This window comes from Periplaneta americana, chromosome 13 (assembly GCF_040183065.1).
Source record: "Periplaneta americana isolate PAMFEO1 chromosome 13, P.americana_PAMFEO1_priV1, whole genome shotgun sequence".
Lineage (NCBI taxonomy): Eukaryota > Metazoa > Arthropoda > Insecta > Blattodea > Blattidae > Periplaneta > Periplaneta americana.
In genome coordinates this window covers 90038448-90326805 of record NC_091129.1, presented here as the reverse complement: position 1 = coordinate 90326805, position 288358 = coordinate 90038448, and the positions used below count along the sequence as shown (strand labels likewise).

At 35.1% G+C, this 288358-nt stretch overlaps 5 protein-coding genes and 1 long non-coding RNA gene across 18 annotated transcripts in view; 3 read left to right on the top strand and 3 right to left on the bottom strand.

The window, feature by feature from the left end:
- The window catches only part of LOC138712107 (filaggrin), an 858710-nt gene extending 751068 nt beyond the window's left edge, over window positions 1–107642 (top strand). For 4 of the 9 annotated variants that reach the window (XM_069843515.1, XM_069843516.1, XM_069843514.1 and 1 more), the window contains 20 exons: window positions 1764–1943; window positions 9040–9237; window positions 12187–12347; window positions 21059–21231; window positions 25454–25731; window positions 31552–31763; window positions 32759–33141; window positions 36755–36999; window positions 40936–41309; window positions 42651–42915; window positions 50904–51092; window positions 62610–62869; window positions 63041–63273; window positions 64888–65064; window positions 82498–82704; window positions 84576–84775; window positions 88409–88597; window positions 95320–95506; window positions 100685–100820; window positions 101916–107642. In XM_069843515.1, the coding sequence (XP_069699616.1) occupies window positions 1764–1943; window positions 9040–9237; window positions 12187–12347; window positions 21059–21231; window positions 25454–25731; window positions 31552–31763; window positions 32759–33141; window positions 36755–36999; window positions 40936–41309; window positions 42651–42915; window positions 50904–51092; window positions 62610–62869; window positions 63041–63273; window positions 64888–65064; window positions 82498–82704; window positions 84576–84775; window positions 88409–88597; window positions 95320–95506; window positions 100685–100820; window positions 101916–101967 (4299 nt within the window). In that variant the 3' untranslated portion in view covers window positions 101968–107642. The remainder of the gene's footprint in view (window positions 1–1763; window positions 1944–9039; window positions 9238–12186; window positions 12348–21058; window positions 21232–25453; window positions 25732–31551; window positions 31764–32758; window positions 33142–36754; window positions 37000–40935; window positions 41310–42650; window positions 42916–50903; window positions 51093–62609; window positions 62870–63040; window positions 63274–64887; window positions 65065–82497; window positions 82705–84575; window positions 84776–88408; window positions 88598–95319; window positions 95507–100684; window positions 100821–101915) is intronic. The other 5 variants (XM_069843518.1, XM_069843512.1, XM_069843513.1 and 2 more) reach the window with 5 other exon arrangements.
- On the bottom strand, window positions 25738–130360 carry LOC138712112 (uncharacterized). Its single transcript, XR_011335633.1, has 4 exons — window positions 129827–130360; window positions 42731–42904; window positions 40906–41293; window positions 25738–26625 (listed from the first exon to the last, which is right to left on the bottom strand). It is a non-coding gene; the product is annotated as an uncharacterized lncRNA (long non-coding RNA).
- LOC138712111 (glyoxylate reductase/hydroxypyruvate reductase) lies at window positions 122953–143617 on the top strand. 4 transcript variants are annotated; one of them, XM_069843527.1, is made up of 7 exons: window positions 122953–123053; window positions 131499–131602; window positions 135224–135354; window positions 137902–138091; window positions 139318–139649; window positions 141237–141362; window positions 143418–143617. In XM_069843527.1, the coding sequence occupies exons 1-7, from the start codon at window positions 122976–122978 to the stop codon at window positions 143534–143536; spliced, it is 1080 nt and encodes a 359-aa protein (XP_069699628.1). In that variant the 5' UTR covers window positions 122953–122975; the 3' UTR covers window positions 143537–143617. The 4 variants fall into 4 exon arrangements, with proteins under 4 accessions (XP_069699628.1, XP_069699629.1, XP_069699630.1 ...); XM_069843528.1 differs by lacking the exon at window positions 122953–123053 and adding an exon at window positions 130491–130544; XM_069843529.1 differs by lacking the exon at window positions 122953–123053 and adding an exon at window positions 131214–131308.
- Window positions 143618–150495: 6878 nt separating this feature from the next.
- LOC138712108 (centrosomal protein of 162 kDa) lies at window positions 150496–281432 on the bottom strand. Its single transcript, XM_069843521.1, has 14 exons — window positions 281196–281432; window positions 277949–278263; window positions 273033–273159; window positions 270548–271816; window positions 269752–269864; window positions 267615–267803; window positions 191660–191812; window positions 189439–189831; window positions 186668–186889; window positions 185575–185986; window positions 179193–179383; window positions 173399–173550; window positions 170044–170158; window positions 150496–162669 (listed from the first exon to the last, which is right to left on the bottom strand). Exons 1-14 carry the CDS (start codon window positions 281235–281237, stop codon window positions 162379–162381), a joined length of 3984 nt encoding a protein of 1327 aa, XP_069699622.1. The 5' UTR covers window positions 281238–281432; the 3' UTR covers window positions 150496–162378.
- Window positions 195751–213804, bottom strand: LOC138712110 (carboxypeptidase B-like). Of its 2 annotated transcripts, XM_069843524.1 has the most exons (6): window positions 213465–213804; window positions 204681–204884; window positions 201507–201695; window positions 200080–200438; window positions 197571–197754; window positions 195751–196042 (listed from the first exon to the last, which is right to left on the bottom strand). In XM_069843524.1, the coding sequence occupies exons 1-6, from the start codon at window positions 213670–213672 to the stop codon at window positions 195864–195866; spliced, it is 1323 nt and encodes a 440-aa protein (XP_069699625.1). In that variant the 5' UTR covers window positions 213673–213804; the 3' UTR covers window positions 195751–195863. The 2 variants fall into 2 exon arrangements, with proteins under 2 accessions (XP_069699625.1, XP_069699626.1); XM_069843525.1 differs by lacking the exons at window positions 204681–204884; window positions 213465–213804 and adding an exon at window positions 202312–202486.
- Window positions 252602–269308, top strand: LOC138712109 (carboxypeptidase B-like). The gene is made up of 5 exons (XM_069843523.1): window positions 252602–253059; window positions 256122–256224; window positions 258990–259142; window positions 265065–265634; window positions 267381–269308. The coding sequence occupies exons 1-5, from the start codon at window positions 252613–252615 to the stop codon at window positions 267560–267562; spliced, it is 1455 nt and encodes a 484-aa protein (XP_069699624.1). The 5' UTR covers window positions 252602–252612; the 3' UTR covers window positions 267563–269308.
- Window positions 281433–288358: the final 6926 nt, after the last annotated feature.

The window sequence follows — 288358 nt, the reverse complement described above, 5'->3', positions numbered from 1 at the left end:
AATTTTGGCCATAAATCCTCATTATTAACGTAAAATAATGTTTATTTCCTTTGATATTTTCTCTACATATTTTGTCCAGTAATACCCATTATTTTGTATAATATTTTAATCGTTTTTCTACACAAATATTGCCATTCTAACGTAGTACACCCCATGTAATGGATCAGTCCAACCACACCTTCGATATAGACTCTTTTATACCTGCTAGTTCCGGATAAGAGTGGTCTTGTGGTGGACTACATGGAAACTACATCAGGTAAAATAATTAATTAAAGTGTACTACTTAGAAAAAATTGTGTAAAATTAAATAAACTTAAATGTTAGTACTAGAATTTAATTTAATTACTAGTCTAAATATTAAGTAGTACAAAACCTCTTCTCCTACTAAGCCAATTATGTAAGATCAATTTTTAGGGCACTTTAAGGGTATTTTTTAAAGATGTTTAGGTCATAAATGCATTGTTTTTAGGACATTTTTTCATGATTTATAGGTCACTAAAATCCTAACGCTAGTTATCAAGAACAACCAGGTTAATTTCAAAGAGTGCGTGATTCCTTACGTCAAAGAGCAGAGGAATACATTGCCATGAATGGACGTCACATTGAGCACCTCCTATGAACAAGTGTACAGATCTCAGAAAGTATGTGTTGTAGGACCCATGTTTATTAGACATTATTTTCTTGTTTTGATGCATATTAGCACCTCCTAAAAATACTGGATACCAGTACTTTTTTTTTAACGCTCTGTATATTCATAGATATTATAATTAATAAATACAGTATTTTGCATATGTTATAAAAAGTAACATGATGTTAGTGGAAAAAAATGATAAATTATTATAATATCATAGATTAATAATGTAGAAGTTGGTTTTAGAGTTACTTCTTTTTAACACTGTCATATGTCACTATTATGACGGGATTTATTTGCGACCAAACTTCCTGAGCGGCCTCGAAGTTCACTCAGCCTCCTATGAAATTGAGTACCTGGTCTTTCTCCGAGTTAAAAAAGCGGTGGGAGCATGGTACCAAAGTCTAGTATATACAGTCAAGAAGCTTGAGTTGTGAGGGTGCTAGGAACAATAGACTGTGCTGGTACTATTTCGCATTGTCTGTAATGAGGCTATACCAGCGAGCCTAGTGGTTAGCAACTATCTATGGATGCATATTTACTACGTATTGAGCTACGTGACTATATATACTAGACTGTGGTGGTACCAAACACACCATCTCATTCTAGTGCCAAGGTCAAAGAATGCATGGAGATCTACCTCCATGTCCTTATCTCCCTCCTGGCTTGTATGGGAGTACTTTTCATAATAGGAATTTCATTCACCTCAGTTGTCACTTCCATGTTGTGTTATATCAGATATACGAACCTAATCTAATTTAATATAACATTTATTTATGATATTTCTTTGTCCAGTTGTTTAGCATAATAGACAATGCAACCCTTGCAGGACTTGAGTGATACTACACCATGACAGAACCTGTAATTAGTACCAAAACGTCGGACAAATTATAATTTATATCTCAACGCATGATTACAAAATCTAAAATCTCCTTAATAACATGGGTTCTCAAGATCTATTACGAAACTTAACTGTAAGCTTCACATCTCACTTTCAAGAAGTACAAATAGATGTGACATATAAGAATTAAATAATTTCAAAGAAGAATAAAAATAAAGAATGAGGATGATTAAAGAGTTTTTCCTGAAGCCACATTTTTCAGTCAAGCTGAACGTTCTGTAATGTTTGCAGAAGAAGAGTGGGGACGAAGTGAGTCCTAGTGTGGCATTGGAGAAAACTGATAAGGATGGAGAGCTGCTGCCACCTACAAGACCGTTGACGCAGCCATCCTCTCTATTTGCCTCAAGCGATTCTCTAGCAAATGACATGCGTGACCATAGTGACGGAATCTGGAATGAGTCACAGGCAACGGTGAGCTGACAGATTCATTGAAGAAAATGTTACACACACACATAATTACCACAAAAATAAATGTCTGGATAATGCTTCTAAAAGCAGTCATATTAATTAAATTAAAGAAAAACCATATTAATTTGGTTCAAAATTTATATTAAGTTGTTGTTTTTAGTCCAATGCCTAGGCACTTGACAATGAAGTCATTCGCCATCTTACACTCCAGTATTTTTGTATGATGTCATCTTCTCGTAGAAATCTGTGCATCTTTTTATGCGTTCCATGTTCATCTCTTTATTACATCACACAGTACACAGGCAGATGTATGGGAAATTCATATTCTCTGCAAGTAGCTTGACAAACAATCTTGACCTGTTATCAATCTTAATATCGCAATAGACAGTTACGTGGCCTTGGGGGATTATTTCGGGGTTAGTCAATAAAATTTCTCACTTTTATCTTTTACTCCATCCGAATTTTTTTATTTTTGGTGAATCTAAATTTCCTTTTGATTACGGTAGTTCTTTTATAGATCAAAATTATTAAATATTTGTAAAATTTCAGTGCTCTTTTTACCCAAAAAATCTGTTGTTTCATTCTTTTTATATCACAATGTGAAGGAATTCACTGCAAAATAATAATTTTTTTCTGTAGTTTAGCTAAGTAATAGATCATTTTCTTACAATTCTGAATTTTAGCCCCTTTTGTAGACTGTTGCGAAATTATAGCATCTATGGCTGTCCTCGAATCTGATATGACAGCATTTTGGAATTTATTTTATCTGTATAAGATATTTTCCAAAGAGACATAAATAGCAATAATAACTTTTTCTTCAAAATTTGTTGTATACTGGTATTCTCGTACAGAATAGTAAAATAAAAAGAGAGGACGTGTTCCTCCAGCTCCTGCTCCTTTTGAATGTGGTAAAAGGGATCATCCATCTATATAAATACCTAACCACTCCTTATGTGCGTATCTTGTTTCAATTATTTCTACAGCCAGAATCTTCAAAATTAATTGATCGGTTTCAGATTTTTTAACATCGTCCTAGAGGACCAAACTGTGTTCTGTATTAATGGATTGTCGTACATTAATACATTTCTTTCATTTGAGGAATACTGAAGTCTTTTTCAATTTCCTGTACTAACTTTATAAAATGTTCTGTGTTTTTAATCTGGCCACAGATTGAATATTATATCAACTATTTCCTATACATTACAATCTAATTGACCAAACGAGTTGGCTCATGCATTCCGCATGGGACTCGCATTCGGGAGGTCCGTGGTTCAATTCCCGGACCGACCAACCAGACTGTGGTTTTTCCGTGGTTTCAGTTACTTAGGCAAATGCCGGGTTGGAATTTTCATTGCCACAGTCCATTTCCCTTCCCCTCCCGTGTAGAAAAAGAATTTAGATTTCATATATCATTCATCTTCTTCACCTCATTCAATAGACATATTCAGGTCAAGATGCAGGTCTTCATCCACTTACGGGAGGGGGCGTCCTCTCCGCAAATGTTCCTGGGTTTCCAGCCTTCCGCAATATATCTGCCAGGATTCATTCTTTAAGAGCACTTCCAAGGGCACACCGACATCTTTGCACGGAATCATTATTATATGTTTGTAACAAATTTATATTTGTTCTTTCAATTTCTCAATAAAATTATTATTACGAGCATTCGTAAGAATCTGAATAGCAACAAAGCAACGATTGGAGTTGTTTTTACTGCTCCTGTAATTAATGGTAAAATAAATAAATTATAAATAAATTGAGTTTATCGAGATAATTTTTGGGTGATGTTATCAATACTTCTCCACAATATTGGATAATTGATTTGACATATATTTTATATGTTGTATTGAGAGTTTCTCTTGTCCATCCTCACTTTTTTCCTGCCAATCTTTTTAACAATTCAAAGTCTTCTTGTTCCTTTCTTTATAATACTATGTGTGTGGTTCTTCCATGATACTTTATCATCAAAATAACTCCAAGATATTTTGTTGCGTTAGTCCTAGACAGACTTTTTATTACCATATTGTAAAGCTGTGTTTATCTCTTTTTTGTCAAATGAGAAAATTTCATATGTCGTTTTATCAGTGTTTATGTTAATTAAATTTTCTACACACAAAATTTTTGGTTATGTTAGTGAATTATGGGCAGTAATTTGTAACTGGGAGCAGTAAAATACAAGTATAACGAAACGCTAGGGACTTCTGAAATTATTTCGTCACAATGAAATTTCATTATATCGAAATTACGTTTTCTAAAGGGAAAAGCATGCTTGTTCATTTATCTCTGCTTATTCGTAAATTCCGCTTATTTTGCATGTAGGTCTGGAAAATATCCTTAAATAAAATAAAAAGCTGAAACTTGCATTCCATTTGAAAAGAAAAGGTTTAAAGAAAGGCATAGAAAAAACACAAAATTGAAGTTTTATGAAGCAATTTGCAGGACAAAACGTGTCATGTTGTTTGCGAAGTCATGTTGCGAAATTAGTGAGCTGTGATTGGTAGAAGGAAACTATATGGGGAAAACAAGGGAACAACTGCATGAAGAAAGTAACACAAAATTCAGAGACATCTGCATCATAGTACACATACTACATCAACTAGACATTTAATGACCACGTGGCAACTATACAACTGCAATATTATTATAATACCGGTATAAAATATGTCCCTACTTGCTAACGAATTGTATCTATATTTCAAATATTTTTCGTTAAAAAAGTTTATTTTTTTCGGCAAGGGAGAAAACTTTTAATTCGTTAAACCTTACTGATTTTTTTTAGTAAAAACGAAATTCTTATATTTAACATTAGATTATATACGAAAGGCAGGGGACAGAAAATAATTTCATACCTAATACTGAATATTTCGTCATAACGACGTTTTACTGTATTAAGTTTTCTTCATTTAGAGGTTAATAACACCAAAATAATTGCAGGCTGTGACATCTTTAATAAGTGTCGTAACATTTGGCCCATTAAACTGAATACCGGTACATATTCTTAAGTATGTAGACGTGCTTATGTAGGTAACTCAAGAGTGATGGTAATGGTATTTCCAGATATTGTGGATATTTTCATGCCTGCCTGGAATTTAAGAAGTTTTTACACAATTCTTAATATATAATGATAATACAAAACAATACAGTACGTAATAAAATTGTAAAAATGAATAATATTATCTTTAACAATATTGAATATGAAAATGACAGCAACAACAGTAATAATAAACATGATGATAAAGGTATAGATGAGGAGACGAGACCTGACATGTGAGCTTTGCGATAGGGGAAAAAATGAGCTGTCAGAAAGAGAGTTTGTTTCAGGATGGTTAATATTATACGAATCTACCGACATGGAAGTTCAACTCAAAACCTATCTTTCCCCTTCATACCTATTTGTGTTATAGCCACGATATGTGACACAATCATAGGACAGGTCTTGCCTCCTCTACTGTATCAGCCATATAAATAATTTCAATAAATGGAAAGATACATTGAACATAGAAATACTTCTGTATGACATACAATTCTGAAATTAATGCGAGTAAATGGAAAGAAATGTTAATAACAGGAGTAATTATAAAATTATTGAAATCAAGTTAATCAGTTTTGACTCTATGGGTTGATGTCTACATAATTTTATTATTTGATAAAAAAAAAAGTGGATGCTAAGATGTTTGTTATTTTTTAAATGAAATATTTTATTTTCTTAGAGGACTAATTCCTGTATTGATTACTTTGAAATTGCTTTCATTTTTGGCATTTACAGTATTTTTTTAATAATTATAATGTAATTATTAGTGGTATTGGTTGGTAGTGCTAACAAAGGTGGAGTAAAGAAAGACATTCAAACATACTAATAGTAATTAAGATTATCACTGTGGTAAGTTTAATTTTGTGTAGATTAATGAACAAGATTAAAATTCTGTAAACAATAATTCTCCTCATTTCATCCAAAAACTGCTTGATAAATTCTTCACCTATAATTTGATAGCAGTTGCTTATCACACGTTAGAAATAGGCCTAATATTTTATAGGTATTAAAAATTGGTGCACCCAGCACGTTACTCTCAGATCTGTGAACTACTAAGTAAAATGTTTATTATAACCTTGCATTTTTTTGGGTTGGGGGAGAGGTGAAGGGAACTTCGGTAAAACTTTTCATTTTATTTCATGTAGTCACCTGTTTTCGACATTAAGGGCCGTATTCATAGACATTCTTAGCGCGGGCTTCCAGTGGATGATCAGGGAACTAACGTTTTTCGTATTCATAAACCAATGTTATCAATAAGATATGATATGAATCCTGTACAAGTAACCAGTCGATAGTTGGGGCTAATTTAGCACGCTCGTAATGCGGGCTAGCGAAATGTCTATGAATAGCACCCTAAGTAATTTTGGTGTGAAAGTATAATCAGTGATCAGCCAATTTAGACCTAATGAGCATGAAAAATAAATACCTATACACATTCCAGATGTTGTCTCTTTAGGAAGAGAAAGATAAAAAGATGCTTCTTTCTCCATTTGGTGATGTTCATATCCAAGAGACTTGTGGCACATTTAACATGAAAGTGGGGTATAAATGCCAATATTTTTAAAGTAAATAAATATAAAATACATTCATTCATAGATATTTTTCAGTATCAAAATTAATTAATATATTTTTGGTTCAGAGTTAGGCCTAAATGTTTGAATATAAATTGAGTAGTATTAACACGAATTGAATATGTTGTCATAGATCTATCTATCAGTAGTTTTGCGTTATAATTTCCGAAATCCAGAATGTTGTCTAGTGCCTTATCCCAACTAGAACATTATTTTGTTTTCTACTCATAATATAGCAATGTACCGAAGTACATATGATATTTCCACGCAGGAATTCTGCGTTATCATATGCACTTTTCTCCACTCCACTGATTCCGGCCACTTAGTCACTCATAATGAGTGCACCTCTGCACATTAGTGCGTTGGACATTGTACCACTGTCACACATCTGTGACACAGTGCATGAGGGTTGGCCACTAAAGGAAAACTAAAGAGATGGAGCTTAAACTGAGAGGATTCAATTCGGCATCAGAACTGGAATCCGATTTGGCTTAGTGGATAGAGCATCAGCATGTAGAGCTGAAAACCCAACTCGGGTTCGAATTCCGGTGTCAGAGAAAATTTTTCTCCGCTCCACCCATTTTTCATTCTACTCATAAGTTCAGACTTTACATTTTGTAATGTTACTTTTTTTCTCACCTTTGCTAGTTAGGAATGTCAACTTTCTGTTTCTGTTAGAAAATTTTTCTCCGCTCCACCGATCCTTCATTCTACTCAGACTTTACATTTTGTAATGTTACTTTTTTCTCACCTTTGCTAGTTAGGATTGTCAACTTTCTGATTCCTGGACATACTTTAAATTTTACATTTGGGCCTAAATGGAAATATTAACATGAAATAACTATAGAAGTGTATATACTGACCATCATTTATAATATTTAATAGTCCCCACAACCACAACACAGCACAATGGTCAGTATATACATTTCTGTGGTTATTTCATGTTAGTATTTCCATTTAGGCTCAAATGTAAAATTTTAAGTATGTCCAGGAATCAACTAACAGAAAGTTGGCATCCCTAACTAGTTCGGGTAGCATATTTTTTACTAAATATATAGTTGAAAGCACAGAAAGGGTTATATTAAGTTGCTCGTAAATAAATTACTTTTAAAATAAAAATAAATTCAATATATACTTATTAAAATTATATTTTTTCAACATATTCTTTTTAATATTTACAATTCAATGCCAAGAAATTAAATTTAAACTTTTAAAGTATAGTCCATTATACAGGGACATCATTTTATTTTTACTAACATTTTTAATATTAACCTGTCTATACCTTTAGAGAACCGGAAACACAGTTTGCTATCCCCTTCCACGACTGTAGTTCGATGATACTGGCGTAAAACACAAACAAATCACTCTACTAGGTATAGGATGGAAGAAAAGTAGTTCATCCATTTACGTAAAGTAGGAAATATCGCAATTTTGAGTTTCATAATTTTCATTAGGTTTTTGTTTAATCAAAGTACAGTTGTGTATTAAGAATAAGTGTTTTTACTCACGAACTGAGTTATCCATGCGAACGTACTCATTATACAGTGTATATTATACTGTCTACAGCACATTAGCGTACAATATAGAGAAAGAAGTTAAATTGAAAAATAATCATAATATGAATATTTAAACACAAGTTTGAAAATGGTGGCCGTTCATTTCGATACAGGCTTCAGTTCTTTTGTGCATATTATCGCACTATAGACTACTGCATCTAATTCCAATTGCCAGTTTCGTCCTTCGTACTAGTAACTCATGTTGAAATAATTCTGTACCTACTCTACGTACTGTAAATTCAATCTTCACTTCTGCCGGACCCGAAAATATAAAATTACTCAGACATGCTATCTACTGTCCGTCCAAATGGTTATGCCGCAGGATTGTAGAAAGGGGGGAAATCACTCGACAGTTAATTACTTAACGAGGCCCTTTTATTTAAGTTAAATTAAACAGCTGTATAATATTACGTAAACGTCCAATTCCTAAGAGAAATTAATGTTTTCAGAAAAGAGCTAAGACAGCCCAGCTATTACAGAGGGGCGAGCAGAAGCAGGTGGGAGAAATCGGGATGCGACGTAGGCAAATGGGCAGTACCTGTGCGAAAATATGATTCAATATTGAAAGCTCTTTTGTCACTGGAAAACGCGAACATATTTCTGGAACATACTATACTCATTCAGTACTGCTTACTATCTGCGGTCTTGGTTCTGTGTGGAGTTGGAACTTCATTAGTAGAAGGGGTGGGAGTGAAGTACATTCAAAAACTCAGGTACAATAAAAATTGAAGTAAAAATAAAATGATGTCCCTGTATATAACAAGTTTCAACACATACTGGTAACAAGAAATACAGTAATGTTATTAATATTATGGCAAAACAAAACAATCAGATAGTCTGCATTCAGTTCTTATTCTATATTAAACAGACTGATGAGTAAAACGAAAAAGTCCTGCAATTTGTTAAGGATATCATAATAAATTGATTCTGTGCTGTAAATTTAGGTACTTCAGGTGGCTGACACAGACATCACTGCTTTGAGTGCCTCAGAGCTGAGCTCCTTATCGGCCGCAGGAGCTGGCAACCTACTGGCACTCACACCATCATCCAGACGAAAACAGCTTCTCCTCCTTCAACATCAGCAGCGCAGTTCAATGGACACAGAGGCACTGGATGAAGAAATGGAAGAGTTTGATGCTCAGGTACAGTACATACAATTTGTTGCTGACAAAAATTGCCTGATATCATTGCACCTTACTCGATGACGAAGACATTAGAGTCAACTCTAGTTTTTTGTATGGTTACTTACTCCATAGAAAGTATCTCGGGAATCTTGGGAAAGATGTACGATGCAGTAATTTCCTGTATTGGAGAGCAGGATGAGTTGATTTTCTGTTTAAATGATAAAGTGTAGTACAGAGCCTTCAAACAGACATTCATCCATGCATGTGCTGCAGTGCTTGGCGGCTGGAAGCACATTCTTTGCAGGCAGAGTCGATATTTATAGCCACTTAATTCAAGTGTATAGATTGCTCATGCAAATTACAATAACTACCTACTTTTGTCGTAGAAGATGTTGGAAACGATGTCTTTGTGCTGCCACACATCTTTCACACCTTTTAAGAAAATCTGCATTAACATACATTAGTTCTTAAGAATTTCCCTTCTTATATTGTCTTTCAGTTCTTGCAAAGTATGGGGGAGTTATTCCGATACACTTTGTTTTATTCAGGTATTTTTAAGTTCCCCGTAAATAGAAATCACATATGGGATTACAAGAATATCCACTGCAAAATCTCGAAATCAATGTGTCTAATGAAAAACAGCCATGTACCACTTTACTGTTCAGCCACGTGGTAATGTGAGTGAAATAAATTTCTGCAATTGAATGTTGGATAATGTTAATAATGGCTCTATTGATCTGCACTCAGTTTTTTTCACGGATGAAGCACGGTTTTATTTAACTTCAAAACGAAGCAATTCATATGCACGTTAAGATGATAAAATACTGATTAAAAATTATATTTGGGGATCAGTCACTTTTACGGTCAATTTGCTACAAAGTTCAACAAAAAGAGGGGTGGGAAAAAAGGTGGGTTTATAAACTGCAAAGAGGGCTGCATCGTATAGGAATGGGATGGGTGTGGGAAAAAGGAGAGAATAACAGAAGAAATATATGGTGTAATGTTAAGATGCGTTCAATTAATATCGAGAGGCAAGAGATTGAGCTCCAATGTTTGGAAAAGTCCTCACTATATTTACAATCAGATCTCATGCTTAATTGGGGGAGGTGTAATGATATAAATTCTTGTAACAAAGACAGCAGAGCAGGTTTAGCATGGCTAGATTGGGGGCATGGAAGGGTAATAAATTGTCAACAAAGGAGAGCGCCTTTGTGCATTGTGCGGAGAAAAAGATTCCTGGACACATATTTTATTACAGTGTGTCGAATTGGGACATTTCCGGAAAAAACATCTACCACCCTCGATGCTAAGTCAGAATAGGAGTTCGCTTGCATGTCTTGACCTCATGGGGAATAGAGAATGGGAACAAAAGACTGGATTGTTCCTCTTGAAGGCGAGATAGATTAGAACTTCAGCTGTTGAAGTTTGTGATGCGAACTGACGAAGGTATACTCAATTATACACTTTTATATCTGTTTAGGTTAGGATATATTATGTGTTTTTTTTTTTGTCATTTTTATTTTAATCTGTGTGTTCTTTTGGAGAGAGGTTGGATCTAACTATAGGTGAGGGGGGGGTGAAACCTACAAAGTAGGATTTGTTTTAGGTACAAAGCACGTATGGTCAGAAGACCCGTGCATTGGATTTAAGATAAAATTATGATAATATAACATTTGTATGTATAATATTACTCAATAATCCATCTATCTATCTACATGGTCATGTAGCAACATAGAACAACAGATAGCCTACTGAAGTGCGAAAAACCCGATCTTGTACACGAAATACCACTGCATTACCAAACAATTGGTGTATGACGAGCAGTGAATGTTTACAGAATTATAAGGCTTATTATTTTTTTTTATGTCGTGAATGTGCAGAGGTACAGGATAACATAATCACACCATTGTTAGAACATAGGATCCCGAGCATTGTTACCCTTTCAAAGAAAATCTTGCTAAGGAATTTTATCGTCTTTAAAAATGTGTTATCCTAATAAAGATTTGAATTAAATCTCAAATCTCGGATTTAATGACAACAGCTCGACTATTGAGCACGATACAAATTTTAAATATGAAACTGAAAATGCTCATAACATTAACATTTTATGCTCGCATTGTACCTTTGTTTACTGTAAGTACACAGGCAGATCAGTAAGAAAGTTACAAATTCAAGTAGCAAGTTAGGTACATTTTTTTAATGAGGCACCTGAAGTTATTGCCACTAGATGACAGTATTATCCAAGTGTCAAGCGAAACAAAGAAACAGCAGTTGCAAGATGGTGCCACCTTTGCAGGTGTGTACCATTGCCAAGCAGCACCCCGTTGTGTGATTTTTCTGGGAAAAAGGTCTGGCAGCAAAGAATAATCATAAAGAAATACTGCCCGTGTATGGTGAGCATTGCCTGTCACGTCATGATGTCTACAGTTTGTTGCAGAAGTTCTCTGAAGGGTGGACAAATGAAGGGTTCAGAACCGTAGTGGGCCAAGCACCATTTACTGAAGACGTAGAAAACAAGGGTTAAAATTAAGTTATTACCATAATTCAATGGAAACATAAAAAAGTAAAATAAAGTCTACACATTAAAACTAAATGATTTGTCAATCTTCATTAAACTATGTTATTCACTTAACTTTAACCCTTGCTTTCTCCATTTTTAATAAATGGCGCTTGACCCACTATGGCTCTGAACTCTTCAAATATCGAACACTGAATAGGTTGGCCAGTGGAAATTGTCATGGAGGTAAATGTGTAACAAGTTATCTCCTGGCCTAGTTACCTCATGAGTGATGCCTTGATGGTGTCACTTGTGGAGTCCAGACCTGTCTTCGGACAGTTGACTAAACAACAACTACTGCAAAATTCAAAATCTTCTCGACACAGTCACAGTGAAAGTCTGAAATTCTATACGAATCATTATGTAGTGTTACGAAGATGTGTGTTTTGATATTATACATGTTTTTTCAGGTCCCCCAGGCTCCTCCTTCTCCTAGGATACGCATCGAAGGTGTCAGAGCTTCTTTGAAGCCTAGCCCCTCATCAACAGTACCCACTCCTAATCAGGAAGTGCCACAGTTAAAGGAAGATATTATAGGCATAAGGAGAAGACTTTCCTCCTCACCTGATAGGTAATACACTTTCTCAGTGAGTGATATCACAGTATAGGTATTCATACAGTAATTGGGCTATGACAACATGTTAGCAGAACATCACTAGCGTGACTAATGGTGAAAAACTATAACTACATCCACACCATATGTATTAACTTGGAAAAATAAACACATCACAAAATATGTAATATTAAATAAAAAGATGCATATTATTACATGTCTGACATTTCAAATTTAAATAAATTTAAACGAAGGAACAATATGGGATGCACAGAATTTTACCTGAGAACTGGTACTAATTTCAAATGCCACTTAATCTGTAATGAAATGTACTGCAGGCCCTAATATTACAAATTTAATGACTCCAAAATGATTCAGTGGAAGGTTAATATCACTGATTTTATTAAAAATAAAATATGATACATCAATAGACTAGAAATAACATTACTAATACAACAAATTTAATTAAACAATCGTTAACAAAAATAAGTAAATATCATTGAATAATCAAGACTATAAAAAAGTATGGTTTATTTAACGACGCTTGCAACTGCAGAGGCTATATCAGCATTGCTGGTGTGCCAGAATTTTGTCCAGCAGGAGTTCTTTTAAAATTAAAAAAAAAAAATTAAATTTAGCCTACTAGATCCCGTGAGGGCAAGGGCCTCCTGTGACAGGGCTTGGCTCAGTAGACTTCACTCGTTAGGTGAGCCGATCCTAAGGAGTGTTCTATGTACACAAACACTTGCACTTGTAAGATTCGCACCACACTATACACTGAGGACGGTGGCTTCTAGATTTCTCCATAGCTGTCTGTCTCTTGTACTGCTCGTCCAATGTGGTTCTGCCTTCTTCTTGAAGAAATCTGCCCATCTAGTTGTCTGGCGTCCCACTCTTCTTCTGCCGATCCTGGGATCCCACAATGTCAGTCTGTGTGTCCATTGTCTATAGTCCATCCTTACTACGTGCCCTCCCCATTTCCACTTCAGGCTTTCTGCAGTGTTTAGGACGTCTTTCATGCCGGTACGGTTGCATAGCTCCTCGTTCCTTTGTTCCTCAGAGAAAGTTGCAGGATTTTTCTTTCCATACTGCGTTGGCAGGTTTGAAGCATACGCCTCTGTTTTGATGTTAGGGACCAGGTTTGGCATCCATACAGTAGGACAGGTAATACACATTTTTCCAGGGTCTCAACCTTTAAGCTTAGCTTCTGGAATTTGTCTGTAAGTATGAACTTTAGAGACCAGAACTTCTTCCATGCCATGCTGATTCGTCTCTCTATTTCTTTCTCTGAATTGCTGGAGAAGGACAGGTTCTGGCCCAGGTAGGTATAATCTTCCTCATATTCTAGTGGCTGGCCATTTAAGTGGATCTGGTCTTCAGACGTGTTGGTCATTAGTTTCGTCTTTTCTGGGTTCATGGATAAGCCTGTCTCTTTGCTGATCCTGTCCAATTCTTCAAGCATCTGTTTTAGATCTGCTGCTGATTTCGCTACCAATATTATATCGTCTGCGAACCGGAGGTGGGTCATTCTCAGTCCATCTATGGTGATCCCGTATTTACTTTCCCAATTCAGTTTCCTGAATTGGTTTTCAAGCAAGCATGTGAAGAGCTTCGGAGAGAGCGGGTCTCCCTGTTTCACTCCTCTGTCTAGTTCAAAGTTTTCGCCCTCTCTCTCCGTCATTATTCTTGCTTTCACCCCTCGTACAGCTTTGCTAGGAGCCTGATGTATATGCTTGGAATCCCCTGGTTTGCGAGAGCTTGCCAGATATATTTGTGTTCTACAGAATCGAAAGCCTTGCTGTAGTCTACAAACGCTATGAATACTTTAAGATTAAATTCCTGTACTTTTTCAAAGAGTTGGTTAGTTGTTTGGAGGTGGTCAATAGTACTGAATCCCGATCTAAAACCTGCTTGTTCCATTGGCTGATTCTCATCCAAGATCTTTGTCATTCTTTTAGTTATGATCTTCGTGAACCGTTTGTACAGGTTTAGCAATAAGCTGATCAGCCTGTAGTTGTTGATATCATCTTTTCCTCCTTTCTTGTGAAGTAGGATTATCGTGCTCTGTTTCCACTCATTGGGTATTTCTACTGATTTTAGGATCTCATGAAACAGGTTTGTAATGATTGGTACTAGGTCTTGGCCTCCCAGTTTGAGGTATTCGTTGAAGATGCCATCATCGCCTGCGCATTTCCCTGACTTTGTCTCCCTTATTGCTGCTTCCACCTCGGCAGGGATGATGGACATGGTGCTAGAAAACTCCTCATGGTTGCTCTGTGGAATCTTATATTCTTGAATGGGATCATCTTGTTCCAATCTGCTTGTGTAGACTTGTTTATAAAATTCCGTGGCGTGGCGCACAATTTCTTCTCTTGAAGCCAGTCTTCTTCCTCTTTCGCCCTTGACTCCTAGAATCCAATTTCTCCCTGTTGACATCTCCTTTCTTATTTTCTTCACCGACTTCGAACTCTTCATCACTCTCCTGACCATGTTCGTGTTATGTTCCCTCAAGTCTTTCCTGATCCCTCTTTTGACCTTCTTGTCTAGTTCTGCATATTCTACTTTCTTCTGTTGGTTGGTGTTTGCTTCCAGTTTCACTCTTTCTCTCTCTTCTATCAATTTTCTGGTGCTTTCTTTCAACTTGCTCTTCTTGTTTGTATCGTTGTTCGGTTTATGGGAACTCTTGGCGGCATTTGTTATGCTCGTTTCTAGTTGATTATAGAATGATTGTACTTTGGACTCAGGTTTAAGTAATAGGTCTTGTAGGCTCTTCTTCAGCGTCTCTTGGAATATCTCTTGGTTGATCGTGTCCGGGCTGTTCCTCTTGTTTTTGACGAATGGGCGTCTTTTCTTCTTCATACATACTTTCAAGCGCACCATTCTGTGGTCTGTGTTGAATTTGAGGCATTTATCACTTGGATATCTCTTATGTCCCTCAGATTGTCGGCCAATATGAAATCAATTTCGTTCTTTGTTTTTCCATCTGGGAGATCCAGGTCCATCTGCTGTCCTTGTTTTTCTTGAAGAAGGTGTTAACAATTTTTAGCCTATGGCTCTACGCGAAGTGTATAAGCTTGTCAGCTCTGTCATTTCTTATTCCGTAGCTGTAAGGCCCCATTGGCTCCTCGTCCTCAAATTCCTTGCTTCCTACTTTGCTATTGAAATCTCCAATTATGAAGATCCTGTTCTCTTGGTTGTTACTAATTGTGTCGTCCAGGAGATCGTAGAAATTATTTATCTCTTCTTCCGTGCTCGATTCGGTGGGGGCATATACTTGTATTATTGCAACTGAGTTCTCGCCCACCTTCAGTGACAAGACTGTGATTCTCTCAGATATTCCTCTTATCTCTTTTATACAGCTCTTGAGGTGTTTCTTTACTATAAATCCTACGCCTCTTTGTCCTCATTTTACATGCCAGTAAATCTACTGACATGAGTCTGTCGCATTTAAACACACTTAAATGCCATCCACCTGGGCCGGGATCGAACCTGCAACCTCGAGCATAGAAGGCCAGCGCTATACTGACTACGCTACCAAGACCGATTCAAGGCTATATGTAGACAGCATGTAGATACCTATTATTGGAGAAAAATTCGTTCCGGCACCGGGTGTCGAACCCAGGACCTTTCAGCTTTGCGCGCTGAGCACCCTTTCCATCTGAGCTATGCCGGGACCCTGATGTTTAAAATGCAGATAGTAGGCCATTGTTGATCCAAAGGAGGAGAGTTTGGCTGGCACCGTGAATCAGATCCCAGCATAGCTCAGATGGAAAGAGCACTCAGCGCGCAATGCAGAGAGGTTCTGGGTTCGATTCGATGCCGGAACGAATTTTTCTCCAATAACAGGTAAGCATCCGAGAGCTTTGGAACTTTAGACAAATAAAAGTTCCTTTGTAAATATGGTACAGAGAGCAGTGATAGGAAAGAACTTGTTTCCGATGTTAAGCAGAAGACATTAGAATGTACAGATGTCGAAGAATACCGTTGGTACAGCAGTTTAGTTATTTTTATAAGAATTGATTTATACAAGTATTAACATCAATGTCATATCGCGTATGTAGGATCTTTGGACATACCAGTAGCCTGTTGAGTATTGTTGAGATTCTGTTTCTATTGTTGTGCATTATAGATCGCTTGTGTTCATGTACTTAACTGATTTGGATTTTCTTTTAATATGTATGATATTGGCGATTCTTTCATAATGTTTTGCCCATGGACAGGTCTTTCACTGCAAACCCAATCGTTCCTATTTTCTGCCTTCCTCTTCGTTTCCTCATATGACCCATATATCTTAATGTCATCTATCATCTGATATCTTCTTCTAACCCGGACTCTTCTCCTGTTCACCATTCCTTCAATGCATCCTTCAGTAGGCAGTTTCTTCTCAGCCAGTAACCCAACCAATTCCTTTTCCTCTTTTTTATCAGTTTTAGCATCATTATTTCTTCACCCATTCTTTCCAACACAGCTTCTTTTATTATTCTGTCTCAATGTTACACGTTCCATTCTTCTCCATATCCACATTTCAAATGCTTCTATTCGCTTATCTTCACTTCGTTGTAATGTCAATGTTTCTGCCCAATACAATACACACTCCATACAAAGCACTTCACTAGAGACTTGTTATGTGACGTCAAAGTAGTCCCCGCCCGGAGATCCGAATGGGGACTTTGTTGTTTTGTCTATGTTCATTGAACATAGTTCAGGGGGCACCACGAGAAGGCGACCATCATCACCCCCCCCCCCCCCATGTTTAACATTAGAAACAATTAATAGCAAATATCCTTGTGAAAACTGACTACACATTTTGATGAATCTTTACAAAACGATTTTGATGGTGCAGAAGCTGGAGGAACTTGTGAATTTTTCTCGTTCTATAAAGCAGTTGGGAAGAGTTCCACAAACTTTGATGGAGAAGTTGAAGCTAATCAATCTACTTCAAATAATAAATAAATTTTCCAAAGCTGTAATCCTCATTAACTCAAAAACAGCTATACAAGCTATCGCTAACATTAGTTCACAGAAAACTGACACAACTTCTCAGTGCTGTACCCTGGTCAAGCAGCTCCAAAAACCAGGCAAGGAAATAGTTCTGCAATGGGTTCCAGCCTGCGGCATTACAAGTAATGAATTGGCGGATCAACTGGCTAAGAAAGGCTGCACCTAATACAAAAACATATTACTCAAAAATTATTTATTTCTGTTAAATTCAATAAAATATTCCAATACAAACAAATATTTTTGAACAGAATAAAGCAATTAGCTAAGATAAATCATGGGAACCTCTCCTCCAAAATTTAAACATCATCTCTGAAGAACCAAGAAATTCAGCAGTAGCAGCCTTCTGCCTTCTGACTGGGCATGATTTTTTGGCAGCTCATTTATATAGAATCGGCATCTCCCTCTCACCCAATTGTGTGTTATGTGGAAAGGACATAATCATGGCTTACCACCTGGAAAATTGCGAAGCTTTGCCTGTTCATCTCAACATAACAGAAAAATACTGGACAGCTAGACGGCTTCATTACCATAATACCAGAGCATTGGCAACCAACCAACCAACTAGTCTCTTCCTTAGTTCTTTTTCCAGAGGTCCGCAGAAGATGCTCCTTTTTTCTATTAAAAGCTTCTTTGGCCATTGCTATCCTCCTTTTTACTTCCTGGCAGCAGCTCATGTTACTGCTTATAGTACACCCCAAGTATTTGAAGCTGGTATGTAAATTTCCAATTCGATATTTGATCAGTGACAGGGGAAACCAGGAAAAGAAACCTCGTCAGATTGCAGATTGGTCGGCTATAGAGTTGGAACCCAATACCTCCCGAATGCAAGTCTCAAATGTACTGTTCCGTGCATAGACGGCAATTTTTTGCACTAAAATATTTTGTATTTTATTTTATAAAGTTCTCTCGCTAAATATTTATAACCCATTTTCTACACATCTGAAATCATTACAGCAGAATTTAACTTAACAATTAAACGAAATAAAATTATAAAAAAACCGAAACTTAACCATATTAAGAACACATGCCAAGCGTAAGTCAGTAGGCCTACATTCAAATAAAATAGAGATTTATTTTTTTCTGAGAAAGCGAAAAAATGCAATTCTGTGGTTTGGTATTTTGTTGTTACTGTAATTTAAAGCCCCAACAATACGGTTCATTCAGAACCCTCATTTTTCTAATAAATCTTTATTATTATTTATTTATTTATTTATTTAAATTTATTTATTATCAAAATGGGTTACCAAGCATTCCGTGCATTACATGAAGTGTGCATGTGCGTAACTTCCCTGCAAAAGAGCAATTCGACGTTTGATCGAAAAATTTGAAATACTGGTTCTGTCACAAATCAAACAACGCCTGTACGTGAACGACACAAACGCTCCAATGAAAACATAGTCGCCATTCGTGAAAGTGTATGCGAGGATCCACGGAAATAAATTTTTCAGCGAGCACAAGAAGGGTCTTTCATCAACCATAATTTAGCGAATTTTGAATCTGGACTTGAAGTTACACCCTTACAAAATTGTTTTAACTCAAAAACTGAAGCCAAATGACCATAGATTGCGCTATCTATTCTCTGGGGGCTGTGGAGCAATTGGAAGTTGACCCTGCTTCTAGCCGAAAAATCGTCTTTAGCAACGAGGTTCGTTTTTGAATGAATGGTTTCGTTAACAAGCAAAAGTGCTGCTTTTGGAGTAATGAGAATCTATTGGAGATTCAAGAAAGACTACTTCATCCCCAAAAGTTTCCCATCTGGTGTGGAATTTGGTATGGTGGAATCATTGGTCCATATTTTTTTTCTAAGATGAACGAGACTGTCAATGGAGAAAGATACCGGACTATGATAAGGGATTATTTTTTACCTCAATTGGAAGGTATGGACATCAGAAACGTCTGGTTTCAGCAAGATGGTACCACAGGTCATACTGCTCACGAAACAGACGACCTTTCGATGGAGAAGTTCAGAGGCTTCATCATTTCACGTGGTGGTGATGTTAGCTGGCCTCCATGATCATATGATTTAACGCTGCTGAATTGCTTCTTATGGGGTTATGTTAAATCACGGGTTTATGCCAACAAGCCAGAAACAGTTAATGACCTAAGGAACAATATCATGCGCGTTATTCAGGAAATTGAGCCTGGTTTATGTTTGTCTGTCATTGAAAATTGGAAAACCCATATACATACAACCCAACGAAGCCGCGGCGGCCATTTAACTGATATTCTCTTCATAAGTAATGACATTTAGTATGCTTCAAAATAATACTAATTAAATAAATAAACCTCTTTTGTTTATACAATTTGTTTCATTTTAAAATTGTGAAACTCTTATTGGAAGACTCTTTATAATATAACATAATATACAATGTATGTATGTATGTATGTATGTATGTATGTATGTATGTATGTATGTATGTATGTAAACAATGGACAGAACGTTTGGGATAGATAGAAAGTAAATTCCAATCTGACATTCGCCTTTGCGACTGGGGAAAACCCTGATAAAACACACACTCAGATTATCCGGTCTCAGGATTTGAACTCAGGTCTCTCGAATGCGAGCCAGAGACGATACTGCCTCAACTACCCCACTCGGTTAATTCAATTTATAACATTAGAAATTTAAAAGCTTTTATTATATGTTATAATAGTATTGTTCTCTGCGCTTTTTGAGTCAGCGTCAGTGAGTTTTTTTTTCCCCCCTGTGGGCTTGTAGTTCTGAAGCATTTTTGGAATATTCATCCCTTTTTTCTACATAATTTAGCTACTTCTTTGTAGTATTTTTTTTATTCCTGTGTTTTCAGAAGGCGAAAGGGGGCCATCCAAGAGTCTGTGCAATAGAGACTACTATGTTATTTTCAGTTCATTTATAATGTATTTCATGATTACATTTATGGTATATTTCTCTGTAGCCTGCAACAGTTCTCAAGAAGTACATTTCTGTTGATAACGTTATAAGAGTAACTACCGGTACCTACTTCATAAGAAAGTGATTTGTATGGGATTGAGGGGGGGGGAGAAACATCCTTTTTTCTGCTCATATATTTTATCCCGTCTTCCATGCTTAGAATTCAACTTAATATCATTAACCTTCTTGCTTTCAGACATTTATATTATAATATTTTTAAATATTAAAAGCATTTTCTTCTTCTTTCTTCATTGTCACAATTCAGACCATTTGAAGGGTATACGGGAAAAACGATCAAGGTCCATCAAAAATCGAAATTGAGTTAATAATGCCATCTTATAGTGGAAAGGAAGTACTATCATGTGGTCTAGCTAGTAATAAGAAATAATCGTTCTTAACATTCCACTACGTCAATTTCTATTAAATACACACATAACAAAGTATTAAGTGCTTAAACTTTAAAATTTGTTTTTCTCAAAACTTTCTAAAATGGACCTTGATCGTTATTCCCGTGTACCCTTCATTTGGTCTGTTCAGTGCTGGATAGAGAGAGAGAGAGAGAGAGCCCTCCCCTATGGGAAAATAACAATCATACTCTTTGCTTTATGTAATTTTCATAAAGTGCATGAATATTTTTGCATATTTTCTTCCAAAGAACACTTTCCAAGCTTCTGTACGGAGTCCACTGGAACAGTTTTTGTGCAGAGCAGCATGGCGGGTTGTAAAGGATGGTAGTAACAATATTCCCATCGACACAGCCATATTAATTGTGTCCTCATATCATAAATAGCATGTTTTCTTCTTATATTTATTCCAGATTAGAACAAGTGGGCCCAGCACCATGTCCACGAGAGAGAGTACTTTCACCTAGTCCCAGGCGAGAGTTCAAGAGGAAAAAGAGTCCTGTACCTTCACTCCGCACCCCAGAATCAAGCCATGACTCCACCCAACAGCATTCATCGCTGGAGTCAACAGAAAGCACGACTCGTGGTAAGGATGAACACCTCGAGACCAGGCCACGCCAAATTAGTGTTTAATTGTACAACAGGAGTTCAAGGAGTAAGGTACAATGTTCATGAAATACTTCAGGTTGAGTCTTCCGTGTACAAATTAAATGGAGAATGTCCGATGTGTATTTCATAATGTACTTCTGCAATTTCTCCACTATGTTGAAGCATTGGCTGGAAGGCAGGGTTTTTTCCAAGGTACAACATCTTCCCCTCTTACATGCTCTTCTCACTACCAACTTGCAGGGCAGACACTGAAGAAATGTGCCTTTCTTGTATGTGTTCACATGCACCAATGACTCTATCAGTCAGGTTGAGTGAGGAGTGCAGACTCTGTCAGATTTAACGAGAAGTCCAGAATAATTATTATTTCGATAGTTTTTACATTGTAATAGAAGTGAGTACAAAAGTTTTTTTTTCTGTTTATCATGCGAAATATCCTAATAGGCCATGTATTTTTTTTAATATAATTATTTATTTATTTATTTATTTATTTATTTATTTATTTATTTATTTATTTATTTATTTATTTATTTATATTTATTTGAAATATGTATTAATTATTTATGCTGAATAATATAGTAACTCTTGTATTTTTACTTTATGGTAGGTCAAATAAACATCAGAGATGGATATTGAATAAACTGTTTTAAGCAGTAACTATAAGCTTCACATTTTACAGTAGCCACGCTAAACACCATCAACAGGATCTTACCTACAGACCAAAAGAAAAAGGAAAATTTCTTTCAGCAGAAGATTTGATAAATGTCCCATCTGAATAAGAATAATTTTGGAAATATATTCATGTACACTTTGGTCTGCAGAAATAATGTTTCATATTCTGTAAACGTCTCTAGCACTGCACCCACTTCTGTCCCATGATGCTCGTCCAAGTCATAATATGTGCTGAAATTCAACACATCAGCAGTCTGCTACGTCCTGATTCTCTGGTACTTTCTTCAGAATTTTTATGTACCACCCCTATACCAGAAAGAAGTTGCATGTATACCATACAGAAGAAAAAAATAAAATAAAACTGATGACAGAGATGAAGACGATAGTAATCCAGATGAAACTTTTATCTTACTGTAGAGGAAAAAATTATGCTCCATTCTGAATTACAGCTAAATTTTGAGTCTTTGTGTGTTAAGTTATTTTCATTTAACAAAACTTTCTTTCCTCGATGAATGTGATATCTTTTACAGTAAGACCTGGGTTGTACATAACTGCAGGGGAATGATTTAAATGACTGGTATGCACAACTCAAAGCTACAATTAAAATCTGAATATAAAATAATCAGTTTAACAGAATGTAGAGAGCTGGGAGCACTTATGGATTTCTTTAACTTGTCCAAATGTGTTTTTAATCAGTAGATAGTAACTGAAATTTAATGTTTAATATATATATATATATATATATATATATATATATATTTCCTTCAATCATGAACTCACTCAAATTTTAACATATCTTAATTATTAATTTTTTATATTTTTGTTGGTCAACTGTCCGAAAACAGGTTTGAACCTCAGAAGTTACACCAATAAGGCAACTAAGCCAGGAAATAATGAGGGAGGATACATGTTTATTACAAACCTCTTGTAATTTCAGTTTTTGTTTTGTTGGAATTTGCCTCAGCTCTTTTTATAAACCTTTCTCTTCTACCGAATAGCTTCTTCTTTTATTGTCTGTAACACATCACATGATGACTAGGCAGATACTGAGTGACTTGCAACTGTTTTAAATGTTCGGAACATGTTTCGTGTGAAAGAAGATAAGCTACCGGTATCATGTAAAGATGGAGCATGCTGGTTCTGTATTCGCCTGGGCTGTGTGAGTTTGCTGTCTTATCAGTACGAATTCCGTAACCTTGAGATCACCGATGTAAAGAGGCAGCAGTTTTCAGTGTCATGTGGCTCATATAATATGTTTCCCATAAACCGCAGTTGATATTAAAGATTGTGAGAAGTGAGTAAAATGTATTCGAGGTCATAAGACAAACCATTATGAAGTTAAAACATATCAAAGCAAACAAAAACAGGCACAATTCAGCTCGATTTATAAAAAATATTACTTACAATTGCGTATAAACCAGTTTAATACAATTTAGAATGGTAAATTATAATTAAGGGGACAATTGACACCAATAAGGCATTATTCATGACGCAACTGAGCCAGGATATAATGGAGTACATGTTTATTACATGCCTCTCGCAATTTCAGTTTTTGTTTTGTTGGAATTTGTCTCATCTTCATTTATAAAACTTTGGTGAAATAATAATGAAAAATTAAGAAAATCCACTTAAAAATTTATTGTGACTCTCTATTTGGACTGAACTCATAATCCTTATTAATTTATATTCCCATGATAATTTTAAGCTTTTGAACTAATATGAACTAAAAATTTTGAAAACTTTGTCGCAAAGAGCCATTTTAGTGACATCAATATAAAATGTATTTAAAAAATATAATTTCAAAACTATCAGCCCTAATGGCACAAAATTTTGTACAGATAAGTATTGTAGGCATGTTTATGTAGTTTAAAATTAATCAATTTTGAGTGAAAATTGTAGAAGTTTTAAAACTCATATAAGTGTACATACCCTTAAATGTAATTTTGTCGGAACCTGTGCAAAGTTACATACAAACCAGAACTACATATAACTCAGTTAGATATAACCCAGGTTCTACTGTATTTCTTTTCACTGTTTTGTAGAGTTTATCAATTAAAAAGTTCGTAAGTATGCCAAACAGGAATAAAAGAAAAGAACATAGTAATTGTAACAAAATTAATTTCGAATTTAATTTTCATACTTTTATAATATCTATACTTAATATTTAATGAAGAATTCGGCTTACAATTGCCTTGCAATAACTTATTTTCTATAAAAACAATGTAATATAATGTGACTTCAATTTTGGCTTGGTAAGAGCAATTGCTATTAAAAATCTAATAGATTGTAGGTACCAATATTAAATGGTTTAATGTAAACCAATAAAATTTCATCATCTCTGTCCATGTTCAAATTGTCGTTTATATCCCACTATATTTTACCGCAGAGAGTTCTGTGTTTTCTTATACATACTTCATTTGTAAGCTCAGAACCAAAGTCTACCAAATTGTTTTATCTGCCTGCATGAAACAACAAAGCCGCTGTTAACAAATATTTGTGAAGTTTCAAAATATGCCCTTTTCTTCTACACTATTAACATTACCTGACCTTGCCTGTGGGTGTTACATAGAGTACCTACTTATATTTAAAAATTATAAACACCGTATTTATGGTACTTGATAAATTTATTCATGAGCTATAAATGTAATCACTTCCAAAAATCAAATACCGGTAAAGCTTACTGAAATATATGCTTCACTTCACATACAAGAGTGAAGCATTGAATATAGTAGTGACAAAGTCAAAAATAAAAATTTAACTCACGTAAGAACAAGAAATACAATTAGGATCTTTAAGTGATAACATTATTTTGAAATACAGTAAAGTACTAAATTATATTTAATTGATAGCTTTACAACAGAATATTTTCTTCGAAATACAAATTTGCAACGCACACTGTACTAGAAAGTAGTTTTTGTCTAATGTCTAATGAATACTGTACTATCGTCTCAGGAACAGGAAATAATAAAGTTTTGAAAGATTTATAATTTGTGTTCGTGAAAGTTACAGTAGCTTTTGCAAAATCTGACAGTTATGAACGTAGGTACAACATGAAATAAAAATATTCAGTAGATTTTCATGAACTAATAATTTTAAAAATTGTAATCTTTAGTTATACTAAGCTATTCCATTTCTTCCTGCTTGGATGTGTAACCTACCCACTTAAACCATAAGTTTTAATAGAGTTATTAAAGTAGTTGTAAAATTTAATTTTAATTGCTTAAAAAAAGTATAATATAATATATAAAACTAAATACGTGATATATAAATACCACTGAGATTTGGCATCTAATACTTTAATTAAGCAATTTATTTTCCATTTTTCATATTTTATAAAAACAATTTTAATTATTATTTTTCTTCCTTTCATTGTATTTTAACTCCTGTTTCATAAACTTGTATTATCACTATTTCTGTTGATGTTTAGTGACTGCATGAATAATATGGAATCATATCCAGAGACATGTCCTCCAGATAGCAATGTAACATTATTTCATTGTAAGACCAGTGACATGATATATATTGTACAGGTCCAGGGCCAACAGTACCTGATCTCCTGATGCTAGCTCGAACGGACTCAGGTGGTAAGACTGGAACTGACCTTTCAGAAACATCTACCTGTACCACTGAGGATTATGCCACTGCCAATGATTATAATTCGGGGACAGACACCAGCTCCAGGCGCAGTCTCATCCATGCTGTTGGTGGCCTAGCAGCTCAAGGTAGCGGTAGCACAGGAGGAAGTTTTGGAGCCGGAGAAGGTAGTTCCTTCGAGAGTGCGTCTTCCCACTACAGTCTCGCAAGAGAGGTAAGCACAGATGACCTCATGCAAGTTAGAATATAATAGTACGCATAACTTATAAGTATTCCTATGCCAACCTCATGGTTTAAAACATCAAGCCTTAGACTAGCAATACAAAATGAGAGAAAAAAATTTTCTCTGTGATGAATTTGAATGTTTATTGTTATCAAAACATATACACTTTATATATCATCCGTTACTGGCAGTACACTCTGTTTTCCAGGTATTCACCTTAAAAAATTTGCTTTATAACATAGTCTATATCGAGAGGTTAGAGTCAGAAAACATTAAGTTCAAAAACGCAACTTAACAGGAGAAAGAAAAAAAAGTTAATGCAGTTGTTTATTTTAAGACTACTCATTTGTTTTTAATGATACATGTTTAATATTTTCAGCATATATAGAAAGTTTACTTTTACCGGTACAGATATTTCAGTGTGACTCATAACAACAGCACTGATTTTGTTAGCAAAATTTGTTCTTTTCGGGGATAATGTTCTCTGAGTAATTGAAATCGACAGTGATCGGAGTTATTGTTTCACCAGAAACTATATGTACTGATGGTAATTACTATTTTAATTTTATTATAAGAACTGAATTATGAAGTATTAAAATTTCCTCGAGTAAAAAAGTTAAATAATGAACAATGTATATTCAGTATTATATAAAAGATAGCAACATGGTTACAAAACTGTATGTTAAATGAAACATAGTCAATCAATTCTGATTTTTTTAATACACTTCCTTTTCTTCATTCTGTGCCTCTTCTCTTTTTTTTTTTCTCTTCAGCTGCATATGTTCAATTTGAAAACTTTCGAGATGACCTTCTTTATATTGGAAACTTCAGGAATTCTTCTTCAGAGGATCATATTTAAAGTGAATATGTTCTTCTTCTTCTTACCTGTGTTGGAACCAGACAACGTTTAATCATCTAACATTTCCATTAGACTCAATTTCCTTCGGAATATGTATGATACGGTAAGAACTTTCTTGTGTTAACAAGGTACGTTAAAATTTAACACAAGAAAGTTCTTATCATACACATTCCGAAGTGATACAGTGTTAAAAGTTGTGTAATCAAGATGTATAATCAAGACAATACAAGTCAATTTTCTTGTTTTTTTAATCACTTATTTCTGGAAATCATTTAATTATGTATTTTTCTTCCACTTCAGTAATATGGTATTTTCCTCATTTTGATGCCATTCTGACCAAGGCACATGAGCCTGAAGGATCGAAGACATCTATCAGCTTGCTAGTACTTTCTATATGGATATGAACAATGTCACATTCCATTTAGGAATGTCGTGGCTCAAAAAATGTATATGATCTATTTGTAGAATGTCCAGCACATAAAAACATACTTGAAATTATGGCATTCATATTTTGTCCGCCAATGTATCAGATATAAAGCAAATATTCTTACCATCTTCATATGAATAAACAAACATGATGCCACCTCTGCTACTCCACAGCCAGCCATCCCCTCGTGCCACATGAAATTCTCAGCAGTTCCATTAGAAACATCGTATACAGTCGAATCACAAAGAGCTAGTCTACGTCTATAAAAAATTATTGCCTTCGCCTTGATCTGCAGACAATATTAGACATTACAAAATCAAATTGAAGAAAGTTGATATTTCCTTCTTTAACTGTAATTTGAAATCGTTTTTCATTTAACATGCCCTCTCCTTTCTCAGAATGTGGGAATCGTACATTTTTTAAAATTCAGTTCTCTTTATATCAGTCAAATGTTGGTACCGGTACTTAAAGTGTCACACTAGTCCTTCCTTGGTCAATAGAAAGCAATATTGAAATTGCCATTGAAAATCTGGTAATAGTACGACTTTTTTTTTTTTTTTTCGGGTTTTACACTTTCATATTTGCACCATTATACATACATATCTTACATTTTTGCAACATTCAAGTCACAGAGAAATATTCTCTAGGTGTTTTTTTTCTTGGTGTGATGGGATTCCACTCGTGGAAATGATTTACGGTAATATGGCTTAGGTGTATAGTGAATTTCCTGCTATTTTGTATTTTGAATTTTCTTTATGGCTGGTTCATTCTTCTCTGATCCTTACCTATAATATTATATTCATCGCTATTTTTGAAATGAAGTCAATCTCTGTATTCGAAACGATGAAAGTGGCTAAATAGAAACTGTGGCACACCTGCTTCCTCTATTTACTCATAACCAAGAAGTAACTTCTAGAATATTTTTATGGACTCATTTCTTTTATACAGGCTTTTTCTTTTAAATTTATTAACTTCGAAAATATTGCCTTTTATTGTCAATTATCTTAATATTTCAGTATTGGTAATTCTTACGAATTTGAAGTCTGTCGTCTTCAGTAAAGTCCACACCTGTGGAGTAACGGTTAGCGCGTCTAGCCGCGAAACCAGGTGGCCCGGGTTCGAATCCCAGTCGGGGCAAGTTACCTGGTTGAGGGTTTTTCCGGGGTTTTCCCTCAACCCAATATGAGCAAATGCTGGGTAACTTTGGGTGTTGGACCCCAGACTCATTTCACCGGCATTATCACCTTCATCTCATTCAGACACTAAATAACCTAAGATGTTGATAAAGCGTCGTAAAATAACCTACTAAAAAAAAATATAAAAAAAATTTTAAAAGTCTTCAGTAAAGGATAGAACATTTTGAACAGTCTTTTTCAATTACATTTTTAGCTGCTATTTCCTTATTACGATTTGTTTTTGATCTGTGAACCAATCCTGCAGAAATATTTTTCCTGCGTTTATCCTTTCTCCAGCTATCGGGATTGACAATTTCCCCACTCAGTGTTTGTAAATGACCTATAAGTTGAAATGTGCCATGACATGTCCAATCTTCGAAAATGCTGGAAAGTCCTGTAGGACATGGACTATTTCGACCACTAGTATTCTCAGTATACTGTACTGTGCTTCATATAATTGCCTTCTTGAGCTAAGTGTATGTACTAACAATCAGCCCTGACTAAAAAACGTACTAACCTATCTTCATAAAAATTTACATTTTCTTGAACATTACACTTTATTCTGCTTATAAGCTCTCACTGAATTACAGTAAACTTTTCTACTGAACTTTACACAAAGCAGTGTAAAAGGAAATAAAAAATTGACTATGAGCTGGAGTAAATGTTGCAGACAAATAATCAATTTCCTAATAATTGACTCTGACAGAAAATCAAGACATTGCCGTCATTTAAATGAATAATATGCATAATATGTATGTTTCAACTTAGCATTATTAACAAAAATCTCAACTCTAACTCCGCCATATTAACAGAAACATTAGAGACAAACAACTCTATCTCCAGTTGTAGCTTTCTACACCACCAATACGTTGGAGACTACTTAATGCTGTTTGACTAACCTCTAGATTCCTAATCTCCACCATGCTAGATCGATCTGGTCTTCCTTAGTGTTAGTTATTATGTATTCTTCCTGTACCCATACGATTTTCATTCCTCTATAATGACTTAATGACCATAATCTATTTAAATTACTTAACATTTCTTGCTTTGCATTCTCATTTATAATTTTACCTATTAAATTTATATTCACTGAATGTATTTCCTGCAATACCTGATTTAGTTCTAATCTGCTCACATTATATTCTTATTTTTATAGCCAATTATACTTTGTTTTCGTCGCATGCAGAAATTGTATAGGTCTACCATACATTTTCGTAGAAGCTAGAAAATCAAAATGTCATAACATCATTTTCTGCAATTTTTCAGGAGCAAGCATTTAAAGTTTGAACAATCATATAAAAGCATAGAAATCATGTTTCATAACAACGGATTAGAGAGAAAAATAATGCAGATATCCATGCCATATTATGTTGCCACATTAAAGGTACCATCAGGATGCACAACATATCGCAAAATCTCAGTTTCGTCAAAAATTGACATATCATCTTTTGTCTTGGAACCACAGAATTTAGGAACCTGCAATGAGTAACGAAATCCGGTTTCAAAAACCAGCTATAACGACAAAGGATATCACATTACCTCCGTATTGGTTGGATGATCGTTGACCACTGCTGAGACATGCGGACATAACCCCAGCAGTAGGTGGGATTATTTTGTCCTCTATGATCTTTCTCGCCAGGATTCATTCATTCATTCATTCATGCATTCATTCATTTTAACTTACAAGTTGCTATCTTCTGAAAATTACAATTATTGTAGTTTCATTATCTACATAAAAGAAAGAATTTACTATGCTCAAAATAGAAAAGAAGAAGAAGAAGAAGAAGAAGAAGGCCCCTAATGGTCTGTTCCAGTTTCACATAAATCAAATTACTCGAATTGGTCCCTCCAGCACTTCCTTGCTCTACAAGTGCTCATCTAGCCAGTATTTCACTGGCACGGCTGGAAATTTTGGTATATCTCAGCATAAGACCAGTGATCGATAACAACCCCTTACCAGCCCTACTTGTGCTCGGTAATTTTATTAATGAGTTTGAGAACTTGTGATAACAGCTTTTATCATATACCGTATGCACATTTTAACCTTTAATTGAGAGCAGTTAAAGATAATATGGGAATTTTCAAGTATTCTTCAGCCTAAATACTTTATGGTTGTACACCAAAAGTGGAAGAAATTTTAAGTATTAGACAAAAACTAAGACTGCAACTAGATGCAGATATACTTTATGATGAACTGTGCTTGTTAAATGTCGTGGATTCTTCCTTTGTTATAAATGCACATTTCACAAGTTTTATAAAATAGTGTAAATATTTTCAGGATTGGGATGTCTCAGAGAAATCTCTACAAATAAGAAGGTAGTTCAACACGTGTTTGCTATTCCTGCAAGCAATTCTTTTGTGGAGAGTGTATTCAGTACCATGAATAGATCTATCTTATGGAATAATGGAGGAATTATTTAAGTGTGGAAATAGTAAAAGCTGAACTTTGTACCGGGGAAAATCTTAAATTTTGCTGTGTATAATTTTATCACTTTATAGCAGAATAAAAATAAGTTTTTAAGGCTGTGATATCAAGCTCCAAACACAAAATAAAAAAGTGCATTTTGGAACACTAAAACAAGATTGTTTCTCAATTTTTTTCTCTCATATCATATACCAGATTCTGTATTTAGTACCTGTATATTATACATTCATCCAAACTTGCGTTTAAAATGGCCGATAATTTTATTTACCAGAGTTGGCAACCCTACCCACATTGCGTCTTCCTGTTGATCTATTACTACAGAGTGGAAGTTAAATCCAATGTGTCTCCATTCTTAATAATTGTTCATACCAATTGAATCTCTTTTTTTTTTTTGTGTTATTAGGTGCCCTAATTTTTTTCATGTACTGTAACTATTATTCTTTTTAATTCATAGTAACCTTTCACTAGGCAGCTATTTATCACTGCCATCAAGAGCCACCAGCGTAGCTCAGTCAGTTAAGACGCTTGCCTGCCGTTCCAGAGTTGTGCTCAGGCGTGGGTTCAATACCCACTTGGGCTGATTACCTGGTTGGATTTTTTTCGAGGTTTTCCCCAACCGTAAGGCAAATGTCAGGTAATCTATGGCAAATCCTCGGCCTCATCTCGCCAAATATCATATCGCTATCATCAATTCCATCGACGCTAAATAACCTCGTAGTTGATACAGCATCGTTAAATAACCAAGAAAAAAAATCACTGCAATCAATATCATAATTAGGATTGTTCTTACTGATTCTGTTATTATTCGTACTAATTCAACAAATTTCTACTGTTTCATAAGTGTAACATTGAAATCCAGATAACTAACGTTTTTCAGTTGCTCATCCAGCTGCAAAATTATAACACAGAGAACTTAATGATGCAGGTTTCCTGTTCACCACCGCCCATTCCAGAAGAAAGTGACCTACCCACAACTCCACAATTAGAGAGTGAGGACAACCAAACTAGTACCACGCCACGTGTGAGTGTCGATATGACAGCAACAGAATCACAACCACAACAGCAGCTCAGAGTGACCCCAGAACACAAGGAGGGAATCACTTCACCCAGTGGAGAGAGCAGTAGCAGTTCTGGCAGGTGGGTACTTAAATGCTTTCATTACACAGTACCAATAGTTTCCTTTCCATTTCTTCTGTGCAATTTACCTATTTGAATGTATTGATAGGTGTTTCGTTTCATTTCATTTATTGTATTCCATAGATCTTACATTAGCAATGAAGCTTTAAGATGTGGAACAAGTCAAGAGTTACACAATTTTTTTTGCCAAGATGAGACCTATTAATAAACAGGCTTTCCTTTCTTGTTTGTTATTTTATTATTATTATGACTTTTTTTGTGCCAAAATGTACTTTTTTTTTTTAATTTCCTGAGTTTTTACAACTGTTAATCATTATATATTATTATTATTATTATTATTATTATTATTATTATTATTATTATTATTATTAAATTGCACAAAAATTAATAATACATATAACTATTAATACATACCAGTACTTAAATAGATTAATTTAATTTGTAAATATAAACTGTTAGTCAGATGAGTAGAATGTATAAATATGGAGAAATTTATTCTGTTCTGATTTTTTCTCTTGGCCTCATATTGCCAAACACTATCTCACTATCACCAATTTGATCAATGCTAAATAACTGAGTAGTTGATGCAGTGTTATTAAATAACCAAGTAAAAAGAAAAACAAACCAAAAATCTGTGCGCTTTCTACTGGGAAGCAAGAAACAAAATAGGTTAAATGAACCCAAATGTGGCCATTGGAAACAAAGCAAAAATAAAATTAAGTTTCCATATACAAAAGTGTGATCAGATTTAAAAAATGGGAAAATAAATATAGACCCCCATTTAAGTAAAATGTGATTTTTGTCACATTTTGTGTAGTACCTGACGAAATAAATTTCTAAATTACATGCATAGTGTTAAGTGATATATGCCCAATAACTTTTTTTATTTAACATTTTTAATAAAAATTTTTAATTAAGAAGTTACCAGCAATGTTTCATACTTTGCTCATTCTGTATAATACTTAATACTTAGCCTATTTTGTTTACAACCACAGCTATAGCGTAGATGGAAGCGGTGATGAAGCAGAAACGAAAGAGCCGACATCTCCGCCACATTCTTCAGTACAGAAACCCTCAAAAGCCACTACACCAACAACAGCACAAGTGTCGACACCGACACCAACGCCAACACCAGCAGTAGCAGCACCTGCAGAATCTGGATCTGAAGACGAGGAACGAAGTGCACATTACTCCAGTTCAGGTTACTACGAGTCCCCGCCTGATGAAGAAGAGGGCTATGTTTCTGCTGGTAGCAGAGTAGGACCTGGGGAGAGGAGGGAATGGACAGAAGAAGAGAAGCGGCGTCGCAAGAAAGGCTTTAAACTTGATTTCTCGCCCATGATGGAAAGAGAAGGGGCGGAATCTCCTTCTCCTGCAGGTTGGTTACCTTTCTCTTCACACTAATTGTCAATAATTCGATATTTTCTTACAGTTATTTCTCAAAATGTGTACTGGATATCAGTTCACAATAAGGAAAGCCAGGCAACATGTGTATTTTCGGAAAGCAAGTTACTTATTGCATGAATGGTGCTTAATGAGATATTGCTATAACCAGAGAAGTGCATAAATAAGTTTGTAATGTGGTGGTAACCTGTAACATACACACATATTTATTTATTTATTTGTTTGTTCTTTTTTCGTTTATTTATATATTTTATTTATTTATTTATTTATTTATTTATTTATTTATTTATTTATTTATTTATTTATTTATTTATTTATTTATTTATTTATTTATTTATTTATTTATTTATTTATTTATTTATTTATTTATTTATTTATTTATTTGTTTGTTTGTTTATTTATTTATTTACTGTTTATTTATTCTTTTATTTATTTGTTTGTTTGTTTGTTTGCTTCTTTGCCTGTCTCTGTCTTTCTTTCTCTCTTTGTTTTGTTTGTTTGTACTTTTACACATAAATGTGGACTGAAAACTGTCTAACTTCGTTCTTGACTTTATACAATTTTGGAATAGTTTTTATTTGTATTACAAAGTACTAGTTATAATATTTAGAGTTTATGTAATGAGAGTATAAGGACACAATACGTCAGTTATTCATAGATTTTAAAAAGGCATATGAAACGGTTAAGAGAGAAGTTTTATATTAAATTTTTATTGAATTTTGTATTCCCAAGAAACTAGTTTGACTATACTGTAACTAAAATGTGTCTCAGTGAAATATACAGCAGAGTCCGTATAGAGCAGTTTCTGTCTGATGCTTTTGCAATTCACTGCAGACTAAAGCAAGGAGATGCACTGTAACCTTTACTTTTTAACTTTGCTCTAGAATATGTCATTACGAAAGTCCAGAAAAACAGAGAGGGTTTGGAATTGAACGGGTTACATTAGTTACTTGTTTATGCAGACGACTGGAATATGTTAGGAGAAAATCCACAAACTATTAGGGAAAAAGTAAGGAGATAGGTTTGGAAGTAAATCCTGAAAAAACAAAGTATATGATTATGTCTCGTGACCAGAATATAGTACAAAATGGACATATAAAAATTTGAAATTTATCCTTTAAAAAGGTGGAAAAATTCAAATACCTTGGAGCAACAGTAACAAATATAAATGACACTCGATAGGAAATTAAACGCAGAATAAGTATGGAAAATGCCTGTTATTATTCGGTTGAGAAACTTCTGTCATCCATTCTGGTCTCAGAAAAGATGAAAGTTCGAATTCATAAAGCAGTTTTATTACCAGTTTTTCTGTATAGTTGTGAAACTTGGATAAGAAGCTTAGGAAAATATTTGGGGCTAAAAGGAATGAAGTTGCAGTAGAATGGAGAAAGTTACACAAAGCAGAATTGCACATATTGTATTCTTCACTTAACATAATTAGGAACATTAAATCCAGACGTTTGAGATGGGCAGGACATGTAGCACATATGGATGAATCCAGAAATGCATATAGAGTCTTAATTGAAAGACCCGAGGGAAAAAGGCCTTTGGGGAGCCCGAGACATAGAAATGTTAAATATTATGTTTTATTTAACAACGTTCGCAACTGCAGAGGTTATATCAGTATCGCCAGATTGAGAGCATTGAGAGCAGGTACAAACCTGTGCCATCAGTTATGTGGTTTTTAATTGCGAATTCTGAAATATTAAAATGATAATAGAAGCGTACAATATTCTTTGAGTGAACTACAGTGAAAAATCTGTTGTGGGCTGAGATTAATTTTGAAATATCGTTTCATATGAAAAGAAAATTGCATGTTCTTCTCTTATCATATAACCATACTCTCCATTTGCAAAAAAAAAAAAAGAAAAAAAAAAAAAGAAACAGCGTATTCAAATCAACATATCTGTAATTTCATTCCCAAAACTGGGTGACGTATTCTAAGTGGTCTTGATACAGCTCAGAATTTTTTGTCTAGTAAAATAATAATTATGAGTTTTGATGTTAAGTTAGAATTTGAGACTTAAGTGAGTGAGTTTATTGACAATTTTATATAACATACCAGTATAAAAACTGTTAAGGAGAGAGGATGGTATTTTTTTGGTGAAAAATGAGTAAATTTTCAAAAAAAAAAATTCTTTAAAATGCTCTGTGATATGTGTGGAATGCATAGCATAATATTTTGTGGGTATTTGTGCCCTTATCAGATGTTGAGACGCCATTTTTTAACTTCCTGCGTTATGGATTTTTAAATCACTCGACCCCTTTTATTGTTGTTTCCAGTAAATTGAATTTTCAAATTTTTTTTTTTTTTAAATACTCTTTGATATGTGTGGAATGCATTGCATAACATTTCGTGGGTATTTGTGCCCTTATCGGATGTTGAGACGCCATTTTTAAACTTCCTGCACTATGGATTTTTAAATCACTCGCCCACTTTTATCGGTTTACAGTAACTTCATTTTTTTGCTACATTGCCAGACAAAAATGGATATAATTCCTGAAATATTAAAGATGCATGAATGAAATTTAGAACACACATTCTTTAGACTATTAGGAAACTTTTCTCTGTAACAGAATGTTGTTAATTGATTTCATTTTAAAACTACGTCCGTTTGTTTGCAAGAAAGGAATTCAGAAAAGTGTTATTACATTTTAATTGTTTATTTTACAAACGTAGAGACTAATATCAAAATTCTGTTACAGACAGTTTGTAGAGCATGCTTTTGCAAGTACATTGCAAAAAACGGGATGAATCTATCTTTAAAAATGGTTTAGATATATCGATTTTAGGAAAATCCTGCATTGGGTATATTTTTTTTTTAAATCTGGGCCCCAAAATAATTTTTTTTTTTCAAAATATTGATTTTTGGTTGAGTTTCCACAGGCATGAGCTCTCTACATACAAAAAATTAATATTTTACACCAAACAGGAAAAAAGTTTCAAAAAATACCGTGTTTACTCATATTTTACACATGGAATTTTATTACCGGTATTAGAATATAATTATTGTTTTAGATTCTGATTGTCCTCTTTTGTAATATTTCCAATTCTCAATTAACTTTTCATCAATTGTCTCTCAAATCAGTATCAAATAACTAAAATAGGAATTGACTAAATAATATATTCTTAGTTGTTTTTTCTTAATACCCCTAGCCTAAGCATAATATCTATAACTGAGATGAGTTCTTCTTGATATGGTTTACATGATCCCGCCAGGTAAGACTACTATCCATTATTAACTCTAAGTAGGCCTATTTAAATTTTCTGACTATTTCTAAGATTTCCTCTCCTACTTTAATTACATAGTTTTGTTGCACTGCTCTGTGCTTACAAGAAAATATTTGTATATACAAAAAATCACTTGTATCAATCCTCAACTCGTCATTGTACTTAAATTCTTTCTGAGATCCTTGTCATTATCAAGATCAAGACATACTTACTTAATGATTCCCTTTATTATGCCTAAGAAAAAGCAAGACGTTCGAAATAAATTAAATACAGTTTTTTTTGCATCTGGGATAATAACCATGTGCGGTATTAAATTTTTGTCCAAAGATAATTTATAATGACGTTCTCTGCTTAGGAGGCACACCACACCAAAAGGAGACTGAGAGTTGGAGTAGAAGATCTTCTGGGAAAAGTGACCGTTCGAGCAAGGAAGATCTGAAAAGACGAAGTGAAAAGAAAACTACACCACCAGGAACTGAAAGCAAAGATAAAGAGCGAACCACCACTGGTAGAAGAGGCAAATCCAGAAGCCGAAGTCCAGTACAACACCACAGACGAACGCCATCATCTGCTGTTGCAGCTCTACCAGGAGCTGTTCAGGTTGATCAGCATATTTCAGTACATTATTGCTCTGGTTATTTATAAATTTTAATGTGAATCCTACTCCTGCTTACACTTATATTCCCTCTCCTGCTCATCATCATCATCATCATCATCATCATCATCACCATCATCATCATCATTATCATTATCATCATTATCATTATCATCGTCGTCGTCATCATCATCTCCATCTAATTGAAAATGAGGGGCTGTGCCTTGAAATACTGGACGCCTGGTAATCCTATCCCCATCATTATCACTACTACCACTAAAGTAAAGGCAAGAGAAATAGGCGGGTTTTTGGTCTTGTGCAGAAACGACTCACTCCACACTTTCTCTAGCAGTTTATGACCTGAACAAAGAGACCTTCCTGTCGCTGCATTCGAATGCTAGTTGTTGACATGTGTTCGTCTGTGATACTACTGTGTTATAGCTTGTTCGCAAATATGTATATATAATAAACAGTATTTTTAAATATTAATCACTAGGGGGCGGATTTTGATGAAAAGTCGTCTTCTTATTTTTCACATTAGAATGATGCCTATTAATATAGAAATTCTTTCTGTGTTAATATCAACATAAAAAATAATTTCTTATATTGCATTTTTTTGCGTTTTTGAACTAATAGGTAATTTTTATTTTTTTTTTCGGCATTTTTTGGTCATTTTTAATACTTTGAAGAACTTTTAGATCATTTGGAACACATTTTACTTTCTTATTTACCGATAGGTCTGTTAAATCTTTTTCTAAGCAAATAGGTTAGCAGTAATTATTACCGACTGAATAAGTAAATAACGGTAAAGTTTGAGTTTTATAGTTTGGAATAGACTCTAAAGTCCATCCTTCATTTCACTAAAGGCTTCACTTCACACAACGGAAGTAATATAAAATGCTTGACAACAGTTTAGTTTAAGTGAAGGCTTTGACCACTACTGTTCTTTTGTCGGTATGAGGATGTCTTTAGAATTTATGTTTGGAAGGAAGAAAACGTTCAGGACGTTGTGTCCCCAACATGGTTCGGAAGGGATGTTTACTGTAACAGTAGCCAGTATTTTTAACACAAAGATTGCAAGAATGCACCACAATTTGTTTTGTCTTTCACACTCCCTCATCTGGAAGACTTGGAAACAAAAGTGAAGTGCAGAAGGAGGAGGAGACGGAGAATGAAGGTCTCTTTTCCTTTATCGTAGCCAAATTCCAGGAAGTTGCCTCTTCTCTCAGAGATCTATAGGGCAGTCATTGAAACAAGGTGACTAATTTTTAAGAAGTTGTGGTGCGAGTATGGTGAATAATATTTAAATGTCATTTTCTTTTAATTTTATGTCATTTGTCCATTAGTTTAAGGGCATTTTAATGATCATTATAAGTAGATTTTTAGGTCACCAACATCCGCCCCCTATTATTAACTCATAATAAACAGTATTTTTAAATATTAATCATCCAAGTAACTGCTATCACGTCTCAGTCGAGCCCTGATATCAAAAGTCATACAAAAGGCGTTATTTATCTAGTTTATTATTTCTTGAAATAACTTAAAGATTGTGAGGACATTAAAGTGTCCTGTCATCAACGCAGACAGCCACTGCCAAAGCGCGTGGTGTTTCTCTATGATCGGTTCACAGAATTTGTGCAGAAGGGAGAAGAACAGCAGAAAACAATGCTGAGGAACCATCTTTATCATCTCTGAAAAAAACTGTAGAACATTAGAAGCCTCTTACTTATATAGACGAATTTCAGAAGGATCTCATTAGGCGTAAAATTCAAGAATTTTATGACCAAGGTATGTGTATGTACCCCACGCGGGAAAAAGTGATGGAAGCTGTCAATTTCGAAGGCTCTAAGAGTTCGATGAGGAAAATTCTGAGTCATACTTATTGTGTTATTTGTTTTGTTAAGCTAAGCCATTCGTAAGTGTGCTTTTAAACATAAAGAAATACTTAGTATGAAACTCGTTCATGTTATAGTAACGTGTACATTTTCTACACACAGTAAAATTATACTTATTTTTTGCACTTCAATTTTTAATTTTCTCATGATTCACAAGGTTCAAAGGTTTATAACTGTATAAACATTATTTAGTATTTACTATTTCAATACAATATTCTGAAAACACATAAAAACAAAATACTTGTGTGTAATATTAAATATTTGTTTTTTCGTATTAGGTTTATATCACAATATAATAATTATTACATTTGTGAAATAACTAACTTGCGAAATATTATAAATTATAATATCATCTAAAGTCTGCTTAGCGTAATATGTTACTATTCAGCGATGTATACAATGGAGGGGGAAAGAGAACTGACCTCGGTAACCATTATCTCCTGTCTCAGTTACCTTATGAGTGATGCCTTATTGTTGTCACTAATGAGTTTCAGACCTGTGTTCGGATAGTTGACAATAATATTCAGTAAATCAGGCATTTGTAATTACTAGAAATCACGTTATTATTTTATTTGTTCTTTTAAGTTTTCCTATACCGGTAGTGTAAAACATGTGAATGAAGGCGTAAGTTTTCTGGGACAGGACCATATACCAAGCAAGTTCTGAGGGTATAGGAGTCGGGGTAGTGAATGAGAGGTTCGCCATACCCGCCTATTTCTTCTTCCCCTAGTATAGTAGCAGCAAAAGGGGCAAGGAGACTCCTCTTACACGAAACGCTATCATTGTCACATATATATCTTCAAACTTTTTTTATCATTAATATAATATGTACCAGTATAGTGCCTTAGGTTAAGTTACAGCAGATGAAACAAAGATCTGGTTCAGTGGTTTAACAGAAAATTCAGGCCTACCCTTTAACAATCACATTTTGGAGTCTTTTGACTCGTAACTAGTAGATTTGACCAAGATGTCTCCTTTTACATTGGTCATACTATCAGTTAGCTTTACCATCTACTTATTCTTTGAACAATGTTTTTTTTTTAGTTAGTTATTTAATGACGCTGTATCAACTACTAGGTCATTTAGCGTTGATGGGATTGGTGATAGCGAGATGATATTTGGCGAGCTGAGGCCGAGGATTCGCCATAGCTTACCTGACATTTGCCTTACTGTTGGGGAAAACCTCGGAAAGAACCCAACCAGGTAATCAGCTCAAGCGGGAATCGAACCCACGCCCTACCGCAACTCTAGATCAGCAGCGCCTCAGCCAACTGAGCTACAGATGGCTTCGAACGATGTGAAGAAGTAATTACCAGACACTTATTTACCATATATATTTTTGTGCTTTATATAATTTATAATTGTAACGAGCATGATATAACAGTTTAAGAGGAGAAAAGAATTTTTGATAAATTAATATATGAGAATGATAAGTACTGATTAGAAAATTAAATATAGGCCTACTGTATTATGTTAAAAAAATAAAGCTTTTACAAACATTGCTAGGCCAGTTCTCTGTTATGAATGTAAAGCTTGGACAATATTAGGGAAAAGGATAAAACACGCCTAACAACAGTGTAAATTAGATTTAATGAGGCCTACTGTAGGATATGCCAAATGAAACTACGAAAGAAATTATGCAATTAAAAAAACTAAACGTGATACATATGTCACACTACAAATAAACACAAAGAAATAATTTGATAAACAGTGTTAACAAAATGGACCGTGAGAGACTATCAAAATTTATGCTTACATCTGAGAAACAGATGATCAGTTAGTTGATCAGAAAAGAGATGGATCAAAACAGTAACAAGCCACATAGTTTAACAATTGTCTGGAAGAAGAAGAAGAAGAAGAAGAAGAACAAGAAGAAGAACAAGAACAAGAACAAAAAGAAGAAGAAGAAGAAGAAGAAGATGATGATGATGATGATGATGATGATGATGATGATGATGATGATGATGATGATGATGATGATCACATTCCGACTTCTACAGTACTATTAAAACTTACTATTTATTGTTTGAATTTTCTTGTTAACAGCCAAGTGCCAAAAAGGGACACAAAGCAGACAAAGAGGTGATTACGCCAGGGATGGTAAGGAGTCCTGCTATGCACGAGGGATTTAGAGCCGAAGACTGGGGTACACTGCAGCGGACCACCACCCCAGCACACACGCCAGAAGATGGCACCCTGCTGGGCAACGGGACTACAACAGCTGCAGGAGCTGGGAGTGGAGGAGGTGGCACATCCGATGATTCCAGCTGCGGTGGTGGTGGCAGACGTGCATCAGAGGCTGGCAGCATCACCCCTACGCAGCAGCAGCAGTCACCTCGACGACACAGGCGTGTCAGGGAGTCCCCTCGCAGGAAAGGTGCCCCTGGAGGCGGTCGCAGTCCCACTGCAACGCAGCAAAGGTCTGTAGACTGTCTGAAGAGATGATACAGCATCACCATCAAAATCATTATTGTACACAGGTTTTTCCAAAGGACTAATCTTTCATATTCTGCATGCCAAAGGGCTGTCAAAAATTACAGTTAGCCTAAATTATAAAATTAATTTTAGGTAGGCCTACTGTATTGAAAACAGAGAGCACATTACATATATTTATACCGATATATACAGGATGTAAACAATATAAACTGCCAAAAGAATTCTGGTGGTAGAGCATTAAATGAAGAAGAAAGTAAAATAATACTTTTGTGTAACTGTCAAGGTATTCCTAGGAAAAAATATGTTTTGTGAGTGTAACTTATTTGAAAATGAGAATAGGCAGCCATTATTTAATTTTCCCGATATGTATGCTGAAGCAGTCATTTGTTACTCTTGTATATTGGTATGTGTTAGGCGCAAGATCATTGGCAATGGCATTCATCACGTTCATTCGAAATGTAAACAAATACTAGACTATTCATCATCATCATCATCATCATCATCATCAGTAGATGTTTCTACTCAGTTGTGGATCGTCTGAGAACATATCCTCCTCCATAATATCCTGTCTTGCCACAATTCCTCCTCTTGAATTATGGCCTCTCTCTTATTTAAATCTATGTGTACTTAAATAATTTCGAGGGAAAAATTGTTCCGGAACAATTTTTCCCTCGAAATTATTCAAATCAACTTTACAGGGAGTGATACCTGAAATCTTGATTTGTATGTGTACTTGATCTAACCATCTCGTTCGGAGTCTTCCTAATGTTCTTACATCTTTGACTTTCATTTCCAATGCCCTTCTTGGTATTAGACTAATATCAATCTTAAAAACATGGTATTTTACAAATTAAAAATAAAATTATAAGAAATACTTAAATTTCACTACACATTTTCTTGAGTAGATGATATGTAGGCCTACCGTCTAGATAATTTTGGCAGTTTATATCGTTTACATTCTGTATAAGCTTACATATAATAGTCCGCAGTTTATTAAATTATGTTGACAGAATTCAATACACATGACACTTAAGGAATGCTTAGACTTAGGCTACATAAAAAATGCACTTATTTTAGAAATTTAAATAAATTATTAAATGTTCGAAGATAGTCTGTTTGAAGCTATTCCTACATAAACTCTTATTAGATAGCATAAAGAAAAGATCATCCTTGTGTCTTATATTATCTGAATAGATGTCTGAATATGTTATAAACTTGATCAAATTTGTTTTCACAAGGACTGAAGATTCATATTTCATTTATTCACGACTCATATATCAGAGCCTGTATGTTGAAACCTCTCATCTTTGTCTCCATATACACAGACTGCGGCGTCGAAGTGGGAGTGGGGAAGAGAAAGGTCTCAGTCCAGCTGTCACTTTGGCAAGACGGCGCTCATCCATACCAGCTAAGTCCCCACTAACACAGCAAGCGCCAACAAGTGGGCTGGATTGTGAAGATGCGTCACGGAGCAGCCGCCTCAGTCCACACCGCTATTCCAGGAGTCCAGGTGGCTCTCCCAGTCGCAGCAAGCACCGGTCGAGGGGATCACCCAAGTTGCTAGCTTCCAGTGACACTCCTACAAGCAAGGTGAGACGTCACAGGAGTTGAGATAAGTAATACTTTGAAATAACGAAGTAATATATCTACTGTCTCTTATCTTGTATTATATTTTACACTTCTCAGCACGAAATAGTTGATTTTAGTAGAGTACTTTCTACTCGCAAGATCCAGGTTCATCCTTAAAGACAATACATCCACATTTATTTAGCCTTTTCAAAATACTACCTGAGTAGCATTGTACTTATCTTCCTCACATGCTCCTTCCTATTCATAAATAACCTATTAAGTAACACCGAATCGCACAAATCAAGAAACAGCTTTTATGTTAAGGATGTCATCATCCGCAGTGATCTATTGCTTGGTGACCAGATTTTGTGGGGAAAAGAGGACACGTTGTGTATTATAGTTACCATTTTTGTAAACTATATAATAAATTTGGAATAAGGAATAGCATATTACCGAATAAATACTCTTCATTTATAATTACGTCTGTAACAAACATTTTTTTCTGCCACTGATGGACTCTTTAGTAGGCAATAATGCATCACTCGAGGACAGAAGTTAGAATGAATTAGTTGATCCTTGAGTACGATTTCAAATTCTCTAAGGCTAATTTTCAATACAAACTTCATACTCGACGTAAAGAGAAACATAATAAAGAAAATTCATGCATTCAGAATAAGAAAAGTCTGCACCATCTTGTGATGACTAAATTCTACCATCTAGTGCAATGATATCAGGGTACCTTGTGTCGGTATCCTTAAGTGTACATTCAAAGTCTCTGAAGGACAATAATGAAGGGTTTACTTCCAGCCTGAAGATCTACACTGCTAGAGATACGCTAAACTCCTTATTAAGGAAACAAGAATTAAATTAACAAAAAAATTCCTAGCTCTAGAAAGGAGAAGTTTAAGATGGGCAACAGGACTTCTGATCAGACACTACAATCTAAATAAATATGTATACATAGGCCCAGGGTGCGAATTAAGATTTCTAATGAGTGGAGGGGATAGAATCCTAGATATAGAATACTATTTGGTCGCACTGAGTTGTTTGTCTTGCATCTTGATCATAATAATAATTATATCCATGAGCAGGCTTAAGATAAGATTTGTAATTCCTAAGTTATTGATTGTTGTCAGCTTGCCAGTGATGATAAACATCAATATTATTTTCTCTGCTTACTTTATACGGTACTTTATAAAGTATACTCGTATTAAAACAATTATTTTTGTAAGGGGAATAGAAGTTATCCCTGGCAGGGATGTTAATATGAATTTATGAGAGGGGGATAACTTTCCAACAGGGGGGAAATCCCCCCATCCCCGCCGTTAATTCGCACCCTGCATAGGCCTACATATTGAACCTCACAGAGAACCTACTGACTTGTAGGAAATGTGGGGCGAATACTGAGTCATTACCAGGTACCTCACATTCTGCTGGATTGTCCAGATTCAAGCCAATAAGGTGGCATCAATAGCTCGGGAAACACGTGTTGTTTTGAGAAAATTCAGGAAATCAAACCCAGCAGCACCATAAAGCTGGTCACCCACTACGGTCTCTTGGGTTGATTTCTAGTATATATTAGGTCTTTCGTGCTTAAGTGCTCCAGTAGTTGTTTACGCCCTTTGTTAGAAACAAGAGAAAGACGATTGAATTATTCGCCCAAAAGCTTCGAGTTATAAAGTTTACAATTTTACATCGTTACAATTAAGTTTACGTAACTGTATTGTGAATGATATCATTTAATGTTAGGGGTCATAGTTTTCATTTAACTTACATTTACGTTTAAATTTGCATTGTAAATGCTGCCATACAGTCACAGAATTTGAACTCGTACTCAACTGAATGTACTCTGAATGTACAACTAAATCCACTCTTAAAAAAAGAGTTAATTTCTAGGGAAAAATTACTTCTAATCACCCTACCAAGTGATTATTATATCTGCTGTTTAATTTGAAGTCCATCCAATCTTCTACTCAGTAGTAATGCATAATTTCCCGCCAGGAGGAGCCTAAAAGCGGTGGAATGCTGTATAAGAACATTTTTTTATATGTAAAATTGACACAATCACCAATAACTGCTACCTACTAGTGTGCTAAGAAACTATAAAACACACTAATTTTATTAATAAACTAAGCTTAGGGTCTATAAATCACACTGAAATATTTAATTCTCAAGACACGTTATATAAGTTAAATACAGGCTAAGAAATGTAAGGTCAAACTGCGTGATAACTATGTATTGTTACAAAATGCCACCAAGTAACTTTTAATGTGGAAACATATTTGTGAGAATAACGTGGCATTCTTCATTCTTGCATTGTTACAGTTGCAAGTACACACCTGCATGACTATGTTTTAAAACATCTCACTTGCAAATATTACAATTCCAAAACAAATCGCCAGTTTCATTGTTAGATATCTCTTAGAACGTTGAAAAGCAACCTAAGCTAAAAAACGAATATTTTTGCCATAATTTTAGATACTTAGTACGTTCAGAAATCCCAATTAAATAATTTTAAATCACTCTGACATATCAAGGAGTGTAAAAAATTTGTTTAAAATACAAAGTACCGGTACGGAGACAATAAAAAAACGTTTGAATTTAGAAGCAAATATCTTTATGAAATATGACTAATATGAGACAGGGTATTTACTTACTCCTTCATTATAACTCTGATTGCAATAATGCAGTAAGTACTTAGCTTAATAAAATGACTGCTTAACATCTATGCCATCTCACACATTTAATAACCTTGCATAAATTGAAAGTGGTTGAAGTCAAGAAATGATTTATAGGTAGCTTACCAATAATGAAAATGTTATAATTTGCTGGAAGGTTGAGGATTAGAATATCTTAATTCATATTCGAGTGCAGATAAATGTTGAAAATTCATGCAAGTCCATATTATAAATTCATTAAAAATTCTTTATTAGATCATAATTTGACTTCTTATCTCTATTAGTACCGGTACTTTGGAAGATAAAATGTATTTCCTGTAAACATATACACCATATTTTATACTATTCTTCTCAATATTATTTCTTGTTTAGATGTAATTAATAAGAAATCATATTGTTTCTACAGAGTATATCTCCTGTGTTATTGCTCTGGGAATTTAAAAAACCGTAGTTGTACACATATGTATATTTAACAATTAGAATATATGCTTACCTAAATCAACTTATTTTACAACTCGTAACTTAGGATCTATGTGTCTATTCTGAAAATTCTCAGTCGTATCTCCTAACATGTAGGTAGGTACATAATACAATAAGAAATTAAAAAAAAAATGGTGCTTTGCTTATAAGTGCCAATTGTTGTTTAGTCAACTGTCTGAAGACAGATCTGAACCCCACAAGTGACACCAACATGGCACCACTTATGAGGCAACTAGGTCTGGGTTAGGGTGCCAGATCCTTTCCCTCTCCATTACATACATCGCCGATTCGCTACATATTCCACTAATCAGATTTCAGATGTATACAAACAATGTTTTCCCTCTGATTATATCAAGTGATTTGTACTGCCTGATAATAGACAGAATCCCACTCAGAGGTAAATTGCCAATTATGACTTGTAAATAAGCTTACTATATGGTGCTATTAAATGGCATTTTTTTTCTGTACATAAAATGCAACAGGTAAAATAACTACTTCCTGTCTTAAGTAAAGGTTTGTGAAGTTTGTGAAGTAAAGGTTTGTGAATACTTCTTTTTGCCAAATCATAACATTCTCATGGCAGAATTGTCTAGGTAGGCCTACTATACCTGTTGTGACCACTATCATAGGGATCTAAAAACATAACAAAACAGGAGTGTCAAATTTGCACTTCCTTCCCTGCCACATTCCTCTTACAAATAAGCTTGCTGATTTGAATATCTATAGAGATATCTTGGTGTTGCAAGTATATGAAACTAGGATACTTATACAATTTCTTATTCTATATTATGAAAGGATAATTTTAGGTTCATTTTGAGAAAAATCATGTAGATATTTTAAGTCCTATTTTTTTTTTCTGGTATACTTTTTTTAGATTCAAACCTTTCCTATGTACTAAACTCTTTATGGGACAGGCTATATTATATTCTGTGTTTCGTTTGGTACTATTTATTACATAATTAAAATTAAGAGGAAAATCGTTACGAGTTATTTTTGAGCAAAATGTCGTTTTGAGCAATTTTCACAAACAAATTTCAGATAATATTTTTTGGAGTAAATTATTATATTTCATGCATATATTTATGAAATTATTCTTACTTATTACTTAAAACTTCTGTTGAATAATACAAAAGGAAAGACTGCCTACACAAGAACATAGTAGATGGCATATTGGAAGCCATTTTGTCTTTATAAAAATGCTATAAACGAGTACCGGTACTTCTGTAATAATCTCGAAATTGTCTTTTTGCAGCATCATAATATTTTTTATATATATTTTATAATGAAAAAGTAAAATAAAAGTAGAATAAATTGGCGTCCAATTGGTAGGTAATTTTATAGCAGTACAAATAGATTTCTCATCTGCCTCCATATCAAAAGTACCATACCTACCTTTTTTTTTTTTTTTTCACTTATCATTTATAAACAAGAAGTTTCATACATACATTAATGATAATATATAGGATTCTGTTCATAGTCTTTACAACACACATAAATAAACTGCACTATTTACATTTACGAACTTGATGGATCTCAAAAACTTTTGATTTCATTTGTGTTGTTTTTACAAGTGTATGATGTATTGTACTATACTGTAATCATATATAATACGGAGTACATATAACACACACATACGCACACACGCACGCACGCACACACACACATATATACATATGCAGAGCAGTCTACAGCATTGTGTGGGGGCTCAGGTGGCTAGCAACTTGGCCAAACAGTCGCCATCACGCAGCTAGCAGCAGACAGCAGACCCCGATCTATTTAGGAGCTGAAATCGTTTAAGTTAATCAGTTCCGGAAAATAGCAATAGTAACTACTAAATTGTGCCACTGATTAAATTTCCAACGAAATTTAATCTGTGATATATAAGTGTTAAAAGTGTATATAGAAAAAAGAATATTAAATTGTTCTATCAATGAACTTACCTTGATTATTGTAAGTTCTATAGTTCTAGATTATAAGATCTAGAGTTCTGTAGATGACTAACAGTGAAGTTGAAACTAGTCAACTAAGATAATTTACCACTTAACTTCCACATTAACACTAGAAAGTTGTCCTTATAATCAAATTCTGAAGTCATAAAAGTGATAATGAAGCACAAAACTTGGAAACTAGTCAAGCAAGATAAATCCTAAAGATTAACGCAATAAAGAAGTTAGAAATTTAATCAGTGATACAAGTGTGAAAAGTGTATAATAAAGATATATAAAAGGTGTTGAAAATATTATGTCCTTCTGCTGTCACACATTTTGACATCTCTTAAGAGTATTTCTGTCTTGTATTTATGCGCATTGATTGTATCATCAAAAAATATAGGCCCTATGATTCGTATCACACATCAACTTTCTCATTATGTATCGGTAGAGGATTTTCACGCACGATATGTGGATTTTTTGTGTTCCAGTAGGCCTATATTTTGTTTTGAGTTATAACATGGTCATCTAAATGGAACCATGCTTCGTCAGTGAAAAATATTAACTTGTAAACTTACAGCTTGATTACACACTTTTTACACTTTTATCACTAAAGATTTGGTAAATTTGTTATATAAATAACTTCCCTGTGTTAATTGAAACTATGATGATAATTTACCTTGCCATCTTTAGAAGACTATAAATCTGAAGAAGGCCGAAATCAAGCTGAAATTAAAAAAAAAAATAGAAATATGAAGAGGGCCGAAATCAAGCCGAAACTAGTTATTAACTAATAGTTTCAGTTAACACAGGAAAGTTGTTTAAATAGAAAATTTTCCTAATCTTCAGAAATATTAATTCTGGATCCACCAAACCATCGGCAAAACCCAATTATAAATATTTACTCAACTCTCATTATTTCTTTCATTATCTCTTAGCAATTCATGCATTATTGTCCCCAGTGGTTTAATTGGGCCGGAATGCCGTTCTGGAAAATAAATGAAGTGTCAGCTGGAACAATGTTGTAAGCTACAAAATCTTCATTCGGCGTGTTTCTGTGTGTATCTCATGTTACCTTGCTATACTCCTTGACTTGCAACTGTCCATCAATGCAATACGTCAAATTTGTCCACTCAAAGGTTTGCTACCCTGGAACAACATTGTACGTGTACACATTTTTTCAACTCCTGTAAATTTTATCAAATGTAACTTATAATGCTGTTCCAACCGATGCTTCAAATATCAATGCATATCAGAAACATGAAGATGCAAAACTTGACACCCAGTATGAGTCCATTCGGAAATTGGTATATTGATAAGATGAGTTTCTGTACCGGTAAATGTTTTTTTTTTCCAACTAAATCATTAATAATTATCTCTTACACTAAATTAACACAACAGTACAAATGTGAACTTAAAACGCTACTGCTGCTTCGATCTCACAGACAACTGATATACTGCAGTGAAGTCAGCTGTAAGGTTAATGTCTTTCACCTCGTAACCTAGGCGCTAAATTATCAACTAGTGAGCTTATTGCAACATATCAACCAGCTATTGTGGGTGCTGTTGCAGTATCGGTTGCCGCTGGGCACCTGTACATAATGTGAGGGAATGCTCTGTACATATCTTAAGATATGACATATATTGTAAATGGATTTATATAGCTCACAATTCACATGAAACATATACACAATTACATTTGGAAGATATTGAATTTATTACCACATGTACAGTAACAACATATGTGAAATATTAAATAAGTCATTTACATGCAGTTGTAAAATACCATTCTTGCTGTATATTGATTTAAAACACTTTCATGAGAAGTGGGATCTCCCTTGTAAATATGTTATTAATCACAGTTTATTTCCATACTTATAAAAGTAATCCAAAAAGAAACACATTACTATTTTACAATTATTCATGAATATAAATTTATAATAAAAAGCCAAAAATGTGTAGTATTAGGTTTCACAAATATTCAGAAGATATGAAAGTGATAATTTTATGTTTTTTAACTTGATACTGTGGAGCTAGATAAATGAGAAAGAAATTTAAAATGATTCACATTCATAACTTACAGTAAACACTGCTTTAGATTAAAATTTTCTGTTGTTCTGGGTGATTACGTCTGAAATTCGCAGGTTAAAATCAACTTTCTTTGATAACTATGGATTCCTTCTTATACAACCCTAATTCCGAATTCTAGGACTTCAGGCAAAATTTACCGGCTGTTTCTCATCGATGTTGAAAACCAACTCTGATAGTGACTTTCCTCACCTATTATCCTATCACTAGGATTAATAGATTCCTCCTTACCAAACACTCCACCTCAGAAATTGACTAACAGAATTCCAGAACATTTTTAATTAACCATTCTATAGACAGTATGATTTTTTTCATCACTATTATCATCAACCTTCAAGGATTGTGAGTCCTTTTGTCCATTCCATTCTTTCTCTTGCGAGAATTTTGAGCCAATATGCATTCCTCTGTGGTCACATAATTCATATGGCGCAAGGCCATTGTTTCAGACAACTTAGAATAAACACTAGAAGAGGGACACACCCAGTTCCTAGAAAAGGGAGACATCTTCTCATCCCTTCTGGGAGTCGAATCCAGGACCGCTTTATCTGTAGCCAGAATCACAACCACTTGAGATACTGCGGGTATCAATTATTAATATTCTCTCAATAATTTAATTTACAAGAATACTGGTTTACAGTTCATTTAATTGTAATTTTAAGTGTAAAGTTATCAAAATTAAAAACTTCAGCCACATATTTAAGCTTCTTTTAATTTCTTCTGGCTCCATTGGGTAATAAACAGAAATGATAATATAAGCATAAGCTTAGCTCTTAAGTGTGAATTCTGGGATTGACATGGGTCAGATGCCGCAGCAGCAGAACTGTATGTGTCACAGGCTCAGGGAGCGATGAGTCCCGAGTCGAGTCGCCTCAAGGCACTGAGTGCCGAGTCCCTGCGCTCTGTTAGTCCAGGGAGCGACAGCGTGTTCTACAGCGAGGGCGCGGACCACAGCAGCAACACTACGACACTCTGCCACCACTGCGGACGCGAAGTGGACAAGAGCGCCACCCTGTCAGGCCTCGAGGTGTGTGATTCAAGGCTGCACCGGCCCGTGCGATGTTTTGTGTTTCGTGTTCCAGTGCCGGATTTATATAGAGGCATCTGTTCAGGATAACAAATTTTGGACATTCGAATTTGTCATAATTTAAAATAAGTCACCTTTAGTTCAAATAATTATGACTTAGTGTTTATAAAAAATATAATCACATTCATTTATTCTAGTCTGTGTCCTTTAAATTCTTTACGAAAATGAGATAATTATTTTCAATATATCACTACAGACGCATATTTTTATTAACTATGAAAAAATAGATCTGGGAAACAATGTTGCATTACCATCATACTAGGATACTCATACCGTATAGGAAATTAAAAGAAAATATAATAGCAATTTTCATTTCACCATATCAAATTGAACTAATGAACTCAATCTCTTGTTCGGGAAAGGAAAAAAAAAATTAAATAGTACCAACCTAGTCTTGTCATAAATACTGTTACAAACACTAAGGATACACTTAGGTGAAATTTCAATTTTCTTAACCTTTTGAGCTAGATCTTTGAAAATGTTTATACACATCGTATAATTAGCCACAGTACAAAATTTCATCTTATTTGATCCAAAATTATACATATTATTAAAATTTGTTGCAAATTTATATTGTATTTTGAAAAATTACTATTCCTCTTACAAATTTCAAAATTATTGCCTGAAATTTGCTCCACATATCTTTCATATTCCCGGGAACATAACTTGCTATTTACCTTTTTCAGATTATTCTTCAAGAGCTAAGAAAAATTATTTTATATAGTCAAATATAAAAAAGATAAAAATTGTAATACCTAGCAGAAAAAAAAAATCTCCCAATAATCTTGAGGTTTAAGAAAAGTCTTAATAGCAAGTTTTATTAAATACACCTTCAAGAAGACCTATAAAAAATCATAGATATGATATAAAAATTTAGAGAAGTATCATTTTTAATAAAACAATATGTAAGAGAAATGCAAATAGAGAAAATGGAGTTTAAAAGTTTAAAGAGCTATTCAAAGTGTGCAACCTTTTAATTAAATATCGGCTGAAACAGCTGATTGAAGGGGCTATCTGTATGAAAATTTGTGGAGAGTTTCTCTGAACCATATAGAATTTTTTTTGTATTGAAAACGAAAAATCTAACTTTTTAAACAGAATTTTACTTCAATCTATCCTTAATACAGACTCTAATACGGCTTTCTGCAGACTATTTTACAATACCGAAAAATCATCATGTGAAGATGATCTAATTACATATAATATTTACACAGTTTGAAACAAGGGATCAAACCAAATCAGGAAAACATATCAGAAAATATAGTGGAAAAATATACCGAGCATTTGGGAACAGCATTCAGATATACCGAGAATGGAAGCAATAGCCATAACATTAATTTAAGAAATACATCCCCTCAAGAATAGGCTGACCATACGTCCCCGATTTCTAGGGACAGTCCCCAGTTTTGAATTGCTGTCCCCGGGGAGCAAATGTTCCCCTTTTGTTCCCGGAAATAATTTTGTCCCCAGAAATTTTGATTTTGTTTCAATGACATTTTACACATGAATATTTAAGTAGCGTGATGAAACTGCTGTGATTCATGCACATTTCTGAACTGTTCTCAGTATGAGACAGAAGAACCAGCAAGCACAGTATGAGATATTCTGCACTCTTTGAGAAGAACATACGATATACTATCTTTGTCTTCATTCGCATTGCGTGGAAGCGTTAGAACTGTCACAGCATCCATTTTTAAGTAGTTCAAAAATGAAAAGTTTTGTGACAAACCAACAGGTGAAAATTGGTGTGATGTTTTTCGACATTTCAAAAAAAAAATTCTATTCCATTTGAAAATATTTTCAAAATGGTGTCATTAGTCATGTGTCTTTCAGTCAGTAATTCGTCAGTTGAAAGACTTTTCTCCATAATGAACTCAATCTGGACTGATGAAAAGTCAAGAATAAAAATTGAAACAGCTTTGTTACAAGTGAAAACAAACTTTCATTTCTCATGTGAAGAACTTAGTGTGAAGCTGTATGAGAATGAACAGATCCCTAAAAAGATACATTCTTCAGACAAGTACTTGTAAAATGTGTGTTAGAATTCAGGGTGTACAACATCATGTGAAAGACTTCGATACATGCGTCAGTACTGAAATTGAATTCTTAGTGGCCATAATTATGTATAGAAGTTGTGTGTGTTTATTCATTTAATTCATAAAGTTAAGGTACTCTACAAATTTAGTGTGCAAAGTTCTATAATTGTATCTACTATTACATGTAATTTTTGCAACATTTTAATGGATAGTGCCTAGATAAATGTTTGTGGATTTTCTTGAAATTGCTGATGTCCCCTGTTGGACCCTAAAAAATCTGATCAGCCTACTCAAGATCGATCTCGTAGATTAACCACATTACACCTGACACTAGAATGACAAATTATCACTTTCTTCATTTTTCAGCCAACACAACGGAACAAAAACAGAGATCAAACTTGTAAAACTCTACTGCGATGTAAGCAAATAGAAAAATGTTGTTGGATAGGCCTACATTAGAATTAAAAAATTGTTGGTATGCCCACAACTTATTTCTATCGTCATGGACCAATAAATCAGCCAGATTACAGTTACGTTATTGCAATTTTATTTGTATAAGAGAAAGCACATTATCTTATCAAGTGAGCAGTTACATGTAAATACCAAAATATGAAAACCACATAGCTTTATTTAACATAGAGAAAAATGTTTTGAAATTTTCCAGACCTTTAGGTCAGAGGATTATTTGTTTACTTACAATCTAATGATTCATTGAACCTAGAGGTAACATGTCCGCCCCTGGTCAGAACTTTATGGTAGTGTAAGGGTAAGTTTGGTTGTTAAGGCGTTAAAACACTCAATTAAATTGAATATATTTAAAAGATAAATATTCAGAGCACTCAGACAATATCTTGAACTGGAGCACAAGTTACAGATCTAGCCTTACACCAAAACTAAACAACAGAAGCAGATCAATTACAGACACTTTCTAGAACAGTTTACAGAAAATGAACACAGTCATTCTCTACATTGTTGAGAATATTTTACGATTGAAGAGAATCTAATGTCAAAATGATAAATTACTACTACAAATGCACGAACAACATGCTAGACAGTTCCGAAGGTCCAGAAAAGTCATAATTTCACCTTAGTCATGATTTTGTTGTGATTGTACCAGTGGGCACCATTTCTATGACAAAGGAGATGAAAACATTGGCAGTGAATGCCAGGATGTATTTCTGGAGTCAAGTGTTCAATCACTTGAGCACACTTTGTTCGAAAACGATAGCTAAAGCTTTTAACAAGCTTAACACCAATCAGTAAAGCGAAGTCCACACGAAAGCAGCTTGCGATAAATGTGCCAACCTTCATTTTTCCAAATGATTGTCCATCTAGCAACATAGACGACAACTTTCTAACTTTAGACTGTACTTCAAAATATAGAATGCAAAATAAATCTTATAATGTTGACATATAAAGTGATCCTTGTAGGCAGCAGCGGATTTTCTTGTGAGCTATTTATGCTGCAGTAAATGAATGTTCAGACTCCAAAATTATGTGAAAGGTGGAGGCATATAAGACATAATTGAAACATTTGTAATTACCATGTATTTTATTAATATTTTTAAATGTTGAAAAGCAATTTGATTTTTATTATAAACTCTGTAACAGTACTTATGACAAGGTAGATCATTTTAATTACAGTATATTCTCGAAAAGCAGCATAATATAATAATGGTAATAATAATATCAGCAGCTAGAGATACAGTATAATAAGCTTTATTTTTCATAATGAGAAATAATAATAATAATAATAATAATAATAATAATAATAATAATAATAATAATAATAATAATAATAATAATAATATTAATAATAATATATTATAATAATTATATTATTATTATTATTATTACTATTATTATTATTATTATTATTATTATTATTATTATTATTATTATTATTTCCTGGGATTCTTGGAACCCTTGATGAATTAGAGAGTTGAGTTCTTTAGTGCAAAACTTGTCATTGCAATAGGTTATTAATTTATCTTAATAACGTACGGTAGTTCATATCACCTTTCTTCATTTTTGCAGGGAATAATAAGGGTCGCTCTCTATTCCATACTCTACATACACAAACCTCACAATGTTCATGAACATATCACTGGTTTCATTACTAATCTTACATTCTTTTAAAGTATAACTTCACTACCATGCACAAATAGTAATCAACACAGAGTTAAAAAAAAAAAGTACTTGTGTTGAAAATGGTAGTTTTTATGGCAATCATGATATAACCTGAATTGACTGTTAGCTACCGATTAGAAGTTTGTAATAAATAGAAGCATATTTTTAGAAGGTAGTCTATATGTATTTTAAAATGTATCTTAGTTGAGTGTGGTTAAATTTTTTTTGGGGGGGGGGGGGGGAGGGGGGGGGAATCTAGTAAAGAAAATCTTTAATCAGTGTACACAATCATTTGCAACTATCCTTTCATTTTTAAAATTATGTGATTATACATGACATGAATTCCTGATCATTATCAACAGTCACTACCGGTACTGATCAAAGCAATGGTTTTGCAACTGTTTTATGACATCATTATGTAAAATGTATTTCGTTACTGACTTCATAACGCAACTTTTGAAAATGTTAACATTTTCAATTATTCTGTTTCGAACTACATTTCATTAATATACGTAGGCCCTACCGTACATTAAAAGTAAATAAGATATAAGATACCAGTAATGTCTTATTAGTAAAGAAATGAACGTGCACATTTATTCCAAATGTATTCTACAGCTAATATTTTATTTTTCTAAGAAAACATACATACTTTATACAAAATGTTACATGCTGTTTAGTGCACTTATACTTTTTTAATAAAAATTAAGTACAGTCAATAAAATTGGAACTAGTTTATTAATGCTTGTTTTTCCGTCTCAGTGATAATGGTTCTCCATTATTTGTAATTTCTTTCTTAGTCAATTTTGTATAAAAATTTTTAAATTAAATATGTACCGGTAATTTAACTCTCTTAATCACTTTTATTTTTCCATTGTCTGTCAATTATGTTTCCTGAGAACATTTAATCTTAACATTGGACAACTATATTGGCTATAGGCAGAAAAATACCTAAATTCGGCACTGCATCCAACCATGATTCCAGAGGCCACACATCCTGCTCAAGTGTTCAGTTGTATTACATGAATATTTAGGTTAAATTGTACAATATGTACATATAATACAATTCCATTGTACACTTAAAACATACTGAAAACATGAAATTTATCTTACAGTACACTGGACACAGGGTCTGGGGCCTGGAAGAACAATTTGTCTTAAAATGGCATGTGTTTGATGTCACTTATCAACATGAAAGTGAGAGAAAGAATGTTGCTTTAGCATGAAGAATATGATAACACTTACATGCAAATATTAATATCTCATCAGAAATAAGGAGGAATATAGTCTTAGTAAATGTATTTCATGGACTTCCCAACACTTCCAGTCATATTGTGTTTATAATGTGTTTACACAAACAGCTTTTACTGTGTTTTATAGCACTTCACTCTCTTTACTTATGCACAACAGCACATGTGAAAAAACAACACCTGTGATTGTATATTAATGCAAATATATTGTCATTCCTAAATACGTTACACTGTTACATTTTCTGTGACTAAATGCATGTTTTTACCTGTCTAATAACGTTAATTATTATTTTATTATCAATTTGTCATTTCAAAGGCGTTTACAATCTGACATCTGTACATTCGAAAAACAAACTGAACTATAAAATGGATATAACAGAAATGATACGCTGTAGTTAGTGCTGTAAATATAGAGTGATTTGATTGCAAAATAATGAATTGAGTTGATAAAATCTGGACAGTTCTCCACTACTGATACCTGTAATAAAATTAGGGAGCATATGCAAATACAAAAATGGAAAGTTCAATACGAGTAAAGATATTCAAAAATATTTGTTCAACTATACAGTGAGTCTTTAAGGTCACGCAGTGACCAAAGAATGCCTGTTGCCTCGGTCGAAATGCACATTCTCCCCAATTAAATTTATTCCGCAACCACGGCAAGAAAAATACAGACGTATTTGAATAGTTTTCATTCATAAGATGCTGGAAATGTCCACCATCATGTGCAATGCACAATTGCTATCGCTGTAACCAAATTCCAGTCACATGTTGAAAAAGATCAGAAGTAATATTTATACAATAAAATTTCATTTATACGTTTTTATGGGGGTCAGAAAAAATGTATAATGAGAAAAGCATATAACTGAAATGACATTTAATGGCATCTGAAAAAGCATTTGAAGGCTAAATGGGAATAGCACGAAAGCTAAGTCAATTTAGTAAAATTTTCACAGAAGAAATTTAGAACTTCACAATTAAGCCATCTTTCTTTGAGTCTATAATACAGTACTGGTAGTCGAATTTATAACACATATTCTTCAATGTAAGATTATTTGGGGGAAATTTTAGCTGCTTAGAGCCAAAACTGGCTGATATATTACATTTAAAACTCCTATCCAGAAAATTTTAGACATTGACTTACTTTGTTCTTCCTGTATAATTTTCATTTAATAACACGTGATTATTTCACAAAAAGTCAGTTATTTTGGACTGCTTGGTCCCAATGAATAAACCATGGCTTCAAATTGTGATAATTGTTCCATAATTTGTTCAGTTACATTATGGTGTGTTGCAAAATGTTTCACTGTTTCTAAAGCAGTAACAGCATCGTTAAAGGACACAAAATTGTGGAAACGTACTCTATTTTCGAGTTCTTATATTTTCACAGCACACCTGATTTCGAGCAAAATTGATTTAGAATGTATAAATGATTTTTCGAATTTCCTGGGCTTTAAAATACGATTGTATAAGTGCAAAAACCTATAACCGAAATAAATTAACATAGAAGGTGTAGGAATTTTGCTGGAACTTCAGAAAGATAACATGTATTTATTTTTATTTTATTGGGTTATTTTACGACGTTGTATCAACATCTAGGTTATTTAACATCTGAATGATATGAAGGTAATAATGCCAGTGAAATGAGTCCGAGGTTCAGCACCGAAAGTTACCCAGCATTTGCTCGATTGGGTTGAGGAAAACCCCGGAAAAAACCTCAACCAGGTAACTTGCCCCGACTGGGATTCGAACCCGGGCCACCTGGTTTCGCAGCAAGACGTGCTGACCGTTATTCCACAGGTGTGGACAGATAACATGTAAATGTGAAACGTATAAAAGAAGTTTTACTGTAATTTCTATTCTAATGGTTTTCTCGCAGATCAAGTAATGTTTGTAGTTTATTTGTACTACATTTTAGATATATCGTATCCCCATCCATCAAAAAAAAATCCCAGGAGATAAGATCAGATCGGGTAACCTGACTGGCCAGACATTGTTACTGATAATTCTCTACCCAAAGAAAATTTCAAATTCTTGTGAGCACCTATATGTGAGGTGTTGCATCCTACTCAAATCAGGCAGACTGTTTTTCTTCCTCTGTCAATTTCAGAATAAATCCAGATAATAAAATTTGATTTATGTATAAATCACTAGGAATAGCCCAGCATCTTATAAGTATTTTTTTGTCATGATTACGGGACCAATCTCTGAAGAAAGTGCTTGCTTCAGCCAAGACAGCACATACTCCTTAGTCGCTATCCAACTTGAGAGACTCACAGCATATGGTAATCTTTTAATTCAATTTTGTTTCTATAATTATTGGACAACTTTTAATCGAACTTTCCATAAAATCTGAACTCTTCCACAAATAGCAGTATTACTTGTGGGACCTAGTGAAGATAAAGAACACCTAATATTGACGCAATGTTTAAGGATAACCCTTCAAAATGCACAGTACTATTTAAATAATAAGCTTACCTTCTGTATTGGCCAATAAAAATGATGTTTTGATACAGTTTAAACTACTTTAAAGAAATGGCACTACCTTATATTACCCACTCGTCACCAAAATACTACATTAATAAATTTGGTAATTACTCTGAAGTCATTAAAGATGCGTTTTCAAATGGTTAAAAGAATCGAATTTGTTTCAACGATTCAACTGAATTAAAATTCATGTACCTTAAATATCATAACACATGATATCATTCTACAATTATATTGTTGTTTTTTTTTTTCGACGAGACTCTTAGTTGAAAGACATAATTTGTTCTCCACACTGTGGATTGTTATAACTTTTTTTTTCTATTTCTGTACATGTTATTTCGTATAAAAATATATCATTAATAGGATGTATAGGCCTATCGTTAAAAAATATTCTTCTGGATAGGTGACATAATTATTTTCTACAATAACGAACGATATAAAATAAAAAACTTATGCTTATGAACTATGTAATAAAATCCACTCAACTCAACGATCCCTGCCATATATGCACGGACTTCATAGAAGAATTGATGAACTTCCAATTCACGATTACTCAGTTGAGGAACACTGTCTTAGAGAACTGACACTTTATTGTTATATATTTTAGATCAATGTGATGTTTTACTATAAAATGTTAGAATTCGTTATTTAAAAAAACTGAATTAATTTTACCTTATCATTTGCATTCCTTTCTACATTATTTCCTGTATTTCATTTAATGTGTGCTCATCTGTAAAGAATGCTTTCTGTAGGTACTTAACTATTAAGTCTTCAAGGACAGACCAACTATAAAATAACTTATATTTTATTAATAAAACAATTAAAGATCAAAATAGGTTCATTGTGTGTGAAACTAAGATTCTTGATTCTTTAAATTTGTATAGTGAGTAAATATAGTTGAGCTGTCTTTGAAGTAGTTTACTACTTCTAGATCTGTCTTCTTTCAAATTGACAAGCATGGCTGAAAGAATGTGGCTTATAAGGAAAGACTGTTCACATAGAAACCAACAATTTCCTGAACTTAAATTCTATACAGGCAACTGATAGTAGAGAATGTCTTACTTGAAATCATTGGAATTACTACTTTCCTTTTGATTACAGTTACATGGGCTCAATTTCGGAAGAGCTGATGTGTTTTTAGGAAGAAAAAAGCCAAGTACGACTTCCATCAGATGAGGAAGCAAAGTTGTTAGAGTCGATGCCAATTCGGAAGGTGGTAGTCTGCTAGCATTTGCGTCGAGAGAGACAGATAGAGAGAGCAAGGCAGCGTACAACATTGCCACATCGTACTTCATGCACACGTGCAATACAAATAGTGCAGGAGAGAATTTAAATTATCGAAAGACAATAATGACCTTAGCCATTGATTACTCTAAGCATGATATCAAACAAACCCTCTTTCCTTCGTTAACAATATTCTTTGCACGGTTCTCAATCCCACACCATATGCTTCTACAGCTGTTTCTTGCACGTTGGCAACAGTGCAGCCAGCATCAAGATGGCCGGCAGCATTCTGCTCGTCAACATTTTTAAAATAATAATACACCTTAAACACTATTTTCCGCGCCTACCTGTGCAATACTTGTCTTTTCATAGTCTCTTCTTCCATTTATTTATCTTAAACACACACAGTAAATGTTAGTTTTACTTATTCAATGTATTGAAACACTCACACGTGAACAAACGAACTCGGGAAGTACTTGTTACAGACTGATTCCGATTGGTTTTGCTGTACAAGCTTGTGACGTCACATACCAGAAATGCTTCGGCGCATATAGCAGCTGACTGTCTTCCGAACTGCCGTCTAATCTAGCTTTATTTAATAACGCATGATTACATATCCAAACCTGCCATTGCTTCATTTTCAACTCTTGGTAACAGATGTTACCACAACAACGATTTGGAGGCTTCTAGTAGAAAAGAGCAGAAATGTGTCGATTTAAAATATCATAGTATGAGGTACATATCAATTGAAAATGGAAGTCAAATAAGACAAGATCATTAAAAAAGAGGCCAATTACTTGGCTATCAAACACAACATTGGACCAGCCACAAACCCCCCCTAAATAAAAATATTCATAGCTTGTAATAAAAATAAGTGTATTAAATTAAAGTCATGTTGTTGAATTGTTATTGTTTAGTCTATGTTGTTGAATTATTGAATATAAAAGAGATGCTGAGAATACAGTTAAAGAAATTCAGCAACATTTCTTCCAGAGTAACGGTGTAGCAGCATGTCGAACTTTATAAGCCTCATAGCCAATTGGCATTAATTTTCATCCAGTGATTGCATGGCTTCTGTGTGTAGTCTTTAGTCATCTAGTTTTATATATGGTACATAAGCTATGTTACATAAACATGTCTTACAGTCTTGAACTAATACGAAGTACGTGTTTTTATTTGTTTGGATTAGTATCAATTTCAGTATTTTTGCCAGCAAGGTCATTCCTTGAGCCTTCAAGGAATGAAAACAATCGATTAAGTTGCATGTAATTGATATGAGTAAGCTTGTAAAAGTGACGAGGATGTCTGTACTAGGTTACCTAACTTTATTTTTAAACTCTTTCTTTGGTATGTTAATTTTACATATATTATTTCCAGATCAATTTCTCTTAACCCCATTCTCTTGTGTATGATTCCCATGTTTTACAGAGCATTACTAAGCAAAACCATATTATGTGCAATATTTGATAAACATTTCTTAATATCAGATTTGTCATATTTTATATTTTGTTAGATATTCTTTAAGAATGGAGTCAACTTCTCTTGATTTGTAATTAAATTTCAAAATAATCGTCGTAAACGTATAAAGTTATTTTCATTATCCAGAGATCTAGTTTTGCTATATTCAAAAACTTAATCTTCCATGTCATAATTTCTTAATCTTAAGATCCAGTGAAAGGAGTTAAATGAAATTTTAGTGACTTTTCCTTAATGTGAATTTATGGAACTTTACTTAATATGAAGACTTTAAGACTAATTTAGATGACTGAACACTCAGATAATCAAATGTAGACATAAATTAAAGTTGTTTATAATGTTACAGAAATATTTTCAGTTAAGACATTATTGATTTATTTTTGCAAAAACTTTATATAAATTACAGAGATGGTAAAATGGAGGTAAACAACTCTTAAGTTTCTTGAATATGTTTAATTTTTATTACCATAAAGAATAGACTTGAATATTATATCTTAAAATTTTGAAAGTTAGTTTTTTTTTATTAATTATTGTTTTAAATGTTATATATAATGGTAAGAAAAAACTAGATATAAAAATGTAATAGAATTTTATACAACTTATTGGTATAGTTTATAAATTTTTCACGAATATTTTAACCTGAAGACTGAAAAAAATATTATTACTACAAAATCAAAACTAGTAGTAAATATATTTTGAGCTTTTTTTTAAAACTATTCATTTACAGAATTAAAATTATGTACCCTAAGTATATAATAAACATATCAAGAATATTAAGTAATTCCAATTCTTAGAGTTCCTTATGGTGCAATTTCAATATGCATTATATGAATTAACACGACACTGTTATGACATAGGATGGTGAAGCTGGACCCGGAGAAACAATCGAGCCTGAACCCCCTGACATAGTGCAACCCCCTGCGGGGTTTGCAGACTCCCCTGAGGGCCCTCGCAACAAGCCCGCCTCCAGTGGGAGACTTTATAAGAAGCTCGAGAAACGGTTCCGGTCAGAAGAGAGAGGAGGACATGGAGAAAGACGACACCACAGCCGCTATCGTTGTGATGGAGCACGTGCCAAGTCAGAGGAACGAGGCCGCGAAGACCGAGTAAAGCTCAGGTATCTACTTCGATACTGATTCGCCTGTGTATGAGGTTGTCATCCATCCCCGGCAATTTTGTTATTAACTCATTATGTATGTTGAACAAAAGTGATGTTAAATTGTATTCTTTTTTTATTCCTTAACCTGTGGTTGTCGAAGCCTGTTCGATGACTCAATTTTATTATAAGCAGGCCTCTTGCGCGGTCGACGGATGCAAGCATGGAAATGCTGCGGGCTGCAGATTCAAGTCCAAACGTGATGGTCCACGACACCAGCATGCCTGACCTGGCCACGAGTGAAGGTGAGGAAGAGGACACCGGTGTATATGCTGAGTCCTACAGGAATGCCACCTGGATCTACATTGGCGACTCTGAAGAAATGCATGTCTGGCTGAAACCAGAGACCAGAGGAGAAGACAAAGGTAATATCAAATCCATACAGCAAATACGTCACTTGAGTCCTTACATTTCATTCTAACTTCTAATAATGCAGATATACTCTGTAAATGAAATGTTTCACTGCTCATTTTATCAGAAACGTCATTGTAGGAATAGCTAATCAACAAAATGTATCACCATCTTAAGAAATTAATTTAATTTAATTATTGCATAATGAAACATTAAGATTTGATACTATCGGCTTTCAAGATATTCTAGATATTTTGTCTAATTTTTTAAAATATAAAAGGTAAAAATGTCTCTGTATACACCATGTGGCATGGAGTTAGAGCTTTCATGCCCTCTAGACCTCGGCATTAGACAGAAGTATGTGGTCAGCATTTCACTTTCTCTGTCTTTTAACTTCGGAAAAAATGTAATATTTAGTCAATTTTATAAGAATCTGAGAAGACCTCAGAGTCATTTTGGAAGTTCTGGAGAGTTTGTGCTATGAAAATATTATGTTTCTAGATGTTTGTAAGTTTTCATTATAATAAGATTACCAGATTTTTTTCACAATTTCCGAGGACAGATATTGACATATTATGAAAAACTATTTGTAACATTTGTTAGTTTGCCGTTCACTTGTATTGTTTTTACGCACTTTAAAGAATTAAAATACGCATTTTATTTAAATGCTAAAATATTCATTCTACTTAACTACTACTTGAACTAGTGGTATTTTCAGGCAAGTGAATTTTTTGAGCAGGTCTTCTCCGGATCCGCAATTTTGCAGTAAAGTTCTGACAGGTCATGTTGAAATTGGCTAAGACAGCTTGAACAGTTTCTAAACTCATTCTGGATTTTTTAGATGTCCACATCATGCTCATTGAAGAGAAAACTCTCTCCAAGGAAGCATTACTTCCAGGACGATACAGTTCATCATCATCATCATCATCATCATCATCATCATCATCATCATCATCATATTCCAAACACAAATTTAGACCATTGTTGACCCATTTTGGTTCCAGCTAGACAGGATCCTGAAGACGTTTTAGTGGGCATCCAGGTTGTCATCGTCCTCGAGGGTAATATCGAAGCATTGCCTGAGGTATCCTATTCGCTGATATTCTAGATACATGTTGCAGCCAGTTTTCTCTGTATGTAGACATTTTCTCATCCAGTGGTTGTATATTAAGTTTCTGTAATATTTCTTCATTTTTTTTTTTTCTTTGACCAAACAATGTATAATCGGCAGTTCGCCTTAGATATTCATTCAGTCAGCATTTTTCCAATATTTTTTGACATTCCAGGACAAATATAACTCAATCCAGTACACAGGACACACCATTAAAATCCAGAACAATCCTGGGATATCCAGCACGTCTGGCAACCCTGCCTGTTAAACAACTTGCTTGTGCAGTGCAAGGCCTCGTAATCTTTATGAAAACAGCAGGGAACTATTAGCAGGCACTAATACACAATAATGAGAATGGTTATCGCTTGTGGAAGGTGCTTACTGCTATGGATATATTAGCAATTACTCGCAATTTTGCCTCATTTGATATTGAATAGACAGATTTTCGTTTGGATGTCTGTTGTGCAACCAGATGAGTCTATATTAAGATTTGTGTCTTAATTCTTGTTTTGAACAGAGGAAAAAAGTGGTGAGGGAGAGGAAGAAACTCCTCCAGGAAGCGCAAGGAGGGACTCTGCAGAATCAACAGGATCGGAGAAGGACTTCCGGCGGAAGTACCAGGCCATCACTCACCGCATGGTACATCGGAAATCTAGTGTGGAAATGTACAAGCGCCTCGCATCGAAGTCGTTTGGTGAGTTTTAACAAAAACAACGCATGCACGAGCTTCCTCTGGCATGGGTATGTGCAATAGTGCTTGTAAATGCAGCTCCTTTTTCTGTAACTTTTACTGTAGAAAATACATAGTGCCCAAATGATGTACATGCACTCATGTCTCAGAATACTTTATAAATCCAGTTCATACAATAACAAAGTTAAACTAACACTTATTTCTCTGAACATAAATATTGTAAATGGATTTTAATATAGGCTCGCCTGTGTGCATGACAGACATCCAAACGAAAATCCATCTCAGTCCATATGTTTTCAAGCATGTTGTCAGTTACCACAGAAACACAGGCGGGCCAGTTCATCGGTCTTATAGGTCACCAGACTTAACCCCATTGTATTTCTATATAAATCAAGATCATCAACCTTGTATGACTACGGTGACCCACAACATGCTTGAAGATAGTGAAATGACATAGATTTTCATCTTACATGTGCTGAGCTATCAGATCAGCCCATATTGAAGTCAATTCAAGTTATTTATGTTTAGAAAAAATCTTTAAATATTTTGCTTTGTAATAATGTAAATCGAATTTACTCGTATGTCCTTATAACAACAAGCTAATTGTGTCTTATTAATTTTTCTTTTAGGATACCTGTCACTCTAACAATAAAGTTTGACTGTAAAGAAAATATTTATTTTTTGATTTAGGCCTACTCTATCCTGGCAGTTAAGAATTTAGCTACTATTCCAAACAAGAATACAGCCTCTTCTCTTACAATGTGCGCCTGTATTGCGATTTTTTCTAAAAATGAGAATAAAATCACAAAAATACGAAAATAGATCGGTTTTATCAGATATTCTAGAGGTGATTATGCTTGCATTATAACTCAGAACTCGTCACATATTCATTTCCGTGAAGCAAAATGGCTTTTGTTGAGGTAAAGTGCCGAATATGAGATGTCATGAAAAGAAAATCTGGGTTGATCTCAATAGTTTCTGCTGAATTATTTTGTGTTTACATGAAGGTTATAACATGAGATATTGTCGAGTTTTATTTGTAAGCTAAAGTATATGTTATGCTTTCTGCGATTCATGAGTATAAACAGAATGGAAGATTTGAAAGAAATGCTGAGTGTATATCATTTTATACTTTAAACTTAGGAAAAACTGCTAAGGAAACTTATCAGTTGTTACAAGAAGCATTTGATGAAAAGAACACAAAGCTTTGGAATAGATTTTCGACATTAAATTCTGGAGTCACTTCCTTTGAAAATTCTGAGCATGCTCTACTTTCTTCGTTGAGAAAAACCGACCAAAATCTGATTCGTGTTAAAGATAATCTGTGAGTCAGGAAGATTAATTTCTATGGTATCTCTGAGAAATATATAACGAAAACGCGTGAATAAGTTATACTATTGAGATTTTTTTTTAAATAACAACAGTGCTCCTGCTGCTTATTGTGGTAAAAAAAATACCTTTAGTCTCGCGCTCTCATTATTCATCGTACAGTAAAACTTCTTTTATACATTTTTCATACATACATTTTTGTTCTTTCTAAAGTCCCAGCAAAATTCCTATACAGTATTTTTACATGTTAAATTTTTCGTTTATATGTGTTTTACGCATATACGATCGTATTTTATACCCCAGGAGATACGAAACGTCATTTATACGTTCTAACTCAATTTTGCTCGAAATTATTGCCGTGAAAATACAATAATGCGAAAATACAGCACGTGTTCATTATTAAGATACAGCCCACTTTGGAACTTCGAAGCTGCCTATGCTTGCCTCCAACAATCTTGTGTCCTTTAATAACGCTGTTACTGCTTCAAAGCAGTGAAACATTTCGTAACATATCATGATGTAACTGAACAAATTTTGGAAGAGTTATCACAATTTGAGAGCATGATTTACACTGTTCCTTAGGAGCAAGCAGTTCAAAATAATTGACTTATTTCTTTTCGTGAGATAATCATGTGTTATTAAATGAAAATAACACGGGAAGAACAAAGTGAGTCATTGTTGTAACATTTTCTGGATTGGCGTTTGAAACGTAATATATCAGCCAGATTTGGCTCTAAGCAGCTAAGGCTTTTTTCTACTAATAATCTTACATTCTTTAAGAATATAATGTTATATATATTTGAGTACTGGTACTGTATTATGGAGTCAAAGATGGCTTAATTCAGTTGTGAAGTCCAGCATTTCTCTTTTTAAAATTTTACTGAACTGACTTAACTCGTTCTTCCAATATAGTCTTGAAATGCTATTTTAAATGTTATTGAATGTAATTTCAGTTAGGGGCCTATACGTTTTTCTCACATGCGCTTTTTTCTTCAGACTCCCACAAAAATGTATGAATGAAGTTTTATTGTTATTTAGCGGCTTTGACTTTACCCTCTTTCCATAACTTATAATAGCATTGAAGAGAAAAAGATTGGATTATATTCCTTCTGTTACAGAAACATAAACTTACTTGTTGGGCTTTGACAGGTAGATTTCTGATACCTGTTTCTGACGATTGGTTTAATCGCTGGACACAATTCATAGCCTTCCAAGATACACTTTTAAGTCCGAAAATATTTATCAATCCTAATATATCGGTATTGTAATATTTAATTATTGATTAGGAATTTTAAGGCGTTTGAAAAATGTAACACCGGTTATTTAGTTTGTTTTTTTTTATTTCGTAACACTTAAGAGACTCCACAAGTTCCTTTCTTACTTGAATCTCGTTTTTGTACACAATGACGTATATGTAAGACTCATACAACTGAATAGACTTGTTTTCAGAACTGAAGTTTAAAGCGTGGGCGTGATTGTTTTTGTGTGGTGAGAGATTCTTGGCATAGCGGTAATATTGCGTCAAGAGAAAACGCACGTAAAAATAGCTACCCAGAAATATCGTGCAAGGCCATCCGTCCAGCATAGAACTTTCTGTTCCTACTGCAGCAGCAGTCATATGTCGAACCTCGGACTGTGAGCTAGGGAACTGGCTGTGTACGTTGTAGGTTTTTCCCTACTCTGTCACAAGCCTCCAATATGGTTTGTGGTATGTATAACATTTCTTTCACTAACACTTAAAGTATTAAATACTAACACGTAGTGACAGTGACATTTATTTCGTAAGTTGGGTGCAGTCAAGTGAAAACTCAGTGATGATACAGAATCAAATTTGCATACTGTATGCCAGACAAGTGATAACGTGTCTTGCTACAAATTCAGGGGACAAGGGTTTAATTCCAGGTATAAAAGTGGATATTTCTTACCTTTCCGGAGGAACTGTACGTGTTCAAATTAATACTTCTGTGTACCATGGTAACACATGACCAGACATTTCTGCTGCTTTTAGTATTGGATAATTCTCATATGTTTATCAGAAAAATATCTCAATGATTGGAAAATAAAAAAATTGTTATTTACTATAAAAATGAAATTTTATTTATTAGTACATCGTGTTGTATTATTTTCTTAGATACCAGTACTAGTGATCTTAATTCTTTGATTTTTTAGCTTTCTTTTATTTTTTATTTAATTGAATTTATAGAATTATTTTATTAGTATTGTTGTGAGAATGATAATAATTAATTGTAGATAATAATATGAGTGTAATAATAAAGCAGCTTGTTGATATAATTATTTATCTTAAAAGTATATTTTATCCACGAGTTGGAGTGTTTAGCACACGAAGTGTATGCCGAATTAGCAGACAAGTGATAACATGAATTAAGTCCATTCACGCACGACTGTAATACAAAATTTTATTCAATTCAATTTTATTCAATTAAATATTTCGTGTGTGTGTGCCTATATATATATATACATATATATAGGATAAAGTTAACCTTTATATTCTTGAGTGAATATTGTTCCTAGCAACAGTAACATGCATATAAATGAGAATTTTATATACCAAATATCAACATAAAGTATACTCTCGATTATCCTGGCTAATGACTGAGAAGAGGTACCCAGATAATGCGAAAAAACGGATAATACGGAAGTTTATTATTTTACGTGTACCATATAGTATAGGTGAACAGATACTTTTAACACAATATTTTTAACGGACGACTACAGTGAGAACAATATGAGATAGCAAATGCACATAAAAACAGACTGACAATCTGTATAATGGTAGCAGGTAGCTGTGGCTCATATTTCGTTATATTGTTATATTCTTTCACAAAGGGAAATTTCTTTTCCAACCCCCTCAGCAGGGAAGTAGCAAAGCTTAGTTCACAACCTACCATTTTAATTTGAAGTCCAGTATAATATTTTCATGATTTCTTGTCACTTTATATTCATTCATTCATTCATTCATTTAGTGTTCTGCCCAAGGGCAGGTCTTTCACTGCAAATCCAGCTTTCTCCAATCTTTCCTATTTTCTGCCTTCCTCTTTGTATCCTCATATGATCCATATATCTTAATGTCGTCTATCATCTGATATCTTCTTCTGCCCGCACTCTTCTCCCGTTCACCATTCCTTCCAGTGCATCCTTCTGTAGGCAGTTTCTTCCCAGCCAGTGACTCAACCAATTCCTTTTCTTCTTCCTGATCAGTTTCAGCTTCATTCTTTCTTCACCCACTCTTTCCAACACAACTTCATTTCTTCACTTTATATTAATAAGTAATATATTATTTTCGAGTGTAAGCCATGCAAAGGTAATCTGCAAGCCGAAAAAATCGTGCACGGATAATCGAGAATATATTTTAGTTATGGGCTGTTTTATTACTGAGTGGGTAAACTTTTTTATCATTACCATGTCTGGAAACGTCTGTAAAGAGTTGTTCTTCTGTGTTCATAATTTATTTCGGAAAGCATAGTCAAGTAAAATCGTAAAATTATAAACATTCAGCATAATTTTATGAAGTTTGGATTAAGACATACATACATACATACATACATACATACATACAATCGGCCTGGTTGGCTCAGTTGGTATAGCGCTGGCCTTCTATGCCCGAAGTTGCGGGTTCGATCCCAGACCAGGTCGATGGCATTTAAGTGTGCTTAAATGCGACAGGCTCGTGTCTGTAGATTTATTAGCATGTAAAACAACTCCTGCGGGACAAAATTCTGGCACACTGGCGACGCTGATATAACCTCGGCAGTTGCGAGCGTCGTTAAATAAAATAGCCTATAACATTTAACATTTACATACATACATACATACATACATACATACACGTACGTACGTACATACATACATACATACATACATAGGTCTACATACATACATACATACATACATACATACATACATACATAGGTCTACATACATACATACAGTCGCCCTCGGTAGCGCAGTTGGTATAGTCTGGCCTTCGAAGCTCGAGATTGGGGTTCGATCCTGGCCGAGATCGATGGCATTTAAGTGTGTTTAAATGAGACAGACTCATGTCAGTAGATTTATTGGCATGTAAAAGAACTCCTGCGGGACAAAATTCCGGCACACCGGCGACGCTGATATAACCTCTGCAGTTGCGAGCGTCGTTAAATAAACAATATATTTACATACATAGATACGGCCTGGGTAGTGTAGCCGGTATAGCGCTGGCTTTCTATGCTTGAGGTTGCGGGTTCGATTCCGACCCAGGTCAATGGCATTTAAGTGTGTTTAAATGCAACAGGCTCATGTCAGTAGATTTACTGGCATGTAAAAGAACTCCTGCAGGACAAAATTCCAGCACACCGGCGATGCTGATATAACCTCTGCAGTTGCGAGCGTCTTTAAATAAACTATATTTTTTTACATACGTACATACATACATAAATAAATACAAACAAACAAACACACACACACACACACACAAAGAAGAAACCATTGAAAATTTCATTACAGTTGGATGATAAAACATTGAATAAAACATATGAGACCATTTTTTTGGATGGTTTTGACATAATATTATCATAGGAAAGACATCTCGAGTATATTTTCGTAAAAAAGCAGAAAAATCTTTCACTCTTAAAACGACTGGCATTAAAATAGTGGGGATGTTCTACACACATCTTAAACTTTACAAAATGTATGTAAAGACAATTTTAAATATTGTGAAGAAACACTAATAACCACATATGTGAAAAAACGTAATAAATTACAAAACCAGATACTCGGATTAATTAGCCTACAGGAGCTGTTAGAACAACACCAATAACTAATATATAAATTTTAACAAATAATCCAAATAAACATTTTGAAATTCAAGAGGCAGCTTTTACACAGTGTGAGAAAATAATAAAAGTATATTATAGCAACTGGGACAAAGGAAAATCAGAGTGTGCTTCGGAACTCAACAGAGCTTTCTAACTCTGGTTCGAGACTTCAAACGGAAATTACAGTTCATCAATTAAAGGAAACTTTACTAATACCATAAAACACAATCACTTGAGAAATATTTGATACTGAATATTATCCAACTTTATTTACTTTCTTACCAACAACACATCCATAGCTCCTATAGAAAGTCCACCGGAAGTAAAGAACTTCATGTAATTATAAAAAAAAATCCATTTTTTCTACGTAGGTCCTCTATTTATTTTATAATAATATGGCTAGTATTACGAAAATTATATAAGACGTAGTTATGTTATATAACAAGCCTAAACCCAACTTCTGTAGTCACGTATGATAAAATACGCAATGGTTTCTTTATTGCCAGAAAATACGAGTAATAGGACAGGACTTGGCACAAGAAGTATGCAAATTTGCCAACTGCATCAACGTGTTTTCACTTTCGCCTGCCCTACAATTAAAAGTGTGGATCGTAGTAATTGATGGCCATAAGTACTGTAGACGGCAAAGTGTTGTATTCTGCCAGCAGATACAGACGTCCGCGGGTCCCTGCAGCAGTCTCTCGAGGACATACTCAAACTGATGCTGAACGTGTGGTGTAAAGAGACGCTGGCTGTTAAGGTAGTCTCTGCCAGATCTAATGGTAAGCCTATGAATCACAATGCCAAGACTATGCCATTCAGTTGGCAGGCTTCATTCAAGCTAATTGACATCGGAGCACGATGACCTACGAGACCACGTGTCTAATTTAACTACATCATAAGTTTCTAAGTGGTCCTGAATGAATAAGAAAATAATTTTCTTTAAATTAATCTCTCATTTCCTCATTTAAAGAAATGTTATATTTATACGTAGTGTTCTGTTTTTTTTTTTTCCAGTTGCATATCTCGAAAAACAACACGTTTGCGAAAAGACAGTTTTGAATAAACGTTTCTTCGTTTGAAAGGGTAAAGTAATGACAATAATTATTTTTTATTTAGTGGAGGTTTTCTAGAGCATTTTAAGGTCAACTTGGTTTTTTAAAAGGGAATCCAAACTTTTTCATCAAAACTTATTTTTATAAACTATTTAATAAAATTAAAAATATTAGTACACGGTAATACTTTTAAAGATTGTAACTTAGATTTCTTTTCCTTATCTTAGTTGTCTTTATGTTCTGCGTTACGTTTAAAGTGCATTGCACCCATTTTTATGTTAAAGGTAAACAAAAGACAATCTGACCTGAGTTTATAGTATGTTTATGTTTATATTAAAGGTGAACAAAATAAGTCTGTATTATTACGATGTACCGAAGTACATGATATTTCCATGCAGAAATTCTGCGTCATCTTTTGATGAAGGATGGATGGAGTGGAGAAAAATTCTCTCCGGCACCGGGATTTGAACCTGGGTCTTCAAACTGAGAGGATTCAATCCGGCATCGAAATGGGAATCCGGTGTGGCTCAGTGGATAGAGCGTCAGCACGTAGAGCTGAAGACCCGGGTTCAAATCCCGGTGCCGCAGAGAATTTTTCTCCGCTTCACCCATCCTTCATCAAAAGAAGTCTAAGATACAATTTTTCAAAGTGTTACCGTGTAATAATGTTTCCAATATTGTTAAATATTTTATAAAATAAGGGTTTGACAACAAAATGTTTCAGAGAAAAGTTATTTAATTTTATACGTAATATCAGAATCCAATGCAAGAAGTCTGGGTTCCCATCTAAAAAAAAATAAAGTTGACCTTAATATGACATTGATAACCTCCGTTAAATCAAAAATAGTTAATGCCATTGTTTCTGTCCTTCAAATGAAGAAACGTTTATTCAACATTATATTTTCGCAAATGACTTGTTTTCGAAATAAGCACCTATACAGTTAAAAAAACACATTGTGCATTACTTTTACATAGTTTATTTTATTTTATGTGGGTTTTGTGTTTTTGTTCATATTTAGTAGGCATATCTATTAATCCATTGTTAGCTCGCCGCACTGGTTTTCTAGCCAGGTAGCCCAGTTTCGATCCCCAGCCTGATCGCGATTGAATTTGTGGTAGGCAAAGATGTTGCAGAGGGTACTCCCATTTCCGTCTTCATTCCACCAACACTCTCAGCTACCTCATTTCATACAATCATCTGTAATAGTTAGAAGTAAGCTGAGTTGAAAGCTTGGAGATAGTGCAAGTCTTTGATGCTGATAAAGAGTTTATTGTCTTGAAACTCCCGGATCTGGTGTTGGAAGATCTCGTCTGGGAATAGGTACTGGCCCTGTCAGGACTGAGGCAAGATGGCCCGCCTGTCAGATTCGAATTCACAAATGTCACCCAGGCCACCTACATTTGTTTGCAATTTTTCTTCACTTTCCGAATATACGTGTATACAAACTGAAAAAAAATGTAGGCCTACATTTCTTCTCAGACATGATTCCTAAAAGTATGACGAACAAAAAAGTATAACAACATTTTGTTCCCTTATGAACGATTTTAGAAAAATCATCGCATATATAGGGCGTACAATAGACCAGTGAGTGCTTAGATTCATGGAGCCATTCCTAGTCCAATCCTCGAAAAAGCCTCGAAAGACCTAGCTTAGCAGCTGGCCTTATACAAGGTGTTAAAAAAAGAAGGGTATAATATTTTGAGTGGAGGTAGTATTCATAAAAACAAGAGTAAAAAGTCTAATAAACACGAATTATAAATTGATATATTTAAAGAGACAAGGACTGTGAAATTGGTATTGGTATTCTCTAATAGGCTATGAGTTAAGGAAAAGAGTTCTCATATTTTGGGAGGAGGTAGCCCTAATATTCATAAAAACAAGTGTAAAAAATCTAACAAATTTGGGTCCTAAAATTAATATCTTTGAAGAAACAAGGACTGTGAAATTGATATTGTAACAACAGCATATCTTCTAATGTGAGCTCTTTACTCGTTTCTCGTTGCAATGCAGTAAACAAAAGAGTAAAAAGGCAGATATGACATACCCGAAAAGAAATTAGCCAAGAGCTTGCATTTGAAAGATATGCTGTTGTTAAAATATCAATTTGACAGTTCTTGTTTCTTCAAATATATTAATTTTTGGGCCTGTGTCAATTAGGCTTTTTTTTTTCTTTTTTTATGACTACTACTTCCTCGCAAAATATTATACCCATTTTTCTTAACACTCTATATAATGCCTCTACTGTGTGCCAGTGGAATAATAATAATAATAATAATAATAATAATAATAATAATAATAATAATAATAATATTTATTTATTCTGGCGAAGTTAAGGCCATTAGGCCTTCTTTTCCACTTAGCCAGAAAAAAAAGAAGCTGACACAGTTTGCAGTAATACAAGTTACTGATTACAAATTAATATTTGAAGAACACTAAAAAATTGATATAAGTTCCTGAGGGAGCCGGGTAGGGAGTTCCAGAAACAAATTGCTGATGCTGTGAAAGAGGAAGAATAGTGAACTGTTTTATGGCAAGGCATGGGTAATAAAGGGTCATTTTTTGAACGAGTACCCAGGCTGTGATATGAGGACAAGAAATTAAAAAGCACTGAGAGATAGTTAGGCGAAGAAATATTGATGATGCAATATAGGAAAATTAGTGAATATATATATCTTCGGTGTTGTAATCTTGTATCTATGCATATATTGCATATATGCCCCATTGGTGGAAGAATGAGAGCTGTAAATGGGACTATTCTAGAAAACCTGCACAAAGACTTGTATAGTGCAACCAAAAAGTAATACGTTATTGGAAGAAAATAAAATATAGTCCAGAGAATGAATATAAACTGAAGACATTCCCCTTCGCGCAACCCACATTATACCTTCGTTATCCTCTAAAGTACCTTCGAAGATTGCATCAGAAAGAAATTTCTTCCCCTCACAAGTTTGAATATGTACAACGCAGTGCACTAAAAATAACCAGCAGTACCAATTTGACTGAAAGGAACATGTGCAAACAACAGACATTTGGACGCAGCTTGAACTGACTTGTCATTTATAACAATTTCATGGCAATAGTAAGTGGAAGAGAGTGCTATGTATGACCTGTCTGGACTAAAATTTTGTGATGCACATTTAAGATTCAAGCAGTCGTAAATATATAGTTAAGAGTAGGACTAACCAGAATGTACTCTGAAACAGAAGTAAATTATGTCCAAAATCGCAAATAAACTACGTGGAGATGAAACTGCCTTCTTCAACACCAGTCTGGTTGCAACTCTGAACAGCTTTGTGTGAGTAGAAAATATGTGCCGAATATATACCTACCCCCCCTCTCTCTCTCTCTCTCTCTCTCTCTCTGAGGGCGGGAGGGAAACATCCCAAGCTCCGTGATCTGAGGTCTACTGTACGCCCCTGGGATGAGTTGCATGCTTACTGATCCCACCTATGCCGAACCGACCTAACTGCTAACACCCTGACGACCAGTCCCGCCATCCTTCCAAACCTGTGTACCATTCTACGTCAACAGCTTCCCCCTCAAACGGTCTGAGTTGTAAGCCCCCTCCCCCGTCTCAACGGTATGAGGTGTAAGCTCCTCTCCCGTCGAGAGGGGAGTGGGTTCCGCTGCTGCCACCAACTTCCACAACTTGACATATCTACAGAGGCCAGTCGAGAGAGTCAGCAGCTTCGGAGGGCTGCTGCAGGCACAATGTGAAAACCAGTAAGACAACCAGAAATTAAGAGGAAAGTATAATAAGGGAGGAAAGGAAGTGAAGAGAATGAATGGGGTTCCATATGCCTGATATAGTTACCTGATATTCATCCATAGGAGTGAGGGAAAAACCCCGAAAAAACCTCACTCATACACACTTTAGTACGTACATTTTAGTATTTCTGCAAATGACGATTGACTGCAATATTTTGCCTATGAAGATTAGTCTCGTGAAATGAGCGCGTTCGCGTTCAGTAATTGGTTAACAAATCTCAAGGCAAGCTCAGTTGCAATAAATTATACCACTTTTGTCATAAAAATCATTATATTTTCGTTATTCTTAATATGTACTTCTTAGTAAACGGTTATCCCCCCACACCAAGTTTCATGTCACTGAACCACATGCTTCAAAAGTTATTTAGTATTAGTATTAGTATTTATTTATTTAACCTGGTATAGATAAGGCCGTCAGGCCTTCTCTGCCCCTCTACCAGGGGATTACAACTATAATATGAACAATAGTTGATGCAGGACTTTTTACTAACCTGTATATTAAATTATTGTTCTTAAGCAATATTTCTTCGTAACTCCATTGCCTTTGGCTTGGATATCGAGATTTTAATATTGCAACCATTCGTTACTTGGCAGATTTCGTGAACAAGATTGGACATTGGGTAGGCCCTGGTAGGCTGTGATTAGATAGTCACCAAATAAAAATTCCAAATTCTCATAATGTCGTTTCTTTTACTAACCGAATAATAATTCATATCAAAAGAATCAGCAAATTTGATAAGAGTACGTTTAACCAACTTTTGAGGATGCAGCTGAAACCTTGATATTGGAAAAATGCCCTGATTGGCTGCAGTCTGAGAAGTGTGACCCACAAGAAGCGGTGCCAGCTGGCAAGCTCTCCTGCCTAGTGACTCACACATCTTCAAACCCCTCACAACATAAAACATGGAATTCCAGAGCTGTGTTATAAAGTCTAACTTTATAAGCCTATTTCCGGTTTTATTTGACAACTGGCAACGTTGCATTCCTAACACATGAGCTAATAGATTTTACAGGTGAAATTAGCTAACAGATCGAGCCAAAATTATTCAAATATTCTTAGGTATCATCGAGACGTGACACGATTCAACCTTGGCCACGTGGCACAGAGTTTGACTCATTCGTGTATCGGTATTTTCTTTTCTCTTCTTCAGCGTTTTCCCCTTATTTCTCTATTTTCATTTCCCAGTTACGTCTCATCTTTTCTCACTGTTCCCTTTTTCGTCATAAATAGACAGCGGAAAAAGTCAAATAAAAGTCGTGTTTACGGTTTACAAGTAATGTACGCATAGACTAAGGCATGAATTGTGCACGTAACCCAAGTAGGTTTTTTTTTAGTAGGTTATTTTACGACGCTTTATCAACAGCTTAGGTTATTTAGCGTCTGAATGAGATGAAGGTGATAATGCCGGTGAAATGAGTCCGGGGTCCAGCACCGAAAGTTACCCAGCATTTTCTCATATTGGGTTGAGGGAAAACCCCGGAAAAAACCTCAGCCAGGTAACTTGCCCCGACCGGGAATCGAACCCGGGCCACCTGGTTTCGCGGCCAGACGCGCTGACCGTTACTCCACAGGTGTGGACCCCAAGTAGGTACAACACGGTACCGTCCGCAGAGAGCACCATGCGAACATCGAAAACAACTCCACTCTGCGTTCTCAGTCAGTCCTCGTCCGTACGTAAACATATTCATTTGTGTTCAGTTTAATAGTGTTCTTCAAAAAATGTTGGTTACTTTGCAGTGTGTTCCATCAGACGTGCTTTGGTTGTTAATAAACAATTATAACAGCTAAGTGAACTAGAAATCAACGCTACTGACGTGTCATACTTTAAATATGTCCCAATCACATCATGTGACGTCGAAAGGAGTTTTTTACAATACAAACATTGTCTAGGAACTCGGAAAGACTTCACATTCAACAACTTTCGGAAATATGTTGTTGTGCATTGCAATGTGTATTTGCTTTGTATGTAGCCTATAAATTAACGTAAAAATATACTGCAATTTTATCATCAGAATTGTTCATTTGTTTCACATAAGTAGCTATGACAATATGCCATTACAATAGTTATATCAACGAGGAACCAATATTCAGTGATTATTCCGTGTGTCAATTTACATTTACCCCGGCCTGTAGGACTACCTGCACGCGCCTCTAGTGTACCTAGCTACCTACTGTGCTTACGTAAACAACAACCCTCTGACGAGACAAACTATAAATATCAATATTATTTTCATTCTTCTGTTCTTTTCTTCTCATAAACAATTTTCTTTTATTCTATCTACCATACTTCCTATCTTCGTCTTCCTCTCTTGTTCCTATTCTTATTTCAGTTTCTCCTCCCGTTTAGTCCTCTTCTTCCTTTTTTTTCCTTGTATTCTTCTCATTTTCTCCTATTCTTCATCCTCTTCTCTCCTCGTTTCTCATGTTCTTCTCTTCATTTTCTCCTCCTCTTCCTTTGTACAGAGTGTCTGAGTCAAGCCGTTCATAAATTGTTTTAGGCATCGCGAACAACACGATTAGAGTTGGACACACAATACTTTTTCGTCGTTGAAATTCTCTAATTCGCAGCGCTTGTATCTTAGTTTAAGTAACGATTGAGAACAACAAAAATAATAAACAGACATAGGTTCGGTGGACTAGTTGATACATTAATTCATACGATGCGTCTGAGTAAAGAAACAAATATTTATAATACGCGGATCTCTCGAGGATAGTTCATGGCTCATAGTGTGATGTGTTCGTATGAAAGTTTAGACTGCCTGAGAGAGTTCGATATTCGGTCCGTCCTTTCGTACTTTTTAATTTCGAACTTAGATTCCAGATGATTCTAGAATATTCTAATTAATACTACTTCAAAATGGAAATATGCAATTCACCGCAACATTATGCGAACCAGAATATTCCACAGCATTAGCTATAAAATTTCGAATTTTACAGTCGATAACACTTGCGGTTTGAATATCTGAAGCTCGTAACAGCAAAAGTGAAAGATAGCAAGAGAAGAATTAAGTTTATGATTTCCAGCAAGAAAATTACGTCGACATCGTTCAACTAAATGCGTGTTGTTAACGATCTCGTATGTCTTAGACCATATGATCTGTCATAGTCCGAATCCAACCTTTTTCTTGGTCTACCAAGGTTATGACGCTGTTTTTCTTTAAAGGTATGTTGCTTATTACTAATGAAACAAAACAAATAATTTAATTTGAAGGATTGTATATAACTTACATATTAAGAAAACGATGTTATATGAACTATAAGAAGAGTAAATGACTCGATAAAACATTTTTCAAGACAAGAATAAATGTTGGAAAGGAGAAAGAAAATAAACAATTAACAGATTGGCAGCAAGTGTTTAATCGCCACAATATAACTTCCCATCACTGATAGAGTATTCGAACTCGGGTCTCGATCCCCGCAAGCCAGCGCCTTGTAACTGAGCTATTAACTGGAGGTCATCTCTTTACCTAGTTTTGGATTGCCAGCGCTTCTCTGTCTCTTTGATTTAGTAATTTAATATTTGATTCGCCATTATTTCAAGAATATTATTACAATCATAATCATTACCATTATCATCGTAGTCATCACCATCAAAGAAAATCTTAGGATTCATAGGCCCTCTTTACCTTCGATTTATAGTCCGTATTTGTTTTTGTATTGTTTAAATTTTTATGCCGCTTGTCCTTGTTTTCTTCTTTTTTTTTTTCTTCATCATAATATCAATATAATATTTACCCCACTGGAGAATATTAATACTGTAATATAATTATTCTCCTGTTCGCGTTAGAGTGCTGAGATAGGATAACAAGGCTGTTACTATTTGGTAAGATATTGTTTTTAAAGCTATGATGCTTTTCATCATTTTACTGTTTTGTAATGGAGGTGACATAGTGGATATATTATATATTAATATATATCTAATGCTGGAATATTTTTAATGTTGAAATTAATATTATCACTTAAACACAAAACATTAAGATTTATCAACAATTTCAAACCCTGCTTGCACCTAATTCTGCAATTGCACTGTATATTTTCAGTTTCCTTAGTGTACTTTGCTTCGCAGTGTTTTTTTTTTTTTTTCTTAAGTTCATACTTATTTTGTAGTTGCCAACTTATGTTGGTGTTAGTGTATCATAAGTGTAAGATCTGTTTTTTAAACAACGAAGAAAAATAACTTTATGAAGAAGTATTTACAGTTCTGTAATATGACATTGCAGAGCCATTGCAAAGAATTACTTACAGTTCTCTTTTAATTTGTGCCCGAAAAATAACATACACGTGAGTGTATACACAGTGCGGTAATTGGAAAATGAAACTGATAGGTTATTATGAAGCATGAACTGGTAGTCATCTACCAGAAGTGAATATCAGTTCAAAGAGCAATTATTATTGTTCCTACTCTGCTACACTAAATGTCATTATATATTGTATTGCCGCCATTTGAAAACATAATGTGAGCCGAACTACAGCCTGTCTGTGTTTACACTTGTGCATATGCCTGTGTGTGTGCTTGCCGTGTGTGTTTTTTTAAGCAAGAATGAATCAAAGATCGAATATCAAACTTTATGCTCTGCTAGTCAGGAGTACCGTATCACGGAAACGTTTCCAATGATGCAGCAAGTGTACGAATTTAAGTCTCGTAGAACACTTATTTTTAGTGGTATAACACTTTCCGCCATGGAAGAGAATTAATGGAATGTAATGAACTTCCTGGTCCAATAATAACGATCTGAAAACCAGAGTTGATTGAGGATTGAGAAGAAACTGAAATAATCACCTATAACAGCGCTGGGCATGAGAGCGGCTCCGTTTAGTCGGTCAGAGCTGTTCTCGCTCCGCAAAGCACTTCAATTCCAAGTCGAGAACACTCACGCAGTGGCGGACTCACATTACAGCCACAGTCTAGTATATATAGTCACGAAGCTTGAGTTGTGAGGGTGCTAGGAACAATAGACTGTGCCGGTACTATTTCGCATTGTCTTTAATGAGGCGATATTAGCGATCCTAGTGGTTAGCAACTATTTATGGATGCATATTTACTACGTATTGAGCTTCGTGACTGTATATACTAAACTGTGTTACAACTACCTTCCCTTCATTAATATAACAAGAGCCACGGTAGTTCTATTCATTCAGTCTGCCAGTACATAACAATTTATAAGGATATTACGGCAATCCATTGTACAGTACAGACTTTATAACATTCTTATTAATTTAATAAAATAAACTTCGCTCTATGCACACATACAAATCATTAGAATTATTTACACAATCTATATGCCGCATAATGGTAGTAATAATATAAACATATGCAATAAAAAATTACAATCAGAAACACAAGAAGGAAATTAATAATAAACACACTCTTACACTTTTCTTTTGCATGAATAAACTATTGTAACAAAATCGTACTTCTGTCGTTCTGAAATAAAATATTTTCTATTGAAACAGAACTGTTTGAAATCAATAACCAAAGTAACTATGTGATCGTTTTCCGAGACTTATGAGGTCATTTCATTTGCAGAAGTCGTTCAATGTTTGGAACAAATTAATTAGCCATGTTCAATATCAAAATATGGTTTAGGTTTTCGTCTGACATACGGCTTCTCAGGCCGGTGCATCTTCAAAGTTCGTCATCCTACTGCACTGACATTGAGTGACGTACAGTATTCATGAGTCACAGCGCTCGGGAGAATTACTCTTTAAAATAAACAGCGCTCATTTCTCAGAATGACGTAACGTGCCCAGCCCTGACCTACAACTAATGCGCAAGCAACACTTCGAATGATTTCAGAATATATGTGCGCTAATAAGGAAATCATTCAACAAGTAATACATTCTGAATTCACTAAAGACTATCGACAACAGATCCGAAATCAGTGGTCGACAAAGATTACGTCACATGAAATACAGCCCGCAATACACAGCAAAGGAGAAAGCAGGAGGGGGAGAATGCCCAAACTGCTTAACTTGGAACGAACAAGTGATGGCTGAGGGGAGGGAGATCATGCCTTCCCTGTTGTATATTAAGGGGTTGACTCGCGAGTCAATAAATGCCAACCACTGTGCTAGGTAATTACTGCTGTTTACTAACTGGACACGTTGAAGTATTTGCTTTAAAGAGTTAGTCGCATATAACCTCAGTATCGAGAAGAGAGCAGTTAGTTCCTGTCGCATAACGACGCATCACATCATTGACCTCACATCATTAGAGAATTTTTGATTAGCAAAATGTCTGTGTGCCATCACATCCATCGTATTTACCGGACTCAGTACCATATAACTTATTTTTGTTCTCAAAAATACTGCTATTTTTATGGCGTAAACATAATTCAAAAGGCACTGAGAGCACTGAACAGAATTTCAGACACGTCTCCTCCATTCCTTCCAGTTGTTTTACATATTTTTAGAGTTGACAGTGGAGATCTGTTTTCCGCTGTAGACATGGCAGTTGTGGTGTTTCAGAGTGTGACAAGACAGTAGTTGTGCGCCGGGAATCGGGGGAGTTTGGGTTCCGGATACATGGCTCACGCCCAGTTGTTGTGTCCGCCATCGAACCTGACACACCAGCCGAGACATCGGGGCTCGAAGTCGGTGACATCATCATCAGCATCAACAATGTGAACGTCCTAGACGCATCCCACTCCGAGGTAGTCAAGATCGCACATGCAGGTACGTTACATATATTGAAAATAAGTCTCTTTCAGCTGAAATTGTTCCATATCATACTACGCAAGTTAAGGTATATTAACTGATTCATGAGCAAGCATCGGTTTACATTATAATGAGCCTTATTTCTTTGTTACACATTGCTACGCGTATGTATCAGGTTATTCAGTTACCATTCAGTGTCTCATTGTTAACTACACCATATTTCTTGATCTTAATACTTCATCTCTTTATTATACTTGGGAGATACTTCACGAAGCAGCTAGACGTAAAGGTAATAGTAACAGCGACTGACATTGAACGTTCCGACAGAAAGTAACAATCATGTTTACTTCCTGTTGTTATTATTATTATTATTATTATTATTATTATTATTATAAGATTGTAATTCTTTAATTCAAAATGAGCGAAGACTCATGTACCTGCTGTAGGTTTATTCATAGAATAAATTCAATGTAATGACATTGGATATGTAAAAACCGGTACAGCAAAGACTGGAAAAATGTTACAATTAATTTACTTAAACAACTTATTGAATTATGGAAGAATTATCGAAAACATACAGTATTCGTCTGATGTAGCTGCTAAAGCAAAAGAGGTTTGGATTATTTTGGTCAGAATATTGTACGAAATGGAAATATAAAAATTGGAAATTTAGTCTATCCTTTGAAGAGGTGGAAAAATTCAAATATCTTGGGACAACAGTAACAAATATAAATGACATTCGGGAAGAAATTAAACGCAGAATAAATATGGGAATTCATCTGACATAATAAATTATGAACATTAAATCCAGACGTCTGAGATGGTAGGGCATGTAGCACGTATGGCCCAATCCAGAAATGCATAGGCCTATAGAGTGTTAGTTGTGAGGCAGAAGGGAAAAATACCTTTGGGGAGGCCGAGACGTAGATGGGAGGACAATATCAAAATGGATTTGAGGGAGGTGAGATATGATTGTAGAGACTAGATTAATCTTACATAGGATAGAGACCGATGGTGGGCTTATGTGAGGGCGGCAATGAACCTCCGGGTTTCTTAAAAACCACAAGTAATAGTTATGCAACCCATAAGCCATCGCCGTCAGGTGGATGGACGAATTACGCCTAATAAATTTCCTGTGCGCTATAGCCCTCCATTGTCCATGGTTCGCATCATAATAGGGTAGTTTGTGTTGTGTTCGTCAGGTAATGTAGCTGCAACATAGAGTTTGAGCTCACTTTGATGTAAATGTGCGACACTACCTGGACACCATATATCCAAATCGATGGATTGGTAGACAGGGGATCTGTCCCGTGGCCACCACAGTCACCAGATCTTACAGCTCTTGACTATTTTCTGTACCGTTCTATGAAGAATGTGATGCATTCTACTGCTATAACATCAGAGGAGGACCTTATCACACGAATTCACGCAGCGACTGAAATACTGAGCACACAACCACACTTATTTGACCATGTGCGTGAATCTCTGCAACGCTGATGTATGCTCTGTAATTATGCAGAAGGTGAAAAGTTTGAACCTCTTTTGTAATTTACTACACGATGTGATACTCTTGTTGGATTTCTTAACGAAATTTGGAACACACACCCATCACCATATCCGAGTCATTCCTAAACTTCGGCGTTCCACAGCGCCCACACTATGCATTTCCGAAGAAGGGTTCTCGCTTGAAAAGAGATCAGTTTGCGGTGTCGGTGTTGTTTTATATCACCCTGTGAATGAATGGGCTTTCTTAACTTACTGAGCTTCTTGTACACTAAGCTACATATTTCCAATTAGTATGAGTAATATTGTGACATAGGCTATATTGTAGAAATCATCATCAAAGTTATTGCTTCAGATATTTCTGTAAAACCTTGTGCACGTGCCAGCAGGGTCAGACACTCTGGAGCTGGAGGTTGCTCGGACTTGTAACGTGTTGACACCGGTGGTGAGGGAACCAGGCGCGGGCAGTCCTTTGTACTCAGGGTACCTGTGGAAACTTGGTGGGATGAGCAACGGCGCAAAATGGGTGCAACGCTGGTTCTGCCTCAAGAGAGACAACTGCCTCTATTATTACAAGAATGATACGGTAAGCAGTTCTCAGTTTTATTAACATTATCATCTCTGTACGGCTATATAAATATTATAACCTACATAAATATTATCACGGATTGCAATACCAAACTTTAAACACCATCTGCAGAAAAACAACAGAATTGCTGCGGAAGTGAAGCATCCTGTTTTTTACTTTCTCAGTACTGTACGAGTTTTTCAGTTCATTGATGTCTTACACGTTCCTCTATCATAGTTACTTTAAACTAAATAAGTTAAATTTTGTATTCTTTTTGACTTACAATGTACAGTTGTCAAAAGAAAAAGTGGCCGCTCTCCAGAAGCAAAGTTCCCTTCGGGTATCTTCGCTACAGTTCGGACCCAGGCGATGTTACATGTTGTTATATCACGTTGCCTGATATCTACAGTTATAATAATTAAAGTATTATTTGTGTTATTTGATAGCGTAATGGTAGCGTTCTGTACTCTTATTCGTGAGGTCCTGCGTCCGAATACAACCTCGTGCTCTTTATGTTATTTTCTTCTTTTGTTTTAAGAGAGAGATATAAAATATACATAATTGCTCCTTTCCCTTTTATAATTATTTCAGTAATTAACATCAGGTTCATAAATGTATTATGCCTTGCCTTTATCATTACTTATTATGACATTATGGCTGCAAATGAAAAGAAAAAAAATATTTTATTCTCAACAAAAATATCTTTCGTGGCATAAATAAAAGAAACTTACTGGCGTTGCCTTAGAACATTCAAACAATTAATCGTTCAAAAAACAAAACAAAAAGCTACGATTCAATATATTTAATCTATCTTTACCACATCTCAATCACATCTTGCATTCGATTATTTTTACAACGCTTTATCAACATCTTGGTTGTTTAGCGTCTGAATGAGATGACGGTAATAATGCCGGTGAAATGAGTCCGGGGTCCAGCACCGAAAGTTACCCAGCATTCTTGCAGTCGAGTGGGCATGGAATCGACTAGAGTCTTTTCAAATAACTACTATACTCAGCCACGACAATCCAAGCATCCTGGACATACACAAGCGATCTGTCCATGGGCAGGTCTTTCACTGCAAACCCAGCATTTTCCTATCTTTCCTATTTTCTGCATTCCTCTTAGTCTCCGCACATGATCCACATATGTCGTCTATTATTTGATATCTTCTTCTGCCTCGAACTCTTCTCCCGTTCACCATTCCTTCCAGTGCAACTCTCAGTAGGCAGTTTCTTCACAACCAGTGACCCAACCAATTCCTTTTTCTCTTTCTAATCAGTTTCACCATCATACTTTCTTCATCCACTTTTTCCAACACAACTTCATTTCTTACTGTCTGTTCACTTCACACGTTCCATTTTTCTCCACATCCACATTTCAAATGCTTCTATATGTTTCTCTTCATTTCATCGTAATGTCCATGTTTTTTCCCCATACAGCGCCACACAAAACACTTCACTAGTCTGTTCCTTAGTTCTTTTTCCAGAGGTCGCAGAAGATGCTTCTTTTTCTGTTAAAAGCTTCCTTTGCTAATGTTTGCAGTTCTTCTTGGGAAAGATAAATGCGTTAACTTCCCGTTGCTTTCTGCACACCACTGTCCCTTTCGAATCTTAATAGATTCTAGGGGGCCCAAGAGTGGCGGTGAAGAGAGTGGATTTTACTAATTGGGCCCTCCGGACTTCAACGAAATTCACCGCAAGGGTTAAATATTAGTTCTATCAGGATTTTTGACCAGATTAGATACCGGGAAATCCCAATTAGCCTTTGTCCCCCGCATCCTGGACGAACTTCTACAAATCATCAGAAAATCTTGGAGGGGAATTGGGCCAATTTTTCCGCAAATGTTTCTTTATTTGTGCCCTCGTAGTTCAGTCGGAAGAACGTCAGAATTTTGATGTAAACGTCTGAGGTTCAATTCCTCGTCACTCCTTTTCATTTCATCGTGTTTGAAGATAATATAATGTAATAATGTAAAAAGAGAAAACTAACACCAGTATTATGCAACTGTATTGTTCCAAACGTAATATTAAATTTATGTTATTTATGTCGCTAAAGAACGATAACAGAATATAAATGATAAATTGAATATTATTTATATCGCTAACAACGATAACAGAATATAAATAACTTCAGTATTATTTATACAGGATCACTAAAGAACGATAACATAATATAAATGATAAATATCGGTTTGTTTAATTAATATAAGATACATATAATTAATTATTTAAATAAAATTACCTATTTTACAAAGAAAAATGGTTATTTATATTACAATAATTTCTTATATAAATTCAGAGTATTTATATCGCGAAAGAACGATTAAAAAATAAATTGAAAACTTGAACAAGGCCCGAACTCCCAACCTTTCAATCATTAAGCGAGCACTCTACCGCTGGTCTACGAGACGCAGATATGAAATAATTCCATAGTTCCGGAACTGCTTCTACAAGGACATGCATCGTGTAACATCGCCGTGACCCGAAGTGGACTTAGAAAATTTTCGCTGTTCACGAGTGCGGCCACTTTTTTTTTTTTTTTTTTTTTTTGACAACTGTACATATAATCTCACTATGTACTGTTAATTCCCATAAATATTTGCATCACTTTAAATTCTGAGTGTCCTAAAAAAGCATTATAATTATTATTACAAAAACAAATGGTTATGTGATCCTAGGCAAATAACCATTATGAAGAACCGAATAACAATCAACAATACTTGCCCTTTCACATTAAACTGTTTTCGTCACTTGCAAAAATTTCAATTTACGAGTAACCGATCAAAAAAGATTCATACAAACAGTCGACCTGGTTGGCGAGTTGGTATAGCGCTGGTTTTCTACGCCCAAGGTTCCGGGTTCGATTCCGGGCCAGGTCGATGGCATTTAAGTGTGCTTAAATGCGACAGGCTCATGTCAGTAGATTTACTGGCATGTAAAAGAATTCCTGCGAGACAAAATTCCGGCACATCCGGCGACGCTGATATAACCTCTGCAGTTGCTAGCGTCGTTAAATAAAACATAACATTTTTTAACATTTTTCATACAAACTGACCAATGAACAAGCTAAATGAGAGATACCGGTAGATACTTCAGCTGACTAATTTTGGAAGAGGATCATGATATACGACAAAAAATAATGAATCCAAACAAAACAGTAGTTGTTAACCAGTTTGGGCAGGAAATTACGGTGTGTGTATAATAAAATTTTGAAAATGTAGTTAATTTCGAACTTACTCTGGATGGTCGAACCGTCGATAACAAGCAGATCGTGTACGTAATCATTATCCGTTTTTATACAACCGAAAGCTATTTTTTTACTACCATGACAACATTCCAGTCCATCGATCATGTTTGCTACAAGCCGAGATTCAAGAACTAGAAGGCATTGAGATTTGACTGCATCCAGCTTATAAACCCAACTTTATCATTTTATCCTTTCCGAAAGGAACTATCCTAAGGATCTGTATCATCCTTGAAACTTCATCACTTTAGCCCGGGTTTGAACTCGCGAATCTTGGATGCAATGCACATATAATAAGTAAGTCTCCGAGAACGATAACTTGTTCAACTGCCTTATTACTAAAAATAATTTATCTGAATGCCATTTATGTCTTTTTCATGACTACAATGTTACTACTTGTTTATGCAGGAAAGCCAGCCACTTGGAGCACTGATGCTAGTGAACTACAATGTTTCTCGAACGCCTGATAGCGGGCGCCTATACAGCTTCCTGCTAGATAAGACAGGTGCTGCAGGACTCCATTTGGCAGCCGATGATGAGGAGTCAGCAATGCGGTGGCTTGCAGTTATCAGTCATTCCATAGAGAGAAATGCTCAGGTCAGAGGACAAAATTGTTACCATCTGCTATTACTTTTATCTACATAATTACTCAAACTAAACAAGCTTTTTTATCAACATAATTAATGAATTTTTACAAACTACTACATTCCTTCACTATTTCCTAATAGTAAACTTTGTAAAATTGCAGGAGATATCTTTAAATGTGTTTTAAATGCTGACGAGGCTTAACCGGATAGTGGGAATTCATACATTTTGTAGTTGTTTTTGTCAATTAATGCTATCAATAAAAACTATTCTCCCCAGTAGACACAATTCTAGCGAAACTGGGTTTGTTACACATCAGTAGAGGTCTCATTTTTTGGTGAAATAAAACTCCTAATTTCGACGCTATATATGCATCTATTTCAGTGGGTATTTCGCGAAATAAATAGCCATGTTACTGCATATTTCGCATTATCAAATTGTATTTATGATAACTGTTTGCTTAAAATTTTACATACCTGTACACAATAAACACAATACCGGTACAACATTCTCAGCATTCAAATATATCGCCAAAAAGCACACACTTAGCATAGTTTCAACATTATCTGCATGAAGGGTTGTGCGGCAGTCGATAAGTATTATGATGTGTTCAGGTTATAAAATCAGAATGTCAAACACAAAGAAAGCCAACAGATATGAATGCTACCAAACAACAGAAAAATTAATTAAATCATAGCAGTTTGCGACATACAAGCATTTATGAATGAACATTTCGATATCACTCTCCTTTCTCATCTTACTCTTATCTTTTTTTCAGATCATTTCATGCTGTAAAAAAATATGGTTTCAGGGTAAGGTGTACGAGCTGTGGTGATGCAGGGTGGAGATGACCTGCCAAACTACCTCTTCTCTATAACACATTCACGACTGTGCACCGATGCCAGACGGAGACGCTCACTGGGCGATACCCGCTGGCATCAGGGTGTTCATGGTACTAGACGAAGGACGCTTTGCGGCGAGACTTGTTAGAATCCGAGGGATGTTGTGGTGCCAGTCGGAGGCTGTCGAAGTGGCATTCCACTGACATTTGGGGATGGTCTTTGGTATCTGGTGATAGTTGTAGACCTGCCTGAGTTATCTCGGGCAGTGTCTCTGACGCTGAAAAGTCACCCTTTCATGTATGGTTTCCCCATTCATGTCGCCCTTACCTTCAGGGTGTTGTATGCATGAAGGATCTACCTAAATGGCCTACATGCAGAAGGACTGTCGTCTGTTCCCTCAGTACACAAACACGCATTATTTTTTCATTGTACGAAGTATAAAGAAAATAGTGATTCCGAAAAATATTTACAGTGAATTCCAGTGAACTTTCCCGGTGTCCTTGCTGCTTGCATCTGTGAACTCATGGCGCTTCGGCAGATTAAAACTTGCATACTATGTAGGTCTCGCAAGCAGGGAGTACCGACAGAAGGAATGCGAATGAAACAATGCGATAAGGAATAGCGGGCGACATAAAAGGTCACGAGATTGCTTGAATGATATTCAAGAGTACAGTCGGAAGAGAAATGACATCGATAGAATCAGTCTTGCGTTGTGATAGTTACATTACGACTTTAGTTTGTTCCATTGCATGTGAATACGTGTCTTGTATCGCACGGTATTATTTAATTCATAAACATATGTTGCATGCTTAATTAGCTTCGAATTTTTCTCTTGCTACGTTCTTTATTTTCAGCGATGTCCTCATTTTTTTATCTTCTTGGAAGAGACAGTACTTCCTTCGACCCGCACTTCTCGCTCGCTCTGCGTGTCTGCATACACACATCAAAACAGACAGCAACGCCACCATTGCTTTTCGGTAATCGTTCCTTGCGCGAGCTATATACGGTACTGTATTAATAACATTCGGTACTCACCCTTCTAACAGGTGATGGAAGTGTTGCCCATCTTGTGTGATAAGTTACTGATTGATATTTATTTCCAACAGCTTACTTCGGTCGTGATGGCCCTTCACATTACCGTACTTTATTCGGTGCCACCACTCCCCCCTGTGTGATATATATAATTCACATCTAACAGAACCTGTTTCATTAAGCTTATTCACCAAATTTAGTATTGTATTGGGTGTTCGGGGAATTCACGTCTAAAGATTTCCCTTGTTCTGCCTCACTATTTCGTTTTCAGTATGTATGTTTTTAAAATGTGTACATGTTCACGCACTGAATCTGTAACCATTGCAAAATACAACACAACGTAAAAAACTGTACTTATTCTTAGCTGAGTCACTGCATGCCTCCTTTACTGTCGGCTGTCAAGGACAGACTACAGACAGACACAGCTAATTTCGGAAGATGAGAATTTACCAAACATACAGCCTTTACATTGCGATCTCTTTCTCTTTTCATTCTCTCTCTCTTGGCACGTATACAGAAAGAGCCAATGCCTGAAAGATAACATAAAACACCAGTGAGGAGTGATGAAATTAGCTAAGCATTAGGGGGATTCACCAGCCATGCAGATAAGAGGGGACGAACTCGTGAGAATAGTCGAATCGGCATATTTAGTGGTTAGACAGAAAACAGCTATGTCCAATTTTGAAAACCTACATATGGAAAAAGAAATCTTGTGACTGAACAAGGGAATTTTAAACATAAATTCTCTGGCCGTATATTTCCGTGTAAAAAAAAGTACAAAATTTAGTGAATAGATCACATATTCATTTTGAATGAGGTCTCGCCCACCTCATTGAATACTACACGGCTATTATGAAATAGCCAATATGTATTATTACTATTTAATACGAGAAAAAATCGTACCGGCACCGAGAATCGAACCCAGTTAGCAGTTGTCACGAACTGATGTTGAATATGGCCACAAAGTCATTTAAATATGCGCTCTTGCACATATGACTTGTATCGTCTCAAAATGCAGGTAGTAAGGCCGTAAAAGCATTACGAGAGGGGTTCGGCCGGCGCCGTGGATCGTGTCCTGGCATAGCTCAGTTGGAAAGAGCACTCAGCGCGCAGAGCTGAGAGGACCTGGGTTCGATTCCCGGTGCCGGTACGAATTTTTCTCGTATTATTTAGTGAATAGGTTTAATGAATTCTCTGAAGAATAATGTGATGTGAATTATAGATCACACAAGATGAATAATAATTCAAGCAGCTACTATGAGGAGGGTGAGTAGGCCTACTGAATGTTATTAATATAACATTAGTACGTTTTAATCCAATGAAGCGCCGTGAGTTTATGGCTGCGAGGAGTGGCAGTATTGAGAGGGACCTGTTACTGGTCGGCCAACGTAAACACTGGGAACTTTCGCTGGGACTCACTGTATATCGATATTAAACAAAAAAAAAGTACGTTTTTAACATCTCTGATACAGAAGATGTGGTTTTTAGCATTACCGGTATTTGTTTTTTGTCCGTCTGTGTTAGTTTGTTACCAGATTGTAGGCTACTTTTTTTTGGTATCTCTACGTTTTTTCTGCCGCATAATAAACTGTTATTTTATACAGCAGTGTCAACAGGGAATCTTTGGTGGGCTACTACCTAAACAGCGTTAACTGTGTCCGCTCTTCCATCTCCCTCTCACCCCAATCCACAGAAAAAGTTAAATGTGAAACAATCATTGTAAACCCAGTTTATTTATTGTTATATTTAGCTGTAAACTATTTCTTAGAAATTATTTCACAGCTTCTCTTATCAATGTGCACGAAACAACAATGTTTATGTTATAATTTGTTAAATATTCTTTAAATTTTACCTATAACTAGTTTATTTACCTTTCGCGCTAAGATGGCATGGAAGTGGAAAACGAATCGTATGCCAATACATTAGAAATACTGTATGTGACTTGACCAGTATTAATCCATTCCCATAACAATTCAACAGTGTGGGACACAAGGAAGGAGGGTTTGTTCATCTTGTATAAATTCTGCCCACTTGAATGCTCCTCACAATACAAGTGTTATTTCCTTATTGGCTTTAGGTCATTTAAAATTCAACTTTGTTAGCAAAGAAGGAACTGCTATGTCAGAATTTGAAGTTTCGTATCTGCGAAAAAAAGTAGGGCCTACCTTACCTAACTTATCAATGTTTTGTTTCAGTATAGTACTATTTTCTACTGCAAGAATATGAGCAATTTTTGTGTTTCAAGTAATTTAATCTATAATATCATATTGGTTTTCAAATAATATCGCTGCTACTTAAGTCATACATTGGTAAAATGTATAGGCCTATACATTTCTAAATTGCTTCATATATCTTATGAAAATGATTTATACTGTATTTGGTTTCGTAGTGCATTCTTATGTCGGAATTCTTGATTGTAATAACAGTTTACTATACTAACAGATCAAGCATACTGGTTTGGCTCCAGAACCTAGAGTAGGTAAAGTAAACAAATTCAGTCCAATTTGTTTTCTCAGTCAATCTTTCTCCTTTTACCGTCCACTGTGCACAACATCAAAGGACATTGAGTACAAAAATATCATATCTGTTCGCTAAAAACACTATAAGTAGGGACAACCGATTTTCGCGAATGATTTTTGTCACGAATTTCTGCTAATTGAGTTAGAGTTAAAATTCTCATAGATATGAACGAGACTCGTTCTGTAGTCACGGTTTACAATCGAAATTTGTCGCGAATTTTGCTCTTTTTTTTTTCTTCTTCAGATTTTTTGCGAATTCGGCAATTTTTTGCGTTAAGTGCAATTTCTTTTACAAATATTACTTATGAGTACAGTCATTAGTCACGAAATTCCATTATTTTATTTTCGACAGTGAAAACATTAAAAATAAATACAATGGGTTTGTCTCATGTTTTATCATGTGCAAAGCATGGTTGCTCAGTTGTGAAAAATGAAAATCTGTGTGTTGCTCATGCACTATGTTTAGGTTCGTTACACACTAATACAATAAGAAAAAATATGTAAAAAATATATTTTATCACATTTCCAGCAAGAGTACTCAACAAAGATTAAGGAATAATGTATTTTGATAATTTGGCAGACAAGAGGCCTGTCGTGGTGTGCAAATGAACATAGGTCTAATGTTTTTGATATTCATGTGACATTTTTCTCCATTTTAGTGTGTAACCAGCCTGAATAATACCAGGGAAGGTTGTGAGGGAACGATTGTTTTATTGCCGATTTTTAGAGTGATTTTCATGTTTAAATTCGAACTTTTTCTTCACTATTTACATGTCTAATATCGATACCATATTTTTCATTATTTACATATTTAAATAACGATTTTTTTTCACGACTTACATATTTTAAATAACCACGTTTATCATAAATTACAGTAGCTTTATTTACCGACTTTGATGTATTTTATCCACGATAATTTTATCTTTGTCTGCTAAAACATGAAAGTGAACCCAAATTTTCTTTTTTACTCATGGGCTGGATTTGGGTATGCCAAATAATTCTCCAGTTTTAAACCTTTCATGAAGTATATAATATACTGGTACTATTGGTTTATAACAGACTATGCTGCCTTCCGATTCCCAATCTCCATAGGTCTTCCTCGATTTCTCTTGTACAGGTATGCATTTTGTTCTCTCTGCAACTCATTCTTGGTCTCCCTCGGTTTCTTAATCCTGGTCGTATCAAGTTACATACCAGTACTTGCTTTGGTAACCTTTCGTTCCCCATTCTTTGGACATGACCATACCAGATATATTTTTTTATTCTTATATTATCTGTTAGTGTGTGTGTATTACGCCTATTATTTCCCTAATTCGTTCATTTGTAATTTCATTGTTTCTCTTCTGGATTTTCCTGCAACTCGTTTCCAGAATTCCATTCCTGTGACAAGCAATGCTTTTTCAGAGGCCAAACTTCAGATCTTATGTTATTTTAGCTCATGTATTATATATATATATATATATATATATATGAGCAGATTAATATTAATAATAAATAAGCAAAACATTATTATTATTATTATTATTATTATTATTATTATTATTATTATTATTATTATTTCAAGTACAGGCATATTTTTCTTAAATCATAAACCATAATGCTTTCCCCCTACTTAATGTCCGCACAATCTATTCAGAAACTACAAGGATAGGTATACAGGATAAACTGTAAGTAATGTCATTAATTTTAGTGGGTTATTCTTTGAAATATTTCAAACAAAAAAGTTTAATACAATTTTGCTCTTTTTTTTTTCCTAGATAAAAATTGTTTTATATGAAACATTTCATAGTGTATTTTGGGAAAGCCATTGATTGAATTTCCAATATGCTCAGTCAATTTATGAGAGCAGTGAATTATGACAATAAATGATTGAAAGAATTTTAGTTTTGTCCTTTAAATATACAGAAATTTGATCCAAACAAATGTAACACTTTAAAATTCCTTTTCAGAACTATAAGTTACCGTACCTTTGTTCGGACCAAATTTCTGCGTATTTGAAGAACAAAACTAAAATTCTTTCAATAATTTATTATCATAATACACTGATCTCTTAAACTGACAGCATTTTGCGAATTCAATCAATAGCTTTACCAAAACACGCTATGAAATGTTTAATATAAAACTATTTTTATCTCGAAAAGAAAGCAAAAACGAGCAAAATAGTATTAAGTTTTTTTTGGTTTGAAATATCTCAAAGAACGACCCCTTGAAATTAATGGCATTGCATACAGTTCACCCTGTGTAGTGTATGTTCCCAATTCGAGACTCCTGTACTGTTGTCTTATAGGGCAATCTATTCTGTTTTTCTGTGTTCTGATTTGTAATCTTGGCATATTTTCAGGTGGATCAGTGGCTTGATATCAGCAACAGAAACTTGAAGCTGGCTGCAAGTGCCGTTCAGCAGCCAGACTGTTTTGGCTACCTCATGAAACTCGGTCACAAGTGGAAGGCATGGAAACGGCGGTACTGTGTGCTCAAAGATGCGTGTCTCTACTTCTATCAGGACGGCAACTCGGATGGAGCGCTCGGTCAGTAATACATTATTATTTCCCATTCATAAATATTTATTGTAGGCATTCTTCATATTGATAGTATAACAAAATAAATTACATGTTACCATAACTACTGTATTCTTCAGTAGCTATTAATATCTGTAACATGATTTATATAGAGTTGTCTATTTATTATTATTATTAATATTATTATTATTATTATTATTATTAATTATTATTATTAATTACTATTATTATTATCATTATCATCATCATGTCCTTCACATGTTAGACCCTAGTGGATCCGTTACAGTCTTATGCAACGAGTTAGATACTATAGAGAGGACAAAGACCTCAGAAAGTTGAAGACAATTGAACATTGGTCCGCCATGTTTCGGTTAGTCAGAACAAAGGGGCGTGGCTCGGATGTTGTAGGAAATGACTGATGAAGTTAGTATTATTGTGAATTGAGTTACATATTAAGACTATGTTAATAAGTAAAAAGTAAAATACACACAAAACTTTACGTTTTATAACAGCTGTAGGCCTATGTTTTATTAGTTTCACTAAATATAGCCCAGATATTAAATGACAAGCTATACTCGATGCAACCAAAGCAAAGCACCTAAAGACGATGAATTTAATCGGCAGAAGAAAAATAAATAATTTCTTGACTTCGTCACAAATTTAATTACCTTACAGCCAATCTAACCTAATATGAAATTATGTAATTCAGTGCTCACCAGGTGATATCAAGAGAGACGACGTATGTAACTAATAGGAGTAAAATATAGGAAAGGTAGTGGCGAAAATTAAAAAAAAAATATCCAGTAATTAAGTTATTGAGAAAAATTCATTTCAAATTGGAATTAACACAGAGAACTTTTGAAAACTGAAATTATTAAAACTACAAATAATCTCTTGGCATGCAACATAATAATTAAAGAATGGCACTAATAGAAAGTTACTCATGATCATAACTCACCACATTTATTGAAACGATAAGATACTTCCGATTAACATTGTTATCAGAAACAACAGGAGCCACAGCTAGGTACACTTCTTTTCGCGTGATGGAGACATCATGTAGTCTAATATAGTTTGAAACAAATATTGTCGCGTGATGGAGACATCGTGTAGTCTAATATAATTTGAAACAAGCATTGATCTCAAACGTGTCTCGCAACTAAGCAGAGGCTTTTGCAGAATAAAACTGTTCTTACATTTCGAATAATTATGACAAATTGTGTGTGATGCAAGTGCTAACTTTCCTCTTTGGTAACAAAAAGAGTCCTACGCATTAATAAAAAGAAAATTGGAGTAGGCCCTATAAACACAATAAATACCGTACTAAACTCTTGATGGTACAAACTTATTAATACAGATACTTCGCTTATGCTCAGTCCGTCTTATCTTATAATTCTCTGCGGCAATGGTACCTCTATTGAGAGGGTTTAATTATCCAGCAACGAATATTATGATTTACGGTACATTTCATTTAAATCCGAGGGAATGAGACATTTTTGGGGATTTTAATGTCTAAATTATTACTTTTTCATTTATGAATCAGCTTTTTACAAAACCTATAGCGAAATGTTTAAATTAGATATCGATGTATCTGAAAAATATAATACATGTACCAACTCGTTACCTTTGATAAGCACTCCTTGCGGAGGCTGGCGGTACTATAGACCGCCATGTTTTTTAGGGAACGATCCATAGTACTGTTGGCCTCCGCAGGGAGCGCTTATCAGAGGTCTTTAGCCTCTCTATAGTATCTAACTCGTTGGTCTTATGCCAGCATTTTCGTGGTCTTCTCAAATTTCTACTTCCTCTTGGTACATAGGAAAAATTTGTTTTGGTCATCTAGTGCGAACCATCCTTTCGAAATGTTTCTTCCACTGAAGTCTATATTATTAGACAAAATGAACTATAAGATCTATATTTAGTTATTTCTGTATGTCTTCATTTTTATGATGCTCGAGCAATAAGCATCCCGCTATCCGTCTCATTATTATTATTATTATTATTATTATTATTATTATTATTATTATTAAATACCTTTCCTAAAAAGGGATAGCTTAGAAGACAAGGTATACTATTTACAAAAGAAATTTTGGATAGTTCATATCACAGTCTAATAGATACAGTCACGCAACTCATACGTAGAAAATATGCCAACATTTGACAGCTGGCGCGACAGTAGCCCTCTAGCGGCAGGCAAGTTAAAAGTGTGCACACTACATAATGATAACACATCAGAAAACGGGTTTTGCGTAATTTATTTTATATTTTTATGCTATACAATAAGTGTACATGGTTCTTACTAATTCTACTTTAGAATTTCACACGCAGTTAATCTACAAGTTTCAGAAGCTGGGAATAAACGTAATTCTTTCTGCTCCTTACAACTGAATCATGGCCCTGATAACGTATCATGGTTTGAAATAATATAATTGTTTGTACGTGGACGGTTAATTCAGTTCATTCCTAAATATATTTATAAACCATTGGAACTCTATATTTCCTGTGAGAAGAGTCAAAATTGTAGGGATATCTCGTAGGGTACATCGCGTGGTGAACTCCTCTCCCTATTTCCTGAGAAATTAACTATTTTCCATAACGCAAATTGGGGTAAACTCGGCCGCTGAGGTAAACTTAAAAATAAACACGGGGAAATTTTAAACCTTAATTTGACAGACATTGATTCATAAAGTTCATTATTTTTCAATTTTTTTAAATTATTATTTTGAGTCGCTAATAGTGCTGATATTATGGTTTAAATTTTTATGGAACGTTTACCGCATTTTACATTACATTTCTAGTTTTCACACATAAGCTTAATTTTAACTTACCCTACCTATATAATACGTAATTTACATGCACTTACTGTTATTATGACGTAGGTGAGAACAAATGAATACACAACTTTGTTGAAAAACTTGTAACTTCAATTAACTCAGAAAATGTAGGTCTAATTTTATTTTCAGAGCAGAAGTGGTGTAAGGCAAAAATGGGTAATGAGGGTTAAAGTAAATATTCTGTAAAATACAGCGCAAAGCAGCAGTTAATATTGAATTTATTTAAACTATTAGTAGTCAGTGAATAGCACGAAGGATATATTAATTGCTACTTTGCGCTGTATTTTACATAATTTTTACTTTAAACCTCATTACCTAATTTTGACTTATACCACTTCTGCTCTGAACGGCTTAATCACTGGTAATGTAAAATCAACACCAATAACAGTAATGCAAATTATTACAGAAAAGATTGCTTTTTATATTAAATTAAAAAAGGCTCTTTTATTTCTTGAGAACTGAATACGTCTGCCACATGAATCTACACCAACACATCAGAAATTTATCGACACAGTCTGGATTTATTCAAGAAGTGAATATTTTGCAAAAGAATTATAATACGCCATGAATTCTTGAAAAAATTAACACCATAATCCCTACTTGAATGCAATATAACATTCAACTTTTGAAAAATATAAAGAAAAAAACACGAATACAAAAATTATGGAATTACTTGCATTAAAAACTGTAGATACATTATCCAAAATCGGAATGGTTACACATTTACACATGATCTCTGCAAAACAATAATATACTGTAACAGGTATTTACTTTGTTTTTATTTAAAGTCTCCTTCCTGACATACAAATAGGTAACTGATAACTAATAAATGTTTTATAGAACATAATATGTAGGCTACTTACAGCGTGGATTATAGGTTATGACTGAGTTATGATTTTCTCTTGGTCTTAGGGAATCTGAAGAACGACAAATTCGGAGATTTAAACTTGTTGTTACTGCAATTTTCGTCATTGCACACATTGCCTTTATTCCGACGCATGATTAAAACGTTCATCTCGCATACCTTCAAAGCACGTGCTGGCTGTATCAACCCTATGACCAATGCCTTGCCTGCCGCTTGAGCGCTAGTGTCGTGAATGTTGGCAAAAAAAGTGTTGAAGTTGCGCGACTGTATATATTAGACTGTGGTTCATATTATATAAGCTTCAGGGGAGCAGCGTAACCCGGAGTGAGACTAGTGGCCAACAGGCTTGGAGCTCACATATTTAGTTATATACAGCCCCCTTTTAAAATAGCCTGCCTAAGGTTTTCCGTGGTTTTCCTAAGGCGCTAAGATAAATGTCGGGATGAGCCCTAAAAGAAATGGGCCACGGACCTGCACTCATATCCCCATTAATCTCCCTAATTACTTAAATTAATATTATATAAGTAGTTCTGTCAGTGATGCCAACCTGTCAGCTAGGTACTGAATATCATACCAACTCTTCTAAATTATGGTATTTTATGGTATCATACGACAAAAATAAAATTAAACCTAAATAAAAACAGACATTTACTATATGTGACAATTTGTGTCCCTTATATTTATGAGAATAACCATTTTATGATGCTTTTAATGTACGAGTAATTATGAATGACAGATATGAGAGTAGCTATTATTTTACCGTAACATATTTTCTTAATTAAATCAAATTATATTATTCAATGTAGGCCTATTCCTGTGTATGAAAAAACTAAACTTCTGACGTGTAATATGATGCACGACTTCAGCTTTTCAAATGAGAAATTTGTTAATAATGTTGAAGTAGGAATAGAATTTTTCACTGTGGCTGCGTGTATATTTGATTTCTTGTGGTTGCGTGTAACAGAAATATCTGTTCTCATCGAATCATTACACACTTTACAATGGGCCTTGAATATAACCTGCTTGTCAAGGTCCAACCAGGGCTCACTTTTTAAAGTACGTTTAGGCAAAGTAAAAATAAATTACGTACCGGGAGAGTAAAAAGTATGGAGCACTAAAAGCTTCAGAGGGTGAAAGAAGAAATATTTTGAACACGTTTTCAAAAAACCATTTTCCAACTAGTACCACAGAATCCACTATGACCCTCAAATTATAGGACCACGGACAAAAAAAAAGTGATATGATGGAAGACATAAAATAAAATCCAAAAAAATGACGCATTGCTTATATCGAATTCAGAGTAATGGAGTCTCAAAAACAAACAACACCTAGAATATTGGTGGTAGATGACTTAAGAATAATCTTAGTTTAGTTTGTTAATTGTCGTGGTGATGATGATGATGATGATGATGAGATGATGAGTTCTCTCTCTCTCTCTCTCTCATGATTTTTGTTATTTCTAATCCTAATTTTGTTTCATAACTTTAGGTATGACGTGTCTGCATGGGTATCGTGTTCAGAATTCAACTGCAGGTGGGAAGCGGTTTGCGTTCGAGATCCTGCCTCCAGAGCCTCGCCAGAGACATTATTACTTCCATACCGACACAGAGATGGACAAAAAGAGGTAATATCACCATCAGCCTGCTCATTCTTTAAAGGCAATCCATATATAATAACAGTTTCACAACAAGAACATGAGTGTTTGGTAGGGCATCTCTTCAAAATTGGAATTTATATATCGACAAAATGTATATTCTGCAGAGAAGATTCAAGTATGAACTTGCAGCACATAGGCTACTAAACTGAAAAGCCATCAACATTTCAAATAAAAGTGTTATAGCATCACAGACGTTTGCTGGCATATTAGAAAACAAAATATGAAGAAAATCCAATATTCTAAGCATTTGATTAATTAATTATACACACACACACACACACACACACACATATATATATATATATATATATATATATATATATAACAGTTCACAATCGAATTCTTTAACAACTGCATTATATTTTAACGATTTGTAAATAAGTTTAACGCCTTGGTCCCCTTAACGAGTTGTAAGTCAAGAGTCACATATTCTTTTTATGTGCTGCTAATCAGTTGTACTTCTCAGGATCAGATCGTCACTCTTCACAAATTATTATTATTATTATTATTATTATTATTATTATTATTATCAGTTTAAATGGAGCCTTCCCATTTGCCACAGTAGCTAAATGAGGCCTGGCCGTTAATATCTCAATTGAGGTACTACAGACTACTCCTTAACTCCCCACTTCACATTCCCCAGCAGAGACAGTTATGTATCAGACAGATACGAGTAGACCTGAAGGCAAGCAATGCTGAGTGACGGATTATATAAGGCATGCATCATAGATTTCGGTTCTCGCTAGTCTCCTAAAATCCACCATTGATGCATAGTGTTTTACTGTGTGTTCGTTTCTAAAGCACTTAAGCAGAAAGGATATGGACGGGGGTTATCTCCTTTCCTTTTCCCTTCTCCTTTATGCCCAGGGCTGAGCTAGATTGTCTTGTCATACGAAAGCCTTCATTTGAACCAATGCTGCGCAATACGAGAAACATCACTGACTGAGTGACGATGTGTTAAACAGAGCTTAATGTAGTCATCTTTAGCAGTCCCTGTACTTCTGACTTGTGTCGTAGTCAATTCATGTATGAACATGTCTTAATATACAATTTGTTTCGCAGGTGGTTGGCAGCGTTGGAGTATTCCATTGACCGCTGGATTAAAGTAGGCTGACGCAAGTGCCTCGGATATTGGACGCAACAAACTAACAAGGAAAGCAGCTGTTGCCACTCAACCGTTTTGGGCTATGCCTTAGTTTCCACACTTTCGTAGACACGAACAAGCCCGACGGCAAACAATGTCAAACTGCCTCGTAACCACGGAGCCCTAGCCGGGCAAATGGTTCACTGAAACACATTTACCTAGCTCACAACAACTACACGAACATACGAAATCGAAAACGACAGTTGAAGGCAAGCTAATGGCCAGGTAACTTAAGATAACAGATATCATTATACATGTAGTCTAGCTGGAGTGTCGAAAGTAGACGTGAATTCAACGTGGGAGCATTTAGGTTAATGTTCAAGACAGCCATTTTGTTTGAATTTTCCAAAACGGAAAGACAGAATCGTTACTGGTAACTACAGACGCACAAAATAACATGACGGTAGGTCGGGATATCTCATCAGAGAAGAATTCTGAAGGTAACCGATCGCTGTCCATGTTAGATGTTTTAGTCAAGAGGATTTCTTTTCGAACAAATAGGGAAAATTAAGCACCAGTTATAGAGAAAATAAAGGTAACTATTATGTGTATTAACATTACTCCAGCATGCTGATGTCAGCAGGAGGGAGTAGTTTTCTTGGAGAATTTGTATTTGTTAAAGGATATGTTTCACATTTTTTAGCATTAATATGTGAAAGAATTTAAATGAAAGTATATATAATTGTTATTACTGTTAAAAAAGAGGAAAATATTAAATTAATACAGATGCTGTATAGATTTTAAACAAAGATTTTAAAAACATACCAAAGAGCTTCCTTCAGATGAAAGAAGTGAATTAAACTAGAATACCATAATTTATGCAGTTAGTGTGTAAATCTTTTGTTGCGTGGCCTGAGGTACGCCAGGCAGACCTCCGTATAATTACCCTCTACACCGAAAAAAAAAAATCCGGATTCGTACCCTGCAAACATGAATCCTAAATCCTTACTGCCAAATTTTTAAGACCTACGTATATTTTTTAAGTGGTGCATTGGAGGCTTTAGTTTAGTTCCCCAAGAATGCACAGCCCGACGGAGGCCTAGAGAGCACGGATGCTTGTCCGGCGTATGTCAGGACCCATGAATGCAGTATTAGAGTGAATGAAAACTGATAACATTTGAATGTAACAGAAAAAAAATATTTATAGTTTTTGTCTAGGATGGACTTTAATAATTTCTAAAAAAAACAAGCTCAAATAATTTAAAAACACAAGACTTGAGATAATAATGCGGGTTGAAATAAAATTAACAAAATAACTAAAGAATAAAATACTACCTTACCAAGGAGTTGCCAATGTTTCATTCCTTGTGTCCACTTAGAATTTTCGAGTTTTCATCCACGTGTTTTTGTTGTCTTGCCAAAAAAATAAGACGTGTACCGTCATTTAGTTCTGAGCTTTGAGTGTTTGTTTACTTGCTCCTGCACGCACTTGATCCCATTGGTACCCCACATATCCCAAATAGAACGTGACCCTGCATGTTGTTGCTTTTGTTGATGTGTTTGTACATCCATGTGTAGAGTGCATGCTGACATCTTCAGACATTACCTCTTCCATCCGAATCCTTATTTAAACATTTTAAAAGAAGGCTATTAAAATTCTGCATGGACCAATTTTATTCTAAGATACTAATGCAGAACTAATCTGCTAACTGAAGAATGGGACATAAATAACAAACTCGTGTCCATCTGGTAGAGAACTCTCTTCAAGTTGGATCTGTTTTCATCTAACATTGATGCTGTGGGTCTTGGTTAATATAGTACAGTAGTCTGTAGTAAACCTTCTGTGTCCATATCTGGTCTGCAGGTTTCACTAACGAAATTCTGGTTTTGGAGTAAAGATTTTGTTTATATTGATGAAGTATCACTTCATTCCTAACCTCATATATACGAAAGGTTGTTCCGAAAGTAACGCATCCTATGTTTTCTTAGATGCCTCTGTAAGAGAAAAATTACATTATGTATATACTATTTCAGGCCTTCATAAATTGACTGCTATTTTTACTTACATAAAATGTATTTTCTCCATCATTCAGTTTTTTCGCCATCAGTCAGAGTGGACTGTTTCTGGATAATCTTCGTTCCATCAGTGCATTGACTATCATTTTGATTTATATCAATAGCAATGAATCCAAATCTTGTTCTCAGTAATGATACTGTCCATAAAATCAACATTCAAAGACTCTGAAAGATCAGCACAGACTTATGTACAGTCTCTGCTCCTTGTATTCAAGTACGAGCATGCTTAGGATCCTTATGACACACCGTGTTAAAGAAGTTGTATCAGGATTGTGTCTAAGGAATAGAAGTATATTTCCATAAAAGCTGGTCTTGAAGAATAAGCTGATTAACTTTTTTTCCCCTTCTCTTCCATCACGTCTCTGCATGGGCGATCCAATATTGGCATGTCTCTTTATCACTCACAGAACTAACAGTGCTGATATGAAATGTCCATTGAAAATAAAAGTCCTTCAAATGATGATCAGTTTGAATGGGCGCAGTGTGCCTTCTATTCAGGTACTCCGCTACTCATCACTATTTCAAACAGACATCAGTGTCACCGTCCAACTTGATATACTGTTTAAATGGAGCAGCAAATTTTTCCCAGGTTACTTGCCGAAAATACGGCTTTTTTATTGCTTCACGTGACCTCTGGTGGCCCCAAAACTAGACTATGTTTATAGGAAAAGAACAAGATAGTAATACAATATTTTGTTTTTGATGGTTTAAATTACACATTAGAGTGTCTCAGTGACTTTGTTACATACATTACATTGATAGAGATGATCAGTATCATTAACTTTCACATAGGAATCCATATCCGGAAACATTTCCTTTGGTACTGGTAGTGGAATGTGTGTAGCAGGTTTATTTTCTGTACAATATTGGTAAACCACAGCTTTTCATTCTAAGGTGATTAAGCCCATACTAAATTATTTTTTAATGTAGGCCCTTTATGTTGCTATGGTGATGGTTGTAAAAATTACAAAGTTCATGCAAATGTGGTACAGAACCTCATTTTTAGCATAAGAGTTTACATTACGATAGCCAGTTGACAATAAACTCAAGGCCAGTGTACTGAAACTTCACCCCAGTTTAACTAGTGTGTGACATTAGGTTTATTTGAGTTAAAACACTACTGGTATGTACATATAGTAAAGTTTGTTTCCTTAGTTCGTTGTTACTATGAAAACTTCCACATGAAGTAGAAGATGCTTATATGCTAATCTTCATCTTACGATGTTTGGTGACGTATACACGTCCGTTGATGTGACATATTAATGAATTTAAATACTATTATAGTCACAATCAGGAAGTCGCAGGTTCGATTCCCGCTCGAGGTTGTGAAATTTTTCTTTCATACCATGGCATGATTGTGACTATAATAGTATTTAAATTCATGCTTATATGCATTTTACTTATGGAAGAGCAAACAGAAATAGAAAAAATGCTGCAAGGCTTTATCATTGAACATATAATTTACAACGCCAGGTAGATCATACCATGTTTGGGAATTCACCAATGTTTGCAGGAAAATGAAAGTCTGCAACCAAACTTCGGAAAAATGACCTTAAGTTTGATACTAAATGACTACACAAAGCAAAACTTTTAACTTACCAAACAGATTGTTTCCAGACATGGGTTTCTATACAAAAAATTGTTCATATTGATACCAGTCCTAAAAGTTCGTAACTGAAATACTCTGTAGACGCTATGAAAGACAGGAAAAAGAGTACAAAGCTTTCCCATCCACTTCTGAATACTTCGAGATGAAAAATGGATAAATAGGAGAAAAATTTTACTGACAATATTAAACCGTTCCAATTTGGACTCCAACAAAGCTCTAAATAATGTTCTCTTTTAGAAATTGATTATGATAAAGGTAGTTGTAATAGCATAAAATAAAAGGCATATTTTCTATTTGATACAGTAATAAAAATTGTGTTTATGTAATAAATAAGTGTAATTCGTTATATTCAGTACCTTTTTCAGTCATGTATTTCATACATGTGATACAACGTAGGTATTAATTTTACTATTATTGATTAATATGAACATATAATGGAAATGTAAAGTATGCTGTGAAAGTTTGCCAATATTTGTCCTCTTCATTTTCCCTCTTAGGTTTGCAAGTAAAATTATGAATATCATTATGTAATAAAGTAAGTAGGTAGCACATAATTTGTAAAACATCTATTTGACATAGTTAAAGAATTGCTATTTACTATTTTAAAGAGGTATCAGATATTCAGAAAAAACTAATACCGGTAATAAAAATGATATGTTTAAAAATTAATGCAAATCAAGAAACTGTTTTCACACTTTGTGTGAAGTCTCATTCTAGTAAAATCTTGCATATGGTTCTTTATTTTTATTTTTTTACAACATAGTGATAAGATTAAATGTTTTGTAATAATTTATTAGGCCCGTAGGAGTGGTTTAGAATTTTTCTCAGTGTAATATTATAGTTCGGAAGTTAGAACACGAAGAGTATGATAAAGCTGAAAGCATCAGTTATCCTACATCTGCACTGCAAAGAAACCGAGCACTTGGGGCCACCATGATGGCTTTCCGGACCTTTGCACGACTCCGTTTATACAGGACACCAGCTCCACTGCTACTGCTATGTCAACTGGAGGAAAGAAGTGAAACTTAAAACTTACAGAATATGAGTGAGAAGATCCACATAGATACTAATAATATAGCACAATCAAAATTCGTTTTCACAGTCATACCGGTACTTAAAGGGTAACAGTAGGAGTCATTGCTTTCGGAGCAACCTTCATAATTCTAGCAACAAACTTAGTATATGACATGAAATTACCAAGTCAATTTTTACAATGTGAGTATCATGGGTTCTCGTACTGTATTCTGCTTTAAGGAAGTTTTATCATTTCATCGTAGGAGTGAAAACATAACCATCTCATGGTCATAATCTTCGAATCACTTTGCTCTTTGTAAAAAGAGTCACTGTGATTAACTCAAACAAATCGTATCAGTGATTTATTTACAATCTAAAGGAAAACACTTCATCTTTACATCTACTGGGTCTTTTAAGATCATCCACATATCTTCTTTCTGTAAGGAGTGTAAGTGTTTGTTTTATAACAACATCTAGATTACACAAAGATGTGACATTAAAAATAAAATTGAACTAATTTTTTACAATATTTAATGACCACATCACATCTACTTTTTATTAATGTTTTCACTATAGTATGGTAACAAATTTTCACATACTAGTAACTTACTCATTCTAAAAGGTTGTAATAATGGACAAGAGAATGTTTGAGTTCTCAGAAGAAGAAAATAATAAAAAAGACGTATGAAGCTAACTCTGTTCTAAATTATTTATCATAATTGTTCAAAATTCGTGTAACAATATTCATTTGGGCTATTTGGAATCGTTATCATTTTGTTGCAGCTACATTTTCACTCTTCTATTTTGGCAATGTAGAACTGTCTAACGATAAAGATGTTATGTATTCTATGGCAGACATGTTTATCTGTAATTATGTAGAAGCAAACCTAATAACTTTACATATCCATTTGAAGAGAGCAATATGATTTGCAAAACTGTTCAGACAGAACATTTGTTACAGTTACAGCATATTTAAGAAATATAGGTTCGATGATTTCCTTCTTTATATATTAGTCAATATATCTATTCCTTTCTTTATGTAGTACATTTTACAGAATGATTCAAAATCGTTGTTTCAAACTAATACAATTGGTTATATGCAAAAGTCAGAATATTGAAAATCCATGTTCAAAAACGAGTCATTTGTTGTTGTTTATTAAAATTTGTAGGTAGGCATCCCTGTACGTCTTTGAGAATCCTATTGCCTCGTGCAGTAGTTCTAGCCCGTTCTTTGCAATTACTGAAGAACTGGCAGATGGTTACTACAAATTTCCTCACATTCAGCAATCATGTTTATCACTCAAAGAAATTGCTCAAAGTGCCAGCCACCAACTTCACTGCACAATTTGGAGCATCGAGTGCCTTATGCGCCACCCTCATGAAGATGTCTGGCTTATTTTGCGCTATGTCGCAAGCCACTACGGTTATGATTGGCAGATTCTTCCATTGAAGGTAAGAGTGCGCTGCTGGAAAATCCCACGAAAACAGTAGACATTGAGGAAAGACAACATATTTCCTTATCATGCATGTGGAAAAACACTTACACTCAGTTGTGTTGAGAAAAGCATGTGTTTCAGATGCAATGGCCAATTTTAAATGACGATCTCTTTGCCGATCGCGTTTCTGGACATGGGTTATTCATCTCACAACTCTTCCCTTGGCACTCACAGCAATCTGTATCAGTTTGTACCAACTATTTTGGATCACTCTATATATCTATCCCCTTTTTACAGTGGCGGCTTCTGACCAGGTTGCAGATTTGTGCAACCACTAATCACTTCACAACTAAGTGAAACACGAGTATACTCAACAGTGAGCACACTCTGGCTTTTCTAACGCTTTCTTGTGGGCAATCCTGTGTTCTTGTTGTTTTCTGTGAATTTTATATGAGCGCACATCGAAGAACTGGCACTGCCATCAACAGTTATGTGTGTACATTTGTGCGAAGAACTAGGTTGCAGATTTGTTGCAACCTGATGTGTAATTCAAAGTACCTTGTTGAGCATCTCACACTACGCTTGTAATGTGATGTATTGGTCGGATTAGTGTTGTGTTGAGAATTCATTTATAAATGACAATAAAAATTAATTCGGTAGTCTGCTTATCATCAGAACAGTTTTCGTCGTTTCATAAAGGAGAAATTAGAAATAGGAAATCTTAGAAGATCGACACTAAACACACAATAAAAGTGTAAAATTATTATTATTATTATTATTATTATTATTATTATTATTATTATTTATTATTATTATTATTATTAGCTATTATTGTTATTTTATTATTATTAGTATTATATTATTATTATTACTATTATTATTATTATTATTATTATTATTATTATCGAGTTTAGATTTTTATGGTGATTGTGTTAAGAAAAAAACATTTTGGGTTTTGAATACTGGTAATGTATCATCACAATGCCTCCCAACATTTTGGGACTACTTGCAGGTTCTATCACCAGATTAATATTGCCCAAGACCCGAAGAGTGTCCAGTTTTGGTTAGCCATGCATAGTGGACTCACCAGAGTAGAAGACCATTTACCTATTTGGTAGTATGTATTTTCCTGATGATGCGGCATGAAAGTAGCTCCAGAACATTGGAGACATTACATGTCAACATACAATTAGACACCCAATATTTGTCTTATAAATTATTATTATTATTATTATTATTATTATTATTATTATTACATTTATTTATATATTTCAAGTTTATTGTTTAAAGAAATAGGCCTACCTACATCAGAATTTTTTTTTTACTAACTATTCCAGACAGTAATACAACAGTGTTTTCCTTCCCAACAAAATCCAGTAGGCCTAACTCCATCCTGCCAGGATACTGCAACCACCAAGTCTTTATATGACAAGCCGCCACTGCTTCTTCATACGTCAGTTAGCCAATTGTAGCCAATAAGAAATTATTTATAAATTACCCATATACTATCATGCATAATACAAAATTATCATTCACTTCATGAACTACCGGTACTTTTATAAGTAAAGGTAATACGATACTGAACGCAATGGGAATGTGGTATAAGAATCCAAGACACTCATGCTTTGATATTTTATATGATGTGATACAGAATATTTGATGATAAGATACCAGACTCAATTAGCAGGATTCTGCATATCAATCCATACCCTGTACATAATGGTTGAATTTGTTTTTATATATACGAACTCCTTTGCATAATGGCCTACATAACATAACTGACCCTGTTTTATTATGAGAACGTTTTAGTAACTTACTCAGTTCAGTATTTGGAAAGATATGCAATAAATTAAATGTGAATTACTTTAAGTGGTCATTATTAAATCAAGGAAAGTTGATGATTAATTTATTCATAGAAGTCCATATTTATCCCATATGATTTTTAAACTGCGTCACATGATCTTCGAGCTTCAAATATATCATAATTGACAAAAAGAACCTTCATAAAACTGGAGAGAGAAAATGTAATTTTACACTCAATTTAAATCCGAATAATACACCAGTGCAGTGAAGGACAAATAAAACACAAAATGTAATTTTGAATTCCTTCCATCTGTCAATCTGCAACACATCGGAATTTCATATTTACAAATTATAAATTTACTTAGGAATATGGTTATAATAACTTTCATGTGTTAATATGAAAATTAAGTTACAAATTACCTAGTTGGCTAGTTTCGATTTCGTATCAGCCATCTTCAGGACTAGACATATATGTAAATTTAGTACCATTACAATTGAATTCAATTATTATTATTACTATTATTATTATTATTATTATTATTATTATTATTATTATTACTATCAATGCTTTTTTTTTCTGGAGAAAAAGGTGGCGAAACACTGTGCAGAATATGTTGTAAAAGACTGGGAGATGATTACTGTTCAGTGCAAGAAAAATTTGTCGTTTTTAACCCCTTTTCTTCCAAATTTAAAGTTTACAAGGTCTAAACGGAGTTCAAAGAAAATTGGTTAAAACGTAATTATTAACACATTTCTCGGTTCCATAATAAAAAGTGCTGGAACACTATTCTGGTGTGTTTCACTAGAAAAAAAGCTCTGATTATTATTATTATTATTATTATTATTATTACTACTAACTTACTATTATTATTATTATTATTATTATTATTATTATTATTATTATTTATAAATTTTCTACAGTACAATAGTTTCTGTACAACCCTTCAGCAATTGTTTCATCCTTAAGTTCCTATCCTTCGTGTCTTCCTCGGTTAACTCTTCTCTACAATCCATATGGTACTGTATATCTTGTCGACCAAATTGGCGAGTTGGTATAGCACTGGCGTTCTATGCCCAAGATTGTGGGTTCGATCCCGGGCCAGGTTGATGGCATTTAAGTGTGCTTAAATGCGACAGGCTCATGTCAGTAGATTTACTGGCATGTAAAAGAATTCCTGCGGAACAAAATTCCGGCACATCCGGCGACGCTGATATAACCTCTCCAGTTGTGAGCGTCGTTAAATAAAACATAACATTTTTTTTTAACATCCATATATCTTCGGACTATAGCTATCCATTATTCCTGAGGTCTTCCCAAACCCATTCTTGCATCATCTTTGGTACCTATTCTATTACATTATTATTATTATTATTATTATTATTATTATCATTAACAACAGTTTTTATTATCCATAAATGTATAAGACTTTTAGCCATTCTTTATTTTTTCTTGAGGCCTGGTTCGCGATCTCACAGAGTGAGGACGATAGTGGAGTATTGGTGGAATGATAATGGTGAGAGAAAACGGGAAAACCTGAGAAAAACTCCTTCCGCCCATATATCCACTACAAATTCCTTCGTGACCCACACAGGGATCGAACCTTGGTTGCCAGTGTGGAAGACAGACAGGCTAATTACTGGGCCACAAGTGATATTATTATTACTATATTATTATTATTATTATTATTATTATTATTATTATTATTATTATTATCTACCGAGCACAGTAGTGTAATTGTTATCATTCCCGGGTTCGATCTTAGGAGCCATCTGTCTTGTCTTGGGTTTTTCGTGGCTTTCCAAGCATCCCAGGCGAATTCTGAGTTAGTACCAATTTCAAGGGACACAATCTAACACTTTCCCATTATCGCTTCACCATCACTTCCCACCAATCATCCTATCATCTCTCCGGGATAGACCTGCTACCTGTCCAGCAGAATATGGCACTCTGCAAAGCTGTGCCCAGTGGGTTCGATGGTAAACCATTGTAATGTATGTTGACAAAACATTGTTATTATTATTATTATTATTATTATTATTATTATTATTATTTCTCGCTTACGTGAGTCATAATTATGACGCAGTTGGCTGTTACTTTTGTTGAACTTTGCTTTAAATCTTTTGTTTAGATCGTAACAGTTCTCATAAAGACTAATATTTGCCTGGAAGAAGAAGAAGATCATTCGCTTTTGCTGACAAAAATATGTTTAACAATCTTTTCAAATGATATAAGGACATTCATGACTTATCTTTCATTTAAAATACTCGAATGATTTCTTCAAGAAGGGATTAATATAATAGACCCCACTTAAATTACAATATTTCATATAGGCCTAATTACAAGAAGGTGATTCTTAGTGTTCGCCACTGGACTTGAGTTCTCAGGCAAGATCTCTAGCTCTGCAAGGTATTCCATCCATTATTTATGGCAGCCACACTACCTCATTCTAGTGCTGAGGTCATGAAAGCATGGATTCCTACCTCCACGCCTCGAAGCGCCTTCATGAAGTCTACCAGCCTTACATAGTGTCATATTCAACAACGCAAAAAGAAATGTAATAAATGCTCAGTTGTTTCCATTTTTTGTCAATTTGAAATGTAATCTTAACGACGAATTTTTTACGTAATTATTAGGATGTATCGAAAAAATCAAATTTGGAATTTAAAAAAAAACATGGAGTGCGGAAAAGTTGTCATTATAGCTAATAATTATGCAGAAAAAAAATAGAGCTCTAGATTACATTTTCACCGAGGCGCAAAGCCTTCCAAGTTTTATAGAACTCAACAAAAACTTGAAAAAATTACATTCTGTAATAATGAATATTAAGAGTGTTCAGATGTTATAAATGTCTGTATAGATGACTGAACAGACACTTCCAAACTGGCAACGCAGTATACTTCAAATCAGGGTGCGTACTATGTAGAGGAAGGGAGCTCATGATCATAAGGGGAGGTTATCGCTTCTGCTTTCTGTCACAGATTCATCAGTTTCTCTCGTGCCTGTGCTTGTAGTGCATTGTATGTGGTTTTTTAGTGCTGTGTATTGTTTTAATGGCGAAATCTACACCAGTAAAAACAAGAAAGTAGACATTTGTCAGGGCGGAGAATATTTTTGGTACCGGTACCCCAAAAGAATTGGATAACAGAACACTATGGACCCAGCAACACGTAATGAGGTATTATCTCTTCACTTGCATAGAATTAAAAGGTGAAGGAAGTAAAGAACCTGTAGTGCGTGTAATGCAGAAAAAATTGTAAATAAAGTAGTGAGTACATGGAAACACGCTTCGATCCCTGTTGTTTACACGAGAACAATAACAGATAAGATATTAAATTATCATAATAAAGTTAAGAATTTCTTTAAAACAGGGAGAAAAAAAGCAGAAAATCTAATGAATCTAAGACTATTTGATATTGCAACATACAAATGCCTTGACTTTGAGAACTGCAAATGTGAAAAGTCGCGAAAAATACCATAAAAAGAAATAAATTTCCGGTCGATCAACAGACATACTATATAAAAAGGCGATTGGAAGGCTGGACAATGTAGTAATAGAAAAAACTGCAAAAACAAGAGGAAGGAAGATCCATGACACGTTAATGGAAAGAAGAGCTGCCATCTATTTCTCCAGAGTGTGCCATATAACAGAGCAGCTCATCAGAAGAAAATAATTATTCGGATTCAGATTTCACTTGGAAATATCTTTTGGAACCCTTGTTTTAGAAGCACGAAGAGTTTTGGCAAGGAGAAGTAACTGAAAGACTGTTCGCAAGTTTCTAGTGCCAGAATTAAATTTCATAGCTAAGGATTATATGGACTTGATTCCCTGGAACAAGTGCAGCGTCATGGAGCCGACAGTGATAGCTCATATAAAAACTGAGGCTCTTCTGAAAATACTGAGTGACGTAAATTTACAACAAATTGATGTTCTTTGTTTCCCTTACCACACACAGGCTGTCGAAAGACTATTAAAAGTGGTCAGTGATGCTGCTTCTTCTGTATGTGGCTGTGATGCAAAAGATGCATTACATTCGTTCCAAGATTCGTTAAAGGAAAGAATACCTAGGTATGAAAAGAAAAGTGAGTATTTTTCATCTAGGCTGGAGTAACACTGATAACAGAAAGCAAATAATGAATGGGTAGGTGAGCGGGCAGAATTCGATAGCAACCACCTCCCTGTGATGAGTTCTGGGTTGTTACAGCCCAAAAATATTGTTAAAGAGTTCTGTTCAGTTATCTGGTTACTTAAGTAATATTAAAATTTTTAAAGTGACAGAAAATATAAAAATTGTAATGAATATTACAGTCTGTAGCAAGCAAAGAGCTGAGAAAATTCTTAAATTTTAAAGCTAATGCACCCTGGGCTATAAATCTTCGTATGAGATCCAAATTTTGTTGAGACAATAATTAATCCATAAGACAACTTTTTTGACCTCCACTTTTTTTAATTTCTTAAAAAAATTATTAACCGCTGATTTCAATACACCCTAGTAATTATGTCTACTCGAAGGTCACTAGAGAAATCCGGATAACAAAATCAGGAAACGAGAAGTGTAAGTTTCATATATTGTAACATCCTGGGTATGTCGTGCTTTTCTACTTGATCTATCTCACTCCATTCACTATGAAATTATATAGGGTGTTTTTAGATTATCACAATTAAACATTTCATAGTTAAACATGATAAACCATATTTGTTTGACGTAAATACGTCTATATCGAAGGTTCTCTATATTTAAAAAGTAATTTAGTAGAATGTACATTTATGTCAAACTCTTTGGAACCAAGGTTCCACTGTCAATTTTATTTGTGAGGCAACATTAGCTGATCCTCATTATGAAATTGTTGCAAAAACGAATTATTGTAGGTAATGTTAGCAGTTCATCCTTTACGGTTTAGTTAATTCCACTTTAATCACTATCGGTGATGAACCATGATTTTATCTCACAAGTAAACCTTCAGGTGGGATAAGAAACAAAACAAATGTCTTTATTACCGTTTGATTAAGCATTAAAACCAATGCAAAATACGTAAGTTTTACAACTCGAACGCAATGAACACCAGAGATCGCGACCAGTCAAGATGCAAGTTGACAATCATGGGGTACTTAGGCTACATTGCAAACACGTATATCACGCAGCAATACTTGATGCGAGAGCGAAGACAGTGCTTCTCTAGACGTGCTATCAGTTGTAGCCTACCTTGCAGTTTGTGTATTGTTATGTACAGTGAGCTGAAGAAGATGAACCAGTGGTTAAAATTCTGGATGAATTAAAAGAAGAGGGTTATAAGGAGACAGACTGTGAAATGTCGCGAAAGTAACTTGAAATTGCTGATGATATATACTACCGGTACTTATTAAATAATTATTGATCGGAAGCAGTTCGATGATGATGATGATGATGATGATAATGATGATGATGATGATGATGATGATGACAAGCCTCATGTATGAGAATGCGAGACTAAAAAACACTATGTCAGAAGGGGAATCAAGTAAGTTACAAAATTCCGATTTTCTATGCGCTCCGTCCCATTCCAAAACATCCCGAGTCATTGACTTTGAAGAAAAATATAAGGTAATATTGCATTGGATAACCGATCAACAAAAAAAAAGTTTAACCAAGTCATGGAGCAGTATGAAACATAAATTCACGTGACTAACACACGAAAATCTATTCTACTAAATGAAGCAAGCTGTCAAACAATAGAACGATGCTATGAATAACATGAAATAAATGCACCGAAGAACATTTGAGGAATTTTCTTTGCGGCAGTTATCAAATGAAATTGTGAAATAAATTAACATAAAAAGAATTGCTCGCGATTTATTACGAATAGATAAAAAATACTTCAACGCAAGTCCTTCCTGGTTGCATCACCTTAAAAATCATTATAAGATTGACAGCCGAATGAAATAAAGCGTCATGTACAGGAAAATACAGCTCTTGAACAATCAATCCAAACTTTCAGACGTGAGTACAAGTCACTAATGGACACGTACAATGATGATTATGTGTTTAATGCAGATGAATTCCATAAGGAAATGCTTTTCAGCAGAACATTACAACGTCAAGTGAACCAGTGAAGTGTATGATGTCGTGCAATCCAAAGGAGCAACTACACATTCCTACACTATAATGCTGGTGGTTTCTAAAGCTGGAAAACTGATGCCAAAGTTACTATTGATCCTTGAAGAACCAAAAGGCATAAGTGCAAGAGTTGCGTAACTCATTTTTCAGTCTGTCATTCTTGTAGTAAAATGGAGTTCGTCGGGAAAAATGACCAAAAACTAAATGGATAAAATTCTTACGAAAAATATTCCTTCCTAACTCGGCAACACGCAATCTTCCGCTGTTGAACTCGTATGGTGTCCACTGCGACGAAAATACAATTAAGCAAATGATAGAACAATGCACTATGATCTTGGAAAACTAATGGGAAAATCATAGGCCTACCACCAAATACGACTTATGAGCTGCAACCTTTGGAGAGGTATTTTCTTCGAATATACAAGTATATGATTCCATAAATTTCCCATAATGCATATGTTGACGATTCATCTGATATAATTCAACACCACAAGAATATACTGAAACTACAGACGCTTGTTTACCACCAACACGATTCTGACAGGCACATCGGTATGGTTGGATTAGAATCCAAGAGTGGAAAACATTTACAAAACACTACGGATTACTTCAGTACTGTATCCGAAATGTACAAGGATTATATACGACCTGTGCAAAATCAGCCTTTATAAAGTACGGGTGGTGTACTGACAAATTGTCTTTTCAACATTTTTTTCAATAGATATCACTTTTATGCGACATAAGTTCCTGGACAAAAACAAACATAGATTCTGAAAATACGATGCATTAAGTAACATCATGACCACATTATTGTTTACCTCCTTATCCATTAATCAGTTGAAGGTATGTTTTCCTGCTGCTTAAAGCCTCGTGTTCTACGCTGTGTATCGCACTTGTTAATTGCAGTCGAGCTACGAAATTTTAGGATTATTCATATTTTATTATGCTGATTCTAATAATATTCGTTTAATTTTCATTCTTTTTTACCTCAGGTGAAGGTTTACTTGTCAGTAACCAGTAATGGGGTACAAATTAAACACTTGAAAAAAAAATCGAAGGATGATGGTAGAGATAAAATTAACTCAGAAAGGTACGCGATAATTTGCTGAACTAAAAGATGAATATATGAATTTTTTGCAGAATATCAATGAACACACAGATATGCCGTTTGTGTCAGCTTTTCTGTCCATTTGCATATTGTGATTTCTTCTGAGCCACTGGAAAGGTTTTGTCCATATCCAGCATTTACAAGGAATTCATTCGGGAATCATGTACATGAAATATAATCATGTTAATAAAAATTAATGGATCTTTATTTCCAAGACTAAATTCCATGAACTTTCAGGATAGCTGTTCTGGCTAACCATCGAGATAGTGCCCATTTACAGTACAGTATATTAAAGAATGCTTGCTGTGAAAATTTCTTAGTGATACCTTGATATTGCAGATGATGTGAGCAATTATAACCTCATAGAACACCTTTATGGATATCAAACATTTTTTGTCTCATAACTTTGTAGAAAATATTGTATTCTAAGATAATTTCTCTCTATAAAAAAAGGACTTCTTACAAATATAGTACCTAATATGGCCGGCCTTAGGAATTGAGGGGTCCAATTGGAAACATTATTTGGTTGGCCCATATTCACAGACAAGATCTGTATAATCTATGCTGGTAAATAAAATTTATTGTAGATTTATAATTTCATTAAGTTATACATTGACAACCAATCAAAATATTTATCTAGAAAGTGCATGTGGTTTAATGGAAAGCAAGTGTATGAGTAAATAAACAAAATAACATGTTGATTATCTTTAAATAGTCTTAGTTAGAAAATTTCCTGTTTTATTGACTGGGAAATGATTTAATGAAAATATTGCATTTATTTTTAATCAAATTATAGAAAAATAAGAACAGAAATATTAGGAAATAATTTTATTTATAATTTTTGTTTATATTAATTCTACATACATACCATTTAATATGAATAGATGATGATAAAAGAGCATATTGCTATCGCTGCCTTTAATGTGAAAAGATTATCTTATTGCTTGTTTCTCTGCAAAGCTTTTTAGGATTTTGTTCGAATTTAAATTCATCAGAATTTCACATTCAACTGACATTATTTAATTACCCAGCTGATCAAACGTTTTTGCTGTACTGATCAGTTTAAGCTTGAAAAAAGTATTTTTTTCTCCATCTTGAATCTTGCGTACACTACTTTTAACACTTATATATAAATGATTGGTTGATTGGCAAACTAACTCGTGTTAAATTACATAAGCAACTGTGGCTTACAGCTGTTTTGGTGCTTTCACACCATCCTCAGAGCCCTCAAGCCACAGTTGCTTATGTAATTTAACACAAGTAAGTTTGCCAATCAACCAATCATTTATTTTTTTCTGATGTCACAGTCAAGGGGAGTGTCAGGAAAATCCGAAGGGCAATAAATAAATTTGGAAATGCAATAGAGCTATTGTTAAAAGCAAGCTCAAGCTTATATTTTATGGAATTTATAATCTCTGCTAACAAAACTGGCTTCAGTGCCTCAACTTCTTCAGAACTGTCTAACCATCTGTATCAGCCACTTTTATGGTATTCACTTGTTCTTTTCAGTGTTCTAGCTTGACATCTGTCAGTACCACTTCCAGATCTACTGAGCATTTTCTTTAATATCTCTAGATGCGGAGCCCAATTGGCTTAAAGCCAGCCCTGGTACCTAATTAATCTTTTACATTGACCAATATTATGGTAAATCAGTTCATGGTTGCTGAGATTTAGTATGAAAAACGAGCATTTTCATAGTCTCTCGTCAGTGATAGCATGGGAATGTAATTTTTGGGAATGAATTGAAGTAGTCCAAACTGTGGAGTAACAGCGCGTCTGGCTGAGAAACCAGGTGGCCCGGGTTCGATTCCCGTTCGGGGCATGTTACCTGGTTGAAGTTTTTTCTGGGGTTTTCCCTCAATCCAATATGAGCAAATGCTGGGTAACTTTCAGTGCTGGACCCCAGACTCATTTCACCGGCATTATCAACTTCAACCTAAGATGTTGATAAAGCATCGTATAAAAATAAAAATAAAATGAATTGAAGTATGGTATCTGTGTCATACTTCTATTGTAGTGACAATTGCACACTGGTGTTTTTAAGGGAAATCATGGAGCAAAAGATTTGAGTGAAATCTTGAAGAGTTCAAATATTTGTCTCTTAACCACTGAATGATGACTACATGTCCTTATGTCATGATCCTCGTAGAGTCAAGTATTGATAATTAAGTAATTTCTGCCTGTGATGGATCTACAAATAGCATATTAAATTTCATCAGAACGTTTTAGGTAAAGGATATATGAGCTTGAGTCCATATTTAATGTAGCCTCTAATTGTTGCAGTGTACAATGAGAGTTTCATTTTAATTGGAGTGTGACTCTTTAACTTTGGTTACAGAAATCACTGAAAAACTATCTGTATGGTAAACAGATACTCAATGCTGCTTGTAAATTATTCTTTTATCGAAAAAGACTTCAACATATTTTGCATAAATACTGAATGTAATGGGCTGATTTCGGACTAAGTGTTGCAGTAAGTCAAACAAAGTGTAGTACCTACAAACATTTTCGATAATTGCGATCAGAACCAATCACAATAACGGTAATCCCTAAGATGTTGATAAAGCATCATAAAATAACCTACTTAAAAAAACGGTAATCAAGATTAGACACTGTAAATAGCATGGTAAATTATCTGTATATTTAGCGACTTTTAGGTTGTGTTGACAAGAACTTAGGTTTGGAGTGTAGATACAAATATAGTGACTTCCATGGCACAAATCTTGAACATTTTTTATTAATATTTCTGTCGATTAAATAACATGAAATAAACTTGTTTTTAATAATTAATTACCTGGTACAATATTTTTTGCCACTTTTTTCGTTTCCTAAGAATCCTTCCTCCCCTTGATTTATCAAGCTATGCAATTTTTCACGGCCATATGCAATTATGATAATAGAAAGAAGGCCACAATGCTGCAAATGGCAGAGCAGTGATTCGACTTAGCCTGGTGGGCGCCTGAACCTGACTATGTATTTTGATACCATTGTGCAGCAGGGCACTTATTGTTACCATTAGTATTGCGATTTTTAGCAAATTTAGAGGTTACCATTAATATTATCTCCTTTTTTTTTTTTGCACAAATCAGCTACTTTTCAAATTCAATTTAGCGACAAAGCATTATCAGGAGTTGGATCTCTGGTCTGTCACCAAGCATAAGGAGTGCAGTTGGTGACTGAGAAGATAGAACTGAATGGAAGAAGGAAATTTCAGCTGTATGGAAATTGGGCATAGGAATATGTAGATCTATTTACATTTAAAACCTGATATGATTTTAATAATAATAATAAAATACGGTAATACATAATAACACGGTAAGTACGAACAGGAGTTTATGTATAATTCTCCGAAGTTGCTCGTGGACTGATTACCTAGTTGGATTTTCCCAGCCGTAAGGCGAATCTATGGCAAATTCTTCATCTCATCTTGCTATCACCAATTCAATCGACGCTAAATAACCTAGTAGTTGATACAACATCGTTAAATGATAAAAAATGCATTCAATGCGAATACCATTATTTATTTGAGGGATTGTGGGGAAAATAATTAGCATTTGCGAACACTTTTATTGTGTATCATAGATGTATTCGGCAGTTGCAGACAAGAAACAAAAGGAACACGAAAATTCTTGGCGATATCTACGGACCAATGAGTTAGAAGAGAAATTATAGAGTGGCCAAGTTGCCTTGTACAGCGCTCTTAGCAGTACCATCAAGAAATACAGCAGGAACCAAATAAGCACCTTCCGTTGTAAACATTCATCTGCTTACAACGTTGTGTACATGGAGATAAAAGCTACGAAAAAAAAAACAAAAAAATAAAATACCGGTATGCCTTTTGTGTGCTGCAAACTGCAATAGCAGAAGAAAAAAGACTAATGATATATCATATTTCAGGTAAATTTTATGAAATGATGAAAGAGTAATGGAACGGAGAAAAATTCTCTCTGGCGCCGGGATTTGAACCCGGGTTTTCAGCTCTACGTGCTGATGCTTTATCCACTAAGCCACACCAGATACCACCCCGGCATCGGACAGAATTGTCTCAGATTAAGCTCCAACTCTTGGGTTCCCTCTAGTGGCCGCCCTCTGCACTACGTCATAGATGTCTATGAACGTAGGACCGAAGTCCACACATGTGCTGAAGTGCACTCGTTATGAGTGACTGGTTGGCCAGGATCCGACTGAATAAGCGCCATCTTAAATCACGAAGTGATTTACGCATATCATATATATATTATTTTAATGTACCGAAATACTTATGATATTTCCATGCAGATATTCTGCGTCATCAAATGATGAAAGAGTAATGGAACTGACAAAAATTCTCTCCAGCACCGGGATTTGAACCCAGGTTTTCAGCTCTACGTGCTGATGCTTTATCCACTAAGCCACACCGGATACCACCCCGGCGTTGGACAGAATTGTCTCAGAGCTGAAAAACCCGGGTTCAAATCCCGGTGCCGGAGAGAATTTTTCTCCGTTCCATTACTCTTTCATCATTTGATGACGCAGAATATCTGCATGGAAATATCATATGTACTTCGGTACATTAAAATAATATATAAATTTTATGAAGTTAAGTCCATAGTTTTGTTAATTAGCAGCATTGTTTTTCATGTGTAAATGTGTAACAAAGCCCAGCATATCTTACAATGCATAGGCCTACAGTTTTTTTTCTTTTCTTGCAGGTTTCTCTTTGAAAAATAAGGGACTATATTTACGTACTTGGCTTCTAGTCGGAGTCATATATACCGTAAACAAAATAAAAATTAAGTGCCAACAACAATTTGGCACAGAAATAAGGATAGAAATTTCCTGTGAATGTGAGATCCGGCAGAGAGGAGCAGGCAGTCGGGATTGCTCTGTTGAGGTGGTGTAGGTGGCAGGGAAGAACGGCATATCTCATTTCCGTGTGTTTCCATACTGATCACAGAAACGGCGAGTTTTCGTATCAATGATAAGTTAGTTTAGTTTGTTGGTATCCCTTGCATATATTTACTCACAAATGTATAGGAGTGTTACTAATCCACCCATTACACACTATACCATAATGCTTTTTGGGGAATCCTTGCTTTGGTAACGTTATTGTAAAGATTTAACACGCATTAGAATATGGAGATAAAGTGATTTTTATATTCAAAGTATTTGTTGCTGCAAACTAAACCACATGTTAATCACTATATTCATATCAAGTGTTTATCACTATATACAGCTCAAAGAAGTCAGTAAAAGAAAAGAAAATTGTGCCTTCCTTGGTGTAGCTTTTCTGGAGAAACAGCTATGAGATTTAACAAAATTAATATTAATCAAAACTATTGAATTGGTTTTCACTTAAGAAAAATAAAAGCGTCTTGTATCACATTCCACTCAAGTTACAGGCTTATACTCGTTTTGGTCAATGTGGAGTATCCACCGCCCAATGAACGAAATATTGGTTAAACGAGTGTTGAGCGACTTCCGCCGATTTTGGAATAGACACCGACGCAATTAGGTTAGGTTAGGTTAGGTTAGGTTAGGTTAGTTTAGGCTTTTATTATCCCGTCAAGATGAAGGCGAAAGCGATTGAATGTGATTTTTTGTTTTCTATGTTGGCAGTTCAAGTACGTCGGTGTCTATTCCAAAATCGGCGGAAGTCGCTCAACGCTCGTTTCACTCGAATATTTCACACTTTTATCACTGCCAATGTTGCGCTATAAACCAATTTTCGCAAATCTAATGTAAAAGACTGCCTGCACAAGCAACAAGTTATACTAAATGTTTAGGATTAGTGTAAAACTGGCCTATGTCTCCTATAGTGGGCGGGACAGGACATAAGTAACATTCACCCTTGTTTTTTTTTTTTTTTTTTTAAGCTGGAACATGACAGTTAAGCGGCCGAGCTTGGAATTACAGTGCCATGTTGCCAATATGGACCACCACGCAATTGTCGTTAAGATGGCTGACGTTAAAACATTCATTGACAATTGACGCGAAGGTAAGAAAACAATACAAAAATCGACAGAGAATCAAAGACGAAATGTACCAATGCCAACACTGTGTGCACAATAAATATGTCGCCAAGAGAGCTATTAAGCACTCGCCACGTGGGAACTGTACGTTTGGCAACTCAACCGTTGTTACCATAGCAACAGGCCTACCACGCTATCTGATTGTTGTTTTTCCGATCGCAACGCTCCTGTCATGTCCCATCTTTAAAAAAAAAAAAAACAAACAAACAAACAAGTACAGAGGTATAGATTGTTTACTACAGTTACGGTCTACTTTCATTCTATCTTTGACGAAATCATTCCAAATTAATTGCCAAACTTTTTAAATATATGAACCATGGTACAGAAAGTAAATCCATTACCTCATCCATTACAAACGTAGGAACAATCCGATCTCCCCCAAGCAGTTTGCTCAACTAAACAGAGTCAACTCTTTAATTACTAGAAATGGTTACGTAAACAGAGGGTAGTTGGGGGTTGCATGCAATTCAGCCAATCACAATTCAGAAAGAAACGTTGTCTATACACCCACCGTACTTTCCTTCATGCTCTTGTTTCGAAAATGCATAAACTACAGAGTTCATCAAAACTAATACACATTTCGTGTAATATATTAAAAATGGTTTTCACGCGAACATATTGTTTGTTGTAATTAATTTTCAGTGTATTTATTTTACATTTTACTTTTCTGTACAAAATAGCGTACAGATGGTATAAAACCTCCCTTTTGGAACTTCTGGATCACTTTTTTCCAAAAATATTATGGGAAAATGACTTATTCCTATGTTATATGGAGAAAAACAGAGATTTTCAATCACACACGTCTTTATAATTCAAATGTGAATAGTCTTTAATTGCTAATATATATATATATATATATATATATATATATATATATATATATATATATTCATGTGTGTGTGTATATATATATATATATATATATATATATATATATAGACACACACACACACACACACATGAATTCGTAAAACTAAAATAATGAAGACACGACGCGTAATTTTAAAGAGAAATAAAGACGATATGAATATTTTTTGTATCTTACTTCAAATTGTTCAATTAACATGTGTTTGTTTTAAAAACAATTATTAACAATAAGCATACTACAGGGACATCATTTTATTTTTACTAACATTTTTAATATTAACCTGTCTATACCTTTAGAGAACCGGAAACACCGCTTGCTCCCCCCTCCAAGACTGGAGTTCGATGATACTGGCGTAAAACACAAATCACTCTACTAGGTATAGGATGGAAGAAAAGTAGTTCATCCATTTACGTAAACTAGGAAATATCGCGATTTTGAGTTTGATAATTTTCATTAGGTTTTTCTTTAATCAAAGTACAGTACTGTATTAAGAATAAGTGTTTTTACTCACGAAGTGAGTTATCCATGCGAACGTATTCATTATGCAGTGTATACTGTCTACAGCACATTAGCGTACAATATAGAGAAAGAAGTTAAATTGAAAAATAATCATAATATGAATATTTAAACACAATTTTGAAAATGGTGGCCGTTCATTTCGATACAGGCTTCAGTTCTTTTGTGCATATTATCGCACTATAGACTATTGCATCTAATTCCAATTGCCAGTTTCGTCCTTCGTACTAGTAACTCATGTTGAAATAATTCTGTACCTACTCTACGTACTGTAAATTCAATCTTCACTTCTGCCCGACCAGAAAATATAAAATTACTCAGACATGCTATCTACTGTCCGTCCAAGTGGTTATGCCGCAGGATTGTAGAAAGGTAGGAAATCACGTGACAGTTAATTACTTAACGAGGCCCTTTTATTTAAGTAAAATTAAACAGCTGTATAATATTACGTAAACGTCCAATTCCTAAGAGAAATTAATGTTTTCAAAAAAGAGCTAAGACAGCCCAGCTTTTACAGAGGGGCGAGCAGAAGCGGGTGGGGGAAATCGGGATGCGACGTAGGCAAACGGACAGTACCTGTGCGAAAATATGATTCAATATTGAAAGCTCTTTCGTCACTGGAAAACGCGAACATATTTCTGGAACGTACTATACTCAGTAACTCAGTACTGCTTACTATCTGCGGTCTTGGTTCTGTGTGGAGTTGGAACTTCCTTAGTAGAAGGGGTGGGAGTGAAGTACATTCAAAAACTCAGGTACAATAAAAATTGAAGTAAAAATAAAATGATGTCCCTGTATAAGGTAAACAAGTGTAGTAGTAGTAGTAGTAGTAGTAGTAGTAGTAGTAGTAGTAGTAGTAGTAGTAATAATAATAATAATAATAATAATAATACTAATACTAATACTAATAATAATAATGCTACCGGCCTAGCTCAGTCTCCGGAGTTGCGCTCGGGCGCGGATTCGATGTCCGCTGGGCTGATTACCTGATTGGATTTTTTCCGAGGTTTTCACCAACTGTAAGGAGAATGTCAGGTAATCTATGGCGAATCCTCGGCCTCATCTCGCCGGATACCAATTCACTATCACCTAGTGCTGCTTATGATTAGGTTTTCTCCGGAGCGATTGTTTGCGCGCTTTCAATCGGAGACCTCCGGTTATCTCCGACTGATGCCGCGCAGGTTGTATATGTGCTGTGGCGCAGACATACACTTTCCGCTGAGCATTCCTTTAATCGGATCAGGTTAGTGATTCGAGTCCGCTGACGTCCGCGTATCTTTTAAAATAAGTTCTAATTTGTTGTTGTTTAGCTAATCTCTCTTGTATGTTAATCTCTCTATCTTTCTTCGGCTCTTTTTTTTTTTTGTTGCTTAAAGTGCTACGTTAGCTGACAGATTTTTTTTTTCTAGTTTTGAAATTCATAGTGTATGTGGAAAGCCGTATTAGTTTTATGTCATTGATCAAATTAATAACATTCAATCTAACTGCAAAACTAACGCAGAAGTAAAGCTTTTCAGTAGCTAATGTAAACATTTAGGGCCGTATTCATAGACATTCTTAGCGCTGGCTTTCGGTGGACGATAAGCGAACTAACGTTTTTCGTATTCATAAAACAGTGTTAGCTATATGATACGATATGAACCCTGTTTAGCAAGCTCGTAGCGCGGGCTAGCGAAATGTCTATGAATAGCACCCTAATACTTTAATTCTCCTATAGAAACTCTCGTTTAATCGCAAACAGGGTTTGTCAATTATTATTCTAATCGGTTTAGTTAACGTAAAATATATTAAGGGAGCTTCAGAATGAAACAAAAGAAACGTGGGCTATCAATGGGATAACGTTTACTGTCCAACATAATTTATTCAGATTCTTCACCGGACAGGATTGTGATTATTGTGTTAAAGGGTGTCAGTATTTGAACTGCCTCTTCTAAAACGCGCCACTCTTGCTCTGTAATAAAAATATAAGTGGGTATCAACTTAAGGATAATTGTAATTATAGGCTATTATTACCAGATGTTTCTTTAGTTTCATTCAGAAATATTTTAATCCAAACAGTAAAATATAACTCACGTTGTCTAAACAGTAAAATATAACTCAAGTCGTCTTGTAAATATTTCATTTGTTTTTTATTGCCTCGAAAGTTACGTTTTAGAGAAATTTCAAGACTTTTTCATAGACTGTGAGCCTTTGGGAACAATAGCACTAAAACAATTTAAAAAGAAATCGTATCAAATGTTTTGCGTAATTGATTTCATGAAGTTCGCGATTGTGCGATCGCTTCAAATGGTCTAACAAATTCGAAATTCCACCACCCTTAGAGTAAATTCGCCCACAAAGTTTACAGTGTGCGACTTTATTATTACCTTCAACTAAATTAAAGAATTTCCATACGACGGATATCCGATTTGGTGCCATTTTATTCCACTCACAACTACAGTCAGTCCGTACGCGCCGGTCGTCCTTGAGCTAACTGTCGCTTCTCTCCGAACCCCCGCATCCCTCCGTATGACCCCTGTTCCACCTACGGTAGTATCGGAGATACCGGTGGGGAACTTTATTCGTAATCTCCGATTCCTCCGCGGTTGTAGTCACTCCGATGAGCAGCACTGCTATCACCAATTCCATCGACGCTAAATAACTAGTAGTTCATCAGCGTCATTAAGTAGCCAAGTAATAATAATAATAATAATAATAATAATAATAATAATAATAATAATAATAATAATAATTTTAAAATAGCGATAATGTAAATAATTTAAAAAATGATACCCCATTGTCGAAATTCTGCATACGCCATTGTTTGTACATCTGTCTTAAAAAAACACACACACACAAATAATAGTAAAGGCGGGTTTACACAAGACAAGACAAAACACAGACCACCGGAGTAGCTCAGTCGACTGAGCCTGCCGATCAGGAGCTCCGCTCGAGCGTGGGTTTGATTCTCGCTTGGGCTGATTACTGGTTTCGTGGTTTTCCCAACTGTAAGGCGACTGTCAGGTAATCTATGGCGAATCCTCGGTCTCATCTCAGCAAATACCATCTCGCTACCACAAATCCTAACGACGCTAAATAACCCAGTAGTTGATACAGCGTACGTTAAATAATCAACTAAAAACCAGTATCAAGTTCGCGGAAATAGCAACACGAGATTGCAAAAGGGAAACTTTTGGAGATCCTGTGTCGTAGGTGGCTGTCTTTCTCAACAACTGCAAGTCCCGAATCGGAAAAGATGAAAAGGTTTCAGTTTTATTTTTCTGAAACACAGTCTGTCTGGTGACCGACATAGGTCTCTATAATTTGTATTTTGCATAGGCCTACATTAGCAAAAAAATTGTTTAAACAAGATCGCGTTTTCCTCTGTATACCTACTATATCGTCTTCCTCAAGAAGACAGACATTTTCTCCGTTGCTGCTTCAAAACCGACCTAATCCAGTAGAGACTGAATTACGAAAAACCCACGATGAACAAGTCATCTTCGGACAACATAAGTGACTGTCATGTTCCTGTAGTGGTTGAAACAAAACAAAATTATTTACAATCCGTTTGGTGAAAACAATAGTCTCTGGTTTGTTTTTAAAACTAAGAACTTGTTTCTGTTTTCGGAAACACAACTCAGTCGCAAGTTTGTCGGTCAGGTGGAAATTCGCCTTAATAAATACAGTATGTTGATCAAACTCGACCCAATTCAAAAGGTCGCATTTCTACATTCGACTCCAGACCATGCGGCGAAGAAATTACCCAGTCCTATCAATGTCCGCAGAAGTTACAAAGCAAATGGGAGATTTTGGAAATATAGTAGACTCTTCTAAGTTCGACAAAACAGGATTGAAAGTTCAGTCCAATAAGGGTAGTGGGTGTGGCAAGTGAAATGAATACAAATTCTTATTGGTTATCCAGCAATGAATATAGTATTGTACTTGCATTTCCTGCCCGCCCTGAGACGTGTGTATGCGCTTCTAGTACCACAGTGGGTTTCGACAGTTCCGTCTCACAAACGGCACAATTCTCAAATAGAGAAAGAAGAGTTCGTTAATTTAAAATCAGTGATTAAAAATGATTGTCCTAATCAATAAAACATTCTGTTTTCCTTTAACAAAAATATCACTACAAGACACAGAACCAATTCCCATTCAAATGGTAAATCCATTTCTTGGTGCTCGCAAAGGGCATGTCTAATCCTCCTACGTAACCAGTCGAGGTTATTTAGCGTCGATGGGATTGGCGATCGCGAGATGAGGCCGAGGATTCGCCATAGATTACCTGACATTTGCCTTGCGGTTGGGGAAAACCTCGGAAAAAAACCAACCAGGTAATCAGCCAAAGCGGGAATTGAACACACGCCCGAACGCAACTCCGAATCGGTAGGCAAGCGCCTTAGCCGACAGAGCTACGCCGGTGGCTGTGTTAGGAATAATATTTTAACAGAAGTGAAACCGGTAGGTTACTCAATAGTGATTATTACTCAAGATAATTTTGAGCTGGACTTGGGATGACACACACTGTATCATTTTTTAAATTATAATTTTGGTATGCACTCATCAGTGCTCCCCAAAACAAAGAAATCTGTGGTCAAAGCAGAATCTGAAGTGTGGAAAATAGTGGTTACCGGTATAAATCTATTCCCAGCAGTTCCACTCCGAAATCTATATTGGAAAGCCTTGACAAGTATGATTAAAGACTGTACCCAAACATCTACACCTTGATACTCGTACAAATTTTGGCGACAATGCGTGTTTCTAGTGCTAAAAACTACTTGCGCAACATTACGAGTGAAAATAGACTTAAAGAATTGGTCCTCATAAACATTCATTACAGGATAGAAATTAATGCGAGTGATTAGGCCTATATTTCTTATTTAGCAACACTTCGACAGTTTCATTCCTGGTTTATACGTAACTTACCTTCATCATACGCAGGAATTCACAAAATAAACACATCACTATTCTTAACGAGATGAAGTAATAAGGCAGGTCTGTCTATACATTTTTAAATGCAGATAATGTATATAAATGTTCAAGTCTCCCTCAAAACCACTCGAACACACATAATAACTTGTTACAGAATAGAACAGGTGTAACATTGGTACCGAGTGGTTTTCAATTTCTAGTTACCTCCCCAGTTTCACATTCTAGATCAGTAGTGTCAGAGTTGTAAGCTCCGAAACTGGTTGTGGTGTTAGAGACGTCCAGTCGGAGCGTGAACTTGCTTATGTCTGTGGAAGCACCGGAGCACGTAACGAGTTATAGTGGAGCGCTCCGCTCCGTTTAGGCTGTGTCTGACAACGCTGTTCTAGATTCTACTCTACAGTGTTAATGAAAATGGATATTTTAATATAGTAGGCTACTTACGTTTCAGCGTTCCACTTCACTCATTCTGCAGTGGAAATCTCTTCCAACAATGGCACCCTATGACCATTGAGCTCTATAGTTGAGATCACTGCCTATGACAGTTTGTTAGCTTAAACAACAAAAGTAGCATCGCTCTCTCACGCCAAAATTCCAATTACTTTCAGCTGCTTCGTAGCAAATAGTAAGAATTTATGGGTAGCAATATTTACTCAAATTCGTGTTACAAAAAAAAAAGTCACAAATTGATAAAAACGTTAAAATGGAATTAGAAAACTACGCAAGGACAAATAATATACTTTTTGCCAATTGACTAAATGCCTATTTTACTAGATAGAGCACCCGTAGGTATAGTCTGGGTCAGCTTACTTCATACCCTAACAAAGGATGAAACCTATCCATTTTTCCCCCATTACTACATATGCTAGTGAATTGTGGTGATTTTCTAGTTTGCAGGTTGGATTTTCTTTTGCCAACTTCGTTTCGAATTTTGATATTGACAAATACTACAAATGGTAGTAATTTTGTAACCGGTATGTTGGCAGCTGAGACAAATATCGACAATATTTGTCGGTACTGGAGTTCCATGAAATGAAAATTGTACTAGATTTCTGAGCCAGTTACTGGACATATTAATAATCAATTAATATCAGTATTCATATTAATACATAATAGTTATTTTATGTTTTGCGTTGTGGTTATAATTCAAAACTATAGTCAGGTAAGTTTTCGGAGTTAATACTAATAATTTCAAGTGGTCAAACAAAATAAATTTTTAGGTTATGTCTCGTGAGTCAATTGTTTAGTCAAACCAATGAATTTCGTATTGCTATGTTGATCCATTTACCGTATAGTTTGCCTACGAAAATATGTTACAAATTATTGAATTATTTAGAATAATCTTCCAACATAAAGTACGGTAAGTAAATAAGTCATTCAGTACGTAGGATCGTGTGATACCTGGTAACAGTTGGCAAACACTGACAAGACGGCAATATTTGCTGTTTAGGAACTGTTCTTATGTGACTCTCACTATATAAAGAAGAAATAGAAATAACAAGATTCAGTTATAAAATATATGAGTTGGCGATACTGATCATTGGGGCAAAGTGCGGGTCTACCACACATAAATAAGCAATATTATAACTGAACATTATGTGGAAAAAATGTGATTATCTCTGTAAACGGCATGCGAATGCGAGCAGAATGTGAAATCAATAACTGCAGTATACAAGACTAACAAAGCAAGCAATTCTCACTCACAATCCCGTATTTATCTTTTATTATTTTAATGAGGTCTGCAAGATTGTCCGAGTCGCCGAGGCCTTATCGCAGATAATTCCTCGCCATCCCAGTGGTGTCCTATATGACAAGTACCCATCCCCTCTCCCCGTCAGCCTGGTATGGCGGCTGCACGAAGTTCATGAACGTGATATTATCAGAAGAGTGCATTTCATTCATTTTTAATTTTTTGTTGTAATTAAGGTCATGATCTCAAACATTGTAGATTAAATATTAAAGCTGTTGCGGTTCTGCAGTTGCATCATATTTATATTGACAATTTACATAAAATATCTTTATGAATACTTTTAAGACACTTTTTAAACAGGTTAGGATAGCAAAATTATGTAATTTACAAACAAGTATAAAGGCAGCGGAAACGGTTTACTTGCAGGCGCGCTGTTCATCAGATATCAGCTCTTCAGTTATGAGTAAAGCCAAGATTTTTGTCACCCGACCAGATGTTCCAGAAGGAGGTATAAATCTATTGAAAGAAAGGTAGGTGATTCTGAACTTAATTCTTATTTTTAAGAAATTATACGTTTTAATATATAACAAGGATGAAACTTAAATACTAGAGAAATTGGCTGGAACATAAGCTATGCATGGTCGAAGGAATTATCCCAACTCCAGTACAACCCAAGAGGGAAGTACAAAATGACCCCATAAGAGATGGTCTCAGATTACTTTTGGTAATTACTTGCTGTCTGTAGATAATTCAAGAGATATTTTATAAATATTAGTGGCAGTTTTTCTTTCAATTTATCATTATAGTCCTATAAAGAGGATGTGTGTATTATAATGCTAAAAATAATTTAGCCTATTTAGAGATTTTCACAGAAATATTTTCAATGTCTCAATAATCCCGGTACTGAAAAATAGTTTTGTGCATGCTCTGTAAGGGATTTATCCTGAACTCTTGGACGGATTTTATTCATACTCATATTTACGAGCAAATTAATCAGAGGAATATTAATAAATTTTTAGGGGTCTTTTATTTGAAAACAATAACCCAGAATGGTGATTTATTGTAAATGTAACAATTCGTTTCGAAATATTCTGTTTTTTTACGAAGGTAGGAAAAAAGTAACAAATGAAATTAAATAATTGTATCACGAAGAAAAATTATTTCTCCAGAGAAATTGTACAGAATTAATACTCTCGGCTGTGATTTCTTGTGTTAACTTTTATCGCCCCTACTACAGAAGAATCACCATAAAACTTCACGGAATGGGCTGCCTGCCCTGTCCGGCAGGGTTGATTTTAAGGGGACACATGTAATTTTTTACCAATGTTTTTACCGAATTATCTATATTTTATATTAATGTCACTAAAAAGGCTCCTTGTGACAAAGTTTTCAAAATTTTTAGTTCATATTGGCTCAAGAGCCTGAAAATAGTCATGGGAATATAAATGAATTAGCTCTTTGAACTCCGTCTAAATAGAGAGTCACAATATATTTTTAAGTGAATTTTCTTAATTTTTTATGTACCATTATTTCACCCTTAAAGGATTGGTGGTCACTTGTTCTATGTTCCAACATTATGCATAGGCGAATGTCCATAGAAGCAATTAATTTTACTATTTTCCTTTCAGTAGGCTGCTGACCATTTGACAAGAAAGGGATGTGCTTAGAATCTCATTATAAAGCATCGATGACTTAATTTTCGGTAATTATGGAGTTAGACTACTTTTGGACAATTTTTTCCAAACTTCCATTTTCGCTGTATTTTACCGTCGTAAAAACGATCGAAATATTTTCATTTGTCGGAAATGAACTACAACCTAAACTAACCTAACCTAAGAACACGTTATTATAGGTGATTTAAGACAATTGAAAGTATTTCTATCGTTTTTACGACAGTAAAATAAGGCGAAAATGAAAGTTTGAAAAAATAGTCCAAAATCCATTGAAAGTATTTCTATCATTTTACGACGGTAAAATAAGGCGAAAATAAAAGTCTGAAAAAAAAAGTCCAAGATCCATAATTATCAGCGAATATAATAAGCTCTGCAACTTACCAATTAGACGTGAAGTGGTGAATACAGGGTCTCCCAATCTGCTTTCAAAATATCCACACCATTCCCACACGCACAACTATCAGATAACACACCATGATTAATTAAGAACTCACGTATTTCTTGGTAGGTCTTGGTTAATAAAAACCTAAACTAACCAAACCTAACCTTCGTATATGCAAGATGTATAACCACGTTGCCACTACCTCAGATCCAAGATCTAAATAAAAAAAAAAACAAAAGACAGAGCCTCGAATAATTACTGCAATTGATCGATCGATCGATCAATCAAACTAACTCTACCACCCAGCAACCAATCACAACAACCCCCCATTGAAATCACTAATTCTTCTTTGACACTTAAAACACTTTCTCTTCCAATCTGCTTTCAAAATATCTCCACAAATGCCACACCCACAACTATCAGATAACACACCATGATTAATTAAGAACTCACGTAATTCTTCTTCCCTCAATCTAATAAACTCTACCTCACTCATTCTACATCCCGTGCACAAGACACGATTCACTTCGATCGAAGTCATCCACACAAAACCCAGATCCTTCAATACTGCAATCGATTGACCAATTGAACTCCCCCACCCAGCAATCAATCACAACAACCCCCACAGAAACCGAGCCACCAATCATCACAACGCCCACCAAATTCAACCATATAATTAAATGATAATAAATTGCTAATCAAAAAACACAAGAGAAAAACATGTTCCCATCATTTCCGACAAAAAGCGAAATACTGATTTCACCTTATAAAACTACCTTATAATCAAGAGCCCTTATTTAAAAAACCGCGCAGTAGTCAAACTCCATAATTAGGCCTATGTACATAATTTTCATACTACTTTGGAGCAGATTTTCGTAAACAAAAAAATTATATTAGAAATAATGACAATATATACAAGTAGACATAACTATTGTGGCATAAATGGGAATGAGAGGGCTGATATATTGACGAAAAAAGGCTCCAAAATTGAATAGAATACAAGTCTATAAATCTGTCCTACGAATCTGTCAAACGAATCATCAGAAGCAAGATCAAACACAAGTACAATATTAAAAATATTAGCAGAAAGTGAAAATACCAAATGGGAAAATCTGTTGGAAAACAATCATCTAATCCCGGAACTCCCTCGTAAATCTGCTGTTACTATGTTCAGGCTACTCACTGGCCATGATTGTTTAAGTAAACATCTCCACGGAATCGGTATACTGACTTCACCAAATTGTCTGTAGGAGCAGGAAATGGATATGGATCATCTGGCAAGCTGCACAGCCCTTCAAATAGCTCAAGACATCACGTCGAAATATTGGGAAGCATGAAGGAGAATGGCTCATTGTTAAATCAATACATACATACATATTTCCTTTTGTGTGCAATACAGAAAATAAAGTTTATTTTATTATTTCGATGCACAGTAATAAGTTAAATAATTTCATTCATGCATCTCCTTGAATGCTAGCCTAGTTCAAGAAAATAGGTATGAACGGCAATATGTTGTTTCCTAATGTTCGGTGTTTGACAGTGAAGCAATTGATGCCTTTGCTCTCCGGTATCTCTCTATTACGGATGTAACAGTTACAGCTTCATAAGTTTGGGCTCTTCTTTGTCAGATAGGGCAGATGTGAGCTGGTGTAGATTCCTATTTTGTATAGGTGTTTTTCCAGATAGTCAAGTTCTGCAGTTAACCAGAATAATTGCAATTTTGTGGGATAGGCCTACTTGAGGGATGATTTTTGATACCTTTAGGATGGTAACCTATTCCCTTTTATCTTTGACTTTGTTGTATTTTTTATTTTCTTTATGTTTTGTATGTGTGTTTTGCCATTTAATCTGCAACTTTATTTCTTTTATGACGTATATTCTATATAGATTCCATTCGAAATGTAAGTTCTTTTGTTTAGTGTTTATAACTACTAACTTATTTCTTGTTGCTTGAATGACGGCTTTGGAATCTATTAAAGCACTACAAATTGATATTTTGTAATTATGGTTTATAGAATTGTTCGGCCTGTAAATTAAAAAAAGGAGTCTTGAAGATTAAACAGCCATGATGTTATGCACTGCCTACATTGTTACAGATATGATGTCACTGCCTGGACTGAAGAACGTCCCATTCCTAGGGATGTATTACTGAGACAAATAAAGGGAAAGAATGCTTTGTTTTGTATGCTGACTGATAAGATTGATAAGGAAGTTCTGGATACTGCAGGTGAGGTCAACTCATTGGTGTATCGTTTGATGTTTACATTTATATGTTATAAAATAACAGATTAAAAAAAAAGTAATTGTTTAGAATGACATATCCAAGATTTTCGTAATTTTCTTTTTCGAAAAACATCAATTTTAGGCCCTCTTTTCAAAAAGAAAGCGAAAAAAAATTCCGAAAATGCTTATTTTCAACTATTTTTCACTTCACAAAAAAAAAAAAAAAAAAAGACACATTTTCACTTTTTTTTTAACATCAAGTTGGCTGACCTCAACTTACATGATCACATTGTGGAAGCAGTAGAACTATCACACCAGATATGCCACAGAAAACCTGGATCGAAATTATCATTTGGATATTGTTTGTACTACCGAGGGGACTCGTGTAGTAACCTGCTACTCATTATTTTTATGAAATTGTTTGAGTTGTATTTCCTAATGAAGGTGACAAAAATGGCCTCGCATTTTTCCATTTTGTTTGAGAGACAATTGAAATCAGGGAAGTTTAAGAGCACCACCCATTATTTCCAGTTAAAAGAAAACGTATTGTTTGTTTCTTATTACTAATAAAAGTTAGGGCCTATATAAAAGTAAGTATGATGGTATACCTAGCAGATGAATGATTGGGCTAATCAGACCTTGTAATTAAAAATTTGTATAAATCAAGAAAAAGTATTGGCAAAGGCGAAATTTACGTACAATTATGAAAATTTATATTCGTCAAATTACATCTGTTTGCCAAAACATTGAAATTTCTCAGCTTCTACCGTATCTGCATAAGACTACTTAGAGTTACACTGTTGCATTTTACAAGATAAGAAAAGAAACTTTGTTGCATAGCCAAGTTTCTTTTTTTGTCTGTGTTATCTCATGTGCATATACTGAATAGCTTCTAAGACCTTGAAGGACACATAACCATTAAATTTAGCAGTTAAAATACATTAGTACTTCTTTGGCTATCAGAAAATGTTCATCATATTGGCAGTTTTGTCACAGTTATTAGTTTGTAACAAATTCTTGTCTACACAGCATTTTGTGTAGTGATCAACATATCTGACCTTTTAGAAATGTCATTTATATGCTTTTTGTAGCGGGATGAATTGTCATTACGTTAAACTGAATAGTTCGTTACTTATGCATTCTTTAAACTGAACATTTTAACATGTAAATTAATAGAAAAATGGCTGAGACTAAAAAATTATTTAGTTATTCTGAAAAATTCGTAATTACGGCGTTCGTAATAGCGGCATTTCACTATAATTCTACTTTTTGACGAGATCACAGCTCTTTTGTGAGGTATAGTTGTTCGCTAAAAATTCTTCACATAAAACTTGCAATTAATTAAACTATTTTTCGAAAGATTTTCTGTAACTTTGCTATATTATAAATGTATCTTTCGTTCAGGTTTCCCAATTGTTCTAAGTACTGATGGAATATTTTCAGGTATCTTGCAAGCCAAGTTACAATTTCTGGTTTCTGGATCAGAAGTTTTCCTTCGAGATGCTCAATATCTATGAATACTTTGTGATGAGTTTATTCAGAAAATCTCCACTGCACTTTGGAATTTCAATTCCGTATAAAACTTCATTAAGCTTTCCTCTTTTGGGAATATTATTTTTTTGCATAGAATTCTTGAATTTTTCTTGTCACTATACATTCAGTAAATTCATCAATTACAATTTTCTTTGTGCTCTCTGGATTTCCCGTCTGGAGTTGACCTGCTGTTGACTATTGACCTTTTCCTTCTTGCACAATAGTTTGCATGAAACTCTTTGAAATCCTGATTGAATCAATGGCAGACTCAACATAATAATAATAATAATAATAATAATAATAATAATAATAATAATAATTTATGTAAATTGCTACGGACTATAAAATACCTAAGGCATGAAGTATTATTGTGGTGGTGGTGATGATGATGATGATGATATTAATTTATTTATATACAGAATTACAATGTATACACATATTTTGGTGTATAAAGTTTTATCTTGCATCTCCATTTGCCCCTATCGATTCAGTCCCCTTTCTCTCATCCCTATTCTGATCTCTTGCATACTCGAGTTTCGAGGTCTAACTTTATTTTTTCTTCTAAGTGGAGACGATTCCAATATCCTTCTTACCTTTCTGGGTATCTAATCTTTCCTGTTACTTTCTTCTCACGCATCTGTAATAGTTCACTTGCTTATAACTCACATAATCCAGCATAATATTTCTTAACATTCATTTTATCTCTTATAATACTGTATTTATAAACTTTTGTAATTTAGAATGTTTCATTGATCACCTTAAAAACTCTACTTGTATTTCCATTGACAATAGTATTGATTTAAAATTTTGATTTAATTTCCATGTAACAGTGCTTCTCACTATTGAATTTATATATTGTGTATTTGCACTATTTTCTCTGGTAATATTTGTCCTACAAGATACTTTTAGCATTGCTGTTATTGCTCTTCCTTTATGAATATCATCTTGAATTTATATTTTATTGATACAAAACACACATTATATTCGTATTACTAACTACAATTCGTATTTGTTATAGGCAAGGATTTGAGGGTGATAGCAACAATGTCAGTTGGTTATGACCATATTGATGTAAAAGAAACAAAGTCTCGTGGAATCAGGATTGGTTTTACTCCAGAGGTTTTGACAGATGCCGTGGCAGAGCTTACAATTGGACTCATCCTGGCTACAGCAAGAAGAATGTTCGAAGCGCATGACCAGATTGTAGAGTAAGTATGTGTCCTTGTTGATATAGATGTATTCATAAGAGTCAATAATTTCATGGATCGTAGTTGGCATTTGGTACAACATACAAATCATGAATTGCAGTAGTTCATTCATTCACAGTGTTCTGCCCAAGGGCGGGTCTTTCACTGCAAACCCAGTATCTCCAATCTTTCCTATTTTCCGCCTTCCTCTTAGTCTCTGCATATGATCCAAGTACAGTATCTTAATGTTGTCTATTATCTGATATCTTCTTCTGCCTCGAACTTTTTATCCATTCACCATTCTTTATAGTGCATTCTTCAGTAGGCAGTTTCTTCTTAATCAGTGGCCCAGCCAATTTCTTTTTCTCTTCTGATCAGTTTCAGCATTATTCTTTCTTCACCCACTCTTTCTAGCACAGTTTCATTTCTGATTGTCTGTCTATTTCACAGGCTCCATTTTTTTTTTCATATTCACATTTCAAAAGCTTCTAGTCGTTTCTTTTCACTTCACCATAATGTCCATATTTCTCCCCCATACGGTGCCACATTCCATATGAAGCACTTCACTAGTCTGTTGCAATAGAACACCTAAAACATGTTGTCCTCGGTGGTTTTGTAATTAACTGATTATCTGCTGGGCACTGGGTCAGAAGTAGAGAGTTCAAAGCTGGTCAAAAGTAAGGGATTTGAAGGACGTTAAAACAACTTTTTTTATGGGAGAGAATAAAGCTAAGAGGCAAGTGTCGTAGATTTATGGGACATAAGAGAACCCTGTTTCTGATAGGGGACTCCAGGTAAAATCTGGGTTAAGTTGATGATGTGGCGTGCTGTACTTGTACAAGAGTGCGGCCGTTCGGCTACCCAATCATTCACAGAATACCAGTAGGAGTGGTAAGCACAATAGCCTCAGGCTGCAGTGCAAGCCTTCGGATCCCTCCTCCATACAAGAGAGAGAGACAGAGAGAGAGAGAGAGAAAACACCCAACAGAGAACATTAACGTTTTAACGTAATTACAGGGATTCTATGTATCCCCTAAAACTTTTTTTTTTCTGAAACTTCATTTACTGAAGAAAGTGCCTAGTTACAAATCTCCAATTTTCACAATTGTTTCCCAAACTTAAATTTAACTTAAAGCTTTTTAAAAAAATATTAATGGTTAAATATTTAAAGTTAAAGCTTTCATATCAGTAGAAATAAATGACTTACTGTAATTAGTAAAATATTTGTAACTTGTTTATGTTCACAGAGGCAAATGGAGTGCCTGGGCTCCAACGTGGATGTGTGGAGTAGAACTGAAACGATCGACTGTTGGAATTGTAGGATTTGGTCGCATCGGCCAAGCAGTTGCACAGAGACTGCAAGGATTTGGTGTCGAAAGGATACTATATACATCAAGAAGTGAAAAGCGTGAAGCGAAAGGGCTCGGTGCAACACTTTCCTCCTTAGAGAATCTGGTGGAAGTGAGCGACTTCATCATAGTGACTTGCGCCCTCATGCCAGAAACGACGGGACTGTTTAGTGATGCACTATTCGATAAGATGAAGCCTACTGCAATATTTATTAATACAAGTAGAGGCGGTAAGTTTATTATATTTCAAATTGTGTCGTTTAAATTTTTGGAAAACTTGGACTACCCACACAAAGCCCACAAGGTCTTCTTTTCAGTGTAATTTCCTCTTATTCTTTCTTCCTCTTTAATCTAATATTCTCCTTCTGCTGTTATGGATTGAGTATGATGTCCACACCTGTGGAGTAACGGTCAGCGCGTTTGGCCGCGAAACCAGGTGGCCCGGGTTCGAATCCCGGTCGGGGCAAGTTACCTAGTTGAGGTTTTTTCCGGGGTTTTCCCTCAACCCAATACAAGCAAATGCTGGGTAACTTTCGGTGCTGGACCCCGGACTCATGACACCGGCATTATCACCTTCATTTCACTCAGATGCTAAATAACCGAGATGTTGATACAGCGTCGTAAAATAACCCAATAAAAAAAATTGGATATGATACCCAACCCTTTAATTAATAATTAATATCATTAGGTGTCAAAAGTTTCAGGGTGTAAACAATATAAGCTGCTAAAACAATACTGGTGGTAGACCATAAATAACTGAAGAAAAAGTCAAATATTATTTTTCTGTAACTCATGGTATTCCCAGAAAAAAAAAATGTGTTTGCGAGTCTAACTTTTTTGGAAAAGAGAATAGACAGTCATTATTTAGGCTACTTTGCCCGGTATATATGCTGAAGCAGTCATTTGTTACTGTGTTGTGTATTGGTATATGTTGGGTATTGGGTGCAAGGTCATTGGCAATAACATTAAATTTATGTTCAGTTGAAATGTACATAAATAATGAAACTATTATACTATCAATCTTAAAAATATGGTATTTTACAAATTAAAAATAAAATTATAAGAAATAATTAAATTTCAGTAGATATTTCATTCAGTAGACCGATAAGTACTGCCTATATAATTTTGGCAGTTTATATCGTTTACACTTTGTATGAGTGTATAAGTTACTTTTAAATATGTCTTATATATTACTATTTCACATTGATACAATTAGATTTATATAAGCTGCAAAACCACTGTCCTCTTAGCAGTTTCTTACAGTACTGCAAATCTATTACATGGCAATTACACCAATAAAGACGACTGATTGTTATATCAAGTCTGATCGAAAGGTATCTGAACTGATTTTACGACAGGTAAATAGGAAAACGGAATCATTTTCACAGAAATAGCTTTTATTACGGCATTTGAAAATTAATGCAGTCCTGTGCTGGACACATTGCACACGAAAATTTTGTACAATACACCGGTATTTTATAATGATCACATTGTTAGTATGTTGTTAACTAATGCTGAGTTCTTGGCAATAAAGCCATTAGCTCTCTTGCGCTCCAATATTTCTCATCACAGAAAATGATTCTGATCCATTTCTTCCTGAAAACTGTGCAATGGGCAAAGTGGTCAAGAAAAAATTCCAATTTTGTTCAAGCGTTTTTGACAAATAGTCATGCCCTATGAGTACCTCTACAGAATACAGCTGCACTTTTCCTTGGATACTCATCACTCTTCAGTACACCTTCCTAATATTAACAGATTTTAAAATACAATAAACTTCTTCTATTTTGTATTTATATTTGCAATATTTTTCTGTACAGCTGTTGTTGACCAGCTTGCCCTTCAAAGAGCCCTCGAAAAGGGAAAAATACTTGCAGCTGGGATAGATGTCATGACTCCAGAACCGATTCCTCCAACTCACCCTCTTCTTAAGCTGAAAAACTGTGGTAAGTACATTCTTCTTTATATATATATATATATATATATATATATATATATATATACTGTATACACACCATGGTCATATCACGTGTATAGGATCTTTGGATATATCAGTAGACTGTTGACTATGTTGAGTTTCTATTTCTATTGTCGTGTGTTATTGATGGCTTGTGTTCATGTAACTAAGTTAGATTTTGTTTTTGATTCACAAAGAAACAACAGTTTAATTGAACATTCTTGATATTCTAATTCATCATAAAGTTTTCTTGATGATATTGGTGATGAATCATAGTATGTAAATTTACAATTCGACATTAGCTTTTGTAACTAAAGGAAAGCATGAAAAACCTCAGTCAGATTGGCTGGGCATGGAGTTTGAACCCAGAACCTCCTGAATGCGAGTCTCAAACATTACCATCTGAATCACTTCTCTCGGTCATTATTTGTTGTACTTATTACTTGAAGGTGAATAAATGTGAGTGCATTTCTTGTTATTTTTCTCATTCTCTAAAGCATAAAGGGGAAATTTTCGTGATTGTACTCCCTCTCCCCAAAAAAGACTTTCGACGACACCTGATATTAATTATTAATTGAAGGGTTGGGTGTCATATCTAATACCATTATTGCGCCCACCATAAAAAAAAGCCATTTCCCCTAAATTATGGGTGATTTTAATAATAAATATTTAGTATCTACAAATTAGTTCACCATGCACATGAAATACATAGCATTAGAAAAGTCTCTCTGTAGGAGTGGGAGGAGTTTCAAGTCAGCTAAATATGAAGAGCAGGTGACAACACTGGACAATTTTAAAGTGGTACATTTCGAATCACCGTGAAATTCTAAGATGTCATAATGTACTGTTAATAATTTTTAAAAATCCCTCTTAAACCACAGAAAAGGGTCTCAGAAACGACATAATTAACATTTTACAGCTTGCACCTTACAGAGATGCACATGGATTTCTTTGAAAAAGTGAAGCAAGCCTAACCATTAGAAACATAGAAGAAGAAATGTCTCGTGGTTTTCCGCATGGTCTGTATCACTCCATACAGAGTGGAAATAATATAAAAAAATTCTAGTCTCAAATGAATGCTTTTCCCTTAAATGTTAACACTGTTTTACTTGATAAATACTATCCGTACAATTCTGATTTTTACTCTTATCATTAGATAAACTGATAATGAATTATTTATCCCTTTGTAGTTTCTACATAAAATCATTAACACTTATTGTTATTTTCTGATATTAGGAAATCTGGCAATGCTACTGCAGTGACTAAGGGAAGGAGTGCTGCTATTCAGATTGAGTACATGTGTGTATTCATACATGAACCAGCAATGCACTGTTGCCAAACTACGCACACTTTCAGCCTAATTTTCTAGTTAGCCATGCACTTAATTGCGAAATTCATAATAGGTATTTTTATTTATTTTAGTGTATTCCATTGCTCCTTCAGTCTGCACAATTATATCACTTTCACTCTGTGTATAGGATGATTCAAAAGGAAAGGTCAACCAGTGAGGAGGTGGATCAGAGCTATATTTAGAGCAGAAAAGTTCTAATGTGACTTTGCAAAACAAGGGGTTTGTAAGAATGTGACGATAGCAAAATTGTACTTAACATGGAGGTTATTTTAATTGCGTCTTAATATGTAAAAATGAGAAAGTGAGACAATATCTATCATTTGAGACATGTTTTTAACTTAAAACATCTATGTCCGACCTACAAGAGAGAAAAATTGTAATGTTTTGGCATGAAAGGTCTACTTCGACATTAATTACTCGTGGTATCATAGAAACAGAAGTGTAAGATGAACTTCGTGTCTCGTGGATTTCAACGTGGTCTATGTCGCTCAATTCTCTATTTAATATGCCTCTCCAGTCTCGTTCCATTATCTAATTATTGGATAAGGTGTACTTATCCTGCTTGCAGTACCAGTACTATTTATTTAATCCTTAAATACATCCTTACCTAACCTAAAAATGACATACAATACCAAGAATAAACATGTTTCACGCAATCCAAGGGATTAACTCGTCTGTCACTTTTTGTTGCAGTTTCTTTGCCACATATTGGAAGTGCCACTACTTGGGCTCGCAGTCAAATGAGTGTGATGACAGCTCGGAATATTATAGCAGCACTGGACAGTCAAGTCATGCCCGCAGAAGTCATGTAACACTAGATTTTCTGGAATATGTGTAATATTTTAATGTAATGTAATTGTATAATATGCAAATACAGGGATTATATTTTCTGACATAGTGCCAAATTGATTTAAGAAATGGTTACCATTTTGAGACAAATATAAGATATTATGTACTTGAATACAATCTGCACCCCTTTAATAAAGCACTTCAAATGTGTACGATAGTAATAATGACACATCACTTACGCTGAAATGTCAATTTGTTACCTACGTAACCTTCAAATTCAAGGAATCCAAGCTTCACACCTTATTTTCATAAGCTTATTTACTGCTTACTCAAGAAGCGTTAACTTCTTACACAACCAAAATTAGACCTATAAGTTAAAGGACACTAAACGGAATCATTAGCATTAGTAAACGTTTTTGTAACTCTGAATTGGTACTTACAGGACTATTAAGTATTAAAGAACCGATAAATACTTTTCTGAAGGAATAGGTATGAATATGCAGCCGAGAAAGAGACACAGAAATGTTTAAGACAGGTCTGTACTGACCACCAGATTTAATTGATTATTCCGTGTACCAGTCAGTGGTTTTCACTAATTAGGCATCTCAAACAGATATTATAAAATGCTTCCCCAAGTTACTGACAGTGGCAGAATCAGGTATTTAAGATGGGGGGGAGGGGACATACTTTGGCAACATCAGTTGAAAAATTTTCCTCTAACTTACATGCAAAACATTTAAAAGACAGTAAATACTCTTTAATACTATAAAATTTAAAATCAATTTAGATTCATTAACAGTCATAAAACAAAATCCATTCTCCTTCATTGCAACGCAAATGAACAGAGCCAACTTTAAATAAATTAATAATTCTAGTTATTGTGTTGAGAATGGTAGCTTCATAATTTCTTTTAAAAACCACTGATCAATTTATATTATAAAGAAAATTATAAAGAATTTGTTATTCTATATATATTGGTCACTGTCAGTACAGCCAATCAAACAGTATTTTTATTTCTGATTCACACTCACAAGGCCAATGATGGGTTGTTTTTTCATGCTTTAAATCTAAATTTGAAAGTTTCTTGAAAAACTGAGGGGGAGGGGAGCTTCAGCCAGGTGAACCCCCCCCTTCCCCGCCTACGTCACTGGTTACTGACACTAGTATATGCTCATAGGATTGTTCAGAGAAGTTGTACACGATTGGTCATCTCCATCTGGTATCATCCAAACTTGTAATCCAATCTGTACCATATTTCCTTATGAAATTGAGTTTGTAATATCGAGGAAAATGGGGAAACTTCAGAAAAAAACCCTCATTCTCCTATATTATTCACTACAAATTTCATTCTAGTAACCATTGGACATCGAACCTGACAGACCCAGACTAGTGGTTACTACCATACTTGGCATTAGAACTAAGATTTGCAGAAGACGAGGATATAAATAAAAATTATCAACCATTTTTTGCACATAGTGGCAGTTTCTGATTTGGTTGCAGGTTTGCAAAACCATTACCTTTATTATATTTTAATTGAATCGAGATTCAATTGTTACCCAATAGCATTTCAATTAATACAAGTCTTTCTGAGCAGCGATTTTAATGATGACACGACATTAGTTTTCATTCAGTTCAGCGAGGTGTGGCAATTGTTCAGCCACTCAGCTGATGATAGAAATTCTTATTGGTTCCTAGTGCACACGCATCTAGTGTAACTTTCTCACATACTGAGCCATTAAGCTGTGTATTGCAATTGGTGGTAGCAACCTTTGTAGCTGAGCATTGTTTCTTGACACTGAAGAAGATAGAAATATTTGTGAGAAATACCGTGGGACAAGAGAGGCTTGAAGGAATTGGTTGGGTCACTGGCCGAGAAGAAACTGCCTACTGAAGAATGCACTGGAAGGAATGGCGAACGGGAGAAGAGTTTGGGGCAGAAGAAGATATCAAATAATAGACGACATTAAGATATATGGTTTATATGCGAAGATTAAGATGAAGGCAGAAAAAGGCTTTCAATGGAAAAATACTATGAACATTTACAGTTGTTTTTCCATCCAGGGAAGAATGGACTCGTAGCCCAAAGGTTCCTAACCACGTCAAGAGGCTGGTCTGGTATGTGGACGGCTCCAAGATTAAATGAGGGGACTGGGGCTGGCATTCAAGGACCAAAGACGAAGATATCTTACTCTCTAGGTTGCTACACTACGGTGTTCCAGGGCGAAATATTTGCTATTTTGGTTTGTGCAGATCATTTATTAGAAATGCTTTGGCTTAGGGCCGGCATTCTGACAGCCAGGCCACAGTATAACTGTGGCCAGGCAGCTTTAAAGGCATTAAGTGAAATCAAAACAGCGTCCAAATTGGTATGGTAATGCTAGAAGACACTAGATCTCGAAGCTCTGTAGTGTTATGTTGGGTACTGGGGCATTGGGTATCAGAGATAATGAAACTGCCAATAGGTTGGCGAGGGAGGGCTCAGCAAATACCTTTATAGGGCCGGAATCTGTCACTGGTATCACTCCATGGAGGGCCAACTGCAAGAAAGATCTGTAGGATACTCTTACCCTTTAACCATGCACAGCTTAGAGATATAGTGTGCCTATTAACAGAACACAACATTCTAAAAGGAAACACTGCATGTGATGGGACTGACTGCAGGAAGTGTGAAAGAGAAGTGGAATCTTCTCTCCACATATGCGATTGTGAGTCTTTGTCTACAATCAGACATTTCCTCTTGGGCTCGGATAGGATGGGACCAGAGGATATAAGGAAAGCTGATCCAAGAGCAGTCCTGGCTTTCAAGGAGGCTTCAGGACTTGGGTAAACTTTCTAGTTATGTGGGTCACAATGGGCCCACTTAAGTGGCCTACGTTCACGGGACCAAAAGGGCCCAAGCCATTTCAATTCATTCATTCATCATGAATATTTCCAATTTCAACCAGAAAGTTATCAATAAGTTCGCTCAAAGAACGTAGAATGCATTGGCTTTTCAAGTAGGCCAAGTGTTTTTAACGCACGTGTTTAATATACGCACAGTGGTATTTTAATTGTTTATATGATTTTAATAACAGCTGATGCTGTACATAGTTATATTTTGTTCGTAATTTCATTGTAAAAAGAAACCCCCTTCCACATATTCCATTGTTTATTTCTTTTTGTCGGTGTTAAATTTATGTTGTATGGTTTGAAGGCTGTTCTCAGAATGTAAAATTTATACATACTCTATAAGTTAACTGTAACTAGCATGGTCCCTTTACTTTTTCATAAAGGATTTGATTTATTCTTGAAACAGAATATAGCTGAATCATCATTGGGTCACAAACATATACAAACTATTTGACAAAAGCTGGTAAGAGAGAAATATAATCTAAATCTTAAACAAGAAAAAAGAGAACACTTACTAAATCTAATTTAAGCTTAGAAAATGTTTTTCTTAATATTAAAATTATCTTATCATTCAATGAAGCTTGGAGAGAGGAAGCTCTTGCTCGAAAGATTTTTCTTGAGATCCATATGAGGGTATGAAAATATTTCTGAAGCAGAAGTTTAACATTACTGCAAATAAGTGAAAACATAATATAAAAAAAATACTGGGGAAAAGGTTAACATAGTTTTCGAAATAAAGCCACGGGTCCAAAAAAATTATATAATTTAAAAACTAATCCATTTACAAGTTTTACATTACATTAAAAAAAAACAATAAACAGTCGACCAATAATAATAATAGACTAGGCATAAAAAACTCTAAAACAACTTACCTACCCATTCTTGCTTCTCAAATAGTATATCACAGTAAACAAGCCACCATCTCTTTGTAGCACTCTTAGCCCACTTTCCTTCAATTAAATGAACATCATGAACATTTCAATGTTTGCATGAAGTTTGAGCATATAAAACAAAGTGGTTAATTCTAATACATTACAAATATTTCACAACTTTATCTTCGACATAAAAACTACGTATTTGTGGAATTACACTGATTGGTTTATAAATGTGTTAATGTTCCCTGTCCCCACAAAAACGTGTGCTTGGTCATTTTAATCTACATACCCCTCTAGGAGTAATACCCATATGTGAAAGTTGTAGACCACTTTACTATATTAAAATGTTTCTCACAATGCATCACGTAAAAACTGATCTACTAAGCACCATGAATGATTATTAACAGAGAAATGGCAGAATGTTAATGGTGCGATGGAAGTCACCTGAAGTCATCAGAATTTTAATCTAAGTCTCCAGTGTGGAAAGATCAGTCTAGCCATTTGACTGTTGATGCTTCTGTTTATAAATGTTGATGTGATAATGTATAAAAATGGTGAAATATTTTAGGAGCAACAGTAATTACAAATTTAATATAAGCAATTCCATATTTAGGAATTGGTCTAGCTCGGGTTTTATATTTAGCATTTCCATTTTTTTTTAGTTAAAACTATTAACAGTTTTAATAAATACGTATATTATCGCAAAAAGAGAGAAAAAAAAAAAACAAGAAAAATTTGTAAAACAGTTTTGACAAGCTGTATGATAAACGTAAGTATATACTGACAGTACCATTTTAAGTTACACAACAATCAATGTCATCAATCGACATCAATTTAACTGCCTGATCGATTGATTGTAATCCTCATTTGTACTTCATAAAACTATTTTGTATTACTATAAACCTACTTATATGCACCATCTTGTATACCATTACTTATCTAAAGCATGGATATTTAGAGGTTAGATACAGCTTACAGCAGTAAAATTTTTGGAAATATTCAACATTTTTTTTTCCTTCATTACTGTATCTTGTACAATAATGAAAATTGGTAAGTGTAAAACACAGTCCTTCAGCTATATGAAAAAAAATATTTTTACGATTAAAAAAAATTATTTATATATATTTTTTTTTTCAAAATTCAAAATGGGGCAGTTTACTGTGCAGTGATGAAACATTTCCCTCATAACTCATAAACTTGTTAACTTTTTCATGTTCTCTCTCTTTTATTTTATTGCTGAAACTCATGTTTACAATATCATGCTCTTTCAACTACATTCCTTAATAAATAATACTTTTTTTTATTTTGTGTTAGAAGAAAATATTGATATTTGATCATTTTAAAATGAATTTATTTTTTATCAGACAATCTATCAAAGGTATAGAAATGATCTTGCATCATATTGTAAATATGACATGCATAAACACACAAAAAATTTCATCACAGAATGTTGGATAGTTTTTTAGTTATGTGGGAAACGCTTCATCACTGCATAGTGAACTGAATTTTGGGGGAAAAAAAAATGTAAATAATTTTTTTTTAATCGTAAAAATATTTTTTCATATAGCAGAAGGACAGTGTTTTACACATACTAATTTTCATTATTGCACAAGATACAGTAATGGAGGAAAAAAATGTTGAATATTTCCAAAATTTTACTGCTGTAAGCTGTACCTAAACCCTTAAGGAATAATGGTTAATGAAATGAGATACACAGTCAGATATATTAAATGGAATCATAACCATAATGACTTAATGAGCATATAATGGAAGAACTATAATTTAGAACCTGTAATAAATCATACACTCGTACATTACCACAACAACTGGACAAATCATCTGCATTGCATGCATTCAACAGATTCCCAAAAGTCATGTTTCGTTATTGTCTGAAGTGAAAGTGATCTCTGGGCCATCCAATGAAGTGTTGGGTTGAAAACTCAACAGTAAGATCATAACCGGCCATAAGGCCTAATACTTGTAGGGAAGAAGAAGAAGAAAAAGAAGATAAGTATTGGTTTTAACGAAAAATTAATTTATTATATATGAGTTATCATTATTGTTGACTATTGCTCAGTTCTTGGCAATATGACATTAGCTCTCTTGCTCTCCAATATTTCTCACACACAGTGGATTTACAGGAAAGGTCTACTGGACATTGCTGAAGATGATTCTCATCCATTTCTTCCTGAAGACTGCACAATGGACAAAGTGTTGAAATAATTCCAATTTTGTTCAAGTGTTTTTATAAACAGTTATACCTTGTGGGTATAATCAAAAGGATACAACTGCACTTTTCCTTGGATACTCAGAAATCATATTTTGTTGCACACTGAGACACTCCCATCTTTTATTACTTGAAATTTCGTGAAAATGGTATATAATATCTTGATATTTTCAATTGATTAATCTTTTAACTGTGAAAAAAGATAAAGTTGACATAGGTTTGTAAGATATTACTTGCCTTCTTAGCAAGATGGTCAACAGCTTCGTTACCAGATAATCCGCAATGTGCTGGCACTCATGGAAAACCTATCCTTTTGTTAGGCTTCATCAGATGGTGTATAATTTTCCAACAACCAGTTATTTTTTTTTACTTTTAGGTGACAGATTGGTTGCTATAACAGAGATAGCTGCTTTAAAATCATTGAATATATTACTAGTCTGAAATTTCTTTACTCCTGTCTAGTGAGCTAGCTGTCATTTGTTGACATCTGTATGTAGGTGCTGCAGGGAATGTGTGGAGCAAGAGGGAGAGCATGTACATTTCACATTAAAGCATTAGTAGAACGACCAATGTATCAGCACATATAATCAAATGCTGTCCTGCACCTGGTACCAATATAATAATATCAATACAATAATAAAATTATTATATTGGTATGAGCATCTCTTTTAATTTCCTATTACTATTACTAATTATTTTTAAATTGTCAATTATTACTTATAATATTTCAGTTCATTTCATTTTACAATATTATATATTCTTATTGTAAAATCATTCATGTAATATGTTCCAATAGCTAATTGTAATTAGCTCTTATCTACTGTTATATAGTCCTGCAATATTCAAAGTACAGAGTGATTTATATAGAACTGACACATTTCTTTCATTAATTGTTTCAAAACGAATTGTGCTAGCGACAACTTATTATACCTAAAATGTAGAGGAATTTTGGGAGATTATTTACCTCTATAGCAAATGTTGTCCGGCGTTGTCAAATCCGGAGATCTCGGTGGCCACAGGTTCCTGGAAATTATTCGGTCGTCACATAACCGGATAAATGGAATCATGCTTCATCTGTGAATCATGTGATGGACAATATGGCAGGATTTTGCACAATGAACGTCTGAAACCAACGACAATAATTCAAAGTTTTATCCTTACCTGGTTACTGTAGCTGATGAACAACCGTAACCCTATATGGCTTTAGGCTCTCTGAGTAGGTTTACCCTGTCTCCTGCGACAAACGTCTTAATGATTTTTTGGGTGACTGCTCCAGTCGTGCTCTTACGTCAGCAACAACCGTGGGAAGCCTAGATGAACGATGCTTGCCCTTTTCACTCACCAGAGATCCAGTTGTTTCCAATTTGTTTACCAGTCCCAGTATTGTATTTCTTTTGGGAGGATTGCGAACACCAAATTCTCTCTGGTATGCCCTTTGAGTAGCTGTAATTGAATTCGTAATCCAGTATTGCTTCACAATAAACAAATTGGAAACAACTGGATCTCTGGTGAGTGAAAAGGGCAAGCATCGTTCATCTAGGCTTCCCACGGTTGTCGTTGACATAAGAGCACGACTGGAGCAGTCACCCAAAAAATCATTAAGACGTTTGTCGCAGGAGACAGGGTACACCTACTCAATGTGTCAGAGAGCCTAAAGCCATATAGGGTTACGGTTGTTCATCAGCTACAGGAACCAGATAAGTATAAAAGATTGAATTATTGTCGTTGGTTTCAGACGTTCATTGTGCAAAATCCTGCCATATTGTCCATCACATGGTTCACAGATGAAGCATGGTTCCATTTATCCAGTTATGTGACGACCGAATAATTTCCAGGAACCTGTGGCCACCGAGATCTCCGGATTTGACAACGCCGGACAACATTTGCTATATAGGTAAATAATCTCCCAAAATTCCTCTACATTTTAGGTATAATAAGTTGTCGCTAGCACAGTTCGTTTTGAAACAATTAATTAAAGAAATGTGTCAGTTCTATATAAATCACTCTGTATAATAAATCATGTTTTACAATATTCAAAATGCATACTGTCGAATGATTAAGGTGAATATCGATGAATGCTGATAACGAAAATTACATCATAGCTTCTGCCTCTGTTTAGTACTGTCTGAGAGGAGAAATTGATATTTTAGTACGAGCCACGAATTGCAGTGCCAACTTTCATACTATGTTCTGATCACGAGACATAATCATATACTTTGTTTTTTCAGGGTTTACTTCCAAACCTATCTCCTTACTTACTTCAAGTAAAATTCCCTGTTTTTCCTAATTGAATCAGTGAGTAGAAAAAGGGAATAACTACTTTGAACCCAACTTTTCAGGAAACAAAAAAAACTTTCTGCAGCTTTTCTGTTAAGTTTGATTTAAATGTTGTTAACAGTAAAAATGTTCACTATTGTTTGTAGTATATATATTATTATCAAATTTTGCTCTATGCCTTATTAATATTTGTATACAAGTTTTTTAAATTTTAAAACTTATTTCCTTTTTCCACTCAATAATCATACACTTACTTTATTAGCTTCCTAACCTCTCCTCCATTTTTTTTTCTTCTTTAAAAATGTATATAAATGATAAATAGGTTAATAACGATTTCCACATTACAATTTTATGGAAAAAAATATACAGGGTGAATCAAAAGTCTAGGACCATATAAATATCTTCTATATGCTTGATTTTCGATTACTATAGGTGTTATCAGTATTTGTAAGGCCAAATGCTCTACCAGTGACACATTCGATTCTAGCTCTCAGCTATTTCAAAAGCCGCCATTTTGAATGCTATTTCAAAAGCCGCCATTTTGAATGCAACTTTGAAATTTTAAATGGAAAGGGGGTCATGTAGGTACTCAAAATCATGTGAAATTTTCTGAGAAAAACAATGGTGCAGTCCATTTTGAGATATCTCTAATCGTTTTCAAGTTATTTAAAGATAACTGTAATAATGACACAAACATTAGTTACTGCATCTACAGATATTCTGTAACATGGTACGGTACTATGGAGGCTTTGGAAAAGGTGCTTTTATGCAATTCCGGTAATTAACTTTTCCTGCTTTACTGTTCGGTTAATCTGTGATAGTTTCAGTGCATTGTTGTGATTATTTGAAGCTTTCCTGTAAGAAATTTCTTGATGGCATTATCGAAAGAGGAAAGAATTGATATCATTCTTCGTTCTGGTGGGTTAAGCCACAGAAATGTTGCAGCAGACTGAACGAACAGTTCCCTAGACATTAAATTGGTCGACGTGGACCAGTAGAATGGCCGGCCATGTCTCCAGATTTAACACCTCTTGATTTTTTCTTTTGGGATTACATAAAGAGCTTGGTAGAATGAAGAGAAATTGAGAATGTGGAACATTTAATGAAATGTATCATTGAAGCCTGTGCTAAAATCATCCTAGGAATTCTACAAAATGTTCTATCCATATTCTCAATTTTCTCTTCATATATCAAGCTCTTTATGTAACCCCAAAAGAAAAAATCAAGAGGTGTTAAAAATGGAGACCTGGTCGACCATTCTACTGGTCCACGCCGACCGATCCAATGTCCAGAGAACTGTTCGTTCAGTCTGCTGCAACATTTCTGTGGCTTAACCCACCAGAATGAAAAATGATATCAATATTCTTTCCACTTTCGATAATGCCATCACGAAAATCAAGAAATTTGCTACAGGAAAGCTTCAAATAATCACAACAATGCATTGAAACTGTCACAGGTTAACCAAACAGTAAAGCAGGAAAAGTTAATTACGAGAATTGCATAAAAATACCTTTTCCAAAGCCACCTTAGTACTGTACCATGTTACAAAATATCTGTAGATGCAGTAACTAATGTTTGTGTCATAACTTGAAAACTATTAGGTATATCTCAAAACGGATTGCACCATTGTTTTTCTCAGAAAATTTCACATGATTTTGAATACCTACATGACCCCCTTTCCCTCATGGTATGTGTAGAAAACAGACGTGTTGTTAGAAAGATTATGAATACAGAATATGTACATCCAAAGCTTGCGAAGATAAAACATCATTCTCCTGTACAGGAATAAAGGGACGTGACAAGTTCTGCATGTAGTCGAATAATAGCCCAACAACATTTTCCCTTTGTTTACATGTATCAGTTACTTCATGTAGCTTATTATTAGTTTATTATACAACTTTTTTTCAATATCAGCTGTAATAGAACAGCCGAGTCAGCCCTGGCACAATCTTGAGTGGAAAAAGGGAACTACTACAGAAGTTATTTCCTTCTTCCACTCAACATAGAACAGACATGAGATTTTACCCGGGTAAGAATGCTAGTAATATTCCCTTTTTCAGTTCATCCATTGGGTCTATCATTGAGGAACAAAATGGCTATCTCAGTTCAATTCAGCAAAAAAATGTAGTTATTCCCTTTTTCCACTCACCGGTTCAATTGTTTGTGGATTTTCTTCTTCATTATCTGCATAAACAAGCATCTGATGTAACTTTTTCAATTCCAAACCCTCCCAATTTTCCTGGACTTTCCTAATGGCATATTCTAGAGCAAAGTTAAAACGTAAAGGTGATAGTGTATCTCCTTGCTATAGCCCACAGTGAATTCGTAAGTCTGTATACAGTTTTATAATTTATTATACAGATTATTATTATTAGAGCCAGGTAAACAGCCTCTCATGTCAGTACCGATCATTGTCATTGGCGAGAGTAGTGGATAGATATACTATTTCTGAGGATTATATTGGTGGCATTGCCATTCTTGAGAACGAGAGATAATCTGCCTGTTAACGTTACACTGCAATGATGTCGTGAAAATTGGACTGCACTGTACAGTTATGCCTGAGATAAGAGATTCCAACAATGATTCATTCTGAGCAGTTGTCTTCACTGCCACCAGTAACCATTCCTCAGACAAGTAATAACAGCTTGTTGAGAATAAACGATCCAGTACAATAGATTTTGAAGTGTCAAATAGAATGTTTCAACTTCTCCACCAAAATTTGTAGCTCCATAACCTAAGGATTTATAAAACGAGAAAAGTGGACGTGTAATACCAGCACCTGCTCCATTTCTCTGACTTCTTGACTACCACTAACTTTCAAGAATGTGGACATCCGGTTATGCTCTGATGAAAGTGTTTACAATATAATGACAGCTGAGCAAAAATCTATGTGGAAATGCTATATTCACTTGCATTATGCACTGGAAAAGCGAGTAATGAATTCAGTTTATATTGACTGACCCATGCTTAGCAGGTAGAAGAGAGTTCAAAAACAGACATTAGCAGAGCTGTCAGAAGTCATTTCTTTGGTTGCAAAAGCTGTATGCATACTGTACCCTAAGCGGGATGACACTCAACAACTGATTTTCAATAACTCAGCAACTTGTTCTTCGCACTAGTGTGACCCAGAACATCATTCATCCAAACTAGAACAGCACATAACTGAACAAACTGATTTTCTTTCCAAGTACAATCGAGATACCAAAGAATATTATGCTGCATGTTTGAGTGGAGAGACGTTCTGCACTACTAAGCAGCTTCCTGCAGACTATTGTGCTACTTCTTAAAAATGGTACTGTATTTGGAAATAGTAACTACACGAAATATTACTATTATTTCACACGGTTTACAGTCCTAGAAAAGTCTTGGTTTGAGTCCATGTCTGAGCTTTCTTTCCAGCTGACATTAGCTAGACACAGTAGGACTCCAACGTTACAGATTCATGACAAAGCCAGGACCTCCATCTTAGACAAATACAGGATATTACGATTGTAATGCACCAACTTCCATGTCCTATCTGGAATTTGAACCATGACCATGGCTTCCACACAGCATGAAGCTGTCTCTTCACCATTATGTACAACAAATGTATGTAGGTCGAAGTAAATTTTTGAGTATTGCATCATGTCGTGGAACTTAACATTTTCAGCATTTAGAAACCACATATTTGTGCTAATAAATAATCTCATATCTATTGTTATTTATGTTTCACTTTTACATATTACAATATTATCGTTGTTCCTGCAGTAACTTCTATGTGCAAAATATAACATTTTTCAGTAGGAAGGAAAAACACAGTTATTTATTCTATGGCAGTGGTACACAAAAGATTGTGAATTCTTACATTTTCGAAAGAAAAAAATATAATTACATATAGGAGATTTTATTATTTGCTGTATCATCATTTAAGTTATTTAATATAGCAAAAATCTGAAAATCAATAAATATGTCACATAGGAGTTATTGCAGGAACGACGACGATATATTTTCATGGTTTTTCTGGTGTTTCAATTGACACCAGTAGTTCAGTTAACTGTTAGCCAAAATTATACACGGTGGAGTGAAATAATCCTGCAGACTGAAAGGGACACATAAATGGAAAACCTATATTACGTTTCGTGATTAAATGCACGATTAATTAAAAAATTGAGTTGGAAGATTTAGCAATCTGGCAATATTGCCGCTAACCCACTGTTCTTTCTTCTTGTAATACAGATGTAAGAGGCCAACGAACTCAGGTCTGTCTGAACTACCTCTCATTTCCCTTTCTGGCTACAATGTTGCAAGCTGGTCACATAGGTCAGTGACTTGAAATTAGAGGTTTTTAAATTAAATTTACACGAAAACCATCCACGCTATCCAAATACACCAGAGGGATAAATGATTCTTTGTTAAATTTTCTATCATTATGGGTGAAAATTACGATCCTACTCGCAATAGTTACTGAATAAGAGGATGTTACACATTTTGGGGGGGGGGACATTTTTTTTCTGAGAAAACTGGATTTTCCACCAATATGGTATTACACTTTTTTTGTTACATACAACATAAGCTATTTGCTCTGAAAATCTGCAGGGAAATTTCACTTCCACTCTGTATAAGGACTATGCACATCAACAGTCTTGCCCACTTGTTTAGAGTAGCCAACCATACCAGATCAACAGAGTAGGGAATCTTTCAGTTGTACCTATTTGCCCTGATGATGGAACCTGTATGTAGTTCCGAAAAGTGAAGAACTTAAGTTTCAACACATGATGGAATACTCAAAAGTCTACTTCTGAAAATAGAAGACCTGAAACCTCAAAACATAACATAGCATTAACCTTCAACAACCATATGTTACAATTTGTTCACCACAAAAATAACATTCATAAAATGTTTAAAGAGGTACTGTATACAAAATTATATGAATATTTCATTCAAACTCACAAATTTGCATGCGAGCTTGCCTTATTGAATTGATAAGAAACTAAAACCACATACACATTACTATAACAGCTACATAAACTCACTAAATTTAACAATGTAGTTGTACTTTGCCATACCATTTAAACAACAGTATGTGTTTGTACAACCAACATCAAATAAAATGTTTTACAGCGTGTATACGAAAACTGTGAAATGTAGAAAAACGAGATTTAGACTTACAGGTGTAAAATATAATAAAACAGAAATTTATTACGTCAAAACGAATTAAGATATTTCCATACGGGATTTCCTACATAAACTGCAACTCAAAATGTTTGGTGCGCATGGGCTGCATGACGTCATAATGCTTGCACATGTGCATAACTGCATTTGAAATAATGCAGCGTCAATTATGCCAGGAAATCAGAACTGAGGACAAGCCGTGCCAGAAACAATTTGCAGCATCCATTTCACAAGAAATTGAAGGAAATGACTCATTCCTTGATGGAATCTGCTTTTCAGACGAGGCAATGTTCCATGTTTCCAGGAGGGTGCACAAGCACAATTGCAGAATTTGGAACATGGAAAAACCCCTTGTGGCACGTCCATACCAACGTGATTCTCCCAAAGTGAATGTGTGGTGCGCACTAATGAAAGATAGGGTCATAAGACAGTTATTCTTCGCAGCTGTTGAGTGTATTGAGTGTATATTGTGAAACACATGGGCAGAGATTGAGTATACGTTGGATATCTGTCGTGCCACTAATAGTGCTCATATCGAGGTGCTGTGAAAAAAATTTTTTGTAGAAAAGAACATTTTGAGTAGCTGTTCATGTAGGAAAATTCGTATGAAAATATCTAAGTTTTCGAGTAATAAATTTCTGTTTTTATTATAGTATGTTCAAGCCGGACACACTGTATTATAAATCAATAAACATGTGACAAATTTAAAATCAGAGAAACTTCTAAAAATGATGCAGATTTAATTCCAGATAATCAGCTGTTGCAAAATCTAAACTTATCACTGAACATGTTTGCCTATGAAAACATATTGAGGATTTTAATGTAACAGAATTGTGTGTTATGTAATTAATTTTATTAGAAGAAATAGAGGTACTGCAAAGCAACTACTGGACTCTCGGAAGCAATGCTCCCATGTACCGGTCGGAGAGACAGCATGTTATCAGTGAATAAATATTTATTTGCAATTGTGTTTCAACTTACAATAGTCTTTGTCAAAGGTCAGACAAAATTATGTGTTGTACACGTGTGTTTGTGTTAATAATTTCCAGCTTAAAATAGCACATACATATAGTATTGAATAGTGGGTATTTATGTACGAATATTATGTGTTAACGAATTTGATCCATTTAGTTCGACAACAATATCAAGAGAGTCCCTGGTGTTAACGTTCCAAGAAGTCAAATGATACATAACCTCGTGAATAAGTTCCCGACAAAAGAAAATGTTACAGATAAGAAACACAGAAAAGCTGTGCTGTCCTCAAAGAAAAATTTGGTTAACATTGGACACTACTTGAAAAATTCTCTTAAAAATAAATACTGCTTCATCATCTTATGCAAAAACAGGTATGCCTTACAATTCTATGTGAAATGTTACTAAACTACTAACGTTAAAACGTTACAAATTTAGAGTTGTGGAAGAACTATGAGTCAGTGATTCTGTGATCAGACTTAGATTTTGCGAGTGGATTTTAAATGGAATGCAGAAGGTGTAATTGACTCTGGTTTCCTTCTATTTTGGGATGAGACTTTGTTTCATCTCCATGGGTATGTAAATACACACATATATCTGAAATGGACCGACAGTTTCATCATCTTGCTTAATTTGGCCGAGTTAATAACGTCTTAATTGTTTATAATTAATAATACTTTACATTAAAATTTGGAGGAATGTTGAGCCACTGAAAACATGCACTCTGTAACTAACCAAGAGTCAAGTAGTTGCATTGCTGTAAGGAAGTAATATATTCACCCTGTAGAACATATCAGCACTTGTGATTCTCTATCAGACAGTGAAGATATTATTTAAGAAATAATGAAATAAATGACAGCAAATTGCTTGCCACAGACCAGAGCATTGGACGACACTTACTATTACTGAAATAATTGATTGTTTGATTCTAACAGATCTAAATTAATAGTTGACTAAGACATAACTACTTTGAATAGTTTTAAAGGTGTAAAATTATGAACTGTTACTTAAAAGTCGCTTTCATGCCATGTTTCGAAAGTTTATCAATTGTATTGTAGTATATGAGGGAAAGTGGGCTAACACGTTAGTAATAAAAATTCATCTCACATAGGAGAAAGAGAAATTTACATATTTTACATTAACATTACAAAATTATGTACATTTAACAGCTGCTGAATATCCATATAATCTCGAAAGGCACATGCCAATGAACATTGCATTACAATTATGTACAGACCAAATTCTTACATAAAATTTCATAGCAAGATCTATTTACTTAGTCACTTTATCATGTTTCATATAAATTTCTAATTCTTTAGTAGTCGAAACATTTTTAAATGTAAAAAAATGCCAGACTTGGGTTACAATTTTCATTTATTTTATGAAGAATGTAAATTTAGTAGGCACTCCTTTAAGAGTCAAATGTGTCAACTGACACAAATGATAACAAGATTTCTCAGGCACTCTCGTCTTTAACATGATACTAGGCTCCTCAAACAGCAAACCCTTAAACTTGTCTTGTCGTGCAGTATGGAAAACAATGAGCATAATAATCAGAAAATTCACTAATTAATTGGCTTTTTATAGATGTCACTACAGCCAAATGAAGATACATACTGCACTAAAACTCTATATATGGATTTCGTCTTTTTGTGTGTATGTTAATTTAAAGAAGATTAATTATTTTAATGCAGTATCACTTGGTGGTTCAAAAGCTACCATATTTGCCATTAGATTCAAGGTTTGTGGGTTAAAACTTTATTTTACCAAAGGCAATGTATTCTAAGGGTGATCCTTCCTTCAGAAGGAAATAAACCCGAGAGTTTCACATTATAGATCTAAATGGAAGGAATTATAGATCGAGAATGGAAAAGATTCACACGCACATACTATATAGGTACATTTAAATTCTGATATTGATGAGAAATGGCCGTAAATTTTGTCTAGTGTCCTCACATTCAGGACAGGATTTCTTGTCGTGCCATATGGTATAAGCTATCCAGTTTACTTCCCTATGAAGCAAGCCACACTAAAGATTTGTATCTCCCTCAGCCAGCTTTGACCCGCGAATATCGGATTCAGCACCAATCATGGCAAAAACTAATCACTAGATTTGTAGACTTACAAGATGTAAATTAACTCTTTTCCTGAATAAGAGGGCTACTGGTAAAATTTACCTGCCCTGCCTCGCTTCCAATCATAATTCAACTCTACCTATCATCTCCACCTCTCATGCTATCGAGACAGGCAATAAATTTTCGCATTACAGGTGCTTTCATACCTGAAAGGTCTAAATAAACATATTTGGAGATCCTGGTAACAAACAAAAGTTCTCAATGTATATTATAAAGATGTGTGAATCTGTCAGTTGCTATAAATTAATTTAACTGCATATTCTCGTGTGTTAAAGAAAAAAAATGTATGTCAATGAAAAATCAAAGTTTATTAAAGTTTTTGACAATCAATTTGAACTAAAGGAAAGTTTAAATATCCCAATAGTTTTATGTATATTTCAAATGTGAAATTAAATGTTTTAATTTGATTTAATTTAAAGTTAGGTATCTACATTTATAATAAAATTGATATCTTTCTGTTAATTCAGTATACCTATAATACAGTATAGCCTACCTAGGAATAACCCCTGTATATCGATTGTGACAATGAAAACATCCATGGATAATAAAAAAAGGCCATGGTATACCATATAAAGTGCAATAAGTTTACTATTTTAGTGTATTATTCTTATTAATGTTACAAAATAGAAGTGTATGAATAATTAAACATAAAATAAAATAATAAAATGAAAATGCCATAAAATCGTATTTAGATTATTTTTAGAATTAATCTCAGGTGACGACCTCAGAAATTCGAATCGAACATAAAACAACTGCAAGGTCAGTACTGACATGAAACAAGTCAGTGACCATTAGAAAATCTGATAAACAAGGATTAATAAAAGTAAAGGTGAAATATATGCGAAGAAATACCAAATGAGGAATTTTGATATTCTGAAGAATTAAGAAAACGATCACATTCAGGATTTATTGAAAATTATACAACATGTCGAGGCAATAGAAAACAAAGGAATTTCAAAATAACTTTCAACCCATTGCCAAAGAAAAAGCAATTTAGGATGATCCAAAAAAAAAATTGGATTGAGATTATAACACATAATCTAAGATGTGATGATCATGAACTGCACATTAGAAAGGTTTTTCAGATAGTATTTTACAGGGTGCATATTTGCGAAGCCTAGTCATAAGGGTAAAATTTAGCAAATATTGTTAATTTGCTTAGATTTTTAGTTTAAAAATTTGGATTTTTCAAAAAACTATATTTCTTGTTGTAAAATTCGTCAAAAAAGTCAGAATTTCACGTTTTCATTATTTTATTCTAGAAACTTTTAGTTCTTGACACATCACTGTTATTATTTGATAAAGTACCAGAGATAATATCACAATTTGGTTACAGAGAGCCTATGTTACAAAAAATCACGCCTACTGTCAGAGAAGAATGTTTCAAAATAGCACTGAGGGAAACTGACTGAATTCCAATTACTGACGAATGAGAGTTTCAAATTGCATTACGTTTTCATGGGAATGTAATGGGACAATAAGAATTGGACGAAGAAAAATTTGAGTAAGTAATCGGTACAATATTACCTCTAAAGGGATATTTTGATTATGTTCCTGTAAAATTCTTCCCTTAAGGAGATGATGTATACAATGATGTTAATGTATTAAAATGTGTTAAAAAGTATCTGTTAAACGTAATGCAACTGATATCTTATACTGAAATCTAAGCCAATCAGATTTCTTTAAGAGATTAGAGAACTAGGATGTGTAAACAATGATTTCCCTGTGCTTTATGGAGTAACTAATAGTGATAAAGACTAATGGGAATTTTTCTTTGTTAAAGATTTTGCATGCTATTAATTTTTATAAATATTAATTCATGCATTGTTTTAATAATGGTCATTCTTAGGATGCAGAGGAAGTGAGATATATTAAATACTATGATTAGAGATCTGCTACATTTAAATAGTTCTTAACTATATTCTTATTAATTATAATTATACTAAGAAATACGTTATTTGCTAACGAAATGACATGATCAGAAGAAGTTCCCTGAAGTCAGGTGTCAGATGATGTTGCAATGTAGAAAGATTAAAACCGCCTACTCTTGAAGTAAAGATATAACAAAAGGAAAGACTGCCTTTTGGTATATCTCGATGTTGATTCAGATGGGAAGAGCAACTATTTCACATGTTCTGGCATAAATATTAAAGGCTGGAACATAATTAAATTGTTCATTAAGAAAATGTCACGAGGAAGATGAAAGTCAGTGCACACTTATACACTGAACACAGAGCTGTGACCGGAATTGGAAGAGCAAGCTCATAATGTCAGACTTAAATAAAATTATTTTGAGAGAACAGCATTGGCACGTAATTCTTACGAAATAGTTTAAAGTTTCAGTCTGGTGCCTGTTGAACAGAACTGCCATTTCTTTTATGCCTGTTGAATTCTCTAAGTGTATCCAGGATACGATCAATTTCAGCTCTGTATAAGCACAGCTGTCGATTCTTGTCGAGCAGTTTCTCTCTCATGGTGGTAGCATTGCTGTCTTCTCCATTGAGGGCACGCTGTTCGGCATTGCGTCGCAAGAGATCTCTCACCATTGCCTGCAGCTTCTGTTCCCGAGCCTCATGTCTGCGTTCCAACTCTGACAGTTTCTCCTGAAGTGTTTCATACTGCACCATCTCCTACAGACATTTCATTGATTCAGACAACAGCACGTAATTAATTATGCTTGTATATTCTATTAAATTTCAGGTGCATACAAACACAGGCACTTGTGTACACACATGCATACTATATACAGTTTTTTCCAAGAAATTAAAATTGAATGAAGAGATTTTGTACAAAAGCTCAGACAGTCAAACCTTGTATTTAGAAAGGAATATTTTTTATGGAAACAAAATATTTATTGTTGTGCGAGTTATACATCATCGAGAATATTTCCAAAATAAATGATACCTTATAGCAGCCATGAGCATAATTTTCCGTTATATAAGGCACAGAATATTCAATACCCGGTACTTTGTTTACTAGGAGGGAAAAGTAGGATGGAAAATATAAACTGTGACATACGTCACCTTATCTTAATCGCTAAGGTGGTCAGTGGCAAATTGTCAGGAAAGCACCCGGTTAATGTAAAACTTTCGAAAATTTTTATTTAATTTGGACAAATTAATTTGGTAGTTTTAATGATAAACCACTTTATTGTTTCTCTGTCACTGAACTTAAATCACAGACGACTTGCCAAGAAATTGCACAGCCAGCCAATAACATTTCATCATGTTTTCTACATTTATTCTCTTGAATATTGGAGTTTCTTAAAGTTATTTAACAGATTTGCGCGTTCTGGACCTAAAAATAATTTAAAAGATCATATTTAGTATTCTACACAAATTTTATGTTTATAAATTTCCTTCGAAAATAGTAGGATACATACAAATTATATTTAATTTCGCGTACCTTTTAATCCAGCATGTTTTTATGCTATAACGAGTTATGTCATATAATATATTTATTAATGAGTAAAAGGCAGAGTTGGGAAGTTATGCATAAAAATTAATTTATATACGATGCGTAAAAATGCGTAATTTAACATAAATGTAAAAAAATATTATAAATTCAAAACTTGCTGTAATACATTAAATAAATAAAGTGTTAAATAATTGTTATCTCGAGGTCCCAGGTTACCAACGTGTGTTACTTGCAATAATTCATATGTGTTCTTCACATTAAATCTTATAATATCTTCTATTCTTTAAAATGACAGGACGACACCACACAGTGTTTCTGCATGTTGCTTAGCTACTTGTCACGCTGATAGGGATCCCAGAGTTTATTAGTCAACAAAGCTGCCAACGATTTTCATCATGTGCATTTTGTCATTGTGTTTCCCAAGGTTACCAACATCTTTTGTCTTTATTTTTTTGCCGAACTTCTTGTATCATTGTTGCAATAGCACCTTTATGCATATTGCCAGCTTCCTTTATTTTCCTTCATCTGCTGACGGAAGTAGTTTCGTTCTTAGGGGCCAATATTAAAAGAGAAAACACAAAATTTTTGTCATCTTGAGAAATCTCTGTGAACATTTTCTCAGAGGCGGTACTTTTGACTTTTGCTACACACTTCTAGATTGTTTGTTATCATATTGTGATCTGATAGTCTAGTCTTATAATTACTCATATTGCATATGCAGGGTGTTAAGAAAAAAGAGTCGAATATTTTGAGAGCAAATAGTATTCATATGAAGAAAAAAAAAGTAATAAATTTCTAAAATTAATATCTCTGAAGAAACAAGGAGTGTGAAATTGATATGTAGGGCTACTGTAACAACATCGCATCTTTTAATGTGAGCTCTATACTCGTTTCTATTCGAGTATGTTACATCTGTGGTTTACTCTTTAGTCTACTTCTACAGTGTTGCAATAAGAAAACAGCAAAGAGCTGATATCAAAAGATGGGTATTGTTACAATACCAATTTCACAGTCCTTGTTTCTTAAAAAAAATATTAATTTTAGGACTCATATTTATTAGACACTTTTTTCTTGTTTTTATGAATATTACCATGTCTCAAAATATTAGACTTCTTTTTCTTAACATGTTGTATGTATGTTACATTTCATCAATCAAATTATTTTCATTTCCGTGATTATAAATGAAACTATTTAAAATAAATGCTTGCCAATTGTATTGTGATGACATTTTATCACTTTACTCCCATGATAATAATTTATTATGCCATGCAGAAAATAGTGTAAAGCTATGGTTCCGCTATGACGATCATCTCCGAGCGAACGCCACTTGATTAGCTCTATGTGTAAATATACGCAGTTGGCTGCAGCGATGTGCGTCGGCGTTCATCGCTCTGGATTGATTTGACTTCAAATTGAGAGCGATGATCATCTTACATTCAGAAAACAAAAGAATGACGGTAAAGCAATATGGCTTCAAAATGTGCATTTAGAACTTCTCAATAATAAATGATATTTTAATTAATTTTGTTTCTAGTCATATCCTACCTGTATGATATGGGTTAGGAAGTATATAGAGATGACCATAAAAATAAATGTTGTGGAAGGAAGGTGGTGAAATTATAGGGAAGGGTGGTAAAGTAACTTGTTTTCGAGATAGGATAATATGCGAATAGGTACCGGTACATTAGAAAAACAATATTACAAATGAACTTTTTAATGACAGCGGTTATAAAAATGCCGAATTGAGTGTTTTAAGCAGGGATGTCTAAATAGGGTGTCAAGAGAATCTCTTCCATGAAATTTCAACCTTTAATAATGACGATTGCAGTAATTTAGGTCTAATTAATTAGCCTACTTGAGACTATTTTAAAATTCAAATGAAGTGTGTCTTATCATTAGATTTCAGTTGAATAGCTTGGCCATAGCTTGAATATTGAAACCACTAGAATTTATAACGAACAATGTAATTTATTTTGTTGACATGATTTGCTCGCTCGGAAAATACAGGTATTTTTCCAGAAAAGCTACAACAAAGACGGCACAATATTCTTTCCCTTCACTGACTTCTGTGAGCTTTAGCTACATACCGTATATTGATAAACAAGGACCTAGTATTAGTCTGCAGCCACATGTATTTTCAATACGGAATAAAAATCGTTTAATGCCTACCTATATATTCTAATGCACTGTTGTAGCCCCACCCCACTTGTTAATTTACCAACATAACATGCGAGAGATCCAGGATGAATTACTGCATCCATATGGTCAGTTTCCTTAATATTGCTCCTGCACCTGTCGAGTATTATATTTGTAACAAGCAGACGGAGGGAAGCTACATATTTCTGAAAATTATAGAATTTAATAAACATGAATTGTTTTAACATAATTGCAATATCATTTTACCGTACCGGTAGGCCTACCTTAAAGTAATAGACAATTTCTCGCTGGATGGGTTTTTAACAAATGAAGTAGGATTTCTCTTGACATCACTTTCAATTACAGATATAATAAAATTGAACTGCTCTATGCTAAGTATAAAATAGTCTTTGAATTTAATTTGATCAGTAGGCCTAAGTAGCCTATATGTCTACAAATTAGCGCATTGAAACATCCTTCTGTACGTCTGGTTTTAAATATATAATTGGTTTGGAGTCTCTGTCTATTGGTGCTACATTATATTTATTTCGATCATGTTCTTCTTCCTCAAGAAGTAATACAGTCATTATTTTTTGCCTATTTAAAGCCATTTTAACAACTTGTAAATTCTCAATCTCAAGTTCATTGATAAACAGATGGAGACAATCAATATTAATCTGCGATGTCCTCGATCGACTGACTGTCGATTCTTAGAAATCGATTATTCTCTACAGCAAAGACGGCGATGTTCGCTGTCAAAGGAAACCGCATAGCCGACGTTGAGCGCTGAGCGATCATCATCAGCGTTGTTCGCTCGGTGATGATCGCCGTAGCGGAACCATAGCAGAACAATTAGTTTTTCGACGCGACGTAAATTACGTGTAATTTACGTAAAATATATATAATTTAATTTACACGGCCAAACCTGGTAATATAACTTTCGAGTATAACGTACAGTGTATGTTCTTCCCCTCTAAATAACAAAAGAACTTCTCCTCCCATTCCACATGACAGTTGTTTTTAGCTTGTACAAATTAATTTGGTAAGTCATGATTCCACCATTGATACTGATACTGAACACATAATCTGCCCACACTTAAGAGCTGGAATTAGGGTTTGGAAGGGAAAGGGGAGTAAGACAGCAGGATAAGCACTGTAAAAGCCATTGAGACACCAGTCCTCAAATGAGACACCAATGCCCATGACTGCCCTATAGTTTGTTAATATTATCTAAAAGAGCATATTTTTTATGCAAAATAATAATTTGTTTTATACCAATGACGCAGGAAGGGAGGGTTTTTAGGGGTTATCTCCCCCCAAATCCCCACAGAAAAGTAATAAAAAACGAAACTCTGTTGAAGATCTGCAACATTATAACAGTGACTTACTTCCAGTAATATATAACATCTGTTCACAATATGGAAACTCCCTGTAACTACATGTGCTCCTGAAAAGTCCTTTTCATCACTAAAAGCACTGGAAACGTACCTCAGGAAAAGCACAGGGGAGGAGCACCTTGATGAACTGGCTCTCATGTATATACATGACAAAGTTTCTGAGAATTAAAATGAGGTGTTCAAGGAACTAGCTAAGAAATGTAAAAGGTTGAAATACACTGTGTGTGGCTTAAAAGTATAATAAAATTATAATTAATAACATTTCATGTTTATGTAGCAGAACAATAAGTGATAGTACTTAGTATGAAAGATAAACTCAAAATGTTTGACAGTACTGTCATGTCATGATAACGCATTGCACATATACATAACTGTAGTGTTGCTGAGAAAGCATAATTATTATGCTGTACTTTTGGCCATGTCGATTCCGCAGCTAATTGTTTTCTGTATGCTTTAATTAGGGACTTATTTAGTCCAGTGATAAGTTGTTTCATTCAAAATGTACTGTACCGGTAATTATAAGTAAAAAGACGTTAAAGTTCTAGTTAGTTTTTGAGAAAAAAGTTCATCCCCCCCCCCCCAGAACCAAACCCTGGCTGCGCCACTATTTAAATATACACAGAAGTAATATGGTTACTAATTCTATAGCAACAATTTTATTACTGACACATTTTACTAGTCCTTGTTTTATGAAAGCAGTTTTATTGATGAAATCAACATAAAAAAAATGTTCTTAACAGAATATGAGGGAATTGAGATTCTGATGATGACAGAATTTGGTGTCATAAAATGTACACACACTCTTTTTGATGAAACTCATCCAAATGGACCACCTATTTCTCAGTCAACGTGAGTAGAATAAAAACGAAATTCACTTCTACCAGTCTTCTCCAAAATCTTTGAAAAAATAATGTATAAAACATTAATTATATCATCATCTAGAAAGATATAACATTTTAGTCCCAGAACAGTTTTGACTTAGGAAAAATAAAGGCACAGAAAATGCAACATCTAGTTTAACTGACAAAATTCTGGACGCAGTTAATAAAAAATTACAAGTTGGAGGGATTTTCTGTCATCTAGCCAATGCATCTGACTGTATAAATCATAAAATGCTGCTAGACAAATTAGATTATTATGGAATTAAAGGCGTTGCATACCAATGGTTTCACTCATATCTCATAGACAGGAAGCAGAACCTCGCAAATTTCAAGCACAATAATTAATAATAGGTTCATATTAGAAAGAACAACAACCAAATTTCTTGGATTAAAAATCAATAACGAGTTAAATTGGAAAAATCGTATTAAAGAAATTGCCCCCTAACTAAATTCAGCATCTTTTGCTATTAGATATATGCAAAAGATAGTAAATATCAATACCTTAAAAACAATATACTTTGCATACTTCCACTCGGTAATGAGTTTTGGAATAATATTCTGGGGAAATTCCACAGATAATAACAGTATATTCCTATTACAAAAAAGAGTAAATTAGAATAATAGTAGGTGCCAAATCTAGGGAATCGTGTAGGACTATTTTCAAAAAGCTACAAATAATGACCATGGCTTGTCAGTATATTTTTCATTAATAATCTTCCTTGTATATAATCATGAAAACTTTGTAACTAATTCAACAGTTCATAGCATAAATATGTGTCAAAAAAATTACTTTCATACTCCATCGGCAAGTCTATCGTGCTATCACAAAGGAGTGCATTATATGGCAGTAACAATTTTTAATAGCCTCCCTATCAATATAAAAAATGAAACTCAAAACATAAAATTATTTAGGGCCAAATTAAAGAAATACCAAATTTCTCATGCCTTCTTTCTATTCTGTAGGTGAATTCATGACATTCAACAACACTTCATGAAATTGATAATAAAACTTTGTGTTGTACTAGTAGACTATACTGTAAAAATCTTATGTATATATTTCAACTAGACTGTGACTATAAATTAAGACTTTATAGTAGTATTAAGGTTTTTGACTTGTTCCATATTCTAGCTGTGAAGCACTGTATGAATACCATGGAATGTTAATAAATACAATACAGAGACGATGAACTGCAACTTTCTATCTTCCATTAACCCCTGCAAGTGTTGGACTTAATAAAGATGATATCTAGTATTGTACAACATTCTCCTGGCAATTATTTTAGACGTTGTTGTTTAGTCAACTGTCCAAAGACAGGTTTGAACCTCATAAGGGGCACCAAGACATCACTCATGAGGCAACTAAGCCAGAAGATAATGGGGTAAGATGGCTAGTTCCTTTCCCTCTCCACTGCATACAACGCTGACTAGTAACATATTACACTAATCAGACTTCAAATGTATACAAACAATTTTATTGTTCTTCCTCTGACACAATGCTTTTATTGTATTGTCGTACAAAAGAAGTAATGTGCAAAGACTAGCTCCTTTCCTACTGTCCGCCACTGGGTCTGTTGTATTTACATGTCAGCATAACCATGCATGTGTTCTGTCTCAAACAGTAGGCTTGAAGCACAAGTGATACGTTTACATTTTTCGGTCATTTTTTAAAATGAGGGTGCCATATCGTCAAGTGAGATGTACTGTCTGATAATAATAGATGTATATATCAGCCGGAGCCTCAATCAGAGATATCTAACGTAAATTGAGAGAAAAAGGAACTGACCACACTACCCCATTGTCTCCTGGTTTAGTTGCCTCATTAGTGACGCCTTATTGGTGTAACGAGGTTCAAACTTGTCTTCGGACAGTTGACTAAACAACAACAATGTCAATTCTTTTTCAAGGAGAGCAAACTGTAGCTTCTCTTTGACCTATTAGCAAAACATCAAGTTTCAAATTCTTGTCGTCAGTGGATGGTCTACTGGATATTTTTATGGCTCTGACATGTCCATTAGACTGAGGAATCCATTATCTGCGGCCATGTCATGCATAGCATCGACAGACTACAATACACCAATACCATATAATTGCCAACATTATTCAGTTCTTGCTGGCTGGAGTGAAGTCATTGCTAGTATAATAAAGTCTTGTGCAAAGTTTTACAAAAACTCACCGGTGTCTGCATGCTTCGTAACTCAGCCAGCTTCTTTCTGAGATCCATATTGCTCTTCTCCAAGTGATCTCTCTCTGCTCTTAGCATCTCTGCCTCTTCTCGATATTCTTCCATTCTGGAATTAAGTTTCACAAAATAAAATTACAGAAGTATTTAGCAAAGTATTATGTATAGTACCGTATATACACGAATACTCCACATAAATTTTTTCCAGAATTTAACGAAGAAAAACTGGAGTGTATGCATTATTTGAAACATAAATTACAGCCATCCCCCCCCCCCACCTCTTAAAATTGGGGTGCACAGATTATTCAATGGCACGGAGTATTCGTGTATATACAGTAGTACTGGGTGAACAGATTACTTCTTTACCATGAAGTAGGAACTTGACTTTCAGAAGCAATGCTCCCATGCACAGCACGTATTATTGTGAGTAAACTTATCTGTGACTGTGCCTCAACTTACCTTAACTTTAACGAAGTCAAGACAAGATTAGTTGTTGTACAAGTGTATTTGTGTTAAAAATTTATTGCTTAAAATGATACACAGATATAGTATTGAACAAGGAGTATTTATGTACGATTATTGTGCATTAACAAATTCGGTTCGTGACGTTGAAGACAATATCAGAAATGAGTCTCTGGTGTTAACATTCCAAGTTGTCAAACGATCCATGAGCTTTGAATAAATTCCAAGTGACAATGACCTTCATTGGGACTCAGCAAAAAAGATAAAAAATAAATATAGACTATTTTATTCTTGACCAAGTGAGTAGCTTTAAATATCTGAGATGTAAAATATCTCACCAGAAATTAATTAATTAATTTATTTATTTATTCACTCACTCTCACTCATTTATGTATTTATTTTGGTGGAGTTAAGGCCATGAGGTCTTCTATAACACACCACCAAAATCCAAAAATACAAATGCAGAGAGAAGTAAATAAAAGAAAATAAATAAAAATTACAAATATATATACAAAAAACACAAATGCAAAAATGCAAAAAGAGGGGAGGAAAAAATACCAGTACAAAGATAAAATCACAATAGGCACAAAAAAGAATTAATGTACAAAGGGCGTCCAGAAAGTAAGTTTCCCTAGGTCGTCAATAAATATAAAATACAATTCCATGGAAAAACTTTATTGTGTTGCTCTATTTTTCCACGTAATCATCACTAGAATTGAGACATTTGTCATACCGTGGGATAAACGTTTGTAATCCTGTGTCGTAGAAGTCTGCTGCCTGGGATAGGAACCAGTGCGTAATAGCCGCCTGCAACTTACGAGTGATGCTGACCAGACAGGAATTTCTTGATGTGCAAGAAAAGATGGAAATCGCTGGGGGTGAGATCTGGGCTATAGGGTGGATGGTCAAACACCTCCCAGCGGAACTGCTGCAGAAGAGCTGTTGTGAACCAAGCCATGTGTGGCCGAGAGTTATTGAGCAGGATGACAATACCTGCACTGAGCATCCTGCGCCACTTATTCTGAATGGCCCTTCGCAAATTCTGCAGTAACATTCAGTGTTCATCGTCTCACTTCTGGCCAGGAACTTGATGAGCAGAATACCCTTTCTGTCCCAGAAGACCATCCATAACACTTTCCGCATCGACAAAGTCTGCTTGAATTTGGTCCTGGTCGGAGATCCACTGTGACGTCAATGCATTGACTGCTGTTTGACTTCTGGGTTAAAGTGTGCAACTCACGTTTCATTGCCTGTGATGATCCGGTCTAGAAACTCGTCACCGTCATAGTGGTACCGCACCAGAAATCTCAATGCTGATCCCAAGCATTTTGTTTTATGTTCTGGTGTCAGTTGCTTCAGTACCCACCTGGCACACACTTTCTTAAACAACAGGTGCTTTGTGACAATTTCGTGCAATAAAGAACGAGAAATCTGCGGAAAATGGCTGCTGAGTTCCTTAATCGTGATGCGACAGTTCTCCACAATGCGCTGCCGCACTTTCTCCACAAGATCGCCCATGGCGAGGGATGGCCGCCCACTGCGCTCCACATCATGCACATTCTGCAGACCTCATGAAAATTGCCTGCACCAGTGACGCACCATCTTGCTCATGATGTCCAGCCCATACACTTGACACAGTTGACGATGGATTTCGATTGGTGCCATGTTGTATGTGTTGAAAAACTTTATCACAGAACAAACCTCGCAATCGGTGGGGGATGGAATTAGAGTCGCCACCTTCACCCGCTATATTGGTGCTACTGTGAGGAATCAGGCAATGTCACCTGGTGCATACCACTGCCACGTCATTACTGTGTCACGCACGTGCAATAGCCTTTCGCAATGCATGGCCTGTTATCTGTGAGAGAAACTTACTTTCTGGACGTGCCTCGTAATATATAGACTGCCTAATATATTTAGTGAGTAAAGGAAATGACTTCTTCTTCTTCTGCTATGGTACTACAGCCCAAATCAAGCCTTGACCTCCTCTATTTCCTCTTCCAATCATATCTGTCCAGTGATGTTCTCTTCCATGCCGTTACTCCCAAAACTCGTCTAGCATCCTCTCTCACTGCATCGGCCCATCTATCCTTCGGTCTGCCTATCGGTCTTTTGCCATACATCCTTCCCTCCATTATTTTCCTAGGTATTCTGTTGATATGCCCAGCCCATTCCAATCTTCGGAGTTTGATGTGTGTCACTACATCCATATCTCGATATTGTTCCATTACTTCCTGGTTATACCTTATCCTCCATTGTCCATTTTCATTAACTGGTCCAACTATCCGCCTCAATATCTTTCTTTCGAATGCACCTATGGCTGATTCTAACTTATTATTCATTACCCAAGAAAGGAAATGACTACGCATGTAAAAATAAGTAACAGATTGTACAAATTTCAAAAGAAACATGGACATGGAAGAAAAACTCTATAAATATCAATGGATATGTGGAATTATAAAGAGAAATATAAGGAACAAAACCATGAAAGAAGCTCAACTGAAGCTCTACAAGTCAATGGCACTCCAGTATTACTTTATGGATCGAAGAAATAGACATTGGCAAAATGACACAAAAAGTATCTACAAACTTAGGAAATTAAGTTTCTGCGATCACTGGCACAAATATCATTAATAGTACATAAGAGAAGTTATGATATTAGTAAAGAACTTCAGACAGAAGAAGTAACACAATGCATAAAAGAGGATGAACAATGGAGATAATGGAGGAAAACCGTATTCTGAAGAAAGATTTCAGTATGTTCCATGAGAAAGAAATATTGGTTGTCCGACATTGAGATGGAGTCAGTAGTTCTAATGGAAAATGGAATGGGTCAATCGGCTCAAACCATGTTGTTGATTATGGTTATGAAATCCTTAATACTTACTTCTTCAGCTGTTCTTTGAGATGACCAATAATGATTTGTTGTGTGCATAGTTGGCTCTGGAGATCAGCAATGCGAGAACTGGAATGCCTAGCAGCATGATCTGAGATGAGACGGTCCAATTCAGCCTCATGCTGTTCTTGCAGCACGTTCAACTATAACATAAGTAATTAAGGAGTTAGTAAGTTTGAATCTGGGAATGATATTGTACCTTACGCCAAGCAACAATGAACACTATTAAATCGTGAGCACTATTTTACATTTACAAACAAAGAGAAACCTGCCCATGATGTTAATAGTTATCGACCAATAGCACTATTAAGCATGACAGCAAAAACCATGGAGTCCATGATCTCCAACAGATTAACTTGGTATTTAGAATCCCAAAATCTTTTATCACCAAGACAAGCTGGTTTTCGACAACTACACTCTACCAATGAACAAGTCATACGCCTCGGCCAAGAAATAAAAGACAGTTTTAACAAGAAAGAAGATACCTTGGCAATATTTATTGACTTTCAGTTAGCATATGACTCTGTTTGGAGAAATAAATTATTACTAAAACTCCAGAAATTAGGTATCTCCAGCAATATGTTCAGATGGATATCAGAATTCCTTAGTCAAAGATTCATTGCCACTAAATTCAATATCTCACTTTCTAGTTACAGACAAACATATCGAGGTCTACCTCAGGGCGCTGTCCTCAGCACAACTTTATTCAATATTTATATAAATGACTTACCCTCCCTATTAGAGGAATCAAATATGAAAACAACACTATTTGCAGATGATATAGTTTTGTGGACGTCCGGATCTTACAGACATAGAGATAAAATTCAAAATTCTGCTCTTAAAGCTCTAAATCAACTACATGAATGGAATACATCAAATTTGATGACACTCAATTTAAGCAAAAGTAACTACCAAATATTTTCACTCGGTAAAAAAGAAAGAGAATTCAATATCCAATACAATGGCCAACACCTTCTTAGGACTTATGAATCCAAATATCTTGGAGTTATTTTCGATAGTAAGTTAACATGGAGCAACCATTTGAAATACATTTCTGAAAAAGCTCGTAAAAGATTCTCCCTTCTAAAAAGACTAGCAGGAAAGAAATGGGGATGCTCTAAGAATACTTTGAACACTACATACAAAATGTTTATACAGCCAGTACTGACATACTGCGGAGAAATTTTAATTACTTCACCTTTCATAAACGACATAGAATATGTTCAAAACCAAGCTCTCAGACTCATTACTGGTGGAATCAAAACAACGCCAATAGATTCTATGAGATTCCTCACTAATATTAACAGCATCAAAATGACAATAGAAGAAAAAGCACTGATTCAATATGAAAAACTTATCAGATTACCAGGAAACAATTGGCATTCATACAGGCCTCTCTGTAGATTGAAAACTCAAAAAAGTTTCATATCCATTGTTCAAGAATTAAAACAGAAAATCAATATGCCGAATTTAAAAGAAAACTTACAAATTAAACCAAACCCCTTAACTCTATTAAATATAGAATATAATCTAAATTTAACAGAAGAAATACTGAAATCAGAAGTAAACACTGAAATACTGAAACAATTGTCTTTAGAGACAATTAATATTACAGTAGGTACCCTCCACAAAACTGGCTTCATTTATACACCAACAGATCCTTGATCTCCAGAGAACAAGGTGCCGGTGCAGGTGTTACGTGCTGTCTCTTCTCACTTTATACTCTCTTTCCAGCTAAAGATTGAAGTAAATGTAAATAAATGCACGTGGCCTAATGGTTTCTGATTGGCTATTGGACGCACAACGCCTTCAAGCTCATGCTTGTCATCTTCTTTCTCACATTAAAATAGCTCCTTCTAAAATAATAAAATGTATAATATACATAGAATACGAGTGAATTAAACTTGCTTATAAGAACACTTTCTTACAATATGTTTATATTAGTAGTTTCAGACATTGCATGATAAATCATTTTAACGTATATTATGGCAACGCGCATGCGTAACAGGCATGAAATCCCTCCCAAGGTGACCTGCAGATTCACAGAGCACATCAACACAGCTGGTATAACACAATGCGAGATTCAGTGTTGCCAACATCAAAGAAATTTCTGTAGAAGTGAATTGAAGAAATTCTCCGCTCCTCGAAGAATAACATTTAATCATGAATCTAAAGAAAAAAAAAAGAAAATCCACTATTCCCAGTAGATAAATAAACTCTTCGATATCAACACGCATATATATCAAACTAATGAAAATTCTTCGATATCCCTGTGTTATTGAATCACCATGTCTGTCAGCACAAAATTCGTCTCCCCCTCTGCCTCTAGCGAGTGTGCGTTCCAGAACGATCATGTGAGAGATGCATGCCTTGATCACGTGAAAGATGCCTTTGTGAATCCCAGACTTCGTCTTTCTCGCACCATCTGATGTCGAGGTCAATGTCCCAGTTAGAGAGAGTCGCTCGCAATAGTTTGTTCGTGGCAGACGACAATGACGTATTGTATTGTAGTAGCCTATTGTTAAGCAGTCAGTACACGAAGCGTGTGTTACAGTGTTGTGGTTTCATTGGTAATATTAATACCAAATCATTAAATAATACAGGTTTTATTAATTTTATTCAAACATTTTGTCGAGTGCTAAGTGAAATGGCTGAAGCTGATCAGCCCTCTCCATCTCGTGTTATTAAGCACAAGAAAGGAAAAGGAAAACCCTTAAACAGTGGAGAAAAAACCATGATTTTAAACGTTTTCAATTCTTTATGCAATAAATATCCTACTCTTGCTATTGCCGAAATTGTGAAATTAATATCCGAGTTCACTGGTGTTTCTGCCACTGGTTATCAACAGAGAAGACAGTTCAGATGAACCTGAAGATTCGGATATGGAGGGGATAGAGCCGCTATCGAGTTCCGATTAATGGTATACAAGTTCACACACTGACGTAAGTAGAATCTAATTATTATATTAATGACATTTTAACTTTATTAATCATGTAAGTCTTGTTATTAACCCTCTGTGAGCATTTACGGGTTAGTTTAATGAATGTGTTGTAATGTCGTCTGCAATATATCAGATGGTGGCTGCCCTGAGTGCTGCTTTGGCAGCTAGCTTGCGATTGCAGAGTAATACATTTGGATTTTGTTTACGTTTACTTCAATCTTTAGTTGGAAAGAGAGTAGATCTCTTGGATATGGAACAACAAGTTTTGATGGTGAAATCATTGCAATAAGTGAAAGTCTCAGGAATCTTCTATGCCACATCAATAAATTTAGGAATGCAGTTATATTGTCAGACTCCAAAGCAGCTATTCTATCAATCGTCTCTAGACACACCTTCATCTCAAACAGTAGAAATAACTAAAATGCTCTCTCAATTAATATCACTCAATAAAAGAATTGTATTTCAATGGATACCATCCCATTGTGGAATCCTGGGAAATGAGAATGCGGATGCTTTAGCAAAGAAGGGCAGCACTGCTACTTATAGACCTGTTACTAAATCTACGTATTACTCTGTGAAGAGATTTATTAAATCTACATACTTAGACTGCAACAAACAAAATTTGATAACTCAATCCCAAGGGAGAAAATGGAACTCTCTGCATCAAAATCCACAGTTAATTCCCGATTTACCACGAAAATCGTCTGTAGCTGCATTTAGATTGGCAACAGGCCATGATTGTTTGGCCAAACACCTGCATAGAATTGGAATATATCAGTCCCCTAACTGCCCATTGTGCAACTCAAACCAAGAAATGGATTCGGAACACCTCAAAATCTGTGCTTCAGTGGCTGGTCATGATAATATCTTTGAAAAATACTGGAGTGCAAGAGGTCAAATGACTTTATTGTCAAACGCCTGGCATTAGAAAACAACAACAACATTTACAAACAATATTATGTGGTCACTTAATGTACCAGTGTATACAATCACTAATCGCACTTAAAGACAAAGAGAAGATTTGAGGTTTATTACTCGTAAAGTCGATGTGCACATGCTCATGTTAGCTGCAAACTGTTGGAAACTGCTGCAGAAACCTATGATAAATTGATGTATATGACAATGATGTAATTTCTCGACATTTTTATTTCATGTAGGTGGAAACTTCATTATATGCTGTGTGGCAATTTCCCTATGGCAAGATACATGGAAAATCACTCTGCACTGAAGTGAGGAGAGTGTATGCACTAATAACAACTGTTATGTTAGTAGCATGAACTCCCGCTTATTACAGCAGTATGCTCTTACCTACACAACCCCCCCCCCCCCACTGGAGGACATGTCAATGACCTGGTTTGAGAGCTGTTGACAACTGAAATACTTTCTCTAAACAGCGAACATCACTTACTTCAGTGTGGAAGGAGTTCACTTCTGCACCATACAACCACCATGTGTTTTTAAACTGGGTGAACAATAATTTTGTGCTTCTGCACTTCGATGGTTTAAAAATTTGATTTATTACACCAGTCACTTTAATAGATTTTGGGATTTTAATGATCGTTTTTGTCCCATATACACAAATAATAGTCTAAATAGTTAAATGTGTTTACATGTTAATGGATGAAAGTCATTACTTACTTGTGGTTTTTAGAGAACCCGGAGGTTCATTGCCACCCTCACGTAAGCCCGCCATCAGTCCCTATCCTGAGCAAGATTAATCTAGCCTCTACCATCATATCCCACCTCCCTCAAATCCATTTTAATATTATCCTCCCATCTATGTTTCGGCCTTCCCAAAGGTCTTTTTCCTCTGGCCTCCCAACTAACACTCCATATGCATTTCTGGATTTTCCCATATGTGCTACATGCCCTGTCCATCTCAACTGTCTGGATTTAATATTCCTAATTTGAAATGGTCTGCCTGTCTGTCCTATGTAGAAGTTGTTGCAGGTATTGCATTTGAGTTTGTATACACCTGTGTGGTTGTATTTGTTTGTTTGTGTTGTTTGTATGTTGAGATGCTTTTGTACAGTGTTTTGTGTTCTGTATGTGATGTTGTAATTTAATTTCTTGAATGAGGTTGCAATCTTGTGTGTGTTTTTGTTTTTTATGTTAATATGCTGTACTTTTTGTGTTCTTGTGTTTGTGTTGTATTCCTATGTTTTTTGTAATTTTGTTTTGTCTTTCTTATTATGTTGTCTATTATGTTAGGGTTGTATCCGTTTTCTTGTGCTTTATATTTGATTATGTTTAACTCTTCTTTGTAGTCTTGTTGACTCATTGCTTGGAATGCAGCTTATCTGTGTTGTGCTGGATGTGATGGGATTGTGTTTCAAACACGTTACAAAGAACACATCACAGCCATAACCAAATCACAAAACACTTCCACATACGCAAAACACGTCACAAACGCCAACCACACCTTCAGCAACATAAACACAGACATGGAAATTCTACATCTTCAACCAAAAAACCAGAAACTAAACACACTAGAACAATACGAAATATATAGGCACACAAAAACACACCTGCATCAAATCCTCAACATATAACTCAATTTCAGAACACACACACTTTTCGACTCCACATTACACTACACAAACACACCCTCACAGAAAACGCAACCAGAAGGCGTGAAGACCACCCAATTCTGATGATAGTTCACCGACTGAAACTAGTCAACAAGGTAACCTAGTTAATTAACACGTGAAAGCATATATTTATATTCTGAAGCGATATAGTGTTAAAAGTTGTGTAATCTAGATGTATATATCATTATATCATTGGACTTTACATTGACTGCTATTGTTCAGTCAGAAAGTGAGATCTGTTTACAAAACTCACGTCTTGCAGGCGTTTTGTCTGGAGACCACGGTAATCCTCCTCAAGGCGTAGCATTTCTTGTCTCAGCATGCCATTCTCTTGTTCCAGCCTTGAGATGCCTTCTTTCTGCTCAGGCTCAGGCCGCACTGAATCGTACACTCTGTTGTTTTGCCTTTCTTCAGTTTCACTCGACTGTTCCTCTTTTGTTGCGCCTGCAAAACAATCAGATGGATATTCTGTATTTAATCTCCTTCCACCTCCATCATGTTGATAATAAGAACAATTCATGCATCACCACTAACAGTACATTTATCTTGCACATATTTCCACATAAATATTTGTTTATTTAAGTTTAAAGAGATTGGGAGTCTATATTTAAATCCTCTTCCATACAAAAAGGAACTTAATACCTACAAAACATAAATAATATCACTATTCAGGAGCGGTATCTGTTTTTTAAATTTTGGGAAAGGGCACTCAGATGAGTAGAACTAATAAACGAAAGGATAATCCTCTATTCTTGTACCAACTTCTAATCAAAACAAGTGTTTCTGATACAATAGAAATCCAATTATCATTGCCTTCAACTATCATTATTTCTACTAATTGTTCACTATTGAATACCATTAATTAAATTCGATTATCATCGACATTTTACCCCCATCATGCACGTCTCGTTAATGACTTCCTTCGTGATGGCGAAACTGCTAGACTAGAGTGACCGGCATGTTCCCCAGACATGATTTTTGCCCATTTTTTGCTTATCCCTATTTATTTTTCATAGTAGCTACGGTATCGCAAAGAAAGCAATGCATCGACATGCCAGCTAGGAAAGAGTGGTTTGGAAAACAAAGTGAGATAATGTGACTATTGCAGTGACAAAACAGTTAGTCAATGAATAAAATTTAGAGTAGCTATGTTTGAGTCAGATGAGGACATATTTTAAATATCAGTAAACTGCTTCTATTTCTTAATTTTTCCTAAGATTTGAATTAATTTTCTTCAAGTGCTTATTGCAATGATAGTATCTTGTCTTTATGGTACATATGAAATTGGAGTTCCCTATGTTTGCCTACATTCAATATTTTGTTCCTATTTTTGCTTATTTTCAATATTATTTTGCCTAAAGTAGGTTTTTGTGCTTAGAAATCCTCAACCTGGACACCAATAAATATTACAGCAGCAACAGCCACTCTCTGTTACTTCATAATACTAATCACAATGCACAGAAACTTCATTCACAAAATACTCTATACTTGAGAGTCACCAAACACATTAACTGAAAATGAAACGTAAGTTAATAAAAATCATTTTGCAACATCTGATGAATATGCTGCGCAATATTGTTGCAAAAATTTTCATCTTAGGACTTTCTAGGTAGGTTTTATGTACATACAATGTAAATATATAAATAGTTAATATAAATTAAGTAGGTTTTGATACAAAATGGTAGGTTACAACTTACAAGTGCTAGAAGTGCAATACTTAATAAATGAAATTGAAAAATCGGCAGATAAGGAAATAAAAATGTTACAAAAATGCTACCACTGAATCGAATTTTACGTTTACAAGTGCATATTTAAATATTCGTAATTAGATTTACAAATACCTACAAAAGGGTTAAGAAAAATGCATACAATCATTTTACTGGGAAATACTGTCCAGTGCCTGAAAAGGTCATGACAAAGAAAAATGATTATTTAAAAATTAATGTAATTTTGTGGGATTTTACAATTAAGTACATGTATTACTACTACATGTGTCATTTTATTTACAAAATTCCTTGCTTTCAAAAAAAAATTTAATTTATATTACACTCAACTCTTTTGAGCACACTCTTAGAGTCTTACTTTTTATTCTTATTACTAACTTCACAATGTCTTCTGGTAATAATCAATGCAATTTCTTAGTTGGAAGTAACTTTCAGGTATCAATAGTCTGTTTCCAATTGGCGAAAACATAATACGGCGAACGCCAGTAGGGGAAGTTATCCCCACCCACACGAAATGTGCATTCGACACAACACTAGCCTATCACATAGAGTGTGTGGTGAGCTTGTAGGGGAAAAGTGGAAAGGGGTCGTGGGAGGAGCTTAGCGTTCGCTGTATTACGTTTTTACCTTCTAATTAACTAAAAATTTTAAATTCATTGGAACATTCTTGCTTTGAAGCAGCCCTAAAGCAAGACTGCACGAGCGAAATAATTTTCAAAGGACAAAGAAGTTTTTGGCAAACAAAATGACGCTTAATGTTCTTCCAATTATTTAATAATAAATGTACTTAATTGTAAATTTGTGGAGAGTTACACAAATTTGAAAGTCATGAAGTTCCTCTCACAAACCATTGTATTCAAGCTAAATGTAAGACACAAAACAGATTATAATTTTTATAGACAACTGGATTAAACTGAAAATCTTAGAGATGTACTTCCCTATACAGAGTGATTCAAAGAGTTTGATCAAAGCTTCATGATAGTGCACAGAGTATCAAATAGAACAGTCTTTAAATAGTGATTGATTTTTTTAAATTTAACTTGCTGAGTTATGACACACAAGATACTACCACATTTAATCTACCTTGCAGTAGTAATAATGATTGTGTACTGCTAAAATAATTATGCTGTTACCTGATTCATTTATTATTATTTACACAAAATAAAATTGTATATCTATCTTCCTACTGTGGAGATTTAAGTGGTCAGTTTGAGGGAAGGTTTTGACACAAGCCCATTAACAGTTTCCTTGTCAATTAAAATTTTATATGTTTTTATGAATTTTACCACAGTTAAAAATAATTCTATTTTAAATTTTGTACAATTCGTGATTTTTATACTCCCTCTGACATTTATCTTGAGCCCGTAATTGGACTTATAACAATGTGACACTATAAAAATACACTATGATTCTCCTTATGTCACTGGTTTAGCATCTCCATCTAAGGTAACATATAAATGCAAAAATAAAAATTAACAATAGGTAATAAGAACAATGAGTAATTATTTAATTGTTCACAATGTAGTTTAGACTTGACAGTGCCTATAGCACCTATAGACTGAATATGGAAAAAACTATTCAGAACTTGTTCTACATGGAGTACCGGTATTGTACTTGATCCCGAAAATAACAATTTGCTTAGTCAAGTTTATCTTCCTCAAGTTGCTGAATCATATAGCTAATATTTCTACAGTTGTGACTTTTTCAAAACCCACAATAATTACTGATACATCTGTCATTAAATATTCTCTGTTAGTGCCAAATTATTTTTAAGCAGTGGATGTCATTACATATAATCATTCTGAAAATATAAGCGTAATTAAATAATGCAAATAATCGTAAGATTTGCAACAACACTTACAAATGGATTAGCCTACTCCAGATATCTCTAACTACCATATATACAAAGAGGCTGAAATTTAAATCACAATTGAGGTTAAAGCATTCCACATTCCTAATTTACAAAATACACTAAGTTTACATTATAGGATATTGTTTGAATGACAAAATAAATACAGCAAAATAAAAAAATAAAGAAATAAACAAACGAAACTGATAAATATTCATGCAAGGCACAAAACGCTCAGTTAATTGAGGACAATAATTACCTTAATGTCCAACTTCTTTCACCCTGACTTCTATAAATGTTTGCTGCTCCTAGGAGCTTCAGACATTTTTCCATTCCTAAGAATGAACGAGTCCCACCATTACTTTTAGAATGTACAATAAGGATCCTTAATCTTTAGTAATAAAGTTGGTATGTTAGCAACTGAAATTTCCTAACTAGATAAGCATCTAATTTCTAACTAGATGTAAGTTCGTTTCTGAAATAAAGCACCCTTATGGCCTACTCAGTCATACTGCTTCAACTTCTCTTCTCTGTATTTATCGTCTTTCTAAATAAGGATGAAAGATTTTTTAATAGAATACCTTTAATTGTATATCTTAAAAGTGAGCTATCGTTTCAAAAATATTTTTTAAATGCATCACAAAAAAATTGGTCATGTTATAGAATTTATTTTCGCAATTAATGTCAAACTAAGTGACTGAGATAACAGACCAATTTTAAAAAATCAGGATTGAGTGTTCCTTGTTTGTTTCTTGCTACACGTTTACTAGGCATGGATACAATTTCACGTCTCCTAATATTTCTGCTGCTTTTGTCCAGAATTTTAGGGTGATTAAGATTTTACTTTCTTCAGTGAAGTTCATCTGTTTCTTTAGCTTTTTATTCTGAAGTGATTTTGTATTGAACATTCTAATATTAATAAGTGTCTGGAAGTATGAGGCAGAAAGATTTTGTAGGATTGTCTTTTACGTGAAATCTATGAAGACAGGATTTTATTACTACGTGTTTCATTGTTGCTCTTGTTCTAAATCTGAACATTTTGCTTTATTGAGCTTCAGATCTTTTGTGTGTCTCAGCTCAATGAGGCCAAAATGATACAGATGATAGAGGAGTTTTTCTTTTTTATTATTATATTATTGGATTTTTCATTTTACGTCATTCTATTACAATGCATTGAAATAGGTTAGGTCTTTACAGATGGTATGTGCTGGTGAATCCTTGATGTTAATATTGTGCTGATGTCCCGCCAAACAATCATGGTACTGAATCTGAATAATGTTACTGCAACTTTTTTTGCTGCTTGTACTTGTTCCAGGTCTTATATGTTCCCATGGTTTATTTTTTATATGGTTTTCTGCTTTTGTTCTATATTATCTTCAAATTTTCTTTGCATAAGCGACGAGACAGTGGAGTGATAGTTTGATACGTTTTTGTTGTAAGATTGTCCCTTTCTTCGCAAGTTCATCTACTATTTGTTCCCTACGAGGTTCACATGAGATGGTACTCACTGTAATGCTATTTTCTTCCCTGTTTTTATAAGCTTACGTATATCCAATATTATATTTTGGTATTTTGTTTTGACAGAGGACTCTAAGATGATTATTTTGAGATAGAGAACCTATGACCAAAAATGCCTATTGAAGGGTTCATAAGATATCTAACTTTTAGGTGAAGCATTCTGTGATACTGTTAATGTTAAGAAAGTTCTCATACACTGACGTTGAAAGTGCTCATGTCATGGACAATTTTACAGATGCTCGTTGATGGTGCTTCTGTCACAAGATCCGGCAGTATTTGCTTAAAAATGTAGGCTATCAAGCACCACAGTCTCCCCTCCCTCTTTGCATGAAAGACACACACTCTTGCATACGTCTTTATAAATATAAAAACAAATATTTTCCAATTAAGATTATGCTCATTGACACACCATTGTGGACGAAGCCATTTGGTTGTAAGCATTGTAACTTGCTTCAAAGTAATCTAAATGAACATTTGCCAGTAACTTGTATATTCTACAAGTGTGATAACGAACAGTGCATGATCTTCAGATAGCACCATCAAATATCTATTCGACATTAACACAAAAGACATAGGAAGCTAATGTACTCTACAGATTCTTTTCCAAATTCTAGAATTTAATTCATTCCGTTATGTTGACAACTCTGTTCATGGGTAGTTTATATTATCAAAGTGCGTATCTTAGGGTGCTCTATTATAATGTATCATTATGACCCAGCTAAGCTAAAGTATTCACAAGATAAAGGTATTTTTTTTTAGCATTTACATAATAATGTTCTACCAGGAGTAGAATTCTGCTATGATTTTATCCACATATTGAGAACTTTATTACATACTACGTTAATGCAAAGTTGTAAGATACATATGGATCATTTATGTGGAGACTAAGAGGAAGGTGGAAAATAGGAAATATTGGAGAATGCTGGGTTTGCAGTGAAAGACCTCCCTTTGGGCAGAAAACTATGAATGAATAAATGTAAAAGCTATGTTTCAAATTTCTGTGATGTAGAAATACAGTATTTTGAAGCTTAATGTATGCAGATTATCAGATATATTATAATATTCTTGGTATGCACTGTATTGTGATGTCAAGATTTTCATTTATCAGGAGAAATATTGCTCAATGAAATATATTTTGTCCTCAAGTACCGGCAGTTGTTAGTTTATAATGCAGTGAACTTCGTAGATGATTTTTGAGTCAATGAGAATGCAGACCTTCTTGTTAGTACCTATAATGTCGAGAACAAGAGCAGCATCTATTGCTGGGCAGATTAAAATTCATAAAAGAGCCACACAAAATTTCCATTCATGGAAACTAAGATGTTCAAACATGTATATACAAATGAACAAACTGAAGAAAATATAAATTTCAAGCATTTTGGCAAATTAAGCTAAAATCTTTATAAGTAAAACAATACTCAGCAAAGAATAACCTAAACTAGTAACATACATAACCTCAAAACACGTCAAACTGCACTTGTTCTTGAGAGTCGATGTCTACACACACTACCTTATACCACACTTATAAGAATGAACCCTCTTACCTCGCACAGCTGGTGCTCTGGAAGGGGTTGCAACAATTCCAAGTTGGCGCTCCCTCTCTCTCTGAAGCCTGCGATTAGTCTTGTTAGATTCGTCCAGGTCTTTGCGGAGCTTCATCAGTTCCTTGTCCTTGCTCGCCAGCTCCAGTTTCAGGCCTCGTATTGTTGCCAGGAGGTGAGCATCTTCCCTGACAGCCAATGCATTGGCAGATGGTGGCCCCACAGCGATTACCATAGGGGGAGGAGCAGCCATCTTTTTACTTTGCTTCATCTCTCGAACAGGCTGTTCCTCCAGTCGCTTCTCCTCCATCATCTTAGCTTCATTCTTCTCTGCAGCTTGTCTCCACATGTGCGCTTGATGCTTTGCAGTTGCTAACTGGAGTTCTAGATCTGATGTATGCTCCTCATATTTTACCTATAATTTAGATGGAGTAAAATTATATTCTACTTTCATACACGAAAGCACACAAAAATTGGAGAGACGTCGGGGTTTTATCTATTGATTTATAACTATGCCTAATTATATCTCTAGGAAAATTCGCTGCAGTCTTTCGAGTGGAAGTAGTGGCAATAATGTGCACAGTGCAAGTGAAGTCCTTGAAGAAAACATTAGTAACTAATCTATCAACTGGTATCTTTAGTGTCAGAAGAGCAGTACTGTTGGCCCTTAGTAAAAATAAAGCCACCCCAGAAATTGTGCAACAGTGTTATACAACTTACTCTTAAGGGTCACATAGACGCAAAGATTTACTTGGAGATAAGTCTGTACAAATCTAAATCCACAGATATAATATTTCTTCATGTATAGACGAAAAGTATCAAGGCTTTTGGCTTACTTATTTATTTTTCATTTATTGCCAGAAACATTAATACTCTATGTATAACAACGTCAGTAATATAAAAACAAATACTTCAGTTTTAGTGAATCCCGGATATATTGAATGAAATATGTTAGTCCGCAGAGGTTCACTATACCTGGAATTTACTGTATGTCTGTATTCTACCAAAATTTGGAATTGGACTCATGTTATGATTCTGTATATTTTTTGTATTGACGTTTATAGAACTATGTCCATTATTGTTGCATGATAAATACCTTCATAGACTGAAACTTGTCCTGGATCTCCTTGATGCTGGTCTGAGCATCTGCCTCACTCTTGGCTAGCTCCTGCTCCAATTGTTGTGCTCTGTTCTCGAGATACTTAACACGAGGAGTTGGGGCCGAAGTTGGGTCTGTCCCCTCACTATTAGCTGTCAAGATCAATGCGGAGATAGAATTTGGATGGTTGCGTTTTAGTATGCGTTCCATTTCTTTCACCTAAAAATAAAGGTTTTTTATTGTTTAGTTTCTCAGTTCACCACTTTATACAGGGTGATTCACGTGGAAAGGTAAAAAATGTTGGATACGATATCTAAGGCCATTCTGAATGAAAAAGTTCATATGAACATAGGTTCATTTTCGAACGATGGCGGAGCTAGATGCATTTTTAGGTAAAACGTCTCGCCCCCAATGTCAATTAGATATTACCATATGCTGCTGACATGAGACAAGGTCACCGATCACAATGAATGACGTAACATTGGAATCTGCATTGTGACCGATGTAGATAAGAGAAGTTCATCTCACAAACTGGGTTGTGGGGCATTACAAATGTCCAATTGCCTGCCCTTGACACAGAACCAGCACATAACGAAAATACACTGTCACTTAGTTCACAGCAGTTCAGTCAGCTACCTACAGTACAGTAGTAGTTATATAGGTACAGTTATCGGAAGTGTTAAGTTGTGATGCCTTATAAATTTTCGACTACAGAATACGCTGATATTGTGTATGTTTATGGTTTGTGCGATGGAAGTTCCTTGCATGCCGTCGCTGAATAGGAATGACGCTTTCCGAACAGAAGGGTACCATATCGAAGAGTATTTATGGGGTTGGACGAAAGACTTGGTATAGCAAAGGAAGGTGGAAACGAGAGGCGCTAACCAACCATATTTTGGATGCTGCATGCCACATAAAGAAGAGCCACAAGCAACTCTTCCAAGTGACGAGCGCGATTCACGCCCAAGCGCAACAGTGCGTCGAAGCAGGAGGAAGTACTTTTGAAAATTTGAGAAAACATCGACCCCGATGTCTAGAATCTTAGGTATGTATGCATATGTGAATATAAACTTTAATTTGTACGTTATCTGTTTCGTTCGTTTCATTATGTTTTATTTAACGACGCTCGCAACTGCAGAGGTTATATCAGCGTAGCCAGATGTGCCGGAATTTTGTCCCGCAGGAGTTCTTTTACATGCCAGTAAATCTACTGACATGAGCCTGTCGCATTTAAGCACACTTAAATGCCATCGACCTGGCCCGGGATCGAACCCGCAACCTTGGGCATAGAAGGCCAGCGCTATACCAACTTTTTTATCTGTTTCTAAATGCGAGTTTGTACAATGGAATCTCAGAAGTTTTTGTGAAATAAAAGAGCCATTTGAACCATTTGAAAACGGACCCATATTCATATGAACTTTTTGACTCAGAATGACTTCAGAATTCACATCCTACATTTTTTACCTTTCCTCGTGAATCACTCTGTATATTGATCGAAAAAATCAGAGAAACACATTTTCAAATTGTTTTGGAGCATCAAATATAACAACTACACTAACTACACTGGTACTAGTCATCGTATAGTTTGGACAGTCTTATTTACAGGAGGACTGAATGAAAAATCGAACTTTAATTTGTCTTCAATATTCATTTTTTATTTTAATGAACAATATTTCATGGTTTACAAGTTTGTTTGGTTGAGGAAAACTAAAGCACTGTAGAAAATCCTGAAATAACAATAATATATATATATATATATATATATATATATATATATATATATATATATACATATATATACACATTTTCTGACTAATGCAAAAGAATTATACATACCTAAAAATCAAAAAATAATTTCTTTAAATCTGATTGACATGAATACAGTTAAAGTTAAACATACATTCAGAATGCAAAATGCAAAATAATCGTATCTAAAAAACGTTTCAAATTTTTCAAGAACACTGTTGTGGAAAAACTTGACTGAGTACCTGGTTCAGTTCGAGAAATAGTACTCGAAAAACTAGAAAATGTTCTATAGAAGAATCTGGGAGTTACCGATCTCAATGGAGAGCAAATGTTTTGTTAGGGATAAATAACAAAATGGGGAAAAATGTGAATTTTAGTACAAACATTTCCAAAGCTGATGTATGCTCCTCTAACAAACTTGTGCTAACAGAAAAAAAGTGTAAAAGTTGTCTCTTGAAGATTCGGAAAAGTTACTAGTTGTGTATTGCCAGTGCAACTATGAAAATTATATGCAGTTAAAATTAATTAATCTTAATGTAAATTTAGGGAATAAAATACGGTTTGTTTTTCATCATCATTGCGTAAGTTTCATTCCATTTTAGTAAACTCCTCTATGCACAGCTAGGGAAATATACTATTATTTAAGACAATTTCTAAACAAGAATTTTATAAGACACTTAATACTCAACTAATAATAGTAAGTATAAGAGATAGTTATTAATTTTGAGTAAGATGTGATGAGTGATCAGAGGTCATTTTAGATATCATTTTTACAGCATATTTTTAATTTTTACTCTATTTCACAGGTTTAATGAGCATAATTTAGGCACCTAAAATATAATTTTTAGAACCTAAAAATCCGAAGTCTAAACGTAAGAAAACAAAGAAAAATTACTGTTAGGATTGAAGGTCTCACAAAAGATTGGAAAAAGCAAAACCAGTACAGTTGTAATCTGACCAACCAATCTGTGCTTCTGAATGAAATGAGAACCAAAACAGCAATGGGTATGTGGATATTATACCTGTCTAGTGAGGTCCTGGATCTTCTTCTTGTCCTCTTCAATTCTGACGTTCTGTGCTCGTGTCTGTGCTCGCTCTTTAGAAAGTGAAGACTGCAACTCCGAAATCTTTGTCTCTAGACATCCCACCTGTAACTCCCAGTCACTTGCTTCAGCCTTCGCAATTGTCACCTCTGTCTGAGTTGTCTGCAGCTCCTTGCGTATTTCTGCCAACTCCCCCTCCTTTTTCAACAGTTCCTCTTTGAGACGCTCCAAGTCCTGTTTTCTGGGAGTTGTCTTTGACTGAGGCACTGGTACTTTACTAGCTGCATGCTTGTGTTTCTCCGCCTCAGCTTTCAGTGTTTTGTTCGACAACTTCAATTCTTCAGACATATGCTCCAAATCACCATTTTTATCCTGTGATAATGAAATAGCAATTAGATTCACTTCATAAGCAATTTTGTTTCATATACTTCTATAATTAACTAATAATTAATTTAATTTATTGCTGGCTAAATCCACTAGACTTTCCTTTCCTTCCTCACCACGAAAACACGAAAACAGATCAGTTTGAAGACTAAATTACATGCATTTAGTGATTTTGAAGGGGACTGAAGTAGATTGAAGTGGCTAAAAAATATGCTCACAGTCAACGCTCGCAACATTCATAAAGAAATGCAAGGAAATAGAGGACAGTGTCGTAAATGGTAAAATTAATCCTGAACATAAGCATTAAAAATTGTCCCAGTGGAAGACAACATTGCTACCTTGAAAGTTTAATGTCTCTAGTATACCACCTGGATTAATTAAAATGTGTCTTAATGAAATGTACAGCAGAGTCCGTATAGGCCAGTTTCTGTCTGACATTTTTCAAATTTGCTATGGCCTAAAGCAAGGAGATGACTATCACCTTTACTTTTCAACTTTAATCTAGAACAGCGGTCATCAGCACAGTGCACCCTCGGGCTAGAATCTCTTACCCGCGGATAAGAGAGGTACTAGCGTGCATCCGTGGCTGCTGGTGGGTATGCTTTGTCCCTTTCCCTTCCACACAACGGTGCACAATGCAATACACTCCTTACCTGTTACCCATTTCAGCAAGTTCTAACGACCATTGTTCTAGAATATGCCATTAGGAAAGTCCAGGAAAACAGGGAGGGTTTGGAATTGAACAGGTCATATCAGCTGCTTGTTTATGCAGAGGACATAAATATGTTAAGAGAAAATCTAGAGACTATTAGAGAAAACACGGGAATTTTACTTGAAGCAAGCAAAGAAATAGGTTTGGCAGACAAAGTATATGATTATGTCTCGTGACCAGAACATAGTACGAAATGGAAATATAAAAATTGGAAATTTATCCTTTGAACAAACGCAAAAATTCAAATTTCTTTGAACAACAGTAACAATTATAAATGACACTAGGGAGAAAATTAAACGCACAATAAATATGGGAGAGTTAAGACGTTTTTGTCATCCAGTCTGCTTTAAAAAAACTGAAATTAGAATTTATAAAACAGTTATATTACTGGTTGTTCTATATGGTTGTGAAATTCGGACTCTCACTTTGAGAGAGGAACAGAGGTTAAGGGTGTTCGAGAACAAGGTGCTTAGGAAAATATTTGGGGCTAAAAGGGATGAAGTTACAGGAAAATGGAGAAAGTTACACAATGCAGAATTGCACGCATTGTATTCTTTATCTAACATAATTAGGAACATTAAATCCCGACAGTTGAGATGGGCAGGGCATGTAGCACATATGAGTGAATCCAGAAAGTGTTTGTTGGAAGACCTGAGGGAAAAAGACCTTTGGGGAGGATAATATTAAAATGGATTTGAGGGAGATGGGATATGATACTAGGGACTGGATTACTCTTGCTCAGGACAGGGACGGCTTGCAGGCTTATGTGAGGGTAGCAATGAATCTTCGGGTTCTGTAAAAGCCATTTGTAACTAAGTATACCACCTGAACATTTGATTGTGCTAGAAGCAATAAGAACACGTATGTTGTTGAAAACCTCAAAACCAAAAAAATTGACTGTACTTTAAGTATGGTAATAAAATAGTGAGTAAATCGTATTTCATAGTATGTTGTAATGTTTTATATTTATTTTTACTATATTCTCTTTTAAAACATAAATTTGAGCAAAATTTCATAACCCCTTAATACAACAACAACCCTGATCTAACAATATAATTTTCCTAGTCTCCAGAAATATTATTATATGAGCTTATTACAACTTACTCGAAGTGTCTGTACTTCAATCTGTAGTCGAACTATAGTTTCATCTTTGTCTTTGAGTTTCTCATATAATCTTTCCACATCTTCCCGTTGTCTTGCTGATGAAAGCTGTTGCCGTTCTAAAGCGAAGTTCTGTTCTTTGACTTTCAGCTCCTCCTGCAAAACCAGTGTAATCTTAGTTACTGTCTCAAATGAATAACAAGGACATCGATTATTCAGTTGCATCATTTAAAAGAGCAATCTGTGGAACGAAATACAGTGAAGTAGGATTTTCTGTGCTTTTGATCAGTCCCTCCTACAAAATATCAAAGTAAAATTTTAAAATACCGTCTTCACATATATATATATATATATATATATACATATATATATATATATATATATATATATATAGTTACTATATCTTTAAATGTGAAAATGAGGACGCTATATCAATCAGACCCTTCCTACTCCTAAATAACATCTTACAGATACAAATTCACACGAGACAAAGTCGTTCAATTTTAAACAATTAAAATTAAGTCCAATGTATAATATGTGGCATGTTTTGATACCTAATTCATAAATTATTATGAAATTAGTATAGTATGTGCATAAAAATTACAGCAATAAACTTTATTGTTCAATCAAATTTCAGTCACTCATGTTCCAATAGAGGGCAACTTCATTTAACAGCCCATTAAGATTTCTTTATTGATCGATTTTCTTTAAAATTTTTAGCAAGTAAATGCCACGCAACTGTAATGATGACAGTTGTACTTTACTATAGCTAGTCCTTTCACTGACTCCACAACAAGGCGATTTGCCTCCTTAGATCACTGCATTTGAATTAAAGAAATGGAAAAATGCTTGGCAAGCATGGCAAAGAACTCGCTATCCTTGCCCGAAAGCTCGTGTGAACCAATTATGTAGGTGAATTGAGGTAACAGAACAAACAGAACCTCATGTGGGTCATGTGTGAACTGAAAGGAAACAAAAGTGAAATGGGGTCTGTACTTCAAATCTTCAAGAAGTGTAGAGTGCCATTCTAAGGTCCTGACTCGTGAGAAAAAAATAATGCTAGATATGTCGAGAATGTTAGTTTCTGTTGTTTAAAAGCAAAGCATTTTTTTAAATTAAATCCACAGGTCCAATTTCCGGACATTTGTGTTGGTTTTGAAAATTCTTCCCAACAAGTAATTTAACAGCTGAAAATGAAGACATGTCCAAGGAAATGGAGATGTATGGTAACCCTACATATAACGGTATACAATAGAACTTTGCCAATTCGAACTAATTGAGGCTCCAATTCTGTTTGAAACAGAAAATACTGTACTGGAATTATCAGCTATTATATTTACTAATGTATTCTGCCTTTGATACCAAGTTTCCTAGATATATTCATATCTGCATACTTACCGACTCCAAGGGGCTATATTTAATATAATTAAATATGTACCAAACCTATATGCACATAGACTTATTCCAATTCAGAAACAACTCAATAAACTAAAAAAACTCCAAAAGGAAATAACATTTCAATGGATACCTAGTCATTGTGGTATACCTGGAAACGAGAAAGTCGATAATATTGCAAAACAGGCAACATATTTGCAACCAAGACCTCTTCAAGTGATATCTCTATCCAGTGCTTTTGCTTCAGTAAAGTCTCATTTTACAAACCTATGGATCAACAATTGGCTCTCTTCTGACAAAGGAAAAATTTTAGTCCGTACAAAAGAAACCAAATGACCTGGAAATGTACAAAAACTTGCCCAGACATGTTCAAACATTTTTAACAAGAGCCAGAACAGGTCACATTGTCACACAATTGTACTTAAACCGATTTCACATTTCTGATAGCCTACTTGTCTGTGGTGTAAATAATCATGATGAAGATCTGGAACACAATCTTCTATACTGTCCATCCATAAACCACAAAAGAAGTAAATTAAAATCATCAGTACCAGTTATAGAAGACACAGCCCTGCAGTATATATTGACTACACCCCAACTCTGGCTACTAGCAACAGGCATCTATAATGAACACCGATCGAAATACCCCTCATTTCTCGTGAAAAACAACAACTGAATAGACTACAGTGGGCTTTATGTTGTCAGCAAACAGCTGGATACATTAAGCAGATTGATTTGATTTACTAATGTATTGTTTTATGATTATATTCCCTCAAAGTAATCTCCATTTTGAAAAAATGTAGCAAAAACATATTAGACTGAAAACGAAAACTGAATGTCCACATCAAGATTGTCAAATTAATAATGATGTATACTGTATTCCAAATGGAAAAAGAGAGCAGGGACAAGCAATGGAGAAACTGACAGATGGGTTCTAAGGCCGCAACAAATCAACAGTGGTTTATATCCTTGAAAGCTTAAAGACTGATATTGATATTGATGATGACGATGATGATGATGATGATGATGACAGCGTATTATTTTTTATTTTTATTTTAATGTTCTGTAGTGCTTATTAAACAGTGTTACTATTATTTTGTTTAAAGCCATTTGTAAAAATTTTGTTTTGAACCTTACAAGAAGTTTAAACTTCTGAGTATTTTCTGAAGTTTTCCTTTACTTTTCAAAGAATGATCGCAATCTGGAGAAGTTACTGAAATTTCCATTACGTTTTTCTTTTTCCTCCATCCAGATGAACGGAAATTTCGGACTACTACGGTTTGGAATGGTGAGGTTCTACTATGTAATTTAAAACATCTGCTAGAACTTCAAAAGCTTACATAGGATTACACGGAAAACTTTTGACTAGAAAGTCATGTTTACCAAATTCAATGAAGTTCTTCCAAATGCACTCTATGTTCCCCAAGGGTGGTAGAGATCTTCTTGCTTTCATGATCTTGGCACTAGAATGAGGTAGTGTGGCCAGCATCATCCTCTGACTGCCTTTTATCACCAGAAAAAACCTAGTACTCTATTTGCCAGGAGAGTGACTGGACCCCGGGTTATTCTGAAAGTGTTGTAATGGGAAAAAAATCTGCCATTACCCAGGACCTTCCAGTCTGTGTATAGTTTTAATCCATGCAGCAGCAGTGGGACTTTGCAGCTATTCTGTTGACAAACACTGGAAACGTTTGCTGGGACTCACTGTATGTACATGCCAATAAAACAGCCTTCAAGGCCATTTATTTACTAATGATATGGAAATTCTCCTCACACAGGACGCAGTGTACTTCTGATTGAGTTTCTGGCTGATAATAATAATAATAATAATAATAATAATAATAATAATAATAATAATAATAATAATAATAATAATAATAATGATAATAATAATAATTCTTTATTTATATTGGCAGAGTTAAGGCCATAGGGCCTTCTCTTACACTCTACCAGGTCATAGTATTATAGTATTATCAGGCAGTACATTTCATTTGACAGTATGTGTCAGAGGAAGAACAACTGTTTGTATGAATCTATAGTTTGATAGTGAAATATGTTACTAATCAGCGATGTATGCAATGGGGGGGAAAGGAACTGGCCACCCTACCCCATTACCTCCTGACTTAGTTGACTCATGAACGATGATTCAATGGTGTCACTTATGAGGTTCCAACCTGTTTTTGGGCAGTTGACTAAACAACAGAACACAATAACATGTACATACATATTATTTCTTTGAAGGAATTTGTTTTGATACGTACTACAAAAATTTATTAGCAATTGTGTGGTAAAATATGTATCCTAAAAATAACAAAAAAATTAAGTGCAGAGAATAAGAGGGACGCGAAAAATAGAGAATATTATAGAATGCTGAGTTTGCACTGAAGGACCTGCCCTTCAGCAGAAAAATATGAATGAATGAATGAATTCAGAATTATATTATCATCATTTAGCTATGATGGAGTCTCACTTCAGGTTTTAGTCCAGTAGTCTCTTCATGGTTGTTCTCGTCATCTTCTTCCTATTGGTTTTGTAGTATTCTTTTTAGCTTAGGCAGTCTGCCTCTTGTCATTCTGTCTACATGCTGTAACCATTCTGTTTTGTAATTTAAAAAAATACTACAATTTTTAAAGTTACTGTAAGTTTACTCTGGTTAACTTAAAAGACTTAAAAAAGGACAAATGAAGTGTTACTTCACAAACATGTAACAAAACTTTTTTTATTTAGTGAACATTAATTTACATTAATTTATATTTCTTCACACAATATTCGTACATGAAGTCAACGTCATGATGATGATCTTCAATGTGAATCAACTGGATGGTGCTGTTATTTCACTGCTGATTGTCTTTACTGCAGCAAGTGCCTCACGAGCTACTGGAACGATGAGATGTGCAGGCAAGATAAAGCCATAGTAACCTCGATCACGTAATTCAATGGTGTATGTATACTTGATATTTGCAACTCCCCTCGCCCAGTCATCTGATCCTCCTGTAAGAAAAGGGTTCTTAAAATAGTGAACTATGTTCAGATAGACAAACATTAGGAATGCAACATGATTTAAATATATTTACAGCTAAAGTTTAAATAATAATAATAATAATAATAATAATAATAATAATAATAATAATAATAATAATAATAATAACCTTGATTACACTACTTTTAACACTATATTATTTCGGAAAACATGTTAACGAGGTAATGTAACATTTAACACAAGAAATGTCAAATAATACGTTTTCAGAAATAATAATAATAATAATAATAATAATAATAATAATAATAATAATAATAATATGAAGTCTATATTAAACCACAACTGATAGTTCCATGTAAAACTGGTCTTTTGAGAGGGATGGTCACTCAATAGGGCAGGCTCCTTTTCACACAAAAACTGAGTTAAACTACTATATATATATATATATATATATATTAAATAAAGGAACTAGGAATGTATTGTTAATTACAATGAGTTATGTATAGAATTTCATTACAATTTTATCATGTAACTCATTACTTCCGCTTTAGAAAATTATAAATTTAACTGTGTAATTTTACTTTCCTTCAACTTATTAAGAAGTCCATTTATATGTCCTCCAGTCGCACAGCCTTTCAATGGAATTTCTTCCATTTTAAAAGTGAATTAATCTGAGTTTCACCACACTGAAATCTTTCCGCTAATTTTCTTTCAGACAAACAACTTTCACTTCCACGAATAGCTTTGACTCGATCCTCCAACAATAATACTTTTCTCATTTTACTGAACATGTTTTTGCTTGTAACAACTTAACACAATGCCAGAAGAAATGAAACTCTTAAACAAGGGAGCAATTACCATACAGGTACAGTCAGAGGCAGCGATTTTGGCAGGTGACCTCGATGGCATATCCAGTAGGCAAACCAATATTGTTTGCGTAAGCTGCATGAATGGGATGCGATAACATTCTGAGTTGTTTATATTTTCATACCAGCAGCTCATACCAATTATCATTATTATGAAACACACCACAGTACAGTCCGATTCAAAGAATATCTTAAATACATGTAAATGACTTTCATTCGCAATAATTTTACAATATTATGTCTCCTACATTTTTTCTACACTTTTTGCTTCAATGCACTTAACTTTACATGTGTGTTAATCACACACAATTTACAAGCTATAGATTGATCAATTGATATCCTCGCTTTGCTTTACACATGTCTGGTCAAGTTATGTTTCATAAAACTGTGACACAGACAAGTAACAAAGTCTGATGTACTTGCTGGAACTTCTTAAAATGGGAGAAAAATGCGTAATTATTCATAATCATATGTTTATTTTTTTTTACTCAAAATACTAACTTAGTTCAATAAATTGAAAGTGTTTCATGAGAGTTAACAGAAAAAACTTAAACTGAATTTACAAATTTCTTAATTCTTATAATAAAGCTTGATACAAATTTAAAAGTGACCAAGCTCGCGAATTACTAACAGTGGTAAAAAAAAAACATAAAATTACTGAAATTTTTCATACCTGAAGCTGGATAGAGAGTGGATGCTGCACCACCTACTGTATAACTTGCTCCTCCTGCCTGACGCATAGCATTGGCCATTTTTTTACCTACACGACTCAAGTCTGCTTGGTCAGGCGGGGAACCTCTGGCATACCCCCATGGATGCAGAATATACTGTCCATAGCTATGGAATGACACATATGCCTGTAAAAAATTATGATATGTATTACCCAACATACTTGAAAGTAGAGTATGACTATTTGTGACCATTTACCATGTTTTTACAGAATGCCAGTGAGTGTCTACGAAGAAAGAATCACATTTGCGAATTGGTCACTTTTATTTCTACGGATATCATATTCTCAACATCATTGTACAAACCAATCTTAACTGTCCGTTTAAGCATCAACCTGAAATTTTTAACCTGCATCAACTTGTATTTATATCACTGCATGACATTCCCGTATACTTTTCTGGTTACAATACTTTTTGTACACAAGACACTGGCTAGTTACGTCATCAGTGGCAAGCTTCTTGCTATTTCTAGAACAGTCACCTCAAATGGTAGTCAACAGTCATATTGGTATCTTTTTTCTTGCTTTCCAAAACTTTCAACATTCACTCCTCTCTTGGAAAAGGCTCAATGGCGTCCAAGCTCAGGAGAGTTAAGGCATTTTTAGGGATCCAGAAGCACGGAATAAATATATAAAAAAAATACAAAAACAAAAACAAAATTCAGGCCAAGACAGAAGATACCCCAAGTTTCGTAAGAGAAGTTTTTGAACTGATCAGCAAAGCATGGACCTCATAATACAGTTTGTTCCTCACTCCTACTTCTGTTATCGACAATATTGTAAAGAGAAGCCAATTCTATAGCCTTAAGGGCATAATCTGTTTCCATAGTCGACAATTTTGAATATATCTCCTCTCAACAGGCTCAAATTATAGGTAAAACAAAAATTAGACAATTAAACTATTGAAGACAATATTCGATTTAGTATTGCATTATCTACAGCGAAACTGCCTCATACTCATTGTACTAAATCAATCCCTAAATATGGGATTGCTGATAATAGATTTGTAATTACGGTTGCTCCTCTAAGTCTGTATTTTTTTTATTTTAGGCTCTCTTTTCTTTCTTTTATATTTATTTGAGTTCAACAAACAGGCATTGTGATTGGTCTTGCACTAAGAGCTGAAGCAGAACAACAAAGTTGTTGAGAGATAGGACAAAGGTGGAGACCAGTATTCTCTATCAAACCTCAAGCCAGCAATAATGCCAGTGAGTGGCAAAATAAACTACTATTCATGTTGCAAATTAACCACAACAAATTGTCATCCCATTCATCAGAATTAATTACACAGAAAGCAATTAACCAAATAAAAAAAAAAAAAAATATACAGTGGCAGTGAAACTAAAGAGCGGAACTGTATACTGAAGGATAAGAGACTGATTTCTGATAGTTCACTAACAAATGCTGTCACTCTCTTTAAGCTGTTCACATTAGCCGTTCATCTACAACGACTGAACGTATACAGTTACACACTTATACGTTTTGTTTCTGAAGTCCTGGCAAAATACCCGCACTTTCCATATTAATTTATTTTGTTTATACACTTTTCGTTTGTACGATTTTTACACTTATACGATCATATTTTAAACGTCATTTACACATTCCAAAACAATTTTGCTCGAAATAAAATTTGCCGTGAAAATGTAAGAAAATAAAAATACAGTAAATGTTCATTGTTAAGATGCAGTCCACTTATTTATTTTTCTTCTTCTTCTTTTTCTTCTTCTTCTTTTTCTTTTTTATCACCAGATGAATTTATTATCATAGCCTTTTTACTGTGGCTTTTATTTAAATTTCGTTTTTTTTTTTATTATTTTATTACATTACATTTGAGTAGTTTCATATCAAAGACGGTCAGCTGTCATCTCCATAGTTTTGATCTAGAGGCAATTTTTTAATTCACAGTGTTCCTTGTAATATTTAACACAATTTATTTTATAAATGTAGTGTTAGAGTTTGCATATGGTTTCACTATAACTGGAAAGAGCATGAAAAATTGTATAAAAAACCACAGCTATCTAAATTTCGATTGAGGTCAGATGTCCGTCTTTGACATTAAGCTACTCATTTGTTGTATTCTTCCTTATGTTTTCCCTGTTAACTATTTGTACTGAGTTGCTTATATTATATTTTAATCTTTAGATCTGTATTTTACTTTTTTTTCTATCACGGTATTATTTTCATATTCTTTAGTGTCGATTTTGTTATGCTATTGTTTTTTGTAATATGTTAGTAACTTTTTGTTAAATTTCACTCCTTGTATACTTTGTGACCTGGTAGAGTGTAAGAGAAGGCCCTGTGGCCTTAACTCTACCAGTATAAGTAAATAAATAAATATTATTATATATTATTATTATTATTATTATTATTATTATTATTACTATTTAAACTTAAAAAAATTATGAATATAAACAAAAACTCATACGAAAATAAGAAATTAATTTTGCTTTCATACCTTCAAAGAGCCTCTAAGACCCTGGACAAAGTTGGACAAGGCTGATGTTTCAGGCTCCGAAAAAGGACCTGTTCCAGCATAAATCTCCTTGCATGGTTCCTTACTAGATCCTGCGCCTCCCCATTTATAACCAAAGTTTCGGTTCAAGTCTGTTCCTGCACAACGGCCAGAGCCCTTACGGTTCTTGCGCCACAACCTATCAACACGGTGGGAGTATTCATAACCATCTGGATTCAGAACAGGAAGAATGTACCAATCAACATTTCTCACTGCTTCACCATGTGCATCCTGATTCTCTGTAAGCTCGTTGATGATGTAGGTAACAGAAGCTGGTGAAATCCACTCTCGAGCATGTATTCCTGTGGATAAAGACAGCACTAAATACATTTCAAACCATTCTCTCAATTAATACTTAAACAAATGGACGAAGACTACTGTACATCAGTAAAATGTCCATCCCTTGTTAACTAAGAAATATCTATAAGAAATATTTCAGTACAAGAGGATGAATGGCTTCATTACTAGCTTTCTGGCATTAATAATAACATTAACTTACACAGTATGATTCACTAACTTATAGCCCACTGGGGCTTCAGAGCTTATTCCTGAAGTCATTCTGAATAAAAATACTTAATAGAACTCGCATTTGATTCTGAATATTTACAAAATTACTTCCCTGGCTTTAATAAGTCGACAACTAAGTTCCAATTACCAGCAGAAAGAATTTAAACTAGTAGTGACATTAACTCTAAATGGTAAAGGAATATTTTGCCTATGTAGCCTTATCAAACACAGCCAGACCATACATGGATGTCTCTACAATCAGCTGATTAGCCTGCGTATCTCTAAAGGTTGAATGTGATTCATACACATACAAGCAGATTCATTAGAGAAGTGATTTTTTTTTAACCTGTATACGTCAGTTTTTACCAGAAGAACAAACCACCATAAAGCACTAATTACTCATGTGGTCTTGGAAATAAAATAATGATAAAGTTATTTTTTCAGATTAAAATATTGAAAATTACTTTGCAACTTCATGCAAAAGTTATACAGTATTCTTCATAAACTAAATTTTAAGCACATGCTTATGATTCAATTCAAAATATTTTTGTAAGCATTTGGTTTCGAATTCTGCACATTTTGAACTTCGTAGTTAACACGAACTACTACTTAAAATTTTTTAATTTTACTACGACTTTAAAGATTCAAATTTTAGTAACACCATAGTCATTTAGAATTTGACCGATATTCACATGAGCCATCTTAACCCGGCAGAGAAGGCCTGACGGCCTTATCTCTACCAGGTTAAATAAATAAATCTAATCTAATCTAAAATGACTCCAAGAAGCAGCTTCATAAAAGCCAAAAAAAACTTCGATAATTATCCTGTATATAATTTTACAAATAAAAATTGTATGTTTAACCTCCATCAATCCAAATGGCAGGACTGTTCGGGCGCCCAGAAGATATTTTGACTACTCTGAGTGGACGTCCTTCTACTGAACTGCCAATGGTCTGGACACTCACAAATCTGGAGTATGTCTGGGACAGATAGTCCAAATAGCCATAGATGTCTGCCAATCGGTGATATGCCTGCCAAGTCATGCGGTGACCTAGATTTAAAAATAAAACATATAATAAATATTATTCTTGAAACTTTTTGTAAGATCTTAACAAATATTTATGTAAATCCTATTTGATAAAATTTGCATATGTACATGATTATTCCAGACACAAAACCTGATAACATAAATGGAGATAAGATAAGGTAAAGAGCAATTTCTAGAGCAACAAATGAATAATGGATTCCACATACGAGACATGTAAAGAAACTACGAAAACGATTTCCACAAATAAACGTGTAGGTCTTAGGGATGAAGTAAGATAAGTTGTTAACATGAATTTATGAGACACACGTGACGAATATGACTTAAAATACAGTGTTGACAAAAAGAGTGATAATGATTTTCTTCAGTCACTAGTTATTCTTTAATAAGAAGTGAGTGATTTAAGATAGTTATGGAAGAATTTGTACTATAAATATTTTAAACTACCGAAAAGTAAAGTCTCCCCTCCCCTGCATACATGATTTAATTGCTTCATATAATTTACCTCTTCTGTACACGACTAGCTGGCATCTAGCAACACCGCTCTGGCTGTAATTGATTTACCTCCATATGCCTATAAGTTTTGTGTGTAGAACACTAGCATATGGTGAGGGTTGCTCACCCTTCTGAGCACAACGTGACAACGTCTGCACACCACCCTTTCTTCTTTGCCACCAAACCTTCACTGCAAGAACCACGCAAAAATCTTGTCTATATCCCACACCAAGCAAAGCCAAGCTACAAAATGCCAAAATTAAATATAAGCAATCAATGTTACACATGTTAAGTCTCAAAACCGTTTTATCACGTGTAAATATAAGAGAGAAGGAGAAGGAAATAGGAAAAGAGAGGAAGATAGTGAGAGAGAGGGAGGAAGAAGGTAGAGAGAAGAGTTTTATTCCTGGACGTGGAATATTGAATCACATGACAGTTGATTTTTGACAATAGTGATAAATTCTAAATTCTTCAATGCATGTACAGCATTTAAGTTCGTATCTTCATTTTCTACATGTAATATATTGATTTTTAATTATTTTAAATTTGTTACAAAATGCGACATAAACTTAAACAGCGAAATTTATATATTTTTATTACATAAATGAATATTTACTCATTTTGTTATTTGAAAGTAAAATTACAATTCTATCAATACCAGTTCTCTTCAGATGAGGGTGGATAATTTTGTTAAAGAATAAGAAATATTTCAATGGCCACATTATGCTTAAAATTAAAAAGAATACTGCCAATTTTTAAATAGAAATGGAACATGTAATGTACATTTTCTAACTCACAGTAACTAATTATTCTGAGTCCTGCTATGATAACAAAAGCAAACCACCACTCCAGGTATATGTATCATTTTAACATTTTACATTAATTTTTGTATTTCAAATCATGTACAGATAGTAATTTTATCATAAGCATATTATTTATTTCAAAACTATAGTTTATTCATTAATATTATTTAGACGTCTCCCGAAAATCACAGACAATAATTGTAAATTACAGACACTCTCCTGCTATTAGTCCATTAACTCAAGAAAGCATAAACAGAAATACTGGAAATGCACTCAAGAGAAAAGTAGATATTTCCATCACCATTCTCAAATATATCAGAATATAAGCCACAACTATAGAAACAAAAACTGGATGTACTACATATGGTAAGTAGATTTTTTATGCATAATGTAAGACAAATTTGCATTTTTTTTGTCGACATAAGAAAGAATAAAAATGTGAATTACACAATTATTTTTACCTATTTTTTCTTATATTGTCTCTTTAAAGAGGTGAGAAGTCACATGATCTATTCTAAGCAGATAGCTCTACCATCTAACTCCTGGTGATGCACTCTGGTAACTAAAATATTGAAACAATATGAAAATTACTTATAATAATAAATAATAATTTATTTCCTTTGATTATAAAGATGACGTATAAAATTAGTACACTCGAAGGAGCAAAGCTTGTGCTCGGGTGCAGTTCAGTTATAATATTTATATAACTCAAATGATACCTTAGTACCATAGGTGCCATGAGTAACCGATAAGTGTCTGAATTTCGTGTAATTTAGTAACGAACATAAATGGGCGTAAGTAAAGAGGAAGAGGAGAGAGATTCGTTAGAAAAGCAGGAACTACTAGAATATAATCAAATACAGTACATGGTTATGATAAAATAAGCATTAATATGTTTTAATTATTAAACAAAGAAGGATTAACTACTGAGCCATTAGTTTTACACATTTACAAAAGTCTAATGTAAATAAATACATAACAGAATCAATAATTTCGTGAACCGATAGATGTACAGCATTATACCCAGAATGCATTGTACATACAAGTAGTATCACATCCTGTTCATTGACGAAAGTTGATTAGTCTTTATATGTAGCTATATGAACAACATTAGCTTACACGAAGTGTCACAGTAAAAATGGCAAACTACATTATGTAAGTGCTTGAATGTAGTGGAAATATATTTGTTATCCTATTTCCCTGTGCGAAAGATCAACTTCGTGGATGTAGGTTTCATACAGCATATCTTGAAATGCTGTATACAAATACTGAAATTACTCTATATTCCCCTAAGTTTGTAATTTTTTTCTATTTTCTCGTGCGAAAGATCAACTTGGTGGATGTAGGTTTCCTTTAGCATAGCTTGAAATAACAAAATGTTGAAATTGTCGTGTGTTCCCCCATGCTTGTGATCTTTTTCTATTCTCTTCTGTGAAAGATCGAAATCGTGGGTGTATATTTAATTTATGTGCAAGATATGACACAACTTACTATGTCATTGGTATTCACAGAAGTCACAGTCAATGAAATTATTGATTGTACTATGTACACTACCAGCATACTACTTCCAAGGTTAATCAAATTATTCATGTTACTTATTCTGACTACTACTACCTAACTGATCAAGAGGATATAACAATTACAAAATACCTCTAAAACCCGTAGATGCATGATACTTCGTTACTGGACTCACCCTTCCTTCCTTCTAGTTCTTGCATTTCTTCTTGCGAAATGCTAGGGTTTTCAGTTTCGATAGCTGCTTGCAAATTGTCAATGATAACATCAAATGCGAGTCCATTGACATCAAGGTATCTCTTCACTCTATCTGAACTCTCTGGTTTCACAAGCACATCCACACTTGAGATGTTCGTAGCAGCCCTAAGCCACGTTTCCACACCTATGAAAGTAAATGTAATGATTATGATGACAATAATATTGTTTAATAATAATAATAATAATAATAATAATAATAATAATAATAATAATAATAATAATAGTAATAATAAAGCCAAAAATACTGCCAAAAATACTAAGTTTTTAAATTTGTCATTCTTAATATCATCACCCAATAAAAACATGATGCCCTGCAACAAAAATATGCTTTCTCATTATGAAATTTAACCAGTAATTGAAGCAACCAGTGTTCATGTAAACTGTCAAGACTACATTCTTTCATATTTGCAAGTTCATGATTAATTATTTACGATACAAGTGTTAAAAAGAGCATTTGATTTTATGAGTAGAGATGTTTTCGAAAAGAGATCGCAGACAGAGTATAGCCAGCCTGCAAACAAAAGAAATTAATTCTTAACGTGTGTGTCATACACTGTTTTCAGACAGCCCTTCGTCCATACTGATATAGAGACACTTAGCTCGATTTATTCACTGCTGTATCCCCCCTCATTGTAATAGTGAAACTTTATCATATTAGGAGCAGGCAGTGGTATAGCTCAATGGTATAGAATTCGACTGCAGATCGAGAGGTCCCTGTTCAAACCCGGTGCTCCTAATTTTTTATAATTACATTCAATTCTTAATTGTTTGATACATCAATAAAATAGTTGTTGAAGCAACTTAATTTATGTACGTTTCGTAGTAAAAAAAATAGTAATTTTTAAAAGTAGGTTTGGGCCGCTTTACTGATCGATCGTGATTGCTGTCATTTTGTTTCTGGTGGAAAATAAATAGTTGAAAGTCAGTGTTAAAAATACTTTTCGAGCTATTGTTAAAAGTACTGTACGCAGTAATCTACACTAATACGAAAAGTATTCTTAACAATGACTTTCAATTATTGTTTGTGACTACTGTCAATTGTTTCCCACCAGATTTCACATGGTAGCAAACACAACCAATCAATAAAGCGGTTCAAATAATGGGAGGCCTATCTTTAAAAATGACTGTTTTTAGTTAAGAAACGTACATAATTTAAATAAATTGCTTCAGCAAGTATTTTACTGATGACTTTATGAACACTTATGAATTAAATGTAACTATAAAAAACTAGGGGACACTCAGGTTTGAACTGGGGACCTCTCGATCTGCAGTCGAATATTTTACCGCTGAGCATTTGCTATTAATGTGAAAAAGTTTCACTATTATAATGAGGGGGAATAGAGAAATGGATGGGTCTGCAGAATTGTCTCTATATTAGTATGGACGAATGGTTGTCCAAAATATAATGTACGACACACACGTCAAAAATAATTTTCAGACAGCCATTCCTAAAAGTAAACCTATTAATGCAAACCTCTTAACGCTTAGGCAAGTGTATGAAAATAGCCTATTATACGATAGCATGCGAAAAATATTTTTAACACTAGTGCAAGAAGTATTTTTAACAATGACTTTCATTCGTTTGCGCTTATTATCAATTGTTTTCCATCAGATGTTACACGACAGCAATTACAACTTTTCAACAAAACAGTTTAAACAATGCCAAGTCTACTTTTAAAATATTTTTGGTAAAGAAACGTAGTATATAAAATCTATTTTACTGATAACCGGGGCTCGGATTTTGATGACATGTCATCCTTTTTTTTTTTTCTAATGCAGTATGCATTGCTCTCAAGTATTAAAATCTTGAACACGAACCTGTGGTTATAAAAATATTAATTCTTTGGTACATTTTTTCGTCATATTTTCTATTTTTGAGGTTTTAGATCTTTTTTTTTTTTTTAGTTTTAAATCTTTTTTGGTTATAGTTTTCGCATTTTACTTCCTTTTCTGGTCCTTTTTTTTTCTTTTTTTCTTTTCATTTTTTTTAAATATTAAATTAATTTAAATTGTTTAAAATTTATTTTTAATCCAACGAAATAAATGGAAGTTTGATCAGTGGCTCGACAATGAACATGTTAAGAGTCTGTGTCTTAGCTATAGGTACTTATTGTTGTCACTGCAACCAATTCTCCTGTTTCCAACCTGCCTGTAGTAAAAAAAAAAAAAAAAAAAAAAAAACATGCCGATCGACAATGTACAATAGTGGCAAAAAAAACCGGACCGACGGAATAATCAGTCCACGAAATGAGCCACTGCGCATGCCACGCCCACATTCACAAGATAGTGAGTAATCTATTGAAATTGTTGTAGTTTCGACTGCTGACGTAGCCCATTTCGAAAGCCATTAGAAAATAAGCTGGTAAAATTCATGTTCTGGTAAAATATCGCTGCAATCGAAAACTATTGGGAATAAATTTGAATAAGGAACAAAAAAACGTTTCATTCCCAGGCAGGATTCGAACCACGAAAGTCTTAGATACCAGTCTATCACGCTCTGGAGTGAACAAGACTCTGAAATCAGCTACAAGGGTCGATCCGGTTTTTTTTTTTTTTTTGCCACTACTGTGCATACATGTTGAAAGTAGTTATTTTAGCTACTTTCTGTCGCGGCAAGCATTTGATTCGTTATTTTCACTGTCACAGATTTAGTTAATTACAAATTTTCAGAGAGGAATGTTTGGTGTTCAGTTTTCATAGTTTCATTCAGCCATGCCTAAAATAAAGCCATTTAAATCGTGTCATTTAAGACAGATTGTATCTGAATTTGGAGATGATGTTCTCTCTGCGGACGGCGAAGTATTATTTTGTAAGTTGTGCGAAACAAAGGTATCAGCCGAAAGAAAATTCACTGTTCAACAACATGTGGGCCGCGATAAGCATATACGGTCAATGCAACTCGCAAGTAAGAAGAAATCTATGCAATGTTTACTGCAATAAAGTATATCCACGAAGGAGAATAAATCGTCAGATTTTTACAGAGACTTTTGTGAAGCTCTAGTTTCTGCAAACATCCCATTTTGGACACCGAACAATGCTAAATTGAAGAGCTTTCTGAAAATGCATTTCGGAGATCCTATCCCAGACGAATCAACTCTTCGGAAGAACTACCTGTTACAATGTTACGACAACATACGGGGAAAAGTACATGAAAAGAAGATCTTCAGATCCATCGACGAAACGAGTGATGTAGAAAATCGTTATGTGGCTAACGTTATCACTGGTACATTGGAGATAAACGGACCAGGTGAAGTGCTTCTGCTCAAAGTGAAGTATTGGAAACTGTTAATCACTCCACAATTTGTAGACTCTTTGAAAAGTGTACTATGTTTCTGTTATGGTCTGAGGGTATCAGAAATGATGACGTCTTGCTTTTTGTGACCGACGCACACCATACATTATAAAAGCAGTGAAGTCAATACAAGTTTTTTACCCGAAAATGGTGCATATTACTTGCTTAGTATATGCTATGCATATGGCAGCAGAGGAAGTTAGAGCACATTTTTCTCAAGTGGATTCCTTAGTGTCAAAGACGAAAATTTCTGTCAAGGCTCCCTCTCGTAAACTGTTCAAGTCCGTGGCTTCCGGTGTTCACTCTCACCAGAACCTGTCATCACCAGTTGGGGCACCTGGATAGATTCAGTAATTTATTGTTACGATCATTTCAAAATGGTGAAACGTGTTATCGAAACAGTGAATCCTTAAGATGATACTGCAATTGAAGCGGATAAGACACTATTTCCAAACGGTGAAATTGAAGGACAGCTAGCCTTTATAAAGGCAAATTTCAGTAGTTTAACACAAAGAATCACAAGTGTACAGGAGAAAGGTGCAATTCTGGAAGATTCTCTAACTTCAGTAAACAAAACTGCATCCGATCTGAAAAGTGTAGGGGAAGAAGTTGGAAGAAGGGTATTTAAGAAAGTGGAAAGCGTTCTTGATAAAAACTCTAGATATAAACTATGTGTCGCATTTCTCACGTGCTAACTGATGAAATATTTGATACTTCTTGCATTGAAGAATATCTCACTGCCAGTGATTTAGCAATTTCAAGTATGCTCCAGTTGTATCAGCGGATGTGGAAAGGCATTTCTCACAGTACAAAAATGTGCTTTCCGACAACAGGCGTTCCCTAACTTTCGAGAACCTGCACGTGCTGGTGGCTACCTACTGCAATAATTCTGAATAAGGTAATGTTTTTTATACGTGCTCTTTTCTAGAACATATAAATTCGCGAGTTTAAACTAATATTAGTTTTTAATTTCAGTTCTAACGTTACAGAAGTAAGAACTATGCTGTACTGTCATATCCTAAAATGAAGGCAAAAATTTTAAAGTCATTTTTAGATCATTTTATTAATTTTTAGGTCATTTATAGATCTCCTTTTTTAGATATTTTTAGGTCATCAGAATCTGGGCCCTGCTGATAACTATATGAAACAAAACAAATATACACTGACCGGCACAAAATGCGAAATATATATATATTTTACCTTTTTTATTATAAGATTGTTGTGTGTATGTCATTTCTTTCGTGCCCGTGCGGATTCTTTAGGTCTCGTGTTTTCAAGTTTTACTTGAAAATCGTCAACGCAGGTCCCTAACAGCTATCTCTCCTTCATGTTAACACCGGATGCAGCCACCCTCCGGGCTGCAGTGCAGGAGGGGGCGAGAATTCCGGCGCCTCTCAGTCCAAGGTCCACATGTGCAAGCAAGCACGTGGATTGCTCCAAGAAACAGAGGTTTCGCGGGCTTTCTGACGTCATGGCGTCATTACGCTCAAACCCACGCCAAAGAGGGGGAGAAATGGCGCGAAGCCCGAGGTGTATATAAGGCGGGCCCAAAATGGCATAGGGACATTCGTCGCCGGCTAGGGGGGGCAGCCACTATGCTCCCTCTGCAATCGACAACATTTCTCTGATCCAGCGTGCTGTACATCGTCGAACCGGGTTTTCTCGGCTGACACTTACCCCCGTAACAGAAACGCATCGCCGGCTCTGTCTCCGCTGCCCCGCTCCAATCTCCCTAACCAAGCTATCCTAGTATCGCTCTTCTCGATTACCCCCCCCCCGTTTATCACCTTGTCTGGAGTTCACGTGCTCTAACCCTTTTAGAAAACATTGTCTTTTCTATCTTCGACTTCCCTCTCTGTGGACGCCCATCGCCGGCCATTTGTCAGCGGAGCTCGTTAGCAGAGAGTAACCCCTCCATCTCTCGTCGGTCGTCGAATCGCGGACCCTTTGGGGGCAGAGCTTCGATAGGCGAGAACCTCCACCACCCCTGCTTCCCGTCTCTCAGTTCTCCTACCCACCGTATTCGCACTTCGAGCAAACTCTCTCTTCACTTTTCCCCAGGCACTCCCGTTTCTCCTCTCTACTCCTTTCTACGTTGCTAGCCCTTTCCCTTCATACCAGCCCCTCGCTACTCTCTCTCCCTCGTCTTGTCTTCGTCTCTCCCCAGGTACTCTCGTTACCCCTCTCCAATATTCTCAGTCATGACAACAGCACGCCTTCAAGTTAGCTTCAGCCAGAGTCACAGGGACAAAAACGGCAATATTCTAGAGTTTCTCAAAGACACTCCCGTTTCCCCTGCCCACGAATAGGAGGAGGACACCGATTATTTCAAATAAACTACTATATCTGTATCAACGTATTTTCTTCCTACATCATCGTATAACCCCCCCCCCCCACGAAGTTCGTCACCACCTGTCCTTCACTCCCGTTTCCCCTCTCATCACCTGGGACCACAGCAGGAGAACGTCAAAGCAGATCGAAGCACAACACCTATACCGTAACGTCACCCTTCCCTACACACTTCAGCTCCCCTTGTCACGTCACTCCCGTTTCCCCTCTCAACACCTAGGACAGCAGTCTTCAGCAGAGGGACCACCGTCAGCAGGAGGCCGGCGCACGACAAGATCAAGTTAAACCTATTGATAATCATAACTACCGAAAACATTTTGGTTACCACAATAATATATAGACATTTTACTGACATTTCTTTTAATTATCAATTAACAACTCAATTATTTTCTACTCGCAAATATACAGCCATTTGTATGAATACCTTAAATTTAAAAAATACTTAAGTATTTCGCTTTTTGTGCCAGCGAGTGTAATTATAAAAACTAGGCTGCACTCAGGTTTGAACAGGGGCATTCTCGATAAGCCGTCGAATGCACTACCACCGAGATATACCACCACTTCTATGGATGTCATCAAGGTTTACTCTTGCAATGAGGGGGAATACAGTAAAGGAGAAATCGAGAAGCAAAAAGAAAGGCTGTCTAAAAATGTTATCTTTAACACTTGTAACATAATTATTTCGTTACCAGAATGCTAAAAACGTGCATTTGTGCGTAAATCTCAAATCTAGAAATCGATATTTTGCAGCATCACATCATCTACTTTTTTGTATTTGATATAACGAGAAAAAGAAATTTAAAATTTGTTAGAGCCAATTTAAAGTAAATCGTCATTGTGTTATTTCATCGGATAAGAAACCATTATTTATTTTGGTAAAACTTATTATATTTCGTGCACATTATTCCCGGTTCAACTGAATTGTAGGTACACTGCAGCCTATTTAACACGAACAAAATTCCCCCAATTCGAAATCGAATTTTTCAACTCCATAATACTGTCTCTTTACATTTCGTGTAATGAGAAAGCAAAACTGAAATTGTGGAGATTCGAACAGAGAACATCATGCATACCTCTCTTCTATGGTAACCATTATACCAAAAGCATTAGCGAACGAAATACAAAATGATAAATAATTGTTCTAATGATAGCACATTTATACACTGCGAAAATCATGGAGGAATTTGTCATGGGAAATCAATTATTTGTAAATACTATCTCCTTTGCATGTTTCACAAAGATTTTTACTAACGGCGAGTACTTGACTGTTCGTCATTCTCCCATATGAAGTCAATTGTGTAGATCAATTCACCGACAGAGTCGTTGCCTAGGGTGCGCCATAGGAGGCTGGTCTATGCTACACCCGTGATGAGATGAGATTTGTTGGGATGCCATAGGGGAACCGAAGCTCCCGGAAAAAACCTCTGTGTTACCTGGGCCATGGATTGCCTAAAACAACTTATAAATAGGGGATACACGGAATATCGAACCCAGGTCTACAGTATTATAAGTCCAGAGCTCTTGCTACTATTAAGGAAAACTGTTAAGAAACTAAAATTACATCGAAATATACTATTTCACTTTCTTAATAGGTTCAGAGAAACTAATTAAATAAAATTCTAAAATGTAGTAACTTCATTTGCGTCTGTAATTTCCCTTTCCTAATGTACCAACAATGTTATTTAATTTTGTCTTATTACTGCCACGGTACCATGAAACAAGTACCTTTCTTTCCACACTATAATACAGTGCGATCGAAAAAGCTCTATTAGTTCTAGCATAGTCTAGTAGCCTATATACAGTCACGAAGCGTGAGTTTATGAGGGTATTAGAAACAATAGACTCTGCAGGTACTATTTCGCATTGTCTGTAATGAGGCGATAGTGGCGATCCTAGTGGTTAGCAACTATCTATGGATGCGTATTTACTACGTATTGAGCTTCGTGACTGTATATACTAGACTGTGGTTCTAGTAACCCTAGAATAAAACCTTAAAGAAAGTTGGCACTCCCTCATTCATTCCGGTTTGACAACCTCACATCCCCAATCCATCATATGCTTAGCGGCCACTTGAATTCTCTACAAAACACACTTGAATTCTCTGCCTAGTGGATTCTCGGTTACACAAGCACTGCGGAGAGACTTCTCGATCACACTGTAATCGTTATTAATAAAATAAAGCATTAAAAGCAGGAAACTCCTATAACTTTTTTCATCTGGCCAGCCTCATGGTCTAGTAGTCAGAGCTTTGGGCTACAGTTAATGAGATACTGGGTTCGATTCCCGTAAAAGCACAGGAATTTTTCCTTAAAGCGAATTATTCCTGCATTCTTTCATGGCCAAGATTTTAGGTTAAGTTTAGATTTAAGACTTCTCCTGGCGCCACATAATCATGATCATCCTATCATATCATCGCGGTAATGTAACTCCGCCTGTCAGGCGACCGAACCTCAGAAGTGAATTACACCTAAGCCAATCAGGAGAGAAGACCAAAACAAAAAAGCTTTTTTTTTCTACTTGTAAGTTCAGTTTTTTTTAATGTCATATTCATTCTGTCACTCGTTATTACAGTAGATTAATTGCAATGATGTATAATTCTTTTTTCTAGTTGTATTCCATTTCTGGTGGTGTGGAAGAGAAGGCCTGATGGCCTTAACTCCACCAGAGTAAATAAATAAATAAATAAATAAAATGAAGTTGTGGCATTGTTATGAATCATTCCCCACATTAATGAAACAGAATTTCTGACATAAAAATTAATAATAATACAAAAATAAATGTGATATTGTTGTACTGTTATTCATTTTTTAATTATTAAAAATATATGCTTAACATTTTCTCCAAAAATGAACAGGGAGATAGTATTCGAGAAAAACTGATTTCCTATGTTAAATCCCGATGTCCAGTACAGTATTTTAATTTCCAAAGTGTATACATGTTTTAAATGTTTAATTAACTGTCTATAACTCAAGTGTTTAGGTAGTACCTATAATTTCAGCCCTATAATTTTATTAAATCTCATGTTTCCAGTTTACGATCATCACAATAAAAATGATTGCTTACCTTCCATATCCAGGAGTTTCTCGAGAGCTTCTATTTTATCTTCGGAGGGCGCTGTTACTTTCAAGAGTTGTGACCCCTCGTATGATATACGTTCGTTGTCCACAGGTACCGCTTCCTCCGCCGCAGCCGCCGCGGGGGTGGCGGTAGCGGCGTCTTCGTCCGCGCGCAGGGGTGCGCAGAGCAGACACAGCACAAGCAGCGACCTCATGACTGAAGCGAAGGTCGGCGAAGTCCGCGTTCTTATAGACAAGCAGTGACCTGCAGTCAATGCTCCCGTCCAGGAAATGTTCTGCCGACCCGCCTGCCCGGCAGCTTACGGTAGATTATCACCATCGCCATTCTATCACCAACGAGAGGCGTGCTTCCAAAATACATAGTCCCAATAAACCGACATCGAAAAACGCAATGATTTCAGAGTCAAGTGTTGGTAGAAAAGCTGGAGTGTGTTCATCTTGCTGTTAAGTCTAGAATATCTGCTATATCCTTCGGCAAATCGGTGCAAAACTTCGACTCTTCTGCTTTTCTGTAAAGCTCTTACATTTTCAGAAGTGATAGATTTTTTTTTACGCAGAGGTGAAAAAAATGTAAGTACTCGTATTGCAGCGGTGTTTCTGGAAGTAAGAACCACTTTAAAGTAATTTAAAAAATCTACAGTAATCCATAGCCTGAACTGTACAGTGATGAATGAGTGAAAAAGACAAAACAAGGAGGAATATAATAAATAATTTAATGTTGTTCCGTTACTGACTTAAGATATCATATATAAGGTATAAAACCTTTATGTTTCATATTTAATTGTTGGTATTAACGTTTTCGTCACTACATACGACATCATCAGATACCATAATTGCATATATATACCCTTGATATCAAAAGTTAAAAGCTTAAACTAATATACATAAATAGATGTAAAATTACAAGTCTTCATGATTTAAAACAAAATTTAAATTTTTGGGAAATATCATGCTAATATGCTAAATATGAAGACTTGATATTTCCCAAAAATTTTAATTTTGTTTTAAATCATGAAGACTTGTAATTTTATATCTATTTATGTACATTAGTTTAAGCTTTTAACTTTTGATATCAAGGGTGTATATATATATATATATATATATATATATATATATATATATATAAACAGGTTATTATATTATGAATGCAATTATGATATCTGATGATGTCGCATGTAGTGGTGAAAACGTTAATACAAACAATTAAATATACATATATTATAAAAGTTTTACACCTTATGATATGTTAAGTCAGTGACGGAACAACATTAAATTATCTATTGTATTTCAAAGACTTATCTGAAAAACTCCTTCAAAATGAATTGTAAAAAGGAGGAATATACTGAAATATACACGAATAACGCATCCTTGTAAAGGGATCTCGAGTTGCAAGTACGCGATCTCAAAGTCTATTGGTCACTCGTCTTACTCCGAGAAACACAATGACACTGAAATAACTTACGTTATTGTGGGGGAAAAAAGGCTGAGAGAGAATATAACTTCCTAGAACACATTAGAGAAGAAGACGCATTGCTGGCACTATACCTGTTTTTTTTTTCTTTCAAAGATGGGACATGACATTAGCGCTGCGATCGGAAAAACAAATGTCACATAGCGTGGTAGGCTTGTTGCCATAGTAACAACGGTTGAGTTGCCAAAGTTACAGTTTCCACGTAGTAAGTGCTCAATAGCTCTCTTGGGGACATAAATTTATTGTGCACACAATGTTAGCATTGATACGTTTCGTCTTTCATTCTTTGTCGATTTCTGTATTGTTTTTCTACCATTGCGTAAATTATCAATGGATATTTTAATGTCAGCCGTCTAACGTTAATCCCATCAGCTGACAGCGTGGTCGTCCCTGTTGGCAACATAGGGCTGTAGTTCCAAGCTCCGCCGCTTAACTGTCATGTCCCATCTTAAAAAAAAAAGAAAAAGAAACATGTAAAGAGACAGCTTGGCAGTAGAGGGGTCACGCCTCCCAGTGCCATTTGTGACAGCACGATACCCAGTGACATGTCAGGAATGGAACCCGATATCCAAGTGAGTTACAATCATTTTACAGTGAGATGGAATCCAAAACACAACTCTTACCGGTACAAAAAGCCTACGGACCGAGACCAGGCAGACATCAAACAGAAGTGAACGCTTGAAATTTTGAAGGGGATAGCTACTGTTGAAGGGTAATTTCTAATTATATTCGTGACCCATTTCTTTCAGGCCTCATGTCGACATAATTAATTTTAGGAAAACCACGGAAACCCAAAAAACAGGATGGTCTGTCTCAATTCAGGAGATCAACCAAATAGTTTGTACGTTGATTCTAGTAATTTTATTCACGCCCATCGGTCACGAGAAAGGAGGCAAGTCTGATGAAAGACATTGCCAGCGGACGTACCTGCTACCTTCGGACTAAATTTTATGATTCAGTAGCTGCTATCATAGAGGATACCAACTACTATTTCATAACATCGTGATGCGACCTGCTACACATAAACTTTTGTGTGTAATAAATCTCGGTCAGTGTTTTGACGTATAACTACGTTCTCTCTCCCCACTAGGTGTGGGGCGGATATTCAGAAATTGACCCTTACATAAAAATGCAACCCTCCTTACCTTGTGATACCCTTGTTCTCCTTGTCTTCCCCTTGTTATTTTTTTCTTCTCCTCGTTTTCCTATTGTTCTCCTTGTGTTTCTTTTGTTCTCTTGTCTTTCTTTTGTTCTCCTAGTCTTCCCTTTTTCTCCTTTCCCTCGTTATTTTTGTCTTTTCCTCGTTTTCCCCTTGTTCTCCTTGTCTTCCCCTTTTATCCTTCTCTTTCTCTTGTTCTCCTTGTCTTCCCCTTATTCTCCTTATCTTCCCCTTGTTTTCGTTCCCTTATTTTCCTTGTCTTCTTGTTTTCCCCTTGTTCTCCTTGTATACTCCTAGTTCTCCTTTTCTTTATCTTGTTCTCATTGTCTTCCCCTTGTTCTCTTTGTGGCTGGCTGCCTTCTCTGACTTCATGCGCGACATCTTTGGTTTGAAGCTCGTTTCGACAATGGCGCTTATGAAACTCAGCGGCACGTGCATCTACTCTACATGGTCCTCGTAAGAAATCTGGCCTGTTTGGGATGCAGCCACCACATATATTCTCATGTTATCGCCTTATTCTTGCCGCATATAATAACTATGATTCAATTGAATCTGTAAAGAGCTGTTATTTGTTGCAACCCAATAAACTATTGCATACACAACCTCAGGATAGTAAAGTTATATACCTGTCGATTTTGATAGAGAGGCCAGGCCTATAGCTTCACCGATAGCGATGAACTGCACACCACCACGTGCCTGCTTGGTGATATTATCTTAGAGAGTTTCAGAGCTATAGTGAATCCCTATAAATTCTCACACATAAATGTTCGAAGAGTTCCAAAACGTACCTAGCTTTGTAAAATGCAAGCACTTTTCCACTTATACCGAACTATTAAAATGATTAATTTGTTAAAAGCAAGAAATATTTGAATGTGTATTGAGTTAATGAAATTATAATCAAAAGACATAATAACTCGCTCAATTATTACAAAAATTTCCTGCGCATAATGTGTTTCAAAATATTTAATACTGAACGCTTAATGCAATTTTGCTGATGAAATCCACAGAGAAACTCTACAAGCTGTAAATTATACGGACACGATAAAAACCACTTCACTTTCCGCCAATGAATACATTTGTTTTGAAAACGTTTCTAAGCTGGGCATATGTAGAATTTCGAAGGCATTCTTATAAGTTATAGCGTATTTAAATTTCAACAAAATGAAAGTATGTCTACAATATATTAAAACTCTAACTTTTGGACAGTTGAAAAGATTTCCTGAATCAGTCCGCTTTGATAAATTTAAGTATTTTTTCTTCTACTACTTTAATACTAACAATACTGGAGTGTCCAAGGCCCCTACATACCGAGTGTGTACAAAGTTACCGCCCATTTTTAATGCAAGAAGTGTTATTTGTTTCAACACCATTGCCACCTGAGACGAACCATAACAACTTCACAAGGCTTATGCCCTGGATCCGATCGTCCGTTTTGAAAATTACATTGATCAAGATATCGAAGTTAATATAGAAAAAAGATATACTCGTATATGTGAGCCACGTTGGACCTAGCTGAGTGATTTCTATACAATATACAGTAAAATCCCTCGTAACCGTCATCCAAATAATCGGCAATACCAAAACAGCGGCACTTCTGGCTGAGCCAAAAGAAAAAAATGTTTAAATCTGCCACATTGCCAGTCTGGGCCATCAGTTTCGTCACAGCACGAACTTTCGTTTTCAGTGAATATTCGAACCTACTCGTAAAATTAGTATATTATTTGTATTATGTGATGTATTTTAATAAAAAAAATCCCCATAGTTTTTATGTTTATTTAGTTATGTTCGGGCCGTCAGTATTGCCACATTAGGTAGGAAGTTCGCACGAACTTCAGTTTTCAGTGAATATTTGAACCTAAAATTAACGTCTTTTTTGTGTTGCGTGATGTGTAATAAAGAAAAATCCACATTTTTTTAATGTTTATTCAGTTATGAGCAAGTGATAGAGAAATAAGCTTCACATGGCTGCCGTTTCAACATTTGGCACCATGAAATACGAATTTTTTATATATACAGGTATTTATTCAATTATCCGGCAAAATCTCGTATCCGGAACTAGCCTGGTCCCTTTGGTGCCGGTTAAGAGGGATTCCACTGTACTATATATTAAGAACTGGCTTGGACTTCTCTGGGATTATTGTCCAATTAATAAAATATTCCCTTTACACAGAGTGTTTCAAAATTTAACCGAAGAAATTTATCTGGTTACAGAGGGGCTGTAGACAAGCAATTTAAGATAGGGAACCCAGAGTCTCCGACAAAATGATGTAAAGGATAACGCATCAGACCTGAGGCCAAAAGGTTGTACATTCGAGTCTCACCGTGCAAGTTTTTTTTTTTTTTATTAATTCCAATACCTCAATCAGTGGGGTACTGGCCCAAAAAAATATTTCATGCCATTACGTGCAAGTTTGAACCCGCGTATCCTAGTTTCGTGTCTCAAAATACTTACCTACGACCCTCCACAACCACTTAAATTTCGTTTAACATCTGAAACATTAGGTATATTGTACCGCCATTTGTATTTTCAACAATATATATATATATATATATATATATATATATATATATATATATATCTGTACCACAAAATAAACCGGGCGAGAAAAAAATCAACTTAAAATTTTAGTGTAAAAATGTACTAATATCCTGTACCCTAGTGGTCATCTGGTACTACAGAGATGAATAAAATATATTCCTCTCGTATAGGTTTCATTAAAATGTCATATTTGTCGTTAGCGTTCTTCCTTTATTATTTTGAGAAGTTTGGAAAAATCAGTTCTTACGATTAGCGTGAGTAGCAAACATAAGAGGAAAACACATCCAGTCTTACTCCTAAATACACCTGTTCTTTACAGAAAATCGAAACTGGAATCTGTAGATGCAAGCCTAGCTATTGCATGTTATGACAATAGTCGGAAACAAACCGATATGATTCAGTGAACTAAAAAATTATGTAAATACGTAGAGCCCCCGTAAGGATAATCCAAAATGGAGTAAGAGGATTAATAAGGGAAATGTAATATTATGTTCAATGCCATAATGCTACGATTAAACAATTACATCGAATTAAATGAGTTTAACTTCCGGTTCATCTTAGATAAATACAAGGTAATCACATAAAATTAGCATTAAAAGTCATAATAAGATAATTTATTTAATAGTGATATTAAATTATTGATACAAAAAAAATCAACTTTTATAAGGAAATAATTTTCATTTACAAAAAGGTATTTTTTATTTCCGACTCATATTAAACCAAAATAACAAAATATTCGGTCGGTTACATCAACTACGATCAAAACAAGTTAACGAATGTCAAGTGTTTAACGACTGTCAAGAAACTTACTTTCATTTCATCAATGTTCATAATCTCTGAGGTTCGTCAAATCCATGGTAAAATCTGAAGATTGAATTTTGGTCTGCCAAGTTTGGTATAGTGTTTTCTGACCGAGATTTGAATCCGGGCGCGCTAGCACTGAGCCACAGTCGCAGATTAAATGGTGGATATTTCCTGGGTAATGACAAACTGCTTACGAAACTGTTCGTCAAAATAAGTCACGTTAAAATTCTGGACAAAATCCAACAAAAACTACAAAATCTTACTATAAATGAGTCACTTACTAGTTCACAGCACAGCTATTACCTCTAAGCAACAGATTCATTTTGCATTACTTTTTTTGACACCACTTCTTGGTATGCAAGTTCTTTTGTATTGACACTTTTCCATTAGACTTGTTATTTAAATCATGTCATTTATGAATACCTTCTCTTTGGGTATGAAATGTTTTTTAGTTGGTTACTTAACGAAGGCGTATCAACTACTAGGCTACTTAGCGTTGATGGGATTGGTGATAGCGAGATGGTATTTTGACAAGATGAGGCCGAGGATTCATCACAGATTACCTGACATTTGCCTTACAGTTGGAGAAAGCTTCGGAAAAACCCAACCAAGTAATCAGCCCAAGCGGGAATCGAACTCACGCCCGAATTAGCAGGCAAGCGCCTAAGCCGACTGAGCTACGCCGGTGGCCACGGTATGAAATGTTATCGCTTCTTCTTTATGTACGTGTTATTTGTCGGTATTTTCTACTATATTCATTTATCTACTTATGTTGCAAAAGAAGAACTTAAGTTGACACTTTTACATCGCAAAACTTTGACTTTATTGTCCTATAGCAATATTCCATAGCAAATTGTTATGAAGTATTTTATACCGCACTTTTATAACACACTTTTCTATATTTTCTTGCAAACGGCTCTGTATATAATCAAGTAGGCGTTGACAGACTCAAATGAACTACAAACTATTATAAATTTATTTTCTAAATTTTTTAAATAATTTTCGTTAAACAGACGAAACGTATGTAAAAAAATATTGTAGTCAACACGTTACAAAACTAGCTTTAGTAACTCGCGGGTATTAGAACACGACCGTACAAAACTAGTTTTAGTAACTCGCGGGTATTAGAACACGACCGTACAAAATTAGTTTTAGTAACTCGCTCGTATTAGAACACGACCGTAAAAAACTAGCTTTATTTAACTCGCGGGTATTAGAACACGACCGTACAAAACTAGCTTTAGTAACTAGCGGGTATTAGAACACGACCGTACAAAACTAGCTTTAGTAACTCGCGGGTATTAGAACACTCTCTCCGGTCGTGTTCTAACTTGACCTAGTCGTTACTGAAGCTCCACTTTTGTAACTAGTTGTGTAAAATATGTTATATAATGAAATATCATTACAAATAATTTATCAGCATATCAATAACAACCTCATATAATTACTTACAAAAACACTCCCAAAAATAATATACACTTATGAAAAAAAAAATAAATAAATAAAAAATTATTGGATTAACAATATTTTCACCGTTACAATTACACTAAATATAAACATTTACATAGAGATAAAAAAATTTTACAGGAGAAAAAGTTCGTCCAAAGGGTTGGACTCTGGAAGAGTACCCAAAACGCTCATTGCATTTCCGCGTTGAATAGCAATACTTAAGCGTTGACGCAAATAAGTAGTGCAACGGCGATCACCAGTAATGGAGATCAAAATTTGGCCGATTTGAGATACCAAAACTTTAGCGTCATGACTCCAAGGACCGAAGGTCTCCACAGCAAAGGGGACAAAGGTATAATTGTCTAAAAGATGAGCATATTTATTGACTTTCTTTTTCACGGCTAATTCAGCAGCAGATGCTGCGTGTCTGGAGGTATTCGGCAAGTGAGATGGAGCTAGAGTGTCAACGCAAGTGGAGTCCCAAATTAAAGATTTTCCTCTAGACCATGGAATTAAGGTAAGACCATCGGGTCGTTTACCATCTGCGCGACTAATACCTGGTGGTTCCAAAAGAGACGGGATGCCACAAGAAGTCAGAGATCTTTTAATGATATCATTGAGTGATGTATGTCTGGGAATGCGACCCTTGCTCCTCGCACAGCTAAGTGCATGATAACCGTAAATATCAGCAATTCCCCCGCAAATACATTGGTGTAAATAACTATTTCACCATTTGTAAAAAGTCAATTCTCATTATAAACATGTTTTATATGCAAACAATACTTATGCTATTATGGTCTGATGGAACCTGTAAGTAGTTTAGAAAAATTGGAAATGTAAAGTTTCAGGACAAGATGGAATACCCAAAAGCCTAATTCTGATCAGTCACTTTGAAAGCCTAAAACCTCATAGTGTTCTTATTGTCATTTTTGTATGTATTGAATGTGCTTTGTCTACAGTCTACACGAATAGGCAGCCCCTAACTGGGGAAGCTTGTGGAGTACATATTATACAATAACTTCCAATGTTTAGACCTAATGGCTTGTTCCGTTTCCAAGATTCAATCATTTTCTCTCCAGCGTTTCCTTTTCCTCTGATCGTCCAGGCGTTCGGAAATTCGGTACTGCCATACTCTTAACGGGATTCTTTTACTACTCACTCTTTACTATTGTTACAGTTATGCACTCCATTTGTAATTTGTGTCGTCTTCATTTTGAATGTGATTTAGTATTGTATACCTCGTCAATGTTCTGAACAGTCGCATCTTAGCAGCTTTCAATCTTTTCTGTTGCGCTTTAATGAGAATCTATTTTTCAGCACCGTATAATACAGAAACTGCCATTGTTATATAAAATTTTAAAACTGTTTCGGTTTTGACTTTCTTTAACAATGTGCATTTTATAGCACCAATTAATTTTTGGTATTTGATGTGAGATAAATGATAGCCTAAATAATCAAAACCACTAACTTTCTCTAAAATTGTATTACCAACTACAATTTTTGCTCGAACTTAACTTTTCCACTTAAAAGTTAAAGCTTTTGTTTTCGTTAAAGATATTATAAAATTATAATATTTTCTAATACTATTTAATAAAAAAATAGCTCTCTGCAGATCATCTTCTGTATTGGCAATTACTACCAAATCATCTGCGAATACTAGTGTGTTCAAGGGGGTTTTATTCACTACAAAATACATTTTTAAGGTTATCTACCATTTCCTAATGGCATCGTCTATATATATATATATATACATATACATACATACTAGTGGCTTGTACAGCAAATGCTGCAAACTAAGTCCATTAGACGTTCAAATAAAAATTTTTCAGATTTATTTTCAATGAAGAATACCAGACATTTTTAAAGTTATTTGCTTCCGTAATAATAAAACATACTCCCTCTGAATGGTGTTTTTTACGCCGAATACTTTTTCATGAACTTATCCACCTTCAGGTTTTGAGTTTCAAGGCGAAAACGCAAGTAACAATGTCAGGACGATCAGTGGGTTTTTCATGTGGGAGTAAAGCAATAGCTATTTCAGGTCATTGTGGATTATAGGGGAAAGTTAAAAAAATGTCAGGTTTGCTATGCTTTCGAACAATAGACATAGTACCTTGGTATAGCTGCTGCATGTCGAGCTTGAAATGTAGAGGGTGAAATCATTTTATCCTGCTAAGAGATCTTGCTGAAATGATCGGGAGCCTACTAACTTTTCTAGGCCTCTTATTTTATCAGTAAGTAATACCTTTTGGTCTTTCCTTAGGAACTGTAATTTTTGCGCTCTCTTGAGTCATTACTGAAGAGAATGACGCATATAAATATCTACACCACACCGCCATTAAATATATGAAAAAGACCCAACTCCACTTGATTAATAACTATAAAAATATTTCATTTTAATAACAATATTATCTTACGTAAGTTTTTAGTTATATATATATATATACATATATATATATACTACATAGCCGCCACTCAGTAAATTATAGAAATGAAGATCTAATTTCAGATATTCTCTACATCTACTTAAATAACCCCAAAACGTTTCACTTCCATATCACCAATATAGCATTAATATGTAATTAATGAAAAATAGTCATATCACGGCATTAAATATAATAATATTTAATTTCTAATGGTAATAAAGTCATCAAACCACCTCAAGTTTCGTAGATTTTAATATCCAATACACAGCTGTAGGCCTACTCAGAAAATTACACACCGCAGAATCAGACATGTAAATTTTATTATTTTTGGTAAGCCTTGAAGTTTTTAATAACCAACTGAATTTGAGCTCTAAATATATCAGCAATTCTGCAGGTCATGGTCTTCGTGTAATAGTCTATTGTTATTGTAATGTGTGTTTTTGTTTTATTCTGAAATGCAATTAGTTCTCAAAACTGACGAAAAATGGATTTTGGAAAATTATATGGGAAATCTAACGCTTCACTGAAAGTTACTATTTTTCTGAAAATCCTTGGATCCCAAGCTTCAAAATGACGGGTCAGTCATTAAAATCCGTTCAGCCGTTTTCCCGTAATTTCCATTACTAGTTCAAATTATATATATATATATATATATATATATATATATATATATATATATATTGTTATACTGTTCGAAGAGACAAACAAAGTTTTGTAATAGAGTACTTAAGTTTGAAGTGTTCACGAAATTAGAAGTCAGTATGACACCCACCAAAATCAAACGAATAGAAAAAATTTCCATGAATTGTTTTAATTAAACAAATGTGTTATTTTTAATCCTATTTTTTTAGTACATTTCGACTTAAGCAGTGTGCAAACCATATTAAATATCTATTTACTGTGATCGAATAAGAATTATTTGTCTTGTTATATTCTATTGGTGAAAAACTGTAAGTTCTGGTACTTTCTTAATTTCGTTTGCTAGAAAGATTCCATTAATTTTCCTTAAGTAATAGGTACTCTATATTTTTCGAAATAAAATATAAATTCCTACGAATACACGTACAGACAGGTTTATTTCTACTACTACGATGCTGTAAATAAATCAGAGGGGAAACAATTTGTTTATTTATTGAGATTCTATAAATAATGAAGTTATTCCTGAGCGCTGTCACGCATGACCCACCGACACAATTAATTGTTCAATCCTTGCTCAGCACACCCATCCCTCCATCGTTAATGTCATGTTTTATTTAATGACGCTCGCAACTGCAGAGATTATATCAGCGTCGGCGGATGTGCCGGAATTTTGTCCCGCAGGAGTTCTTTTACATGCCAGTAAATCTACTGACATGAGCCTGTCGCATTTAAGCACACTTAAATGCCATCGACCTGGCCCGGCATCGAACCCGCAATCTTGTGCATAGAATGTCAGCGCTGTACCAACTCGCCAACAAGGTCGACCCCTCCATCGTCCTCGGTACGAAATACGTATGTAAAATCATTGTATGTAATGTTTCTTTGACAGCCCGGGACAAGTACTTAAAATCTGATACATTTTCTTCATACTTTGAACCCTATTAGATTAATTCTTTTTTCGTCAGTTAACTATGCATATTTAAGGTCCTATCTAGCTTCGATCCAGAACAAATCTTTGCTAAAAAAAAAAAAAAAAAAAAAAAAAACAAGGAAGTTAGCCCAAATCGTGATAGCTGCAATAAAGAACCTACAGCAGCCCGGCGGTTCTACCCTTCGCAAAATAGCAGAGTAGGCCCTACATCTCGGCATGCTTCCTTACAGTTGGGAGCACGCTGATGCGGCAGTTAGTGACATCACTGAAACGTCGCGTCATGACGTTTTACTGAGGATAATGTACGGCCCCCGGTACCAGCTCCTCGAGTATCTATCCTAAGATAGATCCTCGAGAAGTTGGTACCGGCCGTTCATCATCAATATCAGGTATTTAAGTACTTGTCCCGGACTGTCAAGGAAACACTACATACAATGATTTTAAAGTCTTGAACAGTGTGCATTCCTCAATCAACGGATGTATAAAGAATTATTAGTGGTTTGTGCAGCAAATGCTGCAAACTAGGTTCATTAAAAGTTCAAATTAAAATGTTTCAAATTTATTTCCAATGAAGAATACCAGACATTTTGGAAGTTATTTGAAATGAGTTAATGAAACACACCCCTCTGAACGGTTGTCTTTATGCTAAATACTTTTTATTGAACCTATATATCTTCAGTTTTTGAGTTTCAATGCGAAAACGCAAGTAACAATGCCAGGACGATCAGTCGGTTTTTCATGTGGGCGTGAAGCAGTAGCTATTTCAGGTCATTGCGGACTGTACAGTAGGTGAGAGTTAAGAAAATATCAGGTTTGCCATGCTTCCCAACAATAGACATAGCGTCTTGATATAGCTGCTGCATGTTTCTTGAAATGTAGAGGGTAGAATCATTTTATCCTGCTAAGAGATTTTGCTAAAGTGATCGGGACACTGTAACATTTTGTAGGCCTCTTATTTTATTAGTAAGTAATACCTTTTGATCTTTCCTTAGGCATTATAATATTTGCGCTTCCTCCAGACAATACTGAAGAGAATCACACACATAAATATCTATATCACTTACTTACAAAAATGGCTTTCAAGGAACCCAAAGGTTCATTGCCGCCCTCACTTAAGCCCACTATTGGTCCCTATCCTGAGAAAAATTAATCCAGTCTTTACCATCATATCCCACCTCTCTCAAATACATTTTAATATTATCCTCCCATCTACGTCTGCCTCCCTTAAGGTCTTTTCCCTTCAGGTCTTCCAACTAACACTCTATAACCATTTCTAGATTAACCCATACGTGCTACATGCGCTGCCATCTCAAACGTCTGGATGTTTAATGTTCCTAATTACGTTAGGTGAAGAATGCAATGCGTGTAGTTCTGCGTTGTGTAACTTTCTCCATTTTCCTTCATCCCTCTTAGCCCCAAATATTTTCCTAAGCATCTTATTTTCGAACATCCTTAATCTCTCTTCCTCTCTCAAAGTAGAGTCCAAGTTTCACAACCATAAAGAACAACCAGTAGCATAATTGTTTTATAAATTCTAACTTTCAGCTTTAAATATCTACACCACAAAGCCATTAAATATATGGAAAAGACCCATAGCACTTCATTAATAACTATAAAAATATTTCATTTTTAATAACTATATTGTTATCTTATGTAAGTTTTGTATAGACTACTATATAGCCGTCACTCAGTAAATATTATAGGAATGAAGATCTAACTTCAGATATTCTCTATGTCTACTTATATAACCCCAAAAGGTTTCACTTTCATATCATCAATAAAGCATTCATCTGTATAATTAGTGACAATACTCACATCATGGCATTCAGTATAATAATATTTCATTTTTAATGGTAATAATGTCATCAAACATTCTTAAGTTTTGTAGTTTTTAATATCCAATACACAGACAGTTGTACTCAGAAAATTACACATCAGAGAATCTGACCTGTAAATTCTTTTTAGTAAGTCTTGAAGTTTTTAATAACCAATATTACAGAAACGTTCTGACCAACATATTGGCATTACGATGTCAGAGAATCTGAGCCATCTGAACTCTAAATATGTCAGCAATTCTACAGGTCATGGCCTTCGTGTGATATTGTTTATTGTAGTGTGTTTGTGTTTTGTTTTATTCTAAAAAGCCATTATTTCTCAAAACTGACGACAGATGGATTTTGGAAAATAGGAAAATGATGTAGGAAAACTGACATTTCACTGAAAGCTACTATTTTTCTGAAAAACTTTGGGTTCCAAGCTTCAAAATGAGGGATCATTTATTAAAATTCGTTCAGCCGTTTTCCCGTAATTTCCATTACCAGTTCAAATTATATATATATATATATATATATATATATATATATATATATATATATATATATATATATATATAGTCAATAAAACAGGTGATAATGGGCACCCCTATCTTATTCCTTTATTGATTTCTTTGCATTTTTTCAGAAGTCTGTTGGAGCCCATTTTAATATTTGTATTTACATAAGCTTACATACTTTGCACCATTCTTACTATATGATCAGGTATTTCTTTATGTGTAAGAACAATCCACAATTCTAATCTGTCAACTTGATCAAATGCTTTCTTATAATCAATGAAAGCCATAAAAGTCTGTATACTTAACATGTTTTTCAATTATCTGTGCTAAAGTGAAAATACTGTATTAACAATGTAAGATCTATTTTTCCGAACCCAATTTGTTCTTGCGATAATAATGACTCTGCAACTTTATTAATTCTTTGTGCAATAATTTTTGCAAATATCTTATAGCCTGAGTTGAGGAGGCTAATTCTCCTATAGTTATTGCAATATTTTATCGCTCTTCTTAAAGACTGGTACAATTAATGCATCTCTTCATTCTTCTGGAACGTGTCAAATTTCCAGCAGATATTAGGCTTACTAAAGTCTGATAAAATGTAACTGGGGCACATATTATCATTATATTATTATTATTATTATTATTATTATTATTATTATTATACCTCTATAAGTCATGTAGGCTCTTCGCTGTTGAGCAAACTAATTTATATTGTGCATCGGACTCTGTCTTCACAGATGGTTTGCCATGCGTTGTATTATAGTGTCGATAAATCCCGGTATATGTTGTCCACGTATTTGAGCCGTGGTCGCCTCAAAGGTCACTTTCCACTAAGGAGTTCTGTGACTTACTTAAGTTTGCGATTCGAAGGAGCTCTCATAACGACCGATCCATTTTGACTTCTTGCTCTTAATTTTTGCGATAATATCTGCTTCTCTGTATAATATGTAAATTCTCTACTGATGATTTACTAGATCCTGTATTGGACCAAATATTTTTCTCAAAATTTTCCGTCTTAAAATACTCAATATTGATTTATTACTTTTTTAATGAACATGTCTCACATCCGTACTTTAAGGTTGGCATTATATGCTTTATAAATATGTAATTTAGATTTACGAGAAACTAATTTTATTTTGAAAATGTTTGCAAGAGAGTAATGAAAACTACTGGCTTTTTGGATTCTACCGTTAATTTTAACTTGTCGGCCTGGGTAGCGTAGCTGGAGCGCTGGCCTTTTATGCTCAAGGTTGCGGGTTCGATCCTGGCCCAGGTCGATGGCATTTAAGTGTGTTTAAATGCGAAGGCTCATATCAGTAGATTCAATGGCATGTAAACGAACTCCCACGGGACAAAATTCCGGCACACCGGCGACGCTGATATAATCTCTGCAGTTGCGAGCGTCGTTAAATAAAGCATAATTTAATAATTTAATGTTTAATTTCAACTTCTACCATATCATTATTTAAAAACAGCAGTAATCAAGATAGTTACATTTATTAACCTTTTCAAACTGTGATTTTCTAATTTGGATACTGTTACTAACACGAGTTGACTTTTTAGGAGGATCAAATCAGTGCTGTATGTTGAAGAATCTTTAGCGAAGTATTAACATTAGTGGACGCTTAGAGGGCCAATGAAGGCTAAAGGAGCAATAAATACGTTTTTGTAATCCGTATTAGTATGCCTGACCAATAAGGACATTCCGTGTCGTAAATTTTACTTACGTAATATACATGGCCTTAAATGTATTATACATTAAGCAAGGGATCGCCAAACTGACGGGTAATTAAATTAAAAATTGACATCAGCTAATTTTACATCGATGACCTCAGGAGTCCTGAGATACAATAAAATATGTAGGAAAAACATGGCAACCAATATAATTAAATAACGGATTTTATATTAATCTTGAATTTACTACCTTTATCATTTTATTTCATTGTTTTACTAATAAAAATATATATGGTGTAGAATCTTTAATGAAACCCTGATTATACCTAATATAATGCCACATAACCAACTGAGAGCAACCGGCAAATCCTTTAAATATGACTACGCTAATTCTGAAGCTCCTCTCATACTACCAAATAATAAACCAATGATACATTATATCGTTGTGAAAGATATGGGAGACAGGGCTCGTAAATTGCTTTCTTTATCCATGTTGATTAAAGTGTACTTATTTCAATGAAACAAATAAATTACAGGATTCTTCATATGAAAAGGTTAAAAATAAAGAAAAATGTTCAGTCATTCGGCGTTTTGTACAATTTTGACAGAAGGGATTCAAATACTCCTTTGTTGTTTCGGAGTAAGAATATAGCACAACATTCATATCTGAGTTTATATTGGGCGTGAATAAAATCCGTCCAATATTAATTAAATGAAGCTGCACCTAGCTAGGTATAACAAGTGGAAGGTAGCTAGAGGCACTTTTCAGTAAAATCACGAAATGACTGATTTACAATATTATATTTTCTCTGTACTACTCTCTACAGACATAATAAGAAAGTACAAATGCTTCATACATAAACATAAAATAACAGAGAAGAGCGCAATTGGATGCATATCAAGATAAATTTGGCGCCGCTGAAACGCCAGTTCAGTGTCACACAGGATTGTCGATTGCATCGCCAATGGCAGCGTCCCTGAGGTCATGCAACAGATCTCCCAAGACCTAATGATCCAGTCAACAACTTCTGAGTTCCGTTACGATGTAGCCGATTAAAACAAGTCCTATTACATCAGGGATGTGAAAAGTGTGGCCAGATGGCTTTCACAAAGTCTATTAAGTTTATATTAAGTAGTGCGACACAAAATGAATGTTGCGTGTAACATTCTGGAACATATTCAGAATTATATCGCGAGATACAAAAGTCACTTGCCAAATGAAAGAAACAATATTATTTTGCAATGGCAAATGAAGGACTATATAAAGTAATGGCGGTGCCAATACTAATTCTTACATGCGAAACCTGGACCTTGAACAGAGCAGACAAAAGAAAAAGTGAAACAGTCGAAATGAGATTTCGGAGAACACTGAGTTTACACTGCGGAAAGAGAAAAGAAATAAAGATATCAGAAATGAACTGAAAATATTGAATATCAATGAAAGGATATATAACAATAAAAAGAAATGGCAGGAATACCTCTTACGAGAGGACCATCGAAGGCTGGACCAACATATCATGAACTGCGCTCCTAGAGGTCAAAGAGATGTGGGATGCCCAAGAAGAAGTTGGGAAGATGTATTGTAATTGTTTCCTATATGGATGGAACAGGTCATGTCTGCCTACCATGAAGAAGAAGAAGAAGAAGAAGATGATGATGATGATGATGGAATGTTGGACTCCAGTATAAGGACCACGGCAAAGACAAGGGCTAAGACATGAACGAAAGGAGCACAACAAGAATCACAAGGATCACGACGATCGCGATTAGAATCATGACAAAGACGAGTACTAAAGCTAGACAACAAAGATAACAAGGACCTCAGTATGCACGACAAAGGCAAGGAGCACAATAAAGACCATGACATAGACAGCAAGGACCATTAGGATTACAACAAGGTCCTTGTTGTGGTCCTTATCGTGATCATTGTCGTAGTCCTTACCGTGGTGGTTGTTGTCTTTATCATGGTCCTTAACATCTTTTATTATCCTACATTTGTCATTTCAAAAAAATATTTTTCCCTACTTAGCAAGTGACTTTTGTCACACAGTATATTTGGCACTTACAGGCTGATAGACGATTTCACATGCATTTCATCGTACATATTACTTAACATTTCCAAGCGAAAAACAATATTTTGCAAGCTTATTTTCACCAATTCACAATAAAAGGCATGTTCGTACCGGGATTGTTTTTTAACTCACATTTAATAAGAAGGTAGTTCTGTATTTCACAGTAATGGCTACTGGAAGAAAGCATAATCGTTTTGGTATTTAATACGTACTTTTTTTATCGCTTATTTCACGACGCTTCATCAAATGCCCGGTTATTTAGCGGTTGTGCAACTGGGGACAGTGAGATGAGTCCAAGGATTCGCCAAGAAATTATCCAACATTTTACGCCGGAAAAACCCAAATAGATAAACTCAAGCGAGATTCGAACTCACGCTCGAGTGTAGCCCCGAAAATTGAGTTCAGCTAGTCAGTTTGTAAGCTACGCCGCTATAATGGTGTCAAGATTATAAAACTTACAATTGTACGGAAATTTAATTAAGCTTTAAAAAAAACTGTTTTATTTTCTCGGAAATTCCTCTTACGTTCGTTGTATGCACAGCTTCTAGATATCATGTGGTCTAAGTGACAGCTGCCAGTTTTAGTCAGTTTAATTTTTATTTGGAATTTATAGGTGGCCTACAGTCCGCCACAAGAATAAATCTGTTGAGAGTTTTACTGAGTAGAAATGAAATAAACCGTCGAATGTCTCTTGAACCTCAATTTCCAAATTAAAATCTATTAGGTAGTAGAATAATTATTAATTCTGTTCAAATACACCCCACAAAACGGATAATTTCCCCTTATACAAACATAACCATTGTTCGATAACAAAACAAAAATGTTACCTGTAACTACTCGTACTATATAACATTTTATAAAAATCTGTTTGAGAGGAGAAGAATTATTAATTTTGTCTAAAATGCAACCTCTATAAGGGGTAGTTTTCCTTAAGCAAACATTATCAGAGTTTGTATACAAAACAAACATGCTACCTATAACCACTGTACAGAATTTCGTGAAAATCTCTTAGTTAGGAGAACAGTTATTAATTTTGTCTAAATGCATCCCTATAAGGAAGAGGTAGTTCCCATTATACAAACGTAATAGGCGTTTGTATACAAAATAAATGCAATATATTACCCGTAACTACAATATGAAGTTTCATGAAAATTATTAAATAGCAGAAAAGTTATCAATTTTGCCTAAATGCATCCTATATAGAGTACGTAGTTCCATTTAGCCTGTACAAATGTAAACAGAGTTTGTATGCAAAACAGACATGCTACCCATATCTACTGTATTAAGTTTCATGAAAATCTGTTAGAAAAAAAAAGGTTATTAATTTTGCACTCCATCATAAGGAGTAGTTTCGCTTAATTAAAAGTAATTAGAGTTTGTATATAAAACAAATAGGCCTATGCTACTTGTAACTACTGTACCAAGTTTCATAAAAATCAATTTAATGTTTCAATTCAGAGAAAGCAATTTGTTTATTAAAATATTAATTTGTGTACAAGTCCGTACCGGTATACTAATTTTTTTGTATCAAATTGTGATATGTCTTGTTGATAATTTCAAGAAATTAAGAGAAAAACCAAATTTAATTACAAGAGTAGGATCTTCCATGGACTTAAATTCATTTTTTTTCAGATTGCATAAAAAACTATTGGTTGTCATTTAAAAATGTTCTCGGTGACATATTTCGCACAATAGTCGCAAAAAAATATTTTCTTTCCATAAAGCCGTTTCTCTCTAAATACGTATAAGATTTGACGTGGCTGAGCTACGTATTTGGCGAAAATCCCCAAATTTTCACTGCAATTACGCGTTACCTTTGAAATAAAAAACGTATTAAACATTCTTCAGTGACAGACGCTGAGGAAAATATCTGAATGAGTTAATTAGGTACAGCAGAACAGAGGAGGAAAATACAATCAGAAAGCTAAAATTGTCTCGTACAAGAAAAGCAGCGGATAAAAAAACAGCCACGTTGAAGCAATTTTGTGAAGAAGGATTCTAAGAACAATAAAGTAACAAATGGCGATGAGGATTCAGAGGAGGAAAAAGATACGGAATTTATATTTCTACGAAGAAACCTTTCCCAATTCTGTTAGTGGTGAAGGTATGGGCTCTATGCAGGTCATATACGAAATTGGTTCGTATTCTTGATCACATATTAATTATTTCTGTTCAATTATTACCATATTAAATTACGTTAACGTGTTTCAGTTACACATAAATAACTGAACCTAGATCCCTTTCGTAAAAAAACCGTTAAGAGAACTAAAGAGAACTTCTGTAAATCCATGGCAACCTACTTGAAACAAATGTTGCTGTAAGTTAAATCCTGCTAGCCTCATATATTGTACACTAATTTGAATTTAATTGCCCCTGTTTTCATCACAGGTCGTTTACTCCATAGACCTGTTATCGCAAACACTGTAGTGAAGTAAAACAGAGACGATATCGGAACGTGACATCAATTCTGATAATACATTCCAAGTCCCGTTTAAAAACAAATTGTGGCAATATATTACATACTTTCTCATCATTAAGGCCAGGAAGTTCAAGTATTTGCAAATTTGTTAAATGTGTGTGTGTGTGTGTGTGTGTGTGTGCGCGCGCGCGCTATTCCTTTTGTATAAGTTATTTTACTTCGTGATCCCGTTGATATGGTACCACGAACCCCAGTTTGAGAAATGCTGGTACAGGCGGTTCAGGTATTTAGTAGCGAAAGTGATAACTACATGTTTCAAAACAGTTGGTGATTTTTCTTGGATTTTCTGGTCATTTTTCGCAGGTTTAGTCTGATAGAAATGTGTGATAATATTGATCTGTTATGTCGGTTTACGCTCGCGAAAGACAATTTCATGGATATTTTGCATTCAATTAGAAATTTATCATATAAATTGTCTGATTATGGCAGGCGACACGTTGGTTCGAGTTAAACGACTAATGAAACGATCACTAATAATAGGCCTACTACGGTAAATGTTACATACGCAACGCTTTACAATTTTGTGGTCTACTAACTTAGAGATTCATTACTTAATAACAGAATAATTTTTTTGTAACTCTGTACCAGTAATTTAAAAAGGTCAGAAACTGAAGTTTAAGTAAAATGCTTCGAAAAGCTACAGAAATACATACAGATGGCCGTACAAGATTAAAACTGCGGCAGTAGTACCAATATTTTCATAACAAGTTCAGAATAGCCTATGGGAAAGTACAGAAGGGAAATAGAAATGTCTCCTTTTCGAACAGAAGTACAAGGAATTTTACATTCCTTAAACTGCATTAAAAGGAATTAACCTACTCAGATGTTAACTGATAGCCTTAATTCACTTCAACACAAATTTATCACGAGAAAAATATTATACACCATTGGAAATAATTAAGGAACTGAGAAGGTTACTTTGAAACATTGAAATTAATCCATAATGGAAGATGTAACATGATCCTCGGATATGAAAAGGCAGATGTAAAGAAACAATAATCTATGCAGAAGAATTTTCATTTTAAACTATTAGTAGTCTGTGGATAGCAAGAACGGCATATTAATTGCTATTTTGCACTGTATTTTACAAAATTTTACTTTAAACCTCATTATCCAATTTTGACTTGCACCACTTTTGCTCTGAACGGCTCATTTCATAAGAAAATATTATAGTATAGCATCAGTTAATATAGAAGCTAATATATCACTTAGCCTAATTCCTCCAGTAGCTGAGTGCTTGGCGACAAACCGTGAACTCGGGTGGTAGGCGAGAGCGGAGGATGAGGATCAGTGTTGCCAACAGTTGTTTATATAATCCCGCTAGATGGCTTTCGAAAATCCGCGATTTTCTAACAAATATCTCTAGATTTCAATGTGTACTTATTATTATTGAATAGTAGTAGTAGTAGTAGTAGTAATAATAATAATAATAATAATAATAATAATAATAATAATAATAATAATATAGACCATCCACCGGCCAATGTAACGACATCCGTCCGCCAATGTAACGAATATTGCATACTTTTATCATTTCCAAAGTGGCGTTATAGAGCAATTTTGAACACTTTTATCCAGCCACAACATATTTGAATTATCCTTATTGCATTATAGCCTATATGTTACCCTTAAAACCCGAAATCCGACAAAACCAGTTTCAACTAGTAAAAACTAGTTTTAAAAATGCAGATAGATAGAAAGCGAATTTTCGTAAGATCTAGAATCAAACAGGTTAGATTTGGTCTGTTTAGATTTTTTTTTAGCATTTTACCAAACAAAAATCTGTCTGTCTGTCTGTCTGTCTGTCTGTCTATCTATCTATCTTTGCTTAAATTAGTTTTTACTAATTGAAACTGGTTTTGACGGATTTCGGGTTTTAACGGTAACATATTTATGAAATTATCACTACATTAACACATCCATTATTTGACAAAACAGGCACTGAACGAATTAAATGTAATTATGAAAGCCGTCAATAATGCTAATATGAATTTCATTTCAGAAGTTTTAAAGATTAAAAACCGCTAGTATTGCCGCTAAGCGGAATAATATAGTTTTGTGGAGTAACGGTCAGCGCGTCTGGCCGCGAAACCAGGTGGCCCGGGTTCGAATCCCGGTCGGGGCAAGTTACCTGATTGAGGTTTTTTCCGGGGTTTTCCCTCAACCCAATACGAGCAAATGCTGGGTAACTTTCGGTGTTGGACCCCGGACTCATTTCACCGGCATTATCACCTTCATATCATTCAGACGCTAAATAACATGAGATGTTGATACAGCGTTGTAAAATAACCCAATAAATTAAAATAAATAATATAATTTTACCCGCGAGACGGTTATCCAAAAAAGCTAGATTTAGCAGGAAAACCGCTGAATTGGCAACACTGATGAGGATTTTCCCGCGGTTCTTCACTCCCCGCATGACTGACACGTGAATGCACAAAATCGCACATGCGACACTTCATACTCGTTACGTAATGCCATAGCCTATACACTATTTACAGTGCCCCGCCCGGTTCGAAATAAGTGACATTTGTGGAAGCGGAACAGATACGAGTATAAAGTCTACACCTTCAAGTGTAGGAAGAGAAGCTTAGGCCTATGTTAAAAAATCGGCGGGTGAATAGCTTCACTATGCTGTATAACTTTACGTAGAACTAGCCTACGTGTGGGTTGCGAGGTATGTATGTATGTATGTATGTATGTATGTATGTATGTATGTATGTATGTATGATGTATGTATGTATTCACACTGCAGTGGGTATATACCCGGTGGCAGTGGTAACTAATTACACTCAATAATGACAATAATAAACTTATTAATTAAAAATACAATTAATAATACTAATAATTAATACTAACAATAATTAATAATAACAACAACAACAACAGGGAATACACTAAATTAAATGAAACGATCACATAAAATAACATTTGAAATAAATCTAATTTGTATCTTAAAACTAAGATCGAACTAAAACCCACGAGTATGATATGTTCATATCTGCACAAGTACCTTTCAAATTACACTCATTTCGTTGTCAACTCACTCACTGCACTGGAACTACGACACATTTCACTGATTCTATCCTCATTTCACTGATTCTATCCTGATTTCACTAACACTTCAAAAACATTTCACTGTTCAAATACTATGCACTGCCACTATAAACTATAAAGCTTCACTGACAGGAACACGTTTCACTTACACAGCACACTTCATTGACACGACATACTTCTTCACTGAAACAACACACTTCACTGACACAACATAATTCTTCACTGATACAACACTTCAATAACAACATATCATTTACACCCTTTAAATACTGTGTATAATTACCGTCTATTAGTAAGGTCCTTAAGCCTATTTTTAAATACGTTTTTGGTTGTTGGTAAAGCCTTTAGTAAATGGAACAAGAACAAGGAAACCAGAAGGAGAATAAAGGGGACAGATAGTGAGAACAAGGGGAAGACATTGAGAACAAGCAGAATAGAAGAGCAGGGGGAATAAAGGGACAAGAGGAATACGAGGAGAACAAGGGACAGAGAGGACAGGGGGAAGACAAGAAGAACAAACAGAATACAAGGAAAAGGAAAATTAAAGGGCAAGGCAAGGAGAACAAGAGAAATACAAGGAGAACAAGGGTAATATAAGGAAAATTAGGGAAAAGCAAGGAGAACAAGGGGAAGATGAAACAAAGGACAAGGCAAGGAGAACAAGGAGAATACATGAAGATTGAGAATAAAAGGAAAACGGAGAACAAGGAGAAAACGAGAGAAGGGGGAACAAAATGAAACTGGAAAGACAAGAGGAATAAAAGGAGAACGGAAAAATAAAGAGAAAACAAGAACAAGGTGAATAGAGAGAGAACAAGGTATACAAGGAAAATAGAAAGCAAGGAGAACAAGGGGAGTACGAGAACCAGGAGAATAAAAAAGGAGAACGGGAGGACAAAGAGAACAAGGAGAAGAAAAGAAGAGGAATACAAGACAAGGAGAACAAGGGAAAGAGAAGAACAAGGAAAAGGGAAGGAGAACAAAGGGAAGTGAAGAAAACAAGTAGAAGACAAGGATAAGAGGAATACAAGAACACTTAGAATATAGGAAGAACAAGGGGAAGACAAGGAGAACAAGGGGAATACAGCCAGAACAAGGAAAATATAAAGAGAACAAGGGGCGTACAAGGAAACATACGGGAAGAGGAGGTTGCATATTTATGTGACGGCCAATTCCAAAGTTACCCCCCTCCATACCTAGGGAGGAGAAAAACGTTGTTGTAAGTCAAAATTAGTTTATTGTGGTTTACTGAAACAAACTGTGAAATGGAAAGTAATAAAAAAGGCTCTACATTGACATAAGGAAGGATTTCACGGTGTTTGAGGTGGTGTGAGATTTCTGGGACTTTACACCGTGTCACAGATACAGAAGCATTTAATCTTTCGAAGCTAGTATCGGTTTCAACATTAGAAACTTCAAGGAACGGTAACCTAATTGTTGCGTATTGTATTCTCCAGGGCGGATCTAAGAGTTAAGTTCCCCTTTACCTTGTCTTGCCTGAGCCGATACATCTCTGAAACGTTGTTACAAATTATTAAGTGACGTATGACAGACAATATTTTACGAACCATTACGACACAGAGAGGGGGGAGAGGCAAAGGCTAAATGGGATTTTCCGGTCTCTGATCGGACCAAAAACCCTGATAAAACTGATATTTGACCCTTGCGGTGAATTTCGGTGAAGTCCGGAGGGCCTAATTAGTCAAATCCACTCTTCTCACTTCCACGCTGGGGCACCCTGGGATCTTCTAAGATGCGACAGAGAGAGTGGTGTGCGGAAAACAACGAGAAGCTACTGCATTTATCCTTCCTAAGAAAAACTGCAAACATGGCATGATGAGTACTTGGGATGTACTATAAGCAGTAACATGAGCTGCAGCCAGGAAGTCAAAAGGAGGATAGCAATGGCAAAGGAAGCTTTTAATAGAAAAAGGAGCATCTTCTGTGGACCTCTAGAGAAAGAACTAAGGAAGAGACTAGTGAAGTGTTTTGTATGGAGTGTGGCATTATATGGAGCAGAAACATGGACATTACGACGAAATAAAGAGAAACGAATAGAAGCATTTGAAATGTGGATATGGAAAAGAATGAAGCCTATGAAGTGAACAGACAGATAAGAAATGAAGTTGTGTTGGAAAGAGTAGGTGAAGAAAGAAATGATGCTGAAACTGATCAGAAAGAGAAAAAGAAATTGGTTGGGTCACTGGCTGAAAAGAAACTGCCTAGTGAAGGATCCATTGGAAGGAATGGTGAACGGGAGAAGAGTTTGGGGGCAGAAGATATCAGATGATAGACGACATTAAGATATATGTATCAAACGCGAAGCCTAAGAGGAAGGCAGAAAATAGGAAAGATTGGAGAAGAATGCAATGAAAGACCTGCCCATGGGCAGAACATGTATGTATGTAGAGGCACTGGATGCCCACGGGGGAATTGGAGAGACCAGTTTGAACTTCAGAACAGGTCTACTAAGCCTGAATCTTAGTAGGCAGAAGAAGAAAATGACGTAATGAAGTAGGAAACGATGCGATTTAACTTTGTTTTAATAACGAATCTAACAAATAATGACGATTTCAAAGTTACGTTGCACTAATGATGTATTTTCTTCAGATTGCAGGTGACCGGCAAACGAACTCGGAATTTACATAACATATAGGAAGAACTTACATAAAAAACGGATCATTAAGATATCGTGGCAGACAATATAACTATAACAATACCTTACGACAGTTCTTACACGTGAACTCCAACACAAGATTTTAAATTTATATTCAGCTGAAGTGTCAGGTAACACCCCGCCACGATGATTACTCGACCATTTACAAAATCAAAATTCTGCCACGGTGCGTTAGTTCCTGTAGAACTTAGTATTGTTGGGGTGCAATTCTTCCTGGTTCGATGACCTTTCAGAGGAGGAGGTGGAGGTGGAAGGATCCGAGGGTGGGAGACGGGTGAGACCTGACTGGCACGAGGCCAATACACGTTTCATCACCCAGAAATCAAAAGTCACTGTCACTCAGTTGATGGAGAAGGCCAAGAAGTGCCGTATTGCGCCCTACTGGACCCCTAGGCCAGTCCGCATACATGTTGGTCCACTTAACACAGCGACCTGTATCTCCCACGTGGATCAATATATTAAGATATTCCTATAGAGCAAAGGAAACAAAAAGGTGGTCGAAACTGAAATTTAAAAACTAATCGAGCATTCATAAATTTAGGAAACATACTTTCGGAATATATTCCTGGGACAGAAGTCAAACGTCGAACTACAACTTCCAACACGACAAAAATGGAGTTATACAATGTATCACGCACATAAGTGTTGTAAAATTTGTTTAATAATAACTACATGAGATACGTCGTGGAACTATATCATAACATGTGGAAATGAAATAGAATTTACGGGAGGGGACACTATGGCCCAGCACTACGACCTGTTACTATCTACTGCGCTAATCCTTAAACTAACAAGCAAACATTTTGATGGAGGCAGATAAAAAAGTTAAATTTTTTTTTCCGCCATGTTAATATCTCAAAACAAGTGCTTATACAAATTTTGGCCACTCGACCGCAGTTACGAGGACGTCCAGAAAGTGATTTTCCCTAGGACCGTTTACAGAAAAAAAAGCAGAATTGCATGGAAAGATTTATTGAAACAGATACAGCAATTGTTGCGCTATTTGTCAACATATCTCTCACTGGAATTGAGATCAATTTTTGTATCCTTGTGTCGTAGAAGTCAGCCGCCTGGGATCGGAATCAGCGTTTGACATCCGTCTGCACCTCTCTGTCGATCCAATGATATGATAAATGTCTCAATTCTGGTGGGAATATGTTGAAAAATAGCTCAACAATTGCTGTGTCTGTTCCAATAATTTTTTTTTCCAATGAAATTGTGTTTTCTTTCTGTTCAAGGCCTCTGGTGAACTTATTTTTTACGGCCCTCGTAATTGCGGTAGAGTGGCCAAAATCTGTTGACATTATTGACATGGTGAAAGAAAAAAAAATGACTTTTTTATCTGCCGCCATCAGAATGTTTGCTTGTAAGCGCATTCCCAAACCCACACCGGCTGACTACACTAAGGTTCGCTGCGTACCCAGGTTTCGAGGAGACAACCAACCTTGTCCCTAGGCCAGCTCCCTCCGTGCGTCGCAGTTGGCGATCGGGGAATGTTATGAGATGACGACGAATGGAGAAATGATGACTGAATTACGTAGATGCCTAATATGGGGAAAAATGGGAGAACCCCGAGAAATACCCTAACTGCGACCTTGTCCGCCACACAAGTATCACTATGGATTTTTCAATGGAAATTCTGCCTCCAACATGAATGCAGGTCAGAGGTCTGTTCACCATTTGGACATCTTAATGATTAGAACGACTTCATTTTCTTACATTTATTTCACAAAATTGTCAAAACAAGATATAATCTCACACTTATATAATTCAGCTCTCCAAGTTTGTCAGTACGTCCAGGTACTTCGTAACACGTTCTCATCATTGGTTTGCGCGCGAATATGATGTTTCAATTCACCACTGGACAATTGGTGATTTGTAGACAGTGTCCTTCACGTACCCCACAGGAAAAAATCATAGGACGTGATGTCTGGTGACATCAGACTCGCGTTACGGAATGCGTGCTGGTTCGAGTCCTCATGGGGAACAAATTTTCTCATGAAATTTCGGCCAGTGTATGGGATCGGTGCCCGCCCGGCATCGGATGCACTTGAGGAGCTACGATAGGTAGCGAAATCCAGCTATAACGGCTGGGGAGATCATCCTGCTAATCACACGATACCTCCATTCTGGTTGGATGATCGTCCACCTCTGCTTCGACATGTGAACTTGAGGTCAGCAGCCGACTGACCGCTTCAAGGCTGTGGCGCCACGGATTATTATTATTATTATTATCCATTGATGTGCTGGTACTTTTTTATGAAATCGCGTACGAAATTGACGTTGCACGTTGTACACTCAATACTGACCTACTCGCATGAAATCGTACGACACAAAATGCTTTCTCCTCACCACTGGCAGCCAGATTTACTATTCCGCCTACCACCTGGCGGTAGAATTATGAACTAGACGTGATCAGAAATCAACTTTGGGATGTGTTCCATTGTTTTCTGTCGGAAAACCAATCGTAGGTGATGTTATATTCCAAATAGAACGTGTTTTTATCGTTTTAACCATTTTGATATATGTCGTATGTATGTATGTATGTATGTATGTATGTATGTATGCATGGATGCATGAATTGTCGTCTCTCATTCAGGCAAGCAGGAACCTCCTGGGGCCTCGGTACCTCTTGTACAGATCTATAAAGGTAGGCGCTCACCGGAACAGATTCGTTCGCCGGCGCGTTCGGATTTTTCTTACAATCGCTCACTTTTCTACATTTCCGAATTGATTCTAATAGTGTTCTTATTTATCGCTGGAGCGAGCGCATTACTTCCTTGTAGTGTTCTGGACTAAACATGGAAAAAAAACGCTTAGCGCTAAGGATGTGCGTTAGCTTTGCAAGAAGAAAAAGAAAAATGGATTGGTGTCATCCATTTCATTTACGCCTTCAATTTTACCGCGACCGAAAGTCACGCAATTGATATATTGTCATGAATGCTTTATCTTGGCCCGTATGGAAATCTCTAGCCAGAATTGTGGACGGAATTTGATCATGCAGGCAGAAGTGATAGCCCAAGTGGGCAATGCTCATTTTAAAATAGTGCAAAGAATAAAAATCCGAACGCAGAACGAATCCGAACCGGTTAGTGTGCGCCTATTGTCTGGAACTCAACACCACTGCCATCTACTACTATTTGGACAAACTGCGAAGAACATCTACTGCGGGGGACGGCGGCAAACACAACTCCGCCATCGCCGAATTTTGAACTCGGGTCCACGGTCATTGTAAGCAAGCGCTATGCCAAATGAGCTATCCTAGAGTATTTCTCAGGGCCTTCATCTCTGATGCATGGATTTTTGTTTTGTCTCATTTTCATTAGTTCATTTTCATTAGTTTGGCTTCACTTCAATACGCTACAGCGACTATGCCAGTGTGTCTTTTCGTGTTTTGTTCTTTAAAGGTCTATAAATTATTATGTAAATATTTAGAAGATTATTCAGTTACTGTACACCCGAAAAAGATTCAACATCTATTTGGAGAATTTGGTAAAGAACTTTCAGAACATGGGAAGGTGACGATAAGAGGAAGAAAAATAAGTGCGAAGATTTGCTGGTGATATGGCGTTGTTAGCAGAAGAGGAGACGATACTAAGGTATATACAACTGGAGTTAACTAACAGTTGTGAGCAGTATGAGATGAAGATAAATGCAAAGACGAAGATCATGGTTATAGGAAGAAAACTAAAGACGGTAAACGTGCGAATTCGAAATGAGGCAGTAGAACAAGTGGACAACTTCAAATATTGGGATGTACTGTAAGTAGTGACATTAGCTGCTGCCGGGAAGTCAAGAGGAGGATAGCAATGGCAAAAGAGACTTCTCATAGAAAAAGAAGCTCTTCTGCAGATCTTTGAAAAAAAAAATAACTAAGGAAGAGACTAGTGGAGTGCTTTATATGTAGTGTGGTATGTATGGGACAGAAACATGGACATTACGACGAAATGAAACTGATGATTGAAAGCGTTTGAATTTTGGATATGGAGAAGAACGGAATGTGTGGAATGGGCATAGAAAATAAGAAATGAAGTTATGCTAGAAAGAGTGGGTGAAGAAAAAATAATACTGAAAATGATCGTGAAGAGAAAAATAAATTGACTGGGTCAGTGGATGAGAAGAAACTACCTACTGAAGGATGCACTGGAAGGAATGGTAAATAAGTAAAAACTTCGGGGCAGAAGAAGATATCAAATAATAGACAACTTTAAGATATAATTATGAATGATATATGAAGATGAAGAGGAGAGCGAAGAGGGAAAATTGGAGAATGCTGGGTTTGCAATGAAAGACCTGCCCTTAGGCAGAATAGAATGTATCACAAAGGAAGATAAAACTTTAAATTTTTGCACAGCAGTACATTATCATTTGTCATGCGACCTTATGTAAGACACATAATTATTTAAGAAAATTGTCTGAGCCGATTTTCAGTTAATCAACATTCTGCGTTATCTTTTCTATTCATTAATTCATTCATAGTACTCTCAATTTTAATTTTATTTTTGTCTGTATTGGAATCCCCTCCTGAGCACGAGTCTTCAGGAGTGGGCTAGTTTATCTTTCATTGTATTTATTAACTTGTATTCATTTCAAACTTACTAGCAATAAAATAAATAAATAAATAAATAAATAAATAAATAAATAAATAAATAAATATTGTTCTGCCCAAGGGCAGGTCTTTCACTACAAACCCAACATTCTCCAGTATTTCCTATTTTCTGCCTTCCTCTTTGTCTCCTTATATGATCCATATATCTTAATGTCGTCTATCTGATATCTTCTTCTGTCCCAAACTTTTCTCCAGTTCACCATTCCTTCTAATGCATATTTCAGAAGGCAGTTTCTTCTCAACCAGTGACCCAGCCAATTTCCTTTCCTCTTTCTGATCAGTTTCAGAATCATTCTTTCTTCATCCACTCTTTCCAGCACAGATTCGTTTCTTATTCTGTCTGTTCATTCACATGCTCCATCCTTCTCCATATCCACATTTTATATGCTTCTAGTCGCTTCTCTTCGCTTCGTCGTAATGTCCAAGTTTCTGTCCCATACAATATTACACTCCACACAAAGGACTTCACTAGTCTCTTCCTTAGTTCTTTCTCCAGGGGTTCGCAGAAGATGTTCCTTTTTCTATTAAAAGCTTCCTTTCCCATTGCTATTCTCTCCCTTTTTTTTTTTTTGACAGCAGCTTATGTTACTGCTTATAGTACACCCCAAGTGTTTGAAGTTGTCCACTTGGTCTACTGCCTCACTTAGAATCCGCAAGTTTATCTTCTTTACGTTTCTTCCTATGACCATGGTCTTCGTTTTGTTGGCATTTATCTTCATTCCATACTGCTCACAGCTGCCATTTAGCTTCAGTAGAATATCCCTTAGTATCATCTCTTCTTCTGCCAACAACGCCATGTCATCAGCAAATCTTATGCACTTTATTCTTCTTCCTCCTACTATCCCTCCCCCATGTTCTGAGAACAGCTTTTCACTAAATCCTCCAACTAGATGTTGAACAGGGTAAATGATAAAAGGACATCCTTGACGTACTCCTCTCCCCAGTTCGCTTCCTTCTGACATTTTTTCTCCTATCCTGACTTTGACTCGTTTCATGTAAAGGTTACTGAACAGATCCACGCCAATTTTCTTTAGGAATGCCAACAATTTTGTTGTAAACATGTGCATCATTCTAGGTTAAACTGACATGTACGTAAATTCTGACGATTCTATCAACAACACTGGACTAATAGTTTAGAATTCGGTATAGATTAATCGCAGCAGTTTCATGGAGACAGACACAATGGAAAATCAAAGAGAATGATTTGTCTCCATCTAAAGCTCCAGTCCTCTAGAATAATTTACCCTGTACCTTTTGTATTTTTCTGCACTGGAATTCTATCTTTATACAGACGGCATGACAATACGTTTTTTCTGGATACACGGGATAATGAAAACTTCTTTTCCCCAGCAAATCTCAAAATCAGCTTTCCCAAGCATCACAATACTTTCTCTTATACTTCGTACAATGAGAAATAATAAAGGGCCAATGAAAACATGTCGATACATTATATTAATTGACCCTATGTAGTACGGGGTACTTCTGTTGGGAGCACCACGTGTTTTGGGAAGCATGGCACTCAAGTTGAGCAGTGGGTGTATGTGGGCCAATGTCGCAACGATGTGTCTCACCCCGCATGGTTGGGCGCCCCAGTTATCCGCCCGCTGCTGGCTAGATCACCTTGATGGGCGCTGCTGCATATTTGAGGAAACTGCTGCGATTCTGCGAGGTTTCTGTGTCATGGCGTATGTAAACAAATGAGGGAATGGGAGTGACGTGTCATGTTCATCAGCGCGGTAGTTCACTGTTAGCGTGTTACAATACTAGTTCACCATGTCTCATGGTCATCGCGGAAGGTACGGAGAGGGACATCTCATCAGTATCACAATTAATCTCGTCTTCACGCCTATTTTTATACCGATTGAGTAACTCGTACAATTTAAACATGGAGTTAATATTTTTGTGGCTATAAGTCGACAGGCCAGTTCAAAAGGGGAAACAACTCAACATTTAAAGTTTTGAGATAAATGCATTTTAAAGTTTTATGTTGCTGTGAAAAATCCAATTAACATCAGTTTAATTGGAACTTACAAACATCAATAACAAAATTTGGAGTTTTCCATAGCGATATGAAACAATAAAATGCAGTTTTCTCAAACTTCAAATTTTGAGTTGTTTCCCTTTTGAACTGCCCGTCGAAGTAATTAATTCAACGGGGTGACTCAGAATACAAAGGAGAATTTTCCCTATTGGAAAACTGATCATTCTCCAAGTGCATATCGAAGAACTTTAAATACAGTGTTCCTTGGTTATCTTATAACATGTTCTTACAAAAGAGGGGCCCGAAAGTCTACCCGCCTAAGGCTTATGTTTATTACTCCTATTGTAGGAATGATTGTTGAAGTCCGCAGGACCGCATTCCTGCAAGTATCGTGATTCACTATTTAGCGCCATTTACCGATCCAGTGTACACAAAACTTAGTTCCGACGAAGTCCGCACTTAACGATCTTTCGTCTCCCTGAGAATTCTGCAACCCCCTCATAACGATATCATGTGTGTAAGTCAACGGTGCTACATCCTACTGCATCCTTTGTTTACCCGAAACTATTCAATGCTGAAACAAAGTTGAAAATAATTATGGTGAAATAAGCACGAGAGTATAACGCCGAAAACTGCACGCTTCGAAATTGTTGAGGAAAAGTATTGGAAAACCCCCAATCAGACTTCAATCCGTGCTCGTTAATTCCATAGTCGGATATGCTGACCACTACTCCACAGCGGTGGACTAGCGCGGGTTTCCGAGATAGGGATCAGACCCGCGTTAAAAGCGATGGCTCCAATTATTTTCGAATTCAGAGATTCTTTAACAACTAGGGTAATTATAATTTTATGATAAACGTAGTTGTTATTTTTAATAATCAAAAGGAAATCGAAGTAAAATGATGCGAACAGATAGTTTAATAAGTTTCATTCAGTAAATATCCTTCTCGCTTTTATCGACCTGAGATTTCCGAGAAATCTAGCTTGCTGTATTTCTCGTTAACATACGTCTAGGTTTCTTTGAATGGGAAATTCTCGTGCAGTGAGAAGTTTGAGGTAGCAATGTCCATATTTTTGTCAGGATATTCTTCGAAGTAACGGAGAACAGGAAAAACCGTGGTCTATCCGAATCCGCGGTATAAATGACGGTCTCAGAATTTCTTTTAGCGCGATATTTTCTTGCCCTTATCGAGGGAACTGCAATGTTGAAGGATATACGGCTCTCATACCCCAATACAGACTATATATTAGACTGTTTAGTGCAATAAATGTAGTCCTTCCAGTAATAAAAGTGATCTTTTCCTTAATTCATCTGATGGAATTGCAATTTCCTTAGGTTGTTCAGACAGTTTGAAACGAACTGTTGTAACTAACACGCTTTTTAAACTCGGAAGCTGAAAAAAAGAAATTTATTTCGTGAAATATGGCAAAGTATGTACTGTCTTGGCTCAGTGCCTAGTGCCAGAATTCCCTGACATATCTCTTCTAATGTCTGTTCTATATTCCTTTTTATGGAAAGTTCTATATTCTCTGCACATTTGGAATGTTCTCTGAATAGTTAAACCATTGTCATCAGGCACCTAACCAACATAGTGGATATTTAACTCGTATTTCATCAAATAAAATCATCTGCAACTTCTCCTGGATTGTAAGTATGTTACGTCCAGTTTTAATCTGACTGAACAGTCTTAACAATAAAATGTAATTTCATCAAACAATAACGATGAATATAGCCAAGGTTAAGGACGAAATAGTTAATTAGCAGGCCATAAACTTTATTGCTGGAAGAACAGCATTTATTGCACAGAACAGTCTGGGAATCAACTCGGAGGAAGGAGGGTCATAAACCAACCTTTGGAAAGAGGAATTCCTCAAAATGGATAACAAAAAGAATGTGTGGGAAGAGTGGAAAAATGTTTGAATGAGATGTTACAACAGTTATACTGATATTTCAAGTACTGTCTTTCTTTTGTGCCGGTCAGTGTTAAGGTGATATCAAATTTATTTCCATATTTCTTTAACAGCTGAGCAATTCTTTAGGTCCCAGTATTTTTTTTTTCAAATATAATAATTACTTTCTCTGGCAAAACGTTTTCAGAAATTGTACACACCGTTTCATTTATCACATGATCTTTTGTGTAAGAAATAGTGTTACATTTTCAAATAAATACCCATTTTTGTTACAGTAAAAATGATATTTCATACACATCCCCTGGTAGAGGGGAAGAGAAGGCCTGATGGCCTTATCTCTACCAGGTTAAATAAATAAACAAATAAATAAAATAAAATAAATCATTTTACGAACAAATTCACTGAATAGTTCAGGAAAAAATCGCCATATACAGACAGTATGGCAAAAATTACCATTCGGTATTAATCATGTGAAAATATGAATTTCCATTAAAAAAATCTGTAAATTCATTTTTCGTACAATGTTAAACTAAAAGGTAAAGGTATCCCCGTAACATGCCATGAAGGCACTTGGGGGGCATGGAGGTAGAGCCCCATGCTTTCCATGACCTCGGCACTAGAATGAGGTGGTGTGGTCGGCACCACGCTCTGACCGCCTTTTACCCCCGGGAAAGACCCGGTACTCAATTTTATAGGAGGGTGAGTGAACCTCGGGGCCGTTCTGAAAGTTTGGCAACGAGAAAAAATCCTGTCACCACCTGGGATCGAACCCCGGACCTTCCAGTCCGTAGCCAGCTGCTCTACCAACTGAGCTACCCATAGTGAAAGTAATGTTTTTTCACCAATTTATTTTTAATGAATTCATTTTGATTCAAAGCCCAGAGAAAATTCCTTCTTCTTATGGATTTATAGTCCTTTTCGATGGGAAATAGACTACCCAATTTTACAATGTGATCTTCATAACCATACCGACTTTAAGACTTCGGTCATTTGGCCCCTTTATATGAGAATTGTGAAGCAACATCATTCACAATTAGCTGAACTTCCTGGCCATGTGGTAAAAGGACATCGCTTAAGGGGTTAGGTACAGCTTACAGCAGTAAAATTGTGGAAATATTCAATTTTTTTTTCTCCATTACTGTATTTTGTACAAATTTGTATGTGTAAAACACTGTCTATATGAAAAAAATATTATTACAATTTTAAAAAATTATTTATATGTTTTTTTTTTCAAAATTCAAAATGGTGGCAGTTCACTGTGCAGTGATGAAGCGTTTCCCTCATATAACTCAAAAACTATCCAACATTCTATGATGAAATTTTTTGTGTGTATTTATGCATGTCATATCTACAATATGCAAAATCACTTCTCTACATTTGATAGGTTATCTGATAAAAAATAAATTCATTTAAAAATGGTCAAATATCAGTATTTTCTTCTAACACAACAAAAAAAAAAAATATTTATTAAGAAATGTAGTTGAAAGAGCATGATATTGCAAACATGAGTTTCAGCAATTAAATAAAAGAGAGAGAACATGAAAAAGTTAAAAAGTTTAAGAGTTATGAGGGAAACGCTTCATCACTGCACAGTAAAATGCCACCATTTTGAATTTAAAAAAAAATAAATAAACTTTTATTAATCGTAATTTTTTTTTTTTTTCATATAGCAGAAGAACAGTGTTTTACATATACCAATTGTTATTATTGTACACGATACAGTAATGGAGGAAAAAATGTTGAATATTTCCAAAAATGTTACTGCTGTAAGCTGTACCTAATCCCTTAAGAACAACAATAGCCAAACAAGAAGAGAAATATATCCAGTGTTCATGGAAGAGAATTAACTTCTACTTCATAGAATCCAGAGCAGCTGGATTTGATACTAAAAACACTTTCGTTTGAGCAAGTAATATCGTACGAATTAATCTATCGTTTATAGTGAAAAAAAAAAATGCCGGCTCTATATTCTTCCCACAAGTTACCTTGGTTGCTGAGAGACGCGAAGGTAGGAGAGATCGGACCTAGTGGCTGTACGAGTCGGATAGAATACGTTTACTTTCTTTAATCGGAGCAATAAGAGATTAACCAAGATTACACAATAAGGATAAGGGTTTTATAAGGTTGTAGTTCCTTGTTGTCATGAAGAGGAGAAAAACAAATGCCTCACCATAAATATTAATGTGAATGATACGGTTTAAAATTTATCAGCCCTGAAGGTGGTGAGAGTTTTGGTTAGTTTAATTTGTACATAGCAAATTGACTTAAAGGCTCAATTCCGTAACTTTCAGTAGCTCAGATAGGTACCGGTACTATAATTGGAGGTTTCTATTTATGAATTTGTGTTTTTATATGGTAATTATAACAAGAAAGTCAGTTAATGGTGTGAATTATTCTTCATTTTGTTTGCATTTATTGTGTTTCATTTTTATTTTAGTAAACATAAAGATCCGTCTTCAATCTCCTTACATTACACACATACACAAAACAAACTAAGCCAAGTCGCATGATGGAGCTTCTGATGAAAGACGCTGCGTCACAATCCGTTAACGCACCCTAGTCAGAGTCTTAGCACAGTCTAGTACGTCACGACGCTTGAGTTGATGAGAGTACTAGGAACAAAAGACTGTGCCGGTACTATTTCGCATTGTCTGTGATGAGGCGATAGTAGCGATCCTAGTGTTTAGCAACTATCTATGGATGCATATCCCCTACGTATTGAGTTTCGTGACCGTATATACTAGACTGTGGTCTTAGACAGACTGAACCATAAACAAATATATTACAAGACCTCTAACTCAATGCATACGATCGAGAGAGAAATTGTAAGCGAATGTTATTGCCAATGGCGAAAAAATTGGAATTACATCCCGTATTACATGGCCCGATCGGTATTGCAGATATCCATTATACCAACACTATTATACTTATTATCATTATCGTTGTTGTTGTTTAGTCAACTGTCCGAAAACAGTTCTGAACCTTGTGACACCATAAGGCATCAGTCATAAGGCAACTATGCCAGGAGATAATGGGGTAGCGTGGCCAGTTCCTTTCCCTCTCCGTTGCACACATCCCTGACTAGTTAAATATTACACTAGTCAGACTTGAGATTTATAGAAACAATTGTTCTTCCTCTGACACATAGGCCTACCGTCATGTGAGATGTACTGCCTGATAATAGATGTACATAACCTCAATCAGAGGTAATCATTATTATTATTATTATTATTATTATTATTACTACTACTACTACTACTACTACTATTACTACTACTACTACTACTACTACTACTACTACTACTACTACTACTACTACTACTATTATTATTATTATTATTATTATTATTATTATTATTAGGCCTATTAATATATTCATATTACTCCCCAAAAGTAGAGCGCAATGATTTATCGGTTTAAATTAAATGTTTAACCACAATAATATGCATATCACATAAAGGTGTATGGTTTAACATATGGATATGAATATAATGGTTGAATATTAAATTGAAAACCATTGACAACACATGTCCTCTGCAACCCCGATGTGTTCACATCACCGGCCTGTGTCTTTAATATTCAAACATTACGGAATCGCCAATATCTAATCACTGACCAGCTGAACAAAAGTAGCGAATATGCCTACTTTGCCTTCGACAAATTCTAAATCGCCTAAACAAAAATATGATTTTATACTTCAATAAAAATATCAATTCTATAAAACTTGCAAATTCTGTAAATAATGGGTATTCATAACATCTGATAAAATTGTCATATTGGTAACACTTATAAGTAGTTTCCCCCCCCCCCATCATCCCCATCAGAGCACAGCCAACAACACCCCGGCCCCAAAGCGGTAAACTAGCAGACTTCTATGATGATAAACTTCGCAACATATGTCAAACCTCTGCATGATACTGTAGCCGAAACTTTTCAGAAGCACTTTATATGCACCCCGTATATACCATATTTTTTTAATATATCGTTAGGGTCGATTTCGAGTTTATCATCATTTTGTGTTTTTATTTTCAAATGAAGATCTGTTCATATTTTACTGAAATTATTATATTTCATGTACAGCATTCCAACACAAATTTACGGATACTGAATATGAACAAAATCCATACAATAGTTCAAGAGAAATCGCTATACCTATACTAACGGGCAGCGTGCCCAGAAAATGACTTCTTCGACATCAAGGATGCTGAAAACGTAACCAGCACAAGGGGAATCGAATCCATTCCTGAGCGTAACTTCGAATTAGAAGATCAGTTCCTTACATCTGAGCTACATCGTTGGCTCTCTTTTTTGTTGATAAGGAGTAATTACCCAACTTTCACGACCTCACAAAAGTGTACAATCTTAGACTAGAATTAATCTCGGCGCTTTAAGTAATTATTATAACCTATGTATATATTGAAGTCTTCAGAACCATAGTGGGCCAAGCGCCATTTACTAAAACCGTAGAAAACAAGGATTAAAATGAAGTTATTACTGTAGTTCAATGGAAACATATAGCAAGTAATATAAAGTATACACATTAAAACTAAATGATATGTCAATCTTCATTAAAATATGGTATTCACTTAACTTTAACCCTTGCTTTCTCCGTTTTTAATAAATGGCGCTTGGCCCACTAAGGCCCTGAACCCTTCAATTGTAATAGTTCAATGAACATACTTCACGGAATTTAACCTCAAAGCTATCATCAGTTCCTTTCTGAAATTCTAGCCTGCTCCACAGGTTTCTCTGACTATGTCAATAGATTAAACATTAATTTTACCGAGAAATCAGATCAATTACCGCGTCCATAAGCTAATGATATGTGGTAATCCCTACGGAGGAGAAATCTGTCGTAAATAATTCACTGTCAAGTTGAGAGGAGTTACGGCGGGGAGGGACACATCTCTGGAGTTATTTCGCAATGCACACCATTGCGTCAAGACACGGCACATGCAATGGGGGTTGGAGTCGGCGCGTATATATCTGGCATGTCACGGAGAAGCAAGGCCAAGCCAGAATCGGGATGTTGCTGTCAGTGCTGAATCTATACCTGCTCGCCGTAGCGGTGGCGGCAGCGGTCGTGGAGGACGAAGAAATAGCAGTCTCGTACGATGAGTACCAGCTACTCAGGGTATACCCGTCCACTACGGAACAGCTAGGGCTTGTAACGGACTTAGTCAACAGGAGGAAATACGAGGGCCTCGTATCTATGTGGTCGCAGCATCTCATCGTGAAGAAGACGCCCGGTAGTGGGAACCGTACAGAACTCAGTGCGGATCTTCTCAGCGCTCCGCAAGTTCTAGACGACTTGGTAGAACAGTTGGATGAGGGAGGGATTCCCTATGACGTCCTTATTCACAACCTCGAGGTGAGAAATCGCTCTGAATTTATTATTACTCGCTTTACTGCCGACAGCCGATTTCAGCAATCATAATCGAGGCATCTTTCCGAATCCCAAATGTTTAATCCAAAGAATTACCACTAACATTCGTAACATAGACAGTCGCAGTAGTCTAGTGACTATCGTACTTGTCTCTGTACTCACGATAAATTTGTTAAATTCCGGTCGATGACGAAAGATTTTTTCAGGTCGATGAATTCGTAAGACGTGTGGTTTTTATAATACGAGGAAGTGCAGCTATTGTCCCATGTAGTAGAGTCAGTGCATGTAAGAAATTAATAAAGATGAAAGGCAAAATTCTATCACCCGATCCGCCATTACTCCGTTTTCTGATCTTGGTAACGAATGTCTTCATGGTAACTATTGTGGAGGCATTTAATATGAAAGACTGAGAACATGTACAACTATAATATCACTATCTATACCTGCAGAAGTTCTCGACATCGAAAAACAAGCAAACAACCAACGAACTATTACTCGTAATCTTTTACAGTTGCTATCGACTGATACGCTTGTAAAAGCAGACACTATTAACTAAGACAACCACAGTAATATTCGCGAAGACCATAATAACATGGGCGGTTGCACATTTTTTGTGTTGGCGCAACCGAGCACCGACAGGAATTTTTCCGCGTAGTGGTATAGCGAAGCTTTTTCTTTCAGTCAGTCGTAGTTTATTTTTATGGTGCACGGTAGAAAGGGCCCATGTCAAAAATAAGTGATTTTTAGTCGTGATCTCCAAGTGATTACAAAAAATATACTCCTTCAAATGGCGTGAAGGGCTTATGTCTATCGTCTTCCGTAATAATGTACAGCGTCAGACTTCCAGTTCATCATAATGATATTGGTCCTCATTTCAAACTTTACTTTCGCTCTATTGAAAACTTGCAATTTATAGTTTATGCCCTTTTTACCGCGCACCATTTATTTAATAATGTTCTCTCTTCAATCTTTCATCCGAACTGCGTCATTATTTCAAGAGACTTGTTTACAGGGATTTAAAAATTTAAAAAGGTAATGACAACCAATTTCATAAAACAATAAGATTATTTAAAATATAGCAATACATTTCTAAACAGAATACGCAAGCTATGTTTTCAAGACGATACTGGCAACAAAGGAAACATATTGCATAACATGCACATCAAATTCCCGAACCTCACTTCCACATAGATATATTAGAAATTATTAATATGGTACTGTAACATTTAGCGGTCATTAAAGTGTAGTGCACAAGATATTTCAAAATAATGTTTAAATGTACATTACATAAAGTTGTCATTGCACATTATAATTGAAACGAAATTGAAGGGCTAACGTTTGCATTCTTTGTCAATAAATTAATCCCTATTTGTTGTAATATGCTTTATTCAGCGTTCAAGTACAATCTGTGGAGAGAAAAAAAATCAGAAAAATCAATATAGCCATGTTTTGAATCAGGAATTGAATGGTGTAATGCGAGTAAAGGACACCGACAATATATCTAGGAATTTTGACTGACAAAATTGATACAAACTTTAACACCATCTTTAGGGCCTATATCTTAATTTTGCCTTAAATACGTCTATCAAATTTCAACAATTTTAAAACAATATTTAATTACTTATCTAAGGATCCCTATATTGTCAAGTTGCATCTCTCTTGAACAGTTTAAATGTCTCGATATTCCAACGTTTTCTTATACAATGCTGAGCTTCTGTAAGTCACTCTGACATATGGCAGTTCTAGGGATCGACGTTATCCACGTTAAAGGGCCGTGGTCTGTTGGAGCTGTTGCTACCATACGTTTCGATTGCTACTCTGGCAGACATCATCAGTAGTGTGGCACACGGGAGCGCAGAGATCTCCTTAGCAGTCGTTCCCAGCACGCTAAGGAAATCTTTGCGCTCCCGTGTGCCACACCACTGATGACGTCTGTCAGAGTAGCAGACGAAACATATGGTAGCAACAGCTCCAACAGACCACGGCCCTTTAGCTTGGATAACATCGATCTCTATGACGCCGGCTGTGAAAGCCTACATTCCAAGATATGGTAGTTCGTCAGGTAAGTGAAAGTCTCTAGGTTGTTTTCACTACAAAAAAAAAAAAAAAAAAAAAAAAAAAAAAACATGTGGAAGACGGAAAGAGAACATAGAACAACACAACCACAATTTCAAACACTTTCAATAATTTGGAAAGTATATTTACGAAAGAATATTTATGTAGAGTTAACTTACTTATAGATAACGTTTAGAGAACCCGGAGATTCATTGCTGCCCTCATAATCCCACCATCGGTCCCTATCCTGAGCAAGATTAATCCAGTCCCTAGAATCATATCCCAACTCCTCAAATCCATTTTAATAATATCCTCTCTTCTACGTCTCAGCCTCTCTAAAGGTCGTTTTCCCTGAGGTCTCCCAACTAAAACTCTATACACAATTCTGGATTCACCCATACGTGCTACATTTCAAACGTCTGGATGTAATGTTCTTAATTATGTTGAGTGAAGAATACAATGCGTGCAGTGTAGAGTTAACTTCTCAGATACAAAGCAATTTCAAATTTATAAATGACATTAAAGAAAAATATACAAACAAGTTAGGCGTAGACAAATAAAAGTATGAAATATTTTATGGATTATGTTCTGAAGTCGGAGCAAATTAGGACAATAGTGAACTATTCACGCCGTTAATTAAAAAAGAACAAATAATATTTTACCAGAGACTCTAAATTTAACGCGAGTTTATAAAGAAACAGTAAAACTCGTCATAACTAAAATGATTGATGGACTTGATGATTTATAAGAGAATAATTGCAGTAAAGAAAACATAAGGAAGAAAAAATCTATCTAGGCCTATAAGCAATCTATGTGTAGTTTTCTCAAGAGTAGGACCTGCCGCACCGCGTCTTAGTTGTTTATCGGCAACGTCATTTCTCACAATCATCGTAACTCGAATCCGAACTTGCGTAACTTCCGTCTTTATACATCGAACATAAAGTATAAATGGTATTATAAAATGAAAGAAAATGTGTACAATTTATTTTCAGGAGGCGATACGCAGCGAGAACCCACCCATAGATCCTGAGAATGAAGAACTGGAGAGCAGGGGTGGCCATCGGCTCACTTGGAGACGCTATCATAGATACAAGGGTTAGTCTCCTTTGCGGAATAATGAACAAAACTATTATTATTCATTCTAGAGAACTTCTACACATTAACTATAATTAGTAAAACTCGAAATCGTCCCCGTACAATTTCTACGTTCAGGCGCGGATGACTGTCGGCCAGCCTTTCATAGTTCCTTCTGATATCCGAAATCAACGATGTGAAAAAACAGTTAAAATACCTCGGTATTACGTATGTCATTGGTAATATTACAGCCTCACAGATGTTTCTGTACATATCGTGTAATTGTTTAACTATAATCACAATTTACATTATTACATAAGGTTGTCAATTTGAGTATCGATAGACTATATAGTTCAACGCAGTGTAGCGAGAGTTAGGTAAGAATATGTTTAAATTATGAAATTTTCTTAAAATAATTTGTTGGACTAAATATAAGTCCAGTACTCTTGACAAAATATTTTGTTTCGAATTCCTCAGGACCATGAATTTAGCTGTAACTTACTTACTTACTTACAAATGGGTTTTAAGGAATCTGCAGGTTCATTGCCGCGCTCACATAAGCTCGCCATCGGGTCTTTTTCCCTCCGGTTTCTCAACTAACACTCTATATGCATTTCTGGATTCGCCCATACGTGCTACATGACCTTCCCATCTCAAACGTCTGGATTTAATGTTCCTAATTATGTCAGGTGAAGAATACAATGCAGTTCTGCATTGTGTAACTTTCTCCATTCTCCTGTAACTTCATCCCCAAATATTTTCCTAAGAACCTCTTATTGTATGGATTCGTAACAAGCTGTTTTTTACGGTGATGGGTTGTTAGCCCTTCGCCCAACCCCCAAGCTGGAGGACCACCCCTTATCGTCTGCCCATGACTGCTTATTCAATATATTCGCAGCTACCCTCCATATCTGGAGGCCGTCTCCTCTTTCCGCAACCTGAGGACGCGCCATGCCGTGGTGATAGGTACCCACAATACATGGATTTAGCTGTAACATTTAAATAATTTAATTGTGCGTTTACAATACACTGATCTTCATCTGGTAGACATGTAGACCTACTTAAATGTTTTGAGCTTGTGCATAATGTCTTTTACAAATCCAAAATCTCTATGTAAAACATTTGTTTGGAACACATTCAAAACATAATTAGGAACATGTTTAAAACAAAAACGAGATAATTATTTAACGACGCTGTACCTAACACCATCGGCAGTTATGTTTGGTTCGCTAAAACGTCTGCGTTACGTCATATTTATCGTCGATTGGTTTTTATATTATATAGAGTGGAAGGGGACTAAATAGGATCCTTTTGAAGATAAATCAGAGAAGTGAATTAAATATAAACGCCTAATATCATTGTGATCTTTTGTAATCAGGTTTTGAGAAAATTAGTAGGCCTACTTTTAGTTGAATTCTGGGAGAAGAATTCCAGAAAAACGGGGAACGTTGGAGAGATGTTGGAAGATTTTTGTACAGTTAATACCAAAAAAAGCGTATTTTATTGGTTTGTTGTGTAAACTAACGGATTGATCCTAATTTTATTGAAGATTGGCAACATAGTGTGTGACAGGAAGACGTGACAACAGTGCATTTAGTGACGGGTAGAAGCAAGTCGGATTCAAGACCAGAGCAGGAAGGAGGAAATGCATAGCCAATAATGTCCCTATGTGACACGTTCTGAGCCTTTAGTGCAGTTACATACATATTACCGCGACTCAACTGCTACTCTTACGTGTTGCCATTTGCTTTCATTCGTATGACTGTATCAAAAACCATCTACAAGCGATCACAATGATATTAGACTTTTATGTTTAACTTCCCTACTTTGTCTCTTTCCATCAAGTATAAATAATTACTTTTAAATTAACGTTTTCATTACGTCATTACATCTTAGGCAACTATTTGCAGATATTTACTGTGAAATGCTGTAGCGCAGAATACAGACAAACCTAGCAGCAGTTCTTAAGAACAAAGTGAACTTATTTTTGTTGGCAATAATCTTCCTGTTTTCCTATCCTGTAAAATTACGTAAACTAAGAAAATAATACTCGACACAACATATACTGCATATATTCGAAGAAGAAAATGTAACAGATTAATAATAATAATAATAATAATAATAATAATAATAATAATAATAATAATAATAAAGTGTTATCATATGCACTTTCAAAGTTTGGGTTTTACAATCCATACCCAAATAAATGTAGAACTAAACAGACAATCTCATTCTGATCTACCATTATTTCTTCTTCCATTCGACTTAAAATATACGTCATTCATCAAATGTTCAGAGGGATTCAAAATAAATTCCAGATGGCAAAGAGAACTTGTCTTCCTTCTACTGAGTGAGAACTTCAAATCGCTATATATACAATAGGGTACGGTGCACTGCACGTCTTGAGGATAGGCGGCTTTGTTAATAAGAGGTCACCAAATCAATGTATTAATTTGTTTAACACAAAATTACTGCATTTAATTTTCACATATAATTTATAAAATTTCGGAAATCACAGTGTAACAAGTACAACTCGGTGACAAATCCGTGAAATTTATGTCAAAGTGAACTGCGTTGCCACACCCTTCCGCAGATTCTTAGTCTCATTGTCACAGCGCTCAGCTGTGTTTATATTCACCTTAAAGATTTTGTGAACGAAATCTTGGTAATCTTGTATGATCTATTCATAATATATTCTTTCTGTTAAGAGCTACATAAATCTCTGTATCTTCAACACTGTTCTCTTGTCATTTGTGCAGGAAATATTATATTCCTTTCTTTTTCAGATATTGACAGCTACCTCGAGTACCTGGCCATAACCTATCCTGATATATGTCAAACAGAAGTCATAGGAAAAACTTCTCAGGGACGAGATCTGAAGCTGCTCAAAGTTTCTACAGGAGGTGATGGCAACAAACCTGCCATTTGGATTGATGGAGGTCAGTTGAAAACAAATTTTGGCATGTAATAATTTCCAGCACTATTTATCTGCGGCTTATCTCCTAAGATCGAGTAGTTAATCATCCCTATAAGCAATTGTACATTTATCTGGTAAAATTATACACGTATCTATTTACATGAATAAGTGACAAAATACTGTTCCAAATTCCAATACATCTTGCTATGGCGCAGCGGCCACTTCATTGACAAGTTAGTTTTGCTGGTTGCAGCTTCACTAAGGTGTTGTATTTACAATCTTGCTGAGACTGCAGCTCATTTTTGAGAAACTACTACAAACCACTGCTATTTTATAACATTGTAAAATCATTTAATTAATTTCTAACTAAGGTTTAATACCTTAAAAATCCGTAACAAATTCAGGAATTTGTGTCTTTACAATTTTCATACCATAAACTAATATTATTCATTACTTCTGTACATACATTGTAGGTGTGCGGGAGAATTGGATACACACTCAAGATATGATTCTTATGCGAAACTCGACTTTTTTCATATTCTCCTTCTTAGGAAATATATTTCTGTTCCAATCTCAGAAATCACTCCATTCCGTTTTTTTCTTTTGGTCTGTAAGTCAGAATTTCTTTCGTTAATATTCCTGCTCTCATTCTTAGTACACGATGCCATTTTTTTTTTATTTATCTATTCCTTACGGCCGCTTGGAATCAACTTGGCCTTTAACAGAAATGAGTACCTGAGAGTGTTTCATGAGGGTAAAGGCGGCAAGAACGTAGGACTGGCTTTTCTACAGCTATTATTTTGTGCAAAATTAGGGGTTTTAACCTCCCGCTACCCCATAGGCCTCATGACCTATAGCTATTGTAGGAATGGCTTTATGGATTAAAACTGAGAATATGACAGTACTAAATATTATGTAGAGATGATGGATGCCTCAAGAGGTATATATTCTGGCGATGCTGTTTGAACAAATGGTTGACTTATAAGAAACAGAAGTTCAAGATTCACTCTCACTAATTTCATTATTATTTTTTGTAACTTACGAGTAAATTGTAATTAAGACTTTTCTTTTTTATTTTGTTCTCACATATCAGATAATACGACAATAACATATTTTCTTAGTCCCACTTTATTGGCTAAATTCGAATAATTTTAATCCAGAAATACAAAAAACAATACATTAATTTACAATTAATTTTTAATCTGAACCAAATCAAATTATAATAATGCTATTGAAACGTGTTCAGAATTATCTTGAATAAGTAATTTTATACGTATTTTAGTTTAAAAAATAACGATTTTTAGTGCCATATTCAGAGCGAATGTTGTGGGAAAGTGTGAAGGGGAATCCCTTCAACAGTTCACCACCTACTTTGTTACAGAGATGAGGTGTGACAGCGTTTTGCCGTCACAGCCCAGGAAATAATCGTTGTAACAGATAATACCGATTTTGTCACAGTGTGATTTGTTTTTGGAAGATTATTGGTGATTATGAATGTTTCTCATCACGAGCCGATAGATGTTTATCGCTCTTCTGCGAATTGATATACTGGAGTCATGTCTTATACCAACAATACTAAATAGCGCGGCGAGTATAAAACAAATACGCTCTGAGCTGTGTTATCGCAGTGTGTGGGTGCGTATATTCGCTCAAGAATGTTTACGAATGAATAGGTGAATCATTCGTGTTAGTATATAGCGAGTGCATTGAGTATCAAGGAGTGGCCGACGTTAACCTTTTGAGTGAGACGAAAATTATTTAAATCCTAGTTATGTTTTCCTTCAAGTTAATCTTCTCACTTGCATTTGCCTGGACTCAGTAGCTGTCACATATACGTGCATACAGCCGCCACCGCTATGAGTAGACTTCGTTGAATTGCCACACGCAGCATGCTATCAAGTTGTCGATGTACGGTAGTATAGAGGAGGCGAGCGACCTCCCGGTCTCGTAGTAGCAGCAGTTCATGTTACGAGTTGTGACCGGTCCAAATAGATGGAGCAGCTAAAGCTAATGTATACCTATGTAAGCACTTGTTTTTGCATTACTGTGGTTGGAATAGTCAAAGCCCAACATTTGTTCAGTGCAGACAAAATTCAGTCAAACATGCCGCGATATAATACTTCAGAATTGCGTGTATTTATAGAGGATTTTGTTGCTAAGTATTTTAGTATTAAAGAACCATTTTTTTTTTTTTTTGTAAAATATGCAAACAATCTTTAAGAGTGGATAAACGGCGCGATATAAAGAGACATTGTGACAGCAGAAAACACAACGACAGTTTGAAACGATTGGAGGTATCTACGTATTCGGATACAACTTTGTGCGACCAATCGGAATTTCTAGGTGATTTATGTAATATGATGGCGAGTGCAAATATCCTTTTAAGCAAGGTACACAACCATCATTTCAAAACATTTATTGAAAAATACACCAACTGAAAACTTCCTTGCGAATCTACAATGCGGCAACACTATATGCCACTTTGTTATGACCAGATGTTAAAATGCATACGAAACTATGTAGGAGGTAACAAAATTTGGGTTCCTGTTGATGAATCTACAGATGTTAAGGGCAGATATGTGACAAATGTAATGGTTGGGATATTGTCACGTGATGAACCTGGTGAAATATTTTTATTGACATGTGAAGAGTTACAAAAAGTGAACAACGAAACCATAGCTGCTTTGTTTGAAAATGCAGTGCGTCTTTTATGGCCCAGTGGCATCAAGTGGAAAAATGTTCTTCTTTTTGTTACTGACGCCGTTCCATACATGGTGAAAGCAGCGAAGGCGATTCAAACTCTGTACCCGAAATTGATTCACTTGACATGTCTGGCTCATGGTCTACACAGAGTTGCGGAGGAGATTCGTTTATCCTACAAGAATGTTGACAGTTTCATCTCGCATGTAAAGAACATATTTTTAAAAGCCCCTTACAGAGTGTTGCTGCTCCAAATAATAGCCCCTGGAATACTCTGACCCCCGCAGCCAGTCTTGACCCGTTGGGGAACGTGGTTGGATGCTGTTAATTATTATGCAGAACATTATGGCAAAATAATGGAGGTAATTGATGCATTGGATAGCCGAGACAGTTCTGCTGTTGCAGCTGTAAAATCATTGCCTTCTGAACAGCTATTGGAAGATATTCTGTTCATTGATTCTAACTTTAAAATCGTGTCCAAAAACATCACCCTGTTAGAATCGTCTAAACTACAACTCTGAGAAGCCCTTAATATAGTGGATAAAGTATCACAAACCGTTATGCAAAATAACAATTAGCTAATTTCAGAAAAAGTGAAATGTAAGTTGAGAAACGTTATTGCTAAAAATTCTGCCTATTCACAACTTCATATTATAAATGATGTACTATCAGGTCACGACAAGACGTCTGAAGTTGGTGCATCTATCTATTACATCGTGTAATATTGAACGTACATTTTCCCAATATAAAAACTGTTTAAGTGACCATTGGAGGAGCTTCACTATGCAGTCGCTCAAAATGTACGTAACTCTTCACTGCAATGCACATATTCAAGGATGATGTATCTTACATTTAAGAGTTAATATATCTCCCTATAAAATAATTGTGTATTTACATGTTTAGATATTTCCTACTTCAATGATCATTCATTTTATTTCTTGAATGCAGGATACAGGTTTTATTGTAACCGCAGTATACTGCTCAGTGTTTACATCAGAGGCATACTCCATCCGTTGCATGCCCCCTTCTCATACAGTCTATACTGCGTGCACAGTAAACCTTACGTATCTTGTGGCAATTCCACAAAGTCTAGCTATGAGTCACATATCAGTCGGAGATGGCGATTTCTCGGAGCTGTGATTTTGGAACTACAGTCACAGCTGGAACCAAACAAACCTGTCACAGTGACAAAATCACAGGTCTTCAAATCACACCACACCACTACTTCGGTGGAGTGGAGATGTTTTGGATGCGTGTTGTGTTCTTTGTGAAATTATTTATGAGTTTTAGTGTTTGGTAAATAAAAAAGTGGCTTTCATTGTAGTGCAGAGAATTTTGAAATCTACTTAGGGTTAGGGTTGAGATAGTTTCCAGTTGTCAGGATTGCGATAATACATCTATTTCTCATCACATGTCACTGTAGAGCTACTCTTAATAAATCTCTCAACCATGGGATTAGTGCGAAGATGATGGCAGATAGCCAACATGTGACGATGTACATCTTTTGATGCACCAAGTTGCAACGACAATCTTCATGTACTAGTTGAATGTTGCAAAGCCCTTCTCAATATCCCATGTACGGGGCTTTCCAGGATGCCTTCCAATTCACGGATTTTTCGTGTTGCAGCAGACACTTTCTAATTTTGTTTCCAATAATGCCTCAATAGGACACGAATTTCAGATTTCGTTGCTACCATTTTGTGCTTCTTCTTTAATAAAATATTCATTGCCATGACAACTGGTTACTACACTAATAGTTCTAATTTCAATAATTTCATCCACAAAAATTTAATTTAAATTAAAGAAATAGTTGAAACACATCTGGTACACACATAAGAGTGATTTACTTGCCCCTTACTATTAAGTTTTATCCAGCCCTTCATTTTATAGCATGCCCACGAAATTGCGGCTCCTGTTTCTAGGAGATTTCAAGGCAAAGTTAGGCATGGAATTTCTATACCTCCCAAGGTGGGTAATTCCTTAATTGAAAATAGACAACTCTGCATTTTATTTGGTTACCTAGGAAAATTAGCATCAGTTGATATTAGACACTTACTTCATTTTAAAATGCTATTGAAGTAAGCATGTATGATACTCGTATGTTAGACTACATTGACAAATTTTAATAACGTATTATGTTTATTTATATTTAAGGTGTTAATATCGAAAGCATAGTCATTTTATAATGCATACCCGAACTGCTACCCTCTTTTTCCAGTACATTTACAGACACCGCTAGCGTAGAATTAATGACGAAGAAATATGTGGAATATTCTGGGATTCAAGAAATAACTAACCCGAACCCACCGTGGTCAATGATTATATCAAGATAATATAACAATCACATCCGTTGATAACGTCATCACAGCACAGTGAGGGAAAACAAAATAGCGTGCTGATTATAGTGCTGTTTTGTTTTACTATCGGCTGCAACTTCAGACTGAGTGGATGTATTTTGATGATCGAGACTCCATTTGAAAGGAAATGAAAAGTTATTTAAGGCATAACAGATTATACAATGACATTTAAAACAAGTGAATGATGCGCGTGTAAAGTAAAATTTAGCGACAGAATTTCTAATGTTGAAGATTGTCCCTCAAAAAGTCAAAACGAAACTAATGAAAGGGCTTCAGGTTAATAGAGGGCATAGAGACGAATTGATTGGTGTGTCTAAACGCAATTCTCAATGTTATAGAGATTATAGAGCATGTCTTAAAGCCAAGCATCAGAACAGACAAGATGCACACAACGAGAGAAAGTGCAGTTTTTCTGCATCTGTTGTGCCTTATATCGACATTAAAAGGTGTTGTGAAGTACAAGAGCAACCTAACGACACAATTTGTGTGCCTAAAAGTAATGCAAAGCTCAAAATAAATTGTAGCATTTCGCCAGACCACACAGATGTATTCATGTCTAAAACACTTGTGGCAGTATCCGATACAGCCTAACCCTGTATTTTTAATGCAAGAATTTCATATATGCTAGCACGATTTTTCTTCTGGTCTCATGGTCTTATAAAATTTAAATTGTGTCCTGTTTTAATATTCTTCTAAATTTCACTCTTTCAAACTTTCTTAAATGTATATTTATATATTCTTTAAGATAGTATAACATAATAAAACCCAAATAATTCAACTTCAAATTACTTTACAAATTTATATGGTTTCATTTCCCTTAAAATGGCATTCTTTTTATTTAAGAGATTGACAATTTTATCATCAGATCATACATATTTTTGCTGCAGGTCTTCATGCAAGAGAATGGATATCACCTGCCACAGTTACATACATAATGCTTCAGCTGGTAGAATTTCGGGATCTGCATCCTGAACTGATCGACTCAATTGATTGGTACATAATGCCAGTAGCAAACCCTGATGGCTATGAATATTCTCATTCCACTGACCGTCTCTGGAGGAAGACTCGATCGGGTACCAAAGCAAACAAACGCTGGGGCAAGAGAACGTGTTATGGAGTCGATGCTAATAGAAACTGGGACTTCCACTGGGGAGAGGGCACTACTTCCAGCTCTAATGCATGTGCAGATGATTTTAGGGGTACAAAAGCCTTCTCTGAACCAGAAACCAAGGCCATGGCCGATTTTATCATGACTCGAAAAGACCAAATCAAGATCTACCTCACTCTGCACTCATACTCACAAATGTGGCTGGTACCTTGGGGATACAAGCTTGAAAAACCCAAGGATTACTATGATATGTACATCTTAGCTGAGAAGGGAGTAGAAGCATTGGAAGCCGTTCGTGGGACGGACTACTTGCTAGGAACAGCTGGAGAACTCCTCTACACTTCGTCAGGTAAGAAAAAATCCACTGTCAAATTGGTTTTCTAATGCAGCATTTTTCAAACTATGGCCTAGAGACCACTAGTGACTCTCGAGGTGTACTGCAATGTATCGTCACAACACACAATTGTTTGTTGTTGTTTGGTAAACTGTCTAAAGATAGGTCTGAACCTCACAAGTGATACCAAGAAGGCACCACTTATGAGGCAACTAGGCCAGGAGATAATGGGGTGGGGTAGCCAGTTCCATTCCCCCTCCATTGCATACATAGCCTGATAGTAGATGTACATATCAGCCAGAACCTCAATCAGAGAATAAACATAAAATTACTAGTTAGCAAATTAATTTAGATAATCATTTCAATTTTTCAAATTTAAAATAGATGCAGTATCACAAGCCAAAGTTACAATTACTGGTATAAATTGAACAACAACACGGTAAGGTTCTGTCTGACATTCATATATGAACATGTTTTCAGCAATGTTGCATTGGAAATAACTGTCAGATGCATTTGTAGATTTTGGTTCTTCTCTCCTCCTAGAAACTATACTGCGACCAAGCCCAACTGAACACTCAGAATGGTTTGCTCACACTTCACATAGAACTTACGGAGAATGGTTTTTGGTAAATACTAGAAGAAAGATGTCCACGCTGTTTGTTGTAGCCTATTCAAAGACGTGCCTAATAGTCAGAGGTGTAGGAGGAGGAGGAGCTGAAGTCTCCCTCCCTCCAAGACTTTTTTTTTAAGTAGGTTATTTTATGATGCTTTATCAACATCTTGGGTTATTTAGCATCTGAATGAGTTGAAGGTGATAATGTCGGTGAAATGAATCCGGAGTCCAGCACCGAAAGTTACTCAGCATTTAATCATATTGGGTTGAGGGAAAACTCCGGAAAAAACCTCAACCAGGTAACTTGTCCCGACCAGGAATCGAACCCGGGCCATCTGGTTTCGCGGCCAGGCATGCTAGTCATTACTCCACAGGTGTGAACTTTCAAGAAGTGTTTAAAAATTATTATATTACACTTAAACAATGAAGAAACAAACCACCATTGGTATTGCGTGTGCAACACTAAAGAAAACTATTGTTTAACTGTTTCTACTGACAACGACCAATTTTTAGAATAACAAAGTTCATATTTCTGCTGATATTGTTTTAAATTGACCGATGATTTTCAAAGAAATTATGACACTAATTTTCTCGACACAATAACTAGATTTATCTCGAGTTGGCATCTGTCACAGTGATGTAGCCAGGCATTCAATATGGGGGGAGACAACTTTTGGAAACTTCTTTCTTTTTACTAATGGCAGGTACTTGACTTACGTCATTCACCTATATGAAGCCGACAGAGTCATTTCCCAGAGTGCGACATAGGAGACTGATCTACGCTATACCCGCAATGAGATGATGATAAACATTTGTTGCGTAACTCCGTCCAATTATTATTGTCTTTTAAATATGTTGCATGTAAGTTATAGATCAATCTGCCAACTGACGTTCCCAAAATTTGACCCCCAAGCCCATACAGAATATGTCACTGCTAACAGTCTGAGCTCAACCCTAAATCTGCACAGAACTGGAACCTCCATTACAAGCGATCATGTCCAGAAATATTGGCACCAAATCTAATAAAAAACAGTGCAAGAGAATATCACTAATTTGTTTTTTGTGAAGTGTATTTCAGCTTCCTCAACATGACTTGTGATCATTATATGCTTGTAAGTTCTGATATAGATAACTGATAATTCTTACAGGTGGCTCTGATGATTGGGCAAAGGGAGTAGCTGGCATCAAATACTCCTACACCATTGAGTTACCGGATACTGGCAGTCATGGTTTTGTGCTGCCAGCAAATGAGATAGAACCAGTGGGTCAAGAGACATGGGCTGCTATCAAAGCTATCTCGAGACATTTTACAGATGCAAGAATTCCATGACATCATCACTACAAAACTATGAAATTAAATCAAGTAGCAAAGTGAGATTTACCTTGAGCTGCTTCATGTCCTGGCACAGCTTCATGTTCTCACGTTGGTAACCCTGCATCAGTTGTTCCTGTTGCTGCAATTCTGTCTCCAGAAGTACAATTCGATGCACCTTCACTCCACCATCGTCAATCTTGCAATCTCCACCACCTTTTTCTACCATCACATTTTCCTGTTTTTCGAAGTCAGCTATCTGTAATGGAAAACAGATATGGTACCAAAGAATGATATAGTTAACTTTACAAAAACTAGTGATGCATTTCTTCTTAATATTTTTGTTTCTCTATTTACTGAATCAATATGAATATTTCAACGTTTTAATAAGTTTAAAAAGTGGTGATTTATCTCGTATAAATTTTAAAAGTTCATTAAGCAGGCTATATCAACAATCTAATTTTTAAACAAGGAAATTTGTTTAATAAATGGAGATAAGTAATAACCTATATGAATAAAATATATGACTCATGTTTTCTGTAAATATGTAATTAATAATTATATATAATTGATATTTTAAACATTTTTTTATTAACACATCATTATCTCCTCACATTCCTTTTCTTTCTCTCCCTTTATAGGAAGCGTATTCATATACACTGCCAAGCAAAAAAAATGCAACACGAATAAATTTGAAATATTAAACCATAATACAAATCATAACATTACTGCGTGCTTCTATGGACCTGCTTGTGTTAGGCAAGTGTTAATTCATGTTTTGGGAAGAAAAGTATAGCCATTGGGTGGTATGTGACATCCTCTTTGCCACTTCCTATCCATGACCCTATATTTATGGCTGTGTCATTAAAATTTGCAACCCTAAACACAAGAAGTTACAACACTATTGTTTTCTTTTTTTGTTTGTAATGGAATTCTGTGATATTGAACTCAATTTTAAACAACATTTAAAAGAGTTAAGATGGCATTAAGTCCCGAGAACGCCTAACACAGACAGGTCCATAGAAGCACACAGTAATGTTGTGATTTGTATTATGGTTTGATATTTGAAATTTATTAAAGTGTCTTTTTTTTTTTTTTTTTACTCGGCAGTGTAGTACACATATAATTCCTTCTAATTTTTGTTCATAATTTTCTGTATTTTTAATTTTGTATTTATAGCTAACCATAGTTTCCTGTGGTGCTAGCATAATATTTCTGCACCTTCTTTGGCAAGCATTATCTCTCTGTTTTCTTATTATGTCAATATTTTGTAATTTTGATTGAAGAAGCTTGATCAATGAATGAATGAATGAATGAATCTCATGCATTATGATGGCTGCAGTAGAATAATAATCGAAGATGGCTTTATTATAGATTTTGAATTCGTTAATATGAAAAATGTTCGTTTTATTTCTGACCTGTGCAAAATGTTTTCGAAAGTTGTTTCAATTTCAGTAATTTCTCCTAAAAATTATTTGCATATGGTCCTAAGAGTACGTACTGGAGAACAATCGACAGTATACTTCTTGCCATTTACTACCTTCCATCACAATATTTAATACACAAGTAAATACTACTTCAGAATAAAAGTAGAAAACACTAAAGCAATATACAATAAAAACATAACTTGTATCACTTCCCCTTTGCTACAGAATACCTAGATTAGAGAGAGACAGATATACGCATATCTTTCGTAATGTAGAAGAGTTAAATTTTGATGTATGTGAGAAATTTCCATTAAATTTTACCTTTCATTCAGGGACAGTCAGAAGTCTTTCACTTCCTATATTATATAGAGCTTCAGCTTTACTTACGTTTCAAAGAAAGATGGGATAAGGATTTTTATAAAAATGCACTGTGGCTGAGTTTCAATCTATGAACCTCAAATCTAACGGCATGTGTGGTAACCACTGCAGTACCACAAACACGTGCTAAAGAACATTGTCTTAAAAACCTTAATTCCTTTCCTATATCATTCATGAACCATGATTAACGTGTATCCCACAATATGTATATGTTTTTTTAAAGGTTGGTTGGAAATGAGAGAAAACTGAGGAGACAAAGATGTAAATGACAGAACATTATTACAGATTTGAATAAGAATGAGAAGCTGGGAACTAGATTACTTCCAATCGGAAAAGTACTCACTAGCAGTATAATATGAAATCAATTAAAGTGTCTACGACAATTATTTGGATGGTGCATACCTTGGCATTCAAAACATAAATATCTTTCTTGAGATTGAATATTTCTTCCTCATGTTTGCATTTGAGTGCATCCAGTTGCTTTTTGTACTCTTGCTCTTCTGCATCAAGCTCGCCTGAAACCAAAGAAATTGAAGATATGTACATCCAATTTGGTGTTCTGTTACTTATAATACACGTTTTAATACATTAATATACATACTGGTACATTTCTGGCAAAAACTGAGAATGGTTAAAAATTACTACACAGAGCTAAACAAAACTGCTACAAAAGTTATGTTGGTTTCCAATTCCGAGCAATTCATAACTAAGTCACTGGTTCTTCTCAACTGGGCTCAGCTTAATTGATACCTATGAAGCATGATCACATTAAATCCGATTGTCCCGCCTCACATGGTCGAAAATATTTTAAAAGTTTAAATTTAATAACATTATATTTCAAACAACTGAATAGGCCAGTAAAAAAGGGGCACATCTACAAAATTAAGATTTTCAGGAGAGAGAAAAAACTGAATATTGCTCATATTATTTTCTACGCATCAGCACAATTTCTTCAAACTGTGAAAGACTTGGAGTCGACTACAAGGGCCTCTTTTCTAGTCAATGTGTCTCTCTCATAACAGACTGTATTTTAATGCAATAAAACCACTTACAGAAAAAGTGTGGATGGGCCCTTTTTCTACTGACCAATTCAATTTCTTCTTCTAGTTCGTAGTCTACACATCGAGATTCTAACATGAAATCTCATTCTGTGCATGGTATTATGGATACTAATATATATTCAAGAAACATGACTTACTTTTAAGTTTCAATAATTTTTTTCTCTCTTCAAGAAGTTCATTCTTTAAACTGGTCATATCCTCGTCAGTTGAATCATCTCTAACTTGGACACACTTATCACTGAAATCTTTTCCACACAAAAGTTCTGTCATTGTAACAGCATCTTTGAACTTGTCTATATCTAGTGACGTGTCTGACACACTCGATTCTTCACGTACAACTGACAGTCGTTTACTGGGAAAAGAAAATCCAGCACCATCTAGTGAATCTGATGCTTCATTTCCCATATTGTCATCGGGGCCAAATATCTTCTCCCTATCTTTCTCTATGCTCAAAGATGGTTCATTTTCGTGCTGACTAGAAGCACTTTTGGATTCTTCTAAAGCTGCCACTATTTCATTTCTCACTTCATTATCAATTAGTTGAAAGATTGCTTCTGGAGCGCCTAGCATGTCACCATGTTGTATCAATGGAGGTGAAACTGATATCACTTCTGTGAGCTGACCATCATTTCTATCTTCCAGCAACGAATAAGAATCTGCATCCTCCATTTGTGGAGTGGTTCTCTCTAAAACTCCCTCAACTCTGTTTGGGTTCATATTTGATTTTCTTTCATGTTCTTTTGGTAATATTTGACTAGAAATTTGTACTGTGTGTATCTTATCAACTTGTTCTTTTGGTTCTGGATATAGTGAATAACTTTCTTCAAAAGTTACAGTCTTTTCTTTCTTTGATAAATCTTTTATTTTATTAAAGTCACTGGAATAACTAAGTGCTAAATCTTCCATAGACATTCTGTTAGTTTTGTTTTCTACTCTGCTGTCTACCCTTCTACCAGAATTCTGTGATGAAGTTCTAGCTTTAAAATTATCACTACTTTTAATTTCAGTCTCAAATGATTTATTATCAGACTTCTTTAATGTTGTTCGGAGTGAACTAGTTCTAGTGAAACTATATCGGTCACTTTTATCTAATTTCTCTCTGCTAGGTGATTTACTAGTTATTTTTCTAGAGCTTCTGGGTGTCGATAATGCTTTTCTGCTAATATTTTCATCATTTTTTCGTTTTTCTTTACTAGTCATATAATCTGGCAAGTCTTTCTTCTTGGACGTTGTAGTGGAAGGTATGTGACTGGCACTCCTGCCCTTGATAATGAGACCTGATGTCACTGGAGCTCGAAGCAAGTTACTTGTGTCAGACAATCCCGAGAAAGTGTGAGATGTTTCTCGAACAAGTTCCTCAGCTTCTTTTAAAATTTCTTCCACACTCTTTTCTGCAGCACTATCATCTGTAAGTAAAATTAGTGTCATTAATTTACACATATTTTTTTCATTATGAGGGGTGTGATTTTTTGGTACTAACAATATATGCAAAATGTGTTAAGAACTTAATTTTATACGTAGAAAATGCAAATTCCGTAATGAAAGTTCAAAATTAAATAAAATATATTCGCGAATTTTTGCGAAATACATATAAATTCACGAAATTACTTCATAACCACGATATTATCAACAAAAAACTGGAGCTTCACACAGAAAAACTCAGGATGACCTTCCTTTATAGTGTAACAGCCTTCAATAAAGTAAGAGTTCTTCGAAACAAATAATTTATCATATTTCCGTGTATTCGTTTTTGCTTATTTTGGTGTTTATTTTCACCATTTTTCGTGCTTATTTTACTTTTTCCATGTATTCGTTTTTGCTTATTTTGCTGCTTATTTTGACCATTTTTCGTCCTTATTTGCTTGCTTATTTTACTGTTTGATTGTGCTTAGAAATCCGGACTTTATTAATTTAGAGGCTGTGAAGGCAGATCGAAACATTTGTGCCATGTATGGGAAGAATGCTACCAGAGAAGGTACTGCAAGAAAATGGGTCTGTCGTTTCAACACACAACACCCCCTAAAAACATTTGTGTCCATCCACAGAACATGATGTTACGTGTCTAATGGAGTAAAGAAGGCATAGTGTATTATGAATTGCTTCCCAGAAATGTAACCATAACTACAGACAGTTATTGCCAACAACTCAGATGCCGCAACTGAAGAAAAACGACCAGGAAAACTGCATCAAGTGCTGTTGCAACACAATAATGCATGTCTGCATTCTGTTAACATGATATCCAGGAGCTAGACTGCGAGGTGATTGCAGGTCCCCCGTATTCTCCCGATCTTGCATTCTCTGATTTCCACCTTTACCATTCTCTATCCAACAATCTCCGAGGGAACTCCTTTGATAACGAAGATGCTTTACAAACTTGGCTTAACGAGTTCTTTAACTCCAAAGCAGCAAATTTCTTCAGATGCGGAATTGAAAAACTATCCCAGCATTGGCAGAGAATCATAGATATTGTAGAAGAATATAGCCTATGACTGTTCAATTTCTGTCTTCTCTTAATCTCAAATAAAAACTTTCGTCACACCAAAAAAATGCTACGAGCTTTTGCATCAATCCAATACATAATCAAATTATTTTTCTTCTTGGAAATGAGTGTCTTCTACTTACCTCCACTGCCAGCCAATTGACTAAGCTGCTCCATAATACTGCCTATATCATCATCTGTAACATCACCACCTGGATAATCCAAATCCAATCCTGGACTATCTGCTTCCGAAATACTACTGCTCAGCTCCTACAAAAGAGAGAACAACATATTAAGAGAACTTCCAACAGTTCTAAAATTCAATTAGCCTACTTACACTGTATGAAAAAATATTAATATTATAGTTTCTAACACATTTATATATGCCAATGAAGACCTTCCTTCTCTCCAAGTCTGCAATGGAGACTATTTTTTATTAGACACATTAATTGTTAGATCTTACAGTGGATAGTCTTGTAATAGTGTATGTGATTTCTACTTATGGCAGGGGTGGTTATTCAGGTGAAGTAGGTGAAGTGTTACTTCACGTATTTACATGTAAAACACAATTTTATCTTATATTAATAATTAATTCCAGTTATTACCGATATCGTATTTCTAAAATAAGAAAAAGTTTTCTTTTCTGTCGTTATAAACAGTGTTTAGTTGTATAAATACTACCTGTAACCGTCTGCTGAATAGAATAATGTCAACTGTTACGAGCGCCGAGCAGTGACTATTGGAACTTACAATACTGTACAGGTGAAATTATTTAGACTCCCATTCTCATACAACACTTGGTTTCCATGGTAACATGATGTCACGCACTAAAGAAAGATTGTATGAGTGAAATGCGTTTCTCAGTCTTTCAGTTACGGAGAACTGTCAGACTTCTTGTAGGTGTAGTAACCAGTTTGCAGATCTAACGGTACTAATAATAGAGAAGGGTTGCAGCTCATCTCCAAGGCCTGGGGCTATTGTTTAAGGACTGTGAAATTTTACAGTATGTACTACCTGACTCGAGAATAGTATTCTCATTTCTTGTTTCCAAGCATCCACCCCTGCAGTGGTAAATTAGCTGGCTCTATGTTATTTTATCAGGAATACACCCCACATACATTCGCAAAGTTTAAAAGTTGTTTTGTGCCGTGTGTATTATTTTTTCTCATGAGCTCGTGATCTTGTCAGTTTTGTTCCAACTCTTGTATTTGAAAGTTTAATGCGCGCGTAAATATACTCATGTAGTTTAATATTGTGTACGTATATATTAAATTATTATTTAATATATTTAGAATATATTAGTGATAAGTGTACATAGTGTATTAATCCTACATCATAGTGCTATTACACAAATACTTAGGTACCAGTACATAGAAAATGTTGATTAATGAGTGCGAAATATGTATCCCGAAAATGACACGGTTTGTAATTTATTAGAAATGTCGTTTTGTAGACTTAAATATGAAGATAAAAGATGTTTTAAATTCTGGACGACCTACAGTTCCATTTGTTATTTGTTTTAAAAAGTGCTAAGAAAGTACAGAAGTTGTATAAAATAACTTTAAAAAATTCTTCCGATGAAAGAAGCTTTTCTGTGTGAAGAGATTGAAAATTTCACTCAGAATGCTACATCACAGGAGAGACTTTCATTATTAGCCCCATAGAGATATACTGTCCACCCTTAGTTAAACTCAGACATTTTATGAAGACATCATCGACAGGCTTGCTGCTTTAAAAGATAGGAGGATTGACTTGGTATGCAAAAAATTGGGTGAGTCCTGAAATAAATTAATTTTCCTATTTGCATGTGTTCTAGAACTATTAAAACTGTATGTAGTTTAAGAATAGTAGGCCCACTCATTATATTGGTAAAACAGTTCATGCATTTGTGTATGTGAACAGCACTTCACCTATTCTTTTTACGGCGAGCCGCTACTGACTTATGGAGGCACTTAATAAAATAAAGTGTATCGAAATAACTCGCATATGTACGTAGGAAGAATTGAAAGATAATACAGGAAGGAAAATTGCAGCAAATTCAGAAGAAGAGCTAATATGTGTTAATGCAAATGTTCTTAAAAGGTGTAAGAGATGTGTGGTGGCACAAGGACATCATTTCCAACATCTTCTATGACAAAGGTAGGTGGTTATTGTAATTTTGTATGAGCAATCTATGCATTTCACTTAAGGAGCTATGAATGTGCAATTCTGCCGACAAACAGCATGTTTCCGGCCACACACTCATGAATGAACGTCTACTTGGCGGCTCTGTATTATTAATTTTAAATCTATGTAAGAAAATTTCAAATTCTCTTATAGAGATCTTATGTGAAGTTTTACTGTTAGATAGCAGGGGCGTTCCATGCTGCACAACATGTTGTAAGACTATAATTATGTCATATGCTACAGTTCATTACGTTCTTCCATTTGTTGGTTTTCTGTGCACGCCAAAATTATATTTATAATTATTTACCTAGTATAATTTAATACAATCCAGTATTTTCTAACATCATAATTTAATTTAATTTACAATAAGTAATAGTGTAAACTTGTACAATACTGAGCGTTTCCCTTAAGAGATGGGTGTGGAAATTTGCAGTATGCAGAATATGGTTGGTTGGTAGCCAATGCTGTGGTATCATGGCAATGAAGCCATCACCATTTTGCAGTCCAGTATTTTTCTGTGATGTTTAGATGAACAGGCAAAGCTTCGCAATTTTCCAGGTGGTAAGCCTTGATTACGTCCTTTCCACATAACACACAACTGGGTGAGAGGGAGATGCCGATTCTGTATAAATGAGCTGCCAAACAATCATGCCCGGTCAGAAGGCAGTCATCGCTGAATTTCTTGGTTCTTCAGGGATGGTGCTTAAATTTTGGAGGAGTGCCCATGATTGATTTTTAGCTGATTAATTTATTCTGTTCAAAAATGTTTGTTTGTCCAGACCTCGCACCATCTGAGTTTCACCTCTTCGGGCCAATGAAAAAATTCCTAGGAGCTAATGCTTTGATTCGGATGAAGAAGTGAAATCAGTTGTGCGCAAAAAACGGAGTTTTATGAACGAGGTGTACTCAATCTGCTGTCAAAAGGGGGGAAGTGTGTTGAGATACTTGGTTCCTGTGTTGAAAAATAGGTAAAACCTATAGCTTTTTTCTGCATTATTTCGTTTTGCTTATCTATTAAATGCGTTGCCACAAAAAATTGTTGTGTATTACTTTTCGGTCCTCCCTCATAGCTAGCACTTTTGAGGCGCAATTTAATTAGTTATATTTTTTTAGGTCGAAAGCATATAGCCTATTCAGAATATTTCGGAAGCTGATTGAAGGCAAAAGGTTTTGCCTGGTTTTACATATAGGAACATAACAAAAATTTGGCATTTTGAGTTGTTTTTATTGTTTGTTCAGTCAACTGTTCAAAGACAGGTCTGAATCTCACAAGTGATACCAACAAGGCACCCCTTTTGAGGCAACTAGAATGGGAGATAATGTGGTAGGTGGCCAGTTTCTTTCCCCCTCCACTGCTTACATCGCCGATTAGCTAATCAGACTTCAGATGCATACAAACAATTGCTCTTTCTCTGACACATATCGTCAAGTGAGATGTACTGCCTGATAACAGATGTACATATCATATATATCAGCCAGAACCTCAATCAGAGGCAGAGTTATTTTTAAAAGTATTTAATATACTAATACACTACATAAATCTCCAATGTTTATATAATAGAAAAAAAAAATGCACACACAAAACGCATCCCTCAAAGTACACGCACGCTATCTGTTGGTACTAGTTCAGGATATCCCTATTGATTATAGCAAGTCACGTGGGAACGATTTTAGATTTTTTTTACTCGGTTATTTAACGACGCTGTATCAACTATGGGGTTATTTAGCATCGTGGTGATAGTGAGATGAGGCCAAGAATTTGCCATACATCACCTGACATTCGTCTTATGGTTGGGAAAAACCTCGGGAAAAATCCAACCAGTTAATCGGCCCAAGTGGGAATGGAATCCACACCTGAGCACAACCCAAGATCAGCAGGCAAATGTGCTATCACTTGAGCTATGCCAGTGGATTAGATATTTGTTAATTACCAATTAGTGCAATAACAGAAAATTTTGCAGTGAAGATTACTTATGTACCTGGCACTATAGGAAATTGCTAACCTTGAAAATGCCTTGGATTTATAGTAGGCCTATGGAGTACTGGAATTTGGTTGTGATCACGGGGAGAGCTGTATGACCATCCAACCCGCCTCAAATACGTACCTTACTTAACTTATATAGGTACCAAAATCGTTATGCATTAATGAAGAACATAGCCAGATTTTGTGAATGTGACGTAATTTGAGGACGAGAATGGAGGTGATTTCAGTGTTGCCAACATAATAATAATAATAATAATAATGATGATAATAATAATGATAATGATAATAATAATAATAATAATAATAATACTACATACTTAATCTAACCTAACCTCTCACATAATACTATTAACCTAACCTGTCACATAACACTACACATCTGTAGTAACATTCCTCACGTTTAGTGTCATTTCGTTTGCAAATATTGCCACCCCTGCTACACGCCATGTCAGGTGTCACCTTGTGGAAGTCGATCGTGATGGCGGGAAGAAAATATGGTGACTTTCATAATTACATTTACTTCGTTCAGTGTAATTTTTTTTTTCATTTTACTTGATTATTTAACGACGCTGTATCAACTAAGAGGTTAATTAGCGTTGATGTTCAGTGTATGTTTTGTGAAATATTAAATGTGTTAATGACGTGATAATTCCAGACATAGGCCTATAGTGCAATAAGAATTGAAATGTGTTGTGGCTGTAATAAAAATATTCAAAATTTCTTTATAGCACCACATTGGCAATGATAAAAGTGTGCAATATTCGTTACATTGGTAGGCGGATGTCACCACATTGGCGGGTGGATGCTCTATCTTGTCCAAGTTTGCAAACAATTTTACCATTTATATGCTTGTAAGTTGAGTTGTCTCACTACTGCATCTATCATGTCAATATGAAATAAAATACTAACCTTGCACAATTTTTCTTTCTCCAGAAACTCTGCCATTGATGACGATATATCCGGAGAAGCACTACCTAGCACTCTTGATGCACCCATATTCCTCATGGTTGGTGAAACTGTAGCATAAGCTTCTTCAACTAGAGGGCTGTCATCAGAGGTTCCACTGAATGGACTTCTATGACTGGTGGTTTCCACAGACATTTTCTCTTTTTGAGGTCGTCCCTTCAGCCACCAAAACTCACGAGGCTCTGGAAATGATTCCTTCACATTTGTTGATTGTTGTAGACCGGAATTTGAATCTGGTGACTCATCAGTCGACAGGGGCTATAACAAAAATTATATAGAATCACATTTTTAAACTTAAGAAAATGCTCGCATAGGGCTCCCAGACATCCTGGTTTATCCAGGATTGTCCCAATTTTTCAAAATCTGCCCCCCTGTCCTGAAAGAATATGTTTGGGACGCTAAATGTTCCGGTTTTCCTCGAAAATGTAAGATAATGTTACTTATGTGATATTTAAAATTTCCCGCTTTTGCTAATCATTTACATTCAGTAGGTTCAAATTCTCTTCTCTCTGATGTTCTTTGGCAATTAATATAGTACACATGATAGACACATATATTTGGTGATTCCTAATTATTACTTCTGTGAGTCACTTTGTCGCTTCCAATAGTCGCTACCAGATAGCCAATCATATTGCAGTTTGGCTGCATTTGAACGCATTTACACGTGAGCGTAATTTTGGTTGGCATCTTTGGAGCTAATTCCTACACAACACAGAACGCTCTACAGAGACATTTTAATAGATGCTCATCCATAATCACCCACGTGTTTGTGTAATTTTTTCTCTGTTTAAACCGACATCATTGCTGTATTATTTATGAACATTATAACAGTGAGTTTGTGCGCATAATGAAAACATTGTAGTGTTTTTGTTCATAAATAGGACTTAATAGTTTTCACACTTTATCACCATGCCTAAGAAAAAATGTAATTCTATAGACAATTTAAAAGTGCAATATTCATACTTGAAAGAATTTGATCAAATTAACTCTAAAGTAGATTGTATTATATGCAGATCAGTGTTCAGCATCAGTCATGGAGGAAGGGCAGATACTATGGACCATGTTAAAAGTAAGAAGCACAAAACTGCAGAATCGGTGAAATACTCAAGCCAGGTATTGCCTACATTCTTTAAGTACAAATCTATAGTTAGCCAAGAAAAATAGGCTGCCCAAGAAGCCACTTTTGTGTTTCACACAATAAAACACAACCAGAGTTCCAAGTCCATGGATTGTACATCCAATTTATTGAAAAAAATTATGGATAAGAAGTTTACTTGTTGTCAGACGAAATGTAAAGCTGTAGCGGTAAATGTTTTAACACACATGTCGAGAAGGAAATAATACAAGATTTCGCCTTTTTGTGTATTATCAATTGACACTTCAAACCATATTGACAAATAATGGCGCCTGTTATTGTTAGGTATTGCAAAACTCCAAATTTTGAAATAGAAAATGAAATATAGGAATTTAGTGATATTCCTCAAGAAACTTCAGATATTCTGCTTGAACATATCATGAAAATTGTTGACAGGCATGGTATTTCAGATAAAATAATAGGAATATCTGCTGATAACACAAACACCAATTTTGGTAGTTTAAAGAGAAATGGGAAAAACAATTTGTATTATAAATTACAAGAAAAGCTCGGTAGACAAATATATATCGACTAGGTTGTGCTGCCCACATCATCCACAATGCAACACAGACTGCAGTAGATATTTTACCAGTTGATATTCAAGTTGTTATAAGAAAGATATTCCAGTTTTTTCACTTGTTTAAGTTACTGATCGAGTTGAAAATTTAAAATCATTCTGTGAATTTGCTGAGACAAAATATAAAAGTGTACTCAAAAATAGCAAAACCATATGGCTTTCTTTGGAGCTTGCTTTGAAACGTTTGGTAGAAATGTATAAACCTCTCAGATCTTACTTCTTAAGCCTGGATAAATGTCCAAGCAAGCTGTATGATTTTTTTAACAAAAGGGAGAACTTTTCCTACCTGATTTTTTGCACAAAGCCAGATTAGAATGTTTCCTAAAGCTGTCTTGAAAATTGAACGTGATATCTCAGCTGTTGACAAAGCTCAGGGTAAGACAACATGAGACCTTCATAAACAGTGAAATACTTGCTGAAGTGCTCAGTCTACAAGAAGAAGGCCTCATAATAGAGAGCTCCTTCAAAGAGAATGTTCAACAGCAGCAGACTACATTAATGAATGGACCCAACATACATTATAGTGTGTTTCCAAAAATGGAGTGGATTTCATTGAAGTCCTTGTCATTTAGTTACACTGCTGTCAAAGACTGTGCAACTGAGGTGAAGAAAATTTTTCCAAAAGCTAACATATCTGAAGATGTCCTTTTCGATGATTTTAATCAATGTTGAAATGTATGCAAATAAAGAGAAAATGAAGGACTGGAACACTTCTAACAAAAACATGAGTGAAAGGTGTAATAAAATATTCTCTCATTTCAAGGAGGAATATATTTCTTATAAAGATACTGAACTTGTTGTTAGTTTTTGTTTTACCTTGCCGGGCTCTAATGCTTCAAACTTCTGAGAAGAATAGTCTCCAGGTGCAAGCTTTGAAAGCAATTCTTACTCTAAAGATACATTACAGAAATGTTCCTTGTTCGGAATTCCATGAGTTGATCTCCGAATATAATGAACTTCTTGAAAAGATTCACTCATCAGAGAAATACTGTAGCAACGGAAATGATAGAGTCAATGGGAAGCACCAGGAGCCAGATGCAACTTTTGGTGAGTGTTGACATATTTTCTATTATTAGGTATACTGGTGCTTCAATACATGCATATTTAGGCCTGCCTACCTACCAAAACTGTGCTCCCTGGTTTCATTTAGCATAAAGTTCCATAAAAATAATTTGTTCCATTTCCCGCCATAAATTTTGAAAGTGTCCTGGTTTTTAATTTAGATTTCTGGGAGCGCTATAGCACACATTTCTTAAATATAATAACAATAATGTAGGCCTACTTTAATATTTTTACAAGCTCAAATACATAATTTTAGTTCCTTCATACAAACTAGTAACATTAAATATTTCTAGCATAAAAACAATGGTATTCGACTATCGTTTAGTGAATTCCCAATACAATCAGGCCTCAATAAATTACCCCAAATATTAGCTACTTGAATTTGGCACAAACTTATGAGCACTGTTTACACTAACCTCTTTCATAAATTCTTCAAATTGTAAATCTAGATTTGACATTATGTTGAACTGCTACAATATAATTATAGAAAAATAATATCTAGTTCGATAAAAACAAATGTAACAAAAAAATATTTCATAACACTGAAACTAAACAACGAAAAATGTATACATCACAATCCCAGTTTCCTTCTCTGTCAATATTCAAAATTCATTGCAATTTTCATCACAAACGAAAGTAATTTAGCGCATTCTAATGAGTGTTTGAGGAAGCTTCGCTGCTCTGATGTTTAGTAATACCGGTATCCCGCAAGGTGGCAGGCAAAGTGTTAAAAAAAATCGATATAGGCTTATAGTTTCAACAAGACCGACTTAATAAGTCTATGCAAGACCGTCTTGGTTTCAACGAGCTGGAATTTGTATAGCTCGTTTGAGTTTCTTGCAGTTTGGTCAAAATTCAAACTCGCCCGGAAACAGTGGCGGCTCTAGGATTTGCAAGGCCCTAGGTAAACCTGTATTCAAGGACCTATATAAATATCAATATAATAATAATAATAATAATAATAATAATAATAATAATAATAATAATAATAAACTACTCACCATATTATTATTATGTATCTGAATTCTGACCATTCCTTTATTTTTAGTCTTACAAAAACTCTCCTTACACACTGACAATAAATCACAGTGATTTATTATTAGGTTAATATTTTTTAAATAAACTAAAATGTTTGCACACGAAATCAAAACTCATTTTTCGTTTCTCTACTTTTCACTGAACTGAAATCCTCAATTACATCTGAATAGTCCGGACTATTTTCATGAGATTTTAGACGAGTACTAAGGTTTTTCCAGTCGTTAGGCTACACCCCTGAGAAGATAATGCTGTCATTGAGGTCGAAAAAAGTCGTCAAGCAAAACAATATAGCCTACCCTATCTCGAGTTTTAGAATATAGGCTACAAGCCAACATTGCTCCTGTTTTTCTTTATTACTTAAAATCCTGAAATAGTGGATAGGTGAAGTGTCTCTTATTGACGTTCTATGGAAACACAGCATTTTCTTCTCGAACGAGTTATTTTTCGACAATTTGCAGGCTTTTCTTGTCCTGAATTGGATGTGGCCAATTGCCGGGGTCGGCGCTATCAAAAGTGCATATTTCAGTAATTGAACCTGCTGCATTAACGTTTTCATTAAAAAAAAAGACGCACCACCAGTGTCACTGTTTATATTAGCTATTTTCATTGGATTGACTGTACTCACATGTTATTTGTAGAAGTGCGGGGTTCTTGAATGGTCGCTCAGTTACGGCACTATTTCATTGATCTTAATATATTTCAACATTGAACCACATATCTGCTTCCTCAATTGCTCTGTTGCCGCCCGTTTTTTTTTTTTTTTTTTTAATGGCCTGATTCGAATTTTCTACCTCTGTCGCGTTCTCTCCTGGACATTACAACGAAAACACAGTAAACTTAAAAAATGATACCGGTAACTCTCTTGGAAAAGTATAACTGAATAAACAACACTGGAACTTCGCCGCAACAAGAACTAACCTTATTTGTTGGTAATATGTTAACTGTGATAGGTACTGTTTGTAACATAAATATGGCTCATTAGAATTTATATTGCGTGACAATGTGAGGTAATTTTATATTAATTATTAGGCAATGGAATATTTATAATTCAAGAATATTTATAATTCAAGAAAATATACATTTATCGGCGTTGTATAACGTGTTTTGAACATTTCAAATGAGGGGGTCAGAAGCAAAGGGGTATAAATGCACTTAAGTTATTTGTGAGAAAATGTGGTTCAAAGTACTTAAAATTTCGTAAATTCCGTGAATTTTTTTAATTTTAATTTTAGTGTGTGATGTGGTGCCAGTAAAATGTTAAACGTTTTAGCTTGTCCTAGATGCACTTAACTCATTTTCTTAGAAATGTCACTTGTACCCCTTTGCTTCTGACGCCCTCAAATTTAATTTAACAATTTGTGATAATTACTTCAGTTTCATCCTTGTTTATAACATTTCCTCATTGTTGATCGAATATGCGCATGGAGGAACGAAAATACGAGTTCCTAGAAAGCCGATCGAGTGAGAAGAAAGGAATTAATGAATGATTGCATTGTTGACTGCACTTTGAAAGTTAGATTTTGGAGTAAATTTTATTATTATATTTCATTAAGGATGAAAATAAATAAGAATGTGGAAATAGGAGAAGAAATAACACGTAAATAAAAGGAAACATTTAAGTATCTGAATGAAAAATCAAATTTTAAATAGCCTACTCGTAGTCGCGGGGCATTTGCAGGCGCGAGTCCTAGGCGGCAGCCTATTTCGCCTATAAGTAGCGCCGCCTCTGTCCGGCAATATTCCCTATAGCTTTAAAGTTAATATATTCGATATTTAGAATGAATATAAATAAAAAAATATAAATTATTTCCTAATAATACTGCTCTTACATTTTTATTAAATAGAAGTGCAATATTTTCACTCAGTCATTTCAAAGTGAATAAAATAGGTGATTTTATACCTATTTACAGTAGACTATCTAAAGATAATAACCACATTATGTTGTTTGTTTACTTGTACGCTTAATTTACACTGTCACATTCAATTTCAAAATGCATATTGATGGATTTGCATGGTTTAAGGCATCATGTTTGGACTCGCATTACGGAATGAACGCTGATTCAAGTCTTCATGAAATTTCGGCCAGTGTATGGGACCGGTTCTACCCAGCAACGTAGTGGATTTGGGGAGTTACGATAGGTAGTGAAATTCAACTGGTTACGGAAACCAACTATGACGCTTGGGGGAATCTGTGAATCTGGGGACCTATGATAGTGAAGCAGCCGTCTGGAATATTCTGGTCGCGTCGGTGAGTTTCGTGCGCGTCTGGCAAGAAGGAAGGCGCGGGGAAGCGTAACTCGGGCTTCGGTAGGCGCTGGGCGCGGCGCAGAGCGAGGGGAAAGAACTGCGGTCCCGGCTCGGAACGAAAGGAACGGAAGTAAGGAAATGTCTGGAAACAGATTGTTGTGGAGGCCCAGAGGCTTCGCGACGCAGAACATTCTAGGCGATGCGATGGTGGTAAATAAATAACACCGTGAGTTGCCGACGGGAGGTAGTCAGCTGCGAGAGAGTTAGTCTCCAGTCAACCTTCAAGTCTTGGACAGCAGTGAGGTGGACCTGAGTTCGAGTGAGTCTTCGGAAGTCAGTCTACACGTGAGTCTTCGAACAAACAAGGAAGCCAGTCTTCGAGACCGGGGTTCGACGTGAGGAAGACAGCGACTGGGAAGACCGGAGTTCGACGTGCCATGGACCGTAGCCGGAAGACCGGGGTTCGATGTGCAGTGAACTTGAGTGAGTCTGTAACTGTGGCAGTATCCAGGCGAGTGCGACGTATCCAGAGGATTGGGTTCAAAGTGCAAGGAACTGTATCTGGAAGGCTTGGGTTCGACGTACCGTGAACATGAGTGAGTGAGCTAGAAGAACTAGCCAAGGTGAACGAACTGTGAACTGACAACTGGCAGTTTTGTTCTGCACATAGTGCTTTGTGAACATTAGTTGAAATTAGGAGTACAGTGTTGTTCTTCTCAATAATACACATGAATGGTCATTGTCGCTGTATGGAGTGCAATAATAACTACTATGTTGCTGTGTTGAGTGGAATACCCATTGTTGACGGGTGTGTGGTTAAAGTTAGAAATAAAAGTAACATTGTTGTATAAAAGTTACAATAGGTAGCGAAATCCGTTTATGGAAACCAGCTATAACGGTTGGGGGGGGGGGTATCATTGTGGTAACTACAAAATACCTCTGTACTGGTTGGATGATCACTCATTAATGCTGAGACATGTGGACTTGAGGCCAGCGGCCGGCTTGGTCCTTCATGGGCTGTTGCGTCTAGGGTAATTTTTTTTTTCATTTTAATAGAGATATAAGTGTATAATTAACTATACTTACCGGTATAAATTCTAGAGAACTTGTTTGTGAACATGGGGCCCGAATAAAGTTTCCAATAGACCCCACAACTCCTAAGGACGGCCCTGTAATTATTATTATTATTATTATTATTATTATTATTATTATTATTATTATTATTATTATTATTAATACTATTAGTTTACTGATGGAGAAAAAAATGTATAATTATCAAATCAACCCTAATCATCAAGATTTTAACAATAATGTTATGTCACGAGACATTTGGATTTTTCACTACGGTGTGTCTTGGACAGAAGCATAAAACGTTTCAGAGCTATACATAGGCTCAATTGTCATGGCAGGCAAGCAAAGGAGAACCTACATATTTCTATAGTACAGACTTGCATGTAATATTGTATAACGTAATTTAATTCATGAGTGCATGTGTGTAGGGATGTTATTTATGCGTATATAAGGTGAATCAGAATAACACCGACAAATTTTCAGAAATAATTCAGGGAATTTATAGGCATATTCTGAAATAGATAATATATATGCTGAACTATAGGGGGATATATAATTAATTTCAGAGGCTAATTTTTTTAGATATGTCAAACAGGAAGTTTAAAACAATGTTGCTCGTTATTGTTTACGTTTAGATAATAAATGATTTATAAATAAAACGTTTAGTAGCATATTTTATGAAAACTACTGACTAAATTTCCAATATCCTCAATCACTTTAAGACAGCAAGGGATATTTTGAAGTTAATGCCAATTTCGAGTTAAGGATTCAACAGTCTTGGGAATTATGTTCAAAAGCGTAAATAAAAAATGACAGAAGATACACAGAATTTCTTTAAGCAGGGTGAAACGCTTATGCTCTCGATTGGGCGTTGTTGTGGAGTTTAGATTTTTAAGGAAGTGATTCTTAGGTCTATACAGTTTGTGAATATGATAGAGTGAAATAAATTTAATGCAATTCATATATTCATTAATGATTATTTAATTATTTTACCGGTTCTGTATGGTTGTGAAACTTGAACTCTCACTTTAAGAGAGGAATAGGAACGTTTGAGATGGACAGGGAATGTAGCACGTATGGGCAAACCCAGAAATGCATATAGAGTGTTAGTTGGGAAGGCCGGAGGCAAAAAGACCTTTGGGGATGCCGAGACTTAGAGATGGGAGGAGAATATTAAAATGTGTTTGAAGTAGGTGGGAAATGATGCTAAGGATTGGATTAATCTTGCACAGGATGGGGACCGATGGCAGGCTTATATGAGGGCGGCAATGAACCTCCGGGTTCTCTAAAAGTCATTTGTAAGTAAGTATTATTATTATTATTATTATTATTATTATTATTATTATTATTATTATTAGTATTAGTATTATTATTATTATTATTATTATTATTATTAGTATTATTATTAGACTATTGAAGAAATAATGATGATGACAAGCTTCTGAAACAAAAGTTATTTCTTAGAACATGTTTCATTTCTATAGGATTATGTGAATAAATGTTATGCTCTTTGATAAGTCTTAAACTTAATGACAAAGAGAAGTTCTTACTTCTTATATGTATTCTGACAACAATAAAACATAAATGCTTTTAATTATCATTTGCATTTTTCATAATAATTATAAGGACATTGATGTATAGTCTTAAAAAAAGTTTTGTCGTGCAGACACTAAAAAGTCCCAGAAAGGAGACAGTGCGCATGGCAAAGGACGAGCGACCTGGTTCACAAGAGAACGACCAGTTGAGGTAATAGGCTAAATTAGTTTTGTTTCGTTGCATGTCTGATCATGCATTTCTATATTCGCCCATACGTGCTACATGCCCCGCTCATGTTAGTTGGGAGATCGGAGGGAAAAAGACCTTTTGGGAGATCGAGACGTAGATGAGAGGATAATATTAAAATGGATTTGAGGGAGGTGGGATATGATGGTAGAGACTGAATTAATCTTGCTCAGGATAGGGACCGACGGAGGGTTTATGTGAGAACGGTAATGAACCTCCGGGTTCTCTAAAAGCCATTTGTAAGTAAGTATATCTGATTATGCGCACTGCCTCCTTTCTGGAACTTATGAAGTATCTGTGCGACAAAATGTTTTTTTAAGACTGTACATACATAATAACTCGTATATATTTTGGAATTATTCTTAGGTCTATATCTTGTGTCCTGATTGATAATAACAAGGAAATGCTTTAAATCTGCTCGGCAATCTGAAAAATTGTGGCTATGGACGATATGATTAGTCGTTATTCATAAACTACCATGGATAGCCGGATATTTGAATTAAATTTTCAAATACCCTCTTGTAAATTTCGAACAATCCACTTACTGTGATACGATATTCAGGTCAGATCTCTGTATCTATTGATGTAATTCTTGAGATTCCTGTTTATGAAATCCACCCTCGTGATGTAGTAACTGCAGGGCCGCATAATAATAGCATAGGCCTACATGCATGTTTACTGCTATGTAGATCAGGATCTGTATGGTCAGCGTCGAGTATTGTAATTCTCTACAACAAAATTAAATTTGCAGCCCAAAAATAATTATGCACATAATTTGATTTATTTGCTACGTATTCTAAGTTTAGAATTAACTTTCAAAACTTCAAACATATTTGATGAATTCAGTAAATTTATTTTTCCATTGTAAAAAGCTATATTTATTTCTAACTATACGCGCATAGGTTGGACTCTGTTAAATATTAATCTGGTAACGACAATGTGGAACGGATCTTCGCTTCTAATGTTCTAAATATAAAAGCAAGTAAGTATACAGTTTTCAATATCAAGTGGAGGCATATTATGAACACCCGTTTGGTCTCTCACGGTTTAAAGTGGACAAAGAATATTATACAAATGTAAAAAAAGAATTCCATTGTGCACGTTAATTTATATACAATTTTGTCACAGATACCGGAAATATGGCTATATGTTGAAAATTAAATGCTCGTTTTGTACACACAGAGTTATTAAATCAAAGATATGAGTGAGAATACGCGGGAGTTTACGGTTTTATAATGACGCAGTCTTCGCCGGCCATGTAAATATATCTCATGCGCGAGTTCCCGGAAGCCAAATTGAACGCTCTGTTATACAAGAAACGATAATTTTGCATGAGTACCATAAATATAGTGCATTAGTAATAAATGAAGTTTCCGATAAAGTTAAAAAAACAAAAACAATAAATGTTTGTTGTGAAATATTTATTTGGTAAAAAGAACTT

What these genes read in the sequence shown, in the direction of transcription:
- LOC138712111 (XM_069843526.1), top strand. Translation starts at nt 131,403, where the DNA reads ATGAATACTTTTAAGACACTTTTTAAACAGGTTAGGATAGCAAAATTA. An exon ending in TATTAATACAAGTAGAGGCG is followed by an intron (nt 139,650 to 141,236) that starts GTAAGTTTATTA and finishes TTTTCTGTACAG; the next exon opens with CTGTTGTTGACCAGCTTGCC. An exon ending in TCTTAAGCTGAAAAACTGTG is followed by an intron (nt 141,363 to 143,417) that starts GTAAGTACATTC and finishes TTTTTGTTGCAG; the next exon opens with TTTCTTTGCCACATATTGGA.
- LOC138712110 (XM_069843524.1), bottom strand. Translation starts at nt 213,672, where the DNA reads ATGAGGTCGCTGCTTGTGCTGTGTCTGCTCTGCGCACCCCTGCGCGCG. An exon ending in TGCCATTTGGATTGATGGAG is followed by an intron (nt 200,439 to 201,506) that starts GTTAAACATACA and finishes CTTTATCCACAG; the next exon opens with GAATACATGCTCGAGAGTGG. An exon ending in CACTCTCTATCCAGCTTCAG is followed by an intron (nt 196,043 to 197,570) that starts GTATGAAAAATT and finishes CTTTTCTTACAG; the next exon opens with GAGGATCAGATGACTGGGCG.
- LOC138712109 (XM_069843523.1), top strand. Translation starts at nt 252,613, where the DNA reads ATGCACACCATTGCGTCAAGACACGGCACATGCAATGGGGGTTGGAGT. An exon ending in TCCTTATTCACAACCTCGAG is followed by an intron (nt 253,060 to 256,121) that starts GTGAGAAATCGC and finishes ATTTATTTTCAG; the next exon opens with GAGGCGATACGCAGCGAGAA. An exon ending in ACGCTATCATAGATACAAGG is followed by an intron (nt 256,225 to 258,989) that starts GTTAGTCTCCTT and finishes TTTCTTTTTCAG; the next exon opens with ATATTGACAGCTACCTCGAG.
- LOC138712108 (XM_069843521.1), bottom strand. Translation starts at nt 281,237, where the DNA reads ATGTCAAATCTAGATTTACAATTTGAAGAATTTATGAAAGAG. An exon ending in TTGAAGAATTTATGAAAGAG is followed by an intron (nt 278,264 to 281,195) that starts GTTAGTGTAAAC and finishes TTTTTGTTATAG; the next exon opens with CCCCTGTCGACTGATGAGTC. An exon ending in CAGAGCACCAGCTGTGCGAG is followed by an intron (nt 179,384 to 185,574) that starts GTAAGAGGGTTC and finishes ATTGTTTTGCAG; the next exon opens with GCGCAACAAAAGAGGAACAG.